Source organism: Amblyomma mixtum, chromosome 9 (assembly GCF_055824585.1).
Source record: "Amblyomma mixtum isolate Tamu chromosome 9, ASM5582458v1, whole genome shotgun sequence".
Taxonomy (NCBI): Eukaryota; Metazoa; Arthropoda; class Arachnida; order Ixodida; family Ixodidae; genus Amblyomma; species Amblyomma mixtum.
In genome coordinates this window covers 24,353,994-24,602,598 of record NC_143020.1, presented here as the reverse complement: position 1 = coordinate 24,602,598, position 248,605 = coordinate 24,353,994, and the positions used below count along the sequence as shown (strand labels likewise).

Sequence of the window (248,605 nt, the reverse complement as noted above, 5' to 3'; positions counted from 1 at the left end):
CGGCCGGGATCGAACCCGCGTCTTTTGGGCCAGCAGCCGAGCACCATAACCGCTGAGCCACCGCGGCGGCACAGGTTGCTTGTGAATAGCAGCTTGGGTCGCCCAAGCCCCACTGGTTGCAGCGTCTGCAACCAGTCTGCACCATTGCGTCTGCACGTCTGCACCATTGCGGAAGGAGTGGGGTAAGGAGTGTGCATACTATCGCGCTCAATATGAGTTGCAACGCGCGGTCATCGACCGGGGCTCGTTCCGTGGTGTGCCTCCTCCAAACAGTCGCTCGGAATTCTGGGTAAAACTTTTTCCTGAGCGGGGGTGCTGTTGTTTCCTGGAACAGCAGTTTCTCCCAGAATTCTGAGCGACTGTTTGAAGGAGGCACACCGCGGAACGAGCCCCGGTCGATGACCGCGCGTTGCAACTCATATTGAGCGCGATAGTACATGGTCATTAATTGATTAGCGCTATCGCGTCACATCCATAAGGCGGAACGTATGCGCCCCTCCAATTTACTTTTAGGTCTCGTATCTGATGCGTCTATTTTGCGGCTTTTCTCCTTTTAACTGCCGTTGTAGGCGTTTTCTGTTGTGCCCTACAGAGAGGAGGATAAATTGTACTGATTAGCAGTAAGTTTAGAGGGACTACAGAATATCTGCTTTCGCGACAACGCAGGGTGTGAGCTAGTTCTCTTTTATGTACATAAGTTCGTGTTAATTAAATATGACATTCGCCCTCCTAAAATATTAAAATATTAATTTGTTAAGTGAATGGAAATAGTGGCACGTGCCAGATGAGTGAGTTAAATTTCTGTATGCTAGGCAAGGAAGTTGCTGTGTGCAGTCATATTTAGCGGAGATGCTGGAAATAGTGCACGGACTAAGTTGCCCACTTAGAACAGCTCCAGCAGCCGCGGTGGCTCAGTGGCTATGGTGCTCGGCTGCTGGCCCGAAAGACGCGGATTCGATCCCGGCCGCGGCGGTTGAATTTCTTTGGAGGAGAAATTCGAGGCACGTGCACTGTGCGATGTGAGTGCACGTTGAAGAAACCCAGGTGGTCGAAATTTCCGGAGCCCTCCACTACGGCGTCTCTCATAGCCTCAGTCGCTTTGGAACGTTAAACCCCATAAACCAACCAACTTAGAACAGCTCCGACAGGCAGTATGACGGCAGCCATACAACCGTGCAGTTGTTCAGGATACAGCGCCCACTGAAGCCGAAAATAAACGTTCCAAACGGGTTGAGCACGGTTATTAGAATCTCGCGCTAAGAAAATAGTAATTAGTAACCACTCAGAGTGCGTGGTACGCACACATTTACTAGGTGAATTAAGAGCTTTGTGGACATTGACGAAATGCAGTGAACGTAAATGAGGAGGACAACTTAGGTAAAGAAGTACAACTTTTTACCGCTATCTTCTAACAAGTGGCGCACTCTGGACACGGTGGAATTGTGGATTATTTCGCATGACACTTGCTTTAACTTAGTGTTATGTTAGCATACCTTTTGGAGGACATGCACCGCGGTGCCCCATTTCCGAATGAATGCCTTTTGAGGTATTCTGGTTTGTTTGGTTTATGGGGTATAACGCGCCAAAGCGACTCAGGCTACGAGGGACGCCGTTGCGGAGGGCTGCGTGTAATTTCGACCAGCTGGGGTTCTTTAACGTGCAATGACATAGCAGAGTACACAGGCCTCTAGAATTTCGCCTCAATCGCAATGCGACCGCCACGACCGTGATTCAACCCACGTATTTAGGGTCAGCAGCCGAGCGCCATAACCACAGAGCCACCTCGACGACTTTAAGTATCCTCGGACGTAGTCTGCTGTCTTAAAATATTCCTAAAATAGGCATATGTATAATTTGAAAGTTACTTCCCGGCCCATGCTGAGTGCTATATTTTTCTGTGTCTTGGAGAACCACAGATTCTTTTGCTTTGCCTTCGAAATGCGACCAATAACGCTTGCATTAAACTTGAGAGAAGCCATCCCATCCCCGAAATGCCTCCGACAATACTCCGTCGTTAAACTTGTATTTTAATGTTTGCGTTTTAGGAAGGTTTTCATCTTCAACTCAAGCTCGTGTAAGAGGCTCTGACTTTTAGTGACAGCATCCTGCAAGGTGAAGTCCAAGTTCTTACACCCAATGCCTGCATACACGTTGCATTTGTTGGAGTACTTAGTCTAATATCCTAGTGTCAAAAATTTCTCCATCGGTCACTCAAAAGGTTTATATAATCCTGCGCAGATAAAATATCCTGTCTGGGCAATATTCCTGCACACAGCATCATTTTGCTACAGTTTACGCATAGTATAAATATTTAATGGCAGGACGTAAAAAAACAAAGCCGGCATCTCGGTATATGCATGCGGTATGTGAGGTTTAATGCTCTGAAGCGAAACGTATCTGGGACGCCGCACTGAGGGCACCGGAAAATTTGGACCCCTTGCGTTTCTATAAGATGCGCTGAGACCGCACAGCAAAAATTCTATCGTAATGCGGACGCCTCGGCCGGGCTCGATCCCAAGACTCAGGAATCAGCAGCCGAACGCCGTAGACCCTGCGCCACCACGACGTCCTTCTTTGGAGGTTTTTGTCGGCTGCTTTTGAGCCTTAGGATAAATTCAGTGCCTTCTTATCAGAAATTCCATTAGTACAACAGCACTTTTTTGTCTCAGCGGTTAGTCGCCAAGAGCCATTAGCTGACCACGGTGCGCAGGTACTGTGCCGAACTTGTGCACGTGTTTCCCGTACACCAGCAGCTGCTGCAACTGCCCCACCAAAGAAAGAAAAATAATAATAGGGCTGCACACAGTACTGCGCATGGAAAAGAAGCATGAAGGGGCTAGAATTTGACCCGTTCCTCATAAAGAGACTAACCCTTTCTTTACATGCCACTGCTAGGAAAGCTGTTCAATCCCGAGGTTACCGTCAGCAGCAATCAAGGCAACGAAACCTGTATTAAAACGACGGCTGCGTGTCTACAATGGGTTTATGGTACAAACACAGCAGAAATACGTTTTTATTGCCTTAAAAGGCACAATTCATTCCGACGTAATAATCGGAAGCTAATAACAAGAGTTGGAGGTCCAGGTACGTATTGCAGTAGAGTGCTCCACGAGCGACTTTTCTCCAAGAAAAGTGGGGGTGGTGCAGTGCACCTATTGCCACATTATGCACTAGTGCAATGACAGAAAAGCTGGACTCTGGTCTTTGGTTTTAAAACTTCAATGTGCGCTACTGAATACCTCTGTACACTGAAAATAAGCAGACCCATCTGTGATCTGACAGGCATGCGACTTCGGTGCAAGCGTGCGCATATGCTGCGAAAACTCACCAACGAGCCTGAAATAGATGCCTGGCACAATTAATTGAATACAGTTGCATAAATCACTACGTGCATGATTGAACAAAACAAATCAAGCTTTGGCACTAGAGCTGAGGTGTGTGCGGTTAGTTCGAAACTGTCATTTTAGGCGGCCGCGCTATGCCACCTGGAGGCATCTTGTAAGGCACGACAAACCAAACGTCAAATTTATTAGTAAACCCTTACGTTGCACGGGACTAGTGGTGAACCAATCAATCGAATTTTACCCGACACATTCGTTCATACATGCTCCAATCTAGAGGTGAAAATTGTGACTCACGTTCACGAGAGGCAATGGCTTCATATTATGGCCTCATAGAGTACGCGCGACGTTTTCATACTGTTTGCGTGCGTGGTCGTTTGCCACATCGCCTGTTTAGAGGAAAATTTCCGACCGCGGCTCTTTTATAATACTTTCACTGTTACACTTTTTTTCAGACGCTTCTCCTCTAACTCCCGGAATGATTCGGAAGTGAAGCGCCGCAACGCATCTCTCCGAAGCTATCTTCCAGCGTGACCGCTGCTGCTTTGAATTAAACTCGGATGTATTATGGTCACGCGGCGATATCCTGACAACATGCAGCCAAAGCAAACCAGTAAAAAAAATCTCCTGAGGCTGTCGCTTGTTTGCACAGCCGAAATACCTTCTCTTTGTTGCCACTAAAACTTACGACTCTAGCATCAAGTCGCATCTAACTATTTCTTTCACAAAAAGTCCTCGCGCGTAATCCCACTTTAAAGACGTTATCAAAAGTACAGGTACATGATGGCATGTGTCTAGGCTGCGACGTTTGTCAAAGCGCGCCAACGCTGGCGCCACTTCGGCGCGCTCAGACGGTCAGAGGCGTCCCTAAATGCAGCTCCTGTTCCTGTTGCAAACTTGCAAGGAGGCTGCATGTCCAGTAAGTTTAGTGAAGTACTCTGTGTATGTTAAGAAGTAGCTGCTTCTATAAGCTTTCCAAAGACGTTACATCTTGTTCCTAAATCTGTGATGCTGCATTTTAGGGCTTTATGCGGCAGCAGGGCGCCCTTGGAACACTATGCGCTTGGCACTTTTATCTGGTATTTTGTACACAATGTACAGATTGCCCGCTGTCTTCGTTGTGGGGCTGCGCCTTGTATCAGAAAAAAAGTACACAAGCACTTCATACACATGACGTTTGAAGCAACTATGAACACTGTACAAAAACACCTGCGCAGCGTTCGAACCACGCAGAAAAATAACAAAGGCTTGTAACGCATAAGTATGACTTAAACGAGAGAGATTACTGTCCCAAATATCTGTACAACAAGCGAGAAAAGTAAGGCTTCTTGCTACCAAGTATTAACAAGCGGCTCAATTTTCCTGACTCTTCAGTCCACACCTCCTCGTGAGTAGAAAACGAGGGAAGATGGCGCCTCCACTGCGTGTGGGGCGAGCTCTCGCTCTTCACCAGTACACCCAGAAATTGCACTTCCTTCTCGAGAACATGGCGTCTCCCAGTCCGCACTCAAAGATCCTGCCGAAGCGCATTGAGTTCCTTGCGGCGGCGTTCACCATGTCAGCTTTTCCGGGGTCATCGCAATGACGCATTGCCCAGATCACGAAGAATAGCTGCCAGTTAGAGTAACCGTCATTCAGGTAGACCGCCGGACTGACGCCTTCGATGATTCCGCGTCGATAGACGTCGTATAGTGGGCCGAGCAACGCAGACTCATACGTCAGGCCCCACAGCAAGTCTGGCTCCGAGTCGAAGTCCAGGGTTGCATTGTGCGCGGACCGCAAGCACCCAGTCACGTAGGACATGTGCTGATCGTGGGCCTCCTGGAAGAGAATATGATAATTTCCATTTTTTTGAACTAACCAAAGATAATTTTCTTACTAATTCCTCTCTGTTTTGTGCACATAAAAATAGCCTATTCATCCTATAACGTAAAAATTATAAAATAATAAAATCCTAACCACTTCATTCAAAAACCGATGTCAAAGCTCTCCTATCGCCGCCGAAATATGAGAAAGTGCAAGGGCGACCTACTTTTCCTGAAAAACATTCCACCTTGTCAAAGAGGTGTTACAGTAAAATTAGTGGTACACTCCTTTCTCACTCCTTGCACATTACGGCGGCCATTTTAAATTTGCTGCAGAAGCCCTAGTTTTCTAACCTGCTCGACTTGTGACAGCTGGTGCCGTGTATGGTAGGTCAAAGAAACAAGTAAATTCAGAGTTAGTTTAAATGTAATAAGGGAGGAATTACTCATTTCAACCATCCAATCGCAGCCTTCCGGCTACAAAGAAGCGCTATATCTTCCACAGAAACCGCATAGTTAAAAGAAAAGCTACACAGCTTCCGTACAAACTTTGTAGATAAAGACAAATTCTTCCTGTTGCGTGGTTCGAACTCGGGACCACCGCCCAACCAGAGCAGTTGCTCTACCAACTGAGTTAACTTAGACGGCTACATAAGGTAGAATGAGAGAGAATTGAGCACTAACTGTAAGTGGGAACGGTGTTTGTTCGATGTTTATGAGAGTCCACCAAGGCGAAGTAGCTAACAAGGGTTGGCGCGCGGGCTAGTTAGCGGTCCATAGTTCCTTAAAACAGCTTAAAAGACAGGCACACAGAAGAGATGCACACAGCGCTGACTTACAACAAAGCTTATTCTTGAAATTAACATCGATATATAACATGGCGTGATTCGCGGGAGAGGGCAAACTGACACAATGCAAAAAAAACACCAAAACCTAATTACGTATCGCGCGCTTCGCCAAGTACGCCCGTTCTTTTCCAGATAGCGCAAGAGAAGGGATGCTGACGCAGAGGTCACCCAGAGCTAAGATTATTTCCCTCGTGGTTCGGTCTGTGCTTCTCTTGAAAGTTCGGCACTTATCAAACATCGCTTTGCACACTTTGACTTTCCTTTGTGCATTCCGAGCAGTGAAACGGCAGGTTGCTGTCTTTGGAATGAGTGAAATCATTTTTGTGTTCCCTTAATCTGTCATTAAGGCAACGCCCTGTTTGTCCAACGTATGTACTGTCAGCGTCAATTGAAACGCGAACAAGCCAATTGAAACGCGAACAGCACAAATCGCAGATATTATACTAGGGAGGCAAAATACGTGAGCAGTTGATTTTCTCATCGAAGCCGAAAAGACCGCTCTTCTGAAATGTTAAAAGCCCACGCCTGTATTTCACCTCCAGCCTATAATATGCTTGATTTTTTGTGCTCGCGTTTCAGGTCTTTTGTTCGCATTTCATTTGACGCTGATAGTACATTTTACCACAAGGTAGTGGAAGTTCGTAAACTAGCCCTTCAGTGCAATCTACAAATGTTTTGACGCTTTTTCTTGCATACAACCATTGGCTTTTTCACGGAACTGCTGATACGACAAAGCATAGAGGGCTTACACGAAACGAAGAATACTACGTGAACATCTGAACGTTGCCCTAACTTCTTTAGATTGTGGAACAATGTGTGCATGTAGAGAATTACTGCCGTATTTTTTTTTTTCTTCATTTATGACTCTATCTCGGGGCAATGTTAGCGTTTCTGTTCCTGCCTCAGAAAGGCCTCAGCAACCGATATCTGCATATGCTTCGGGTAGCCGGCTGCCGATAGACTGAACGACGGCTGAGCGAAACTGTAGTCTTGTAGGTGCTGACACAATTTCTTGAGGGCGTTCTCGAAACATGAATTGGCAATAGCTCTCTTAACAAGCTTGGAATGCGCTGATTGAAATTGAAGTAATGGCTTGTTGGAGCGGTGTTCATACGCACAGCAAACGTGGTTGCCAGTAAATACAACCTTTAGATCTAAAAAACGTGTTGTTCTGTCTTCCGGCAACAAGAATCACCTAGATTTATTCTTTTCCGCAAAAACTCACAGTCCAGAATGCCCTTTCCGTGTGATAATCAGAAAATGAATCTTGGCAGAAATTGATAGCACTGTTTTTGCAAGGGAAGCTATCCCTTTTGCGTGTTAATGAACCCTTCGTGCTAAACAAATTGTGACGAGGTCCTTGACTTTCGGGATACCTGTTACAAAAAGTGTCTCAGTGCTATGTCCATTCACATAAGAGACTTATATTGTTCCCTGTCTAAGGATAACTTGTCCGAGTGCATTGAGGAATGCACTGATTAACATGCAGTGGTGACTTTACAGAGTTCAGCAGGAATGTCTGTTTGTGACTTTTTAGAACTTTTTACCTTTTATCTAAATTGAACATTCGCGAGGTGGGAAAACAGGTTTTATCTCCAAAAAAGAGAAATTTTCATTGCTCGATGCATTGCTTCCATTCTTTGTGATTTAATTTTAGCCAAACATGACCGACTACTTCGCGACAACCTTAAAGGGACCAATGTTCTGTTAAATATTTCAGATTTCTAGATGACTTTTTAATGATTTTTAACATCAGCTCTGGGATTTACGAGCATGATGTTATTAACACACTTGTGAACGGCCCCGCATGGGGTGATGAATAACGTTTATTCCCGACAAGATGGCATGCACATATACACTGGGCTCACTTATTTGGTCATGTGTAGGTTAGGGTGGGGCGAATGACGTCAGACTTGCTCAGCTCTGTTACATCTTCCTTCCTTTGGACAAACCGGGTTCGGCGTCGCTCAGGAAGAGGGTACTGACAAGGTTCGTGTCACAACCTTCTGCTTCGACATATCTCTTGGGCGGGCTGTGTGCAAGGGCCTTCTTTAGGGGCGAAACTGGTTTCCGGTTGCGGACCTATCAGTCGTGGATGTTCTCGTGTGCGTCAAATTTCTCTGCCGTCTTTCGTTTTGACGACCGCTGAGAGAGGTTCGTTAGCTGGCCTGCGGAAGACTGCTGGAGACCAGGTCCGGTTGACTGTGTCATACACGGTGACCTGCTGGCTTGATGTCGCAGGTAGCAGGTGCCTGCTGCCGCGGTTGCAGTACGTCCTTTGGCGTTGGCGCTTCTCACGAAGCCGGCTGTGGACTGCGTTGCTGGGTATCGCTTGTGGCTCCAAGTGGCTTGTAGGCACCGGGAAAGGAGTCCGAGTTTGGTGTCCGATCAGCCTCTGCACAGAGGACTGTAGTACATTACCCCGCGTAGTATTCGGCATTCGAGCAAGGCTGTTTGAAATGCAGGCATTTTAAGGGAATTTTTTTCAGAAGCTTCTTGGCTTCCTGCACCGCTCTTTCCGTCATGCCGTTAGACCTCGGGTGGTAAGGACTTGACGTCACTTGGGTGGTACCTAAGTTAAGAAAATGAATGAACTCACGGCTGCTAAAAGGCGGTCCATTATCGCTGCACAACTTCAGAGGCAAGCCATGACCAGAAAAGATTTCAGAACACCAGATGCTCAGCGAGGTTGCGAGGGGGGAGGGGGGGTGCGAAGTTTCCGAATTAAAAAAAAACGAGTATAAGTCGACGATGAGGGCATATTCGCGACCTTATTAAAATGAAAAGTCAGTGCTAACAACTTGCCAGGGTAAGGTGGGAACGCCGTGACTTAAGAGGGGCGTTTTGGCGTTTTGGGGCCGAATTTGAGACACACCTTGCAGCCTTTGGAGAATTGCTCAATGTCGCTTGCCATGTTCGGCTAGAACATCGCGTTCCTAGCCCTCGCCTTCATTTTATCCGCTCCAGCGTGTGCTGCGTGAAGGAGGCGGATCATGTCGTATCTTTTTGACTCGGCATGATTGCCTTGTTTCTGCGAAACACGAGGACATCCTGCGCGTGTATCTCGTCTCGGTACCCCCCTGGAGCTGCGAAGTTGTTCTGGGACTTCAAGCTTATGAAGAGGCCACGCTGTCTCTGCGTATTCCCGCTACTTTGTCTAGTTGATGTCGTCACCTGTTGCTGCAAGCAGGCCTTTCAAGCAGTTCTCGGAGGCTGAAACGCAATCAGGAATATTGATTTGAAATTGCTCGTGTTCTTGAATGCATGCCTCAGTAGGAAAACGAGATAAGGCATCTGCGAGGAACAGTTCTTTGCCAGTTTTATGCGTCACGGTGATGGCGTAACGTTGCAACGTCAGTCGCATGCGTTGCAAGTGTAGCAGGCACTGGTGGAGTGGTTTACTGAATATGGCCTCCAGTGGCCAAAGGTCTGTCTCAACTGTTACTGCATGGTGTCGAAATAGATTATCATGATATTTTGTACAGCCGTGCACTATCGCGAGAGTTTCCTTTTCTATCTGAGAATATCGTTGCTGGAAACCTGGGAGTGACCGTGACGAAAACGGAACGGGGAGCACATCTTGCATCAGAAAGGCGCCTGCCCGGAACTGACTTGTGTCCCCTGATAAGGCAACTGGTTCCTTGCAGTCAAAAGAACGAAGGATCTGGGCTGTTATCCGAGACTCGCTCAACTTTTCGAAACTTTCTTGCTGCTTCGCTGTCCATATCCACGCGATTTCGTTGCGCAGCAAAGGCCGAAGAGGGGTGGTCACTGCAGACATGTTAGGGATAGAACGTTGCGCAGTTTATTGTGCTCAGAAAAACTTGCACTTTCTTACTAGTATTTGGCGCTGGTGTTTTCAGAATATCTTGTGCCCGCCACTCGCCGGCCGCCTGCAGTGAGCACGCGTGTCCCCGGTAGCGTACCTCAGTCTGGAAACCTCGGTCTCAAAAAATGAATCCTTCACGTTCAGTTTCAGGTTATGTTCGCGACAGCGTGTTAAAAGAAGCTGCAGGCGGTGGTCGTGCTCTTCTTTTTTTCTTGCCTCATAGGAGGAGGTCATTCATTATCTGCGACGTTTGGCGAACCTTCTAGCACGCGATGCATCGCTGCCTGAAACACTTCTGGGGCTGAGGCAATTTCGAAAGGCATGTGCAGGAAGCCATACGAAGTTGTGAATTAACCACGACGACCACAAGGCCATTGTCGCGGTCCGACTGCAAGGACTTTTGCGTCGCTTGCTGTTTCGGTGCCTTCACTGATTTCCTTAAATTGCTCCTTTCCTTCTTCGTGGGCTTCGCATATTGTGACTGCCTTCTCATACGACGGATTTTCGACCATAAGACTTTGCTATAAACCTTTGTCTTGCACTCCCACAATAACCCGGCTGCGCAGTAAGTGGTTTTCCAAGTCTCCAAACTTGCAGTTCTTTTGATAGGAGCTTTATGTTTGTCAGCCAGTCGTTAAAATGTTTCCCTTGTTTTTGGTCTCTTGATCCAAAGCGAAAATCATGAAACGTCAGGTTCGTCGACGGTTTGTAGAATTCCTCAAATTCCTTAAACAAGATGTCGACGTTGTTCTTGTCCTCTTGCTTGTCGAATTTCAAAGTGCTATAAGTGTTCCTGCCTTCTTCAATCGTTACAACAACGTCGCCGCTTGCACTTATTTAGGTTGTTTACTTAAGTGGGTGGCCGTGGAAATAGCATGAACTCCATTTTCTATGCTTTCCAAGCCGTCCATGCATCTCCCGACGTATCCCATGGTTTCAGCGCAGGGAGCAGCATCGGCGGGGCGGACATAGTGAATGGGCACCGCTGCCACCATGAGTGCGGCTTTGCATCGGATGATGAACAACGTTTATTCCCGATAAGGTTTATTCCCGATAAGAAGGCATACATACACAGTGTGTCACGTATTAGGTCACGCACAGATTAGGCTGGAGTGAGTGACGTCAGACATGCTCAGCGCTGCTACAACACTCACCATTTCTTGTGATTGTCTTAACTCAATAACTCTGACGCATGAACATCCGGAAGATGGAAAAATTAGTTATTTAGTTCTAAAGATTGTATTTACTGATAAACACGTTCGTAGGGCATATGAACTACGCTCCAACAAGCCACTATTTCAATTTCGATCTGCGCATTCCAAACTGGTGAAGAGAGCTATTGTTAATTCATGTTTGAAGAACGCCCTCAAGAAATCATGACAGCACCTACAACACTGCAGTTTCACTCAGCAATCGTTCAGGCTATCGGCAGCCGGCTACCCGAAGCATATGCAGATATCTGTTACTGAGGCCTTGCTCAAGCAGGAACAGAAACGCGAACATGTCTCCGAGATAGAGTCATCTGGGAAGCAGAAAAAAGCGGCAGTAATTTCCTACATGCATACAATGTCCCAGAAACTAAAGAAGTTAGCGCAACGTTCAGTTGTTCGCGAAGCCTTTTCCGCTCCGTGTAGGCTCTGTATACATTGTCGCATCAGTAGTCTCGCGACAAACCCAAAGGTTGCATGCAGGAAAAATCATCAAAACAGGTTTGTAGATTGCACTCAAGAGCTAGTTTACAAACGTCCACTATCTTGCGGCAATATGTAGGTTAGAGAAAACACGGCGTTGCCGTAATGACAGATTATGGGAACACAAAAAGTATTTCACTAATTCCAAAGACCGCAATTTGCCGCTTCACTCCTCTGAATGCACAAAGGAAAGACAATGCGTGCAAACAGATGTGTAATAAGTGCCGAACTTTCAAAAGAAGCAAGAGCCAAACCACGAGGGAAATAATGAGGCCCAAAGATCTTAGCTCTGGGTGACCTTTGCGTAAGCACCCCTTCTCTGGCGCTATCTGCAAAAGATCGGGCGTAGTTGGCAAAGCGCGCGATACGTGATTAGGTTTTTTCAATTTTTTTGCTCGTTGTATCAATTTGCGACCTCTCGCGCATCACGCCAGGGTATATATACATGCAAATTTTAATAATAAACGCAGTTGTAAGTCGGTGCTGTCTGTGTCTTTTCTATCTGTATCCCTGTATTTTGCGCTGTTTTATGGAATCAAGGTTATATAGAATTGAAATAAGGGAGTAATTACTCATTGGCGTCCACCCAAGCACTCCATACGGCTACGAAAGAAAGCTTTAGAGATTCCGCAGAAGCTTTGTAGATGAAGGAAAATAGGAGAAGGTTTAGTATGGCTAAGCGCAGAATATCCTGCAGTAGTACCTTGAGCACTGAAGCGCCTTACGCTCTGTGAATGCGAAAGCACCCCTTCACCTCAAGGCCCTTACACTAAAGGCATTAACCATAAAGACGTTTGACCAGAAGACCTTTACCGTAAATGCCTTCCACATTAAGAGCTTTATAAAGAAGGAATTCACAGAAGGACTACACCCTGACGGCATTTAAATGCCTTTAGGGTGAAGTCCTTCAGTAAATAAGGTCCACAGGTGCTTTGCCCTAAAGGCTTTTGACCGAAAGACCTTGGCCACAATGTACTTTACCCTGAAGGCATACGCCTTAAAGTCTTTCTTCCAAATGTACCCTTTACCCAGTCCTCCACTCAGGTGAAGGCCTTCCAGGGGTGCACACTTGACAGTTGTACACACCTGACAGAACGGCGCCACCATACAAATCACTTCTGGTGTAAAAACGGGTCCATAGCGCCATTCTCTCTGAAGCATTTTGTCAAACGGCGCACTCCCCGCAGACTGGCACAGGCCGGAGCTTGTAGGGGATGGGTCTGTTACTTTTGCTCCCGATTTTATTTATGCCCGAAATGGAAAATGCGCCAGTGTCTCGTACTGGCAGTCTCAACGCACTTGGTAGGGTTTCGGCTTCTTCATCCACTTTCATTTGGGCAGCGCGAACAGTTCAGCTTCACTGGAACTGCATTAAAGTAGTACCACCGTCAACCCACTTAACACGAACGCTAGAATGCGCGTCCTGTATTGATATTACAGCCCCTGAGTGCTGGGCCCCGAGTCCGAGACCATGCGGCACGGTTTTTGCTGCCGTTGAAGACAGCTTGCACAGTGCTTCAACCCTAATATTCTTTCAAACTCAGCGGCTGATTCCCAGCGGCGCCAATGTCAGTGGAAGACGCGCTGGAGCGTTCGTCGTAAGCGTGCTGACGGCGGTACACCATCACCACCGCGCAACACCCCAAGCACTAATTTGCAGTCTCTTGTGCTGGGTTTGGGCATTAAGGCGAACGCCTTTAATGCCTCATGCTGTCGTTAGCAATCCGTGTCGGCAGCCGTGTCTGCGTCCGTGTCGGCAGCCGTGTCGACAGATGTGTCCGCGTTTTGACGGGTCTCCGCCGAGATATGTGAGACAGTTACTGCGTAATTTCCTTTCCTCAAATACAATTTTCAGTTTCTTCATTACGGCCCCCCTTTCTTCTTTCACTGCCACTTCCTCCCTTCCAGTACGGTGCGGTTAAGGTCTCCACCGAGATGACTGAGGCGACTGAGAATTACAGCGCCATTTCCTTTCCTCAAAAAGCGTTGCGTTCAAAGGGCAAGGCATCGCGCCGAACGGATGGTGGCGTTCCGGGGACTCCCTGGCAGCGCTACAACACGCTGTCGCGTTCCACTCCTAAAGTCGAAGCTTAAGCGTCATTAATTAGCAGTCAATTATTGTTGAGCGATTAATCAGTAATTACTCATTAATTAGTAATTCGTCATTCGTCATCAATTATGTGTGACGTCATGCAGTGGTGACGTCACCAGTGTCACATAGGAAAAGTGGTGCGGAAAACGCTTTCGCCTCTACGCACTTTAGACAGTCAAAGCGCCCCCTGAATTTTTTTATTCACCGACTTCCATTCGGCCGGCGCGAACAGCTCAGCTTCGCTGACCACTTCAGTAGCGTAGTACGCCATCGCCGCAGTGGAACACCCGCGTGGACGCTTGCGCATTGAGAGCACGTAAGTAGTCCTAAGTGTCCTCGGTAATTTGTATCCTCTACATCTAGGTGTGCACGTTTATGAACTCCTACTCGCAAGATACCTTCATGAACGCCCCGCAGGCGGTGCAGAGTTGCGGAATCTGAAATAGCAAACAGTTGAGGCGCGAACGCAAATGCTTGAAGCCCGTCCAATAAAAGTAGCTCCCAATACAAGCAGATGCCTCCCGAGACCATCAAAAGCAGACAACAAATGAAAACAAGTACGGCTGTCTAGTACGAGTTTCCTTGTCCATTAGAGGCGCTGTAGGCGTGGTATACGAAGTTCCATTCATCTGTGGCGCCAAGCATGTAAAATAAATTGGTAAATTAATTTTTAAGGAAAGGAAATGGCGCAGTATTTGCCTCACATATCTCGGTGGACACCTGAAGCGCGCCGTAAGGAAAGGGAGGAAGGCGGGAGTGAAAGATTAAGAAAGAGAGAAAGAGGTACCGTAGCGGAAATCTCCAGAATAGTTTAGACCACCTGGTGACCTTTAACCTGCACTGACATTGTACAACACACGGGTGCCTTTTGCGTCCCGCCTCCATCGAAACGCGGCCGCCGCGGTCGGGTTCGAACCCGGGTACTCCGGCTCGGTAGACGAGTGCCTTAACCACGGAGCTACCGCGGCGGGTCCAAGCATGTCGGCCAAAGTGTCGGCCGAAGGGTGAAATGCGTTAACACTTGGCTACAGAAGCATGACATAAAAGGCCCTCTTTCCCGCACTGCTGATCATTGCGTGCATTGTAGCAGGAGTATATATATACATATATATGTCGATTTTAATCAACACGCTCAGTCATTTTCCACACATTAACAGTTGACCAAAAAATATGAAAGCTTTTCACATTCGATGTAATAGCATCGGGCTGTATCATGTAGCCTCTGTTGCATTGCCTGACAAGGAAATGTTCTATTTCGCCCACTCGTAGCAGCGGCACTCCTTCTGGCTGGATTCTGAAATGTGATGGCTAAAAAACATCTTTCGTTAAATACCTTCTTTTATTTCTCTTCCGTTGCCGTTTTCATGTATGAAGTTGAAGAAGGGTCGTTCGAAAGATTTGCTTGAGTAAAGATCAAATGTAGTGGAGTCTCTTAAGGTGGTGTAAAGCGTTCAGCACACGGAACCCTTTCCTAAGTGGCTCATTTTATTTCATTGTTTTTTTTCTAGTCTTTCAGTTTTAATGCACTTTATTCCGCTATCATCCCTTCATATCTTTTTCAATCACGTTACTTAATCTTTTTACACCACCAGCTATTTTTGCCTTTTCTTTAATGAACCATCGGTTAGCTTGATCATTTTTACCCCTCCCATATTAAAAAGTGTCTCCCTGCATCGCTTTATCAACGTGTACAACTTTCTTTGCGTGTACTGCAGCTAATAGGTGGTGTGACAGGGTACCTATATAGTACACGTGTCCTTCAGTAACAAAATCAATTGTAACACGTCGTCTTGTCTCTCTCTCTGGTGTTCACACTGTGTTGCGTTAATTAAATGATCTTTAGAGAAGATTGCGCTGTGGATGGCACAATTTGTAAACTTCTATATAAGCCCTCACGCAAAAATGTTTAGTATCCTGTACTAGCTGGGAATTCAGAGCACTTAACGCACCCCAGAGCTGGGCGGTATTCCGTAATTATAAAGTTGCCGCTTTACGCTCGAAAGCAATTTTGCGAATTTCGTATGAAAGCAAGTAGTAGCACTACTACGACATATGTAGCACTAAGCACATGAACGATACCGGACATGAACGAATATGAAGCACATGAACGAGGCACTAACGAGACTGCCGAACACAATAGAGATCTACGCGAACGCTGCAATTAAAAACGAAACTATGGTATAGCACGGTTATGTGTGCCAGCACCCCAACACAGCAGCAAGCATGAACGCCGCGTCTCCGAAGGCTCAATCCTACATGCGAAATTGCATGCAATATGGGGCGCCATCAACGCCTTTACGACACCCACCGGCGATATTGCAGAACGAATAACTGCAAATGAATGTCTAATCCTAACTGACTCATACGCAACGGTAGCAGAGGTGACAGCATCGGCGGCAGAGGACGCGGTGGCGAACGACATCAGGAAGAGATTGAAGCGGATGCGACACATAGGTACAAACATAGAAGTGATATGGACACCGGGATGCACTAGCACGGACGGGGGAAATGCAGGCGCGCACGTGCAAGTCGCGCAAGCTGGTGGCCTTGATCGCACGTAGAACACACCACACCTCAACTTCCTGCCGAGCGCGATAGATCGAAACCCCTACTGAAGACTTTCAGTGAAGGCTCTTCCTGCGGATCATCTATGCGATAGGATATGCGTTAGGCAAAGCAGCGTAGACCACGTGCATAGTTCAGTTCACAAGTGGTTTTTTGGTAGAAAGAGACCACTTGTGAACAACAGGTCCACCCTCTACCAAGAACCCTGTAGCCCAGATCTGCATCATCTCATATATGCACATGACCACACCTCTCGCGGTAAGGCACCAAATTCAGCTAATACCGCATGACGCCATGGCCATGGCCTACCAGCCCAGATAAGATCTAGCACCACAGTCCAACACGCCATTGTGGCATACGGTAGTGGCAGTAGCCTGCGTCAGTAGTGTAAAGAGAGATCGACTGATTTGAAGGCTAAGAAAAGGCTGAGAAAAAACTGAGAAGAGGTTGCTTCAGAACCTACAGCCCCATCCCTCCCAATTCCCGAAAAGCGGCCAAGTGCCATCCCTCGATTGCAATAAACGCTTTATTTATTAAAATTCTTCATCCCCTCCTTTCATCCATCTCATCCAGTGGAGAATTACCAAACGGACATTGCCTGGCTAACCTCCCAGTTTACTCTTTCGTCTGCTTTTTTCTCTGTTTCTCTCAGCCAATAAACCCTGTAAAATATTAATCAACATGACTATGATTCGGCCTCTCATAAAGAACCGGCGCGGTGGCTTAGTGGTTAAGGCACTCGTCTACCGAGCCGGAGTACCCTGTTTCGAACCCGAATACGGCGGCCGCGTTTCGATGGAGGCGACACGCAAAAGGAGCTCGTGTGCTGTGTGGTATCAGTACAAGTCAAAGATCCCCAGGTGGTCGAGATTATTCCGGAGCCCCCAACTGCGTTCCTTCCATGAAAGAGCCCTCCCTTTCCCTACCCGATCGGCCTTAGATGCCGCCCGCTTAGCATTAAGCCCACGACCGGTGACCCTTCGGTGGATGCCTGGTCACATGGGCATCCCCGGCAATGAGCTGGCTCATCAGCTTGCCTGCGAAACTATACACCAGGCGCCGGGAATCCCATGGACGAGCCCACCGACGGAGCAGGCGGTCAGGGCTTGCAGACAAACTGTCGACGAATACTACACGCAGCAAAATTTAGACTTAGCTGATTTACCACCACCACACCCATCCTTATCGATCCGTGAGTCTCGCATTCTTCGCCGAATACAGTTTAATCTCCTAAGTACACCAGCCAAACTTTATCTGCACCGGCACATTTCCACACCTCAGTGGCCACACTGTACAGACACCTATGCAGACATAGAACACTGCCTTACACAGTGCCACGTCGCATTCCAGTCTCCCGCCTATCCTTTCCCGCTACCCCCACCGTGGCCCATCTGGCTTGCCTCCCGAGACCTGAACCTGCAAGGCGCCCTCGTCACCTTGGCCCAGGACCTATTGAACGCCTAACATAAAGGCTGTTAATAAAAATACGAGGACCTTTAGCGGCTAAAGTGGTGAAAGGCGAAAGCCTGAGTGCTGCATTCTGCTACGCGATTGTTCACTGAACGTTTTGTTGATGCATTAATTAACTGCCAATTAATGACGCTTAAGCTTCGCCTTTAGGAGTGGAACGCGGCAGCGTGTTGTAGCGCTGCCACGGTCCAATGAACGCCACCACCCGTTCGGCGCGATGCGTTGCCCTTTGAACGCAACGCTTTTTGAGGAAAGGAAATGGGGCTCTAATTCTCTGACATCTCGGTGGACACCTGAGCCGCACCGTACAGGAAGGGAGGAAGTGTGAGTGACAGAAGAAAGAGGGGTCGTAATGAAGAAAATGAAAATTGTATTGGAGGAAAGGAAATTACGCATTAACTGTCTCACGTATGTCAGTAGACACTAGTCGAAAATTGTATTTGAGGAAAGGAAGTTGCGCAGTAACTGTCTCGAATATTTTGGTGGACACCCGTCAAAATTCGCGCGCGGTGACGTCACGACAATTTGGATCAATCTGAAACTCGGACAAATACGATTTGGCTCGTCGGTAATTTGGTTTTTGAGGAAAGGAAATGTATCTGTCTCTCATATCTCGGTGGACACCTAAACCTCGCCGTAACGGGGAGGGAGGAAGATGGGAGTGAACGAAGACACCGCATTCACTAGACGCACCTTTGTTCTTCTCAAGCTATCGAGCAGGCATGGCGGAGTGGATAGCATGCTCGTCTCGCACTCCGAAGACCGGGGTTCGATTCCCGTGCTCGACCAATTTCTTACTCGGTTTTATTTATTTATATGGCCTGACTTGAAAAGTTAATTAGGCTGACTGAGTAATTAGGCAATCAACTAAGCTCAGTCCCACTTACTTAGAGCATCACTATACGATCCCTTCCATTGGTTGCATGGTTACGAGCCAAAGTACAATGGGCCCCGTTTGAAATTCGCGCACTGTGACGTCACGACCGTTTCGACCAATTGAAAAGCGTGACATTTCTGTCGACAACTGCTGCTTACAACGATGAGACATTAAAGGCTTTCGCCTTAAAAAGTGTCACACCAGCACCACCACCACTACGACATCTATTTAATTCTCTATTCTATCACTTCCACCTTCCTCCCTTACCTTACGGCGCGGTTCATATGTCCACCGAGATATGTGACAGATACTGCGCCATTTCCTTTCCTCAAAAAGAAAAAAAAAGAAAACAAATTTGCCTCTCGAAAAGAACGCTTGCAAAGACGTGATCTCTGCTTCGTGAGAGAACCTTCCGGCGCACAAAGCGCGCGATATTCAAGTATTGGGTAACTTGAAGAACTTGACCGATTACTTAGATATCAAATATTTTTGTGCACATAAAGCACATTTTCTTCTGTTCTTTCCCTAGAACTCACTCCTTTTCCTCCCCAGCAGCTTCAATTGTGCTCATGCGTCGCCAGCTCAGTTGGAGGGCCAGCACAGCTTTGTATACCAAGAGAAAGATCTACTGAGCGCTTTATTTCTTCTGTGGAACCGAAAAATTATCTTCAGTCATATTTAAAAAGCAGGCTGTGCAGCCGCCATAAGCCATATCTTGCTTTGTGTGGAAACGCAGAACCTATCGGTAACCGTCTGGATGTACCCAACATTAGCGGGACACAATACAGGTCTGAAATTGGGAGTTCACTTAGTTGCATTCAAAACACCTCACATAGCGTTAGTTCATTTTTCAGCAGCCACAGTCAGGAAATGACCGCCAGTTAGCATCTGGCACGAACTTAACACGGTTGATGCTACAGTTTTTCTTGCACTACGGACCGCTTGGAAGGTCGTTGTCTGGATATTTCTTTTTCTACGCTCCGGCTAAATTTAACGCGTTACTTAAATTATTGAACTGAGTCATATATTCCCACCAAACCGGCGAGGCCGACAAGCTGCTAATGGACATAAATTGTGCAATTTGTATCGTCTCATGAAATCTCCTACGACTTACTTGATATATCTGTGCACCGCACCTGCCGTAAAGTGTTGATATGGTGCATTTCATTTTGTCATTTACACAGCTCTAAATAGCTCAGGCTTTTAATATGACTGGCAGCATTCGTGGCACTAGCGTCGGTAAAGCTAACCAGGTCAAATTCTTAGCCTGAAACACTTCACTGAGCTTATTCGTCAATTTTGTGGCGTGAGCTATATTCAGGGACATCTTTCTGCTATCGATATTTCAGTACAAAATTTCCGCAAGGAACCTGCCTCTGAAACACAATAATGCTGCTCTAATTGTCAATTCGGAAGGGTGAGTTCTTTTCCAGGTGTACGCGTTATATGGCTCACCAGCCAAATCCAGCGTTAAACCCTGTACGAGAAACGGGAAGAAAACCCACATGACCTCATGACGTCGTCGGCAGTAGCCACGTCATTAGGAATGAAAGAAAGACAAAATTACCTCCGAAGTGCGTTTTCAACCAGGCCGCGATAATTCCGTGTAACGTAACCATGGTCTTGGAACCGGAAGTGATGGCAACCAAATCGGAAGTGCAAACTAAACTGGCGTTAGCTAAACCAAAAATGACGTGATGGCTCGGTTAAAGGGACGCTTCGCACCTAAAGGCCTTCCCTGGAGAAGACGTTTAGAAATTAGTGCTACTTTCTAACTAGTACTAGCCAGAAACCATAGTTAACTAGCAGCCCATGACGACGCAGAAAAGTTTTCACAATCACAGCACTAAGTACTGTTAGGTGCCCTGCAATTTAAAAAAAAAACGTTTGCGCCATAGTGACCGGCCAGTTCAGCAGGAAAGCCTTATTGCCCGCGATTTCAAGCACAGCCTTACCGCGCCACCAACTGCCGACAGGACAGCCTGGCCCATCAGTTATTACATCAAATGAGCTCCCAAATTTCTCATCTTACTGCAATGTAATTCTCCTTATAGACTGTAATTCTGTGGATCCTCCTTTCGCCACCTTCTACGGCGCACGAGATTTTAAAGTGTGAGAAAGCTGCGCATTTTGTGGCTGCTAGCTGGGCTTCAATAGATTTGAAAAATGCGATTCCTAAAACCCGCGATGCGTACCCATTAACAAAACGTCCTGCTGGGCTAGTTGAAGGGACATAGTTGAAACTTGCTCCGTAGCTATCCGTGTGTGTCGCTTCCTTTCTTAGTATTTGTCTTTTGCGCTGAACCAAGTTACAATTGCGTACTCATTACCTAAAGAAAACTTGCTTACCGTCCAGCTGTAAGCGCTGTATGGTTGAGGGAGTAACCACCACATCATCTGCGCCGAAACGAGCACTGAGGTAATTGGCTCTATTGACTCAGTCGCAGTCGCCATTAGCGCCAGGAGTCCGTGCGGAACAACCAGCACATTGCGGTCGTAGTCGTAGTGTGCCTGCATCATAAGGAATGAGACATTCGGTTATGAGCACCAACCGTAGCACACAAAAAGCTACTATATCTTCAATGAAAACAGCCATTTATTTCTTATCGCAGACTTTCCCTCAATAACGACAGTATTTTATAAACCGATAAATTCAAGCGTTTTGACCGTGTCAGAGCGCGGAACTTTCACAGCTTTGCCAGCTAACGTTATCGCTGAGCTTTATTTTTTCTAAATCGCCAACGAAATCATACGTACTGCCGCTCTCGTAACGGTGCCACGAAGTTCCAAGATCTCCTTCCCTATTACACCGAAAAGCCATTTTATTGCCCGCTGCGGTGGCCCAGTGTTTAAGGCGCTCGTCTACTGAGCCGGAGTACCCAGGTCCGAACCCAACCGCGGCGGGCCCATTTCGCTGGAGGCGAAACGCAAAAGTCGCGCGTGTGTTGTGCGATGCCAGTGCACGTTAATGATCCCAGGTGGTCGAAATTATTCCGGAGACCTCCCATTACAGCATTTCTTTCATCCTTTCGTCTCTCACTCCCTCCTTTATCCCTTCCTTTACGGCACGGTTCAGGTGTCCACGGAAATGTGAGACCCATACTGCGCCATTTCCTTTCCTCAAAAACCAACCAACCAAGCAATGCATCCGAGACAAAGAATAGTACCAAAAATATACAGGCTGTCGATCCAGGCTAACTTTAGCCACGGGTTAAAAGATAAAATATTTGAGTCAGGCCAGAGAAACCACTTACATACACCTACCAACCTGCTTGCACATCATAGACCATTTTTGTTTTGCAATTAATTAATTACCAATTAAGATAATTTTCCTAAGTGCGTGAATATTGACTTCAAACAGCAAATCTGAACAGCAAAGTTGAGTAGAACCTTCAGAAACCCCCATTCCATTTGTTTGCGATAAAGAAAGCTTCACGTGTATCTTTTTTCCGAGCTATAGAAAGCCCGCGAAATACAAAAAAAAAAATCACGTGACTAGCGCATCCTCGCGCCGCGACTGTGCTTCCAGGTGCTGCTCTCAGTCCTAGCTTAAGTGAACGAAATCAGCTGCTGGTATGGCGCGACGACCACATTGCTCCGTCAGGCAGAAATGTCGACGGTTGTTGCACCATCACGCTTGCCGACTGGCTCGCGCAGGCGTCGTAACCACGGTCAACATGGTATCGGCCTGCCGGAGAAGTGGGGTCGTCACGCCATACCAGCAGCTCATTTTGTTCACTCAAGCCAGTATTGAGAGCAGCACAATCATGGCGCGCGAATGTGCTAGTCACGTGATTTTTTTTTTTTGCATTTCGCGGGCTTTCTTCGGAGCTCTGAAAAAAGGTACACGTAAGGCTTTCTTTATCGAAATAAATCTAAGGGGGGTTTCTGAAGGTGCTCTCTAACTTTGCTATTCACATTCGCTGTTTGAAGTAAATATTAACGTGTTTAGGAAAAAACTACCTTAATTGGTAATGATTAATAGCAGTACAAAAATTTTCCTGTGATGCGCAACCCGGTTGGTAGGTGTAGTAAGTGGTTTCCCTGGCCTACCTCAAATATCTTATTTTTTTAACCCTTCGCTAAAGTTAGCCTGGACACCTTGTATAGAGAGGAGTTAACAAGCGGTCTGTAGGACCTTTGACAACACGACAGAAGGGGTGCGTGGCGGAAGGAACGTCTAGTGTTTTAAATTCTGGTTATAAAACGAGAAAACTGTGGAAGCAGTATGAAGAAAAGCTGACACAGGAAGATCCTTTAAGGAGTTCCTGGTGCAGATATCGCGTAATTAGGGTGGTGAAACTTGGAGCTCCCTCGCAACTTATCTGCCTTTGTAGCAGCTTTAAGTGTATTGCCCAGTCAGGAAAGCCACATTGGTCCCACTTCTCTGCTTCCACTCTCAAGAGGCCTGAAATGAGAAAATTCCCAAAACGTGGTTCCTCATTATGATGAAACTTCCTGCACTTGAGATAAAGCTACGCAATCAAGGTTCTAGAGTAGAATGCAGAGCTAGCTGGCTAAACCTATCTTAAAACACTTTTCCCTCTAAATGCGATAACTAAAAAAGTAAGCACCAATGTTCCTTCGAGATTATTTTAAAAAACCATAACAGTGTTTTGTGGCTGTGTCCTAGGAATCGGAGTATAACTGCAGGCAAAATTTTCCAGCCCAGCGACAAAGTTTGAACGCAGCACACCATCATCAGTCCTGGTTTTCCCTTCCTTTCCAATTTAAAATCCGAATTTTGCGTAAAATCGGTTGTTTTGCTCCGTTCTTATCTACAGAGGTGATATTCTACCCTATTACGCCAGTACTTTCACAGGAGCATACTGACGAAACAAAAAATCTCTGCCTCTCCCGTAAACGAGAGTAGAGTAAGCATGAAATCTTTACGGGCCTAATGTCATCTCGGTGGACACCCGAACCGCACCGTACAGGAAGGGAGGAACGCCACCACCCGTTCAGCGCGATGCCTTGCCATTTGAACACAAGGTTTTTTTAAGGAAAGGAAATGGCGCAGTAATTCTCTGCCATCTCGGTGGACACCCGAACCGCACCGTAAAGGAAGGGAGGAACGCCACCACCCGTTCGGCGCGGTCTTGCCCTTTGAACGCAGCGCTTCTCCCCCGGGCCCCTGTGCGCCTGCGCGGCTTTGCTTCGATGCGCGAAGCCCCTAAGAGATCACGTATGAGAACGAAGTGTAACGTGGCATTTATGTGCTTTTTGCACGCGTTATTAGAAATCGGAAATTATAATTCCGTGCATTATCAAACCCACAGCTCCACTGATATCTTGATAAACATTGAGAAGGCACTGGCAGCAGTTATTTTTTGTCTCGTTTGGAGACCAACCGGCGCTTGCATGCCGGTCGCGTAGGAGGGCTTAGAGAGTCTCGTTAAATCTCGTTAAGTCTCGTACGGTGCCCGGATGTTCTCGTTTCAGAGCCCGGATGACTGGAATTCAGTGCCCGGATGAGTGGATTTCAGTGCCCGGATGACTGGAATTCAGTGCCCGGATGACTGAAATTCAGTGCCCGGATGAGTGGATTTCAGTGCCCGGATGACTGGAATTCAGTGCCCGGATGATGGCTCTCGGTCTCGGCGTGACGTCACCACACTGCCGACAACGGGAGCTAAAAGCATTTCATGCTTAAAAACTGGTCAGAGAAGACAGGTTGGTTTGAGAGCACTTCAGCCTTCCTGTCTTTCGGTTTAAGCGCAACACGCTTATCTATGCAGCGTAATATATCCTTTCTCAGGGTTCACTTTGACAAGTCTGGGTGTGGTCTAGGAGTTCATTTTGTGAAGACTTCACGTCCTGAAGTCAGAGATCAGTTTCTGATCGAAGTAAATATACACGATTACGAAGAAAACACGCAAGGAAATAAAAAAACAGGCAAGGAAAAAGATTAAGAATTTTCAGCAGCATTGACTCCACAAGTTGGTACCGGTTAATACATTATAAGGTAGTTCAACATTAATGTGAAGGTATAAAAAGTATTGCTGTGGTGCCAAAATCTGACAACAATTGTGAAGTCCGATTTACACACATTCACAAGAGAGCGCGCAACTCAGACAATGGCACACAATAAAATGAACTTAAACTGTAGGCTTAATTGTAGCAGGCACAGAAAGCTCTAATTTCGAAGGTACCTTGGTAAAAAGCTTCCTTCAAACTTTCCTTTATATGTTTAAGGGCTTTTTTTAAGTGTTTGATTCGCACCGACTACTTTTGCCCGGCGCTGTGGAGTAAATAAGTTACTATGATAATAAGTTACCCGCACTCCACTCATATGACTATATCTTATAGAACTTTGTTGTTTTTATAGGTAGAATACACACGTGTCTGGCACACCAGCATAGTGCCCATTCGGTTGGTCTTGCTGGTAATGTACACCCACTAACTTAAGGAGAGCAGCACCTAGCATTGCATTCACGGTGTATCCCACGGTAAGCAGTTTCTTCATTGCAGCCCTTTTATTTCACCCTGTATTTCGCCATGAAAGAGTCCTGTCTCTCTGCGCTATAATCATTCTTTTGTAAAAGCACTCGTGGAAATCATTGGATCAGCCCGTAGAAGTTGTAAGGCCCTGAGCCTGGTTTCAGGCTAGATGTGTTGTGAAACTTTGAAGCTCTAATCTCTATGGAGAACTGTCCGAAATATTAAGTGGGGCTTTAAAACTCAAGGAGCGTCGCAAGCCTCCTACCCCATGCCTGAACGCAATTTCTACTACGAAGATTTAAGTGACGTAAGAGCTTCCGCGTGCACATGTACTAGTGACGCAGTAACGCACCTCCCACGAATAGATAGACGTCGTATAGTCCGTAGCCGTCACGTCACTTAGAGCAACCAGTTCCACCTGCACGGCCTCCAGTTCCTCCAGATATCCAGGCCTCCGCTCCTGCTGAAGGCGAGGACTTTCTCCTTCCTCATGCCTGGGTAAGCAGGGGCCATAGAGTACATTCACTCTCTTGGAATAACAATAGAGTGTGAACCAGTGTAGAATCTGCTTGCTAACAAATCGAGTCTTTTTCTTTGTTTCTCTGCCCACCAGGGCTAAGAGAGAAAACAACAACGACAAGAGTTGATATTTATGTAATAAGGCATACAAAATAAATCACGAAGTTGACCAAGAACAAAAAAGGAAGCTAAAAGTCCGAGGCATACAACAAACCCGGTCAAAATAGTGCTTATTGAAGTCTAGCGCAATAAATTTGAACGAAGTTATGAAGCGCCGGAAGATTAAACGAGCGATTTATGCCACAATATTATTCACTTCCACTATATACAAATAAGAGCGCGTAATGATAAAAACTTGAAGCAAAACGGCTTAGACATTGAAAGGTTCAACTCGCGACCTACTAGAAACACAAGTTTAAAATTATTAACTTTCTTGACTCGTGAAGATATAAGAGGACGTCATTTACTCGATGTAATATCACTATAAGGGGTCTTTAAGGGATAATAAATGATTATGATGATGGGAGCAAATATTATGCCATTTGCTCATGTGGCAGGAAAGTGGCTGCAACAGTACGGGCTTTCGGAAAAATAAATGAACATTTCTAATAGTATCTTGTTCACTTCATATGACCTTGTAGGAATAGCTGACACTTACGAAAGAGTAATATCAGCCGGTTGGTAAAGCGACTGCTTGTTCAGGCTGTGAAACAGACATCCAAAAAAACACCCTAAAGAGAGGGGCAAATATGCCTATTTCGATTAATTGCGTCATTGCTGACAGCAAACTAGAATCACATAATGCAGAACGAAGAAAATAATAATGCAGTCCACATCAGGCTTTCTTTATCACAATATGATGAGAGTCCCATATAGAGCCTGGACACTCATTTAGGTGTGACGGAAATAACTGATATTTGCGTTTTTGCGATTACGGCACCGCTCGATCGTTTCGCTGTAAAAGATCTGATTCGCTTTCAGTGTTGACAGATTATTCACGACCTATCAAAAAAGGATGCTACAGTGGTTAGGACGCCAATCTGGCGACTTGATGCAACCGAGTCTAACATACTGTAGTTAATTTCTTAATCTATTTTAAATAAGTTGGACAGTTGTGTATAGTTATCATTCTTTTAATTTTGAAGTAATCTTAAGCATTGACTTGCCATGCTTATTTTTCTCCGTTCATTTCCTCACTTTGCTATTATGATATTAGCCGTCACAACTCCAACATCCCCGTTTCACACTACCAACGTTGCGCGTTGTGAAATTTATTGCATGTTGACTGCCGCTGCTTTCTCGAGATGTCTTATCATGGAGAGGGCTGAGTCGGGCTGGTTGGTTCATGTTGAATGGTTTGTCTGTGTTTGTCTCTTCTTCGCATGTGTTTGTCTCTTCTTCCGTCCCGTCCGTCAGCGCTGTTTTGCCGTACCATTCAATGTCTTATCATCATCATCAGCCTGGCTACACCCACTGCAGGGCAAAGGCCTCTCCCATGCCTCTCACTACCTGCCCTAAATATACATTCTCTCTTACTACTTACAGCACCTCGCCACCACTTACGAACTGCTATTCCCTTGCTAGACTGTTGAATATTACTTTAGTCTTCTCCATGTAAATTTCTAGCCCCACCACTCTGCTCTGCCTGTGTAACTCATTGATCATGTTTTGCAGTTCATGTCTTGAGTGTCTTAGCAAGGCAATGTCTTCAGCGAATCGCAGATTCTATAAGTATTCTCCGTTAACTCTTAGCCCCAACTGTTCTCATTTCTGGCCCCGGAACACCTCCTGTAAACAGGCAGTGAATAGCATAGGCGAGATCGTGTCTCCCTGCCTGATACCTTTCTTTATTGGAAATTTATCGCTGACTTTAAGGAGAATTATGGTTGCTGACAAATCGTTATAAATATCTTACAAATTATTCGCATAACACTCTTCTACACCCTGATTCCGCAATGTCTGCACGACTGCTGATGTTTCTACTGAGTCGAATGCTTTCTCGTAATCAATGAACGCTGTACATAGTGGCTGGTTATATTCTGCGCATTTCTCTATCACCTGACTGATAACGCGAATATGCTCTATTCTCGAGTATCCTGAACGAAAGCCTCTCTGATCATTTTGCTGATTGAAGTCTAAGGTTGTCCTAGCCCTATTAGTTATAACATTAGTAAATACCTTGTAGGCAACAGACAGTAAGCTGATCGGTCTGTAATTCTTAAAGTCCTTGACGTCTTCGCTCTTAAGATTTAAGATTATGTAAGCGTTTTTTCAAGTTCTAGATACGCTCGAGGTCAGAAGGCATTGCGTATACAGGGTGGCTTGTTTTTCTAGCGCAATCGCTCCTCCATCCTTCAGCCAATCTGCTGTCATCTGATCCTCACCAGCTGCTTTCCAACTTTGCGTTGCTCCTAAGGCATTCTTTACTTCCTCCTCCGTTACTGGTTGGATGTCCCATTGGTGTGCTCTACTGCCTCTCTTAGTAACATTCTGATTACAATCGCTACTGTATAGATTTGTGTACACCTCTTCGGCTACTTTAAGTATCTTATCCATATTGCTAATGACATAGCCCACTTTGTCTCTTAGCGCATACATCTTTTTTCCTATGCCTAGTTTTCAGTGCTTTTAGGATACCTCCGTTCTTTAGAGCATGCTCGGTATTCTCCATGTTAAATTTCCTGATGTCGGCTACTTCGCGCTATTTTATTTTCTTCCACAGCACTGCTAGTTCTATTCTGTGTGTGGAGTTAGAGGTCCACATGCTTTGGCGTTTCATAATATGATTTTTAGCCTCCTGAGATAACTTACCAGTATCCTATCGAACCATCCTACGACCTATTTTTAAATTGTTCTTTTAGTTTCCTACCCTCTTCAAAAACGATCAGTCGTGGACACTAAAACTCTGCAGCCTGTTTGTATATGTTCAATACACTGTAAAATTAACTTTCGCTAGCTAAAATCAGAACAAACAGGCAGCGAAAAATTTCCTGTCCTCGGAATAGATTTTTTTTTTGCAATTCTTTGCCAAGGAACTTACAGTAACAGCAGATACTTTTATAGTAACAACAGAATTTGTTGTAGCTACAACAGAAATGTACCACATAACTAGAGACTACAGAAAGCTATTGTCGAAAACCTACAGCAGAAGAGAAAAATGTAAAGATAACAAAAAATTTGTCATGAGGAAGCATTTTCTTTTGTTCTCACAGAGTTCTGTCGTTCTTATCAACAGACAACTTACAAAACGCCAGAATCATGAGTTATAGAGTTATAAATTGTCCACGTTGAAAAATGTCATGAAATATGAGGGTATAGTTTTATTTTTGGAGGCTTCAGTTCCGTTAATAAGTCGCTCGCACTACGTATTTTTGGAAAGAGTACTGTTGCTAAAAAAGCCGACCGAGGCGCGCAGGCTGTCACTGGTAGTGCTGGTATAAACAGTGAATTGTTGCAGTCGACGGTCAAACACATTAATGCACATGCAATCCTACCTATACCTCGGAGTCACCATTTCCACCAATTTAAGCTGGTCCGAACACGTCTTGAAATTAGCCTGCAATTCATCCAAATCACTCGGCTTCATCAGAAGATCGTTATACTTCGCCCCTCCTTCTGGCTGTAAATTAGCATATGAAACCTTCATCCGTAGTAAACATGAATATGCATCTTCTATGTGGAAACCTCATCAAGCGTGCTTAATTAACACCTTAGAAGTTATTCAGAACCGCGCAGCACGTTACATCACCTCAAATTATAATAGATACTACAGCATCACCGGGATTAAATTGATACTCTACCTTCTACTACTTGAGAACCACCGAAAAATCTCACAACTTTGCATTGTTCATAAATTGTATTACAACTTTCCTCACCTCCGCGACTCATTACTTCTACCTCACATTAGAACACTGCGTCGCCTCTTTAATTCAGCGTTTACGTGGTTCTACAACAGCCTTCAATAAATAATTTCTACCTCCAGCAATATAAAATTGGAACCAGTTACCAGACCACATTGTAGACAAGCCTGACGTTATTAAATTTAGAGTCACAGTAATCGAACATTACAGCAAATGAAAAATCAACCTAATGCTTTGATTTTTACCATTTATTTTTCTTGTTACTATTGCCTCTTTTAGCCTAGCGGCCACCATGTATTGATTAGAACTGGATCTTAACATTTCACAATGTATTCGTTTTTTTTTTATTTTTGCATTGCATTGTGCTGTATTTTACTGCTTTAACATTGTTATTCTCTTTACATTGTATTTCAACTGTTCTCTACCCCCCTCCTTATGTAATGCCCGAAAAGGGCTTTTAAGGGTACAATGAATGAATGAATGAATGAATGAATGAATGAATGAATGAATGAATGAATGAATGAATGAATGAATGAATGAATGAATGAATGAATGAATGAATGAATGAATGAATTTCCGAACAGCTAAAAGGGTGACCTGAAAGCTTTTCTAAATAATATAAATAGAAAAGAACCTCATTCTGTGCGAAAGAAGTAGTCAAGATTTCTGTGGCTGTTAGAGTCAGCGTTCATACCTGTCTTTCTTGAGCACGTCTGAACTCAGACATGCGTTTGTTCAGGAATTTCTAGTGATAGCAGAGTCAACATGAAGCTTAATTAACCTTTGGGCAACATAACGGCTGACATCTTTATTCATTCCGTAATGCAAATGAAGAATTACGTTGTACTGAGCTCACCTAGACAGCCAGCGTGGCACCCGTATGCCCAGAGCTTCCCGCGCAACCTGGAACAGCTCCTCAGTCACTTCGTGAACGTCTCGCAGCTTCGCATCCAGGAGAACGGTGGCTGCGTTCGCACTCTCTTGCCTGAACAACCCCTCGTGGATCTCGACACAGGCTAACTTGCGGGCACTTTCGCCAGCTTCAAGGAGATCCCAGAGGGCGGTAGCATTCTGCGGCAACAGAAGCACAAAGTCAGTTCAAGAAACAGACCTAAAGCGAAAACATTATTTTGGCCCCCTACATTGCTTTAAGTGGTTTGGTTCAGGCCTGAGTTCGACGCGACAAGGAAGTCATCAGATACCTGGTAATCTCTGCCACCAAGTGCCACCCAGCAATCTGAGGAATACAGGAATAACTGCAGGGCAGGGGAAGCAATGGGCGTGAAACGCAATGCAGGTACTAAGTGGGGCATAGTACAGAGCATTGTCTATGTGTTATGTCAGGATAAGCGCCTCAAACTTGACAGCAGGGCGTGTCCAGTGGTTTCGTTTCAGAATCAGAATTTTTTATTAGTCAATCATTTGTTCAATACACATTGTTATGAAGAAGGTGGTTCTTGTGGTTCTTTGGAGGCCTCAAGTAAAGGAATTAGTCTCCGCTTGTCTCATGGCAGTAGATTTTGTAAGCAAAAGGGGTTTTTTCCCAGACCAACCTAATGTGGGGTGGCCTGAAGAATGCAAATCGTGCTGCACACTCTATCTCATCTATACGCATGCGGCGACAAAAACTAGAGCGGACGTACGCCGCGTTGTAGAGTGCTTCCATGTCCTGGCAATTTTTTTTTTCAGTCTCTTTTAATTTCTAGGCGCAATGCGAGAAACGAGCTACAAATATAGGTGATAGGGGTACGTATTCGCGCAAAAAACGGGACGAAAAGGAGGAAACACAAACGACATGTACAAAGTACATGTCCATTGTACAATGTACATGTCCAGTGTACAATGTACATGTGCACTGTACAGTCTTTGTCAAAAGTAACCAGGCTGCATGGTTTGCTTCTCATTTGTATAGTAGAGCCTTTACGGCTTTCCCTAATGTCGAAAAGTTCTTTGAAGGTGAGGACAGGGGTCCTCCTTATCATAGAGAGATTTAGAGCTTGAGGGCGGCACAACAGCTTAAATATACGAATGAGAAGCAAAACAATGCAGCCTGGTTACTTTTGACAAAGACTGTACATATCGTTTGTGTTTCTTCGTTTTCGTCCCGTCTTTCGCGCCAGTACGTACCCCTTTCAGGCTATGAACCAACTCGTCCAGATTAGAGTTTTAAGTTTAGGTGATGTGGTAGTGGGATCTACTCTCTGTAACGTTTATTTGTAAGTCCGAGCAATGCAAACCTACGAGAGGCAGAGAAGCAGCAGCTGTGGCTTGAATTTCGACTCACCTTTGAGTTCTCTTCATTTGCTTGAGAGCCAAAGATGAGCCCATTTAGAATACATGCGACGAGCGGCGCCAACCAGCCATATATCTATGTCATATTCGCAAACGAAGTGCTTTTCGGTTTTTGCGTACATGACCGAGTTTATTGGATTCTTAATGGTGGCCAATCAGGGATTTTGCTTGGTAAGCAGACATGGGGGCCCATCGAACCTGACTTATGAACTTCCCCTCAGTACATACCTGTCCGACGAAAAGAGGTGCGAAGTAGAACTCGTTCCATAGCTTCTGATAGCGTCGGATGTCATCTTCATTGGCATTGAAAAACTCCATCAAGTGGCAGCGCGCCGAAGCAGCTAGCCAGCTGCAGAAGTAGTCCGCCTGCTCTGATTTCATTGCGTGGTGTAGGCTTGCGCGACCAAATTCTAAGACGACGGTAATATTGAACTCCTCACTAAATCTGAAAATCAACAGAGCGAAATTCTTAATTCACTCTTTCACACTGGCGATAAGTGACTAGGGAATCGACGTTCAAAAAGACGTCAGGAATGAACGTTCAGTAAAGCATGGATTACTAAAAATCATTAATGAAATATGAGGCAAAAATGCGGGTAGCCGACTCAAAAGCAAGAAGCAAGTTTTTTCATCCGTGCATTACTTTTTTCTAGCTCTGCGTTTCTAATGCTTGAAGCTGGTTCGTAAACTCTAATGTTTCATCTCTCGCCCCCTCAATTCTATGAATGCTGAATCTGAGAGCGGTGAGTTTTTAAGGAACACCTATCTAGATTACGTTGTTTCATGTATACAGAGAGAAAATCCAGAGAACGCGATGCGCCCACCGGATTTCTAAACCGTTTAGTCCGAAATAAACCGCACTGAATTAAATCCAAGTCCAGCATTCTTTAACATCAATTTTTGATTGTAGGACTATTGCTGTTAATTATTCGATACTCCGATGCGTATAAAAACTATTCTTTTATAGTTTTCCCATCGATCGCATCGTGTACTTAAGACTGGCACCGAAACCAATAAGGAACATTTCTTAAAATAGCAAAAACACTCGCAGCAAAAAAATGCAAGGCAGCCAATGCGGATAAATTCGCTTCCATAGCGAAAGCTTATGGTGTATGAGTAAATTGAGTTCATAGAGAATTTCCCGTTGAAACTACGCCTCTCCACGCTTTTTGGGTGCGGTATAGAGGCAGGGAAAACACTTCATGGTAGAAGCATCGCGTACTGGGAAGCTAAAAATATTTTATGTGGTTTATTTTACATCTTCAGAGGGATAAATTGCGCTACTGTTGATCCCTGCACGCTAAACGAATGAATGCACATTGATTCTAAACCTCTTTTTTATCACATTTACAGTTATGTGCGAGAGTAATAGTTTTTCCACGGTTACTGGCATTCACACAGCCCCCAAACGTAGCAAGTCCAAAGTTCAATGCTAAATCACTGACAAACATGGTGAATGGATGACCCATAGAAAATGATATTTTCGAGCTGCTGCAAACAAGGGAAATGAGACATGTTACTGGGCACTTGTCAGTTGTAGGGCGCCTTCCGGTTTCTCTGTAATTGAGTACGGAAGTAGCCGCTCTTAAGGTGTAGACGTGGCACCCAGGTGGCTCTTTGTTCGGAAAACATGACGACCAAGAGGGTGTGGTTACCTGGAGTGGCTATGTCTAGTTTAGGCCAGTATGGCCGTCTAAACTCACTATGCCGGCTCGGTTGCGGTCCTATTGGGAATGTAACACATATGCTCTGTTTACTTTCTGTGACTTTAAAGAAAGCTGTTTACTTACAGAACAGGTTCTAACGAATGTAGCATATTTAATAGATTAGTGAGAGTAATATTTAGCCATATTTTTTCTTTTTTAGGCCATGGCTCTCATGTGTTTGGTTTTTGTGTACTCACTACCAGGGCCTCCTGAAGTAGCTTTTCGCTCTGTGTCTACTAAATCATTAGAGATTCATGACATCGATAAAGGAGGAATAAATATTGAGTATTCTGCATTATTGCATTGGGGTGACATGAAGAATGGTGAACAGTTAATAGGCCACGTTTCAGGGAAGTAGAACGAGACATAGTGATGATCAGTTTTCCCGGCGATGGATTATATACTGAGAGCCGCTTTCTTTTTACTTTGATTCATTAAAAAAATATTTTATGCGAGCACCAGTGTTCCCTAGAAAATATTATTTCGTACTGCTATTTATTTTTAGTTTCCTTATGTTGCTTAAAAAGCAACGAATAGTATGGTCATTCAACTTACCGTTCCATTCTAGTAAAAAGTTCCTCAATAGTGCTGACACTAGCACCCTCCAGAAGGTTATCAGCCACCCTGAACGGCAAGCTTGGATATCGAGCAGGGCACTCCTCTTGATTCATTGGTCTCCGAGTGCCGAAACCACTGTTTGATAACAATGAGCAGCAGGAAAAACATCCATTCAAGACATCCTCATTGTAAACTGCCCGCGAAAACTACGCTAGACAAAGCCACCTTAAAAGTTTTAGAATAGTACCGGCACAGATATCCTTGAAGATGTGCCAGCTACAACTAGATATCACAGGATACCACAACTAGATAGCACAGTTATGATTCTGGGATGTTTATTTTTTTTAGACAGCAACGAAACAGTGTCACAAAGAAGGGCGGCATGGAGTCATAAAGACGCTGGCTTATTTTCAACCGTGGTTTAGAGGTAAAATTTACATGCTTATGTTCTATGCAGCATGTAGAACGAATAAACGAATAAAAAAACGTTACATTGCGCAGATAAAGCGAACAGTGCTATTACCTTTTTGAGCCACCATCAGCTATGACCTTTTTTGTCCTGTATCAAAATAGGAGGTCACTTGATGCACATAGCACTTAGCGGGAAAGTTCTACGGGCTTCAAAAATTTCCATCTTGGTGATGTCAGTGCGCTTCTAAGCCCTCCACACCGGGAATATCAGTTTGTATCCTCACCAAGAGAAATGCAGCCCCAATGAGCAGTCAGTTTATTTTATCACCTAATTCCTACATTCCTGCAACCTGCCATTAAGACAATGGCTTGGCTAGGTCGACACAGTTGTTTTCACAAGCTAGCGTTAATTTACAGATTATTCCTTCAGCACAGTCTACAAATTGGTTTTCGTAATTCTTTTTACTCTGCCACGAGATGGCTGGCGTGCTAAAGCTTCGTGAGCTTACGGGCGGAGCAAAACACTTGAACTTGGAGACCTTCAGCACTTTTTCAAGGTGTGGTGTGATTTAAGCATGTAGGCAAAATTTGAAGTTTTTTTTCAGCTTTTAGCGCTCTTACGTGCTAAACATCCAGAGCGTTCCACTGCTCTGGAAGTGGTTGCCCATCAGCGTCCGAGAAATGCATTCCCTTCATCAGTAGCTGCAGGAAAATATTCGGCAGGTGCAGCAGAATATGAGCAGCATCTTTTTTTTCTTTTGTTTGTGCATTTTAGGTATCTCCACATCAGCTGCACATCATTTATACAACACGAATTACAAATTTCATAATTAAAGAAATCTGAAGTTCTGCGCTCTGTTTAGTCGTTTGTGCTCTATAGTTGCCGGTTTACAAGGCACCGACCTATGAGAAGCAAAGCTTTAGTTAGGCACACTAGAGGGCATAGAGGCGAACGTATGTTTTTTTTTCTTCGCAGATATTCTGTGTGTATAATGTTTCATTTGCTTTTCGTTGTTCTACTGCAGACACCAAATAGTAAGGTGGAGGCGTCTAAACCGTAAGAATAACTACTGGATCTTTCCAAAGAGAGCTCAAGAAATATAGTTTCTTGCCTAGATCAATGTTGCTACTTCAATAATGTAGAGATTCAGCACTGCGTTTCGGTGCAGTCCGTGACCCACTGAGAAGGCTAGCCTGCGAAATCACAGCGACACCATAATTTGGCTTCCCTCCAGCCTTTCCGTCCCTCAGATAGTTTAATAAAGAGAAATTTAAATCAAACTTTCGGCCACCACAATTTTTTTGAGGGCAAGCGATGACTTCTACAGAAAACCGCTTCTTGCATGGAGGATACGCACTCCTAAAAACAAAGAGCGCGGGAACAAATCCGCTGTCAACTGTGAATTTTCTAAATTAAACAATTTTCAAGTATTTTTCATGACGGCAGTTAGTGCGCTTGTTTAAGTGAAAACTTACAGGTGTGCTTATTTGTGGACTATTGCATTTGGCAGACCTCCCTTATCACGTCCATGATCTCAATTTGATAACTGCCTGACTTCCAACTCTGTCCGCGTGGTTGCTCCTTCGAGAAGGTTCCGGTCTGCACAAAGTTCCTCCTCTGTGCAAAACAACTCTTCCTACCGCGTCTCATATGCCGGGTATATGCAACAACAATTTCTGGCGACAACGGTTCTCGTTTTATTTTAGGCTTATTAAATGAGAGAAAAGCCATAAAACTGCTGCGTCATGCAAAATGGGATCTCAGCCCTAATTGCACCAGTCTTGCGTTTGTAATTAGGGCACAGTTGAGCAAAACGCGACAAACATTTGCAAATAGTCGGCAACATTTTTTTATTCACAAGTGCCAAAAAATAATTGTAGCCCAATTATTGAAAAGGGAGCAAAGTACGAACACAGTAAGACTTAGCCAAATTTAACACTCCAAAGTGTCGCATTTTCCGCCACGTAATGGGGCACAGCAAAGAGGCCTCCCAAATCACCATATTACTCATCTTTGCTGTGAATGCACACAAAGGCGCCTCCATATGCATTTGAATAACTTTCGCTACGATATTCAAATGGCACTGCTGAAACCCAAACCGACCGTTTTCTTCCACTGCGCACAACACTCTACGCTGTTCTACCGCCGTGTTCTGCGTCTAACCTGGCTACGTGATGCTTTTTCATTTCCTGCCTTCACCTCAACCTTTCTCTGTTTTACTGTCACACATATTGCTCTTTCGATCTGCCGTGTTGGATGCACGTGCGATTTGGTTCCGTTTCCCACCGTAAACAGTGGACGGTGAGGTTTCCAAGCTTTTTTAAATATTTTCTGCTTTTCAAATTCTCTCATTTTGTTTGTTGTTCCGTTATGGGGGCCTATGGTAACACAAAAACGCCTGATGGCATCATCGGTCCTTGCGTCTCTCCAGAGCTTTCTTCATGTTTTCTGAACGCTTCTGGACATTCATTGCTTCTTTTGTACTTGAGTTTACACTCGAGAGCGGCAAAACACGTGTGGAGCATAGAATAAAGCCATTACGTGTACTTCAGTACTTCCAGAACATCCCAACGTCGCCTCTTGCCTCACATGTAACGCACCGGTACAAATATTCTAACTTAATTAGACGAGGAGCAGAAATTTTGAACCTTTCCATGAGACGATAAACAAATTGTAGTAACTGATCACTTGCGTTAACTTGCGGGGGCAAGAATGACTGAGCTGCAGAGCTTTGAAAAATCTGTTTCGCGTCTTTTCGACCGCTTTGGAACTTTCTTCTCTTCTTACCGGGATTCAATCCCGTCAACCTTCAACCAAGCTGCAGTAAATATCTTGAGGGTCATAGCACAGAAATATCACGTTAATATGATAGCTTAATACAATGTTTGGAGGCTCTGAGTGAGAAAATCTCGGATTTAGCTTCAGGTCGCGTTTTACCCACTCTCGCATACAGGAGTTGAATCCCAAAATCCGAGCAGAACATCAAGGAGCACAGCTTTCTTGCAAGAATAATGTCAACTTGAAAAGGCTAGGAATACGACGGTATCCTAGTTCCTAATTTGCGCTTGCCCATTAAAAGCAGTGACAAAAGAACCTGAAGATTTCTGTTAAGAGATTAGCGGTATCTTCGGTCGGGTCGTATATCCTGTCTGCAAGAATGGCATTCGTGTTCTAATCATGATTCGGTTGAAGTCGTGAAATCCTCGTTTCGAAGGTTTCTGTAATTACCAGAGTTGTCTACTCCTAACACCTTAATTATGGTAGCATGATTATGCGATGTCGGCAAGGCGCTTACCAGTCAAGGGCAAAGGCCGCAGCATCAGTGTCTCCTTCGACGCACTTAAGGAGCATCGTGATGTCCTCGCTCACTCCTGATTCGTCAAAGTCTACTGAGTCCATCTGTGACACGGCGTAGTCGGCCACCATCTCCATCAGCTTCTGAGCGGCCTGCTTGTACAGTGACACCCCTTCCATGCCCCAGCACGCGTGGCCGTAGAAGTCCTGACATGCCGACGGTAGCACCGAAGAGGGGTTGTACCATCTCGGTAAATTTCTAAGCCAGTGGCAACTAGACGTAGTGCACTGCACCGACGGCGTAACTTCGGCTGCCATAACTTCAGCCTGCAAGCAAGTTTTACAAAGCATTAATGCGAATCCGAAATGGCACTTCAACAGCCCTTCACACTATGAAAGAGGAATTGTATACTGCGGCTTCTACGGATGATTTTCGGCCATTTTTACATAGGCAGTGTTCAGTTCACCTACGGAAGAATCCAAGTGCAATCGTGACTGGATAGCAGTAAAAAGTTGTAATCTCGTTTCGAGCATTGGCGGTATACATGGACCTGTAAGCGGCATTGCATAAGTTAATGCTGAACTGGGACTAAAGGCATTCATGTCATCGAAGGCAGCCGGACGAATAGGACGATGAATAACAAGTGCTAGAATAAAAATAGGAATGACTGAATATAATGTAGACACTTCGAAGGGATATAAGTGCAAACACGTTTTTGCACTACCGGCAGCTAATGCGCAAAAAATATAAGGAGAGGGGGTGGGGGACCCCCATGATTTTTATTGTCCCCAGGCCTAGGTTTTTACACACGCTGCACTAGTAGACAAAAAATTCAACGAAACTAACCGACAGAATAATTAGCGGCGCCATCACCGTACGCCAACTGCAACCTGCGGAGTCATTGGATATTCCTTGTAAACGCCTCTTTTTCACTGCAGATCAGATCATACGCTCTTTAATGGGAGTGAAGACGCCTCGTTCATCCATCTTCCAGGATGTGACGGGCTGTGGCGAGCTCAATCGGGCACAGGCATTACGTCAATTGGTCAGAGGCATTGCACAGTGCTTCCTTGGAAGAGACTCCGGTGGCGCGATGCAATTAGGGTGTTGTTATCAGATCACCAGCATTGCAGTGGCACCAAGGCGAAAGTGTCACTCCTTAATGGGAGTGAAGACGCCACGTCAATCTGTCTACCATGATCTGACGAGCTGTGGCGAGCTGAGTCAGGCGCCGGCATTACGTCAATTATCCTGCGGCATTACACGCTGCTTGCTTGAAAGAGAATCCAGAGGCGCGATGCAATCAGGGGGCTGCTATCAGATTACCAGCATTCCAGTGGCAGCAAGGCGGAAGCGTCGCTCTTTGATGGGACTGAAGACGCCACGTTAATCTGTCTACCAGGATCTGACGAGCTGTGGCGAGCTGGGTCAGGCGCCCGCATTACGTCAATTATCCTCCGTCACTGCACCGTGCTTCCTTGAAAGAGATTCCGCGGCGCGTTGCAATCTGGGGGCTGCTATCAGATCACCAGCATTGCAGAGGCAGCAAGGCGGAAGCGTCGCTCAACGGCTAGCCACGATACGAAGCGCTCTGACATCAGCATTCAGTTGCGCCAGCCTGATTGAAACGCCGTACGGCGCTTCCAAAAGCCTCCGTGAAACAGTGCTCACAAGCGACGCCTGTCGTGACCAGCCTTAGCCGGAACACGCTGAAAAGCGGTGTGCGGAGAAGGGTAAGGGAGTTCACGGAAAACGATTGATTCGCTGATTTCATCTGGCATGACAGGTGCTGACAACAGAGGCGGCGATGAACAGTTCATCACACATGAAAAGCTCTGACATGGTACGAAATGGAGCTGGAAGTTTTAGTTTCAGCAAACCGAGAACTCACAATATCAGAACAGCGTACGGCAAAAACTTTTAGGCTCAACACAAAAAAAACGATCGCAAATTTATATTATCCCTCAAAACAAGCTTCAGAACAACCTCAACTCAAATACGACCTCCTCTCACATTGTTTACCAACACCTCAGTAAAGAGTTTCTCATTAATCATCTCCCTCTCTGACAACTTGTACCCGGCAGAAAGTACGACATTAAACTGTCTCTATGCACTGCTGAGGGCCCTTTTAGAACCTTATAGCCCCCTCTTCCGACGGATAAACCGTACTGCTTTGCATAGCGCCTGTTACACCGAATATACTACTTTTCGCATTATAGGTGCACCAAAGTCGGTCCTCTTTAGGTCATGTCCAAAGGACGCTGCAAACGCATAGCGCCAGCTCTATAATGGGTATGTAAAATAAATTTTACAACAATCGCAGTTACCGCATATAGGCGGCGCAAAGGTGCCTTGACGCTAGTTTTCGACATTTCACTCAGGTCCCCATAAGTTATTTCATAGTCGTGCTTTCTTTTGCCAATTCGGGCCAATGACTTAACTTCACACGACCAAAAATATTTAGGAAAAAAGTATTTTCGCATCTTTAAGGAACCAGACTCCACACCATCGCTGCCAGGCATCGAAGTCTTAGCTTAGAGAAAAATTAAAACGTTTGTTGAGCATTGCAGGGGTAGGATCATCATTTATGGTGGAAGATGAATTCTGAGGATCAAACTGAGGTGCCTCGATACCATTCTTGGAGTACATAGAAGCTGATATTGAGGCACCCTACTTTCCTTGTCGACAGACCTCCACGCTCTCTTGTCGCCTCAGCACGGAGCAGCTATGGCTGCTAGCAGTAGCCGGTCCGTGCGCCCTTTGGGAGGCGAAAGAGTTAATATACATTAACTCATCTCCGATCCCGCTGTATGTGTTAAAAATAAACACCGTAAATCCAGTGGAATGAAACATACGTTTAACAAAGAAACCCAGCAATGAGAGGGCTTGAAGAAGGGTAATGTGAACGCCGTAACGTTCAATATTCCTATTTCTACATAGGGGGTCATCAAGCAGCTTAAAGTCAATGGCCAAATGGAGAAATATGGTGTCAATGTATTCTGATAATCCATAGTTTGTAACATGGCCGCATCCAATCACTTCCGAGTCGCGGCCAAATCCAACTGACGATATGTTCAGAGAATAAGTTTGGAAACCTGGAGACAAAGGACGATAGCTGGCAAGCATTCCATTTGGCTGGGCCCGTGTTCAGAGGCGGGAGTTACCGAAGGACGAGTATCATTCTAACATATGACGCCCATATTATTTGCAGAGTTATGATCTTATGTCTCAAAATACTACGCCAAGTTGCAATAACCAAGCAATCCCAATGGAGATATATAGCGAGGCACCTTTAAGGAGCTAGTAATGCTATGAAGCCTCTAACTGGCCGACGTGTCACGTATGATGCGGGCCGTAAAAGTATCAATAGTTTCTTATGGACGTTCCTAGTTAGGTGTGCGCAAATTAATAACTGGCCTTTTCGCACATATTTTGCAAATAAAAATCATAATATCAGCAACGGGAAACGTGGAAGGCCTGCTCCAAGACAGGTCACTCCGAAGGTAAGTCTGAAGGAAAAATGGTCAGAAATTTCTGTGCTCGTAGTCCTGCTTGGGGACGTGATGGTGTAATTTCAATCTTCTAATTATTTTGGTGCATGCGCTTGAGTATCTGTGCGCAATCTTACTGCAGTTAAATGCTTGAAAATAATCACAAATGTCAGATATCAAACAAGGCAGCAATGGAGGCTAGTTGGTTGAACGTTTTGATGGCATAAACGCGCTGCACACAGCCGGCAGCGACTATTGCTGGTTTTTATGTGAATTGAGCGCGCGCATGGAACGTATTGATGTGTTTTATTCCCAGAATATACCTTAGTTGTCAGTGAGAACTTCTCCTCTGTACTTCTTTTTGTTTTGGTGTCTCTTTCATAGTGAAGCCCGTTTATTCCATCAAAATCAGATACTTTTTTTCTATTTCTCGAATATGTTAATGACTTTCGAAAGAATGCAGCAATTTTTTTTTTTGTTTTCGGAATATTATGCTCCCTTGTTTTGGTTGCTTTCGCATTAAAGGGTTTTAAAATAACAAAATTAAGCGCAGTGCTTTGCTAATGCAACACTTGTCACTTACTCGCCGGCGTTAACGAAAGATATATTGCAGAACATTCATTTAATATATAATGACCACTGCTTACCAGAACTGTCTCCGTGTGATTGTCGTCCGGCGAATAACGGTCGAAGTCCTTGAGGAGCTCTCCAGTAAGTATGCCCAATGGAGGCTTTGGGTACCGCCGTTCCCACCACTGAACCAACGCGTAACAGTTGGCCACAACCAAGGCCAACACGAACGACATCACGAGCCAGAAGAATGCGTCGCTCCTGACAAAACGCTTGGCCGGAAGCATAGCTGCATGACCGAGTTTCTTCGATCGGGATACTTGAGCCTGGACCGTAGCCGGAACCTTTGGGTTGCTGGCCACTTTAACCTGTCACAGAGTTGAGACAGGGTCAGCTGCACGCTATTTGATGTGCTTTATGTTGTTCCCATCCATTGTTTCGCAGGATGTGGACGGCACCAATATATGTACTCCCATTATACAGTGTGCCATTTTTATTATTATGAATTAAACATACGATTAGCCAAAGTTAGCCAATTCCCCCTTCCCTTTGAAGCTTTGTGGCCTATCTTGTCACATCTACATAGCAGTACAATTCACCTTAGTCAAACCCATAAAAGCCTGCAATGAACAAGTGCGGTCCGAAACATTCAAGACATTGGCAGTTTGCTTGGGGTCCCTTAAAACGTTCAAGCTTCAACGCGATAAACTTCTTCAAGCGCATACTAGAGCTTCATAACAAACAGAGAAACTTGAAGGGGCAAGATGACTGTTTAAACGATACGAACTTGTGCCAGGCCGTTGTTTTCTGATAACGGAAGTCGCATGGCGCAATTTCAAAAGTATTGCTATGGAAAATCTTGGTTATGGTTAGTGAAAATTTTCTTTCTCTCGACATTAGCTTGCTGAGCGGCTACCTTGGCCGCGGCGTGGGGCGCCTGAACCACACCTGCTGTTCTTTGACACCGCTGAGGTCAATGTAAAACAGCCATGAGGAATGCGGAATACCTTCATTTCCTCACTGTTCAGGACCGCTATCAGCTACGCACTTTTTATTTTGTGCACTGTGCAGTGTGTACTGTCGCCTCTGCGTTAAACAGCGGTATTGTGTGTCGATGGGTTCCGGAAGGTCCATTAAACAACAGTAACCGACAAATCTCACGCATGGTAGTATTGTGGTTCGAATGTGTGTATTCAGAGGTCTGATTAGATGGTCTCAAAAGAGTCCCGAAACAAAAGGCCGGAAGGCGTAGAATCACACAACACTAGCGCTCGTGTACTTCTTGCCCCCCTCAAGTGTCGGGCTTCTTCTAAAATTAATATAATCTACTTCACCAAGCTTTACACCTTTATCAAGCACTTTCGGATGCCCTCTACTTCAATGATGTCCCTAATGCCATCGGGGCAACATGTGGTAGCAGCATGCACGGTAGAACGTGTCTAGAAGTTTTATGACTATGACGGACGCCGTAGTCAATGGCCCGCAACGCTTTCCAGCGACCTGAGCATCAGCAGCTGAGTGCCAAAACCACTAAGGCGCCACGTGAATGGCAAGCTCTGAAATGCGAACGTACTCAGCTAGAACCGGCGGTTTTACGATTTGCGACCTACGAAGTTGTTAAGTAGAAATAAAATGCTTCCTCGACACACTTCATAGTCAGGAGAACGTGTACTGACTTCAAGCTCAGCTAATCTCTAAGATTTCAATCTACTATAAAATCCCCAGGGCTTCCTGTAAAGAGTACTCGACAATAGACCATATTTAAGTTATCAATCACGTGGTCGCAACTTCAGCAGTCATGGAGACATTGCAGACTCAGGATATACAATTGTCATGATGTACAAATACTGGAAGATATGAATAGTTCGCGCACAGTCACCTTTGGCTTACATAAAGTCAGCAATGAAATTCCTATAAAAAACGGTGGCAGGCAGGAAGACGCGATCTCGCTAATGCTATTCACCGCCTGCTTACAGGAGGTATTCAAAGGCCTGGATTGGGAACAGTTAGGCATAAGGTTTAGTGGATCAAATGTTTAGGGGAATCCCCCAAGGTGGAGTAGATTTGTAATAAGGGAGAACGGCGATATTACAAGGTTTAGTGGAGAACAACTTCGCAATCTGCGATTCGCTGAGGACATTTCTTGCTAATTCACTCAGGAGATAAACTATGATCAATGAGTTAGACAGGCAGAGCAGAACGGTAGGTCTAAAAGTTAATAGCAAGAAAACCAAAGTAGTGTAACAGTCACGGAAGGTAGCAAAACTTAACCGGTAGCAAGGTGGTGGAAGTGGTAAGGCAATACATCTACTTAGGGCAGGCAGCATCCACAGAACGCATTTAAAGAGTGAAATAACTAGAAGAATAAGAACAGGTTGGAATGCATTCGCAGGTTCTCTCAGATAATGAACGGAAGTTTACCAATACCCCTCAAGAGAGAAGCAGATAACACCTGTATCTTACCGGTACTCGCCTATGGGGCAGAAATGCGGAGGCTAAGGAAAGAGTTCAACTTAAGTGAGGGACAGCGCAGCGAGCTATGGAAGGAAAAGTGACAGGTGTAACTTTACCAGACAGGAAAAGGGCACTGTCAGTCACGGATGAAACATGATGACATCCTAGTCCAAATCAAGAGGAAGAAATGGGCTTGGACAGAGCATGCAATGCGAAGGCAGTGCAACCGATTGCCCTTAAGCGTAACAGACTAGACTCCAACGGAAGGTAAGCGTTACAGGGGGTTGCAGAAAGGAGATAGGTGGATGAAATTAAAAAGTTTGCGGGAATAGGATGGCCGCAGCTTGCACAGGAGAGGGTTGATTGGAGAGCCATATAAGAGGCCTTTCTCCTGAAATGCGGGTAGTCGGCCTAATGATGATGAGTCACGCGGTATTATGGCTCTCAGTTTTCCTTGTCACAACAAGAAAAAACTCGGGAGACGCTTAAGCTCTGCCTTAAGAATGAAACACGATGATGTTCTCTCGTTGTGGAGCACCCGTCGATTTAGACGGCACATTACCATTCAGGGAAGGCGGAGATCAAAGGCCCACACTAGTAGACGTTACCAGCTCTATCGCACTGGCGTGACAAGAGCTAGTAAGTACCCACTCTTTATACCTTCCACATGACGTGATCATTCCGCACTGCCCCTAGAGGCCCCCCGTGCGCAACAGAAACTTCCGAACCCGCTTCCTCAAGGACGAACGGTGACAATGGGTGGACGGATGGAAGACCGTCACCTTTGAAGCTGAATGGTTGCCGCCATGCTCTGCTTTTTTTTAAGTGTTCTAAATTTTTATCAAAATTGCTCATTTTCTTTCAATACGTTTTCCTACACTTCTAACCTAATGTGACCTCTCTTCTTAAGAGCCACACAAGGCTTCTTTTCCATTCAATTATTCCAATATTCGCCTTCCGCGTTTTCAACCAGTTGTTAACCTCTTTTTAACAACACGCTAACTCACAGCGCTCCTGGTGGCCTCCGCGAGAAGTGGAAAGCTTACTCATGCGCGAGGCGCAGACGCGGTCCGGCGCTGGCGCTTGGTAAATATCTGCTCATGAAAGATATCTGCGCCTCACTCGCGTCGGTGCAAGAAGTGGCTCGCTGGTTTACGGCCGGTATAACCAATCAGAGAACGCAGATCTCTCGGCATCCGGTACGGTCCTTGGCGAGCTTAGCGCGAGTACGAGTTACAGGTGGCCACATGCCATCAGGCTACGTTTGTTTTCCGACGCTTGTCGCGGCGCGGCGCTGGGCGCGTAGGCGCTGCGCGCGTGCGCCTCGTATGGACCCATGGAGATGCGCCTTTATTCTGTGGTGACCGCGACGAGGACAACGACGACGTCGTCTTGTCAGCTTCGCTAGCTCCTTAGAGCTCTCGCGTTAAAAGGAGTACAAGTTTGTATGTCTAGTAATGCTCACTGCTTCTATGCGGTCTTTCTGCAGTCACTCTCTTTCTCGCCGTTACGCGCAGGAAGGCGTAGTAAATGAACATGCAGACTAGCACTAAATTCGTCTTGGAGTAAGAGTTGGCTCGAAAGCATGTGTTTCCATCTTTTAATTGCGAGCGCTCCTATTCGACCAGCTAATACACATATATTTCTGGCCTGCAGACGTGTCTAGTTGAAGGGAAGCTCTATTATGTGGAATAAAAAAAAATACGCTGAGCTTTTTTTAATGTTTTGTTTATACCTCCATCACGGCTTAAAACGAAAAGAACGTGCAGAGAACCGAAGTAGGTTTTAATAAAACGGAAGAACGCGTTATGGCACGTTTCAATTTCAACGCATGTATTAACTGCAAAATTATCAGTTTTCCTTTTTTTTTTCAGCGCCCTAGTTTGCGCTCCGGTAACTTTTTCCCCCTAGTAAATCATTAGTCAGACGACTTTCGAGGGCATCCTGCTTTGCAAAAAGCTCGGGCGATAACGCGCTGCTAGAAACACCTCGCCGGTTAAGTATCAATCTGCCTAAAATTGCTTAATAAAATATTCTTGTCTCGCTTGTAAAAGTGCCGGAAAAAAGTAAGGCAGCATGGACAGTTCACTTTGACTCACCGGCTCCAAGCTGCCAGTACGTACCCAACCGATCGCGTGACTTGTTCGTTTCGTCATGTGTGGAGTAGGCCCAAATAATAAGTACTATAGATTCAGTTTCTCCAAAGAAATCATACCTGACGCAGCTTATTAGTTATAATTTCTTTTTTATCCCAGCGGAGACAGGTGTTTCTACACGGTGTTTTAAGGAAATGCGCAATAAACGGCCCGAATTCTCCACAGGTGTCAGCGTATTAGCTCTCCGGTCGTTAGCAAAAAGAAACAGTCACACCTTCACGAAGCCCTGCAGAGGTTTACTTAACCTGCGAGAAACGTTTGTATTAGGTGCCAAACTGAAGTGGCTTAGCATAACGGAAAGCAACTCACCTGACGGAACCAGGGTACCATGTCACAGACGCTTCTTGCTGCTCGTGATGCTTTAGGGGTTACGGCTGCGAGCACGTTCCAAAACTTATGCGCGATGGCTGCTTTTTGTCTCAGCGCAGAGTCCACTGATGCACGCTGTAGAACAACAGCACGTGGAAAGGCTTCTGCGTCTGATGATGACAACAGGAAAAACAAGGCGACAAGAACGAAGTTGTCATTACCCACACATTTCAAATACATAAAACGCCCTTTCTTCTATAACTGCGATCTTCAATGCAGCGGTTTGCTCAAAATGAACTGAAAACCGAAGGTTTCTTGATAAGTTATGCTTTTGAATCACTAGGGTATTTTACCGGACATGAGTATATGCTGGAAGGTGTTTGTTTTCTAATAATGTTGAGAATGCTAATTTTTTCGATAACAGAAACTAGAGGCTGCAGTGTACCTTATTCCTATTCACCTTCTCACTTAATATTGGTTTCACAGAATGTTTATGTTCAACGTACTTGCATAGCTTTGACAGCAGCGAAGAAGACAACCATGGAGTGATTTAACAGCCTGAAGCATTCAAAGAAGACGTGAAGGTGGATGCATATGCACAGCATGAACAGGTGGAAAATGTTAAAAACTGTACATAGCAAACGTGTGTTATATATTTTTATTTAAAAACTGCCCTCATCTTCATCAGATCATAAAGAGCTCAGCCAATTTCCTGCTGTGGCATATACAGTTTGACTTATGGGAAGGAAAACACGACCAAAGCCTAATAGGTTGCAGCGTATAGAAAGAAAAAAAATCTAATTGAGGCACGAAAATCACTGGGCCCGAATAGATTGTAGCATTTACTGCTTTAATGTACCAAATATAGTTCGAGAAATGTTATTTTTCTCTTTTCTTCGGAACCTCGTCCTCTGACTGGCGATCATGTAACAGCTGATGTACTAATTAAATATACTGATTGGTTTTCAGAAATAATACACCAAGCTTGAAAAAAAAACACGTAGCATGAGAAAAATGATATTTCCAAAACTGTTAAAAATACACACGAACAGACAAAGACTTCATTAGAATGAATAAATTTCTAGCACGCAGGACCCCACTGCACTCAGGCGTCTATGTTCCTGAGGTCCACAACATAGGTGGCCCGGTCGGTGGCGATAGCCTACACGGCCGGGTCCTCACAGCCTAGCTGGGTTGCCTAGTTCTCTCAGGTTTGAGGCACTCTAGGCCCGATGATGTTGAGAAAGGAGGTGAAGAGTTATGGGCATTGTGTGCAGGCAAGAGTGGGGAAGGATAGATCATTGTGGGATAGGGCACTGACAACGTTTGCGCTCAAGGAAAGAAACTGCAAGATCAGAGAAAGGTTGTCACTGTTCCTTGCAGAACTTTTCTTTTCTTTGCCGATGTTCTGCTGTCGCCACTGGTACGGTCTACTTCGTGCATGACACTGTTACTCATTTAACTCTTCGGTGTTTTCTGGTCTCAAGCTATTTATACCTTGCAGATACTGGGGAAAGGACTTGTCATTCAATATTTTTACTTCTTTATTATTATCCCAATATTGGTAGTAAGCAAGTGGCAAGGCTAAAAAGAAGAACAAAAAAAGAATTATCAAAAATTAGTCGTCGTCGCGGGAACCTTGTTATAGGGTGCCAGGTTATACAGCTTAATATTGCAGATATGTTGACTAATCTCTAAAGTGACAGCACTCAGACGAATAAGTTTACGGGTACAAAAATCTTTCGGCGCTGAAGCTCATTTTGAGATGAAAATGCTGCGATCTCTTAATCAGGAAGCTCCTGATCTGAAATCCTGTAAAGATTTTGGCAATTTCCATTGGTTAATTAACAGTTTTGTAAATGTTCATTTAAGCTTGCCGCACTAGGCTACTGGTATTTCGTCCGAACACTGGATTTTGAGTTCTAACAACACCGTTAAGAGTACAAAATCACAAAGCTGCAGGTGATAAGTATTAAAATTGCTCAAGCACATTAGCATGCCCTTGTTTTTCGATATCACATACTACCCACCGTAACGCCCCAGATATCAAGCTCCCAAGCGTTAGCTGCTGCATGCTATGGGTACGTTGAAAAAATGGCTGTAATATTCATCACAGAATAAACTAGCGTGAACTATAACACTGGTCATTCAGTTTACTTCCACTCACATCGTACTGTCAAAGACTATGTATTCCATGTGTCTGGGGGGTAAGCACGTCGATACTTTGACAAGCCAGACCAAGTCTCCGTACGTGGCACACTTAGCGTTGCAGGCAGTCTGGCAATCATGTGTGACTAAGGGTCACAGCATTTCACAATGTTCAAACAAAGCACTTGCGCATCCAGCATGTATTCACTGCGGCCATCGTTGTCTTCCGCCCAATGCCGCACTCCGCCCGCATCTGTCCACAAAACACAGCGGTCCTGGTCGACGTTCAGCGCTTGTAGGATGCGTAGCAGTAGAGCAGCAGGACGTCGATGACGACCAGCGCAAAGATTACGCCCTTGCCAATGTGCACAATCATCGTCTTGTGACCCTTGTCCATTTTCAGCCGTTTGAGTGTCAAGCCGGAATACCTGGTGATCTTCGTTTGTTGACTTGCTCCTGAGATGGTGAGTTTCCAGCTTATGCAAGTTTCTGCAAAATGCGACGGCGCCAGTAACGCCCTGGTCTCGCTTAACTGCTTTGATCCTTGCTGTGTGTGTCGAGGCAACTGGGTGCTGGTTCCTGCTGCGATATCTGTTGCTGTTGTTGTTGTAGTAGCCTTTGACAGAATGGCACATACCCCACATAGGAACGATGAGGTCTTCTTCCTCCTTTACGAAGGGAATAGTTGATTTTTATTTTTCGCGTAAATAAAAGAGTTACCATCCTTTATTTACCCTACACTCTGCAGCTATGACATGTTCGAATATTGAAAGCATTATTTTACTGCAGCCTGGCCTTGAACAGGCTCGGTCAATAATATAAACGTCTGTGGCAGCCAGCCTAAATGTACTGTTGAAGACGACGAAGTAAAGACGCGTATAAGATTCATCTAAGGAATTTTACGCTTAATCAATTATTCTTTTTCCCTCTATCTCTTTTTCAAGCAAACTTTTCATGCAATTTATTCACAGTTCACCCCCCCCCCCCCCCCCCCCCCCCCCCCCCCCTTGCGGTAGAATCCACAGGTGTCGTTCTCCCGCGTGCTTTTCTTTTGCCTTTGTTATGTACAGGTGGATGGCAACCTCGGCCCCCCAATTCTTGGCTGATCCGAAAATGTGGGTATGTGCCATTTTCGGTAGGCTACCAGCAGCGAAAACATCTTGACAATTTTCCTACTTATACTGTAGTTTACACAGATGCATCACAGTAAATAAAAAAAGTAGCTATTCCCATATATTCCAGCGCTCTGGATAGGAGTTATTCATTTCAGGCCCAACATTCTCCGCATAATTCTTTTCCCGGGTTTCTATGGATTTATTTGGCCTTAGTAAAAATGCTTTGCAATGTTTCTTTCTCTCCTGACACCGCTCGAATACTCAAGGTACTCTTCTGAGCCATTTCTTCGTTTCTTCGTTCCACCATATGTTAATGAACAGCGTTTTCAGCGGGTTCCTGGACATTGCGTCATTGCTTTTAACGCGATCGGAGATATTTTAACAAAGTCAGCATTTTGCCGGCCTGTGGTCCCATTTATTCGAACCACTGTTGACTTGACAGTGGCCTCCTTCGAGTGTTTCGTGCATCCGCACTCCGTCAGTCCTGAGCCTGTTCTTGCTACAGGGGATTTTCAGCAATTTTCAATCCCTTGGAGTGTCCGCTTATGCAGTTAATGGCAATGCTAGCTGTCCATAACTATCTTGCGATGCAGAACACAACGATTAAACATTATTTGTGCACATCGGGTTTCTCTCTCCGTCGAACCTTTGTTACGTGGTGAAATAGAACCACGTGATCACTTTCTTCTCTTGTGCCTGCAGATTCCTTCTCTACAAAGACCTGATTTCGAGGTCCTCTCGCTCCGTTAGAACTTCCTCTTTCTATTCCCGTTCTCCTCTTCCTTGGGCAATGCTACAGGGAATATGTCCGAAGGCCAGTGTGTGATTCTCTTCATAACTGCACCTTTGCGTCAGGGAGACACCTTTGTTAGGTATAACATTCAAAATTATTTACTTTTACCTGAAGATCTCAACAAACACAGTTAATCTGTGTCCCCTGTTTAAATTTGCAATATATCCTGGCTAATCCGGCACAATAAGTATGTGCTACATAACCAGAGGACAACAATGCCAACAGCTAAAGGCGCGTTCACACTAGGCTGACGATCGGCCGATTTTAGTCTGGCGATTTTCGTGCCGTCGGCGCGTCCGTCGCACAGCGCAGACGCCGACCGAGCGCCGATCGTCGCCCGACGAGCATCGCCGTGGCGTCGGCGAGATAGCAGCCGTCGGCCGAACCGTGTGTCGTACTCTGCCGTCAGCAGCGCCGACCTCACGCCGACGTCATCCTATCCCGACAGCTCGACGCTGCTGCTTCGTGCGCGCGGCTCGCATGGTCTCCAAGGCGGATGTGGTCTCTTTGTGCCGCAGACACGGACTCGGCGAGGCGGTGCAATGGGTGACGTTCTAGCAGCGGGCGCGGCTGTTGCAGCATTGCTGCTGCTCGAGGCGATTGAGGAACCACCGAAGAAAAAACCAAAACGTTGTCGACAAGTGCAACTGCTATATCGCTGTAGGCGACTTCTTTCCAATCGCGTCGATGATAGTGCTTGTACCGCGCGTTCCAAATCAAGCGCCTTACTTCAATGAGCCCGATCAGTCCAGCCTCCTCTTCGGTGGAGAACGACGCCGACTGTTAAATGATTATTACAACGCTCGGTGAAGTAGAGCACAACTCGTCAAGTCGTTCGCACGGGCAGAGGAATTTCAAAAACGGGCGAAGTGTTTTAATGCGGGGACACATGTGCGAAAAGTGTGTGCGATTCGCTGGCCAATACCGAGTTGCTGGTAAAAGTGATGACTGCTATACAAGAAAATTTGATCCCACAGCCGCTTTGGTGCTGCTGCTACTTGGTGCGGTTCGCCTGCCGTCTGCTAGCTCCGTTGCTGGAGGCGTCGTGGAAATCGAACATATCTTTTATTATGGGACGAGTTCGCAGTAAAGCGATGTAAATAGTCGGCCTTTTATTATATCACAGACGACTTCCGAAGCGCCGTCAGCTGCAGCTTCGATGCGAAACAAGCTAGGCCTAGCGACGACTAGGGCAGCCTGGGACCAGCGCGGAGTTCGTCGGCCGGCGTTGCCGCAGGAGGTGTCGTTGCCGAAAGATCGACTTCTGCACTGGCATATTGTCGTTGCTCTAATCTAGGAAGCATCCTCTCTGGTATCATGGTTGTTTTGTATTTGCTTGTGCGAGCGTGAAGTACGCCGAGCATGCCGGCCGGCCGGCCAGTCTTGATCCCGTCTGCCGGCGTAACAAAAACGAGCTAAAGTGTGTTCTTGACGCAAATAATAAACCCTGGGATAAGAAATGTGAAAAATGTGTCATTACTGAGGATCGCTGACTAATACTGAGCTGTTGGCAAAGGTAAGTACTGTGATATGAGCAAACTTCTTGCCACAATCGCCTCGCAGCTGCCGCTGGCCCGACGTTGGGAACCGGCTCGCCTAGCGCGCGCTCGCTTCGCTGCTGAAGGCGTCGAGGAAATTTACCAAACTATTATTTTATTGCGAGATGATGGTGTTGACAGTAAAGCAATGTGTAGAGTAGGCATTTTATATAGCTCAGGCGACTTCCGATGCGCCGGCCGCTGCGGCTCCGATGCGAATGAGGCTATAGGCCTAGCGACGAACACGGCAGCCAGCCAGCAGCAGAGCTCGTCGCCCGGAGCGCCCGCGAGCGGTGCCGCTGCCGAAAGCTCGCAGCATAAGCAGGCATGCTTTGTCGCTGCTCGAGCAGTGTTTCTGATAACAAGGCGATCTTGCCTTTTCTTGTGATATTTGTACACCATCCCAAGCAGCGCTCAGGCACTGCTGCACGGCGGCGAAGTGCGACACCTGTTGTGGGTGTAGCTTGGGTAACGCTGCGCAGCGATGCTCACCGCTCCTTCCTGCTTGCAGTGGGGCGGCAGTTCGCAAGCGACGATCGGCGCGGCACGTCGGCCAAGTGGCCATATGGCATGATGAATGTTGCTGCGCGTGCATTATTTGTGTACATAAGACTGCACTTCGAGCTTTGACCTCGGTACTTGCTTTTGGTAGTCGAATGTTTTCGCTCGGCCACCGACTTGCCCAAGACACGTCGGCCGACGGGTCTCGTCGGCATCTTTGGTCGGCGACGTTGACACACTAGGACGGCGTTTGATCGTCGTCGTCGTCGGTGCAATGTGACTGGAGTCGGGAACGACCAGGTTGGCCGACGCGACTGCCGATCGTCGGCGTCGGGGTCCCGTCGGCCTAGTGTGACCGCGCCTTAACCGATAGGAGGAGACCCGCTCAACGCACGGACTCAGGACCAGCAGAAAACAGGGCCGAGTTTGCAGCTTCGAGCAACGGAATCCTCAAATAGGAGATCCAACTACGGTGTTCATTCCCAGTTTTAACGCTAAACATTTTAACGCGAGAGTAGCGGAAAACCCGGCGTCGCTGTCGCCCTCATCGGCGGCGACGGTGCAAGCGAAAAGTGCCCAGAGTACAGGTGGGTCACCTGCCACCTGGTTCATGCAACCTTGTGACGTCATCACAACCTGCCAACGGTGGCAGGTGGTAACCAGCCCCCCGCAGTGTAAGAAAACTTCCGACCGTTGCAGATAACAGTTGTATTTATGAGTGGCCGCGAGAGGTTGCACGGGAAGAGCACCCTGGCTCTCACAGGCCCTGAAGGTTCCTGTGTTTGAAACAACCACCTGCCGGGGCAGTGGCGCATCGCTTAACCGCTGCACCACTGCGCCAGGCTCGGTTTGAGGATTCCCAGCCATTGTTGAACGTGAAGTAGAGAATGTCCAATTTCGCATATAGTATTGCTATTTACCAATTACATTATCGCGTCAAACTTTTAGCGCGGTACATAAGTTCACCCTTCAGTTTTTGAACAACTACACCTTGCTTGCCTTTTAACACAAACTGTTTCCACATTGTGGTATACTTAATCGCTGCGTTTACTGATTCGCCTTTCTATACAACGAGTGAGTACATACGGGCCACAAGCAAGAGGACATCTTCCGCTGGTACTCCAGTGATGGCAACTTCTTGCTCTGTGTCATTCCTTCACCTTTATGCAGAAAGCGTTTAGGCTAGCTGAGGACAGCAAGGGCACTGAAACAGCACTTCTGTAAGTAATCTGCGCATTGATTACATCCCAAGTTCGAAATTTTGCCTCTCATGTGAAAAATGACGTCTTCTAGCATGGGCAACAGGAATTCCCGTGGCAGACTTCTGAGGCAGAACTCATCCTCTTCCTTCTATTTAGGAAGAGCATAGAATAATAATGAACGGTAAAATCTCCGCTGTCAAACTAAACACGGCAAAGCTAGCCACGACGCCATGAAATGTACTCTCCATCCACCTAGAATAGAAGTCTAAATAAATAATGAAACGTTTTTGCGGAACGAACGATGCCAGGATGACCTAATAAGAGATTTAAGGGTCCTGCGCTAATTATGTGAACAAATATATAACCTACACAACAATTCTGGACAAAAGCATTTTTGAGCGTGAAACCTTTTTTTTTGTTAACGCAATTTTTAATATAAAGTAAGATTTCGCTAAAACTGTCAATATATCCACAGATGACCTGAAGACAGTATTGCAAATGTTTTTCTACTAACGTTTTTCGTGTCGTCAAAAGCGTCCTCAATTGCTTTTCTATGGCAGTCCTAACTGCTCGATGCGAGTGATGGAAACCTTTTAAAAGAAAGATTTTGCTGCATGTCAGAAGAATGTGCCACTAACTGTAATATTGATACAGCTCAGAAGTGGACGAAGAAGAAGTGCTTCGCCATCTCGCTGCAATGATACAGCTCAGAAGTGGACGAAGAAGTGTTTCGCCACCTCGCTTGTGACGAGGAAGAAGAAGTGGTTCGTCTTCTGGCTGGTGACCGCTCGGCAGACTGGAGCAGTTCTTGTGTCTCTGTGTGCTGTGTAATATTCGTGACAAATCTGGTGGAGGTGCTGGGTAAGCTTCCAGACCCGCGTAGGCTACCGACCAATACGGATCTCACCCCAGTTCACCAGCGCCGCGGCCGCCGCCTCCGTGGAGCGTCCCCTGAATTTGGACTCCTTCCGGCTGCAACCAGGGCGACGCAACCCCGGCCTTCGGAGGCACCAGCTGCCATGGCAACTGAGACCACGCTCCCGGCGCACATCCTCTGTCATCAGCCACGAACACCCCCGTCGTTTCATGGCGACGTGTTCGAGGACGCCGAGGATTGGCTCGAGATATTCGAACGGGTTGCCCGTTACAACGGCTGGAGTGACAACCGTAAGCTCCACAATGTCTATTTTGCACTTGAAGAGTCGGCTCGGACATGGTTCGAAAACCATGAAGCTCCGTTTACGTCCTGGGAAGCTTTCTGCCGCAATCTTAAAGCCACTTTTCCGAATGCAGACCGTCGAGAGCGAGCAGAAGCTGCGTTACACTCGCGCAACCAGCGCCACAACGAGAGTGTACGCATGTACTACGAGGACATGACTCGCCTTTTTAAGCGCGCGGATCCTAGCATGACAGAAGACAAGAAGCTTCGCCACCTCATGCGGGGTGTCAAGCAAGAGCTCTTCGCAGGACTCGTGCGCAGCCCACCAAGCACTGTGGCAGAGTTCCTCACTGAGGCGGCAACTATGGAGAAGACGCTGGAACAGCGAGCCCGCCAGTACAATCGCGACGTCAACACCTTCGCGCCTGATCACATCTCCACGCCTCCCGGTATCGACGCGGCTTTTCTACGCGCACTGGTCCGATCTGTCGGTAGAGAGGAACTGCAGGCCTTCCGTACGCCGTCCGAGACGCCATCTTTCACGCCACTGAGCGAAGTCATCCGGGACGAGGTGCGCCTGGCAGCACAACAGCACCAGATTTCCGAGGTTCCTCGCCAGCCTGATGCAAGGCCCACGTATGCGTCCGTCCTGCGCCAGGCCCCTGGGTACGACGTCACTGCCGCGACTCCAGCAGTGCTCTCGTCGAGCTCCCCTCGTGGTGACGCTCCGCCAGCCTATCAGCGACCGCGAAAGAGTGAAGTGTGGCGTGCCCCGGATCGTCGGCCCCTCTGCTATCACTGTGGCGAGGCGGGTCACCTCTACAGGGCGTGCCCATACCGCCGCGTGGGCCTGCGTGGTTTCGCGCCGACCGACCCGTGCCCTCAGAACGGGGAACGACCGCAGGAGATAGCATTCCATCTGTCGTCGCGCCAGAACCACATCACGTCAGGCCACCAGGAGGCTCGATCACCGTCGCCGCGACGCTACCGTTCTCCAAGCCCCCGTCAAGCCGCAGGCTACTCCGGACGCCGTTCTCCCAGTCCACGCCGGGAAAACTGATTCCAGCGGCCTCTGGAGGCAAGGCCGCTGATGCCGGGACTTGTGAAGATCCTCCTGCGCCACTACCACGCGACGATGTTTCTCCGGGAGCGAGTAGCGACAGCATCCGACGCGCTACCTCCGATTTGTGCGTCAAAATTGACGGAATCGACGTGACCGCTTTGCTGGATACTGGTGCCGACTATTCTGTCATGTGCCTGGCCCTTGCCGTACAACTGAAGAAAGTATTGACGGGGTGGTCGGGGCCTAGCATTCGCACTGCTGGGGGTCACCTGATTATCCCTGCCGGCAGGTGCACAGCTCGTGTCGATATCCTTGGTTTTGTGTACGTCGGCGAGTTTGTAGTCCTCCGTGAGTGTTCGAGGGACTTGATCCTCGGTCTTGACTTTCTCCACACGAACGGTGCTGTCATTGACCTCCACGAATCACGGGTCACGTTCTCGACGAAACGGGCTGTGGCACGCACTGACACAGACGATTCACGCTTCACTGCTCTGCGACTTGTTGACGCCGACGTAATGGTGCCACCCCGGTCCAGTGTGCTAGTTCTCGTGAGGAATGATTTATTCCACGACTACGAAGGTGTCGCTGATAGCCACGTACCCCTGCTGCTCGAGAAGGGAGTAGCCATCGCTCGCGGGCTCGTCCAACTACAAGACGGTTGTGCTAGTGTGCTCCTTACAAATTTTGCCAACGAGTTGCAGCACCTCGCCAAGGGCACGGCTGTCGCCTTCCTGCATGACTTCGCTGTGGTGCCTCAAGTGTGCGCCCTGGAGACAAGCCCTGAAGACCAGGCCCCACCATGCCCTGTCCTTCCGTCCGTCAGAATCAATCCCGATTTGGCACCTGAGCAGAAGGCTCTTCTCTCGGCGCTTCTAACCGACTTCGCGGGTTGTTTTGCCACAAGCTCCAGGGTCGGTCGTACGCCTGTCGCAAAGCATCGCATCATCACCGACGAGACTACACCACCCGTATGCCAGCGCCCATACCGCGTTTCTTCGACGGAACGCGAAGCCATTAAAAGGCAAGTGGACGAAATGCTCGCCGACGATGTCATTCAACCGTCGACAAGTCCATGGGCGTCACCGGTAGTCCTCGTGAAAAAGAAAGACAACATCCTGAGATTTTGTGTCGATTACCGCAAACTGAACAACGTGACGAAAAAGGACGTTTACCCGCTCCCCAGGATTGATGATGCACTCGACAGACTACGTGATGCCAGGTTCTTTTCCTCCTTGGATCTCAAAAGCGGCTACTGGCAGATAGAGGTGGACGAGCGAGACCGCGAGAAAACTGCTTTTGTGACGCCTGATGGTCTATACGAATTTAAGCTGCTCCCGTTTGGACTATGCTCAGCGCCGGCCACTTTCCAACGCATGATGGACACTGTCTTGTCTGGGCTCAAGTGGCAGACGTGCCTCGTATACCTGGACGATGTCGTCATTTTCTCGCCCACCTTCGAGCAACACTTGGAGCGGCTGCGCACAGTGCTCCGGGCGCTCCAATGTGCGCAACTTACGATCAAGCCCGAGAAATGCTATTTCGGTTTTGAGGAGCTTCGTTTCCTCGGCCATGTTGTCAGCGCGCGCGGTGTTCTGCCAGATCCCGACAAGACCGCTGCTGTCTCCAGTTTCCCGCGTCCCACTGACCAAAAGACCCTTCGACGTTTTTTGGGACTGTGCTCTTACTATCGACGATTCGTCCAAGATTTTTCCAAAATAGCTGAACCCTTAACAGCGCTGACCAGAGACGACACACCCTTCTTGTGGGGAAGCGACCAAGAGGATGCTTTCGTGGAGCTCCGCCACCGCCTGCAACGTCCACCGATACTCGCCCATTTCGATGACACCGCAGCAACTGACATACACACTGATGCTAGCAACGTAGGCCTTGGGGCGGTCCTGGTACAGTGGCAGGATGGCGCCGAACGAGTCATCGCATACGCAAGCCGTACACTTTCGCGCTCGGAATGCAACTATTCAACGACTGAGAAAGAATGTCTTGCGGTAGTCTGGGCCATCAGTAAGTTCCGCCCATACCTATACGGAAGACCATTTCGCGTTGTCAGTGATCACCACTCGTTATGCTGGCTGGCCAGCCTCAAAGATCCATCGGGGCGGTTGGCGAGATGGAGCCTCCGTTTGCAGGAGTACGACGTAACGGTCGTGTACAAGTCGGGGCGGAAGCACCAAGATGCGGATTGTTTATCACGCGCGCCAGTGGACCTTGCTTCCCCGGAAATCACTGAAGACTTCTCTTTCCTTGGTGCTGTTAGCGCAACCGATATGGCACAGCTTCAAAGGGAAGATCCAGAGTTAGCGCCGCTCATCGCGTACCTGGAAGGCTGCGACGGTCCCCGCATTCCTCGTGTTTTTCTTCGTGGACTCAAATCCTTCACTCTGCAGAACGGCGTCCTCTACAAGCGCAACTTTGAGAGCAACACTGCAACATTTCTGCTCGTAGTCCCGTCCGAGTTGCGACCTGATATCTTGAGCACTTGCCACGACGAACCATCTGCCGGCCACCTGGGGGTCAGTCGTACCTTAGCGAGGATTCGGCAGAGGTACTACTGACCAAGATTACTTCCATCAGTGCGGACATACGTCAAAACGTGTCGCGACTGCCAGCGCCGTAAGTCTCCTCCCTTCAAACCCGCAGGATTTCTTCATCCCATAGCGCCTCCGAAGACGCCTTTCCAACAAGTGGGAATGGACCTACTCGGCCCTTTTCCGAAATCATCCACTGGAAAACGTTGGATTGCTGTCGCGACGGATTATTTGACGCGGTACGCTGAGACAACGGCGCTTGCAAACGGAACTGCTGTCGAAGTAGCTACGTTTTTTGTACACAACATCGTGCTGCGTCATGGCGCTCCTGCGGTTATCATTACTGACCGTGGAGCTGCTTTCACAGCCCGCTTGACTCAGGCAGTCCTAGATCTGACCCACACCAGCCATAGGCGTACAACAGCGTACCACCCACAGACAAATGGTTTGGTAGAGCGCCTTAACAGAACCCTGGCCGACATGCTCTCCATGTATGTGGATGTGGAGCATAAAACATGGGACCAAATTCTCCCATACGTAACGTTCGCTTACAATACGGCCCTGCAAGAGACAACGCGGCTCACGCCCTTCCAGCTTGTCTTCGGTCGTCCAGTTGTTACTTCTTTGGATGCCATGTTGCCCGTCGACCCTCAGTGTGACCTAGAGCCAGATCTTGACGTCGCCACTTTCGTTCAGCGGGCTGAAGAAGCACGTCAACTGGCCAGGCAGCGAATACACCGTCAACAGCACGCCGACGCTGACCGCTACAATCTCGCACGGCGATTTGTTACGTACGAACCAGGCGATCATGTGTGGGTTTGGACACCAGTTCGTCGCCGTGGGTTGTCCGAAAAATTACTCCGCCGATACTTCGGACCTTACCGAGTTCTCCGCCGCATTAGCGACGTGACGTACGAAGTTTCACCGGCAACACCAGACCGCCCTTCGCGCAGACCACCGCATCCGGATGTTGTGCACGTCGTTCGTATGAAGCCGTACCACGACCGTCCTGCTGATTGTACTTGACGCTGAGTGCCGCCGGTTGTGTGTCGTGATAGCTGTGTCTCACTTTCTGTGTCTAACCCATTTTCCCCTCTGTGAAAGTGGCCCGCATCGAGGCGATGCTGCAGGGGAGGGAGCAATGATACAGCTCAGAAGTGGACGAAGAAGAAGTGCTTCGCCATCTCGCTGCAATGATACAGCTCAGAAGTGGACGAAGAAGAAGTGTTTCGCCACCTCGCTTGTGACGAGGAAGAAGAAGTGGTTCGTCTTCTGGCTGGTGACCGCTCGGCAGACTGGAGCAGTTCTTGTGTCTCTGTGTGCTGTGTAATATTCGTGACAATATTACTATAAGAAAATCTCTCAATTTTCCTATTTTCAAAATTTCTGGCCGAGATTGTTGGACATATCTGACCGTTGTACAATACCTAATTGACGGACATGCAGCAGGGACGTCGCAAGGACGGCGCTGAAAAGACAATTTAAAAAAAAATGTGACTGGTGATATCTCGGGGATCGCGATTCTGTTCTCCTACTGTTACAAAGACGCACAGCGTCGGGGTGTCTTCGGGTGTGTGAAACAACCTCCCGATACCAAGTGTATAACTATCAGCGACTGAAGTAACGTCTTATACGAAGCGCAGTTAGAGCTGCTTTAATTTGCGAAATCTGCTTGCACTTTAAAAACCGTTGGTGCCCAAAGTTCACCTGGAAACTTCTACTATGTCACCTTTCATAACTCAAATGAAGCATTTGGACGTCGAAGCCGATGCAACTGGTCGTATGCCCGTGTAAATCGGAGTCAGTTTGAGGCTTCCCTTCTAAGGACGGCAGTACTCCCACTCCAAGTTTCATCGAGTTTTCGTCCAGTTATTGTTGCGAAATTAGAAGGTCGTTAGCATTTCAGAACAAGTACATTAAATAAAACGGAAAGCTGCCGCGGTAAACAATGCAGGATTGGAGGCGTATTCAGAGGCGTGTTGGGCGCAAAAATGAATAAAAATAAAAACAGAAAAAAGGTTGACGGGGCAGTCGTGCAGGTGTATAAACATCAGACTTGAACAGCATAAAAACAATGCCAGCAACATAGCCATCTACGGGCATCTGGCCATGAATTACAACGACTTCATAAATTAAAAACGACACCCACGGCAGGAACTGCACTCCGGCCTTTATTCATTCCGTCATCGAAGGCAGAAGACGAGATACGCTAACTGAGAAAACCACTCGATATTCATCATGCAATCACCATTGTACAAGCGTACCTTCCTCTGTCCAGGAAGGAGTTGAAATTCCTAGTTGGCACTGGAAATGCCTAATCCTTTCCAGGACCCCATTCATGACTGATTGCTTCGCTGATTTTCTGATTTTCTAACAGCCTTCAATCCCTCTTTTTTCTCCCTGTTTTCAACGTATTCCATGTTCAAGAAGAACAGCGCGAAAAGACAAGGACCACAGGAAGATACCCAAAGACAAGCGCTGACTTTCAACTGAAGATTTATTGCTCGGAACGTGGAAATAAATACATCAGGCTCTAAGCAACAAAAAGAACACATAGGGTTGATACACACTTGTCCACGCACACAAAAAATACCAAACAGATACAGCCAACGTTTTTAGATCCCTTTCAGTTTGCAAGCTCCCCCGCGCCGCGCCCGAGAAAGCGGCCCCTGTCCGCTTCCACTCACCACGCGGCGCTGCTGTCGCTGTCGGCCCGGAGTGCCGAAGCGCTTGCGCTTGGCAGTTGCTGTGACAGCCTGTTCTCATCCGCGATAACATTGGGAGCGAACACGTCGAACTCAAATTTGCTGTACTTTTGGAGCTGTCACGTTGAAACTTCAGCCTCATGGTTAAAGAAATGTTTCACCTGGCTAGTAAGGGTGAGATAAAGAGCAGGCTGATGCCAGTTCGCAAAAAACCAATCGTTTGCATTGCGCTTTATCGCATCACGTTTGCGACGTTTAGCGCTGATGATATGCGTATGTTGGAGTAGAGCTATCAATATTTCTTCGGGAGAATGCACGAAACATTAATGAAAGGATAAAACTAGCGATGTTCCGCTTCTAGATCAGTCACGAAATTCCGCGCTATATTATCAACAAAGCACCGCACATGCGAGCAGCATTTTGCACGTTCTTTAGAATTCCAATTTCAGAGAACACAAGTATAAATGCAGACATACTTAGCTGGATGCAGAGAGGGAATAACTATAGAAGAGCTTTTTATTTGCAATGATAGCGCAGACAGGAGCAGCGTACTGCACTTTCATTTTTAGAATGTTAATTTCATTGAACACAGACAAGCATTAAATGCAGACACACTAAGTCGGAAGCACGGAGGAAATGGCTACTTGAAGGCGAGCTTTTTTATTTGCAATGACAATATTTCTCTGTTCTCTAGCCGACGGTTCACGTCTCTCGCCTAGAAGTGGATGCGTGTCACTATGACAAAATGCAGCACTTGGCATGCAAAAGTGGCCATATGCTCTGCACATCCAAGCCGAACAAGGTTTTGCAATTCAAGCTCGTCTAGCAGCTCCCAAAAAACGTCCCTTTCAAAAACGGGACCTTCCTTCAAAGAAATCGGGATTGCTTTGTTTACAATGTTGGTAAACTCTAGCATCTTTTTGTTGGGATGCTTTAAGCACCCTTGCTTGAAGCTTTTGTATACTGTAAGATAAGCGTCACTGCCAACAACTGGCACAGGACAGCTGATATCTTAAAATGCTGATATCTGCTGGCTGCTCCAAATCAGGCGGCGGTGACCATGGCGTAGACGCGAAGGGCCACGCTGGTCGGGCAAACAGCGTGGCGAGCGCCACAGCACGGAAGGAAACGGAAAGGCGACAATCCGCGCACCGCAGCTTTCAAACTGGAAGGGATCTAAAAACGTTGGATACAGCAGCATTACTTCCTTGCAGATAGAAATTCTAATTCTTTCTTTGACAACGATAAGGAGGGACTACTGATACATGCGTCATTTAGCCGGGCGATTTCAGCAGCTTCAATGATTTCTCGAGTCAGCGTATTGGGGTGTCTACGTAACACTTTTGTTTGTTGGAAGAATGGTTGGCACGTTTTGCTTTCGCAATCTCGGCAGTGGATGCCGAGGTGCCCTTTAACAGTATTATAAACAGTGATATTATGTTCTCTCAGGCGCTCCTTCAGGCATCTGCCCGTCTGGCCAACATACTGTTTCCCGCACGAAAGTGGAATAGAGTAAATGACACCTTCTTGGCATGCAACAAACTGATTTTCATGCTTTATGGAACACTTTTTTGGCGTGAATTCATCATTCACTTGTTTACACAGTTTCCCAGCTTTTCGGGAGCCGAAAAAACAACTCTTACTTGAGCTCGGTTGCCTATCTTCTTTAGCTTATGGGAAAATTTATGAATGTAAGGAACAACTGTTGTCTTTTCTTTTACCTTGGCCGACTCTGTCAGATCATTCTTGTTGTTGTTGCTTAAACTTGCGAGCATCGATTCAGAAACGGACACGAGCAGTTGCTTTGGATATCCTGCCTTTACAAGGCGATCAGTTTGCTGGTTGAAACTGTCTTGTTGAGCGTGAATGCAAGATTTATTTAGAGCGTTGTAATAGCATGACTTAGCCACGGCGCGTTTAACTAACTTGGAATGCGACGATGCGAATGGAAGTAGAGACTTGTTGCTTCGCGGTTCAAACGACCAGCAGGTATGATTCGGCGTAAAGCTGAGTCTAAGATCAAGAAATCTAATCGTATTATTTTCAGGAACTTCGGAAGTCAACGTGAACCATACCTGCCGAATCATACCTGCTGGTCGTTTGAACCGCGAAGCAACAAGCCTCTACTTCCATTCGCATCGTCGCATTCCAAGTTAGTTAAACGCGCCGTGGCTAAGTCATGTTATTACAACGCTCTAAATAAATCTTGCATTCACGCTCAACAAGACAGTTTCAACCAGCAAACTGATCGCCTTGTAAAGGCAGGATATCCCAAGCAACTGCTCGTGTCCGTTTCTGAATCGATGCTCGCAAGTTTAAGCAAAAACAACAAGAATGATCTGACAGAGTCGGCCAAGGTAAAAGAAAAGACAACAGTTGTTCCTTACATTCATAAATTTTCCCATAAGCTAAAGAAGATAGGCAACCGAGCTCAAGTAAGAGTTGTTTTTTCGGCTCCCGAAAAGCTTGGGAAACTGTGTAAACAAGTGAATGATGAATTCACGCCAAAAAAAGTGTTCCATAAAGCATGAAAATCAGTTTGTTGCATGCCAAGAAGGTGTCATTTACTCAATTCCACTTTCGTGCGGGAAACAGTATGTTGGCCAGACGGGCAGATGCCTGAAGGAGCGCCTGAGAGAACATAATATCACTGTTTATAATACTGTTAAAGGGCACCTCGGCATCCACTGCCGAGATTGCGAAAGCAAAACGTGCCAACCATTCTTCCAACAAACAAAAGTGTTACGTAGACACCCCAATACGCTGACTCGAGAAATCATTGAAGCTGCTGAAATCGCCCGGCTAAATGACGCATGTATCAGTAGTCCCTCCTTATCGTTGTCAAAGAAAGAATTAGAATTTCTATCTGCAAGGAAGTAATGCTGCTGTATCTGTTTGGTATTTTTTGTGTGCGTGGACAAGTGTGTATCAACCCTATGTGTTCTTTTTTTTGCTTAGAGCCTGATGTATTTATTTCCACGTTCCGAGCAATAAATCTTTAGTTGAAAGTCAGCTCTTGTCTTTGTGTATCTTCCTGTGGTCCTTGTTATTTCGCGCTGTTCTTCTTGAACATGGCATACGAACTCGCCCTAGCATCAGTCCTAACGTTCAACGTATTTATTTTTATTCTCTTTTGCGTATCTCTAGTTTTAACATTTCTAATCACCCTGTTACGCACGTCCTTTATGGTGTTTACTTGTTTTAAACTTTTTTCCCAGTTACAGGCTCTTACATCGTTCATATTCATCGCTTTTAGCTTCTGTTTTGCGACCCCGCTCTTAACCTCTTTTAAGTTTGTGGCGGAAGTAAACTGATTTTCGGTGATCGCGCTGAATTCCGCGTACTTCCACTTCTACCTACGGCCTATTTATACGCCTTGTTCCGAAATAAAAATTCAGCTGTTAATCAGCGCTCGTATACGACTGCTTCCTCCTTCGATCGTGTTGCATGCCTTGTTTTCATCGGTATGTATTTTCACTCCTACTGTAATGCACTGGTCCATACGTACTGCCTTTGTCAAAAGTTTGAAACCAGATGGGCTTGCTTCTAAACTGTGTCCGGCGGCTGTTGTAACTTCAGTTGGAGTGAAGTTTCGGAGAAGCCAGGGAAAGAGGTACTCGCCCCTTCAATAGATTTGGAACGCTGAAGATTCTTAGCGAGCCAAAGAGCAAAGCCTGCGACCAAGACTCTTGGGCTGTTTTCTTTTTAGCAAGGGTGTATATATTTTCTCAAAGAAGCCAGTTTTGTTGTTTTTTTTCTCACATACGCAACGTTTCTTGCGGTGTCTGCATCTGCCGGTCGCCTATCTCTGTATACTCCGTTCTCATTCGACTTCCTGCCTTTTAAGCTCTGCCTTCATATCTGCCTACCATCTTGTTTCACTGTCAGACTGCATTGATTCAAAGTTACCTTAATGTAGTGTACCTACAGCTATATTATTTCGCAAAATACTTCATTTCTTCTTGTTTTACTTTCTGTAATATACCCGCTGTAATTCAGTGCATTTGGTTTCTGTACTCATTATTTATTTTCCCGGCTTCAAGCTGCGATGCCTCGGCCTTGTTTCCTGGGTGCTTCTAGCGCTGTGTTTATGCATTTACTAAACAGAAATAGGCGAACAGGATCTCGCAGTGGAACACCCTGCTTTTAATTTTCTGGTTAGTTTTCCTTCGGTTTCGCTTTCAGCGATCTGCTACTTTTGTTTTGTATGAAATTCATTTTTACCCCAACAGTGCTTTTGAGACGGATCACTGATATGGTTCGACAGGTGGAGCACGTGTTCTTGATTACTGGACATTCAACATGAGCAAACTGCTAGTGCTGGAAGACCGGCCTTTCGACACCCGGCCTGGATTCAAAGCGGCTGAGCCCATAGGGATATCGCTAATAGCGTTATGAATATTGGCCGTCTGATGGACGTGTTCTTCGAGGCTGTTCCTGAGCAACATGTATGATGTTTTGCTCTTTCCGCATAATGTCAACTCCATGTAATTTCCCGGCCATGGAGCTTTGAAGCATAATAAGTAAATCTATTTACAATGGATGTTGCAATTAGCATACATTTCTCTGATCCCCTTATGCCTTAAGGCCTCTCCATTAGCGGCAGCTTTAAATGTTATACCTCTTAACTGACGTGGTGTGCAGGGTACTGCTACAGTTTGTACACCATAGACGCCAAACACCACACCATAAACGGCAATGAAAATGCGAAGAGTGTGGTTGAAACAAAATTTCTTTTTCGCTTCTGTTTTTTTTTTACACGCACCAAAACTCTTTCCTTTGTTTTCGGTCAATACAATTCTATCGAAAATTGCATTCTCTTGTTACTGAGAAAAATCGATGGTCTCACATCATGCTTGTAATGTGGAGGTCGGGACCCATCCACCGGATATTATCCTCCTCTTGAGGTTGCAGTACTACCTCCCCTATCGCAGCAATTAGGATGCGTGAGTCTCTGCTACCAACGGGCGTGTCCAGTTTAAACAAAACATTTATCATGGGGCCATGCGTTTCTTCCTACATAGTTCTACAGTGTTATCAATTCATAGTGCTTATTTTGCACGGCGTAGATCGACTGCACATAAACAGACCGCCACCACTTTTCTGGAAGATTCTAAATTCATCTCTCCTATACAAAGGTCTTCATTACTGACAGCCGGTTTTTTTTTATTTTTCTGTGCTAACTGCAGGTCTAGTTGAGAGCAAACATTGCTCTAAAAGTAGCATATTATGGTCAACGTTCTTTGAGGAGTAATTAATGAGCGCCACGTGAATGAAACTTCCCGAACGAATGAAAATGTGCCCTCGGCTGCGACTAGAATTTTAAGAGGCGAGCGGAGCAGCTGATCTCACATGCTGCGCCATCTGCCGTACGACTGCGTAAGCTACGTCGCGGCCTCGGCTACCCTTCTGGTCGGTCGAATACAACGGCACATCACTGCCCCACCAGCACAGTTAGTCGGCCCTCATATTGGAAATGCCGGCAATGGCCTGCCCTGCAAACGACCAAGGTGACACCAGCCATTTACAACAATGGGCCGGCTACCTGCGCTGCTTGGGTGCTCTCGCCACTCATACAAAGCCTAGTAGTCGTAAGACAAGCCCTTATGTCTTTTCTGTAGAAACAGAACAGAAATATCTCGAAGTCGTCTGGAGTAAAACCTATTCATACAGGACAGGGTCGGAACAAACAGACCCCCGAAATCAGCTTTCACCTATAAAGAGAAGCAAATACATGTGAGGAGTTGCCATTTAATAGTCTGTTCATTGCTTTTGCTGTCACATTTCCGCACTTATTTTATGAACACAAATCATGTCTCTTCCTTGTGGCAGTTTCTTCCCCAGTCACACTAATTTCATCTTCAAAGCAACCGCGCTGGCTGCCCATACACTAAGCTGGGGCGTCCGTTGCATCGCCATCCGGCAGGTGGCGCAACCTGTCAGATCTGATGCTCGGCTTGCCTCTGAGAAAACTACTCGCAGCCGAGAGCAGCGTTTGATTGATACCTCATAGTACGGGTATGTGACGATGTTAAATTACTTCTAAAGAGCGTACACAATATTATGCTACCTTGTGTGCAATATTTGCGTTAATTTAGGCCAGGAGTTTGAGTTAACCGCTAATGGAGAACATTTAATTAACTTTGGATTCGCTGATGATATTGCCTTTCTAAGTCATTCAGGATATTAATTGCAAAGAATGATCGAACAGTTAGATAGGCTGAGTGGAAAGGTGAGCCTAAAAATTAACATGAGAAAACCAAAGTTATGTGCAGCAATCTCGCAAGGCAACAGCAGTTCACAACTAGTAGCGAAGTGCTGGAAGAGGTAAGGAAATATGTCTACTTAGTGCTTGTAGTGACCGCTGATCCGGATCACGAGAGGGAACAACTAGAAGAATAAGAATGGGGTGGAGCGCATACGGCGGTTCCCTCAGCTCATCAATGGAAGTTCACCGATAATCCTCAAGAGAAAAGTATACAACAGCTGCACCCTACCGGTACTCACCTATTGGGCAGAAACGTGAGTTTTGCTTGCCGGATAGCGCACCCTGGCTACAAATTGAGCGGCGAGAGATTGATGGCACATCATTACATTTTAGAACTGGAAATCATGTAAGAATCTACTAAGAAGACATCACTAAATCAATATTTTTATGGAATGTATCTTACACTTGTATCTTACCGGTACTCGCTTATGGGGCAGAAACGTGACGGCTAACCAAAAGGGTATGGCTTAAGTTAATGAGAGCGCAGCGAGCTATGGAAAGAAAAATGATAGGTGTAACGTTAAGAAACCGGGAGCGGGTGGAGTGGGTGAGGGAACAAACCTCGTAGTCGAAATCAAGAGGAAGAAATGGGCTTGGGCAGGACATGTATTGCAAATGCAAGGTAGCCGTTGGTCCTTATGGGCAACACACTGGATTCCAAGGGAAGGCAAGCGTACCAGGAGGCGGCAGAAAGTTAGGTGGGCGGATGAGATTAAGAAGCTTGCTGGGATACGATGGCCGCCGCTGGCAAAGAAACGGGTTAATTAAAGAAACGTGGGAGGGGCCTTTGCTGCAGTAGGCGTTGTCCGGCTGATAATGATGATGATGAATCTGTGTTCGGCCAACGTAATCCGCTTGTGAGGGTACTCGTCTGCGCGTGTGTTATGGAAGCTACGCTTCAGTGGGGCGCTAAGCTAAAACTACAATTTTTCAAGTACATCAAAAACATACGCCCCTAGCTGCGCTCTCACAAGACCATGATAATTAGGCCAAATGAAGAACTCTCCCCGCTAGTCCAGTTCTTCCTCCAAGCCCATCTAACTCCACTCTCTCCTCACCTGCTCGCAAAGTTAGCTTCGTTATGAGAAATTTCTCCATTCCAACACCCCTTTTAAAGCTAAACATTCGCTTTGCAAACTATCGACCGCCAGTTGAATTTTTAAAAGTTTCTATTCATTCTTCTTGAAAGCTAAGTTCTTGCTTCACATCGTCCCTCTGTTTCATACCTCCGGCAGTTTATGAGAAGGAAGCCCTGAGGGTAAGCCTTCGCGCCCGCAGTTTGTCTTTGCAACTTTTCTGCAACTTACTGTTGGGGACGAACATAACTGTCTGTTGCTTGGACTTGCGAAACAAATTTCTTTACCGGCGCAGTGAGCCGTTCCCCACACCAGGTGTGCATCGTCAGGTGGTTCCCCCATGCGAAGTGGCAGGGTTCGGAAGCTGAAGGGAAGGCCATTAGTTCTGTCCCTGATAGTACAGCCTTCTTGAAACTATAGAGCGTGAGTGGTCCCATCCCGGGCATTGCTACCTGGTCCTTTAGGCATCGGCAGCTTTCCATACCTCTGGAGGGCGAGAGAAGTAAAGTCCTCTCCTTTTCGAAACCTGCAACGTCCACGCTTGCCAGGAGAAGCCCAGAGCACTGCTAAGAAGCAAACCACTGAGCTGCAGTCTTCACAGAGGCTGTACATTGCTTTTGCCCGGTTTAAGCTATGTGCAGTACCTGGTGCTGGAGTCGCAGGTAGGGATAGGTTCATTAAAAAGTTTATTTTTTTTTACATAATGGGGTAATCGTCGAGTAAATATTATTCTGAAACGGCATTTTGATGAGTTTCAATAGATGTGGATGTAAAGGAATGCATCAGTACTAAATGGGATGGCCCCGCCGCGGTGGCTCAGTGGTTATGGTGCTCGGCTGCTGACCCGAAAGAAGCGGGTTCGGTCCCGGCCGCGGCGGCTGAATTTCGATGGAGGCGAAATTCCAGAGGCCCGTGTACTGCGCGATGGCAGTGCACGCTAAAGAACCCTAGGTGGTCGAAATTTCCGGAGGCCTTCACAATGGCGTCCCTCATAGCCTGGGTCACTTTGGGACATTAAACCCTAATAAAGCAATGAACCAAACTAATTGAGATGGCCAATGAAAACAGTGAAGCTAGGGTCTCGTGCTTTTTATTTCATATTTAAAGCATGTGGTTTAGCCCTGCTGAAGTGACGGCACGTGCGCTCTCAAGAAAGCACAAAACTGCAGCGTACTATGCGTTACATGCACGAGAAAAGCTCATCAGCTAGCTTATCGTTGCAGGGACATTCGATCACAGGCAGCTTGATTAAATGAGAAGCAATAAGCATGTCCGGAGACGAGCAATATGCGCCGTACAGTTCACCACAAAAAATTCACTATTATGGAAACATTGTCCTCCGAGTTGAATTCCTGAGGGCTGTTCATGAAGTTGACAAACACCGCAGAGTTTTGTGATTCACAGTAAGATCCAGGATGCCCACACCGAAGCCTGCAATCATCCGTATTCCGTCATGGCCACAGGTGAAGCACGGACGAGCATACAATATTTCAATTCTGTGGTCCTGGGAGCTCTGCGTATACTGTGCGGCCAGAGGTGACAAGCAGAGGAACTATTCAGCACTTTTGGAAATCCCAACAAGACTCGCTATAACCACTTTGACATCACACGTGCAATAAAATTCACTGTAACTTGCTGCTGCATGGCACAATCTTCAACACGGTGCTGCTGAGCTTGGGAAATGGTCAGGCGATGGACGACCGGTAGTAGTAGAGCAACGCAATGTCGATCAGCGCCAGGGCGATGATGACGAGGCGCCCCACCTTCACGCAGAACCTCATGCGGGCCGCGGTCATGTTGATCCTTGGCAATGGCATGTTGACGGTACCGCCTGCTGTGCCGGCTTTGTTTTCCTCTCCTTCGTTGAATATTGCGAGCGTGCGCAGCAACTAGCATACTTCTGCAATACAGAGTGAGACGCTAATTGAAATAAAAATTACGGGGCCATTACCGGTTTGATACGAAAATTCTGCGAAAGCTGTCGGATTTACCCTTGAGCAGAACTTTGATTATTCTACTCTACTGAATGTTTTTTATGCTTTCAGTTGGGGAGCCATCATATTAAGTAGGAAATTTTTTTCTAGAGCAGCTACAATGAACGAAAACGTATTTGTTCCACTTTATAATGCATCGGGTACGCTTCAGAGGAGAGTGAAAAAGTATGAAATATTAAAGTAGGGGAGAGGGAAGAACGGGGTGTAAAAGCGGCAATCAGTTCTGCTGGGACCTCCGATGGGTCGGAGGAAACGTGGGTATTGTGCGAGGAAGGGAAGTTTAGGAGAAACTCGTTTTTGTATTGCAGCGCTGTGGCGCTGCAAGGGGGCTTGCTACTAAGGAACGTGCCGATCTCCCACTGACTTCGAATTTATTGCCCTGTCTTTCTGTGAAATCAGCTACTTTCCCAGTCTGTCTTCTCTGGGTGTGTACTGCAGTTCAGGTTAATTATGAAAGTGATTTTGCCTACAAATTTATTGCTTCGTGAAAAATTCTGCGCGGTGAAAAATAAATTTTTTCTTGAACTTCGCACGTGTGTTTCCTGAAGAGGGCGAGTAGCCGGGTTGAAGGTGAAGTACAGTGGCTGCGAACACAAAGAAAGAAAAAAAACACAGGAAAGTGACGAATAGTCTGTGAAACTGATAGCTTTTTCGATGGATTGCGTCGATTACCAAAAACAAACTATGCAGAAGCTCTTACTAAATTACAAACGTAGTTTAGATGCCGTATGAGAAACCAAGGCCCAGCTTGTTGTTGATTTGCCAACGTTCGCGTTTTTTTTTTGTCCTCCAAAATGCATTTTGTGATGGCGGCTAGGTATGAAAATGTCTAATTTCTCGCTCGAACGCACTGAAACGCACCTTCCAGGAAGTCTTTATCGTGATGACTTATGTATAGCTAACTCAAAGACGGAAAAGAGCGGTCACTTTGCACATAAAAATAAGTTCGGTTGTACACATGTGCTCTGATTTTGAGAATATTTCATGGGCATTAACTATCCTAGGAAAGGAAAACTGTTTACAACAAAAGAAGTCTGTTTTACTTGCACTTTTTGAGTAATTATTTTTAGAATGCTGATATCCGTGCCTTTCATAGTGGACCTGCCGCGACCTGCATAGGCCACCCTCGCGTGTGTAAACTGATTGCCTCGCATACACGAAACACAACATTGCCTAACAGAAAGCCCAAACAGTGTCAACATCTTACGCTACTTTCAAGACTTGATTTGTATCCTCATGAAAAGAAAAATTGTGCTTGTGTGCTTACCTTTACAGAAACCAAACGATGATTAAACTGAAGGTCTGCTTATTATGAGCGATGATCAAAAAGCTTTGCGATTCGCATTTAAGGACACCTACTGCAGCTGAAAAAATTTCGTCCATAATTCTCCTCATACTATATGCACTTCTTCCATTTACCTGGGAGGCATTTGATACCTCGCTGAAAAGTCTTTCTCCTTGTCAAGCTGCTCTCCTGTGGCAGTTTTATGTGCCCTCATGTCGTCGAACGTTATTCTGTTGGAGTATTTTTTCCAGGTGGGGCAATTAAAAAAAATGTGACTGGGGGGTATACTAGGAGCATGGGGTGGGTGGTGGAGCTCAATAAAAGCACGGCTCTCTCGTATAACAGCATGGGCAACACGAGACTTGTGAATCGGGTGCGCCGTGCAGGGGGAAGACGCTCATTGTAGATAATCCTCGTAGTCTTCCCTCGATGACCTCACACTTTTTCCGGAGATCGCTAGAATTGTATTCCACTCCGATTGTCTTGATTTCCTCCAGATAATCAGTTAGCAGTATCGCTTTGCGCCCCGAAAAATTTTCGCCATCACTTTCCTTCCCGAGTACCGGGCATTGACCAATGGTCAGGTCGCTTCCTTCAGACACTTCATTGCCACGGCTAGGTAACCAAACAACAGTAACCAATGCCAGAGAACCCTCTGTATCCGAAATAGAAAACGAATAAGAGGTTCTTAAAAAATACGCCCTTGACCTCGCATTTTCATAACGCAAAAATTTAGTACCCTTACCTGATGTAAGGCATGAAGTTGGGCTAATTTGTTCTTGGAATCAGTCATAATAAACTGCGTAAAGAAGACAGGACAACAAGAACAGGCACGAACAGGAACACACATAGCGCACATTGCTGATGGTATAGCTTGGTTAAACCTAGTGTGACGCGAAAGCTTCTCACGCACTGCCGAACGGGTTGTCCGTGATTTTCGGGGGTGAAACTGTCTTGTTTTAGCCTCGGATTCGCTGAGACGAATCACGTGGTTAGTCCGCCTCTCTGACTCGGTTTTCATCGGTTGTTGTGAAGCAGACGACGAGGCGGCACTTCGTTCGCGGCTCGTTGTCGTCGCTTCTCCGCTTCTTGTCGTCGTCGTTTAGTGAGCCGTTCTTCCCGTTCTTCGGTCGTCTCAGCCGCACGCATGGACTTTCTCGATTTCTTCTCGCGTTGTCGGTTGGCCTTGTTCCATGCTATGACTTCGGTATAAGTCGCTGTAGCTTCATGTAGCCTCTGCTGATGCCGTACTGAGTACGTACGCTTCAATCCGCCTCTTCATCCATGGCGCTGGTCCTGTCGTGTTTGTCTCTTTTGTCCACGTCTTTTGCGCCGTTTTTCTATTGAATCATGCACCAACTAGCACAAACTAGAGTTCTTCTTGCGCATCTGATAAGCAAGCGCACGCTCACGATCACGCTGACATGATAGCGCAGCTGCGCCCGCCGCTGCGGAAAGGGCACGGCGCCTGCGCAGTGAGGCGCACAGCTCAGTGATGACGTCACGCGCGGCGACGCGGAGGAGACATGCACATCGGCGCAGCGGTGGCGACGGCGGACACCTGTGGCTAGGCGCAATCGGTTACCACTTGGAGGTCGTGTGCTGCTCAAGCAATGCAGGAAGTTGGGCGAGTTGGTAATACATGTTTAACTTAGCAAAGCGCAATAAAAAGACAGGGACAACAAGAAGAAGAAGCACGCAGGACAAACGCTTGTCCTGCGTTTGTCCTGCGTTTGTCACAAGCGTTTGTCCTGCGTGCTTCTTCTTCTTCTTGTCCCTGTCTTTTTATTGCGCTTTGCTAAGTTCAGCATGCTGCTCTGCGCTTTGACTTCAAACATTCAGGTTGTCTTTTTTCTGTCTTCTTCGTGTTATAAAAGCGCGCCAGCGGCTTCAAAACAAAAATTATGTACTCTAATATCAAACAAAAAGGTAACCACTATGCAACTCTGTCAGCCTCAGCGATCCACAGCTAATATTCTCGTATTTCGTCGTCATGCTTGCATTTGCGAGATTGGCCTGTGGCGGCTAGACCTGTAGTTTCATTGCTCTTTTTTTGCCTTAAAAAATCTGTTTTGAGTAGAGGTGGTGCTTTTGTGGTTAGGAGCCGGTACATATCGAAACAAGGCCACATAAATTTCTGGAAAGCTCAGAGTCGTCATTCTCTAAGTCTGCACACGAGCGGCAAAAGTACGGCCGTTATAATATTTTGCCTCTGGTCTCTAGCCTAGCTGAGAAATCTCAGCTAGGCTTACGTTAGAGTCAGTTGTAACACTGCGGCAGACCTTAAAGAAATTGTGCCTTATTCATCTTCAGTAGCTGTCCCAAGTGAAGAGAACTTAGCTGGGGGGCTAGCAGTGCAAAACTTTTCTATACTTAGTACGCCTCTGCATCTACCTTGCGTTACAAGAGGATTTCCCCGCCAAATAGCTACTCTCTTGTATCGACTGCGCATATCTCGGCCAATACGCTCGTATGGATACACAAGATTCACTGCGCCAACAGACATATGTGCCTACGCTCGTGATGTTGTGGGTGATGTGAGCCATTTCGTTTTAGCGTGCCCGCGTTTTCGTGCAGAGCGTGAGATACTCCTGGAAATCTTTAGTTCATGCAACATTCTCTCTCAATGTGCACCGTGAGGGCCCCGAAGTTAGTGGTGGTCAGTGTAACAATCGTTCCTGGATCTTTTAGAGGACACTGGTTATTACGGAACAGTAGTAGAGACTTACTCATTTAAAAAAAAATGGCTCAGGCGGAGCAGTTCCCGAAAGGCCACTGTAATGCTTCTACCACCTGTATACATTCGCAACGCCACGTGCCTTACATTGCAGAACGCGGGGATTCTTCATCTAGGCGCAGTGGTCCAGCAGATAAGCGATGCGCCCCTGGCCCGGGAATTGGCTGTTTCAAACCCAGCCGTCAGTGGAATTGGTGAGACTTGTTCTTCCCGAGCAAACCCTGGCTGTCAATCATTACTTTAGATGCCGCCTGCCGGGGTGAGCAGTTTGCCCACCTTCCGATCGACAGGTTGCCACCTGGCATGGTGGGAGGGCTGTGATGGCGTCAGAAGATCGCGTTAATTTAGTGGCAGGTGCACCGCCTACTTTTCCGCTCAGTAATCTGCCGACCATGACGACGCCGTCGACGGTGCCGGATTCTCTGCAGAACAGCAGCATAAACGCTACAGCAATAGGAACGCCGTTCTTTTCCGCACCAACATGCAGCATATGTACACACATGTAGTTAGAGACCGCAGCGGTGGCGTAGCCGTTAGAGCACCCGCCTCTCATGCAAGAGGTTCGGTGTTCGATCCCCAGTGCCGCAGGTTACCCACCGCTAATACAACGATTTGGTTTGGTTTGGTTTGGTTTATAGGCACCCTGCGCATCTAACTCCCGCGCGACGCGCGCGCCGTCAGGAAGGCGGGGGCAGCCTGGCAGCTCCCGCTGTGTTGCGCGCGCCGTCGCGAAGCAGTTGTGTGCCTCCTTCCCGAGCACAAAATGGCTAATAAAAACAGCAAGACACACTGCTGTGTTTTAGGATGCAATAATGCATATATAAATTCGCCTCGGACAAGGTTTTATGGATTTACAACGCGACATTGGGAGACGGCCCAAACTTCGCGACGGGCAACACGCGCGCGCGGTGTCTGGTCAAACAATGGTCAAACCCGTGCTGAAGACGCTTACTTGACTCATGCATTACCTCCTAGACAGGTTTTTGACTCATGGCAAATTCAGCAGAGTCGGAGGAATGCTAATGGATCTCTGGGAACCCTTCCCTTTTTTGCACCCACGATTTCCGGTCATTGACTTGGCTGTCAACAATATGTGGGCTTAAAAAGCCACGCCGAAACTCGCCCGCAGTCACACCTTAGGAACGAGCCCGAATTTTGCGCAGCTAAGAATCGTTTACCTTAGTTCCAGCTATGCGCAGAATCCTTGCTCGCTTCCACTGCGCCTCCTCGTCCAGCGTCTTTTTCGACAGTAAAGGCACGTTTTCAGGGGCAACGGCAACATGCTCCTGACAAATCTTTGCCTCCTCGTCTGAACGACTGGGTGTTAATGTAGTACAATAATCATATATCCTGATGTCGAAGAGTCGGGGCACTTGTACTAAATGCGTAGAAATAAAACAAGCCTTGCAATGAAATTCTGCTTTTTGAGTACAAGCTTTCTGCACGAATCCTGCATGAAATAGCCGGGATACTCCTTTTTTGCAGAATGCCAGTCAAAAAGTTTTATGTTTTCCGGGTGAGTTTCAGTGCGCACAGGCGCTTCGCCGTAGCTTGCATTCTCTTCTGCTTGGAAAAGCTCGTTCATTGGACATCTCACATCACCAAAATACTGACGCACGTGTTGTAGCGATAATGGCCTGGCAGTTGCTGAAAAAAGAGAAAATATGAGTGGCAGATTACGCAATGGGCACATCATTTTAAGGTGTAGTTTGGACAGGGTATTCCACATCGAACACCGAAGGTGCGGCAAACGAGAATGTTATGAATTCAGGTTTGCGCTCTTCGCTCAGAAACTGGAGTTTTCTAATTACCTTCAAAGCTATGCCACCTGGCCGTCTTTAAAAGTTCAGGGTAAGCCTTTCTAAATGCTGGAACACCCCAGGCGTGCTTGTGACTCGTTTTGGAGTGCGTTTCACACCGCTCCAAAAACACGGTAACGTCAGCAGCGTGTTTACATTTGCCTGCCTTGCAACTGCAGCTCGCGGCTACAAGCTTTCTACTGGAAGATAGCTGCATAAAAAAAAAATTGACTGAGAGTGCAGCGCTGACAGGCATTAGATAGAAATATTCCTAGCGCTGATTTGATCGTTTCTGGTGGCGCAGTGATGCTTGTCTGCGCAATGCACCGGGCTGCTACTTCGCTCCCGTCGCACGACACCACCTCATTCACATTGTGTACATGGCCTGCTTCAAAAAGCTTCGTTCCTTTCCTGACGTTCTCTCCTCGAAAGAATTTTTCAGCCTTATGAATAAATAGGTCGAAATCCCGCCCCTACGAATAGCGGCAGCCTCTAGCAGACGCCATCCCTTCGCAGTCGCGGGGCGAGCCTTCCTGACAGGGACGAGGAACTGGCCGCGCGGGGGAGCTGAACGCAGCCGCGACGGTGGCGGTGCCTGGCGGGTGCAGGGTGCCTAAAGGGTTTTAACGTCCCGAAGCAACTCAGGCTATGAGGGACGCCATAGTGAAGGGCTCCGGAAACTTCGACCACCTGGGGTTCTTTAACGTGCACTGACATCGCACAGCACACGGGCCTCTACAATTTCGCCTCAATCGAAATTCGGCCGCCGCGGCCGGGACCGAACCCGCGTCTTTCGGGTCAGCAGCCGAGCTCCGTAACCACTGAGCCACCGCGGCGGGGCGGTAATACAATGGGTACAAGCGTTCGTTAATGTAGCGTCCCGTCTGCCCGATGTACCGTCTGCCACAGGTGAGGGGGATGCTGTACACCACACCAACTTTACATTTAACAAGTGGTTGGTATGCTTAATTTCGCACACAGGCCTCTTTTTGAAATCATTCACAAGGCGGCACAAGCGACCCAGCTTTTACGGTGCTGAAAATATAACACGCACGACACACTTGCCGCCGACCTTCTTAAAGCGGTGTGAGACCCGACGCCAGTAGGGCACGACAGGTCGCTGTTTCGAACGTGCTTTTTTGCCTGGCACTGCCCGCCATATTTATTTATTTATTTATTTCAAGATACCCCTAAAGGCCCTCTTCACGAGGGTATTACATAGTGGGTGGTAAAAATTTCAACTTGAACACATAGACGGAACATTAACATGAGTAACAGGACAAAAAAAGAAGCAAGAAAAGAGCAATAACTGGTAGACAGCAAGAATCGAAATGTGGCGGAACAACAAGATGCAAGATAAACAAAATGAAAAGAAAAACAAGAAAAGAAAACACAAAGATACAAAGAACGAAACGAAAAGCGAAACTCGAACACATTGCGGGGAGCAGAACCGAACTAGAAGAAAACTACACATCGCTTTGATTGTTTAAAAGTTCACGAAATGATGTCGCATTCGTTTCAGTTGCGATTGTGGAAGGCAGCCGGTTCCAATCAATAATGGTTTGGGTATGAATGATTTAGCAAAACTTGATGTGTGACATGTGATGCGTTTGATTTTGAAAGGATGGTCACGGCGTGGAAACACTGCTGAGGGTAAGTAAAAGAAATCGTCGTGAAGCAACGGATCATGGTAAATTTTGTGAAAAAGAGTCAAGCGAGCCAGTTTACGACGATGGGAAAGGCTGTCAAGTCCAGCACGAGCTTTTAAAGCCGTGACGCTAGTAAAACGTGAGTAGTCAGAATAAATGAAACGAGCAGCACGGTTTTGCAGGGATTCTATGTTATATTTGATGTAGGCTTGATCTGGGTCCCATATGGCGGAAGCGTACTCAATTTTAGGTCGAATTAATGTAACATAAGCAAGTTTACGCACTTGCGCAGGAGCATGTCGAAGGTTACGTTTTAAAAGGCCAAGAGAACGGTTAGCAGCTGCTAGAATCAAGTTAATATGATAGTTCCAGGTTAAGTCTGATTGAAGGTGAACTCCTAGATACTGGTAAGTGGAAGTTGTCTCAACTGTTATGTCATTAAGACAGTACGCGGTTGGGATGCGATAAGAATTTCTAGTAAAGGAGACGAGCTTTGTCTTAGAGAGATTTAGGGTCATAAGCCACAACTGACACCAAGTGTTAATAGAATCGAAGTCAGTTTGTAAGGATTGTCGGTGACAGTCAGTTGTAATGGTTCGATACACAACACAGTCGTCAGCAAACAGTCTAATTTGTGAAGAAATGCAATTGGGCAATTCATTAATAAATATTAGACAGAGCAGAGGACCAAGCACACTCCCCTGAGGCACACCAGATGTAACATGGGCCATGGTAGAGTTAGAGCTATTAACAGAAGTGAACTGAGCGCGATATGAAAGGAAGTCTTTAATCCATGCTAGTACCTGAGGGTGAATATTAAGGTGCGATAACTTGAGAAGTAGTCTATGGTAGGGAGCCCGATCAAATGCCTTTGAAAAATCTAAAAACAAAGCATCGACTTGATTTCCGGCATCTAAAGAAGTAAATAAGTCGTTAGTAAATCCGGCGAGCAGAGTGCCTCAAGACAATCCCTTGCGAAAACCGTGCTGATATTTAAATATGATGTTATGATCTTCAAGATAATGAATGATCTGAGTGTGTATGACATGTTCGTGGAGCTTAGAGAAAGTGCAAGTGAATGATATGGGTGTATAGTTTAGAAGATCAGAGCGCACGCCAGATTTGAAAATTGGAATTACTTTGGCTATACGCCAGTCGTGCGGGATGGAGCCAGAAGATAAGGACTGAGAAAAAAGTACAGACAAGACTTGGTAAATACTGTGAGATAAGTTTTTATTATTTTGTTGTTAAAGCCCAGTGGATCCGCGCTTGTGGTAATTTTAAGATTACTTAACAAAGTAAAGATACCATCTTCCCTGAAGACTATTGGGGGCATTGAATAATCTTGAAATGGGTTGAGAACTGGAGAGGTGGTGATGACTTCTTGAGTGAAAACAGATAAAAAGGCATTGTTGAAGAGCAGAGCAGAATAGACATCGTCCAGCTGGTCACCATTAGAACTTGTCAAAAAAGAATCAGCACGCGAATGAGAGCTAATTACGCTCCAAAACCTACAGGGGTTATTAGATAGCATGGCAGGCAAAACGTCATTATAAAACTGGCGACGGGTAGCTTTAAGCATTTTTTGGTAGTTTTTATCACTTTGTTTGTATTTTTCCCATGTGTTTAATTGGTTGTTAGCAACTTCCTGCCTATACAAACGTTTTTTCTTATTATAAGCTCTTCGCAGCCGCCCACTGAACCAGGGCGCACTTTTGCTGCACTTAATTGTGATAACCGGTATGTATTTCGAATGAGGTTAATTAAAGTAGACAAGACACTATCCAGTTCTGTTCACTGGAACGGAATGCAGATTCAGCCAAGAACCGCCCAGAGAAAGAGGTTAATTCATGGTTCATTTGGTCAAAATTAGCTCTGCTATAACACCTGATCATCTTGGTGGTAGTTTTTCTTTCGATAATTCTGCAATTCATGCACCCAGTAATAATCTCATGGTCAGAAAGACCATTAAGGTGAAATATTTTAGAACAAGCATCGAGATTATTAGTTAGAATCAAGTCAAGAATGTTTTCAGGGGTACCTGAGGATCGCGTGGGCTTTGTAATGAGCTGAGTTAGGTGAAAATCAAGACAAATCTGTAGGAAAGCGTGCGCATCCGTATCACTTGGACGAACAGATAGTGTTTCCCAATTGATGCCTGGGAAATTAAAGTCGCCAAATATAGTTAGGACAGAATTTGGAAAACGCGTACGCACGTCGGTCAGTAAGCGACAAAATTCATCTGCAAAGCCATCATACAGGTCAGGTGGGCGATACAACACACCAGCAAGAATGTTCATAGCAGTACATTTCAAGGAGACGAATACACACTTGAGAAAAGTAGAAGCAACAATTGGTATAGTTATGAGCTGTTGCTTAATCGCGATAAGCACACCACCTCCTCTTCTGTTCTTTCTGTCGCAAAGAAAAAATTTAAAACTTGATTCACTCGAAAGGATGTCATCATCTGAGATGTAATCGGTAAGCCACGTTTCTGTTAGTGCTATTAATGAGGTTCCAGAGGAGTCGATAACGGAGGAAAGGGCATCACTTTTCGCTGTAACGCTGCTGATATTAGTATATAGGAAGCAAATGTTATCTAAACATTTCGGTCCCGGCAATATTGGCAGTGCACGATCGGAAGCACCATGATGATTTGAATGTTGTCCATTGGTAGAAGGCTCACTTAGACGCACAGCCCGGTTGCCAGTAGTGTCCCAGAGACAAACGTCGTCGTTTACGTGAGGTTTATTAAAATATAGACGAATACGGTCCCCCTCTTTCTTTATAGTCTTAGAAAACTGCCACAGTTTATGGCGCTTATCACCAACAGCCTCAGAGTAGTCGCGTGATATGCTCAAATTGGTGTTTTTTCACCTCGCGAATCTGGTTTCCACCACAGAGGCCATAATTTCTCTTGGGTAACCGGCCTTATCCATTCGCCTTAGTTGGACATTGACGCTGTCACGGACTTGATGTTCGCACGACTTGGCAAGAGCAGAGCGGATGTAATTTTTTCCTGTAGCTCTTTTCACGAGCATGGAATGGGCCGATTCGTAGTCGAGAATTTCTTTCCTTGAGCATGGCTTATACTCCCAGCACACGCGTTTCTTCAAATATAGGGCGCACATCAAGGAACTGGATGCGACCTTCCTGCGGTAATTGCGAGTGAACTTCATTCCGAACGCGTTACTAGCAAAAATTTCCAGAATGTTGTCCACATCGATACCTCTCTCCTCAGCATCAGTCACATTCACTTCTGCGAGGTAGTCTTCAACATACCTAAACACATTTTTGGCGTTGTAAAGGGACGCTTGAATAAGCTTGCCAGTAGTGGATAAAAATATATCACAAATGAGACGCTAGGCACGAGCCTATGCACATTCATGGTTTTTGGATGAAATGGCGCTGATTAAAGCTGACAAAGGTGGATGAGAGATAAAACTTTCAAAGCTCTAAAAAGTGGGGGGTAGATAACCCTGTCTTGTTCTGAAATGCCACCGGCCCAGCGTCTTCAGTGAAATTTTTACTGCGCGGAAAAGCTCAGGATGAGGACACGTGTGATGCGGAAGTTTAAGGCTAAAAAGAGCCGAGAATTTTTGACGCTTTAAGTGTATTCAAAAGAAAACTGCGTCAGCGGTCCTTCTGTGGCACTACTCAAAAAAAAAAGAAAGAAACTTCCTCAAGACAAACGATTGGTTCAGCCAGGTAGGCGATCGATAGAAGTTACGCCGATGTGGTAAACATGAGTGGCATGGCACTCGTGCCTCCTGCATTTGTATTGATATTGTATTCTTATCTGGTCGCGGATTACTATCTCGTTGCGCCCGTTTGCTCATAAATGCTTGTTTGTGGAATAAAGCTCAGCTGAAGTAGCGTCTGAATTGTCTTCCTTCCCGTGGTCCTGGCCGTTTTTTGTTCAGAACATCTATGTCTAAGCTGATAGCAGCTCACTCTTGTTTAAATAGCACGACAAATACAAAGATAACAAAGAGTGAAGTGAGAGATTTGTCTTTTTGTGGTGATATGCCCTTTCTATTTCATGTCTTAGTAGCACAACTTGTAATGAGATGGACCGACAGCAGCTCGCCGAATTATCTGTTTCTATAGCCGCTCGTCCCAGTAATAACACAACAACGATTCTAGTTTGATCCGCTAGCCGGTATTCTAGGAAAGTTTTAAAGCGGCTAAGAAACAGTTCACGTTTATTGCCACCTCCAATACTAACAACAAACAAGGCCACTCTAAAATAACAAAAACAACAAAACCGTCCAGAAAGGAGTGATTAATGCCAGAAGGCACACTTGTCTTCAGACCACAACCGGTCGCCGTGGGAGCATCCGAAAGTGCTTGCGAAGTGAGCCGAGTTGTTGACAGCTGCGTTCACGATCACATCACCCTGCGGTTCGCCACAATGCCCAAGTGCCCAGAGCACGTAGAACAGCTCGTTGTTGCTGTATTCCCTGGTGAGGCGTTTGCCGAGCCCCATTTCATAGGCCAAACTCCGCCGGTAAGCATCGAAGAGAGGCTCCAGGACAGCTGTCTCAGTCACGACCTGCCGTACAATGAAGACAGCGATGCAGTCAGAGGCGATGCTCTTGAGGTTGAACTCACCTGTCTGTTTTAAACTACTGCGCACCTGAATTTAAGAGGGTTTCGAATTGGGCTAATTGGTAGTTAACATGGTCAAACACAATTGCGCGTTTATAGCTTGCGCACGAGAGTTTGTGTCGTCCCTGTTTTGTCCCGTCTTTTCAAAAGCGCAATTATGTTTGACCACCTGAACTTATTTCTATGCAGAGAAAGCACTCACGTAGACGGTCGAAATTTGGAGGCTAACGACAAACTTTGTAATTTGCATTCAGCACAACCCAAATTCCGATAATTTCTCACTTTCTCATCTATTTCTCACATCTTATCAGGCACCACAATCAGGTCCAGCTTCTTATGCCTGAGGCCTCGATAAACTGGCTGCCTTAATTCAGGAATAGTACGTGATTTTGAGCGAAATCTATTTATAGATACCTTACCTGGACTCCGGTCAAAGCACAGCACAATGTCACTCGCAGTGTAGTGACCACTGACCACACGTCACCCGGCAGGCTAAAGTAAGTAAATCCGGGAATGAAATCTTAATCTTTATGAATGTAAGCCGGAGCGGTGCAGACTCAGCCTGAAGTTGCCCGGAATTCTTACGCAATCTCGGGGGGATATTTCTCTTGCAAAGCGAATACTTTTATTCTGAAAATGACGAAATTACGCCGACTTCACATCCAGGAATGTAATAATGATGATGATAGTAAGGATATTTCAAGGACAATACACCCTGTTTTACACATATACAGCAGTTTAAACGGACATTAAAAGGGACATAAATAGAAGAAACATTTCATTCCTTTCACTAGCACACCGTCAATGGTATAAGCAAAGTCGGCGATTCAAGACATCTTGAAAAGCGCATATGTACAGTTTTCTTCAAGTTAATACCCATCGTCCACATCCGGCACCAACCTACAAATGAATCAACATCTGTTTGTAGAATCCTGGAATCGTCACTGTTTAACAGAAAACAGAAAACAACGGAAAAGATAAGACACGCAGGGACTCTTCACAACACAGAACAAACGTATGACACCGTCTACGTCGCACCCACTTGCCCCTCATGGGTGCTTCCTCCTCAGAGTGAAGGTCCTGCGTAACTCCCGCCAAAGATGAACATTTTGCCCAGACGAAAACAAGTACTGTTGTCGAATCGTTGGCTAAGCTAACTGAGGCTACGGCTTCAACCCTTGCTCATTTTTTTTGTGTTCTCAGAAAGAGAGAAGCAGTTATATAAAGGAACATTCGATGGAACTACGAAAAACTTGTGGAGGTGTCCTCAGTAACCTTTTGAGAACTTGGCGCCTATGTTACGTTTCTGTCTTGCAGGTGGACCCGGAGGCTAGTGCTGTTCCAAGAATAAGAACAACAGAATAGGAATAAGAAATGCTGTTGTTGTTACCTTTTTCCTCGTGACGGCGAAAGGGCCACCGGTTTCAACCTCTATCCTTGAAATCAGGCTGCGCTTGCTTACGCCGTACGGACCTCTGACCATATCTGAATTCGCAAATTATTGCACCCTTACTTTTTAGTATCAATACTCGCAAGCCTTCACATTTCATTGCTCGCCTTGCTGTAGTGCAGGAATGAACCGGTTATAGCTTCTTCTCCGTTTTTACGTTCCACCCCATCTTTTCTGGAGCTGAGCGAACTATCACTGAAAAACTTAAATGTTCATGAGGAACATCACTGAAGTGAGGTTTGACGTGAGGGAATGATTGCGCACTATGAACCACCCAAGCGCAGCCATATGTCAGAAATGGAAAGAAGAGAAAGTGTCACCGATACTTTGAACCAGCATGGATTCTTTTCTTTTCTACTACGAACTTTCTGCGAATGTTATCACCGCAACATTGTTAGGAAATGGGACAAACTGACCCTCTCCGCGTACTCTTTCTTGTAGTGGCCCTTGTTCTGGACGCAGCTCGTGACGCGGTTGAGTCGACGCTGACTCGTCCAGCGCCAGCTGTACATTCCCTTCCGGCGCGGAAGCATAGTCCGCAGGATGGGTGCGCCCACTAGAGCGGTAACCACGGGATCCGAGGAATGAGTGACGTTCATCATCAGCGCCACCAGGCCGGGAGACACCACCACGGCTTTGCGTTTCTTCACGTAGTGCGCCTGCACCGAAAAACAAAAACAATGTGCCGTCAAAAGCGCCCTCGCAAGCATATCGCTTACCACTGCTCTTCCTCTGCCTTCGCTCCATCAAAAAAAAATGCCTAAACCTACTGTACCACTCGACGCAGCTCATGGGTCATAACCAAATGGGCACCAGCACCTTACAAAGCACACGAAAGAAGACGCGGTGAAGACAGCATTAGGTTTTTTGCTTGCATTTTTCATTCTCTCTGTTGTTTGTTCTGTTCTGTTATCGCTTTTTTTCTTTTTTTTTCAGTGCTTTCCATAGGTTTCTACGTGTTGCTGGTCTTTAACCTGTGGCTTGTTAGGAATGCGCCAGCTCATCAGCTTAGATGTGTAAGTGAGCTCTGCATTTAAATATACCAAGTGGTGTCTTGCTCTAAAAAAAGTTAAAGGCTAGTTCGTGTCCTGTCCAGTGTGGTATCATTTGGATGTTAGGCTCTTCTTCACTACGGGGCTCCTACTACCAGAGGGAACGTTTACTTGTCACCACAGCTGAGCTGTGAAGATTGAGACACATCCTACACTTGCGCAGTCCTAAGAAAAGTAGGCGAAAGTTCTTTAACCCTTTCAACCCTGGATTTTTTTTTCGGCCGTAGATTTTTTTGCTCCGCGTTTTTACAATGGCTAAGACCCCATAACATACGCAGTAAAAATTTAAAGCTTGTGGTGCGAGTATTAATCGATTTACAGGTATGGTGTCAAAATCGGACATCAGGGCTCAATGGGTGTAAAATGCTAGTTGGACCGTTTTGGTAACCGCAACCGACAAGAAAGAAATTAAGGAAATAATTTCTTATTTTGCAGTGTGGAGAGCTATAAAGAAGCTTTTTTTACTTTGTAAGGGATAGATAATCTCGCAGTTTCCACAAAAAACTTCGCTCGCTCCGTTTACCTTGCGTTTTGTATCATACCTCCGCGTTCTTGTTCCTGCCAGGTTTGTGTTCCAGCTTGTGTACGTCACGTCAACAGCTCACATGTTCAAAACTTGCGTAGCCTTCCTGGAAGGCGACTGTGGTCAATATAAAGGCTTTCCTCGAATCTGTAACGCCCTCCTCTATCGAGCTTCACGAAGCACTTCCGTAGAGCCCAGCGCGAAGGTCGGCAAATCTAAGTTCTAAGCTTGCGCGCGGAACACTGCATCTCGCTTACGCTTGTTTTCAAACCAGCTGTTTGCTATAGAAGAATTCGTAAAGTGAAACATAATCTCGTCGTGTCTGTGTCTTGACCGAAAGCTGTTCCCTACAGGTGACAGGAAATTCCCTCTCATTCATAGGCTTATGAGTTCGGGATATCTCTCGGCCGGGGAGAAAGCAGAAGCTGATTATCAGGACACCAAATACGCTTTCTCAAGAAAACACAGCCAAACACGCTGCATTGATCCGAGCGTCGAGGACACGCCACATGTGCTGCACGAGCGGCGCAGCGCGAGTTTCAGTGTAAATACCCCGGTCGCTTCTTGCAGCTCAGTGTCGATGCTCACAGCTCACAGGAGGAGAGAGGTAAAAAAAAAGGAATAAAAGCGCAAGATCATGCGTGCATTTGTTCTCGCTATTCCTTTGGTCCGGTTGCTGTTCGCCGACATCCGCATGGTCATTTGCAGGCGCAATCCGAATATTCACCATGTATGATAGCGAAAATTTCCATTTTCCAATTCATCAGAAAGAAAATTTTAAGATTTTGTACATTTTCTGTAAAGAACATTTATGTCAGCTATCCAAAAAGGCCGTTAGTATAGGTGCATCTGCTAAAATATTAGCAGATTTTATTCTACAAAGATGACCTATCATCACTCAATGGCCACCGCTGGCAACCGTTGAGCCCTGATGGTGTCAAAATCGCACATGTCAAAAATGTGTTCAAATGCAGCGTCTACGCATTCAGTAATATTTACGACGGAGATGTGAGCTTGGATAAGCGTTTCACACAACATATAAAAATCTGAGCGCAGAAGAACGAATGGTCAGTGAGATAAAAATGCACAAATTTGCTACACCTCGGCTTCTTCACTCCATGCTTCCCATGCTGCTACTTCTTCTTCCTTAGACCGCACAGCTCAATGGAAGTCCGTGAACAGCGATGTCGATAGCAGCATGGGTCCCTAAGGAACTATTGTATTAAACATTAATAGTATTTTCTTCTGTTACTGAGGCGTGAGCGTAATATTTGTGTTGTGGTGTCAATTGACACCGCCAGGGCCGAAAGGGTTAATTAAGCCGAAAAAGCTGTCACATTCGGACCACCGTGACGTGAAGCAAAGAACGAGGCCGAATTATTGTCTGGTTACATTCTTTTCCTTGGCCTTTTAGTTGCCAAGACGCTTACGTGGAGCGCGCGGCGAAAGTGTAATTATCCGGCCTCGATATATTCCGCGTACTTCACACATTTAGGTGAGATGAATGCTACCATTACCGAAATAGCTATTGAAACGCAAAACTAGTGGAAGCGTGCCTACTGTCGTGTAAGAATAGCCGCAGATACGAAAGACGGGACGCCAACCAACAGGCTATTTTTAAACATCAGCGGCTTTGTACATTCACTTCCTTATTAGCATTAATAAATGGCGCGATGCTCATAGCTTTAAAACGATGACGCTGCTGTAATGATACAAGGTATACATTGTTAGAAAAAGTCGATGCCGACGTTACCATTGTTTACGCCTACGCAAGCATATCTACCAAAAGCGGCAATTCTTATGAGTAATACTATACATTGCCTGAGAATTGTTTGGCCCCGCATCAGGTTCCATCCACAAATCAGACGCATAGCTGCATATAAAAGCATCTCTCACGCGAGAAATGATCCTAATTGGCTCACGCCCAGTCCGGTGGAAATTATGATAGTCAGGTGACAGGAGAACTCAGCAAATGGTTATCCCTCCTTAAGTATGAAAGGGAAGCACACTTCTTTTTTCCTAGATTCCCTTTTTTTGGCAAATCATACGTGCGAGACATTTTCATGTTCAGTTCAGAATCAGCAATAAAGTTGGTTCTTGCGTGAGCAAAAAGGCTGTTCTCTTTTTGGAGCTGCCTGCACATTTTCCAAGCCATGAGCCGTATAACGGCCTCCGTAACGAGAGAACGGCTTTAAAAATGCTGGGCCTATTTCGCCCCAATCATGATTACACGAAGAATTTTCAAGTACAAGGCCCTTGGATTATTGTCTGTACGTAGAGAACGGGACCATTTTCTGGCTGTGGTGGCCAGTCGACGGTTGCATGAAAACAAACTTGCCTCTGCCGTGAAGAGAGAGACGTCTGGCGTGTCAATTCGACGTTGGCTGTGCACGAACTCGGCGTCCACTACTTCCATATGCCTGCGCACTGCCATGGCCACAGAGAGGTTGAACTCTTCAGCCTTGACGAATGTAGCAAGCGCTGCTTCGGCTGCTCCGCCCGCAGCTTTCGAGGCAGCTTCGAGGGCTTTGGTTTTGCTGGTCCTGCATTAGCGCAGGTAATCCTTAAAAACCTATTCAACGACACACATAGACGCTACGCTGAGCTTTTACCGTGCCACATTTTTTTTTGCTTGCACCTTTGAGAAATTTGTAAAGGCTTTATTGGTTACGTGCAATCGGAATTGTCCTGTATTTTGATGATTTTACGCGACCGCAAAGTGCCCCGTTCTAAAGAAAAGCCGGTGTCGGCGTGGCCATCGGCGTTCGTGTTATGACCGAAAGTGGCGATTGCAACAGGCTAACACAGATGGCGCCAGAAGCACCAGTTACGTAAATCGAGGTGCTTTACTGCGACGCACGTGTCTTCAGCGATCGCAGCAAATGCCACCAACGCGCCAAGCGGGTGAGCCGTTGGCCGCCGTCTGCCCCTTGTCACTGATATAAACATGGTAGACGACTACTCAAGTTACCAGAGCCGCCTCTCAAACTGCTACACGGCGGACCTTTCGGGTTATCCCCTGACCATCGGGGTACGAATCATAAACGGTACCGGTAGGCCAAGCAGGCACGACCATGCGGCTTGGGTGTTATATGTTCGTCATATAGGCTTTCACATAATGACTTTGATTGTTAAAAGAGGAAACAGTAGACGTGGGCAAAAGGAAAAGCTGTCGCGCATACCCATAACGGCAGAGGTTAAGGGTCCCTCCATATTTTTTTTTTAATTTGGTATGCTGTACACCTTTTTCTTGCTATGTAGGCACCTCCTGCTTCGGCCCAGGTAAGGTGCGCTCCCTAAGTGAATAAACAGAGAAATAGATGGGTATATTCCTGAAATTAAATAAAAAGATAAATAGATTGATATACTTCTGCCTTATTCTAGATTGGTATGTCTCGGCTAAGGCTGAATCGCTGCGTCAAAGCGACGTACTCAGTAATCCCTTCAAAATTCGTCGCCAAAAAAAGCCGCACCTGTTACGACGTGAGAGCCACCTAGGTGCGCGGTCCCTAAGCGCCCAGCGCAGTAGCCAAGAGACGCGCGAGAGGGCGTCGTGGGGACGGTGCACTGCTTCCTTGAGCGCCCGGCGAGCAAGCTTCGTGGCGTTCAGGAAGTACTGGTCTTCCAGCAGACTGAAGCACGCCTGCACTCGAGGCTTGGGCGGCTCCTTGAACACTTCCTCAAAAATTCTGTTCGCCTGCGAAGACAAAGCACGTGTGTAACAATCAGTGGTCTTGAGCGACGCACATCTGGTTTTTTATACCACTGCCTCCATTAAACGCTCCAACAAACATAATCATCATCATCATCAGCCTATCTACGCCCACTGCAGGGCAAAGGCCTATCCCATGTCTTTCCAACTAACCCTGTCCTTCGCCAGTTGTGGCCACCGTATTCCCGCGAATTTCTTAATCTCATCCGCCCACCTAACTTTCTGCCGTCCCCTGCTACGCTTGCCTTCTCTTGGAATGCAATCCGTTACCCGTAAGTACCTCAATAAGGACCTCAACAGAGCAAAAAAGAAGGAGACGATAACAGTAAAAATAGCATGATCTAAAAATCTTGGAGAACGAAATATTATACATGTATTATGAGCGTTTTACGTAGCAAACCTATGCATAAGCTTTGAGAGACGCCTTACTGAATGATCACAATTCATTTTTGACCACCTTGGGTTCTATAGCGTTCACTGACATCGCACACTACGCGAAAGCCTTTTGCATTTCGTCTACAAATTGAAATTAGAGCCTACTGACATTTTCGCTCTTATTACTTTTCATGCATAGAGATGATCGCTTTCATAAACAACTCGTGCCTTCAATGCGAAAGTCGTACTCGCCTGTATAGATCGAACTTTCCAAACAGCTTTGTGGGCTATTCTCTAAGCGAGATGTGGAGCGAGTGTTAACTTTCATTAAACGAAGAGGAAACCTACGCATTTAAACTCAGATAGGACTGTATACAGTCGCGCACAGACCTGTCTATAGAATCCTCGCACGTCCTGCTGGGGAGCCCGGTTCGAGGTATCTAATCTCTGAGCATGGTCTGAGCATCAGATATGCGCTGTCTAGAACAAGGGGCTCCAACTAGACGCCACTTGTGCGCTGCTGAGGTACACCAGAACCCGGCGTTTGAGCGCTCACGACTGGTCTGTGGACGAGTTACATCTCCTCGAATCTTAAATAAGCGGAGTTCATTTAGCGCCCGAAAGCGGATGATGTTCTTTTCTACATGACGTCACGAACGTGTCAAACATTTGTTGTGTCCCCTTATTGCTTTTGTGTGTGTGCGCCCCCGCATCCTCCTCCTAACGACCACTCGCATCCTCCTCCTAACGACCACTCGCATCCTCCTCCTAACGACCACTTGCCCCTCGTCGCACGCTGTCGCCAGATGCCCCCCCATGGTGCGCCCCCGCATCCTCCTCCTGTTTTGGGAAGCCACTCCCTCCCGTGGACGCTTCTCCGCTCCCTCCTTTCTTCGGGCGGCCAGTTCGGCTCCTGCCTCGGTCGACGCTGGTCGCACCCTCATCGGCTTTAAATAAACGAAGTCTTAAAGTACCGTGTGCGTCTTTCGCTGCATTCAACACAGCGACCGGACACGACAGTGGCGACGAGAAAGTGGATTCGACCCGCGCTACGCAACGCTATTGACAAGCCATGGCTACGCGAGGGTTTCCCAATCAGATACCAGAGTTCAACGGCTCATCGTGGTCATCGTGGGTTGGACGCCTTCAGTTCTACTTTGAAGCTAACAACATCACAGACCCAGCCTTGAAGAGGGCCAACCTGCTGACGCTGTGCGGGGAGCAGACCTACGATACTGTCTGCGCCCTTATTCAGCCAAGCACACCAGCGGCAGTGTCTTACGACGACATCGTAAAAGCGCTGCAAAAGCACTACGACCCAAGGCCATCCGAGGTCTACAGCCGGGCTCGCTTCCAACGACGAGATCAACTGGGAGGAGAAACTGTGAGCGCCTACGTAGCCGCGCTCAAGAAGCTCGCTGCCGACTGCAATTTTGGAACGCTGTCGACAACAGCTACCGGGCAGGAGGGAGACGCAGCTTCTTCTGCTAACACCACCATGCTTCCCTTGGACGTGATGTTACGCGACAGATTTGTGTGCGGACTGAGTGACGAGTCACTGCAGCAGCGCCTGTTCGCTGAGAAGGACCTCACATTCAGCAAAGCTTACGACATCGCCGTTCGAGCGGAGAGCGCCGGTCACCAGCAGAGAGGGATTCGCCGGAACACCGAGCCGGTACACCAGACAAGCAACCAGGTGCGCAAGCCTTCTGTTGTTGTAAAATCGGTCAAAAAGGCACAACGCTGCTGGCGGTGTGACGACCAACACAACCCCCAGGGATGTCGATTCCAGTCAGCCACGTGTAATTTTTGCCACAAGCGAGGGCATATCGAAAGAGCATGCATTACGAAACGGAGACTTGCCAAGATAAAGTCACCTTCCCAGCCTAATCACAGCGTCAACGCCTCAGAGAATACGCCGCTATCTGATCTCCATGGAACAACATCAGCAACACCATCTGTGTTGTACGACCTGAACACCATGAATCTCGGCACGCGACCGAAGATTTTTACAGAAGTAAGCGTACATCACCAGCTGATTAAGTTCGAGGTGGACTCCGGCGCAGCCTGTACTCTGATCAGTGAGGACACGTTCCGAACTTCATGGCCATCTGACGCACCCGCCCTGCAACAAGACGACACGCACCTGCGAACGTGGTCAGGACAGAATCTGCCACTATTGGGCTCTGCCAACGTGCAGGTTAACTACAACGGCCAGACCCATACGCTACCTCTGCTTGTTGTGAAGGGCACAGGATCAAGCCTTCTAGGGAGAAACTGGTTTTCTCCACTAGGCGTGATGATATGCGGCATACACCAGACGCCGAGCCAGAACATGGTTGAGCAACTGCAAGAGAAATACGAAAGAGTATTCTCGGAAGAGATTCCAGGAAACGAAGGGCCCCCGGTCACACTGGAGTTGTTGGACAACGCGCAACCCAAATTTCTGAAGGCCAGGCCGGTGCCGTTTCCTCTCCGAGATTCAGTTGAAAAAGAGTTGGACAAACTGGAGCAGCAAGGTGTCATCGAGCCGACGCAGCATTGCATCAAACTCTCAGCGTACGACTACGCTCTGGTCTACTGCAATGGGAGTAAACATCAAAACGCCGATGCGCTAAGCCGTCTGCCACTAGACGCAACTGTTGACGAACCATTTCCACCAGGAGACGTTCTGATGTTCGAAGCACTGCCAGAACCTCCGCTTACAGCAGGCACAGTTGCAGCATCTACGCAGAAGTGCGCAGCTCTCCGGCTAGTTTACACAGCTGTTCAACAAGGCAACGTGCATAAACTCAAAGGGGACAACTTCGACGCTTACCGCAGGCGAGCTACAGAGTTGAGCACCCATCGCGGCTGCATCATATTTGGGTCCCGAGTTGTGATGCCGAGAGAACTACGCGCACAAGCTATGTCTCTCATCCACGCCGGACATCGGGGCATCGTTGCAATGAAAAAGTGTGCCAGAAGCTACATGTGGTGGCCTGGCATTGACAACGACATCGAAACAGTGGTGCGAGAATGCAAGCCTTGCCAGAGCAGCCGGAGCGCCCCGCCGAAAGCTCCTGTCCCAGAATGGGAAAAGCCAGACACACCATGGCACACACTGCACATTGATTTTGCAGGACCAATTGAGGGCTGCACTTTCCTTGTGGTCGTAGATGCCTACACAAAGTGGCTTGAGATAAGGCAAATGGGACAGACGACTTCGGCAGCAGTCATTGACAACCTCCGATCACTATTTGCAACGTTCGGCCTGCCGCGCAAGGTAGTGTCGGACAACGGAACACCGTTTGTGTCTGCGGAGATCCTCAAGTTTTATCGCGACAACGGGATCTCATCAGTTACATCGGCCCCCTACCACCCAGCGACAAACGGACAAGCCGAGCGCTACGTAGCCGAGCTAAAACGCGCCCTTGAAAGAGATCAGACAGGCTCGCTGCAGCGCCGCCTTGCGCGCTTTCTCTTCAAGCAGCACACGACGGTTCAGAGCACAACAGGCGAGACCCCCTCGAAAATGATGTTCGAGCGTGAAATGCGAACCCAGCTCACAGCCATCCTCCCCGAGCCAAAGGCAGAGACGTTCCGGGAAGAAAAAGCAATTCCGCGCTGCGGCACGCTTAATGAGGGGCAGCGCGTCCTCGCCCGACAGTTTCTGAAAAAGCCACGCTGGGAGGAAGCTACAATTGTCAGACGCATAGGCCTGCGCTCTTGGCTCGTCAACATACATGGCACAGTAGCACGCCGACATCTCAACCAGCTGCGTAGATTTACGACGCCGTCTGAGAGCTGTCCGCCAGCGGAGAGAGCACGTGCACCATCTTCCCACATAGCCTGGCACCTCTTCCCGGAAGAAGAGACTTCGCCCAGGACAGACCTAGGAGACACAGCGAACAACAGCCAGCCTACAAGTGTTTCTCCCCCGAGCGCACAAAGCCAGCGCGCCTCCACGCGTGAGCGCCGACCCCCTGCACGATACCAGGCAACTTTCTAAGGGGGAAGGAAGTGTTGTGTCCCCTTATTGCTTTTGTGTGTGTGCGCCCCCGCATCCTCCTCCTAACGACCACTCGCATCCTCCTCCTAACGACCACTCGCATCCTCCTCCTAACGACCACTTGCCCCTCGTCGCACGCTGTCGCCAGATGCCCCCCCATGGTGCGCCCCCGCATCCTCCTCCTGTTTTGGGAAGCCACTCCCTCCCGTGGACGCTTCTCCGCTCCCTCCTTTCTTCGGGCGGCCAGTTCGGCTCCTGCCTCGGTCGACGCTGGTCGCACCCTCATCGGCTTTAAATAAACGAAGTCTTAAAGTACCGTGTGCGTCTTTCGCTGCATTCAACACAGCGACCGGACACGACAACATTGTTCCTCCAAATAAATGGATCGCAAGGCGATCGTCATCATAGTGAACGTTGCGTACCATTGGCCCCAGGAGCGGCGAGAAGTAGATGACCTTCCAGTACAGCTGGTAACGTTCCAAGTGCTCTCCCGAAGGCATCTGCATGTCCAGAGCGTAGTGGCAGCGGGCGGCGCGGGAAATCCACTGGCAGGCACCAGGAACCCATTCTCGAGCGAAGTAGCCTTTCGCCGGGTAGGTAGAGTCGTCGAGACTCAGGTTGTTCGTCAAACTGCATACGAAAGAAGTATATTTATATACAAATAAGGGCTCAGACGCGGTACACATGGAAGAAATCAGTCTGGGCTTCAAAATTTTCCAATCCTGACAGCGCCGGGCGGAAATCGCTGCGTGTAGGAAACAATAAAAAATGTGCACGATCAATTTAACTGATTTTTAAATAACCTCGAGTAACGCCACTGACACCGCATGTGCAGGTTTTGTTGTTAATTCAGTCGCTGTGCTGGAGGGTTGTTGTTTCTACACAGCGAGGGCTGAACGTTTTTCACAAGCCTTTTTTTATTTGACATATTTTCACAATTAGTCTGCTTAAGCTTAATCCACTTCCAGGTCTTCACAAGGGCAGAACCACTAACGTAAATCTACCAACATGACAAACCACCGTGGCCAGGTACGACTACAGATGTGAAAGTTAATAGCCTCTCAGTCATCGTACTTCCAAACAGTGGCACGGTGTCTGCCGTAGAGTGTATTAACCAATGAACGCTGTCACGCGCTAACTGCTGAGGCTCCCTGCATCCCCTATATACCTAATTCTCGGTGGAACCATGATAGTCTTACTTCTGTCGCCATTGCCTCTGCCACTCTACTAGCTGAATGGTTGTGTTAGCTTAACGCTGCATGTCCAGGCAATATCAACATTTTTTCGGTTTATTCTCACCTGAAAAATAAGCATTGTGAGCTGCTGCTTCTCAAAAGAACCAGTGCTATTCTCTCCTTAAGTTTCGCAGTCTGCAAACTCTTTAGTTCTGCTCCATTTACCAAAGAATATGTTACCCAACTTAATGCATCTCTTGTAAACTGGCTGCAAAGTTCTGGTTTTAGAAAATACATGTTAGGAGATGCTGCAGCTTTAGCCATTCATGACTTCACAAACATAATCGGTTCAATCAGAGGCACACAAATGCTTATTTCAAATTCATTGCAATTCGTAAAGACAGATTTACCTAAAACTTGGTTCTTTATGATTTGCTCAAAGCTCAAAACCAAAACCGCTATTTGTGCATGCGCAAACCAGCTCAGATGCCTTAATTTGCGGTCACTGACACTAAGCGTGTAATAAACGATCATTGACTAAAGATCCGCACAAAAAGCACGCAAGTGTGGCAGGATAGGCTATAAAATTTAGAGACAGCGCAGTGAATTTTGTCCATTGTATTTCTTTTTTCATTCGAAAGCTCATTGCCCAAATAAAGGAACATCCAGCTCTGACGCTGATTAACACAGAAGACCAATTTAAAACCTTTTTACTTCTTCTGGTGGTTTCATTTGCTTAATGGTAGACGGCAAAAAGCGACTGCCGCGCCGCCTAGATGACTTGCAGCGGCAATAATGAAAGTGACATTATCAAAGATGCATAAATTTTGTTAACCCTGAGATTGAAAGAACTACGACAGTCCAAAAATTGCATGAAAAAAATAAAATTGTTGATACCACTAACTTTTACCAGCAACCATTTCTGCCAGCAACAGCGCTACCGATGGCGGGGCCACTTAGCATAGTATAGAGGACGCCTGCCTTTCTGAAAACAATACAGCAGGGGATAGGAAAGAATGGTTAAACTGTGCAAAAGACGGTGACGAGTTGCAAGAGAGAAATAAATTAGGATCCCTGAAGCTTCGGCGAGCAAAAACAATGAAAGTAACACTATGTATTTCACCTGTTACTAAAAGCGTCGGCCGAACATACTGTAGTCCTGGGGTGAGAACCCCGTCCACAGTCCTATCCGGTTTGTTTTCTTGCTCTAAAGGTTTACTCTCTGTCTCGTTCAATCCTATTCACAAAATACATTACAAGAAACTGAGGAGGTCTAGTTGTATTCCGTGAAGAGCCGCAAAATTTTAACACAACACGGTGCAACTGTCTTCTTTGGTCTGGTTTTTTGCTAAATAAAAATAGATTCCTGCCCAAGCGACGAAATTTCTTCTCGTTAATTTCATCATACGGAAAGATCTACGATAATACGCACATAAATTTTATACTCGTCATAGGCAGCTAACTGTGAATTCAAGGGACGCTAAAAGCAATCGCCCCTTATGCGTGTCCAGCCTGTAGCCTTGACAGCAATTCTTCTCCCAGCAATAAAAATTTGCTTTTTAAAAAATCTTCAAACTGCAACAAAATTCTTAAAGATCTCTCTTAAAACGAAGCAATTTTGCTTAGAAACAGTGTGCGCGATTCGACCGCGCATGATTGGAAAGCATATAGGGGTAATATCATCACATCAACTAGCCACCTGCTCCTAATACGCTTACACCACTCTAATCAGTCCTGAACTGTTGGTTAAGATATGTGAGAAAAAAGCGCGTTTAATTCAGGAACTTCACAGCATGTATTTACCAACAACAGAACTTAATTAAAAACAGCAAAATAGCCCTGCATTTACTCATAATATTTCTTTCTAGCATGGCGATCACATATCACAAGTATACAGTTGACACTCTGACACTTCGACGCAAAGGCAATGGGTGACAGGCCGACCAATATTGCACACAGTTTAAATCAGTTATGAGGAAAACCGTCTTATTGCCAAGAATTTTTCGTTTTTGTTTCATCTGTTTCTTCGTATGCCACCTCCTCTACCCCCCTCCCTCCCTTCTATCAGGAGAGTCGCATGTCAAAGGTATAAAACGAGCTAGGTAATACTGCCAACACGCTGTTAAAGAGGGTAATACCCCAGAAACCCACCGCTATAAACACTATAAACCAATTTGCAGGTAATTATGTACTCTATTGCCTGCGCTAAGCCGCTTGCTGCTTAACCAACAGCATCAGTAATTAGCGAAACTTATTCAGGAGACGTCCCTGAAGATCGAAAAAATTGGCACAATTAGTAAAGGCCATGCCGGCATCAAGGAAACCACTCACTATATTAGCAACTCTTTTGATCAGTTTCAGACCAATTTTGAGAGTTCTTCCGTGGATCTCAATTCGCTGAAAGTCTATCAATCAGCAGTATAAAAAAATGGCTGTGGCTTAGCTTGGTTAAGCCCGGTAATTGCGAAAGCAAAATTCAGGAGGGCACTTTGTTGACCTAAAGTGCGGTGAGGCGAAAGCCTTAAGCGCAGTGGTGCTGCTTGTGTCACTGAGGTGTGGTTAAGATGTTAAGCTTCGCCTCTAAGAGTGAAACGCGACAGCGTCTTGCAACGCTGCCAGAGAGTCTATAGAACGCCATCGCCCGTTCGGTTCTACGCCTTGCTCGTCGGTAAATTGGTTTTTGAGGAAAAGAAATGTACCTGTCTCTCATATCTCGGTGGACACCTAAAACTCGCCGTAAGGGGAAGGGAGTAAGATGGGAGTGAACGAAGACACCGTATTCACTAGACGCGCCTTTGTTCATTCCAAACCATCGACCTGGCATGGCGGAGTGGTAGCGTGCTCGTCTCGCACTCCGGAGACCGGGGTTCGAATCCCAAGCTCGGCCAATTTCCTACCCGGCTTTATTTATTTATCTTATATTTATTATACAGATAATGCTTTATTTATTATACAGATAATGCCGTAGTCCTCCAAAACATATTCATCATAATCAACATCATCGGCCTCACTACGCCCACTGCAAGACAAAGCCCTCTTTAATGCCTCTCTTTTTAACCCTGCCTTGTGCCAGCCGCGGCCATATTACCCTCGCAAACTTCTCTTTCTCTCCACCCACCTAATTTTCTTCCATTCCCTAATGCGCTCGGCATCTCTTGAAAGCCAGTACGCTACCCTCAGCGGCCATCGGTTATCTTACTTTTGCGTTACACGTCCTGCCCATGCCCGTATCTTCCTCTTGATATTGATTGGGATGTTATTAACCCTCGTTTGTTCCCAGACCCATTGCGCGCTCCTCCTCTCTCTCGACGTTAAAGATCTCTATCACTTTGCTTTCGATAGCTGGCTGGTACCATTTGCCTTTACAAACCGTAGAAGAACTGTAAGGAAAAATACCGAACAAAGGGGCCGAAAAATCAGCGTGCACGGAAGTTAGGCATTAAGTTTTAAAATACTACAGCCGATAAATGTAGCCATGAGATAAACTGCATTTTGAGCGTAGCCACCTTACCTCTTGATGTGATCAAAGAACTCGGGCATGCTTCGCCGTCTTCCAGCCTTGAAAAATCGGTTTGCCAGAGTGAGCGGCAGTTTGGGCATTCTGAACGGGCAGCCACCGTCAAGTTTCCTCTCTTCCCAGTCGCTGCGGAGTGCACGTGATCGTGTGTCAGAAGGGAGGTCGAATATGAGGATATCTTTCCGAGTGGGTGATTGGAAATATCGACACATTACATTTCTTGTTTTTTTTTTTGCTTTGTCAAAAAAGGGCGGCTCATGTGGTTTCTTAATGAACCATCTCTCTCTCTCGAAGGGGAAGTAAGCAAGGGTCACACTCATAGGTAAATAATTAACTATGAGGAAAGAATGCGCACTAATTCTCTCATTCTCGGGGGACACCTGAATCTCGCAGTGAGGACGGAGGAAAATAAGGAAAGAATACAGAGGCATCATAGCTCAAGGTTGCTGTCGAATATCGATAATACGGCTGTCTCACCTGCATTAACATCACACAGCATTCCTCCCTTCTCATATCTGCGCAAGCTCCCCCCCCCCTCCCTCCACGCTCCCCCTCCTCCCACACACCAAGAAAAAAAAGCTCGCAGTAATTCGTCTCCATAGTTTACGACCAGACATATATCTGAAACATCATCTAAGCACACTCATTCAAAAACAGACTAATAACTTCGTTACATCGAAACACTGCTTTGATGAGCTTGAACTCCAATTCACACCATGCAGTGAAGTTCTTCTCCAAACTGGGTAATTGGTGTGAGGTCCACCCCTAGAGTGAAGAGCTCTAGCGTCGCTGTCACGACGCAGTTATTTGTGGGTTTTTAAAATGCATGCCGCCATATGCTGTTCGGCATTTTTGGATTAGCCAGTTCGAGCATTGCAAATTTTGATTCCTTGCTTAGAGAGGAAAGCAACAGCTTATTTGAGCTTGCGACGCAGTTGTTTACCAGCTGAGTTGTACGTAAAGCATTACAAGTAACCGATTACTTGAAAATTACAATTTTATTGGTTTTGTAATTAATCGCTTATTTTTCAAAAAGAATTGGTCGAGGTAGCTCGCATATTTTTTAGAGTATCACAGTAGGGAAGATTTTATACGCAGAGCTAGCGGTAAACTGTTGTGCATGTAACAGCGAACTTTGACAGTGGCGGTTGAGACACGCCTTTACCGATTCTAAGCAGTTAAAGATTTCTCCGCGTCGTTACCACTGCCCTATCCACCTCCTCTAAGTTAGTTAAAAGGGCCAATCGAACGGCGCCACATCCGGTGGCACAAACAAAGCCTATTCACCCACATTTGATTTGCATTCCATCCATACATGCTAGCGTTCTGCACAGCTCTCCACAATTGCCCACGGAGAAATTGCCTCTCCATTGGGATTGGTGGCGGAGGAGCTTCAGTGCTGTCACAATGGCAGTCACTCATTGGCAGAATGGCAGCTGGGCAATGCTGCTCGCTGCATCATTGTAGCAGCAGGTGAAACACGGAATTTGATTTAATGCCTGAGGTGGGCCATAAATAGGGCCAGAACGGCCTAATTACAGAAGCTGAACGAACTGAGAGCCATCGCAAAGCAACACAACCATGCGCGATCCTGCTCATGGTGTTATGCTAGTGCTACAGATAGATGGCGCCGCGGAAAGAGCAGAAAAGCTCTTTTTCAGTTTAAATGAATAGATTTTTCACGTGTGGGTGTTCACCCAAAAGCAGGCGGCGACATATATGAAGACAGCTAACGAAGGCTGATGGGCGGCTCACTATCTGATGTGGTCCTTGATGACGAGATCCTTGCCTTCTAGGCAGCGCTTGAAGAGGGACACGTGACCGGCGGGAAGGTTGTTCTCCTGCAGCTTCTCTCGGCTGATAAGCCGCCTCATGCTTTCCATGAGCTTTTTCGTGCCCAGGTGGTAAGGGGTTACCGTCCTCGCCTCGCACACGTGGTGGTAGAAGTCGTCGCAGGGCGCGTTCTTGCGCGCGGCGTCTCTGACGGCTGGGTCGTCAGTGAGGTAGGACTGTAGCCAACGGCAACCACGGGTAGAGCAGGGCCTCTGGCGGAACGCGCTGTCTGCGTCCGTTGGCTTGTACACGTGCTCCTGGACCGATTGAATGGAAGAAAACATAGGATTAGCCCGATGTCTGTTTTTGTCGTGTGTGCAGACTTAGTGAAAGGCGTACGGTGTCAGGTTTTCTTTTTTAACCCTACAGCTTGTCACCAACGACACCAAAGACATTGAGGTGGACGGGAAGAAACAGTAGCGGTACGAGTTGGTAGCTAATGGCTCAGCGGCAACCGGCGCCATTACGCGGCAAATAAAATGTCATATGAATTAATGTAGTTATTAGAGAGAATCGGCATAGCGAAAAAGTACCATCCCAGACGTATACCGCATTGCGTTTCGCACAGTGGCGGGGTCATACGGAACCAATTCGCATGTGAAGCCGGCGTCCGGTAAGCCGACATACATCAGGGCTAGTATCTTCCCGCTCTGCAAAATCTGTTCTTTAAGAGGGTCTAAAACACGTATTGCTTATAGTACGGACAGTTCTGTAAACTGTGATTAAAGTAAAGGGTGATTGCCAGTTTCCTTAAAAGAAATAAAAGCTCGTTAATAGTGCACAAACGGGTTACCCGCTAATTACACATTTGGGTAAAGTGAGACATATTCTAGATGTATCGTACAGAACCAACAGCCTATCACCTTAGGCACGAAATTTCCATAGGGAATAGTGCTAGAGTTTTGCACGTAATGCCGAGGTATGGAACTTCAGGAGGTCAGTTCAGTGATCAACAGTAAAGTTCAGAAGCAAAGCTGGTGCACTAGCGCCTTGTTATCAATTCTGTAGAAAATTCTCTGACCTCTGTTATAAACACCAGCTGCACAAACACAATGTAGCGTACTACTTCTTTTTTGTTCGGGCATACTACATTGTTCAAATTACTGTGCCGCTACGTACTACAGCGCAACTGGCAGGCTGCAGCATCCAGTAGGATGAGCATGAATCACTGACCATCAGTATCATATCTTGTTATCCACGAATATCCGTGCTGGAGAATCGTAGTTGGAGACAGCTGCAAACGCTTACTGCACGATCATCTGCACACGTATTTTCCCTAGTGACAGCATTTCCTTGTCTCTTCGATTATTACTAATGGTGCGCCCGTGCCTTGTGCTCCTGGCTAGAACGATAGGGCACAACTTCAAATTTCGCAGTAACAAATCGAAAAGAATGAAAAACCTTGCCTTTGAAAAAATGATGAAGCCATGTGTTCTAAACAAAAGTAAAAGTGAAAAAAAGATACAGTCCCAAGCAACAGATTAATCACTGCCAGCGTTGCGGACTGGGTCTTCTCAACCACGCTATAGAGGCAGCCAAGATCAAGCTTTGTCAATGAGCCAAGCATGCCATACTCCTGCGCATTCACAGCGTGTGTTCCACTCACCATCATGTAGAGGGAGCGCATGTCCCTCGGAATTCCCCTGTGCAGAGCGTTCTTGACTTTGCAGGTGCCGGTAAGTCGCTTTCTAGGGCGGCTCCATAGGGAGCGTCGTTCGGTCTGAACTTTTCTTACATTTCCGCAAGCCTCCTGGTCTGTACCGTCGCTTTCGCGCTGACAGGAACCACCGCCTTGTACGTCTTGGCATGTGCCGTCACCGCTCGCGCAGCTCTGCTCGGCGTCACCGTCGTAATCAGCTGGATTTAGAGACACGGACGTACCGCAAAAGTGTGTAATAAACCCGAGCAGGAAAAGCGAAAGGATACTACGCGCTGCTCTTCTTTTCAAGAGCACAGCGAAACGAACAAAAAATCCGCGCACCAATAGACCCCGGGCATCAGTTGCGATATGCTTGCAATAGGAGATAACATGCGCTCACGGAGACTGCCCCTTAGTCAACGGTAGATTTCAGCGTGTCAATACCAGTGGTGCGTCAGCTTCGCCTGCCGTTCGCAAACCCTTGATGCCACGCGACTAAGCTGAATAGAGACCTTCAAGGAGTTGAGCCTCAAGTCATTCGCTAACTTACATTTCAATATCTAGTCCTTGCCTTCGAAAGCAGACGCAACTGGAGTCCAAAGTAAGTAGGTCAAAAGATGCTGACATGGACACTGGGCTCGGTACAACCGCGAGTGGACCTTGCACCCACTTCATGTTAGCGCCGTTTTTAGCGCCGTTTTTAGCGTGTTTTTAGCGTCTCTATATCAATCAAGGCACACATAAACTGCTCCTGAAGGTACCATAGGTGCCAACACACCGAAAACATTGAGCGCATGGGGGTTTCGAAGCGCCTCTCGAAGCGCCTCCTGGTAGCTGGCGGGAGGGAAATCGACTCTCCCGCAACTGACACAAAAGTGAATTCAAGAATATGTGCGAGTGTGTGTGTCTGCGCGTGCGTGCGTGCGTGCGCGCTCATTCTTCTGACCCTGTGTCTCGGTTTTCGCTGTTTTCTGGGTAAAATAGAATACGTTTTTTTCCGAGTTCCTATTGAGCCCCTCCCACCTGTTCTCCCCCTCTCCCCCCACACACACACCCTGAATTGTTCCCGCTGTAGTCCAGTTCAATTAATGTGACTTTCGTGTACCAGACCCAGCTGGCATATTTGGAAACGACGATAGCCAGTCTATAATTCAGTGGGATTAGTGTTAGCAGGGAACCAGCTAGAATAAAAGAACAACTCTGGAAGGTAACGCGCGATGCCAGGGCTATCGAAAGGGAATGAGATAAGAGCAATCAAAGTCGATCACAAAAAACTTTGAAACCAGTAGACTATTTATAACTCGAGAGTGCTTTGTTACTTCCGTTCAAGACACCCCTGAAACGCTCTCCAACCACGCAATCGACGAAGAAATACAGTGATTTATCTCAAAATAGCACATTCAACCCGACATTTTTTTTCAAGTAGTGCACTAGTGGGAGTTGTTAAAAAAATCATCAAACCAAAACACTATTTTTGTTTTCAAATACACATTGTTAGTATTGAAGAAGTTACGGTATTGTGTTGTTCTGTTTAACTGCTGTAGCACAATAAATTGCTCGTTTATCATCTTTATGATAACTGTTTGGACCACTGGTTGCGTTTCAATCTCCCAGCAAGGAAATCCGAAGAAAAAACCACATCCTGATCTTATCCGCTGTCACCAAATTTCAAAGGGCATGCGCTTAGCATAAATCTACCCGGATGATGTTGCTATCAATTCTGATCTATTTATTTATTTATTAATTAAAAATTGTCTTAAAGACCCTCTTTCGAGGCTACTACATAACTGGTAGGAGCAATAAAAAATACCAATAGTCAAAAAACAGCACTCAGGAAAGCAAACAAAAACCAACAAGGATAACTCAACAAAAATAGACGCACTATATTCTCCTTAACTTTCCGAAAAATTTCACGTTACAACCAGAGGATTGTCACAAGTATATAGAGTGATAAATAAAGGTAGCTCGCTAAAACTAAACAAATTCTTGGCAGCAGAGTTTGAGGCGCGTAATGAATCCCCGCAACCAGTCGCATATTCGCATCAGAAAAAAAGATTGAAATAAAGAAAGGCTGCAACATTAGGACTCTGGATTGAGTTACATGTCATTCATACCACGGTTTATCACTTGAAATTCGGTTGTGTCACAATCGGTAGCGATATTTGATGGCAAATGGTTCCATTCGATGATCGTACGTGGAATGAATGACTTCCCGAAAAGGGATGTGTGGCAAGTGGCACGCTTAACTTTGCAAGGATGATCAAGGCATGTAAACCTGTCGGCATACTGGCCTTGCTCTCTTGACCTATCTTAATCTACGTTGCATGCATAATGCAGGCGAAGGTTACTGTTGTTCCTAGAGTACTCACATCTTTCATCTTCTTCGTGCACCTCAATCGTGTACTCCTCCGTGCTGTCCTCGCCCTCATTCAATTGTCGAGGTACCTGGACAGATGTGAAGTATGAGTTGGTAACGTCATCGCAAAAGAAGCAATATAGGCTGAATGGTGAAAGAGTTGAAGATGAATAACGAAGAATGCAAGTGAGAATGAGCTCTCTAACTATGCTTCATTTTCAGCTATTTAAGTCCACATGCTGCTCATAATATTATTATTATTAATAATAATGGTCAGAAAGATTACGAAACAGCAGTTAGTAATATGTACAGCATGTGGGTTTAAAGTGAGATATCCTACTCAAAAAATGGAGTAGCGTTATAGAGAGCTTATTCTCAATCATATTATCATGAAACACGTATGTTCTCCCAGCAATTTCTGCGCAAACGCTTACCGTCACCGCTGGTTAAGCTGCCAATTTTTGCCGCCGCTATAGCCTTTGTAAGCAGAATGCGTACAAACAGTTTTGTTCAATACACCTCAAGCCAATGCTGTTACAGTTTAGATTTTTACCTCTTTCTAAGTTTGTCAGTTAATGTTATAAGTTCGAGCAAGTGTAATGTCAGTAAATGAAACAAAAATATTTTGTTCTAGAAATTCATTGAATATCGCGGCAATATAACAACCTGTGTGTTTGCCTGAGGCGCGAAATCATGCATGTCACTGTAAGTCACTCTGTGCTGTCGATTCCATCAGCTCTATCGGCGTCTTTCACTGTAATTTGTCATGGAACTTCTGCAGCAGAATACGCAGAGGAGCTTGGACTTCACTTAATTTAAAAAGCATGCCTACCATGCCGGTAAAAAAAAAAGACTGCAATGCATGTATTCGCCTACAGTGTACTGAGGTAAAGAATACACAGAGTGTACAGATGTACTGTACTGAGATGCGAGTTGGAAAGAGCGCATGGGTAAATTACTGGACAAAATGCTACAAACTATCGCTTACACCTCTATCATGCCATACGGCGACCTCTTCCGAACAATAAAAGTTTTCCCGTTTGACTCACTTTTTTTTCTAGGCGGCTGTCATATTTTCCTAACTCGGAGTTTAAGAATACTTATACTACTCCTCGCGTTCTGTTTTAAGGTTCAAGGTCCCCAAATGGAATAGCAGATTTCGAAGAGCAAGGCGCTATGCTTACATTCCGAAATTTTTAATAGACTGCCAGACGAACTGTTAGCGACTTCTTCATTGACTGCATTAAAGCTTCTGTTTATTTCCTGTAAAGAACTTAAAGCTTTTTTCTCATTTCATTCCCAACTCAAAAGAATGACATGTTATGTTCAGTAATTTCGTTACGCTATTGAAGTGCGTAGTATAGTGTTTTGACTGAGGAAAATTTTTAAAATAAGTGCTTGCGTAAATTTTCAACCACCTAGGCAACGTACTAGCAGCTTTCTGGCACTGCCCAGCCTAGTAGGGCAAGCCCTTGCAGGATTTGACTGATCCGCATTATTTTGCATGTCTATCCTATACTAGCAGTAAGCATTATTACAACTTTTTTTCTCATTATTATTTAGGCTTGCGAATGCTTTCACAGCGTCATGCTTTCCCCTGAAATCATGAAAAAATGTAACAATTGTTTAAATGCAATATGGGGAAATTAAAAATGCACGCTCAACTAACGGAGCCTAATGTCGACTACACTCGACTCATGTAGAATGAGTTCTTCCCACTGATTTTTTGTCATGCAAATACTGCGGCCCCGGATAAAGCATGTGATGAGACATTTTTTGCTTAATTCTATTATAGTATCGAAGAATGAAACTTCCGCATTTGCTCCCCGCAATTTCTGCTCAAATGCTCATCTTCAGCGCAAGTTAAGCTGCTACTTTTTGCCGCTGCAGTCGCCTTTATAATCGAAATGCCTAAAAACAATTTTTTCTCGCTACTACTCCGGTCGAAGTTGTCGTTGGTTAGATTTGTACCGAGGTGCTCAGGAAAGCGCTAAGTTTAAGACGTCTGGAGAACTACGCATCGCGCCTTCAGCTAAAGGATCCCGGAAGTTCATGTCCACTGGCCTCAACAGTACGCCCTTCGGCCTTGGTAATACTGACCAGGGCTGTGAGTGGAATAACGACGCACAATAAACAAGCTGAAGTGAAGCATCAACAGACCTAAGTTATCCCAAGCATCTCAGTCTTAAAATGCTCGGCAGTGGAAAATAAGTTGTTAACAAAAACCAGCCTCAATGCTGAGAATATTGTAAGCGAAAGGACACCTTTCATCTGATTATATTTTTAATAGCAAAAGTTACTTCAATCACTGTTTGCTGTGTATCCGAAAACTAGCTATTTGGTACCGCCAAATGGTCTTCTTCACTCTTTCTTGTGATCATTTGTAGATTCATTTTCCTTTTCATCTTGCAAATTCAGCACACTGTGCAAAAAACCTGCACTACTGAACCAACCCACACAAAACTAAGCAGCCCAACAACCAAAGATAAATCTAACCCTTAAGAGGATAAATTTTAAGGTTTTAATTTTAATAAAACGTACCACGCAACTACTAATACCAGCCAAGAATGCAGCACGCAGCACCCAACCAATTTGGTAAATTCAGTAATGTGGATATAAGAACGCTGCATAAATTTGTTTATAGTGATTAAAATGCTGGCACTGACCTGGCTACTGATGCTGGCCGGACCGCGGCGCCCCATCATCCACATGCCGAGGAGTGCGAGGTCGATGACGACCAGCCAGCACATCACCCTGGTTCCGCCTCTAACGATCTTCGCCTTTCGAAGCCTCCAGGCCACCTTCTCTTCCTTGGTCCTCTCGCGACGCACGAAAAGCATGGACAGTGTCCAGCATGTCTCCCTCCAGACCAAGCCTCCCTTCGCTTGTTTGCGATCTCCCATTATCGATGTCTGCGATATAAAGCGTCGCCGCTGGCGCCCTTAACGAGAATATGCAAAATCACCTTAAAGTGACCTCATGCATCAGACCTCAGGGCTGAGTACGGCAATGTTCGCAAACTCCCAGCATCACGAATAATTCGTCTTAACCTTAATCCCCCTTGAGGTCCATTGAATTTTGCACCACCGCGATGGCTCAGTGGTTACGGCGCTCGGCTCCTGACCCGAAAGACGCGGGTTCGATCCCGGCCGCGGCGGCTGACTTTCGATGAAGGCGAAATTCTTAAAGGTCCGGGTGCTGTGCGATATCAGTGACGTTAAAGAACCAGGTGGTCGACATTTCCGGAGCCCTTCACTACGTCGCCCCTCATAGCCTGAGTTGCTACGGGACGTTAAACCCCAATAAACCAAACCAAGGCACCCTTTGAATTTGATTTATATATTAGTACCTGAAAGGCCCACTAAGGGCATTGCATGAGGGGTTGGCTAACATATCATTTAATTAGATCAGTGATAAACGATTTGAAAGATTGAAAGATTCCAGGCCAGGACGGATGAAAGATTCAGCCGGCAGGTCATTCTATTCTCTTGCGGCCTGGGCGAAGAATGATTTCGGATGCGCAGAAGTGGATGCCCGAAATGAATGAACAGCTTTCGGATGGCTGATGCGAAGTAAAATGTGGTGTGCAGGGGTGATAACGGAATGACTCAAAGGGGAAAGATAAAACCTGTGCAAAAAGGAGGCAGAGTCTGGTTATTTTCCGACGGGATTCAAGGCTGCAAAGGTTAGCTTTTGTCTTCAATGCTGTTACGCTCGTATGATATGAATAATCGGAATATACGAATCTCATTGAGCAGCTCTCGACGGACTGAATGGTTTGGCTAGGTTCATTTGTTGGGGGTCCCAGACTAAGCATGAATATTCAAGTTTAGGACGGACAAGAGTTAAATAGGCGGACAGTTTTACGGAAGCAGGTGCCAAACGCAAGTTACGCTTTAGATAACCAAGAACACGGTTAGCTTCGTTGGTTATGTTCATTATGTGGGTGGTCCAAGAGAAATCCTGTGTTAGGCTGATTTCTAAATATTAATGTGAAGGTGCGTGGGATATCATGGAACCGCGAAGGGCGTAGTTAGGAGTAGGATGCGATTGACGACGATGAAATGATACTAGAGTTGTTTTATTAACGTTTAAAGACATTAGCCAGTTTGAAAACCACTCGTTCACAAGTTTTATGTCGCATTGCAGATGGTAAGTGTCTCTGTTATAGGGAATAGTTTTATATGGAATGGGAACTCTTTGGAGCTCTTTGTACAGACATTTTTTTAGCTGTAGTTGCAACTATTTATCGTAGTAAGCATTCATGATTCCACATGAGATTTCTTGCGCACTCTTTTCCTATTTTTGCTTAGTCTTAGTACTGGCATGTATTGGAATAAGGCATGCCTCAGTAAACAAGCGAAACTTTTCGCAATCATCACGGCCAAACGCAGTCAGAAAAACAAAAATTCGTGGTACCGGTGAGAAGACAATCAAGAGATATACCGCTCATACTTGCGCGAAGACCGCAAAGCTCAGGATCTCTCTGCTGAAGAGACGCGTAAGCGCGGGTTCGTTAGATACACCTGTTGTGAAAATTTACCGGCTACGAAATTGTTGCTAGACAACGCAGTGCGGCTGGTTGTGACTCAAAAACGCGTTAATTTATTTTAAAGGACCATCTCCATGGGCCCATCTGAGGCGCACGAGCGCAGCGCCTGCGCGTACCAGCGTACGCCACAGCCGGTGTGCGCATGCGCGAGGCACAGGCGCGAGCTGGCGCAGGCGCTTGGCAGATATCTGTCCATGTCAGATATTCGCGCCTCGCTCGCGCCGGCGCCGGAAGAGGCTCGTGTTTTGCGGTCAGTGTAACCAATCAGAGAACGCAGTTCTCTCGGCATCCGGTACGGCCCTTTGCGCCGTTTTCTTCGCTGCGCTACAGTGAACTAGAAACATTTCTAGTTCACTATAGCTGCGCTGAGCTGTGCGCGTGTACCAGCGATATGATGCGACAGGCCATCGAGTTGCGTGTTTGCCGGCGCCTGTCGCGGCGCGGCGCTGGGCGCGTATGCTCTGCGCTCGTGCGCCTCAGATGTGTCCATGGAGAGGGGCCTCAAGGCGAGATGTAAGCGCGTCCTCAGCCTTCTGAAGACCGCGACTCACGCGGACGATGCAGACTGTATGGCTTAATGGCAAACCCCTTAAGCTCTCTACTCTTTACAATGGCGCTGCCACTGATGGTTGGCATAATGCCACCCCAAAGTTAAGTTTTTCGCTTTGCGTCAACAGCGGTATCGGAGATATTTGCCAGCCTCCGCGTCGTCAGCATTGCAACCGTATTTACGTCCTAAAGAAGAACTTTCGCTTTAAGTCATTGGCCAAAAATCCTTACCACGGAAGGCCTAAGGCAGAGGGCACATTTCAACCGGCTATTGTGGTCATTCACTATAGTGTGCAATATCTGGTCACGTGTGAACCGAGGTTTGAAACAATTGAAATGTTCCATGAGAGATGGGGATGAAGACAGTGAAACAAAGCATACAAAAGGGACGCCGTATTAAGGGCTCCAGGTTGATTTCGACCCATGACGGTGGCCAACGACCCTGCTTGGGTGTTTATTCAATTCGTCTTCATAAAAATACGGTAATTACGAACGGGATTCGACCCCACGACATCTTTCCGTACGCCGTTAACATTGAGCCAATTTGGCTACACTTAGGTCAGCGAGGTGAATTGAGGAGGTATGGGTGGTGGATGGGAAGGAGGCCAATGCAGCTGAGTTTTGGCTGCCTACTGCTCTCCTCGCGAAGGACGAAAAAGCGCTTTCATTTTATTGCGGACAGTGCCGAATGAAAACAGATGTTAGGAGAGAGCGGCTGGCCTTGTGGCGAGTAACGCCCTAGGCGATCTCAAAGCGAGCATCCTGCATTCGTGTAGACTGTCGCGAAAAGGTGACCTTGTTTCGATGAGCCCCTCTGTAGAGCGTCCTGGGCCCGCAGCGTTCTCTCCACAAAGGCACTACGCTACGGCTTGTCACGCGAAGGCCATACAGGCGGAACCGCATGGATGCTCCGCGTTGGGCTAGATCCAGCGCTGCGCCGTCGACAGACCGCGGAAATCCGGGCTCTACTTGTTTGCCGTTCGGCGGCAGACACTGTGGGCGTTGCAGCTTTCTGGTTGCGCACGCTGCGTTGTACATGTTGGACACAGAGTACTTGAACCTTTGTGACTTTTACGTCAACCCATTTCATTTCTTTCTTTCCATTTTTACTGTTCTTGCTGCATTCTTGAACTGCCTATACATTATATCAAGACGAACAAAACAGCATCTTGGTTTGTTGCACGATGTTTATGGTTACACGCTCATGACCGGAGTGTGCTACTGAGCGATACACCTTTTTTTTTCTTTACAGAAGAAAACATTTTGCACTTCGTAAAACGTTGCTTTCTAACCCTGATAAGTGTCCCGCTTAGAGGATAAACCGTCGTATGTGGCGTTCCTGTGTAGAGAAAATCAGGAATGGTTGATAGGTATGTGATGTAACAAGCACATGAATTCTCCCGGGTAATTCAAACACCCCACAATCATCATCGAGTACAACCATAATGAAGTCACAGGACAATTCCTCATTGGTCTACAGGGCCATGACGTCATCCCATAACCATTACCCATTGCCTCTGAAGAAACGAAAGCAGTTGCACTGAAAAGAATTATGCTGGTCGAGCCTGGACTCCCATCGCTACCCCTGGGGATGTGAGCCGAGCGGACTACTCTGACTTGCGCGGAACTTTCATTTGGCATTAAAAAAAAAAACCTTAGCAGCCTTCTAACAAATAGCTAATATAAACAAACATTATACATAAAACGTAATATAAAACAAATAGTTAAAGAATATTTTCCATGTGTGCGACCTGACATGCAAAGAAACCGCAGACAGGTGAAGGGACCCATTAGAGCTATACTGACATGCCCTTGAAGCGGACCTTATGTGCGCCTAAAATTTTTCAAAAGGAGTAGCAGCTACAACGGGCGTGGAGTGATAATCTCAGGTTCTAATCAGAGGGCATTTAGAAATGAAAGCGGCTATTACGCACTGGCTCCAATCGAAAGCAGTACATGACTTGGGTTTTGGCACAATACACGCCACACTCTTTGCTACCCATCCAGTTAAAGTACTGAGTGTTTACTTTCTAAGCTAGATAACATTGCCACGTGGTTAAGAAACCGAAGGCTTGGTGAAGTGGTTAGGTATTTACCGTTTTTCAGTGACGCAACGTGGGGGAAAGAGTTCAACATATCGACGTTGGTTTGCACATGGGTTACGAGAGAGGCTGGAGTGTAGGGCCCCGGGTTAATACCGAAGCCTGGGATTCTATATCGCGTACGAACATTCGCCAGCAGACGGATATGTTTGCTAGTTCGCTTTCGACGAAAATGGGTCCCTCTGCCGGGATTCAGTTTCATGACCAAACGCTCAGAACCATATCCCTATTTCCGCTGTGAAACAGCGTTGGGATAACTTTAGGCTCAAAAGGAGGCAACGAGGAAATTAAAGGCGCGGTGCTCTTTCATTTTCTATGAGAACGCGAACCACGCCTTATTCGATAGAATCGAGAAAAAAATAACCGAGGAGTAAGGAAAAGAAGAATGTGTGCACAGCTTGTGGTGAATACGGTATGCGTAGGCACCTAAAATGTGACTTTCTTATAATAGTCAATAGGAGGAAGTGGAATGATGAAGGCTCTTTCACCAGTTACCATTATGAAACAAACTACGAGGGTAGTGAGATTAGAGGCCTTACGGGGAAAGTTTCATTATTATAGTCTTATTCTCTTTTTGTAGAGCTGCTGTCCGCACCGCCACAAAAACCAGCGCGTGGAACTGACAAAGACGTTCCCCAACGGAAGGCACTACATTGTCGCATCTTGAGTAACTGTACGCAGTCTCCCTTCTTATGCAAGGACGGCTTTAACACGAATGCCAAATTCAGTATCACTTACATTCATAGATACAGAAAGGACACAAATTGAGAGAAATTATGAAGAACTTATAGGGAATGAAATTAAGAAAGCCTGTGACAAAAATCCGAACTAAGTGCTGTAGTGCTTATACGGTAGACCTTGGGAGTGAGCACCATAGCTGTCGTTGTTTTCGTAGACGTCATTCGAACGCAAAGGTATGATGACATGCCACCACCCAATGACAAAATAATCCAAGCCTGGGCTTTCCAGGAAGAGTGCTTGACAACGATAACGTGTCATGTGTGTCATGTGTGGTCAGTATCATCCTGCCAATGTCTAGATTACACTCTCTGGCTGGAAAGTTTAAAAAAAAAGCGGTGTGTTGGAAGAGAGGATAGGGTGGGGGGCGGGGCGGGGGAGTTATCGTCGCCTTTTTTCCAAACATGACCACACAAAAAATACTTTTTCTTATATTATTTCCACAAGGAAAGCTTTTCGAGACGAAAAAAGGCGCTGACATATTTTGTGCACGGTCTTACAGGAGTGAACTTAGGTAGTCATGTAAACCATTAATATAGGAAATGTTTTTCGCGACGATTTTTTTTCCTGGTTTTAGTAGCAACAGAGTAGCAATGTTTTTGTAATAAACTTAACAAATGCTCGTGCGTCAGTAGAAGCACAATTCGCCGCACTACAGCATCGCCCGCGTTGTTTCCGAAGCTTGCTGAAAGGTACCGAGTATCGGGGGTATTTTTAGGCTCCAGATGACACAGCTTTCAGTGACAAAAGTAGTAGGTTACATTCTATGACAAAAGGGTGAAGCAACTGCCAGCATCAATCATGTGAGGCTAATTCTGCCCGTGCGTTAACGCCACTACCAGCCAGCCCCTGTACTTGCGACAATAAAGCTCTAGGCATGTCGGGCTCACTGCCTCTTTCCCGCTAAATACGCAGCCGAACTGACAGGAACGCGCAGCATATCGACACACTAATTGCTGCTCGCCATTCGTCTTCCAAACGTTGGCATATCTATGGTGTACACCAAGGGAATACATTTAAGGCTGCCTTTTAGTCGCTAAGTGAAATCTCTGAAAGAATGCGAATAGGGCTCTTAAGCGTGATACTCCCCAATGTCTTTAAGGATGCAGTGTAGTTAGTACAGCGGCCTCAATCCAGCTAACAAAGGCAGTTGAATGTGTTGGCACGCTAGCTGCGGTTGACATTGGGCGAGAGGAAAGCTACAACCTTAGGCACCAAAAGGCTGGGGAACTTTGCAAACCGGCAAGTGAACTGAGAGTGGCCGAACGATATGGCACTCACGACGATTGTGGGGGAGGCGGCACCTAGCACTATCTTCTTGAGGTCTCGGCTGTCACGGTTCTGGTTGGTTGGTTGGCCTCAAATAAAGGTGGCACATACCCACTACAGGGAGCTGTAAAGACACAGGCAGTGAATTGCTGGAAACTGGAGCGTTTAGAGGGGAACAAGACCTGGGCACTAACCTTTTGCTGTTGCGTCTTCTTCTTCTTGCTGGTGCAGTTTGCTAGAGCCTATTCTTCTTTCTGATAGCCAGAGTAATGAACATTGCTCAACAAATTTCAATATTCTAACAGGTTAAAAATGGCATTCCATCAATGTCTGTTATTCTTTGTGAGGTATTCAATGTTGCATTCGAAGCGAAGAATTCTTATTTCTTTCATACAGAAATGTTTAATATTCGCAGAACGCTAGAGCCACGCTGCACCGGACAACAATAAGTAAGTTATCTATTTATTTATTGAAAGTACCTACAGCGCCCATGAGGCATTATTTTAGGGGGGATATTACTATATACAATAGCACATGCAAAGAAGATATTGGGAAACATGTAAGCAAGGATAACACAACATATTAAAGAAGACTAAATGAGTTTACAAGTAGTATTAGTGATGGCACTGCGCTGGTAAACGCACGGGACCTGGAAGAAATACATCAGATTATCGCTTCAACATCACTTTCGAAATATGGTGCACAAACCACATCATTCGGAAGCTTATTCCAGTTCAGGATTGTGTTAGGGAAAAACGAATACTTAAATACATTGATGCGGCATTGATAACTATTAATCTTTTTCGAGCTATCTAGTCTCTACGAGATGTAATATGGCTGCTTTCGCACATATCTTTCGATTCCAGGGCAGGAGCGGGGGAGACCTACTAGCAGCATTCCATTTAGAGTCTGACTCCCGTCTCGCGTCCTTGGTGTCCTCTGAATGCGTTAATTTCAATGGCACGAAATAAAGTGTCATATTTAGTATGAGCAATATGTCCAAAAATGGCTGGCATATCAGTTGTTTTATAATAATGACAAGTTGCTAAATTTTATCTGAAAACCCGAAGCCAACGAAAGAAGAAGTAAAAGCATGGTAGCCGATTGTTCTGTTGGATGTTAGGGCGATGAGAAGATGAAGAAGTGGTGGCTGCTGGCACAGGCCTCGGAGGAAAGCTATGGAAATGAGGAGAAATCTCATCCTTCGTATTGGATTCTTGTATGCCCACGCATTCCTTGTGAAGGCATTCGCCGAGTTTTCTCTTGACGGCCAGTGGAAGGTCGCCAACCGTAACAGATGTAAGTCCGTTTGCTTTTGGGGCGTGGTAGGACTGTGAGTTGGAACACATTGTCATGAACATATGCTACGGCTTCTGTAAGCACTAGACAGAAATATACCTTGTGTTTGTACTGTTCAATCTCAAATGTAAAGAAACTATACAGCGCAGTTGTTCGTAAGAGCGTGCAGCACGCTTCCTGTAAGTATCAATCCAGAAGCCACATTTTGTAACGTTGTATTTCATTCGCCGTGACGTCAATCGTCACGAAACCAACAGTCTGTCCTGAAGCAAACATCCAGTCGCATACTCAGCCGGCCAGTTCAGCAGCAGCAGTTTTTAGGCACGCGGTGAATGCAGGGCGGCGTCGATTAAGCACTACAGGTGCCCTTTGCACGGATGTGACCGCCTATATCGGTGAGCCTCCCCCTGAATATGCTCTATGCAGATGGTGTTCTTTCAGCGTGCACGGACCTGTCCGCATTTAGATACTTTACCATTGAAAAATATCAAAACGGTGTGCATTATCTATTATCAGTGACGACCGCAGTAAAAGCACCGACCAGTATGAATGATTCGTTTCATAAATGAGCATTTCAACTCGAGTTGTATCGACTTGCGTCAGTTTCCATTAGGCTTCCTTGCGCAGCTTTTTCCCTGTTTTTCCCCAAAAACATGTGTAGCCTTGCTTCTGATGATAACTGAAATCACAGGAGAAAAATACCCCCACGCAGTGCGCTGTGCCCACTAGACTAGCGCTGCGCGCGGCCCATCTGCGTGACCTGGAGATAACGCCCTTAAACTGGGCAAGGAAGTGCTATAGGCACACTCTCCGTGACTTCCACGTTGCTTTTTTTTTTTAATCTTTGTGCTAGTGCAAGGACGGATCAGACCTTTTATTCACATCCAAAACCTTTGCTATCGCCTCTTCGCGCTCAGTCCGAAATGTAATTGCCGTCACCAAGAATTGTGTCCTCCCCCCCCTCCCCCTTTGTAAGGCCACATTGTCCTTTAATGCGATTAATTGGCATTATGGTTCACGAGACCAGTTTACATAATGTGACTTTTTCTTCGGGACAGTCATATGACTTCACATGGATCATCTGACCTCTGTATCCCGGAAGCCTACTTAACCCAGAGCTTACCCTCAGCACGGCCGCTCAATGGAGAGCGCAGTGGGTGCGGCCCGTCGCGTCGCCCGAAAGAGCCGTATTGCGCCTAGTTCTCATCGCCACCGCTGCGGCGCCACCGCTCCGGGACGAGTCCGGGCGGAGAGCTGTGCACAGCGGCCGAGGCAGTCCTGGCAGTGCTTTCCTTTAGGCGTTCGCGCGGTAGGCGCTTTATAATTTTAGCCTTTCTGAGCTGCGTTTCACACATTATGATGATGCCACGTGCAAGTTTGTTATTGATAGCGTGATAGCGGCATGTCGCCATCACTGCGCTTTTCCAAATCGCACGTGCGTTTACACCGAAAATCGGGGCAGAAGTGCGCTTCGCCGAGCGGTCATCCATTCGGTTACGGGCGTTTCAACCACTGTAATAACTTATTACATATTACAATCTTCAACTAGGGACAAGGTTTCGGCCACTTATTCAACGTGCGCTTTTTGTAAACTTACGTTTGTGGTCGCAACATTCAGCATTATAGTTCAGCCTGTTGCTCCGTTTTAGCTAGTTTCAAGTGGATACCACCCCGTAAGAGGGTCATCCCAAAATTAAGGTCTGCAGTTCTTTTATAAATCGAAAGATATGCTTATTTTAAGCAAATTAGAGATCACTTGAAAGGGAGACCATTCTTCTACTTTTTCACATAATCGCAGTTGCGGTCTATGCATTCTTGCAGACGCTGGGGCAGTTTTTGTATGCCCATGTCATAAAAGCTCGCCTCTATGCCGTTGAGGAAGCGTTTGACCGCATCTTTCACTTCGTCATAATTAGTGAGGTGCCTTCCAGCGTGGTGTTCTTTTAGCTTTGGAAAGAAGTGGTAGTCAATTGGTGCCAAGTCCGGACTGTAGGGTGAGTGGCTGATGACGTCCTATACAAACTGTTCTAGAAGAGCGATGGTTTGGCAGCCAACGTGGGTGCGAGCGTTGTTCCTCTTCTGCGATTTTGAATCGCCGGTCTGAGTTCCTTAAGGCTCTCACAATATCTGTCCGCGTTTACTGTGGTGCCAGGCGCCAAGAAGTCTACCAACAATACCCATTTTCGATCCCAAAACACAGTTGCCATGACTGTGCCGGCAGACTGTGTTCGCTTGAATTTTCGCTGCTTGGACAAAGACGAGTGCCGCCACTCACGTCATTCTTGTTTGGTCTCAGGCGTTAAGTGGAATGTTCAGGTTTCATCACCCGTAACAATAGAACACAAAAATGTATCCGTTTCATCTCCAGAACGCGGAAGAAATTCGCGGGAGGAGTCAACGCATTGTTGTTGATGGTCGTCTGTGAGCATTCGCGCAACCCGCCTTGCGCACACCTTCCGATATTTCAACCTTGCTGTCAAACTTCTATGAATAGTGCCTCTAGAAACGCCAGGAACCAAAGTGCAGAGTTCGTCGAGTGAAATCCTCCGATATTGCCGCATCATTTCTTCGGCCTTCGCGACTGTCTCATCAGAAATTGACAGTATCCCGCTTCTTTCTTCGTCGTGAACTTCCGTGCGACCAGCAGCGAACTCCCTACACCCCTTGCGAAAATTCTAACATCCATGCAAGACTCTCCGTACACTTCCGTCAACTAGCAATAATTTTCGATTGGTTGAACGCCATTTGCATGAACTTCGCTCCTGGCGGTAGCGACAAACGGGAACTCCATTCCAAATGGTTGCCGGGCCAAGACTGACAGTCCCTTTCGCGCTGAGTCGTGGCTTGTAGTGGAAGAAGGGGAACAATGAACACAGCAGTATAGCGAGCAGCCACGCATATAGTTTCCCTGCGGCCGCAGCCCTTTGGAGACCTTACTTTTGGGATTGCCCTCGTAAATATACTGCTAACACAAACGGTTGCAAAAGAAACAACACAAGACAGCCAGTTCAGCCAGTCGCCAGCAGGCTCAGCCAATGTTTTTCGTTTTATTTTGAAGCCACTTGATGCACCGAAGCAATTCAAGCCTATTTTGAAAGCGAAGTACTTTCCTCGAAAGAGGTCTATGAGCAAGTATGATTTTTTCCACCGTAAGACTGATGTTTTCTACCCATTTGGTCAGCAGTGGTAGTTTCGTTAGGAAGGCTTTGCAGAGGTCCTCGGTGTGACTGCGGTGTTCTCTCTCGCAAATGAACTCGGACATTGCTCAAAATAGGGAAGAAGGGTTGAAACCACCATGTTGCATAGCTTGCTGCTTCTGCGGGAACTCATGGTAACCGATGTTCGGATCTTTTCTTGCGTTTATGGTGCACAGCGGCACGCAGCAGTTGCGTGGCATGGTGTCGCATGCGCTTAGGACGCTGTCAACACAGGCACCGATGACAAGCACGCAGAACTAGCGGAGACAAGCGGTCATGCAGAGCAGTTACAGCGAAAACACGTGCGAACACAGCCAGCACACTCCTTCCGCGTCGTCTAGCCGTCCGTGCAGGCCATAGGTGCAGGCGGCGGCTTGTCACGGAGTGGTGGCGCCCCCGCGGAGCATGACGGCGGAAACTGGAACTTCTCCCAATACGCGCTTCCCCAGCCATTGAGGCGCGACGCGGCGGGCCGCACCAAGTGCGCTTCCATTGAGCGGCCGTGCCCTCAGCGTCAGGCAGTGTCTTGTCGCTAACTGCCGGTGCGTAACGCGACTCATTTTTGCGTTTCTAAAGACATTTACCTGCCATCTTTCTAGTTAAATCAACTCAGAAAAAAACTTCCGAATGCACACACATACTACTACATCGGTAACACATAGAGCTGACGTCTCTGCAGTTACATGACGTTATCATCCTATCATCCTATACTCCTATGATTCAATTATGACAGCTTCGTGGCTACAGGAACGAGTAAGCCCATTCGCAATTCCATCGCCAGAAGGACAAGAAAGCTACCGCTTAATCTGAAGCCTCTTCTCGCTTTTCGCGCTGAGTTGCATCTGTTGAACATTCTTTTCTTTCAGCGATCTCAGTTCGTTCTATTGTTCCTGGTGGAATTTACACGGATCTTATGAGAAGCGGCGTAATCAAGGAACCGTATTACGGCTTCAACGACTTAGACTACGATTGGGTTGCCTACGAAGACTGGACGTTCTACAGAGCCTTTGTAGGTAGGTTCGCTATTTACTCTGTTTGAATGGAAAACTAAACGTGTTGGTCAATTCGTCGCCCTGAAAAGAATTGCTTGCAAGCAGCAGGCTGTACTCACCCACATTGTTCTTATTGCTGTTTTTTTGTTCATGCACAGTTTCTAAGGATCTTCTGGAACACGAGAAGGTGATGCTAGTGGCCCACGGTATCGACACCGTATGCAAGGTATTGATAAACGAATATTCGGTTCTCAACACGAGCAACATGTTCGTTACGTATGAAGCCGACGTCAAGTTCGTCTTAAAGGTAAGCGAGACCAAAGGACCATTTTGGTGACTTATTCTTCCTTCTAGAGGAGAGCACAAACGATTAAAAACATCTAAAACATCTTTACCGCAACATGCGATGCTATAGTAGAGATATTTGGGCATTAAAACTAATTCATAACATACAAAGTGCAGGTATTCCGGCATCTCTGTAGATAATTTTACTCTGCTTCGTCCCTGCTTGCAGTTAAGTACCCAGGAGTGCTAATGCCTGAAAGCCTCATGATTTGCACTGCTCAAGGGTTTTTAAAAAGTTGCAAAAAAATTGTATTGTGAAAGCATTTGCGCCACTCACCTCTAAACTCGTTAATCTCCAAGAGAGAGTGGGCGTGTCTCAAGTGCCCTTTCTAGTAAAAGTTAGGCAGGCATTGAAAAAAATTTGAAGGAATATCGCAAAAATGGGGACCTTTATTCAGTAGTGGATGTAGTTAGGCTTAGGATGATAATGCGAACTCAATCTAGTTAGCACTCTTGTGAAATTCTAATTTTTCGGCCTTCTGTTGCTCTGTTGACGGTCGTTTTATTGTAAAAAAAAAATAAAGAAACATGCATATCGCGGCGCATTCTCGTTGGAAATAGCTTATTTTTTGTGCCACATGATTGAAAGTCGGTATGTAAGTGGTGACGTCTCGAAAAATAACCACGGTTTCCAATGTAATGTCGATGACACTGTTGTCTAGTGTAACGTAATTAAAAACAACAAAATGACTGGTTTTATTAGAGTATTCATTTAAAAAACCTCCTGTGGTGGGCACATCTGTATTTAATTTCTTCGCTTTAATTTTTGAAAGTACGGTTCATTGTGAAAGAAACCTTTGTATTCAAATAAATTATCGTAATCAGTCGATGTAGCCAGCAATACGTATGGAACATAATAGGCTTGGGCAGGTTGGTAATTATTTGCAACAGCGTAATCTTAGAGCGCGAAACAACATAGGACAAAGACGAGACAGGATAAGCGCTAACTTTCAACCCAGAAGATTTATTGCTGATGAACAGCTTATATACACTACTGATACAGCAGAAAGAAAAAAAGCAGACAACATGAAGGAATATAACAAAATGCCACATGTCGTCATGCCAAGAACTCGAGCTCTTTCTTCAATACCGCTTGTTCCGTCTTGTCTTTGTTCTGTGTTGTTTCCCGCGCTATGATTACGCTGTTCCAATACGTATGGCTATTCCGGATGAGAAAAAGACGCCCACTGCATGGCACCGATATTTATATTTTACTCATGCCAAGGTTTCAATAGAGTTTTAGTATTGCGGGCTTTGCGTAATTGCGTGCGTAGCGGAATAGCGGGTCAAGAGTGCGCATGCGCAGAACGCTAATGGGAAAATAGCGTTAGCGCACGCACGCAATTTTCAGAAGTTAGCGCTGCGGCAGTTGCGGCTTTTGCGCCCTTAGCGTGAAAACATGGCGGCGTCCATCCAAGCGAGAGCCGCCCACTTCAGCCGATTCAGCAGTCCTTGCGATTGCGGTCGGCATGCTTACCGGCAGCTACTGGTGTTGTTGCTTTTCGCTATGACTTACCTTGCTTCGAGGATAAAGTTTAAGCTCCAATTAAGCCCAGTTTTTGAGATACGCTCTCGATTCTGGAGCGCGCTAGCCTAATGGAACCTCAAGCTGCATTTCTACCGTCTGCAACTGCCCGAAACGCAGCCGAAACCTAGAACGAACGTCCGGAACGAAACAAAAATAGATTTGGAGCTTTTTCTCGGCGTTTTATAGACTTAATTGATGTAAAGCGAGATTATATTAAATTTACATAAGTTTTTTGAACATTAGACGTCATGTGATGGCAAATATTCTTGCTCGAACGGCTTGTAGTTAACATTGCCGTGACTAGATGGCGTCACTGTTTTACGTTTTTATTTCATTTTATTTTAATTTCGGGGTCATTTTGCAGACGAAAATAAGCGCTGCAGTAATAATTCGTTTTAAAAACTCGGAAATATTATACTTTGGCAAGTTAGCTGCAGTGTCGACCATTTTAGAAGGACCGTTCGCATCCATGTCATGCAGACGGCGTTTAACGTTTTCAAAACGCTATACTAAAACTGTATGTGGGGATAAGTCGCTTGCGGCACGCTAACGTAATTTCCCTTCGCTCCGCTATCACGCAAACGCTATACTAAAACTCTCTAATGAAGCCGTTTTCAGCTTTGCTTTAAAAAAGGGCGTGTGGCATTTGATTGATTGATTTTGATTGATTCAGTTTTTATTTCTCAACATTCATACAAGGCATGCTTGTTAAAACATCTGGATCCCTAGCTGGAAGCTAGTTGGGATCCATGCAATTCAGTTTCAAAGAAAATTGCAGGCATAACAAAAATTAATTACATTGATATAAAAGCTCATGAAATTAGAAAGACATAAATGGGTACATAGAGCAACAATATTCAGAGCACCAAGCCTCTTTTACAAACAGATACAAACACACAAAAAATACATGAAAAGAAAAAAAAAAGCGGTGGCTTCACTCATTGTTTATAATATTTCTTCAGTGACACAGGAAAAGTTTTACAATGTTTGAGTTCACTTGGAAGCTTGTTCCACAGCTTAATACCAACATGGGCCATCCTTCTTTCTCCATAGACATTTTTTGTTTTCGGAAGAAGGAAATTTCTATGAGTGGCGTTGCGAGTGCATAGTGGTGGGATACGGAATAGCGATGAGTGTAACGGGTAATTGTCTGTAAGGCATGTGTGTATTGTCAAGACAGTCCTGTATTCAAGTAATGATTGTAGTGGCAGTATATCCATCTGTTTAAAAAGAGGAGCAGTGTGAGCGTTGTATCCTGAATGTGAAATGAATCGAATTGCCCTCTTTTGCAAGACCCTAAGTGGTTCCAAATAAGATTGGTGGGTGTGGCCCCATGATTCAATGCAATATGATAACTGGCTTTGAAAAATTGAGAAATAAATAGTTCTGAGTATGTCATTACCAAAATAATCTCGGCATTTGTAGAGTGCAAAGCATGCTGCAGCTAACTTTTTACAAAACGCCTGAATGTATGGCTTCCAGTGCAGGTTCTCATCTAGAATTATTCCAAGATAAGTGATGTTATTGAAAAGTGCAATAGGTGTTCCCAGCCATTGCACGGAAGGCAGGTTTTCATGTATTGTTTTTCTGGAGCCCCTAAATATTATGCATTTTGTCTTATTAACATTTACAACAAGTTTATTTGAAATAAACCAGCCACACAAAGTTTCCAATTCTCGGTTTGCGGTGCTAATAAGATCCGTTGTAGATTCATGAGCACATAGAAGAGCAGTGTCGTCAGCATACATAAAAACAGAGAAGTGTTGTGTGAAATGCGGCAGGTCATTAATATACAAGGTAAAAAAAATCGGACCAAGGACTGAACCCTGAGGTACACCAACCGTAACTGTTTCAAAGTCAGATTTTACACCACTAAGTTGGATCATTTGCCGCCGATTATTGAGATAACTTCTGAAGAATTCTAAACTAATACCTCTAAACCCGTAATGCACCAGCTTTTTCAGTAAAATTTCGTGATCAACAGTGCAAATGCTTTCTTAATGTCCAAAAAAATTCCTAAGACTATTTTATTATCATTTAGGAAAGTGTTGATCGTGTTTGTTAGCAATATGACGGCCGTACCAGTTGATCTGTTTGGTCTAAAGACGTGTTGTTGCGGACATAGCAAGGTTTCTTTCTCGATAAATATTTTCACTCTCTTTGTAACGAGTTTTTCAAAAAGTGTGTTTATGCAGCTTAAAATGGAAATTGGGCGGTAATTCTCAACGTGGTTACGGTCACCATTTTTGTGAATCAGTACTATTCTAGCTAGCTTAAGCAGATCGGGATAGGTGGAGGAATAGAAGGCAAAGTTGAAGATTTTTTTCAAGAGGCTGGCTTAAGATATCAATGCATTCCTTCAGCGCAATAGAGGCAACGCCATCACATCCAGTAGATAATTTCGATGGAAAATGATTAGCTGTATATACAATCTCATCCACTGTAATATCATGGTATGCAAAGGTCACTACAATGTTTTGCGGAGGAGGGAGGTACTCAGTGCAGGGGCAAGTATTTCCTATACTTGCACCAATAGTGGAAAAATATACATTGAACGTTGTAACTAGATTTTCAATGGAGATCCCCAAGATTTCTATGTCAGGCATAATAAAACGATTTGCTACGGCTTTAATAACAGAGTTAATGATCTGCCACGTGACTTTCGTACTGTGGGCATTTTTCAAAATTAATTGGGAGTAACACTCTTTCTTGCGGGACCTTATGGCAGCAGTAACTAAGTTTCTTGCCCTCCGAAACTTTACTAAGTAATATGAATTACCTCGCTTTTGTTTACATTTGGTATGCCAGTGATCTTTTTCCTTAATAAGTTTCATAATAGCTTGTGTCATCCAGGGACAGATAGGCGTACTATAGTATCTTTTCATTTGAGGTGTAGATGATTGCAAAACTGCCGTGGTTAGCCTGTCGTTAAATTCTTGGTATACGTCGTTAACATGAGCTGAGTTGATCAAGCTAAAATCAACCGCTTGAAGACATTCCCTTAACTGAATAACATCGATTCTGCAGTGGGGGTCAGATGTTTTACCCGGAGCCGCTTGTTCGAGAGGAAAAAATATCGCAACAGGATAATGATCTGTAAGGTATGTTTTATATATGGAGCTCAAACTGGATGATGTGTCGAAATTACAGAGTATATGATCCAATGACGTCGAAGAAATAGGAGTCACACGTGTAGGGCCTATAACTACATTACTGAAGCCATATGAGTGTAATAAGTTAGTATATACCACACTGTTATCACTTAAAGAATCAATATTTAAATCACCACAGATTAATACTTTGACTCTTAGATTAGATAAGTTCGTGAGCAGCGATTCAAAATGGTCAAGGAAGAGTGATAGACAGCTATTTGGAGCACGATATACGACAGCAATTGTAAGGTTCATACACTGAACAACCAAAAAATCAAAACCAGCAGAATATGAATTTGTCAACCCAGGAAGAAGGGAGGACTGCAACGATGTTTTTATATATAGGCCAACTCCACCGCCTCTCGTTGAAGTTTTTCTACTACAGGAAAAAAAATTGAACCTTGGATATTGTGGAATTCCCCTTCATGTAGCCAAGTTTCTGAAACGGCTATGAAGTCAAACGTAAATGAGTGCTCAGCCATTAGACAGCAGACATTATCTATGTTCTTATTCAAGCTTCGAACATTGCAATGAAGCAGAGAGGCACATGCATTTTTTTTCATAAATTGGTTTGCTAGCTGCACACTGTCCATGATTTACTGTCGATTTTGGTTTAACAGATCAGAGCTAAGTCGGCCTCGGAACGGATCTGAATCACGTTCGAGTTCTCGGCCTTCCTAGCAAGGATCTTTCCATTAGCGACCCAGGTGAACTTCCAGCCCTTTTCTCGCTTTCGTGCAATTGCTTTTCCAAGCAAAACCTTATACTCAGGACAGAGGTGCTCATTAATATAGACTGTGTCTGTGCCTTCGCAGCCAAAGTCCACCGGAGACAAACTGATCTTTTTCACTGCATGTAGTATTCTGCTACGCACGGAGTGAGATGTGAGCCTCACGATCACGTTTGGTTTTTTCTTGTCCTTTCCGGGTACGCGATGAATCACACCAATATCAGAGCTGGATATTGGAACACCGCGCGTTTCACCAAACTGTATTAAGGCGTCAGCAAGATTTTCGTCAGTCCTGAGGGGTAGTCCTTTGATTTCGATGTTCTGTTGTCTTGAATACTGCTTTAACTCTACAATCTCAGTTTTTGCACTCTCTAGGGCTGCTCTAAGATTGTTGTTTTCTGCTTTCAGTGTCTGTTGTTCCCGCTTCATGTCTTCTACGGTGGACTTGAATTCTTCAAATTTATCATTTATGAAGGAGAGTGACTGTTTGAAGTCTTGAAGTTCTGTCACAACGTTAGCTTTGTGGTCGTCAAAATTTTTGGAAAGTTCTGAGAGCATCTTTGCTACTTCTTTAATAGTTGATGGCTGTTTATCACCCATCTCAAGGCAAAAAAAAAAGAAAAAGAAAACACTGCAGGGCAGCTCAGGAACGCGCTCGTCAAAAACTCAGGAAAAGCACGTACCTGCGCAAAGAAATCAATTCGGTCAACGACGTAAGGTGCCGAGGCGCGTGTGCCTGAGCTGCCCGCAGTTGTGATGAGGTCCGGGAACGCAGCTTGCTTATGAAGGCTTGCCCCGGAAGTTCACGCCCGCTTGTTGTGACGTGGTTCCGTCCTGTTCCGGTCTTTTGATTGCAGCTTCCACCTTGCTAAGTTGATAATGGTTCCAGCTCAAGGTGACGAAGTTATCGCAGAGCCATGAAGATGGAATTTTCACCGAGCGATGAGCAGCGATCTGCGCAAAGAAATCAATTCGGTCAACGACGTAAGGTGCCGAGGCGCGTGTGCCTGAGCTGCCCGCAGTTGTGATGTGGTCCGGGAACGCAGCTTGCTTATGAAGGCTTGCCCCGGAAGTTCACGCCCGCTTGTTGTGACGTGGTTCCGTCCTGTTCCGGTCTTTTGATTGCAGCTTCCACCTTTCTAAGTTGATAATGGTTCCAGCTCAAGGTGACGAAGTTATCGCAGAGCCATGAAGATGGAATTTTCACCGAGCGATGAGCAGCGATCTGCGCAAAGAAATCAATTCGGTCAACGACGTAAGGTGCCGAGGTGCGTGTGCCTGAGCTGCCCGCAGTTGTGGTTCTTCCACCAAGAAGTGCAGGGAGTTAGATTCGCTTGTGCAGCTGGCTTGTTAGAAAATATAAAAGCGCCCAGGACAACGGAAAACGTTACAACTAGTTTGCGACTTGCGGTTGCAGAGGAGGAATACCATATTCGTGCGATGCGAGTCGCCCGTGAAGTACGCGAAGCGGATGCACCGGAGTCGAGAGCGAGCCTACCCTGATTTCTCGGCCTGTCCGCCGGACGTGCAGCAGGGGCGATGCCACGTTAACTTGATACGCAAGATGGCCTGCTCCTTCAGCTGGGACTGGGGGCCATCCCTTCCCTCGACCGGCATCTGGTGAGCGAACCACTCCGCCCGCTTGGTTCTGTCGTGAACGGAACATGCCATACTTGAGCGTGATGTGCAGATAACTACAGTATGAAAGAGAACATATTATGAGCATTGGACCGCCGATTACTCGATAAGTACAGTCGGGGACAAAAATCTGCGGACCACGTGTTCCTCAAACGAAGCCAATACCTTTGCAATTAGCCGGCGCCTGGAGATCACACTTGTGGTGAGATCGAAGTCATAATTTTGTTCTTTCATGTCCACAAGTGTGATCTCCAGCCGCCGGCTAATCACAGAGCTATCGGCTCCGTTTGAGGAACACGTGGTCCACAGATTTTGACCCCGACTGTACGAGATGAAAGCGCACGTTTTGCTTTGCACTAAATACGTTTCCTATGCACTACATTACGCATAAGATTTTACAGCTCAGCGCAGAACAACGATGGAACTCGTCTCCGTGTGCAAACAGAGCTCTTCTTTTCTATATTACGATTGCTTTCCGGCACGAGTTCTAAGGGGAACAGTACGCTCGGAAACCAATCTAATGTAATGCTGCCTGGACAACCATGGTGTCTTGGCGGCGTTCCTGTCAGCGAAGGCAATGTCTCCATACGTGGAGACATTTCAAACGGCAGTTAAGATGAAGGCGTAGAAAAAAAAAAGCTGCACACACGTTACGTAAAGTACTGCGATCGACTGTGCCTTAGTATTTATGGTCCTCCGTGGGAGCCGCCTCCAGCTGTCGCCACAGAATTCGCATCTGCGCATGCGCAGTCGACGATAGAACATAACGCGCTCGACATTTTGATTCTGTTAATACAGGACGCCCTCACTGAACGCACCGCAAATTCCGCACCAAGCTTACATATGAAATTGCAGTGCTTGCTGAGCAGGCTTTTTGAAGAGGCGTAAGTTTCGATGGAATCATAAATTTCACTAAAATTTAAAACTTCTGTTCACCCATTTTTGTCTGTATGCATACCTATTATTGTTCATGCAGAGATTGTAACCCGTTTTTTTTTCCAAGCCGACTGCTGAATTCACATCCTGTGATCTGAATGCGCATACCTGAGATCGGAAACAATTGCTGGATGATATCAGACCAGCCACGAGAGTCCTTAATGAATGCCTAAAAAAGTGCGCGTGTAATGCATCGATTAGTACCGTGTGGTTAATTCTGAGGCGTTTCAAAGCGTGCAGGCATCTAGAAACTCTGGAAGATAGAAAACCTTTATAGAGGCCCGTGTACTGTGCGATGTCAAAGCACGTTAAAGAACCCCAGGTGGTCGAAATTTCCGGAGTCCTTCACTACGGCGTCCCTCATAGTCTGATTCGCTTTGGGACGTTAAACCCGCACAAACCAAACCAAACATAGCCTAACCAGAACCTCCGGTCAGATTTGTGCCTAGCTAACGAATAAACTACAGCGCGTTCTAAAAACATGCCTCTAGTGGCAGAGCTATACGCTATCGTCCTGCGCAGGGTTCCCCAACAAAATTTTTCCCCCACCACCACCAGCCTCAGTGCTATCGTTGTGCCAGCGCACTAAAAAAGGATTGAAATGGTGCTATGGAGCAACAAGCTACAAAGTATTGCAGCTAGTTAACGGTTAACAAGACAGACAGTTTGGCCCTCTTATGTAGTAAGCTAACCAGCGCATTGAAACATGCTGAACTAGTCAAGACGACTCCCTTTAACCATGCACTATAGTTGAACCTTTGCAAAGCGTCTTATGTTTCCTGAAACCTTACTTTGCTTATCTTCTCTGCATACGGCAGCAAGTGTGCTCAGAGCTTTTACTTGGGCGCTTGATCTCAATGAAAAACCTATCGGTGAACATGCTCCCAAAGAAATGTAATCTAAGTGGTCGGCTTCAATACTTCCACTCCATAATTGAGCAGTGTGCCTTATATTGCTACTTCTCAAATATCTGATAACACTCTCATGAAATAAAAGACAAGAATAGAGCAGTCCGCAATTGGACTGCTTACTACCAATATTCGGAAGCCTTGTGTGAGTATAATCTTTTAGTAGTCTTAACTCAAAAATCGTCACATGCGTGGTTTTCCAGACTTTCTGCACGCTACATTCATACAAAAATACAGAGGAAGAACTAGAGACGAAGAAAGTTCATAGCAGACACCCTACAGATCCGTTGCAGATCTCCGGCGCACGAATAATGCGCTCTGTAGATGAATCATCATTCGCCTAGTGCACGTTCACGAAATAAATTCACCACCCTTTCAGTATCCCGCTAAAGAAAGGTAAAGTGGCCCAGTGGTGTGAGAACTGGAGAATGCATATTAACTTACAAAAATCTGTACATATGTGTTTCACTAAAAAGAAGGTTCCCCATATTTTCACTTATAACATAAATAATAGCAGACTGCTTTCAGTGTTGGAATTTAAATATCTTGGTGTATATTTAACAAGTTCAATGTCTTGGCATCGTCACGTGCATTTCGTTACTGCCAAAGCCTGTCGTGTTTTAGGTTTCCTGCGACGTAACGCTAAACTTTTCCCTTTAAAGACTAAAGAACTGCTGTATAATACAAACTTTAGAAGCATACTTGAGTATGCTTGCACAGTCTGGGATCCGAAAACCTTGCTTGACGTTCAAAAGCTAGAAAGAGTTCAGAATTTGGCCGTTCGTTTTGTTTTCAATAACTATGGGCGATATTTTAGTGTAACGAGCGCGAAAAAATCTTTGGGTTGGGACTCACTTCAAAAACGTAGGAAAGTACTGCGTTTAAAATTATTTCATAATATATTTCATTCTAGAACTGGAATAGACAGAACCAAATATATAGCCAACCCTGATTACGTGTCTTTACGTAGAGATCATTCACTTAAAGTTAAAGAATACAGGTGCCGGACTGACCTTTTTAAAATGTCTTTTTTCCCCAAAACGGTTTCGGAATGGAACAAGCTGCCTGAGGAAGTAGTGTCCATATTATCAAATGATTCATTTTCTTCCATGCTGTGACATTTTTTTGTGTATAATAATTCCGTGTTCTTTCTATCTCATTGTTATCTTTTTTTTTGTAACCACCTGCACGCGGTGGCATTTGTGTACTTTTTCTTCTACCCCCCCACTGTAATGCCAGCCAATGGCGCTGTGGGTATGATGATAAATAAATAAATAAATAAAGCTTTCCACCACACCGAGTGCTGGGTTTGTTTTGCTTGCAATCTCATGCCCGTTCACTTGAAGGATTATTTTTGCATGCGTGTTTTATTCTTTGAAACGATGCGCTATACATCGGTATTCACGGAGCACCCCGTGGTATTCGCTTACGACCGATAAATAATTTATAATTGAACTTCTTCTGACGCTGCTTCGGTTTCATCAAACGAACGATGGCTGTGACGTGTAGTTGATGTTTAGGTCGCGTGAGGCACAAAACAGCGAAATAACCGCTGATACACCGTTTGTTGTAATTCTAGCTGTTCAACAAGGCTGGTTTAAATGCTGTAGTAAGGTAACACTATGTATCAGATTTAATATTGTTGTTTCTTCTGCTGTCATGTGACCTATACATCAACATTCACGTCACAGCCATCGTTCGGTTGATGAAACCGAAACCGAAGCAACATGAAAGAAGAAATTCAATTATATAATAGTTAGCGGTTCAGGCAAAAACCACGCCTTGATCCATGTATTCTGATGTGTAAAGCATCATTCTAAAGAAAAAAACACGCAATGAAATAAAGTTTCTGAAGTTCTTTACGCAGCCAGACAGCTTTCTCTAGATGGCCTTCCAGTCAAATTTGGAACCGTGTGGCAGGTGGAGAAGCTTACACGTACACCACCTCTGTTCACATTCACATTCTGTGTTCTTCCTACTAGTTCGAAAGGGGCATGGTGTATATTTTTGAAAGGATTACTATGTTCGATTGCAAAATTATGTATGCCTCGTTTTTCTTCTTTCTGTATATTTTTCATTATGTCTGTACATTTTATATATATCCTGCCCACCTTGCGAGAAGTTTCGTTGAGGGCTTGATGGTTATTGTGTATAAATAAAGCCATTGTCCTACGATACTCTTTTTAGTACCCGCCGCGGTGGCTCAGTGGTTACGGTGCGCGGCTGCTGACCCGAAAGACGCGGCTTCGATTCCGGCCGCGGCGGCTGAATTTCGATGAAGGCGAAATTCTAGAGGTCCGTGTACTGTGCGATGTCAGTGCGCGTTAAAGAACCCCAGGTGGTCGAAATTTCCGGAGCCCTTCACTACGGCGTCTGTCATAGCCTGAATTGCTTTGGGACGTTAAACCTCAATAAACCAAACTAAACCATCTTTTTAGTAGCCTGTACAACCTTTTTGAACGTGCGGAGCGGTGGTTTCACCTCGCGACTACGTACGCCTCCTTATTTTCGTGCAGGAAGTCCATTAGACTGGAGGCGTACAACGGGGTTGTCATCCGTGACATCGTTGTGGAAACGATTCCGAAACGTAAGCTCAGTTTCGCCTTATCGAATTTCATTAAAATCACAACACTAGTTCTGCGGGAAGAATTATTTTAAATTTATCCTAATTTTTCTATGCAAAATGTGCTCGAAATCCTCGTGTTCTCTAAGGGTACTGCTACTGAAGCGCCAGTTTCAGGAACATACATGGCCGAGTTCGGATCACAAGAATGCAGACAGGAACCTCTTCAGCAGATTTTGACGGGTTTCTTGGGCAGAATAAAGGAACACTTTTGTCGCACTAATTATCTGCTAGCCACCCATATAGATATAATCTAAACGCCATTCTTACTAGCTTCGTACTGCGTCAAGAAGAACGTAGCCACTTTTGCAGGCGTGCTGCAATAGCAGAGCCTTCGCGGTAGCTCAAAAGTTGGGTTTGTTGGGACCCCTAGGCTTGTTTAAACATGTCGCTAGCTTGTTTTTTGCTGCACTAGTGTCTAATACTCTTTCCGCGTGTGTAATTGCAAAAGTACATTCTCCATATTATTTCGTAAGTGCTTAATTAACTAGTTTGTTGAGGAAATCGCATACCACATGAAATGTTTATGCGCTCAAGTGCACAGCGCGCCTTTTCTGCCACGAAGGCAAGAATATAAATATACAGGATGCCATATTTGCTCCCAAGTATTGCACTGGGGCTAGTTTTTGTCACAAGCGGCCAGGATCTCTTGAGGGTGACAGGAACGATCATCCTCCTCCCACCTCCAAGAATATAGATATTAGGAAATTGTATGAAGCTGCAGTTGTCCGAATAAGAAGTATCACCGACGTCACAGCGGCCGCCATTTTGTGACCTCTCAAGCACTACGAAAAGCCGCGCGCGTGCCTAATAAGATTAGAACCTCCTGCTCCGGTCGGCAGTGCTGAAGCCATATCCTGGGCAATAAAATGGCTCCCGTGACGTCACGACAACATCCACTGTAAAGAGCAGAACAGTTATTTTTCATACCTTTTAAGAAAGGTGTAAAGCCGGACAAATATGTAGACGGCGAGCGCGACGGCCGCTTTTTCTGCGCTCCAGCGCATTACTACAAAGCAAACTTGTGGAAAGCTCAATATTAAGCACGGACTTAGTGAGCCTGCGCTTAGATTTGATATTTTTGCAATTTTGCGGCGTCACAAGCTGCAGGAGCACGAAAAACGGGGCCGTCACGCACGCAAGATAAATATTTGCCCGGCTGTACATTGTCCTTCGAAAGACAGGAACTGCAACGGCGACTGTCAGGATAGTCGTGTAAGGTGCTTCACTGCCGTTGTGCCTTTAGAATACTTATGCATCACGTTTTCAGAGAAGCCAAACGGAACTACCGAATGGGTCGTCAACATTACCCTCCATTACAAATCATCGACTAGCGAGGCGCTGAACGGCACCGTTTGGGTGACACTGGACGACGCTTTCTTGGACACGGAGGAGGTCGTATTGAAACCGTCCGATCAACTAGACGGCAAGCTCGGACTACTCATCACCGTACCTAGTGCAAGTATTCCTATGTTGCATGCTTCTAATTTATGACAAAAGTAATCTATTTCGAGGAAAAAAGTGCTGTACACCACGCGCCGTTGCTCTTCTGCAACTACAAGCGCCGGAAAACGGAATGAAACAGGGTGACGTGCCTCTACGTAGAAGCAGTCACCTCAGTGCGTCTCTCGGCACTTGACGCTGCCAGAAAACAGCGTGAGGATAAAGTACATGGAGAACTGTAGTTGTTCGTGCAACTTTTTGTTTCCCTATCATAAGTGCGTTCCCGTAACCACAGATTTTACCAACTGAGACATCGCTGAGATATGATACTGATCATGAAGCAAAAGCATCTGTGGCCAAAGCGTGCCATGGCACAAGGTGAATTCTCCTGCTCAAGGTGGGGTCAAAGACCCATTTCCACAAGTGTTTCACCCTGAAGAAGCCGAGTACCAGGCAGGTGTAAGCTTGTACTCTTTGTATCACCGGTGGGTAACGACAGACACTTGGAATTGAACCCCGCACCTCCTGCGCTCTAGGCGGATGCTCAAACAGCTGGGCCGCCGCTGCGCTCTCGCTAATGTATGAGACACGTCCTAAACACAATTACTGTCTTTTTTGACAAACGCGTTAGGAGTTCATGGAAGTATAATGGTGTCAATACATAACTTCTTTCGAGCCTGAGTGATGCATTCTGCAGCCAGCTTTATTCTGTGTCTTTTTATATTTCGGCACGTCCGTCTGGCAGGCATACTCGCACAAGTGACGTGTGGCTAACGGCTTTCAAAGGCACATTTATTCGATTTGTTGTCTGTGCGTAGCTACACTAATAAAATGTGCACCATGAAGGGTGCATTTTCGTGTCTGTAATGCACCTTCCCAAAAGGTGAAAAGTATGCTTGTCGCACCCACAGCAAGAGTAGGATCGTTAGTGTTGCGCCCTTTTTCCAACCGCTTTGCAGTTTCATAAGTTTTTGATTGCTTTAAAAGGCGCTGATAACTTATTTTGGAGGCGTTAAGGGGGGGGGGGGGGGAGATACTTTTGAACGGAAGCTATACATTTTCTACAAAGAGCTGCCGACGACCTGTCTACTTTTGCACTACGTTTATGGCATCTACAACTATAATTATTATACCCAGATGTGTCTTTCAGGGTGTTTCTGAACCGCCTTTCTGTGGAGTCACATTTGTGACGTCTGGATGATCTTCACGGCTTGATGTTCCTGAATGTAGTTAAAATGAGAGCTTGTTAAAGGGGCCAACTTTCAGCAAATTCTCTCGCGCAGTAACACGATGCTATATTGAGCCACAAATTTTCGCCAAAGGAACATAAACAGGTGTAAGCCTAACTGGAATGAGTCATACAAAGCTACAGGGGGGATAGAGCACAACACAGAAGACTCGACTGCTGCGCACAATACTTACTTGCCATAACGGGCATTCTTTCCCGAAGTTTATATATGCCATTTCAGCAAGCCCCTATTTGGAGTCACTGATATTCAGCACTTCAGCTCAAATAATTCAACTAATCATCATTATGGGGGTGAAAATCGTAGTCATAAATGCTCGCATCAAGGCTGCAGCTGTCGTTTAATAGAAAGTTCGAATACTTCACATCATTTTAAAAGCACGCTTGATTGATCTACTGCAATGTTGTTGAAGTCAAAGAACACCCGTAGATCCTTACGCACCCTTTCATCTGAAAGAGCTCCAACACCCTTGCACCCGCGTACTCTTGAAGGGTGCATGTGAGCATTAAAGCTGGTAACGTGCTCAGCAGACCCTTTATAAAAAAAAAACAAGAAAAATAAGGGTGGGGAAAGGGTGCAGTAATTAGCGTTGTACCCTTAAAGGTGCAAATTTGTTTTCTATGCAGGTGGCTTCCACAGAGTCACGCGTTGTCGAGCATAAGTATAAGCACGGAGAAATGCAAAAAAATTTAAAGGTTTAGTCGAAAAGAGGGTTATTTGCAATTAAAGGCAATTTAGATGGATCAGAATATTAGGGAAGAAGTAACTCAGTATGAAAGTTAATTATGGCGCCACTTTTCCGGCCTTGAAGTTGCTGCTGAATTATTCTGCAGAGGACTGCACTCGACCCACTTATGAAGAATTCATGTGAACAAAGCAAACTCGTAATGGTAGCGTGGCTTTCTGGGCTTGTTTGTACATAGTTCCAATACACTGTAGCGCAGCGATAGGCGAGGTGCTCTATAGCGATATAGAGTGCTCAATAGCGCTCGCGGTGTTCGTTTCTCGTCCCTTGTGTCCTCGTCTTTTGCTGCGCTACAGTGTACTCGTGTCGGTAAATTCTGCTTTTATGATCTTCAAATAATTAGAAGGAGTTATGAATACACATGTGGAAGCCGTGTTCGCCGTGTTCATAAAGGCGTAAGCATTTTGAAATTATCACTTGATCGGGTGCTGATGCGGTAAGGTGCGTGGTCGGGGCTGCTTTAATTATCCGAGACACGCACCACCGCCCCTTGCGACGCGATAAGAATGCGATTCCAGGATCGGCAGGAACGATCCACCACGCATGGGACCCTGAATGATATGAACACTTGAATCTTAATGGGAGGGCGAAAATGTCTCCATTCTCTAGAAAATCCGGTGTCGTTCTGACCAAATTTCACGGGCATGGCGGGGCCAGGTGGTCCCCAGAGAGCAACTTAGGCAGCAGGTGGGCCGCCTGGGTCTCGTGACCCTACGGCGTCATGACAACCTGCCCACCGGGTAGTGTGCAAACTGCACAGCGTGGCAGGTGGCAGTTATTGATTATTTGATCGGGAAGCGCAACCTTGGCGCAACCGCTGGGAGCACCTGCCTTCGCAGGGCATTGGCGCATCGCTTAACCGCTGCACCACTGCGCCAGGAAAGGCATGATGACTCACAGCGATCTATGAATGTAAAAATGAATATAAAGAGAATGACCTCCGACATATGCGGGAACTGACCCACTACGCTATCGCATCATGCCCTTAAGGCGGATCTTAAGTGTCCACTCCAATTCCTTTTTATTCCATAGACACCCTCCCCAGTTCAACAAACAGCTATGGAAGGGATCTACGATACCAAGGACTTTACTTATGATCGGCTGTCCAGGTCCTGGGATTGTTTTTTTTTTATTATCATGGTGACATCGCCTTGAACTGTTGTCGTCATTCCATTTCCTTCTTTCTGGTATTAATACTTGTCGAAGAAAACGAGCAATGCGCTGAAGGCTCGAGTCAGGTTTTTCCATGCTCTTGTGCATCCCTGTATTACATACGCAGGTGCTAAAACTTTAGCGGAAAACTACCCTGAATTTCTACAATCCAGACTAAGAGGACAAAAGGTTAAAGTGCTGGCAGAGAACTCACGCTGTCCCATAAGTCTATTGCATCGACTTTTTGCATTAGCAGCGAAGGTACTGCACAGGTAGCTCAAAGTGGTTTCGGGATGCTTGGCATCTTCAGTTTAGACTAATGTTCAACTGCGGTTGTTTTTGAGTAGTTTTCCAACGCGGAAACCCATTAAAGGTGTACATTAGCACTTTTCGGTATTTTCGTTACATGAATGCGTGCGTAGGAGAAGACGCAATCAGCGTTATCGAAAGCGGCTTAAAATAAGAAGTAAGGAAAAAGAGGGAGATGACAAAGAGTAGGAATAAAGATAATATTTGTGCATTAGTGGAAGCTCCTTCAACGCAAAGTAAACCAAAGGAAAGTCGAGGTGATCCGACAAGGCTGTGCTTTTCCGTCAGAGTATTGTTCGGGTGGACGTGGAGAACCGTAAAAGAAGTATTAGACCTAGAAGGTGATAGCCTCAATAGAACACACGCTCGTCCGTGCCAGCATCCGTGAAAGCAGTAGATTTCAGTAGCAGTGGAAGTGTCGCCTTTAAGACTGTTTTCTAAATGTAACCGACAGAATTAAGTACCTAGGCATTAACTTTTCCCGAGACTTATCTTGGTGCAATCATATTAATCAAATTGCCATCTCTGCTAACCGCGCTCTTGGCTGCTCACGCGATAACCTTGCCTTAGCCGCCCCTACTGTAAAACTTATCGCCTATATCATGCTTGTCAGACCAAAACTAGAGTATGCTCATTTCTTATTCGACCCTCATCGAGGTAGCCTACACAATTTGCTCGAATCTGTTCAAAATCGCGCGGCTGCATTCATACCTTCCAAACACTCCTATTACACCAGCTTCACCGAACTGAAGCCGCAACTTGATCTCGGATCCCTAGCTTCTCTCTGTAAACTAGCACGCCTTTCCCTATAGCGCAGATTTTTTCATACCATGCCTGCGGTCATCTTCATACGTTCAGCCTGTCGCTTATCCCACCACAGCCATCCAAAAGCCGTTTATCCCGCGCGCGCCGCTGCTACAACATTCCAGAAATCATTTTCCTACGAACAGCCCAGGACAGGAACGACCTTCCCGCCAACATCACCCTGCTAAGAGACCATCATGGATTGAAGACCGCCATCGGAAATACTCTATAAAATCACCTGTATTGCCGTTCTCCAAGCCCACCCCCCATGTAATAAATATCCCGTAAAGGGGCCTTTGAGGTATCAGTAAATAATAACTAAACCACCCACCCCAAAAACGGGAGTTTTTTGGTTCAACCATCAGTACAGAGTTGACCCCCCCCCCCCCCCCCCTCCCCACTAGTTTCCAAGGAGTGAAAGTTTTCTCACCGCCTGGTGCTCAGCTTGTTCCAGGATGAAATGCTTGTGAAAATTGTTTTCGACAAATCCGGATAAAGAAAAACCGACAAAACATCTCAGAGCAGTCTGTGTATCCTTGGAAGTCTGGCGTTAGCGTTGAAATCACGGCTATTATTTGCAACCTCGTTAGTAGAGAAAATACTACAAACTGAGAACACAGCAAGCCCTAGAGAATTTGCTGTAGCTGCGGCCGAATGCCTGCACGGAATGAAACTCGATTCTCGAGCAGGGTTGGTGCTGATTCCGGCAGGACTGGCAGCCCCTCTATGGTGCCTAGCCGACGCGTTTTTTTTTCTAATAACTTTTAAAACAGTCATGGGCTCACGATCAGCCCCCACCTTCACGCACGCATATCTCCTTATTCTTGTTGTCTGGACGTCTGCATGTTCTGATAATTATTTGATCGAAATGTGGCATGTTAATTTGTAGTTGAATTGTTGAAGCGTTTGAAAAAAGATAATGTCCATAATGTCAGACTACTGATTTCCCTACAGAAGAATATTTCTCTTGCGCGGGGCATGCCCTCATCAATAACACTCCATTCTCTTAACCGCAGGACATCACGATCCATAGGTGGTGGCCGGTAGGCTATGGGTCGCAGGCCTTGTACACGCTCAACGTCGCAGTCTCTGTAGGCGAAGAAATATCTCGCAAGAGCATCAAGATTGGATTCCGCACAGTTCAGCTGAACGAAGACGCGATACGTGAGTGTGCCTTCCTCTCCTCAGGGGCGCGGCAGAACGTTTTTCTGGGCTAGCTGGTCCATTGTGACATACGTGAAGCAGCGCGAAGGAAGAAGCCGGAAGATAAAGCGAAGAAAGGACAAATAAGAGTGTTTCCTTCTGGTACTCACCGCCGTATGCGGCTGCGCCAGAACAGCTGCTGTTTCCCACCTTCTGTGTCCTTACACCTTTGCCCTCTCGTACTTTGCACCTGCCGCTCCCTGGCATCCCGACCGCTGTGCAGACTCCTACACCAACATCACGGATCGGTGCTTTGTCATATTAACAGCTATCGCTGCTAAAGAAAGGCGGTTCCAAGTGGTAATCTCAAATAGGAGCACATGCCCACCTGATTCGGAATAGCTTGCAATTTTTGTGTTGATTTTCACATTGAATACAGGCTCATGGTTTAAGTTAAGTGGAGTCAGCTGTAGTGGTCTTCTCAACGTGAGGTATAGTGCTCGGCTACTGGCCTGAAAGGCGTTGATTCGATCCCGGCCGCGGCGGTCACATTTCACCGAAGGTGAAATGTTTGAGCGCCAGGTACAGTGCGATGTCTCTGCACGTTAAGGAACCCCAGGCGGCCAAACTTATCCGCAGCCTTCCACTACGGCGTGCGTCATAGCGTGAGTCGCTCTGGTACGATATACAGCATAATTCACAAACAAAACTTTAACGCGTGACAACCTTGTGCTTAGGTGTAGCCTGGAAGCGAATAATGAATGAAATCTTTATTTGCCATCAAATACAGATGGGGGGATTGTAGAAAAAAAGCTTTCCTCGGACAGCTTGACGGGTCCACAATCCCTTATTTTGGCAGAGTGACGGCATCACATAACATATTCTTGATATCCAAACATATACATACATATTTAATATGATACTCATATAGTGCTCATAGTAAACCGAAACAACAGAAAACAACAACAAAAAATAACAGAAAACAACAGCGGAACTCACTGCTACAAATCCAAAAGAAAACAATAGCAACGCTAGATAACATTACAGAGAAACCAAATACATCTGCCGGAGGTCCTTGTAGGTTGCCGTGAAGAGGGGAAAACGGACCGAATTATAATAATTCAAAAGCGTTGGTATTGCGTACTTAAGGCACTGTTTCCCGTAACTTGAACGTGACATTGGTACTGACCAATCCTCGAAGTGTCTTGTAAGGTAACTTGGAGTTCTGTCCTGTAATTGGGATAGGTTACGTATATTGTTGATATTCCTGTGGATTTCTTGTATTCCTGTTGATTTCTGTGGGATAGTATTTATAACCAAACAATAGAACAGATTATTGCTTCAAATATTTTTGATTATGTTGATTACAGAGGAAAATTCATAAATGATTTGAGGTGGGTAGTTTTACAGACTGTTCAAGTAAAGGCAACAACGTTGGGCGGGGGAAAGCCTTGCCCACGAAATCCGCATTTAGCGTGTGCTGCTCTACCAGCAGCTGGCTTGAGTGTTCTGTGAGTTAAAAAGCGCGCACAACACAGAACCCGTATTACTTTGGTCTCACACCACGCGTTTGCAGAAGGCCACGATGACTGGACGCTCTTCTACTTCCTCATTAACGACGTCCCTATTTATGCCAAGGGTAGCAACTGGATACCGCTGGACATCCTTCAGGAAAGAATAGCCACCAACTACGTCAAAGAGATGCTGCTCTCTGCCAAGGTAATTCCCATTCCCTGATGACAGCCATGATCTGCTTATCAGAGCTGGCTTTCACATCGCCAACGCGACTGCTGACTTCGGTTGCGTAATGCGGCACTTTGTTGCGATATATGAGACGCTTTACCTATCCGCATCAGGCATGATACACGGGTGCGCCTTGGGTGCAACAACTCCATTACATTTTTATTCCTAGTTAAAATCGATTTGATTGGTGATTCTGGTTAAATTTATGTTTTATTTATTTATGTACAGATACCACCAATCACCCCCGGGATTGCTGTAGGAAGGGCAGATATCAGATTGTCGCGTACAAGTAACACATTTGAATGGGCCAGGTATGGCAACGTGATAGTGTTAACAGCAACGTGTAGCGGTTTGGATAACAGGGTAATAAAGCTCTGAAAGGAACAATGGGTTTACACATATTCATATTAATTATAGATTTAGAAAACAAGAAAGACAATTTGATCACAGGAAAAACTCCGAGGAAAGAGAAATAACAGTGGCATGGTTCTTGTAATGATGTTTCTTATAAATTATTCCCAAGCAATGAACCAAAGCGTTGAACTGAAGGACTGTCAATAATTGATATATCTGGGTTATTCCATTCACTTATGGCCAGTGCAAAATATGAAAATTTGAAGCAGTCAGTACGAAATGGTTCCTCGGTGAGTTTAATTTAAAAATAATTCTATTTAAAAATGTTCCTGCCTTTCAACTTTTACTAGCGATGTCCACTCTGAAAAGGAGTCCATGAGTACCGTTCTGTATTGAATGGCCGTGCAGTCAATCCTCATGATTCACCACCTAAGGACGGCATAGATGCTTGCAGTATTCTTGCGAAATCGGCCGCTGAACTCAACAGACGCTTTATTTCTTTTCTTTGACTTTTTTGGCGCGTAAAGTCTGTGTTTTCAGAAAAATTAACGTCTTTTTTGTTAGGATGTGATAATGTATGGATGGGCACCAGCATCAATTTGTTCCCAGTATCGTTTTGAGAATGCCCTGTTTTAGCGCTGAGGTGCACGTTATAAAAATGCTTTTCGGGCCGCTTTGTTTCAACCTCTCTAAAAATGCTTAATCTCAATAAGACAATGACTATGGGCAATTGGAGGTAAAGGTGGTCGAGAGGGTAGCTTAAGCTACTTAGCATGCTTTCAAAATATGCCGCTTCAAAAGCAGGAGTTGCTCAATAATGTGTGAGGCCGCAGCAGAAAACAATCACTTCTCAATTTTTTTTTAATTCTTTAACAAAATTAATTCCTGCTAACACATTCCTTAGTACCGGATATTTCACCCAGCACACTAAGCAATTTACAAAAAATGTCTTTTTAAGTTACAAGACTGTTTTGTTCGGCACAGCTATGTCAGCGGTAGTGTGCATCAAAATGCAGCTAAGTAGTATTAATAGCGAGGTGGTGAAATATAAAAAATAGTGAACAGTATAATCATTACATTTGGGGCTCCTATTTATTAAGTGGTTTGCAGCCTTCGTAAGTAACAGCATTATAAGCTTTTCGAATATTTTTAGGGCCGCAAATAGCCAAAACGGCAGTTGTGCGGCCCGAGATAGCGGCGCCTATAAGTGCGCGTCAGAGACTGGCGCGGATGACACGCGCTCTTTTAGAAGCGAGCCGGTGGCAGCGGCGGATGCAGAGAGCAGGTGACAGGCTCGCCACTGTCTGCCTAGCGCCTACCTAGCGCTCTCTACTGTGTCATGGTTTCAGTTTCATCCATCGTGCAACGCCTACCTAGCGCTCTCTACGGTGTCATGGTTTGAGTTTCGTCCCTCGTGCGGCGCCTACCTAGCGCTCTCTACGGTGTCATGGTTTCAGTTTCGTCCCTCATGCGGCGCCTACCTAGCGCTCTCTACGGTGTCATGGTTTCAGTTTCGTCCCTCGTGCGGCGCCTACCTAGCGCTCTCTACGGTGTCATGGTTTCAGTTTCGTCCCTCGTGCGGCGCCTACCTAGCGCTCTCTACGGTGTCATGGTTTCAGTTTCGTCCCTCATACGGCGCCTACCTAGCGCTCTCTACGGTGTCATGGTTTTGGTTTCGTCCCTCGTGCGGCGCCTACCTAGCGCTCTCTACGGTGTCATGGTTTCAGTTTCGTCCCTCATGCGGCGCCTACCTAGCGCTCTCTACGGTGTCATGGTTTTAGTTTCGTCCCTCGTGCGGCGCCTACCTAGCGCTCTCTACGGTGTCATGGTTTCAGTTTCGTCCCTCATGCGGCGCCTACCTAGCGCTCTCTACGCTGCCATGGTTTCAGTTTCGTCCCTCATGCGGCGCCTACCTAGCCCTCTCTACGGTGTCATGGTTTAAGTTTCGTCCCTCATGCGGCGCCTACCTAGCCCTCTCTACGGTGTCATGGTTTAAGTTTCGTCCCTCATGCGGCGCCTACCTAGCGCTCTCTACTGTGTCATGGTTTCAGTTTCGTCCCTCATGGGGCGCCTACCTAGCGCTCTCTACGGTGTCATGGTTTCAGTTTCGTCCCTCATGCGGCGCCTACCTAGCGTTCTCTACGGTGTCATGGTTTCAGTTTCGTCCCTCGAGCGGCTTCAAAATTCATTGCTATGTAGCCGCGACGAAAACGACTGTTTTGGAAACTCTAAAAACTTACGTTTTTCTTGGTTGTGGCGTGCTACAAACCTCAGGATAAAGCATGGTTCTAACAGTAGTAAATTATTAGGTAGATGTTAAGTATATTAATTAACCACCTGCTAGATAGCACATCTTAGCAGCATAGTGATGTACTCCACCGCTGTAAATGATTTGCCGGAAAGAGGAGTCTCATAACTGAGAAAGGCCTAACTTTAAACATTGTTTCTAGTCTTAAAAGCAATTGTGTATATGACACGCTCCTGCCCTTATGCAATCGCCTTCGAACTCTGGAGAGGTTGGAAAACGAAATTTGAGGGATCGAAGGCACGCACCGACTGAATAATGTTCGTCGCTTTATATGACTGCACTTAAAAAATATTTTTCTCGAAGTTCTTGTACACACTACTTCTCCTAGAGTTTTTTCTGAATACTTAGCAAATTGTCGGCGGGAGCCCATCGCTCGACCATAGCACCTGCTTGTAAAGCAAAACAAGCCATCGCTGTTGGCACCACTTTTCCAGAAGGTGCTTAAAAATATAGCCCCATGTTTGCAACAAAATTTTCAAGCGAGGTGCATCTTCATACTTATGCCTAATATTCTATATTATTCGGAACGAAGCATTCAAGACGTACTGTGTAGCAGGCTGAGGCAGACTTTACAGCAGGGACGCAGATAGCAAAGTTCACGATCAACGGGGAAGAGCTTTCATCCAGCCCTTGTTTCGTATGTGTCTGTTGTCACTAATTTGAGTTCCTTAGGGGTGAAGAAGCTAGACATCCAAGTGTTTTCCCATGAAATATTTTCAGGCCCTAAATCCAGTGCAACCTATACGCAGGAGGCAAATATGAACATGATTCGAGTGTGGGGCGGCGGCGTTTACGAGAGCGACTACTTCTACGACTTGGCAGACGAGCTGGGGATCCTCGTCTGGCAGGACATGATGTTCTCCGTTCGCCGCTACCCCGTGGACCAAACGTTTCTTGATAGCGTCGCTATTGAAGTCCAGCAGCAGGTAGGTATCCTTTCAGGATCCTTAAGGAAAGCTGTGAGTAGGTCAGGAGCATTGTTTGAAGAGCTTCACGCTCTGCAGCTTTTCCGAGTTTGTATATTACTACAATCCTTGAATGTTACCCTCTTAAGTAACGTTCAAGTTGACGCTTTTCTAGTTTTTATTGCGAAAGCAATACTGCGCTAGGTTTTGAGCCTTCAGCGTCGTCCCAGAGGTTCCACGTTTGACCTTTAGCTTCACCTCTGTTGTGACGTCACGCCAAACGGAGAGAAACCTGGGGCCCAACTCAGCTCGTCGCTGCTGTCCCAGCGGATGCACGCCGCGCCGCGCAGCAGCTGCGCGCCGCTGCCGCGCGGAGGCGCTCGCTGTGATGACGTGACTGTAGACGGAGAGAAAACGGGCCCCAGCTCGGCTCGTCACAGTCGTCCCAGCGGATCCACGCCGCTTCTCTCGTGCTCTCTTAACAGCACGCACTGCATGGGTGTTTCAACCAGGTCATGTCGACCGACACGTACTAGGCGAAGCTGCAACGATTTGCCGCAACTAGGAAACAACGACGTGCTCAAGAAACGGATGAAGAACGGGAAAAACGTGTAGGTAAACGACGTGCACACGAAGCAGCCAGACGAATGCGGTCAACATCTCGAGACTCGGGAGCATCTATGAGTTCGGCAACAACTTTGAATGATTCTCTCAATGCTGAAGACTCTGTTTCGATACTCTCGATGAGCAAAACATTGATAAGCATAAGCTTTACTAAGAGCACCACCAAGGCACACCACCAGCCAAACCAGGCGCAGCCAGGGCTATTGCTTTCGCAACTTACCGTGATTAACCAAGCTAAGCCTCTGCCAATTTTTTTTTTTTTACTGCACCTGCGCCATTCGGCAGTTCGATGTGCAGGAGTGCGATGCAATAAAACGAAAACGAACTGACATGCCTGCACAGAGTAAACTTTTCGGTCATTGCAATTTGAGCTCCCATGGCGTTGCGATATTGCGCGCTCGACTTTTATGTGTACATGGAGCTAGCACGGTATAGGCCGTGGTTTAACAGGTTTGCGACGGTCTGGACAGGGGACAATACGATATCTTCATCGCCCGATTGATTAGTCTATAGGTTGTCTCGACTGCAGACGCGGCAGGCAGAGAGTACTGAGATTCTATAGGATTCTAAGCTTCTAGGCTTAAGCGAGAAATTCACCGCTACTGCTCCCTACAGTACGCAAACTCAGAAGCAGCGATATCTTTAGCCAGTGTCGCCATCTGGTTCATGGTGGGTGAACAGCTCAACAAACGCGGGAGAAAGAGACAAGACAAGCGCTGACTATAACAGGGTTTATTGTTCCGCCATAAAAACAAGGTGGCGAGCGAAATCATGGAAGCTATCACATCCATATTCTTGAAGAAAAATGCATCAGCAGTCCTTCGTGGCATTAAATAGCAAGAAAATTGGATAGCTTGCCTCGTACGTCGCATAGATGTACTGTGCGATGTCAGTGCACGTTGAAGAACCCCACGTGATCAAAATATCCGGAGCCTTTCACTACAGCGTCTCTCATAGCCTGAGTAACTTTGGGATATTAAACCCCATAAACCAAACGAAACCAAATTACAGGTGATTTACCTTTTTTGCCGTTTTTTTTTCAGTTTGATGGTTAGCGCTCACTGTTTATAATTCCATTACATTCTTCAATTAACTGAGGTGTAAGTCAGCGCTAACCTTCTCTTTGGCCCGCATTTGTTGCGCTGTGCACCCACCGTGAATACTTACCAACTCGCCCAAATGTGTTTTACCCATGTGGTTCTTATAGAGGTAATCAGTTTTGTAAATAAGTCGAGGCTTCTCTCAAAGGTGCAGTGAAGAGGAATCTGAACTCGTCTTTTTGCCGCGGGAACTCAGTCTACACTTTCCGAGCATTCTAAGAAACTTCGACTTATTACCCTGTGTGGTCGACTTCCCTAATTAAATCAAATTAACGTCCGGTTCCCGCCTTTTTTTTTTTAATTCTCCCCGTACGGTGGGCGGAGTCGACCAACCCGTGGATTGCCTTTCACCCGGTCCCGTGGCGGCTTGCCGCTCTGCCGTCGGCGGAGTAGTACGTAGTAATCCGTAGTAGCAAACAGTCCGCGCGTATTTTTTTTTGCTGCGGGCTTATTTTGCGGCTATATTATCTGGAAATGAAACTGTTTATTCACAGAAACCTAAAAAACAAAGTAAAGCGAAAGCAAAGCCTCCACGGGGCTGGCTGAAAGGCACTCCATGCGTTGGTCGACTCCGCCCATCGTACGGGGAGAATTCAAAAAACAAAGGCGGGCGCCGGACGTTAATTTGATTTAATTAGGGAAATCGGCCACACAGGACAATAAGTCGCAGTTTCTAAGATTGCTCGGAATGTGTAGATCGAGTTCCCGCGGCAAAAAGACGAGTTCAGATTCCTCTTCACTGCACCTTTCAGAGTACGCACCTTTCAGAGCACACTCGTCAAACGAAATAAATAAATAGCGAGCTTTTCGGTCAGCTGCTTTTTATGAGCGACATGGCCCTAAGAGGAAGCCTAGTGCCCAATTTATGGTTAGTAGACGGTACTGAAAAATGTAATGCAAGCTGAATTCATTGTGAAGTGAGTGGACTAACTTATAAAACTTGTTCCTATAGCACTCGTCAAGCGGACTACGAAGGCTGAGGGTTGCGCTCAAAAAAAAAAAAGTAATCTGTCTTTCTCGCCATGTTGGAAACACTGTCTCTATGCGTACGGAAGAGCCGCGCATGTTAAGCTCTTGATAAGGTTACATGCGCTACGACTTGTTCTTAAGTAGCTTACTTTCGGATTCACAATGTAAAGCACGGAACTTTTAGCGCGCACTATCCATTTCATTTCATTTCATTTATTTTACCCTCAGGGCTTTCGCATTACAGAGTATGATACACACATACTTCGTATATGTGTATCAATCTTCTCAGCACAGTAAATAAAAATATTTAGAGGCTACACTCTTGCCTCTTTCAGATTCGGCGCCTGCAACGTCACCCCTCTATCGTCATCTGGGTCGGGAACAACGAAAACGAAGCTTTCGTTGCCTCACGGGAGTGGTATGGTTTTTGTTTAATGATTTCGGAAAAATTTCAGGGGCCTGCAATCTAGCCTCGCCTAAATGCTTCATTTGCTTCACAGAAGCTCTTCACGCAATCGGATGCTTTCCTAGGGCAACCCAGAAATAAAAAGTAAATGCAGTAAATTTTTACAGCTTTTTTTTTTATTTGGTACCTGCATCGCCTTTCAGCATTACAGCAGGGGGGCACTTTCACATTCAAAAAACAAAAAATCATGCACTTAACGCGTGAAAAAAGGCATCATTGGGTAGAACATTAACAATATGTGGCGGCAAAGCATTCCATTCGCGAACTGTTCGCAGAAAAAACGAATAACGGAGTACGCCAGCTTTAAAAGGAAATTAATGAAGCTTTAAATTGTTGTCCCTTCTCTTCGAGACATAGAAAGACGGCTTCAAATATTTTAATCCGTCTATGCCAGTCTTGGAATAGAAAATGTTATGAAAAAATTTTAACCTCAGATTTCTTCTTCGAATTTTAAGTTCTGGCCACTGAAGATTCCTTTTGCTTTCCGAGATACTGAGTGTCCTGGAATAGTTTCCAAGTACAAAGCGGACTGCCCTATTTTGAATTTTTTCCAATTTGTCAATAAGTTCTTGTGTGTGCGGGTCCCAGCACACTGATGCATATTCGAGTACTGTGCGGACGCGAGTAAAATATAGCTGTTCTTTCAGATGCTGTGGAAGGTGGCTGAAATTTCTTCTTAACAAACCTAATATACCAGCAGCTTTCTTTAAGACGTAATTAACATGCTTTGACCACCTCAGGTCAGCAGTAAGTTAAACGCCTAAGTATTTAAAATTCTGTTCTTTTTTCAAGGCCGCATGGTTTATAGTGTAGATATAAGCAGGGTAGGAGCGCTTCCTCGAAAAGGTGACGTGTACACACTTTTTAGTATTCAAAGTCATGTCCCAATTATTACACCACATGGCTATCTTATCTAAATCGTCTTGCAGGCTTTGCACATCAAGTGAACTATCTATAATTCTATAAATCACGCAGTCGTCTGCGAACATTCTGAACGAAGAAGTAACATCAGCATTAATATCATTTATATACAACAAAAAAAGAAGTGGCCCCAGAACAGAGCCCTGGGGGACGCCTGAAGTGACAGAACCATAGTTCGAGGAGCGACCACCAACAACTACACACTGCTGCCGTAGGGATAAGTATTCAGAGATCCATACAATGACTCTTTCATTCAAATTGTAGCTGCGTAGTTTAGAAACAAGGAGATCATGCACAACATCATCAACTGCCTTCTGGAAGTCCAAAAAAATGCAATCAATAACTTTCTGTTTATCAATAGCAACTGCGATATCATAAGTAAACTCAACCAACGGTGTAGAACAAGACAAACCTTGGCGAAATCCGTGCTGAGCAGGGTTAAGTAAATTATGTTTAACGAGGTGCGACATGATAGAACTGTAAATTACATGCTCCATTGTCTTGCAAGCTATACTTGTTAGAGACACTGGACTATAGTTTTCTAGCAAATTTCTCGGTCCACTTTTATGGATGGACACAACGCGAGCCAATTTCCAGTCTTTTGGCAAAGTGCCTTCTTGCAAACTCTTTTCAAATAATCGAGTAAAATACAATGACAACGTATCAGCGCAATTTTTTATAACTGCTGCTGGTAAATCATCTGGGCCGCTTGCAACCGACGGGTTCACATTGCGCAATAACTTGCGAATTCCTTCTGTACTAAAGATAACTTGTGGCATTAGATCAGCACTTGCTGGAATCTGTAAAGCTCGCGAGTGGGATGAAGTAAATACCGACAAGAAATATTTACTAAAGGTGTCAGCCTTACATGCGTCGTCTTCAATGAGCGTATCACCACTTTTTATCGTTGGTACCGAGCAGTCATCTTTGCCGCGACTGCGAACATGTTTCCAGAATTGCTTCGAATCCTGTACCAGCCTGTCTCCAAGTGAAGAAAAATAAGAAAGTTTCGCTGTTCCTTCTAGCGATTTAAACTCAAATTTCAACCTTTTTAGTTCAGCTTGATTCCCAGGGCAACGCCTTTTTCTAAGTTTCAGATAAACTCGCTTTATTCTTTTCGTGAGAGCGCGTAACTGGCTGTTGAACCATGGTTTGTTTTTAGCTCTTCTAGGAGATATAGTTTGCGTGGGGATGAACATGTCTTGTAGCTGTAAGAGTTTTTCTTTTAGAATGGTCCATAACTGCTCAGTACTAAGTTCATGAGCCAAAGTATTGAAAACCAAAAAATATGATTCTAACTCAATATTAATGCTATCATAATTTCCCTTACTAAATACATAGACCTTTCGCGCGAGCTTCTTTGCGACTGACACATTTCCAATTGAAATGTCGGCTATCACTATATTGTGATCACTTATTCCCGGCAGTACTCTAACATCTGTTATAACGTTCGGGGTATTACACAGCAATAGATCAAGAATATTCCCAGAGCCATCATTGCGAGACGCATCATGAATTTACTGATGTAACCTGAATGAATCCATTAAATCGAAAAATGTCGTGTACAAGGAACCTTGAGCACTGTCTCTCGGGGAACTGGCTGACCAATCTATGCCAGGGAGGTTGAAGTCACCGCCCAACAAGATAGGATCACCTTCAACAGTATCGAGAATACTTGATAGGTGCTCAAATTCTGCTCGCGATGAACCAGGTGGGCGGTAGAATACCCCAATTTTCAGGCTTTTTCCACTCGATAATCTGAATTTACAAAACAGAGACTCTGTAACAGTAGAAGAGTCTAACATTACACATGGTATTCCCGAAGCAACGAGAATAAACACACCCCCGCCTCTTGTGCAATGATCGCGACCAAAACACTGATATCCGTAAGGGAAATCCTCAGAATTCAAGACAGACGAATCGAGCCATGACTCAGTGCCAAGAACAATTGATGGATTTGTAGATTGAACGAGAAGACAGAATTCATCAATTTTATTTTTAATGCTCTGGCAGTTTATGAGCAGCAAGCTTGAATAGTATTTTGTCATAGGTGCTTTCAGGGCCGATCTACAGGGTGGAGCGAGATTTTAAATATGGGAATAACTATTCCCCTAATTGCACCTATCCATGTAGCGACACACAGCATTATAGCTGTATCGGTATATATAGTGTCCTTATAATAAGCAAAAATTTATGGATTTTTTTTCCCGAATAGACCCACAACTCTAAAGAAATGAAAAATTGCAAACAGGGTTGAATGACTTCGCTGGTTTGTCGAAAAGTTATCGTGTTGTCAAATAATCAAAGACTACCCTTATTAAACAGCGCCGTTGAATAAGCCGGTGAATAAGACTTAGATTCAGCACACGGATTGCATGATGCTTTCTCTTTGCTCGCTTTCGTTTCTTTACTGAAACCCAGTAGACTTCTCTTTATGTCCTTTAAATGCTTAGGAGGACTTTACACTCGCGATGCTAAAAATATCCCGCTTAGTTACCCACATCACGAAGTTCAGCGTCCTTTGGGGTATTTTTAATAGTTGGTAGAAATGCTGTGAAGTGCTTTACCCCGCCGTGGATAAAATACTTTTCTCTCTACGCTGTGACAAAATCAATGCCGCGAGCAAACACTGTAAACAAACATTTGCGAGCAAACATTTATAAGAAATGGGTGCGAAAACATGAAATAAAAAAGGCGCGTCATAGCAACCGCGCCAAGCGAGGAAGACGACTGCATCAGCGACAGATACCCCCAATCTGCCTTTTTCACAAGGTGTGACGCCCTCTGGGGAGTAGCGAAAATTCGCCTGCTACTGGTTGAAACCAAAGTACGTGGGAGACAAAAGGCACCATGTGGCTGCACTAGGAGCCGGCTGGGCGTGGGAAGTCAGTCAATCAGAAAAACTTCATTACAAGAAAAGAAAAGTAGGTTGATAGAAGGCGTAGTTGACTGCCTAGTCCGGCATACCACTAGCTGCGGCTGCGGCTTCAGCCCGGCTGAGTATGCCATGTTCGGCCGCGAGGTCAGCACACTTGATTAGGGCAGCCTTGAACTCCTTCCTTCTGATGTTAGGGGGAGGGATAATTTTGGGGATGGAGTTACAGGCAGATAACATATGATAGGTGTCAGCCTGTTGTGTTACGCAGAGCGGGCAGTTACCATCTATGTTTGGATCGAAAATTTTTAGCGTTCCAAGATTGAGGTAGGTGTTGGTGAAAAGGCGAAGCAGAATTCTTTCTTCGGTCTTGCTGAGACCCTTGCACAGGGGCTGGCAACGTTGATGTTCTAAGCGGTGATTTGTAAGAATTTCCTTAAAGTCCATGGGTGTGGGTTCAGGTGGTTGGCCTGTATGGGGTGTGGGAACGTCCCGGATTGTAAGCGCTCGGGCTGCATCATCTGCCGCTTCATTCCCTACAACCCCCTGATGTGCCGGTGCCCACAACCCTTGTTTATGTGGCGGGTCGGTTTCTGGGAAGCAGCTTTGGTAAATTGCGGTGACCAGATAGTGTGCGTAGCCCTGTGCTATGCTTCGACACGCCTCATACGACTCCGTGGCAAGGTGTTCAGATTTTGAGCTCGCTGCAGCCAGTACTATAGCTATTTCTTGATCGTGTGGGATATGCGGGGCGGGAATAGTGAGCCCGTCAACTATGTGGTTATGATGTGGAAAGTGGAGAGTACGCTTGACAGCAGCCGCCATTTGCCGCATGCCCCTCTCACTGACCTGAACTGCGCATGCGCAATGGGAGCTGGCGGTTTTCTTTACGACCAGTGGAGCTGGAGGTGAGCGTGTGCAGGTGGCCTTGTGAAAAAGGCGCATTCCAAATTCTCACCTCCGCTAAGCTCATTCCAGTAAAAGGAAGCTCACATGTATAGAAAGACCCTGTTTTCTTCATTTCTCTCGCCAGCAAGGAACAGACGGCCTGTTCCACTGACCTAGTTCTCAGAAACGCTAATGAGCACATTTGACGGTGCCTATGCTCTCACTTGGTGTCCGTCGATTCTTTTCGACGCGTAGCATTAACCACCGCGCGGATGCCCTACTCAACGCTGTCGTGAACCGGCTTACATACCTTCATAAATGACACTCAGTGGTAAATCAAGCATTGACTCACGCTGTTCAGTTGCGGCGAATGGGGTTGTTCGTCTAATGCACGCCCCTCTTGGAAGGAACACTTTTGCGCTAAGATGCCAGGCGGTGTGGCTGGAACGCCCTATCATCAGCTACTGAGGCGATCAGGGCGCGGTCACGTGGTCAGGGGTCAGCGCGTGACACTTTCAGAGTACGAAGCTCTTGCAGGGGCGTGCACCACACCTCTAGTTTTTCACAGTGAAAATTTCCCGAATCAAGAGCTTCTGTATTCAGACGCCACATCACGTAAGAACAGTTTTAGAAACGAGATTAACTTTTATTTATTCACAAATGAAAATTGGGTCACTGACCAAGTCAAAAGATGAAAAATGACGTTTTGATTTTGTGAACAAGGGCCCCGTATATGACCCGAAATGTCATTTTTCATCTTTTTACTTGCTCAGTGACACAATTTTCATTTGTGAATAAATAATGCTTCACCCTGACCAGACGGTGTTCCGTCGAACCTTGGACTATGGAGATAAACTTCTAACATAAATATAGCTATAGTTTATTTTAGCAAAAAGCAAGCACTTGTTTTCCTTGTACGCAACTTGAAAAAGCGTTTTAGTGTACATGCCTGCCATGTGAAAACTAGTCATATAAGAAAAGTAATGAACATTTTGTCTCAAACTCGTACATCATAGTCAATAGATGATGAGTAAGAAATGTACAATCATTTACTATTTTATAGCAATGTCGTTCATTAAAGGGCTTTGCCAACAGTCCACTTTGCTTCGCATTAGTAACTTGATCAAAAGTAGTGGCATTGATATCGCTACAAGCGCAATTGGATGAAAATTTCAGAATTCATCTCAAAGCCTGCATGCTCCGAGGTGCATTACACAGTTTGAAGTGAGTGGATGAAGACCATTAAATATTAGACAAAGGTGGAGGTAGTTTAGTGTGCCGCGTGTAAATTTCAAGAAGATATGAACTTATTTGTCCAAGCAATGCATGCGGGCGAAGTCACTGAAACTCTTTGCTATCTTTATTTATAATTTTACACGAAGTTTTCTGCTGCTTCACCCCAGGAACCGGAAATTGGTTGAAGGTACCGAAGCTTAAAAAAACACTGAATTCCGCTTTTCCCGTTATCAACCAGTTGTCCCGGTTTTGAAGTCAGCTTCTAGAGACATTCCTTAACCTATACATTCTAGTACCCATAGTTTTAGCCAGCGAGGAGCATTGGGAAGTGCTTCTCGGGCTTTTGATCTAATTGAAAACCAGTAGCCGGTTACGGATGCAAATGTGAGCTGATGGTAAGCCTTTGGTGGTTTTGGCTAAAAATTGCGGCCTTTAAACTGTCCTAACATGATGCGTTCCATTTATACTCCTCAGACATTCTCAATTCCATACGCATATCCACTGTAACGCCTTTGCAGTTAACAAGATGACAACATGGCGGAAAATTCTGTGTCCCGTTTTCCTCACTTTAGCTTTCATCTGTGTTTTTTTTAAGTATCAAAAGAGGCCAAATCAGTGATCTGTGCCGCGCCGAATACCTGAAGCTTTACATCGGTGTTGTGAAAACTATCATCGAAGAGGAAGACAGGACCCGACCGTTCTTGCCTTCAAGCCCCAGCGCCGGCAGGAAGACACTCGAAGCTGGTGGGATCAGTGCTGATCCAAACACCGAAACCAGCGGCGATAGTGAGTGATTTCAGTTAAAAATTGTGTCGCATCGCAAGTAACTAGTACAGCGTAATTGGAGACCGTCCATCGTTGTCATTTTCTTATTTTTGGAATAGCGCATACAGACACATAAATACGAAACCGTTACCGTTGAGACATGTTCCTCGCTATCATAAACCAAGAGTGCGCACTCACTACGGCAAAGCAACTAGAAAATATTATGTGCCAGCTATCTTTGAAGAATTACCGGATTATTTATTTTCTTTAACCATCCGCAAAAAACTGCGTGTTGTTGTTCAAGCGTTAGAGAATCTTTAACATGTACTAAAATCTTATCAGTGCTTTTTCATTCTTTCTGTGCCAAAATTTTTATCTTCTTCACATTTACGTCTTTTGGTTTGGTTTGGTTTATGGGGTTTAACGTCCCAAAGCAACTCAGGCCATGAGAGACGCCGTAGTGAAGGGCTCCGGAAATTTCGACCACCTGGGGTTCTTTAACGTGCACTGACATCGCACAGTACACGGGCCTCTAGAATTTCTCCTCCAAAGAAATTCTAGCCGCCGCGGCCGGGATCGAACCCGCGTCTTTTGGGTCAGTAGCCGAGCACCATAACCACTCAGCCACCGCGGCGGCATTTACGTCTTTTAATTTTCATTTTAATCTGATGGAGCTCTGATGTAGCGCGAAGGTTGCCGCGGCTGCCGGTTGTCGCCGCACAAGCCCACTTGTGGCTTCGGCGCTTCCGTTTTTTTGTATGTTCAGATTATACTGAATAAAGATTATTATTATTATATTATAATAATAATAATAATAACCGTAAAACAAATTCTGAACGGTGAATCATGTTCTGCTAAACCGTCGTCCCATTATTTTGCCATGTTGAACGACTAATTGATATTATTGAACCTTATTACGGGGCGGCCCCTTACGTCGATAACCCATCTGCTGATCCTGGTGATCAATATTGTTAATGGTTGTGATAGTTCGGGGCGTCGGAGCCCCGCATGCGAGGGACCTCTCAACACAGTTGCTGGCTGGAAACTGGAGGTTTATTGCTTTAGAGGGAGAGAGAGAGAGGGCGAGTGTACAAGAACGCACTTCCGCTGCTGTGGGAATGCAGACGGTCACGGTAAGGGAATGGGGAATGCGTCAGTCGACGGGGCTGTGGGGATCAGATGTCGTCGGGGGAGACGCCTGCTAGCTTTTGTGGGTGCTAGCTTTTGTTGGAGCGGCCGGCCCGCGCTTGTTTCTTCGAAGCGGGCGGCGAGTATGCGCGGAGGAGGCAAGGGCTGTTGGAGCGGCCTGGCGTCGCTTGGTCGACGAACACGACAAATATGGCATTGCTAGCGAGGCAGTTAAGGAGTGCACAGCTTAGTGTGATCTCAGAAAACAACGCCAAAATCGCGTGAATACGGTCTGCTGAAAACGGAAAAATACCAAGCGGAAAATCTCTGCTCCGGGAGAATATTTTTGTGTTATCCACATGATTTGCGTATACTGTCAGGAAAAACGATAGTAATGAAAGGATGCAACAGCTCCAGTTCCTACCTTTTCATGACTGTTTCTACTTTCTTACTCTCTCCTTATATCCGGCCGGCAGCGCAAGCAGTAAATGATACATTTAATACTTTGGATAGAAAATTCTTGATAGCATACTTCACCGGAGTATTCGGAACTTATAACCGCAACTTTCCAGCTAACATTAGTGTTTGTTGTCATGTTTGTTATTGTACTGATCGTAATGTGCAATAAGATCCTTGCGCGCAAGTTGCTTTAACACAGATCTCCAAAATATGCCGGAAATATGATCTCCATCGTTATTTCTGAATTCTAGCGGTTTTTACTGATTAATACTTGGCTTCACTTTTACGACCACTAGGCTCTGATAGATACTTCTCACGTGTAGGAATCTCAGCCAGTTGGATCGCACTCGTAATAAAAAATCACTTCATTAAAAAAACAGAGAGAAACAGACAGACGACACCCCCTTTATCCCTCTTTCGCCGTGCCAATGAAGTTGGTCCGTTCATTTCGTTAACGGACAGCCAGGAAGACTTAAATATGTCTCTTCAAATCACTGACGTTACAGCGGTGCCTGTTGTTGTGGCTAGTTCATTTTCACGCTGTGCTCTGATTTCACAACAATGTTTCGCTTGTCTCACTTTCAGTGCATTTTTACCACTACTGGAGCAACTTTTGGGATCCAGATGCCTTTCCGAAACCTCGTTTCATGTCTGAATTCGGATTGTTCTCGTACCCTGCTCGAGACTCCATGGAGCGTGTGATGCCCGCTTCGATGGTGACGTACCCCTTCTCCCGTTTTATGGCGCATCGACAACGTAACGCCAATGGTACGCATTCTACTGTTGGTTGTGCCCCTATTAGTAATAGAGCTAGACGTCGCGCATGGGTTTTAGCACAAGAGGCTGAAAGAACTAACGGAAAGGGCGCACACGCAACTCACTGCCTTTGGTGTGTGTACGCTGTGAACACGAATACACCTATTTGGGACTGAAAAGGGAGTACTTTGTACTCAGCACATAGCCTTTTAAAGAGGAGTGTGTGGTAGAGGAAAAGTTACCCCTCTTTACTCCGTTCTATGTAGAGTTTATAAAAAGATATATATACCTTTTGTTGCGCTTCAGGTGTGCCTCTCGGGGTGTAGAGTACATGTATGGGGCACTCGAGGCGCCAAACCTCTGCCCTCGTCAACAACAAAAAAAATATCAAGAGCGGTGCACGTGGAGTTAAAAGAGAAAAAAACAAACGCTGGTAGCGCAGTATCAGCATTGCAACAATACTCGATAAACGCCGAAAATAGTTCCGCTACGTATTTCAGTGACCGAAAAATACACATCTATATATACGTTTCTGAGCGGTTAAGGTCGATTTTTCGAAATATTTTTCCCATGTAGGTATTTCAGCCTCTGTGATTACCAGATAACGTAATTGTGCGCCCTTAATCTGTGTAAATGCGACAATAACAGATCGTTTTACACATATGATAAACCAGCTTAAGCACTGGCACGAACTGCACAATCTATTCAAAGCATTTCAAGGCAGTTTAAAGAAAACAAAACACTGGAGACAGTCTATAGGCCGTGGCCGGTTAGCCTATCTAAAGAACAGCAAATATGTCCTCTTGTTGCGAACTAAAATTCACGTCATTTTGTCTGCCGCTCATATAAAAAATGCATACCTTCTTTTTTCATCATCACTGACACTTTCATTTAAGCTTTTACTAGTTGCTTCTAACATGAACTACAATATCCGCGTCGCCAAGAGCACGCAGGATTTGAGTGACATATATAATTTCTGGGCAAAATGCTATGTTGCATTTCTTAGGAAAGCTTGCAGCCGGAAAGCTAACTTCTCAACCTTTTTAGGGGAACAGATTGGCCTTCGCGAATCGTGTCTACATTTTTTGGACGCTCCTGTTTCACTTCCTTATGTGGTTCTCTGGATGCCCCTGTCACCATGGACTGACAAAACCTTGGTGCCATGTTAGCCGCCAGGTTTTGGGCCACATATATTTTAACTAGTAAAAATACAGAAGAATCGTTATAGTAATAGTCCTTGTGCCGTGTTATTTCCGTGTTCTCTCGCACATGCAGACAAACAAAGCATATTCAGCACAATGAGAAAAAGTCGGATAGCACATTTGATCCGGATCATGAGAGGGAAATAACTAGAAGAATAATAATGGGGTGGAGCGCATATGGCAGGTTATCTCAGATCATGAATGGCAGTTTACCAATACTCGTCAAGAGAAAAGTATACAACAGGTGTACCTTACCGGTACTCGCCTATGGGGCAGAAACGTGGAGGCTAACAAAGAGGGTTCAGCTTAATTTAAAAACAACGCAGCGAGCTATGGAAAGAAAAATGATAGGTGTAACGTTAAGAGATCGGAAGCGGGCAGAGTGGGTGAGGGAACAAACGCGGGTTAATGACATCCTAGTTGAAATAAAGAGGAATAAGTGGGCTTGGGCAGGGCATGTATAATGCGAAGGCAAGATAACCGCTGGTCCTTAAGGGTAACGGAGTGGATTCCAAGAGAAGGCAAGCGTAGCAAGGGGCGGCAGAAAATTAGGTGGGCGGATGACATTAAGAAATTAGCGGGAATATGGTGGCCGCGGCTGGCGAAGGACAGGGTTAATTGGAGAGACATGGGAGAGGCCTTTGCTCTGCAGTGGGCGTAGTCAGGCTGGTGATGATGATGATGATGAAATAGAGCTTAAAATATGGCATATATTTTGAACGTGGGCGAAAGGTAGCAGGATAGTGCGAAATATTACGCGTGTTTGAGTTGTACATTCACTGTCAGCTTGTTTTGTGCGTGAACGCACACCCTCACATACTATTTACGTACACAACATTACAGTCGTGTTCCTGCTGTCACCTGACCACACTACCGCCGGAATGAATGTGTTGCCCTGACTGTGTTGCCACAGCAGACTGCTATTGCGAAAGGCAAGGTAAATATGACGGTAATGAAACAGCACACTAGGAGGTACAAGAGAAGTGAAGAGAGATGCCCTCTATGGGAAGGAATGGTGCCAAAGCTTACTTTGAGAAATTCGCAGGGGGCGTAAGTTAGGAGAAGATTCATGCTTGCCAACATATTTTTCCATGACACTTAAACACATGTTTGTGTTCCAGGTATGCGATATGCTGACTGGATCATGGATGCTTACTTTGGAATCCGCAGAGAAACGTGGACCAAGAGGCCAACGGCAGCAAATTATGACAAGGCTTCCTACATGACTCAGGTCACACCTCTTTCGCACTGCAACTGCCAACTGCATGTAAACTGCCTGCATGCGTTCCGAAGGTGGAAATTAATCTTTTTTTTTTTTCAAAGAAGCATTGCAGCCCTGTTCTGCGCTAGGTTTCAGATAGTGCATGGTTTTAGTGCTGTCAGCTTGTATTTTCACGCCAAGGTACTACCGAACTTAATAGAGTGATTGCTGCGTTTTCGTCTGGCGAGCAGCACATCACATACTAGGTTTCATTCGAGCGCAAAACAAAATCAAAGAATCCACAATGAAGTCCCTGTTTTTTGATTCCTGTAGAATGGTGATCTTAGATTCAAGGCGGCACGCATTTAAGTCTGCGTCTTGATGAAGAGAATATTGTAATCAATTCAAGGTGTTGAAAATGCTCTCCCTGTTTCGTAAAAACAAGAAAGATATTCTATTTAATAAAAGCAAAGTTGTTTGAACGCATGTAAATTGGTCTTGGTATCTATACTTGATGTTTAACGTCCCGAAGCGACACAACAGCTTTGATAGCCGCCGTCGTGGAGGGCTATGTATTAATTTAGACTACCTGGAGTTGTTTAGCCTAGTTCTGTATAGTCAGAAGCATTAGTGTGTCAGGCAGCAGTCGTCTTTCTGAAGCAGCTTCCAGGACATGAGGAGCTGCAAATGTCAGAGCATGTAGAAAAATATCGGGTTACAATTTTATCGGGTTCAGCATCCCAAAGCGACTCAAGCTATGAGGGACCGGTAATTTACACCACCTGTGGTTCTTTAACGGCACTGACATCGCAGAGTACACGGGCCTTTAGAATTTCACCTCCATCGACTTGCGACCACCAGCTTCCTCGATCTAACCCACGTCTTTGGGTCAGAAGCCAAGGAACATAACCACTGAGCCACCACGGTGGCAACTGGAATATCCTATCTTCACAAATGCAAAAATAAAGCCTTTGTCTAACCGAGAAACTTAACCCACAGCCGGATAACCTTATTATTCATAGCTCATGGTTTTGAGAACGTCGTACGTTTTTGCTTGTTTCAGTGTCTAACCTCTTCACATATGTGATGAAATAGCAAGTCTAAATATAGCTGATAAAAATTCCATCTCCAATAAAAATTTCACTTGGGCTACATTCCTTATTCCCCTCAACTTTATTGCTCATTCCTCACCAGGCTTTTTTATAACCGGGATCGCTATTACTTCGCGAGGATCCATACGGGCAGGTTGACGACTTTGAAGCACTTACACTTTAAATTGAGTGCTTTCAGTGCTTCAGGTTTGCATGAGTGTTCGGTTAATGCAGGCGATAATCTTTAATGCAGCGACGGCTGTCACACCGGAACATAAAAAGGGCGGCACACACTTCACCGCTGTTGTGGCCTTACTCCATTAACTATTAACTCCACTGATATTGCGGTCAGTCCCCTGCGCCAGTGAATGGCCATGCCGAATATTCTGTTGCCGTCTCGTCAGGTTACCAAGCGAAACCACAGCCTAGGTGACCACGTATGTTTCTCGTAACGTTGCCTACATCACCCATGACGTTTCCATCTTCTATCCTGGCTGCCTACTCCTCGAGCTTCCTCCGCGCCGCACAGACTTATCAACCTACTTGATCTGAAACATTTACTTTCATGCAAGGAACAACCTGACTATTGCCTTCCTGGCGATAGAAAAAACCTTTGAGATAGCGGCTAACGCAGCCATTAGCATAACAGGAGAATTTAATGTGCCGGACGAGAAGTGGGGCTACAGGACCTCAACTCGCATGGGCAAACGACTCTGTGAATACATCCAGCGAAATAGGCTCACCCTCGTCACCAAAACGCATAAGCGACACGTATCGGCAACAGTGCACGCAGGAACACCAGACCTGACCTTACTACAAGGAATAATATTGGACAGGCTGATTGGAGACATACGTGATTAAACCTAGGGAGCTATCACAACATACTAGAGATCACACTTCCGACCGACAGCCTACGCCCGCAATTTCGAATGAAGCACATTGCTGGCCGAGGAAATTTCGGAAAATCTGCGAACAGAATTCCACGAAACACATCCCCAACTACAAGGTATGGGCGTCCGACATTAATCCGTACATGGCCCTATGCAAAAAGCTCGCTCCTGAATAACATCTAAGAGACCCAGTCGATAGCAGATTTCTCCCTTTGTGGGAGGCGTATTACTAGCTTGCTCCTGAAGAACACCTAAGGGACGCATTCGATAGCAGACTTCTCCCTTTGTGGGAGAATGTGGAAAAGCGCTGAATCACGCCAAACCATGCCTAGCAGCAATGCTAATCGGCCCAATGTGGGAAACGTATTGGCAAAGGCTGGGTCTGAAAGAACTAGAGCGAGCCCATCCATTTCTAATATTGGGCCAATTACCGGTGCTACTTGGGATAATCGCGCGCTCAGGCGTAAAATGGCGCACACGCACAAACTCGGAACCCAGCATGCTGCCATTCTCTACTCGCAGCAATAGAATCAGCTCTGTAAACGTCTTGAGAGCAGCCTGCAATTGAAAAAACAACTGGCCGATCCTACGCCATCAACGGGACCCCAGTTACTCGCGCGCAGAGGACAGCAAGCCAATTACTAAACAGATAGACATTTTCGACCGGCAGGTTGAGGTCCTCGAATAGAATCGCATTACAACCTACTTGCCATATAGCAAGAGTCCCCACTATCATACATACCGGGACTCCAGATTCATCCAGTCATGGATGCCCTTAATATGCAGGCAGAGGTCCGGGCCTCTCTACAGTAGCTACGCGCCACCTGTGCGCCGGGCCTGTATGGAATGCCCAATAAGGCATCCCACAATTTGGATGTAGGATCAATAGCATCCTTCACCGAATTCGTAATTGATCATTGAGCGAGAGGTACCTTACGGCCCTGAATGGAAATCGGCCATAGTGTCGTTCATACCTAAACCAAATAAACCTCTTGACCAGAAAAGCAAGCGGCCCCCCTCCATGACATCGTGTGCGGGAAACGGTACGGAGCATGGGGTCCTGAATGGCCTAAATCGTTAGAAGGAGAAAGAATCTCTATTCCCTCCCTCACCTCTCAACTCAGGATGTCATGCTCCAGCTAAAAGAGGAATTTTTCAGCCCTGATTTCCTTATTCTTATCAGAACGATCCTGGCTGAGGACATTACCAAGGCCTTTTATAATGTATGTCACACCTCCATCCTTCTCTCGATGAGCACCCTAAAGGCCGGCTCCCGTGCACATCAGTTCATAGAATTTTTCTCAGTGGCCCGTGACACCAGCGCGTGCTCACGCGTGTTTTGTTTCCCCGTTCATGCACTATTTTATGCAGTGCACTTGATTTGTACATAATAAGAGTGGTTTTATTTCGTGCTTTAAAGTCGTTTCAATATACTGCCAAATGTTTTGCCAAATGCGCCAATAAAGTTTTGGTTATCATGATGTCAATGAAGACCCGGCGCCTTATTAGTGATTTTTCAGCGTTATTTTTATATTTTATTACAAACAACCAAAAAAAAAAGAGAAACGCTGCAACTGCGAGCTCTGCTATAAAATAAACAACTACAACTCTGAATAGGTGTAATGTGCAGCACATCCCACGTCTACCTGAACTTCGTGTCCTCACATGACTGCACTCTCTAGTGGCAAAGCAGTCATATTGCCGAACATGAAAGGCCATATAAAGTGCAAGGCGTTATGTACGCAGATGAAAATCGGAAGATTGGTAGCTAAGGATAGAAGCAGCATTTTGCGTGTTTTATTTTTTTATGATAAATGTGTGGCTCAATGCAGCGGCTTATTTTTTTTTCACTTGTATTAATTTTTGTGTTACCAGCAGATTTATCTAATACAGTTTTGAAAATATTTGCACACTCTACTCTGGCGTTTTTTGGGTTTTTAAGCACGATCAATATGAGAAATTTTATGTATTACAATGCGCAGTGCATTTAGCACTTCTTGAAGAATAACCGTTATTTTAAATCACTCAAAATTGGTCATTTCTTCGTGGTAAGTTAAGAGTTAAGGGAATCTGAAAGCTTCCTAACGGGCCCCCTCAGGAAGGGCTTTCTTTCCACTTCATGAGCGCAAGGTAGTTAGAAGCTACCCTGATACGTCCTTTCATCATTCCTGGTCGCCATGCTATTTGTCAAGTGCAAGAACTTCACCTCATAGGTGCCCCACGTGGTGCTCGTTCGCGTGTTTTCTCTCGCCTGTTGCTAGAAGGCGGCTATGTTACTAGATTACATCAAGTTGTGAGTTTGATTGTGGCGATATTTCGCGTTGACTAAACAGAATTGCGAAAGAGCTTCCTCGCGTCTGTACGCTTATGTTTAAGCTTCAATTAAAATGTGCGGAGGAATACTTTTCTTTTACTGGTTACCGGTGTTTGCGTAAGCCTTGGGACGGGTGCCCTCAAACAAACACGTGAAGCATCCGTTCCTAAAGAGAGAACGGATGAAAGGAGCTTTCAGAATACGCTTGCTTCCTCAGTCGATGATTCGTGGAATAAAGGTTTCACTTTAGCTTAGGACGCGGTTCGAAGAAATCAAGGTTCCAGTGTTTGGGCCTTTCTTCGCTCCTTCCTTCCGACGACCGCATTTCGATCGACGCTCAATGTATAAACATCGAGTGCATTACGCGATTAAGTTAACGTTGAAGAAACGCAGGTTCTTTAAATTAAACCGTAGACCTCCACCAGGGCGTGTCTCATAGTCAATGTGGTGCTTTAAAACGTAAGCTGCACAAAGCACAATTTTGCCTGTTCAAAAAAAGAACGCTGACACACAGGTTTCTTTAGCTTGACAAATTGAAACCTTAACTGCTCATGCATGCCTGAGTGCGGCTTTCCCTCTGATCAACATCGCCAAGGTGGATGCCTGCATTGATACGTTTTCGGGCCGGTGCAGCTTGTTCAAGCGGAGGGCGTCCGGACAGGCTCTGAATCCTTGCGACGCCTGCGAAGCATCCTGTACGAAGGCTCCGGCTACAACATGGGCGTCCTATACTGGCAGCTCAACGACATATGGCCAGGAGTGTCTTGGTCCTCCATAGGTCTGTGCAGTTTACTCTTTTTGCTGCGCGATCCTATGCATTCATATCCATGTTAAGCAGTAGTGGAAACATTCCTGCTTCTGAGAGAAGTGTCTAGCATCGTCATCATTCTTTCGAAGCCCTCATAAATAAAAATTCTGGGCAGAAGCACTTTGAACGAGAAAAAACTTGTATCAGTGCAATTTTTTCATGTATTGTAAGGTATCACTATAGCAGTCAACATAACCGCAGATCTCCAGTAGGCATGCTTGGATTTTTTAATACTAATGTTTTACTATCGTCAAAAGCGTTTCCCGTTGGTATTCTAGGGTTGTTTTGAACTGCTCGGTGCGAGCGATTGAAACACTGTAAAAAAATAATTTTACTTCATATTGAAAGAATGGACAATTACTTTCAGTATTTTTACACCAGTGCCTTACACTTTTCCAGTATTCAAAATTTTTGTCCCAGAATGTTGGACATCTCATATCAATACGAATAGAAGGTAGCCACAGGGAAGGAAACACAAAACCAGATAATTCATTTCTTATTTCAGGAACTTCTGTAGGATCGTTAAATGTACTCCTATAAATAATGACACGTATTTTGTCATGTGGCGGGTTAAGGCGGCGCCAAACGCGCCGTTGTGAATCTCTCATAAAGTTTGGCAATATCTGCTAGTAAAAATGTGCTTTTCCTTTGAGAAGTGTAGGCATAAAGGTGCTTCAAAGCTGCCAAATGTCTTTTTTTGCTTTTTGTTCATCTTGTGCGTCAACTTTTGTGTTTAAGCTGGACTATTTTGCTGTTAATTCAAGGACTCCCTCTCCTTGTGTTCGATCTGGCGCCAACTTTATTGGACATAGCTGGCAGTCTACTTAAATTTTAATCCACACATGTATGACATTAGCCACCCGATCGGACGAGTACAATGATAACTGAAGATGCTAATATTGTTTGCTTTACAAAAATCTCTTATATAAAATCAGCCTCTAGAATTCATTTGGAGGCAGGGGTTCCTTTACGTGCATGAAGAACCTTATATGATCTAAATAGCTCTCTGACCGAGACGTTGTATTCTCTTATGTTGCTTGAAATCAATGCAAGCTCAAGTAATGTTTCTGACGACGCTGTAATCCTAGCACTTTTGCTAACTGCTTGCGTAAGGTACGAATTAAAAGGGTTCATGAGACATGTTTGCTAATTGTATCTGCTGTACCCACTGTTATATCGTTCAGATCTGTTCCGGGTAAATTGTAATGCCATGCAATAATGTCAGGAATGTTAACAGAAGCGTAGTTGCACATATCGTATAGCGCACGTTCTAAGAAATATTTGCATTTGTAAGTTAATAGACGCTCCAAAAATAAAAGGGACAGCCCGAAGCAATGTTCTGCGTAAGATACTTGACATGTTAGGACAAGAGTATTGCCAGTGCTGTCGAATGCCAGAAAACCGGTATGCAGTAAGCTGGTTGACTAGTTTTAATAGTTAACTTTTTAGCCATTACACTTAGGTACCTAATCGCAGTTTGTATCCGGTTGTTAGTAATAGCCATATCAGTTTTTGAAATTTAGAAAGTGCTATTACCCTTGGCGCTGTGGCTCGGCCAATTTTTAATTTTTTTTTACTAGTTAGATGCAACGGAAAGGTTGCCTTGGCTGCATGCTTTTCGAAAGCGCATGTATTTTGGCACGATGTAGCCATATTTTTGCGAGCCACAGCGCTGAGAATAACCGCGTTTTCGAAATTCTAAAAATGATATGGCCGTTACAAACTACTGGTTGCAAATCTCTAATTTTAATCAGTTGCCTAGCTGTGATAGGTAAAAAGATAATTATCAGAATTTTGTCAACGAGCTAACAACTCAATACAATTCACCGGCCTTCTGGTATCCGCCAACACTGGTAATAGTATGCCTGAAAAACCGTATTTTTACCCCAAGAAGCCTATTCATGAAAATTATTTATAGTCTTCCCTGAAACACCCGGTACTACCCGGAGCGTTTAGTTTCCCATCTTTTATTTTGGTACCTAGCCAAGTTAATCTGCATTGATATATTTGTATTAATGCAGTAGAAGTTCAGATTTGATAACCTTGTTTACCAGGTTGCGCGGAGTGGCAGTGATCAAACTGAAATCTCTGGATTCATTTCCTATTTGTCACTTAATTGCACCTGTGTTTGACCCTCCCTTATCCACTTTCATTCTGCTCTTTTTCCTTTCCACCGCGTAAATGTATCGCTATCAGAATATCATAATGCACGTGGTTAATTTTCGTGTTCATCCTTTATCATTTTCGCACATTGCTACAGATTTGTACGCTTTAATAACATCCTGCACAAAAATAAAGTGCACAGAAATTGTTATCCTTAAAGGTGCACTGAAGAGGATTCTGAACTTGTCTTTTTGCCGCGGGAACTCGATCTACACGTTCCTAGCATTCTTAGAAACTGCGACTTATTGCCCTCTGTGGCCGATTTCCCTAATTAAATCGAATTAACGTCCGGCTCCCTACTTTATTTTTGGAATTCTCCGCGTTCGGTGGACGGAGTCGACCAACGCGTGAAGTACCTTTCAGCCAGCTCCGTGGAGGCTTTGCTTTCGCTTTATTTTGTTTTCTAGGTTTCCATGAATAAATAGTTTCATTCGCAGATAATATAGCCGCAAAATAAGCCCGCAGAAATAAAAATACGCGCGTACTATTTGCTACTACGGACTACTACGTATTACTCCGCCGATGGGAGAGCGGCAAGCCGCCACGGGACTGGGTGAAAGGCGCTCCACGCGTTGGTCGACTCCGCCCACCGTACGCGGGAGAATTAAAAAAAAAGGCGAGAGCCGGACGTTAATTCAATTTTATTACGAAGATCGGCCACAGAGGGCAATAAATCGCAGTTTCTGAGAAAGCTCGGAACGTGTAGATCGAGTTCCCGCGGCAAAAAGACAAGTTCAGATTCCCCTTCAGTGCACCTTTAAGCTTTCTGGGGTTTTTTTATTACAACATTCATCTGATAACTTTTGCACAGTTGTTAATATGTTTTTTTCCCTAATTATGTGAATGCTTTCAACTGTGCTTGCTTTCAGTGCAAGTTTCTCCTCATATTCATGCGTCAGGAATTTTAATTTATTTCATCGTTCGTTTCACATCTGGTTTCTAGAATTGAGGAGAAATTTTTTTACGACTCAGATCTTAGAAATCGACAATTTTGTCTTGACTGCAGAGCCCTTCCGATGCTTTTTAAAGTTGCTTCTAGGCGCTCTTTCTAATCTTAATTTTTCTTCACAGCCTTCATACCGGTTTCCATCTCTATTGTTTTTTTTTGTCACCTCGAACTCGGTAAAATAAAGACCCCTCTGTAGCTGATGCGCTGTAATTGGCTGTCTTTGTCGTTTCAGGCGCATGTTTCAGACCAGTAGGAGCAGTTACCTTGAAGGTTCTTGAATGTGATATGTTTCGCAGCTGCCCATGGCTGTATTGCAAATTGAGGCCTGTGCCGGAATAGGTACAGAGGGCAAAACGCATGTCTAGAACACGTTCTGAGCGTGTTTCGGGCTCAACACGCGATAGCTAGCGATAAGATTTTGTTAAAAATGGTCTGAATGTAAACATGTGCTGTTAAACTTATAGAATTTAATCGCCAATTTTTGCCTTCTTGGTCGCAGTGGCTGTGTCAGCGGCAGAACACACAGTTTGGTTGTTCTAGGCATGTGTTTTGCCCTCTGTACATAACACTAGAAAATCTACAAAAAAAAAGAACTTGAAATGGCTCTAACACTCCCGCGTTCAATAATAATTGAACCTTTAGAAACTTGTAGCTGCCCCCATAACATGGACATAAGATATGAAGGGTTTATATTGATCATAGCGAGAATGCGTCGGACGCCTTCAAGTTACTGTTTGGTGAGACCGTGCGCACTATTGCTGCTTTTTTTGCCTGACTTGCCTGTTAATATCAGTGAGAAGCATAGCTAATTTTTTTTTCAGTGAATTTGAAGAGAAAGCCTTCTTAGCTGTTTTAGAAGCTAGCGAAAAATACTACAAATCTCACCTTTTTGATAGTTTAATGAATTTAGCTAAAGTTTCATCAAGCCAGCTTTGCGATGGTGCACCGTCGTCTTCACTGAGACCACCACATCATAAGGCCAGCCCACGTTTTCTTCTTTTTCGGATCCTTGTCGCCGTAGCGTGAAAACTTGAGCTCAGGTGTGGCACTCCTTCATGAGCCGCTTTGGCCCGCCTCCCTTTTATCGGTAGGTGCAAACTACAAAACTAACCTTTCATCACTTGTGCCGTCGCCGTCATCTTCGCTCAGCTTATGATTGTCAGGCGAATCAAACAACAGGACAATGGTTTGGTCTTGTATGACACGCTTACCAAAAAATTGTACATAAAACTCATAAGGTTCTCAAACGACGAGAAAGAGAGAGAGAGAACAATTTTATTTGGACACATGATTAAGCATCGAGAATATTATGAAGTGTCGCCATAGCCAGCTGGTGCGTCAGCTGGCCTGAAGTTAGCGAAGCCCGCAACGTTCGAGAAGAGGGGTATGGAGAATTAGACACTGAATGTTCACTCGACAGGAATGCATTGATTGCTCCAGGTTATCATACGGTGTGGGGAAATTTGGACATGCAGAGTAGTGCCAGAGATGGTTGACAATTGAACAGGCAGGGGTGATGAGTGCATAAAAGTGGATGCTGCTGGGTATATTTAGTTTCTGGGGCGCAAGAGTAGAAGCAGTCTCAGTAATGCTGTCCTAGTGGAAATTTATTTCATGCTTGTAACGAAGCGTAGTGTCCCACGTTGGTGGATAACGCCAGACGATCCCCGGCGCACGGAGTTTTTGTTCGCGGGCTAAGCGATGCACGACCTCATTTCTTGTGATCCCAGCGTGACCAGAAATCTATTTTAGTGTGATCGTAGCTCGATCCACGATACAAAAACCACGTAGCTCAAACCACGATAGCTGATAGGCGATGGGCTTTCCTAAGAAATACTCAGAAGCGCTCTTCCTTGTGGTTGTCTCTCGTTATTCCTCGTGTTTCTTCACAATCTTTTCAGTATGCATATCAACCCCAACACTCTGCCCTCCTAAGCTTTCCTAAGAAATCATAACTGGTTGCAGGGTATCGAAATCACGACGCTGTCAAAACCCAAGTAAATATTTCTTCAATAAGAATCGAATAAAAATGATCGTTCTAGAAACCAGTAAATTTACGCTCACCAGAGATCACAAACTGATGCTTTGACGACTTTTTTTCCCTGTAAATCATCTCATCCAGTTGTGCCCATGTGGTCGCAGAGTGTGCAGGACAACAAGGATGCTTATTGCGGAAAGGTAACGAAAGATGTATAGTTTTTTGGCAGGTATGTCAATGCCTGCAAACATAAACGTTATTTATTAATTTTATTTATTTGTTACTCACAAAGCTTTTGTGAAGACATTGCAGTGAGGGGAGAGGAATAACACATTTAACTCTTATTTGCTGGTACGTTGCACACGAAGCTATGCATAGAAAAAGCATCACCAGGTACAATTCAGAATCGCTACAACGCGAGAAAAATATGTAGAAAATATTGCAAGATGATATCTAGCACAGAAAACGCACAAGTAGACAAAGACATGGTGGACGTGAAATCCACAAGCCACAGCAAACTACACCGAGATTACCACTGAGAAGAACCGAAGAAGAATAAAAGGCGTCACTGAACAAAATTCGTACGCAGGGGCAGGCAAGCCATTCTATTGCCGAATCGTTTTTGAAAAGAACGCTTCTTTGAATGCTACTGTGTTACAGCCGTATTCCTGGATTTTATGTTCTTGGTCCACACGTGCCGATATGTGATGAGCCGGAATGAGATAGTTGTTGCGGGAGATACCATTAAGTGCACGATACCATTACGTTCTATGCATTAAGTGCATTGTACGTATGTGCTACGTGGTCTGCTTGATGGCGCTAAGCTCGGTGAGCAAGTGGTACAGCGGTAATAGTGTCCTGCGAAGGGTTAAATTTGCAACGATTTTCGCAACAACTGGACATTTGTAACCGGGATTCGAAGTAGCTTCTGCATCTGCGAGCTTAGCACGCTATGCGCTCTGGCTACGTAGCCTGGTAGACTGGCATGTGAAAAAAAAAAACGGACAATTGACAACGAATAGGTGCTGCTGCGAAAAGTGTAACGCAATGTGTGACAATAAAATGCACTTCGGCGTCTTCGCGCATGTACGTGAAATATTAACGCACTAGATTCTCTGAAATTTGAACCCGCCTTTCTTTCTCCTCCTTTATCAGAATATGGGGGCCGCTGGAAGATGCTTCATTATTTCGCGAGAAAGTTCTTCAGTCCCGTCATTGTGTCCGCCTACTTAGAAAAAGGAAGAGACTCAACCTTCACAATATTTACCGTCAACGATCTGCTTGTTCCTCTCAACGGGACTATTCTGAATGTGGCACTGTACACGCTGCGCTCATTTGTGCCTTCGTGGAACTATACGCTTTACCCAAATGTGGTGAGTACCAAACTTTCTTTTCTCGGAATGTTACACCTGCTGTGCTTCTGTGGCCCGAAACGTTTTTGCAATCCCTCTTAGCTAGCGTGTTCTTTAAAAACTTTCACTACTTGTGGGATCAGTGCTTTCAGCTTTGCTTTCTCTTGGAATATAGCACGTTCAGAGTGCAGCATGATGCGTAAACCTCTACGTTGAAAAAAAAAGGGGGCAAAATCTGCAGCCACTCGTCGTAGATATATACCGCAGTGTTGCCTCGAAGGAAGCGAAGCTGCCGTCAACTGGATATCCCTGTGTGCTTTACCAGTAACAAAGTACTCTAACTGTGCACCGTTCTCAAATACTTGGCCCGAAGAGATTTTTGCCCAAGTTCATTAAGCAATGACAAACTGTTCACGCAGCGCGCTAATGTCTGTCACCGTGAGGATCGCATTGCATGCTCTAAATTTTGGAAGTCGCGCACATCCGGAATTGCATTTCATTCAGGTGGGAGAATGTCAAGCCTTTCTGTCTGAGAGCCCCTTTCTACACACTTCGTCCCGGGAACAATCATGTGCTTCATCATCAGGAGTATCCAATCTTAACAATACAAAAATGGGTTGACTTTCTTCGTACAAGAGCCGGTAACATGCATTTGGTATCGTCGTCTTAGAGTGCCGTGCATTATTATAAAATCCTGGCTAAATTTAGCTGCGACACCCAGGGTATCTAATGGCGACTTCTGCCTTTACCAAGCCACAGAGTCTCTGGTACGATATCTACCTCAAGCCTTGTCGATGTATGATAACAATCCGTGCTCCCCTTTTTTCTTTGCACTACCCTCTCCCTCCATCTGTTCCTATTAAAAGAGGACTTCATAAATGTCTTCCAGCTCACGTCAAGCCACAGCGATAAAACCAGTCATCATGCGGAATATGTTTTCTAAAGAGCTCAAGCAGAGCGCTTAATTCCAGATACCTTCGACATCATAATTGCAAAAATGAATTCTACAGGAATTGGCGGTCCCTGCTAAAGTCATTGCTGCTTGATTTTGTTTGAATTTCTACTGCTACAAAAGTCGTTTCATACGACCGGCAATGTTTTATGACCGGCACCATAAATATCAATATCTGAATGAAACAAATATTTGTCAACGCGGCGTTCCACCTTTTTTAGATGTTTTCGATACATTTAAGTACGATTCTATTCTGAACCTTCGTTCGTTACGTTACTTTAGCTCTAAAGACCACATTATTAAGATTCAGTGAATATAATGGTTAAATATCAAGAGCACAATAGTACACAACAGAAAACACTCAACAAAAGTTTTAAAAACAAGAGTAAAGTGAGTTGTCATCTTGCACTGCCAATGCCTTAGCTATGTGCAGTTGCGCACTCTTTACATATCATAATCTGCTAAGGCTACTCAGGCAGGCTAACAGACCTGCGCACCAAATTATCTTTACCCCTGTATTCTTGCAACTTAGTCCTCACGCCGCTATTTTCTGCCGAAGATCGAGTTTTTATCAATCGTCGACCTACATGCGTAAACTAAGCTCCACCGGACTTTTTAGTACTGCATTTAAGGAGGATTAATTAATATTAAGGACAACACAGTTAGGACATTCTTCGAAAATTAGTTCAGTGAAGGTGCCCTTCGTACTTGCATTCACTGCCGAAAGCTTATCGGAATTTCTTCGAGCGTATTGGATAATTAACTGAGGTTATAGCAGTGGGGTGCTTATTACGAACGCTGGCACCCTGCTTATCGGAAATTTGTGCTAATATATACGTGTTCCTTGACTAATCTCTCAATTCTGAACTGAACTGTTTGCTGACCAGAATTGATCGGAAGCGCTTGGCTTTTTAAAGTGATGTACATGGTGGCCTCATTCGCATGACCTGATGCATAACCGGCTCAAAAAATGTTCTGATGTCTAAAAGCAGGAAGTGCCACTATTCCTCTCATCTTCTTCCGCGCTTAGAGCACGCAACCTTGTAAGACTAGGCGTACAATACTAATACATTTCTTTACGCCTACATTCATTCCTTGGCCCGTGTGTTGGCATCAGTTTGCTAAAAGTGTCAGCGAAATTATAAGCATTGCTACGTGCACCAGGGGCGCAAAAATGTACTTAAAATAAGTGGTATTAAGTAACGGAAAAAATAGCACAAGATGGAACCGGCACTTCTACATGCCATACGGGCAAAATTCAGGCATTTTACTGTCAATATTTTTTTTTTAAAGATGATTCGAAACGCTGCAGGCTTCAAAGAGGATTAAGAGAAAATGAAGTTTGAACGGTATAGTGAAGTGTGAAAGGTATAGTGATTTTTATCACCATAAATAAACTAGCCTCTTAAGCTCTTAAAGCTTGCTCAAGTATCATTGGCGTGCCCGTCAAGCTACTGCTCAACAAAACACGTTGCGGGAATAGTTAGTCATGTATGTTTTCTAGATGAAGTAATCCAGCGCTATATTTAGGACGAAGACACTGGAAGAACTTGAGAGAACGGTCGTTGAATGTGAAGTCGGGGTAGTTCTAGTCTGCGACCGTCCTCTCAAGTCCTTTGTGTTTCCTCGTATTAAATATAGCGGTGGATTACTTTTTCAAGGAAACCAAACTATTGCAGGCTTTGCTTTATTTCAGCGTTTCTCTTTCAGTGCCTGTTGCGTTCCTGAGTTCTTATTTTTATATGAGCTAGTACATGCGAGGTCCATATAAGCGTTTGTCATGAAGGAGTGTTTGGTTTGGTTTATGAGGTTTAACGTCCCAAAGCGCTCAGGCAATAGAGAGTTTTAGTATTGCGGGCTTTGCGTAATTGCGTGCATAGCGGAATAGCGGGATCAGACTGCGTATGCGCAGAACGCTAACGGGGAAATAGCGTTAGCGTACGCACGCAATTTTCAGAATTTAGCGTTGCGGCAGTTGCGGCTTTTGCGCTTTTAGCGTAGAAACATGGCGGCGTCCTTTCAAGCGACAGCCGCCCGCTTCAGCCGATTCAGCAGCTTTTGCGATTCCGGTCGGCATGTTTACCGGCAACTACTGGTGTTTTTGCTTTTCGCTATGACTTACCTTGCTTCGACGATAAAGTTTAAGCTGCAATTCAGCCCTGTTTTTAAGATACGCTCTCGATTCTGGAGCGCGCAAGCCTAATGCACTGCTACCTCCAGCTGCACTGCTACCGTCTGTAATGACCCGAAACGCAGCAGAAACCTCGCAAAAACGTCTGGAACGAGAAAAAATAGATTTGGAGGTTTTTCGCGGTGTTTTATGGACTTGGATTATGTATAGAGAGTTTATATTAAATTTTTCTCAAGCTTTTGAACATTACACGTCATGTGATGGCAAATTTTATTGCTCCAACGGCTTGTAGTTAACATTGCCTTTACTAGATGGCGCCACTATTTTACGTTTTCATTTCATTTTATTTCAATTTCGGGGTCATTTTGCAGACGAAAATGAACACTGCAGTAATAATTCGTTTAAAAAACTTGGAAATATTATACTTTGGCAAGTTAGCGGCAATGTCAACCATTTTAGAAGGACCGTTGGCATCCATGTCAAGCAGATGGCGTTTAGCGTTTCCAAAGCGCTATACTAAAACTCTCTGAGGGCATAAGTTGCTTGCGGCACGCTAACGTAATTTCCCTTAGGTCCGCTATCACGCTAACGCTATACTAAAACTCTCTAATGAGACGCTTGTCGTGAAGAAGTGTAAAGTAATTTGCACACCAGATCGAAAGTCCTGGTTTGTGTTCGAATGCTTCTTCCAATCTTGGCTCTCGTCGCTTCGTTTCTTTTTTTTTAGCCTCGCAGTTCCCTTCATAGCCATATTAGGTCTCAGCCGCAACACCAGTGGCCCTAGAAGCAGTCGGTTTCTTCTATATTACGTATTATGCCCATTCGCAACACCGGAACTAGACCATCACTGGCTTAGTCTACTGCTTGCGTATTTACTGCTTGTTTGAAGTTGGTAGCTTCTATATATTGTTACGGGGTACTTTCCGATAAGTGACAATGAAATGCTATGCAGTGTTCTTAAAGCGAGTATTTTGCAGCCCAGCGCGTCGTCTGCGGATCTGGGTTCCTATTCGGTGAGCGACCAGGCACAACAGCATGGCTGCTCAAAGATGCTCTTCTGCTTCCTCTGGTTCACGCTCGCCGAAAATTCGACGGGAAAGCTGCTCGCACCGGAAGCCTACCTGCTGCTGAGTGATCTCAAAGTCACAAGCCTTCACGCTGCCTCCGTAAATGTAAGAGAAATAGCGGTGCGAGCTCTCTGGTGATTCAGCGAGGATCTGTGAGGAAAACACAAATGGGAGAATGCAACGTTACATATGCACAAGATTCTCATTCAAACAATTCTTTATATTTCGTGGTACGGAATACCGAGCTGATCTTTGTGTACAAGAACAAAAGATAGCTCGTGCAACGCGCTTTAATTTGTTTTTCCTGACACCCGTAGAACCGCAGCTTTCGCTCAAAGAGCGATATTGAACTTCCGCAGTTGTAACCCGCACGCGCGGCATAATTGGCCTAGAGAATCGGTCGCGTGTCATTACTTTTGCTACTTACGTGCGCAACGCACTTACCACAGGGACGGTATAAAACCATACTCGTTGCCGCAGGAGCGCCTCTTCATTTCATCTCTAACCAGATTGTCCTGTTAGCCGCCCATTATTCTACATTAGTATTAGTGTTCTACCCTTTCTTACGCTTTCCCTTGTGATTGCCTTCGCGCCTACTTAGTGCTAGTAGAGAGAGGGGCAGAGAACCTCATGACTGGCTACGATCTGCTAGAAATGGATCAACAAATCTCGTCAGCTTTCGGTTCGGTAGGTGGTGCTTTGCAATGGAGCATTTGCCAGCCTTTTCATCAGGCGGTTCCAAACGTAAACTATCGTTCCCATTACTGACGCCAAGCAGCAACGACTAAATTAACACTGGCCTCCAATGGCATCTCACTGAGATGTGAGCGATACAGTTGTTGTAAAGTAGATGAAGCATTGGCCATGCGCCGTCTGTGCTGAGCCTTAAAGGGAAGCTGAAGAGATTTTCGAATTCATTAAGATGCTCACGCATGGATGTGGGAACCTTAAAAATCATGCGGGTGAAATTTTTTTGCAGATTAATCACTTAGGAGCGACGTAATCGCCGTTTAAAATTGCGCGGTAGCTCCACCCCCCGCTGTCCGCCGAGCGCTGCTGATGACCCTGACGATGCGAGCCGAAACCGGAAACCGTGGGGTGGTGACGTAAACATTGGTGTTCCGTCGCCACGCAGCCTCCGCGACCGTGCTTGTTTCTGCGTGCGTGCCATCGTAAGCTGCTTCGATCTGCCGTGTGTTCCTGTATTTGTGCTTTTTTATGTTTGTGGTGACGTACAGAAACGTGGGCAGCATCGAGTGAAGCGGTGGACCATCATGCCGGCGTCTGCGCAGCCTTCGGCTGCACTAACACCGGCGGCCGCGACGATGTGGTCTTTCATAATTTCCCGCAAAATAAGAAGCTTTCCGCGAGGTGGGTCGCTGCTGTGAAGCGAAGGGATTTCAAACCCTCAAAGACTACAGTGCTATGCTCTGACCACTTTCGTGATGAAGATTATAACCATAGCCTGTCGATAATGCGTTCATTGGGCCTGTCAACAAAGTCAGCTGGACTGAAACCCGGCGCAATACCGTCTGTCTTCGCGCACAGGAGCTCGTCACCGCCACCGAGGCCAGCTTTCGCGAAAAGGAGGAAGCTCGAGGTAAGAATTTGTGTATTAACTTTATGAGAATTTGACTGCGTGAACCGGTGTTCTGTGTAGTGCATGGCGCGTAATTTCGTGGATGCAAGACTTCCGCTAGTAGTGAGATGAACGGCGCTGGAATGAGAATGTCAGGACGGCAGCAAACTGCAGCTTACAAAATAAGTGCTTAGCTGTTATGCTTGCAGGCATGCATCATGCATCTCGTACAGCATTACTCATATCAGAACTCGGCCCTAAATTTTTTGGCTGAGTAAAAATCGTTAAACTGCTATTAATACTGCAAGAGGTGGAGCGACGCGAAGTGCGCCTCACAACCAGAGACTGCGCGCCGCGCGTGAGCAGAGAACTTCGTTCGGTAAGCGAGCACGTGAAAAGACGTTATATGCAGACTCTTTACTCAATTATGTTGGAGCTCAGATATTCTAGGATTCATGCGTAGCCCTCAGTGGCGAGAACATAGGGAGTAGTACGCGGCACATTTTTCTTCGTGGTCGGAGCGCCGAGAAAACTGTTTGCACATGTTTCTGATATACGGGCGCGCGGCGTTTCGTTTTGAATTTGGTTTCGCCTGGGGCCTGGCTGATAGCAGCCTCGTCAGCGCCCAATGTGCGCAGTCATGGCGCTTGCAGTCCGGCCCCAAAGCGCACACTTTTTTTTTGAGCGATCTACGTCGGACGCGGCCGCTGATTCTGTGTTAGCGCTTGAAGTTGCCTGTCAGGGTTTTTAAAGTGATCTTTTTTGCTTGGCTATAGTATTTGCAGGAGGTGCTCCAAATCTGCAAATACAACATAATATGAAATACAACATAATATGAAAATAAAAATTTAATTAAGATATGCATTTTAGTGGGCTAATGGAAGCCTTCTGCCTATTACTAGTGTCTGCCGTATCCGCCAATATAGCCCCAGGTATAAAATTAATACAAGGTTAGTTACCCATTTTTTAAAATAAATTTTGGACCTCCTAAAGGAACACCTGGTATATAATAAATGATCTCACTTCGCACGGAGCTCGCCAATCAACAAAATGGTTTATGAAATAAACCAGCAGATTTTACTCATACTGAAGCACACTTTTGTTCTGTTTGGAACAATAACATGATGTGGCTTATGCCTTTCAGTTTCTTGCTGAACTGCTGCAAGATCAAGACTGCGCACCAGACGAGAGTGCAAATGAAGAGTGCATGGAAAATGACATCACACCTGGAGGCTGCACACCACCAGGCAGTCAAGAATCCACACCAAACGGCAATACAAATCAGGACTGTGCAACAAGTCGAATGCCACTGGCAGATGCTGCTGAGGACCCTGCCACCGAACTTTTCTAAAAGTGATGACAAGGCTGACAAGTCTGTTCAAGTTCTAATGCAGCCAATACCAGTAAAGTGTTCTGCCAGGAATACGTTTATAATAACACATGTAGTCGTAAAAAATTGCCGAGTGCAGCATGGCTTCATACATTAATAATAATATTATAAGGCGGCCGCAAACGGATGTAGATATTCCTACAAGGGCTTGCAGTATGAAGCAACTCGCCTAAACAAGGATTTCAATTTACTGCCAGATCCCATCTTGGCACGCAGAACGGAAGGCGCACGTTTGTCACCTCGACGAGTTCTGCCGCAAAGCGCCGCGAACTTCTGTCTTTCGTGTGTGTTATGAACCGAGCCGGCACGCAGCGACCGTGAAGCGATGCCAGCATAAAATTTGCGTTCAAAAAGAGCCTGATAACTTCTTGCGCTTGTTAATGGTCTGTGTGGATTACAAGCAGATTTGCGGCAGCACCGACAAGCGGCAAGACAAGAATGCCGACGATCGCATCCCGCTTACATTGCATTAGGAAAATTTCGTGGAGCAGTGCTATACTACATTTGCCCGCTTCAAAATTAATTTTTTGTATCTCTGAATGAAGTTTGGCTAGAAAAGTATGCTTACAATGGACATTTCCAACACGTGGAGATGCTGACGCTTCGCTTTCGTTCAAGCCAAAAGCACCGCTTGCGCCAGCATCGTTGCTTCCTTGGAGCGGTTTGCTCTTTGCGATTGGTTCGTACATGTAGGGGATGACGCCAAGATCCTCCTGGTAATCTTCGATGTGTTCCATCGTGATATAAGCATCAAACCAACAACCGGAACACCGCGCGCCGCGCTTCATGTACTACATCGGCGGCGACCGAGCCGGGCTCACCGAGCCAACTCCAGTGTTTACGTCACGAGGCGCCCAGCCAATCACAGGCGGAAACGAGGCGCGCGAGCTGGCTCGAGGCTGCTGCGGCACTTTTCGCCAAAATAAAATAGGTTTGCGCTTTCTTTTGCCTAATTTCAATGAGAAATTCGAATTCCGAGGGTGGAAAACTGTAAAGTGTATATCTTCACTCAATTTTTTGGGGAAACCTTTCAGCATCCCTTTAATAAACAAGTTTGAGCCTTCAGCCTAGGAAGATTTTTTTCCGCTGTAGCCGTTCGCACACTGGCATACTATCTCACCTTTCTTCAACTCTCCACGGAGAATGGGTCTGTATCTGATTGAATGACGCGGCCCGCTAGTCGCCGAAACACTTTGACCTTCCTGAATGTAGCGAACGTGTGTATATTTCCTCAGGAAACCGTGTACTGCTAGGAAATAGAAGCGCTATGCCTCGCGCAAGTGAATAAAAAGAATCACTACATGCCAGACACGTTTTTACTTCGGTGCTTAACATCCTGCACACCCTTGCAAAGCTTCCTTCACAAAGAACACAGAAAGCAGGGCCCAGTAAACACGGAAATCCAGTAGGAATATTAATGTCATCTAGGTAATGACGAGCTCCAGCCTGACAGCTGTATACATTACATTTACATTTAATAGAAGTTTAGATATCTTGGAAACTTCCTGTAAGAAGAGGAAACGCGACGTCCTCGGAAACTGTGACATGTCTTGACATCCTATGACCTCGCAAGCAAGATTTGTTACTTGCTTTATAGCTGTCTTAACAGCTGTACCTTACCGGTAGTCACCTATTGTACAGAGACGTGGAGACTAACAAAGAGGGTACAGCTTAAGTTAAGGACAACGCAGCGAGCTATGGAATGAAAAATGATAGGTGTAACGATATGAGATCAGTAGCGGGCGGAGCGAGTGAGGGAACCAAATTGGGTTAATTACACCTTAGTTGAAATCAAGAGGAAGAAATGGACAGGGCATGTATTGCGAAGGCAAGATAACCGCTGGTCCTTAACGGTAACAGAGTGGATTCCAAGAGACGGCAAGTGTAGCAGGGGGCGGCAGAAAGTTAGGTGGGCGGGTGAGATTAGGAAGCTTGCGGGGATACAGTGGCCGCAACTGGCAAAAGGCATGGTTATATGGAGAGACATGGGGGAGGCCTTTACCCTGCAGCCGGCGTGATCAGGCTGATGACGATGATGACGGAACATAGGTTCATGTGCGCTTTCGGCAACTGTAGGGATAATGTGCATTAATTTACGCGTTTTCACCGGCGAATTCAGACACATTGCATGCACATGCTTCAGTGCGTTACTGTTGCAGCGAGGCTGGGAGCGCGAAGGGGTTGAATAGCTCACGATGCTGAAGCCCGGAAGTCATTGCCGTAATGATGACTGTATCAGAATTTTTGTACGCGAAGTGGCTGCCGCAAAACCAAGTTCTTTGCTGCAATGCTTTGCAAAACGCGTATTCTGAAGAGCTACCGAAAGAAAAAGTGAATGCTCGGTCTATTCGGATGCCATCATTTTGTTCGATCTTGCAATGATTTCCACTACTTTATCTCTTTGTAGGTAACGTCTGTTACGAAGCATACATCGACAGCGTCCGAGACCAGTACGAACAAGTTCGACGTGATCATCAGCACAGACCGGATCGCCCTATTTGTTTGGCTGACTGCACGAAATCTGAGCGGTCGGTTCTCTGACAATGGATTTCTCCTGAAGGACCCCATCAAGGTCATTCAGTTTACCACGTGGGAAAACGTGACGCCAGAGGTGCTGAAAGACGCAATTACCATCGAGACGCTTGCCAAATACACGCGCACAGTCAATGAGTGATTATAGTAAAAGTGATGCGAAAGATATCTTTCTTACACACGGAGTTCTGCCAGTATTGACCTGTTGCAGCATAAATCGTTTTGAAAGGACTGTTCTTGACAGCATTTGTGATGTAGGTTGTAGCAGTTGTGAGGAAATTTTGGGATAAAAATATTGCTCGTGAGAATGCATTCTTAACGCTTTATTCTACACGGCTACATCTTGTGTTCTACTGCTTCCTCGTGTTCTTCTGCACCTTCCTACACGGTCACATGGATAAGGTGCATAATTAATCCTATTAATGGATACAGGCCATGCAAACAGTGCACGCTTTTTAAACCATGCATGACCTTTTGATGTTATTCAGGTAATCATTTCTGTGAGCGTAAAAGTATTGTCCAGAAGTTTGGACATAAGAAGTATGCAAAAATGTGATGCGTAAGCAATAGGACGCATTCCTGATGTGAGAAAAAAAAGTGCGATGGCCGCCTTCTGAATTTGAGTTAACTTTCAACGAGGAGCTTATCCACCACATAGTTATGGTGATTCCGCATGGCCACTCACATGGTCAAAAGTGGTAGTCTTTCGTCCCGATTTACTACACTCGTGGAAAAAGTAGGAACTTCATTATGCTCGCGTCGAGAGCGTAGTCGTGGCCGCCGCTAGAAGGCCGTCTTATTATTCATCGGCTGGCCGATAATCTTGCACTTTTTACACTTTCTTCTCGATGGCAAACTGCCATGAAAACAGTGCAGACCTGACAACGCTCTTCTAGAGCGCTCGAGTGGTCTCGTGAGGAGGAAATAAAGGGAACTTATGAAGAAAGTACTGACTTTCATTTAGAACGAAGAAATTTAGCGCGAATGGTCCTGCTTGACTAAGAATGAGAAATATACAAGCGCCTCTAATGTGTACTTCTGGTCCTTCGTCGAACGTCTTCGTTTGTGCTCTTTTTTCGACAGAATGAACGACACCAAACTACTCCAACTTTCCACCCTCCTGAAGCATTCACTTTCCATGGCAATACTTTTGTTTTGAGCGCAGCTGAATGGATGTAAAAACCGCATAAGTACAACGAATTCACCTCAGCAAAGCAGCTGCATTAGGATTTAACTTCATTTTCTGCGCCGCGCACCTCTCGAGCGCTTTATCGGCTGTTGGTAGTTATTTCCGATAAAGAACACGTGCACTCTGCATTTTGTGCTTTGTTGAGCATCTAAATATGCGGAGTATATAATACCCGCGTTTTCTAACCTGCCTTGGCAACGTGTCCTGCTGAGAAATTCCCACTGCTACCCCATTTACTTTTTTATCTGTCAAATTAACATCACGCTTAAGTGCCCTCCTCGCTGCTGACTGGCTTTAAGAGTGCTTACCAGCGCTTCCTGCCATCTTTGTTTTGAAGAACCTTTTGCGACGATGGTTGGTGGTGTTGATATACATTTTATTCAACAAAGAGTTTACGTCCCCCCCCCCCCCCCCAACTGAGTGGGGCCCTAAGACCACTCCTACGGCCTTAGCTGTTTTCGGCTTACTTTTACTTCAAGTGAAAATATTTCACTGGGCAGATCATAGGAGTCAGACTTACATAATTAATGCACTGCTCGCACTTTCGCTCGGCTATATTCATACGAAAGAGCCCTGCGGAGCACACGCTGGGCGCGGACTCTACAGTACGGGAAGTACCGTATTCCACAGGCCCATAGGGAGGTGCAGTTTGTTTTTCTTGTGCGTTTAGTCTGCAGGACGGTGGTGACAGTGGAAGTGCAGCAAACATTTCTCATATACTCATTTCCAACTCTCTGCCGGTAAGCCTGCAGTTTCAGCGCCGCCATTAGGCTGATACAAGCCTGTCCTAACTTGTGTACTTGGACGGTTGAACCCGTAAGAATAACACCTTGTATGTAAGCTGTGGTCGTAACTAAACTCCCGGGCACTTTTAAACCTTGATACGAAACAAATGGACGTACTCTTCTGTGTTATCGTACCGGCCTGCGAAATTATACCTGTTACCAATTTAGGCTACAAACTACAAAGAGAATTATTGTTGGGAAGAGGGCTACCAACTGCGATTAAAAGTTGCCTTAGTGCCCATCAACAGTGGGGAGGTAAAGGCAGAGCTGACTTTAAGCATATCCACACATTGGCCGGCGCAATTCAATGCTGTTATGCACGAAGTGCACTGACTGCTCAGTCTGACCTCAAGCAAGCCTGTCATTGTGATGTGAATACAGTCGAGCCCGTAGGTATTTAACTATTGTTTACATCGAACAATGAGAAAATCCATTCGAAAATCCCATGCAAAGTATAGTACTCTTGTTCGCGCATGTCTAACTAACGTTAAGCGAACATTCCATATATCGAACTGTGCATGGCGCACCTTAAATATCCTCTTCCTCTAACAACACCATTAGAGCCCTTTTCACACGCGGAACGGATCGCCTGCGCATCCTTGGGCAGCGGCTGCCAGTGCTGGCGCTGTGAAACCGCTTGACGACGTGAACGTATTTGAGGGTTACCTGTGGTCATTCGTACTCACTTTCCGCGCACATCACTGCTATGCGGAGAAGCCAACTTAATTAATCCTTACAGCGGCCTTCACCTGGCATGCTTCGCTGCTGCTGCCGCTGCTGAGCCAACCGTACCTTAGTTTTAATGCGAGCATTGTATTGGTTGTTTGCTGGCAACAGGAATCTGCATCTTCCGATGCAGATTCGTTGCGAAGTAGTTTAGGCTTAGAAACGCCTAGGAGTGGAGCGCTGCCAGCAAGCGGACTGGTAGCACGTCGCTGCAAGGACGTGTGTTTGCAATGTATTCTTCCTTCTGTGCTAGACAAAATCTTTTCTATTTCCTTCTTTTTAAATCGAACTATTCCGTGATTCTCTTCAATTCTGATGTCTTCGAGTTTTGCTGTACTGCGCTGCTGATAGGCATTCTTCAATGCCCACTAGGTCGCAGGGTTTCGTTACTTTTATTGAGTCCTTCATGATGTCATGCTGAGTGGTTTCTTGTATGCACATTACTGTTGCGTTATAAGAAGCAGTTTACCCTTAAGTACGGGAGTTACACAACATGGCTAAATTGTAAAGTGCTGGGAGCACGCATCTGATTGCCGCCTACTCCCCCACCCCCCTCTCGCCTTTTCTTTTTTGTTTATCTACTAAATTGACTTTGAAAGCACTTATCAGTGCCTCCACTACCACACCTATTTCTCTCTTTCTTATTTCATTACCACCTTCCTCCCTTCCCTCCTGGCGAAACAGTTACTTCGCCATTTTCTTTCCTAAAAAAACACTAACTTACTAAATGATTGCTCTCTGCTGTCAACGGTGCCTTACTTAGGTTCTCGTGTCCCCGAAATTTCTCTGCACTAAATGAATCCCACCGAATGACCATATTTTCCATACAAAAATTATATTCAAGCATCCCAAATAATTTAAGAATTCCAATCTCAAAGACCCAGCTTAGAAACTCACTCTTTCAATGGCTCTTATTCCCAACAGCATTTGCTGCATTACCCCGAATTAGCTTCACGATAGCTGTCAACCATTAAGGACCACTGTACCACAACGACATATCTTACGGATCTCTAACTCTCCCCTAGGCCACCTGCGGCCGCTATGTCCCAAAGGATTCTTTCCGACTTTCTTACCCTTCCGATTACATTCCCGCCCCAAGAAGGTCACTTTGCTTCCCTGAGGGACAATCGCCCATCTTCTTCTTGCTATTTAATATACTCCCAGGATCGATTCTGTGTCGTTTACTTCGCGAAGGATATCTAACTTGTGTTCATCACCTGCACGTTGGGCTTATTTGGGTGGCGCTTATACGCTCTAGACAATGCCATGGACGGAGAATGTATTAAACATCAATGCTGGAGCGCTAATAAAGGATCTGAACTTACGACGTGATTGCGATATTCAATCAATATCTCGAAGAGAACAAACCTGCCTAACATAATTAATCAAACAATTCTGACCGCAGTGCAAGGCAGGCAGCCCACCTTAATCGCTCTGAAGCTCATATTGTTGTTGTTGTTGTAGCCTTTGAAAAAATGGCACATACCCACATTGGGGGATCGGCCAAGAATCGGGAGGTAAAGGTTGCTATTCACCTGCACATAATAAAGGGAGAGCAACATCGAGGGAGTCTACTGCAAGGAGGGCAGGGAGTGAGAAAAAAAAGTAGGAGTTTGGATTGGAGAGATAGAGAGAGCGAAAGAGAGAGAGAAAAAGAGAGATTAATTCGAAATAGAGTAAAGCATAAAAAAGAAAATACTGTAAGCTTTAGCAAGGCAGTCGATGAGATTCCAGCACGAAATTTTGAACAGCGTCACAAACAGACCAGTGGCTGAACCCAAGCGTGGTGGCGCCAAATGATAGCAAGAGTGGGCTGCTCAAACGAAGGCCAAGATGCTGGAAGGGCAACTCCAGCAGTCTTCGTCTCAAAGAGGTGAAACGACGACAATGGAGCTAAAAATGATAGATATATCCAGGCTCACGGCAAAATGCACAGAGGGGAGAAAACGCCAAACCAGACCTGTGCAGATAGAAATTTATTATTAATTTATTATCGACAGAAGAATTTTCGTAATTTCTTTTTTTTGCAAACAACCTGCACAACTCTATTCATGACATTTAGCGGAAAGCGCATAAAAATTGTGCTTCTACTGTTTCCCTACAGTTGTAAAGTGACTTTATTTTGCTGGTTTCAGTTTTTTTTTATTTCAAAGGCTATGAGATTTATACTTAATTCCGTGTGAGCAAATAACATTAACAAATTCACTCTTTTATTAATGTGAGCTTCAGTAAAATTCATGTAATTAAAATTTACATGTGATTAAAGATTTATGGTTTATGGAGTTTAACGTCACAAAGCGATTCAGCCTATGAGGGACGCCGTAGTGGAAGCTCCGGAAATTTCGACCACCTGGGGTTCTTTAACGTGCACTGACATCGCACAGTACACGGGCCTCTAGAATTTCTCCTTCAAAGAAATTCAACCGCCGCGGTCGGGATCGAACCCGCGTCTTTCGGGTCAGCAGCCGAGCAGCATAACCACTGAGCCACCGCGGCGGCTTGCTCCAGAAATTTCGACCACCTGAGGTTATTCAACACAGACTGAAATTTTTTTTTATTTGCAAAATCAGGATTCTTAGACAAAATGTGAACGGAACATTCCAACATATTCTAATTTCAAAAAAGAAATTTTGAACAAAATCTGCAGTGATAAAATGTTTGCTTATCCAACAGCAAATGCTTTTGAAGAAGTCGAAGGTCTAGCTCGTGCAGATTTTCCGGCAAGAAAACATCTAATTTAGGCCCTATAGTTGGCCACGACACTGGGTAAAACAGTCAGCTAAACCCTTCGCATTGCAGCCGATATCATTCCCTTCCAAAATGAAGTACGAAGCCTACAGTGAGACGTATGGCACCAGTAACATCAATATCCTTGTCAAAACACACCCCATAGGTCGCACAGAACGGGCTCTAGCTAGGACTAACCGAGGCGCTGTTATCGACTGTTTCCAAGGGTCTCTATCGCCCTCTGAACTAAAGTCGGATGATGAGGCAGAATCGTGAACAGCTGCTATCTTGATCGCCCACAAAGTGAAGTGGAAACGCATCTGAATCTCGAGATTTCCAAGTTTCAGGGCGCGTTCAACGCTGGCAGAGGCGGCTATTCTCAACTTCTACGCTCCGCTGCTTTCGCAAAGAAAGAAATGGCCGTCCCGACGAAAAATAAAATACGAACGGAAAAATTGAACTGTATTTTCTAGCGTCAAAGCATGTGGTGCAGCATGTTCGCGAACGGCGCGGGAGTGTTTTAAAATGCCGTTCGGGTTCACTGTTAGTTAGCTAACGATTGTCAGGTGGGCGTGCTAGAGATAGAGCTTAACGCTCTTGAAAAATTTAAACTGTATGCATATTCAATTTGAATAGTGCTGCGGTTGCTTCATGGAAGTGTTTCAAAATGATTTTATTTGATAGAGAGAGAGAAAAAGTGCACTGAGAAAAAGAAAAGTACAGTAGCATATATGCCGCTCTTCGGAAGCATCTTGTGAGCATGGTCAGTTATCCTCATTTCAGCGTCTCATATCCCGTTCCTGTTTGAATAAACATTAATTTGAAAGGTAGAGCTTTTCTTGTTTCCTTGTTTTCATGCGCTAAGTTCTATGCAAAAATAACTTGTCCAACTTTCCGTTATTTTTAAGTCGAGAGAGTATAATCCGTGGAGTATCCGCTCCAGGACTTCTATGGCGGCTGCGCGAGCATGGGCCTGTTCGACCACCAAAAGCTGATCTCTGGGGCTTCAGCTGGACAGTGTTGCCTCCCATTACTCCGGCATTGCAATCTGTATGACTGGCACCACCGGGCCACGTTGGCGTGTTGCGTGATATAGTGGGGCCTATATGTAGTGGGTGATATAGTGGGGCCTATATGTAGTGCGGGCCTACATATAGGCCCGCATGCACAATAGGCATGCGGGCCTATATGTAGTGGGTGCATCTCATTTAGAATAAATAAGCATGGGAGTGTGTTTGTTTGGAGCTGTTTCCAGTTTTTACAAGAATGTTTTCATTACGGCAGGTTCTCTCACATGATGAATGGTAGCCTACCAATATTCCCAAAGCGAAAAATATACAACAGCTGTATCCTACCGGTACTCACCTATGAGCCAGAAACGTTGAGAGTAACAAAATCGGTTCAGCTTCAGTTAAGGGCAAAGCAGCGAGCTACGAAAAGGAAAATGATACGTGTAACGGTAAGAGATCGGAAGCGGGCGGAGTGGGTGAGGGAACAAACGCGGGTTAATGAAATCCTGGTCGAAATGAAGTGGGTGAAATGGGCATGAGCAGGGCATGTAATGCGAAGGCAAGATAACCGCTCGTCCTTAAGGGTAACGGAGTGGATTCCAAGAAAAGGGAAGCGGATGAGATTAATAAGTTTGCCTGGATAGCGTAGCCGTAACTGCCCAAGTACAGGGTTAATTGCAGAGACAAGGGAGAGGCTTTTTCACTCCAGTGGGCGTAATCAGGCTGATTATGATGATGATGTTTTCAGTTACAGACCTCCCTTCAGTTGCCTATGGGGAGGGGGGTAATAGTCCCTCCTTAGTCCCCTGGAGAGCTCCAATATATCACCGTAAGTCTGGGTAACTGGCTCGAGTCTCAATGCACCAGCCGTCGTTCGGGTAATATGTTCTCGAGCGATGTTTGCTGCGTGGTTCCCTGCTAGATCAGCGCATCCCGGTGCCCACATAATCGAATGGTTCTTTAGCTTCTTTCGGCGCCGCGTTGGCTTCGCCTTCGGTGAACTTCTGAGCCGAATCTGCCCCTGAGAAAGTTCCTATAGGCCATGTCCGAGTCTGAAATGAATACGAGTGCTTCTTTTCTTGTGCTGCATTTGCCTACTGCAAGAGCAATCGCGTTCTCTTCTTTTTTAGTAAAAGCACTGTTTCTTATGGCGACGCTCTCTAGCTCTTTGTGGGCGTAGTCGATTGTTGCTCCCACCATAGCTCTATTTTTGGGTAGCTAGCTGCGTCAACGAAGATGCATTATTTTTTGTCAGGGATGTGTTTTTCTAACGCATGGGCGCTTGTTTCCCTCATTTCTCGGTGTAGTTTGGCTGCAAGTTGTTACGGACGGGTAGGTTTGCAGCGGGGTCTGCGGTCATCCGGTACGTCCGCCGTCTGTTCGATCTTCTCGTGGCTGTGTGGCTTATATTTATGAGACTGTCCATACCTCACAGAGATTGCCTCGTGAGTGAAATCGACATTTTGGAGGCCACTTGATTTTTTTTTTTAATTTTAGACTTCTGTTTTCTATTCCTTTCTAAAGCCTTCCACAGAAGATATAGCCCGAAATTCTATTATCTACTTACATGGTGGGTGCTTGATGCTTAGACAGTCTCCGCTGAAGCACATTTGGTTGAGATTTCCTTGGAGCTCTGTCATGAAGCTTCCAAGAAACACAAGCACAAAAAAGTGGCATTTCATTGTCATGATTCCAATAGTTTATTTACACACATTTGATGCCTGAAACAGTCGTGATCAACAAAGAGTGGGCATTGATTCCGCGAGCAAAGGGAGGTGAGCGAATAAATTAGATAAAAACAGGATTTCAGCCAAACACTTCAGAGAGTGTGCAACTATCAAAAGACTTCCGTGTGGACTGCCGGTATTCGCGTAACTGCAGGCCTGCTCCTCAGCACAGTGCGGGAGCAACGGGTGGTCGCCTCGACCAAGACGCAGCGGCCGGAAGCGTCGCTTGAATTCACCTCCAGCCGCGTCTCCGGCGTCTTGAACTCCATGCAGTCTCCGACCGCTCCGTCACACTGCCCTGGTGCATCGCAAAGTTTGACGTCGTACGTGACAGGTCCTCCAGACACGGCTGCTGGTGCTTCCCATTCTATCCGGGTCACGGCGGGTGAAGTAGTGTTCACGGTGACGTCGGTCGGTGGGTCAGGAGCTGTAAACGAAAAGAACATATACGGAGGTTTACGTGACAGGAACACGGTGTACAGAATATTTCATTTCATAATGGCAAGCAGGGTATAAAAGCGAAGGGCGCTGCGTCACAACTGAACCACTGAGTAGGTTCACCATTAAGTATTATTCTATATCCCTGCTGAAAAAGTTGTATTAGGCAATAAGTTCACACAGGCTTCGTCATACAAATGTCCTCTAATTTCTTTCTTTCCATCCATCCATCCATCCATCCATCCATCCATCCATACATACATCCGTCCGTCCGTCCGTCCGTCCGTCCGCCCGTCCGTCCGTCCGTCCGTCCGCCCGCCCGCCCGCCCGCCCGCCCGCCCGCCCGCCCGCCCGCCCGCCCGCCTGCCTGCCTGCCTGCCTGCCTGCCTGCCTGTCTGCCTGTCTGCCTGTCTGCCTGTCTGTCTGCCTGTCTGTCTGCCTGTCTGTCTGCCTGTCTGTCTGCCTGTCTGTCTGCCTGTCTGCCTGCCTGTCTGCCTGTCTGCCTGTCTGCCTGCCTGTCTGTCTGTCTGTCTGTCTGTGTTTGTCTGTCTGTCTGTCTTATGACATCTGCGAGACGAATGTATGATTTTGCAATAATGAATATTTGTATTATAATTTCTGTGAACTGAATGACATTTGTGAGGTATTTGTATGACACACTGTATGAATTTCTTGCATCCTACAACTTTTTCATATCAGTGTCCTTCACCAGTGAGTAAACTACGCCTGTCGGATCCACCGCTAGGCCCCGAGTGTTCACAGTTGAAGCCCGTGTCCTATACTGCTACGAATTTGTGTGTCCATTTTGTCCATCGCCGCCGCGGTGGCTCAGTGATTATGGTGCTCGGCTGCTGACCCGAAAGACGCGGGTTCGATCCCGGCCGCGGCGGCTGAATTTCTTTGGAGGAGAAATTCTAGAGGCCCGTGTACTGTGAGATGTCAGTGCACGTTAAAGAACCCCAGGTGGTCGAAATTTCCGGAGCCCTCCACTACAGCGTCTCTCATAGCCTTAGTCGCTTTGGGACGTTAAACCCCATAAACCAACCAAACCAAACCATTTTGTCCATGAAAGAATCATGCACGTGCTATGGGGGAGAAAATGCTTCAGGACATGCGACAAGCGATTTTTGCTAATAGCTGCCACGTTTTTTAGCGATCACCCGCTATCACTAGCACACATCGCAGCACGCGAGTCCGGCTTTAAGCTCGACAAGCAGAGTCTTTAGCACGTGGCACACCATATCAGCTGCGGTTGCCGATGACGCGTCCTGGAGACTTTTGTCCCCGACAGTACATTCTCTCGCGCGTCGCTGGCGCCAGGGTGCTTCAACGAACAGTACCTCAGCACTAATCAATGGGCAGTATTTGTAGTTAGGCGTTATGTGATGCACTTATATTAGCTTCCGCCTTTGTGTAGTTCCACATCGACCTTTTGTGTTAGACAAAGGCTTAGGCTGCTCTACTAAGCTTCGCACTACTGGCCTATCACTGTTGCTTCTAATATATCTGCCTTCACGTTGGAATTAGTGTCCCGCTCAAACTTAACACGAAACACGAATGCTCGCGCGCCTGGCTTGGACTCATGCCAGCGCCACGAAGCACTGACACCTACACTCTGCACACCAATAGACCTTTATCAGAGTAAAAAGGGAGCGCGCACCCTTTCATAAAATGGTGTTCGCTAGAGGACAGTTTAATGCTTTTTTATCCATTTCTGTTTAGAGTATATGCCTAATGCATGCTGCCCGAAGGCGCGCCAGCGAAATCAAGGTTGCGCGAATATTGTGAGGCGATAACTTTTTACAAGAGCACAGAAGACAGGCTCCTCACTAGTACTGGTTCGCCACATCGCCACAAGAAGAAACTGGTCGGTGTATTAATGACCGGCTGCGTGAGCACCACTCCTGCCTGGGGTCTGATGAGGGTGCAAACTAGCCTCGCCATTGCAATGAATGTAGGTGTTATCCATTGTTTAGCAATGTAACGATTCTTGGTAGAGGCAAGGGCAAACAAGGGCGTCAAATCTTGGAACCGTAAGATATCAGTTTGTCAGGCCATGATTCTATTACCACAACCTCGGTGCGCTTACTTGGGAAAGAACTCGTTTTTTTAGGTTGGTCACTGTAGTCTGCGATATTTTGCGTGTTCATTGCGCTGTGATTTGTGATGCTGCTGTTGCGCATGCTCTGCTGGCCTTGGTGGGATTACGTCTTTTCTAATAAATTTCAGTTGATTGTCCAGTCGCTATGGCGCGAAAACTCCTTTAGTCGCTTGTCTTTTGTGAGTGTTTTTTTTTTCATTTACAATGTACCAACTGGCCCGCATTTCAACCCTTCTCACCTTGTATCCGTAAAAAAATCCCGCGCACCTTGCGCTATAAAGACCTACGTACCTGATCCGGGCACGAAGACCGCTAGGCTCATTCCCTGAGAGGTCCTTGGTGAGCGGTCGAAATTCAGGACCCTCAGCGTGACCGTGACGTTGGTGCACGGCTCGACGTTGTCGCAAGTGAGGTGCGTCGCGTGGCGATCCAGAAGTGTGCCGTTGCCGCAGGGCCCTGCTCGGCGAGTTGCGCCCCCATCGTCATCGCCACCAGTGGTGCTGCCGCTCACTTGGATCCAGTACTGGTCGACCCTTGACTCTGGAGCCTGCCAGGCCAGGCTAAAGGAACCGTTGTCGACAGAGATGAGGCTGAAGTTGGCCACATCAGGGGGCGCTGCGGGACGAGAATACTTGAGTTGCATCCTAACCGCTCATCTCCTCTTGAGAGATCAACGGTTCTTACAGCTGACACAAATACTGAAAGCCTTCTAATAAATATTGAAGCCTGTCTCATTCTTGCCAGCGACACACGAAGTGTGCGCGGCCTGACTATGTAGTTGTTCTCTATAAAGTTGTGATCGCTATCAAGCTAATACAAACGCTATCATGATAATCGTTAACATTAATATTATTCGACTGCAGGTTAAAGCGCCTGTCCAAATAATTAGTGTTCTTCACCAGCTGCAATGACGTTATTCGAGAAAATTTTCTAAACCAGATCGCAAGCATTTCGACACAGCAGTAATGCCTTCCAAGAACAAGATGAGAAAGAAGATGAAGAGAAAAAGAAGAAGACAGTCGAAATCTATCACTTCCATGTCTTCATTAGGCGAATAAAAATTGCAATGTTAAATCTTGGCATATGATACTCCTTTTGCACAAAACATCAGCACATCAAATAATATTACATAGAGCATATGGTGTGATTTTTAGTAGATGTTTGCGTTAAGAATAGCACGATTTGCTCGATCAGAAGAATAACAGTTACAGGGAAATCCTCACATGATAATCAGCCATAAAGTTTAAAGCTCCAGCCACTTAAGCCATGAGACGTAAATAACTGCAGGCCGTTTAACTTTCAGTGCGCACAAACTGCATTATTTATAAGCAAACTCAATCACACACGTTTAGTATTTTTGCTTAACTGATCATTTTGCGTTTTACAGCCTTCATTCTTCATAACGAGTTCTGTTAGGGTGGAACTGCGGTTTTCTTGAATTACTGAGCTTTCCTTTTGCAGTAGTCAAAAGGACTTCATGCACGTAAGTCTGCATGTACACTGCGGCGCATGGTGAATGTAATTGTCGTTCATTTCCTTCAATGCTTCAACTACGCTTCGTTCAAGACAAGTGAAGGAAACAGCGCAAAAGACAAAGGCGAATAGGCAAAAAGGCCTATTCGCTTGCTTCAATTCTTCACATGGAAAGCCGAGCTGGATCAATTTTTAAATTTGTTAATCGTGAACAAACGAAGAAAACATACCTTTGGGATGGATCAGGCAACAGTTACATTCAATCATTAACTGAAAGACGCCGGTTTTAACATGCAAATGAAGGTATGTAAAAATCAGTGATTTGGTGCAGTTTAAAGCAAATTTCCCAGATACAGCGGCAAATTATTTTTTATGCGTATCATATTGCAATCACTCAGTTCAGCCCTTGGGCGCGGCCGGGCAGCCACCAAACCACGTGACGTGACGTCAGGACAGCCGGAGGAAACGTTGGGCCCGAAATAAAAAAAAGAAAAAAAGAAAAGAAAGAAAAGAAAAAAATTTAAACAGAAGAGAACGCCTGAGCATGGTGGCGGTTGCCACCGCCCCGTTTCAAAGGGGGCGCTCCTATCCATCCATCCATACGTCACGGAGGAAAAGCTGCTGAGAAAATCGACTGCCGCCAAGGAATACCTCGCGCAAAAAGACCGCGCAATATGCAACGCATTCTTGGCTTAACCAAGCTAAGCCTGGGCATCTTTTTTTTTCTCAACTTTAGTGCCTTGTATTTAAATCCTAAGCTTTTCAATACAAGCCCAATTGTATCTTTTTTTTTCCCCTTCAGTGCATAACAGAATACAACAAGCGGATTCACATCGATCGTGGCTCTGGTTGTCCTAGCACTTTTATCAACCTAAGTTTCCCTAGCTTCGTTGCACGGCGCAAATGTACAAATGTACATACAATCCTAAACGACTGAAATACCTGTGAGGGTCTGGCACAGAGCACAGAAGTTGCTGCGCGATAGCTCACTGAAGTAAGCAGTCATCTGCGCCCACTTACATACCTCTGTTCATTAATTTAATGATGGGTTCCCAGATAGCTTCCTTTTAATTTCGCAAAACACTTATCGTATTCATACGGAAGGGCTAGGAAGACAAAAGCATTTTCTAAAGCATAACAATTGTGAGGTACAGTTTTGCGTCCATTTCAGGGCGTATTCTGATTTGCGCTTTTACAGACAGTTCTCGGCTGTTCTCTCATGGCTTTGTGTCGCCTCGGCCAGGTCAGCACCAGATACCTCAAGCAATACTTTTACATTAACATTCTTGAAGTACTTGAATACCTTTACTTGAACAGTTTGTGTGCGCGTGCGTTGGGGGGAGGGGGGTGAATTGGAGGGTTTAGTTCGTCCTAATATACAAACAAAAAAACACCTCGCGCCTATTCAAGTGAAGTGCCTTTAATTTCATTGTTCGCTTTGTTCGAAGTAACCCTGACATCCCTTCAATATCGCACGTATTTTGAACAATTTGGCCCGCGGCCTGCGATTCGAACGCAAGACCATTGCAACGTATGTCGAGCAAGCTGGCCAAATGGTATCCCAGACTTGCATCCCCAATGGTATCCCCAAATGGTATCCCCAGATGGTATCCCCCCTTAGCATACCGTGTTACCGCTACCGTTAGCGGAGTACCGGCATCCCACCCACCGGCGGTGAGAACGCGGTGATTGGTTCCGACGCTGCTGGCGCGAGCACAGCTGCCGCGTATGTGGCGCCATCTGGCGCCGTCAAGGCAATTTGCGCATGCGCATTGGCTACGGGCGGCCTCCCGATACTCCGGTACCTATGACGGAAACACGGTACGCAGTGTGCTAAAGGTGTCTATTAGGACCGTCAACACCAGCCCATTATCTCGCAGCAGCCCGCCAGTACCCGCTGCAACCACTCACGTGACTGTCTTGAGCACACAGCCATTACTGTGCACCTGGTGCCTCGCTCACGCGTGGTTTGGTAATACCGCACGGGACACACGACTGCTCTGAGCGCGCCGCCCATCGCCTGTTGTGCCCACTCGGCCAGGTATTGTTCTGTTTCGGTGGGGTAGGGCTTATTAAAAAATGTATGAGGTGCACTGAAGTCTCCTTATGTGGGGAAATACGAAAGCTGTGCGCGGTCCGCCAGCTGCGCCATCTGCCAGGCCAGCGCAGTGCTATCGCGCGCAGTGTGACTTCCAACACGCATCAGGTGGTTCGAGCTGACAACACGAGTCGGGCGCTGCTGCAAAGTGCCGTATATTGCTGCCGAGCAGCGTGCCTGCGAGCCTGGTAGTGTGCAGCACAGCGTATTCATTTGCTATCAAACGCAAAGGAGGAGAAGGCGGCCGCCAGAGCGTTACAGATCATTCTGATCGAGACTTCCAAGGGGGGGAGGGGGGTTTCATGTGTGCGTCACGTGATGGCGCCACGACTGCGCGTCAAGCACAGATGAAGTTTACCGGAAGCGGAAGAAATTTCGAACTCGCTTGATTGCGACATCTGTAATTAACACGCTCATAATTACGCATGTATTCCTTAGCACATAGCTCGAAGATATGTCTTTAAGAACTTTTCATTTACTAGATGCGCATTTATTCAGCTTCAAGCGTCAAAGTTTTCTATAGAATAGTGTATTAAAGCGGGTGCAATGGATGTGTGTTCAGGCGACCGCAAAGACTTTCTTTTTTAATCTTCACACGTCAACTTTGCGCGTCAAAACGTGGCTTCGTGGAGCAGGGATATTTTTGTCATGGTCTGTGAGCTTTCGCTTGTGACAACAGCCAGAAACTATTAATGTTTGCTTTTTCTCTTGTCGTGATGCTATATTCTTTTGGCACATTCTTCAATCGACTGTCGCAAAGGACATTGAGATTACGCCCTATACTATTAGATTTTTGCCTACAATGGAAGGTTCCAATGTAACATGAGATCTTTTAGTGCTCATATTACGGTTTAGCTTGTGAAATAGCCGCCTGACAAATCGCCACGCAGAGCAGCCACGTTCATCGAAGTTTCTGTTCAGACATCAGTGCGGTGTGGTGCGTGAGGTACAGTCCTTGTCAAAAGTTTAGAGCCCAGGGGGTTTGCTTCTAAGCCTTGTGTGAGACCCCTGAAGCATTTGTGGCCGCCCTACCCATTCCAGGAGGCAGGACCAGAAACTCATCTTACCTTCAGCAAATTTGGAGCGCTAGAGATTCATTAAGAACGACACCATGTGGCTTAAAAGAAAACCCCCTGGGCTCCAAACTTTTGACAAAGGCTGTACATGCTACGCAGGTTCGACCTCCTGCCGGGCTCCTTTTCCTCGACGCATGCGTGTGTCTCCCGCAATTTCGATGTGCTGTCAAAGTAAGAGCTTGATGCTGCTTTGGTTGTATATGACGGGTTGCGTGATGCGGCCTGGTTAAGTCGGACTTTAAGCCCGTAGGGGTGGGTGCACTTTCATGCAATAACGAAAATAACGAGAAGTGTCGTGGCAAAGCGTCGGCCCGGGTTCGATTCCCGGGCCTAGACCGGAATTTTTTTCTTTTCTTTTCTTATGATCGGCAATTGTAGTGGACGCTTTTACCGGCAGCCTCTGTGTAGAACTTCCGCCCACGCCACTCATGGGCCAAGAAAGGCTTTCGCCTTAGTAACTGAAATAAAGCACCCCGATCCGTACAACATGTTTGTGCAGTGCACAAAACAATTTCTTCTGTCCACGCACGCAAGTGCCAAACCTTCAGCGTGCCATTGGCGTCGGGGTACCGTTTTATCCTGGCGGCCACTGGAAAAGGGTGTCTTAACGGCGCGGGTCGGAGGTCGCTACAGCACCGTGAATTTGCCTCCGTAGAAAGAGGCTACATATATTAGAAACCAGACAGCTATGGCTGTGTTTTTTTTAAGGTGAAACGGAAAAAGCATTAGCGCGCTGTGAGATGTCAGTGCACTTTGAAGATCCACAGGTGGCCGAAATTATCCCGGAGCCTTCCACCACGGCACTTCTTTCTCTCTTTCTTACTGCGTTCCCACCTTAGCCCATTCCTCACGGCGTGGTTGGGGTGTCCGACGAGAAGTGAGACAGTTACTCGCCATTTCCGAGGCTAAAAAGCAATTTTGCGTCGACTCGAAAGAAGCTCGCGAGCTTTGCCCCGCCTTATGCGCGGTCACCCGAGCAATGCAGTACGGTATGTCAGCGCGTAGTTGAAATCAAACTTCTTTTACTTCGAGCTCCATGTTCAAGGGAGAAATTTTCGGTTTCCGCTCAGTTCGAATCATCTAGATTTTACTGCACATACACCGTTTCATCTGGAGTAAATTACGTTGGCGGCGTTTTTTAAGGCTAGAAAGAAGGGTTAAACGTTTTTTTCGATACATCACCAAAGCTGAAACACTCAATAACGAGAACGCGTATTAAATTTAACCGGTAAGCTAACGAGAGCCGCTAGGGGTAATAAAAGTACAGCTGTCTTGTAATGCTGGGCAAAAATTATGCAAAAAAATCAATAACTCAAGCAACCGGTCGGCCTTTCTGATTGCATGCAGCGATGCAGCATGATTGCAGGCGTTGATAAGGCTATCTGTATTCAAAAAGCTTCGAAATATCATTTTGAAGAGAAACATCACTCACCTTGCCCTCCGCCTCTCTGAAAGGAACAAGAAAACCTCATTTGAATAAAGTTGCTGTGCAAAACACATTTCAACACTACTATAAAGTTATTTACACCAGGTCGAGTGAAAACTAGCGTGAAAAATCAGAAAATAAATACATATATAACGAAGCGTTGAATAAACCAAACGTTGAATATATCTGTTCAGTTTTTCAATGTGACTTCCCCAACTTATTACACTTTATATCAGTTGCCTTGAACATTTTCATATCCCTTATATATATATATATATATATACAGGGTGTCCCATCTAAATGTAACCAAACTTTTAAAATAGGCGAAGTGCCCTAGTCCAGCGAAACCAACTGATGTTTGTTCATAGTCGCGTGGCCTAGTCTTGAGTATTTTTTTTCGATCTTCAAAGTTAATTAATTAAGTTTAATTAGATAACTTTTTAATTATTGACTTCAGGAAGAAAGTGTAAATGAAAAAGATTTATATCGCCTCCAAAAACCGTTAAGGCAGGTGTTTCTGTCAAGCTACGATTTACGTAGCTTCATTTATTGGTCTTAAAAGAATGTTATCACGTGACCAGCTGTTCGCTCACTTCTCTGCCCCAATGTGCACCCAAAGTCTCATCGAAGAGAGGACTTCAGAAAAAAACGGATTTCATTCTTTAAGGCGCGTCCTGGGACGTTGAAGTGGCACAGTTGTCATGCGGAAGCTTTTTATTAGTGTGCGGGTTATGGTTAAAGGCCGTAAAAAAACTACTTTGCGAAAATATTACTTTGCTGCAAATGTCTCAGTAAGCTGTTTCTCAAAGCGATCTACAACTTTTCCATTGACACTTTGTTCCTCAAGTCAATAATTAAAAAGTTAGTTAATTAAGCTTAACTAGTTAGTCAACCTTGAAGAACGAAAAAAATACTGCAGACTAGGTCACGCGCCTCTAAACAACCCTCATTTGGTTTCAAGCGGCTAGGACATCCCGTGTTTTTTAAAAGCTGGATTACATTTAGCTGGGACACCTGGTATATCTATATATATACACACACCGCGCAATATATGATCACTCTTCACAAAAACCAGTGCCTGGTCGAAACGTGTAATAAATGTGGTAAGTTTTTCATTGCGCCTTCCCCAACTTACTATAACTTTAATTAGTACCCTCCTTGAAGAATTTCATAATCGTCTCATAGCCATACAGCCAGAAAAAGTTCCTTGGGCAAGGTAGGCAATACGCTTGAACGAAAACAAACGTGGCGAAGAATACTTATCGTGACGTTTCGGCCGGTCCCACGTGTATTTTGTTTCAAGCGTATTTGTATGTGCAGTATATATATTATGCATTGTAGTACAAGTTTCTTTAAATAATCAAACACCAAAAGCGCAAAAACTGAGAATTCAGAAACGTCCGAAGAAACTCACCGATGACACTCCGGCAAAAATCACCACGATGATGATGATAACGATCACCAATACCGGCAAGCCGATCTTCAGCACAACCTGCGTCGGCGTCCACCCCCTCTTCACATATCCTTGCTGCGGCTGATTCATGACGTAGCGGAAACAACCTCCGCTTGTTTGGAAAAGGGTTTAGGAACGACGCTTTTACTTCGCTATGAAATCTGATGCAGCTTCACGATGTCCGAACTTGTGACACTATTCGCACAAAGATCTCGCACGAGTGAACGCGACTGCGCCCTCGCGAACGCTTTAGTAGCCGAGACGGCGGCAACCGATATGTTAACACGTGCCAGCAACGGAAACAATGCTCTGATCTTGCAGAGTACGCACGCCCCGGAAAACACGGCAGCGCGGACAGACTCCGCACGCCCACATCCCCCGAGAGTGTGGAGGAAATCCCTTTCCACTTTGACGTCGCGCATGTACTTGCCTAGCAGGGGGTAAAAACCTTACGTCATCTCCGGCGCACGGACGCGGTGTCGCGAATGGGGACTTCTCTCTTGACCAGTTATCTATAGGGCTCCAAACTGGACGCTATGCGGCGCTTTTTCCGCCGATCTGTTCCGAGTTGTATGCTTGCATATGGAAAAAAAAAACAGCCTGTAGCCATCACATGGCTTTCTCGGGGTGGTGCTGAGTTACACTTAGGTAATTTCAGAAATTTATCGCCAATTCTGTTCTAATTGGCTTTCATTTGAACTGAAGCAACTGGGAAAATCTAAATTCGCAGAAAATAATGAGGTATCTGGGTGAGTCAATTCGAGAATTTTCATGTAGTGCAAAACAGCAGATGCGCTTCGAGACATGCCGTAAAGTTGAGTTCCGGGTTCATTCTAATCACCTATGCTCCTATAGACTGCACCCAAATATTGACAGCCGAAACGACTAAAAAATGCAATAATTAGCTGAATCATTGACGAAGCAAATATTACTAGTACCTCTCTATGTCCTCCTAATAAATGCACTACGTCAATGTCATCGTTCATTGTTCTGAAATTCTGTGCTCATACTTTCCACTTACAAAGCAGATGAGCTTCGACACATGCCATAAAGTACAGTTCCGGGTACATTCCAATCACTTATGCTCCTATAGACTGCACCGAAATTTTGACAGCCGAAAAACACTAAAAAATACAATAATTAACTCAATCATTGACAAAGCAAATTTTGTCTGTACTGAGTCTGCACTTTGTTTGATTGCCGTGGCCCGCCCACAAGCGCCCTGTCTTGCGCTTCCGCGGGCACACATACTTCCATGTGTAAATATGACTAAATAAATATGTATGTATGTATGTATGTATGTATGTATGTATGTATGTATGTATGTATGTATGTATGTATGTATGTATGTATGTATGTATGTATGTATGTATGTATGTATGTATTAGTACCTCTCTATGTCCTCCTAATAAATGCACTACGTAAGTGTCATCGTTCATTGTTCTGAAATGCTGTGTTCGTACTTTCCACTTTACAAAGGCCGCAAAGGTGAGAGATAAAGGCTACACAAAGGCTACACAAAGGAAATTTGAGCTTGTGTTCCCCCACGTGCTTGCATCAAACAGAAAAAACTGGGTAACCATGATCGCGCGTTCTTTATGTTCGCCTAGGGCTTTCTGTTTGGTTTCACCTGAACCGAAAGCCAGAGACAGAAAGAAATTGTCTGTCCTGCAGAAGTCTTAATGTCAAATGTGTTTGGTGGTTGCTCAAAGTATACGTGACGAATTCCTGGCGAAGTACTTGCTCGTTTCAAACCGGAGGCATGGGGCGGAAGCGGTAACGGACTCCCGACGTCAAAGTGTAGCTGAAGATACCGACGTCGCTTGCGCCGCCTGTCTTCCGCCGAAGCATAGCGAATCGGGCGCTGTCGCCCGCCGACGGCCGTGCGTCGCAGCAGACGGGTGGAGAGGGTGTTGACACGCGTCGACGCGTCGCTGGAGGAGACCTTGCTCGCCGAAACGCCAACCGGAGGCAATACCTCTCCTTTTAGTTTTGTAGTTTTCCTGATACGTCTCGACTGCCGTTGTCTCCTCGGAAGCGCGTCATGGGCAATGGCGCCCTTGACTCACAGCGCGCCATATGACAGCGACTGAGCATTGGGGAGGCGCTACCGCTATAAAGTACGAGAACAGCGCGGGTTAAATACCCCAGCTGGTACAGTCTTTGCCAAAAGTAACAAGGCAGCGCGGTTTGCTTCTCCGTCGTTTATTAAAGCTATTATGCCAGCCTCAAGGTCTGAATCTATGTGTAGTAAGGAGAACCCCTGCCCTCACCTTCAAAGAACTTTTTGATCTTTAGGGAAGCCTTAAGGGCTCTACTATACGAATAAGAAGCAAACCATTCAGCCTGGTTACATTTGGCAAATACTGTACGTGCACTGACTGAGGCCAGGAGTATAATTTTAATGGTCTTTTTGAATGTCGGACAACAGTTTTACAAACTTGCGAGCGTACCGGTTCTTCGATTGAAAACTTTTGCTTTATCACGGCATTTTAGGAAGCTTGTGGCACCGCTGCCACCCATCGTCGACTCAGCATGTTCGAATGAAAATGCTGCTGCAGTCGCAGCAAATCTGGTCCACGTTTTTATTTTGGCCAATCTGAATTGCAGTCAGTGAGAATGTACGCTTTACGATATTGTCTTACATACACTGGTCATGGCCAGATGCGGCCCGGTATGGGCCTCTCAAGAAAGGTTTGGTTTGGTTTATGGGTTTTAACGTCCCAAAGCGACTAAGGCTTTGAGAGACGCCGTAGTGGAGGGCTCCGGAAATTTCGACCACCTGGGGTTCTTTAACGTGCACTGACATCGCACAGTACACGGGCCTCAAGAATTTCTCCTCCAAAGAAATTCTAGCCGCCGCGGCCGGGATCGAACCCGCGTCTTTTGGGTCAGCAGCCGAGCACCATAACCGCTGAGCCACCGCGGCGGCTCTCAAGACAGGCTTAGTTACAGGGGTGCAGTGGAGTATTTTTCCTCTCGCAGGAGAATGGAAAAAACCGACGGTGCCAACCACGTGAATTCTACAATGTAGCAAATGTTGGCGAGCTATTCATTTCTGTGAAATTGTTTCCCGTGACGGCAAGGTGACGAAAAATAACCCTCCGAGCGCTCAGTGAGCGCGTAGCAAACGGGCCAATGTCTTCATAATAACACGGCAGCGAAGACAATGCGCCGAAATGGAGCCATTATTTTATGCTTAGTGGAGTGTTCCTTGAAGGACGAATGTGTGGGGAAAATAACAAGTTGTCTGTAATTCTACATGCATGTTTTATTTTAATTATTTGCCTCAATCTCTCGTAAAGCTGAAAGAGCTGATGAGCTGCGCTCAAATTTCGCATTAGGAAGTAACGTAATCGTCGGAAATTTTGGTCTCAGTTTACTTCCTTAAAAACATTTAATTTATTACGACTCTGTTCATCTATTTATTAGCAACTTAACCTCCCTTTATGATGAAGTTCGGAAAAGAAGAGAACTGATTTTATTTTTATTTTTCCCGTGACTATCTTGTATCATAGCCCGAAAAAAAACGCTTAAATTCTGGTGGCACGGAAATACCGGGAGTGATGTCCGGTGAGACCTGTGAAAAACGATTTACCAGCGTGGTAAGATAGTGGGAGAGATTGAATAATTTTACCCAACATCACAAATTTACAAAAAGATGCGAAACATCCGTGAGAAATATGCGAATCGGTTATTCACCTCGCTCATGTCACCTTGAATCGGGCGAGGATCGTTAGGAGGGTTGTTGACCTTATTTTTAAATGGGTTAGCACGATGTGAGTGAGAGTGAGATTCGTGTGCAGCCGGGGGAGAGTCAGGAGCGGGTGACAGAGGAGTAGTCGGCGCTGTTATCTTCTTCGAAACTTCCACACATTGTTCTGACTCACGTCGCGATGCAAACTGTTGTCTGCTTTTTCCGGCGCTTATCGCTATTGCTGTGCCTTGGCATTTTCCTCCCTTTTGCTGCAATCCTTCTGTGCTTCTTTCTTAATGTGGCGTATGCTTATAAAAGACATAAAAACCTGATAAGTTCCCGCCTTCGCTGCCTTGAATATTTTTCCACATTATTTTTTTTATTCGAGGCCAATTATATTTGCGGCCAGAGCATGCATTCCGAAAGGCATTTTCATCAGAAGGTATTCGCCTCTTCCCCGCCCCCTTTTTCTGTAAAACTTCACCCTCTTCTTTCGATTCCTCACGGAGACACTAAATAGATTTAGGCTTTTCCTGACTTCGTAACCGAGAACTTGTTAGTGAAAGAGACCAAATATTTTTTCTTTCAGAACAGAAGATCTGAGAACTTCTTGCGTACAAAAGTTTCGAGACGGAGAGTAGTTCATACTAGTGCACTGCACGGGCTCGGGCCGGCCCGAAAGCCCAGGCCCGGTCCGGCCCGCGGGCCAGGCCGGGCCCGGACATGATCTGTCTTGCTGGGCCTGGGCCGGGCCCGGGCCTGAAGTTGCAGGCCCGGGCCGGGCTCGGGCTTAAAGCTGCGGACCCGAGCCGGGCTTGGGTCCGTACAGAAACGGCTGGTGTCCGACCATCCATTCACTATTGCAGAGTGAAGTACACAACTGCGGTATTGGAGCAGCGACACGGATGAGCTATGGGTTATAGTATGCGCTGAGAAGAAAACTAAGCTTTACTCATTGATTTATTTATTTTCTTATTTCCACGCCGTGGTGGCTTAGTGGTCCAGGCGCTTGATTACTGATTACGCGCTTATGCAGCCCTTTTTATTTTGCTCTCGGAACTTCCTGGTTTATCTTTGCGCACCTACACGAGATCACTGTTCAAAAGACGGGCCTGGCGAGCGCTACTTTTAATCACTTCCTTCTGGATTAAAAAGACCCATCTTTCTGCAAGCCAAACTGTGGTTTCAGAAGCTTTGTCGGCCAGTTTCTTATCGGTCTACTAGCAGTGTACTTGCTCAGAGTGAGCAGTATACCTCAAGCGTTACTGTGAAATGGGCCGGGCCGGGCCCGAGCTGGGCTTCACTCCGGGATTCACGGGCCGGGCCGGGCTCGCTAGAGCGATAATTTAGCGGGCCTGGGCAGGGCCCGGGCTTGAAGCCGTGGGCCTGGGCCGGGCTCGGGCTTCAGGTCTCGGGCCCGGGCCGAGCATGGGCCTCAGATTGAGGCCCGTGCAGTGCTCTAGTTCATACTCACGAGTGGCTGTCACTTGTTACGGTGGGAGCACAAATTGATTTCATTGATAGTAAAGAGGTCAGTGGTCGTCTAATGTCTATCTGAGGCGGTGGACACCTGTTCGCATTTACTTCCAGGATATTGAGGTAGTGTAATTGGCATTAAATTCAAGCTAACGCCGGCAGTTCATAGGATGGTGTTAACTATTCACAAATGTTTCACGTGGCGATAACTGACGCTGACGTTGTTAAAGACCTAGCAGTCAACCCAACTCGAAGCTAAAGCTCCCGAGGCAAAGTTCTTACGCACAGCTGTGAAAGTGCTCTGGTAACTCTACGCTGCAAGCGGTCTTTCGTCACGTGCACAAACAACTTCCCCGCGAACAGCTTAAACAACACAGCTATCGCATGAAGAGACAGTGATGTAAGAAAGTGTACAAGAGCCAATCCTCGTGCTCTTGGAAACGTCGGTTAGATTTTTGGGAATATATATTCAGCGTTGAGAAAAAAATGATAAAGTAAAATATTTAACTGCATGAAAACAGCACCGTGTTACCGTAAGAAGTTCAAATTTGGGACTTCCGATGTGGTTCCAAACATTGCTGTACAGTGTACGAAATTAAGCAAGCAGTTTCAGTAACTGAAAAGAGGAATTAGCCCTGATACTTACTATTGGAAGAAACTGAGTCTCCTTGCAAACAGACGCGTGATGAGGTCTTTTTAAATGTGAGTTTTGCAGACAATGGTAGGATAAAGACGTTCAGTAAGCTGTTACATGAATTATGACGAGACAATGTGGTCTATATGAACTACTGCCTCGGAATACCTAAACGATGTGCTGCAAATGTTATTAAACTAGAAGCGATTTTTATTTCAAATGCTGATGACATGGCCAGTATTGAGCTGTCACTGGCGCGAGACACTGGCAACAGTGCCTTTTCACTCGAATTCGCAAGCATCTGTTATTATTTATTTTAATTTTTATTAATATTATGCTGGCTTTTTTTCTAATTTTAGTGGATTGGCTCAATAAGATCGTTTTTGTTCTCTTATTTAAGTTCTCGCCCCAAGCGTTCAAGAGTTAGCATAGTTTTGATGCCAAAACTCAAGAGATGCTTTCCATATGTGAAAGCAGTTTGTTCAGTTTGTTTACATGATATGCATATGTGTTGTTTTGTGTTTGTTTGTTTAGGTCGGTTTCACAAAATGAACCTGGGTACCATTCGCGTATTTATGGTTCCATTTCTCGCAGCTAAATTAAAGAAATGATTTACAAATAAACTCGGAGATAAGTGTGTAAAGAAGTACAGAATCGCAACATATAGAGGCCATGATGCTGCTCATTTTTGTGAGAAAACACAATTTCACTTTGCTTAAACAGCTGACCGAGTTTGAGTGAAGCTTGGCCTTGAGGGTTACTTTGGCCGATATCGCCACGACTGCATAAAGAAACCGCGGCGGCGCAAACAGATAAGCTTCGCTGGGCAATGCATAAGAGCACTATGCTATCACGGTAGCCGATCACGCCTCGTGTATAATTACAACACATTCTCGCGTTCTGCATTGCACATAGTCCTCTTCACCAACTATAATTTCCGGCGCGAGCACATAAAAACAGCTTAACCCCGATCAGACATTAACCTGAATCTGATACCGTCGCCAGACGTGCCGACGACCCAGCCGAGCACGCCATGATGGAAACCGAGCCGATACCGACAAACATATCGGAGGAAGAGTTACGCCGAATAAGCCGCGCAGATGTGAAACGGTGAGGAAGACGGCGTCTACTCGAGCCTGCAGATACCAAATACGGGGCTAAACACAATGAAGACCTTGCAAATAAGAGACAGAAGTGTCAGGCCACGCTACAGCGAACCGTTCGCCTTGAGGAACAGCGAAATCGCAAACGGACAAGACATGAGTTACTGCGTGAACAGAACCACCAGCGTCTCACCGAGGAACTTCAGGGCGTAGCTACCCTGCAGCGCATCGAAAGCCAAACTTTGAGCAAGCCTAAGACAAACCGACGGATAAACCAAGCCCAACCGTGCTTTCACACGTCACGCTGCGTGGTGGAAACAATTTGGTAGAAAACTTTGGTGGAAACATGCTAATTTTTTTTTCCTTCAGTACTTCCATCAGAAAGCATTTCACTCAATGGGCACCTCAGCAGTGATGCAGGCACTGCGAAATCAGGGTGATGAAGAGTCTTATGTGGAAATACTGGAAGACATCTATAACGACTGTAAAGTACAGTAGCCCTTCATAAATTAGTAATAAAAGTCCATTAAGGAAAAGTGCCTGGCAGGGAGACACGATCTCGCCTATGCTATCCACCGCCTGTCTACAGGAGGTGTTCCGAGGTCTGGATTAGAAACAGTTGGGGATAAGAATTAATGAACAACACCTAAGTAATGTACGATTCTCTGATGGCATTGCTTTGCTAAGTCACTAAGGAGATGAGCGGCAAAATATGATCAATGAGTTAGAGAGGCAGAGCAGAAAGGTATGTCTTAAAATTAACATGCAGAAAACCAAACTAATGTTCTACAGTCTTGCAAGGGAGCAGCAGTTTGCAATTCGTAGCGAGGTGCTGGAAGTAGTAAGAGAATATGTCTACTTGGGACAGGTAGTGACCGCAGATCCGAATCATGAGAGGCAAATAACTAGAAGAATAAGAATTGGGTGGAGCGCATATTGGAGGTTCTCAGGTGATGATGGGCAGTTTACCAATGCCCCCGACAGAAAAGTATACAACAGCTGCATCTTACCGCACTCACGTACGGGGCAGAAACATAGCAACTAACGAAAAGGGTTCAGCTCAAGTTAAGGGCAACGCAGCGAGCTATGGAAAGAAAAATAATAATTTTAATGTTAAGAGACCGTAAGCTGGTGGAGTGGGTGAGGTTAATGACATCCTAGTCGAAATCAAAAGGAAGAAATGGGCTTGGTCCGAAAATGTAATGCGAAGGGAAGATAACCGCTAGTCCTTAAGGGTAACGGAGTGGATTTCAAGAGAAGGCAAGCGTAGCAGGGGCGGCAGAAAGTTCGGTGGGCGAATGAGATTGAGAAGTTTGCGGGGATACAGTGGCTGCAACTGGCAAAGGACAGAGTTAATTGGAGAGACATGGGAGAGGCCTTTGCCATGCAGTGGGCTTAATCAAGCTTATGATGGTGACTTGCATGATTATTGTATTTCATTGCAAGTAGGAGCAATTGCCAATAAACCTGAATGTCTGCTTCTCATATGAAAAAAGTTGGTTATTATTTTTAATGATTAAAATCCAAGCAATGTGAAGCGGTACCATCGTTCGCTATCCTGAGGTCATGAGAAACTGCCACAATTGCTGGGAACATATGACGGCCGCCCTGGTGCAATAATAGCGCCTGGGAAAACCGCGCTTCGATAAGAGCACCGGCTTCATTGAAACTCTTAACAGCGCACATTCCAAAGATTAAACCCCTCGGATGAGCAGCCAATGCTTACAAGGCAGGGTTGCGATGTTTGGAAAGGTTCACACAATTACAGTGTTAGCTGATAGTAAAACAAAGGTGAAAAAATTATTGGCGCAGGTCTCTCATACGCAGAGGACCGAAGCACAGTGCACGCATTCGAGCAAGCAGCGCGGAGGCTAAAGTGGAGGCCGAGAGTGTCATCGTTGATGAACCAAAGCAGTCTGCTGTCCTTTTTAACTAACTCCTCTGGTGCGTCGAAGGTACCCGAATGTCGCGCGGGTCCCGCTAACTGATGTTGCGTGCAATAGGGCGATCGGAACCATGCAGTAATGCACGCAGCCGAAGGTGTTGTTGTTTTCATTTGACTCTTCTATTTGTATGTGTGATAGAGTGAGTGCGTGCGTCTGTGAGAGCTTGCTGTGTGCGTAGGCTTGCGTTTGTCCGTGTGTTACAGTATACGCGGAGGTTGGCTGTGTGCGCGTTCATGTGCACGTATATCTGTGTGTGGATGCTTGTAGGGGCACTCACCTGTACTTGGGCGCATGCATTCGCGTGCGTGAATGTGCATTTGTGAGTGCATCTGCTTGTGTGTGCGCGTGCAAGGACGTATCTGCGCGCGCGCGTCTGTGCTCCTGTGATAGTCTTGCACGTGTTTGAGTGTTTGATCTGAGCCCGTGTGTGTAAGCGCGTGCGCATGTCGGCGTACGCGCTGGTTACACGTGTGCGATTGTGTATCTTCGTATATATCTACGTGCGTGCGTGCGTACGTGCGTGCGTGCGTGCTTGCGTGCGCGTCCGCGCTTGTGGTCGCAGGCGCATAGACTTTCTTGTGCGAACTTTTGCGCCTTTCTGTGCGTGTGGGACTTCGCGCAATTTTACAAACTACCAGCAGGCTGGTAAGTAAGCCGCACGTTCCGTGGTGTACTCGACTTTCGAGCTGTTGGTGCTTGGCTGGCGCACGCCAACAAACAGATTACTTAGGAGCTACAGGCCTTGATGGCGGGAAGTGAAAGCAGCGTGCTTCTGGTGACATGTAGCGAAGTTAGGGCCACGAGTCGAACAGCAGCCACAGCAGAGTTCGTCTACACCGACGGAAGCACACACTCATTTCCTATTCGCAGCTTATCGTCCGGAACATGACACACCGGACGAATGAGGCATAGCCACTATCTCGAGGAGTCTTGAAATAGGCTCTTACGACTACATGCAGCCAAGTATCTCGGCGCTCTGCGCTGCTCTTCGCCAGTTCCTTTATATTTCATCAGCTGATGCGCCTACGAATAGCAGAAGGACGTCAATGCTGCAGCGGAAACGCACAGTCATCGTCAAACAATGTCCCAGCAGAACCGCTCAACAGGGAAGCTCCAGCGTTAACTTTTTCATTTCAATTGATTACCTAAAAGTCCACAGCGAAGATGTATTACATAAGGGGCGGCAAGTATTGTGTTGACATTAGTAATATAGTAAAAATTTTGGACGCTTTCAATAAACTTAAGTAAGCAGGTGCTGACAGCAATGTCTGTTGGACGGCCGTTCCAGTTCGCAGCTGTGCGGCAAAAAAATAGAGCAAGGAATGACACGTGTGGCTGCATTAGGCGAAACATGTGCGCATGGACACCTCACTGCGATGTTTCGACCAATGGGACGATTGACTAGCCCCTTGAGCGACGGAAGGTGGAAAGCAGAAAAGCGCAAGTGATGTCGCTACATTTTATTCCTTTAGGTGCTTAACTGCCGCGGCGCCCTAGAGAAAATACGCAGCTTCTTGCTTCACTGCTGGTGAGAAGAAGATAAGCGAGCGGATACCAAGCAGGATGCACGACGAGCCGCTCAGGCCGAGACGTTGCATTGCCGTAGTGCGTCATCACTGATCTACATGGTTCGGGTATGCAGCACCGTCTGCATCACCCGATGGTGCTTACACGGGCGATCATGCGAATGCAGCAGGAAACGATATAAAAGATGACGCATTTCACAAGCCTACTCAGAAGATATTGGAGAAGATATACTGGAAGCGTTACATCGCACTGACCTGCAGTTAATACTCACCCTCTGAGTGACGTCATCATTTCACGTCAGCATCCTCAGTCGCTGAGATATCACTCCAGTTTGTGTTACCGCGGAGGTGGTACTTCTGTAGTGCTTGAGTGCGTTCGAATTCGGGCAGCATTCTTTATCGAAATTTACGCACGCCTTTCATGGTATAAATGACATTCAGCAATCCAACAAGATCCTTTTAGCGTTCCTCAGAGAGAAGCGATTGAAGCGCTTTCTGCGAATATGGTTTTTCCCGTAAAGGCCTTACTTAACTCTGCCCGTGCGAAATTTCATTGTCTCATCTTCACCTATGCTAGCCACTGAAGTGTTTTGCCAGTTTGGCATTTACGCTGAACCTTACAGACTAACTCCTTCTGATTGTGAACCAATGTCCAAAACACGTCAGCCGAAAGGACATATATTGAGGTTACCTGGACAGGAAACAAAAAGTGCGCGTGTCTCGACAGAATTTTCATAATCATTGCATTGCTGTACATATTTATCTGTAGCCTGCGTTCTGTACATTGCTGTACATATTTATCTGTAGCCTGATTTTCTTTAAACTTATAAATGTGTGAAACAATCCGCAATTAACAACGAAGGTGGCTCTGGCTACAGCGCCTTTTGCAATAAAATCGTCCGGTTATTGTCATACTGGGTTGAGTCCGTTGACTTGTATGCTGTCCGTGCCGTTAGCGTAGTCAACAAGACAAAGCCTGACAAATCTAAGTGAATCTTTTGAATAAAGATTCCTAAGGAAGCGCTCCACGAAGTACTTGCAGTGGTATTTCAAATTACGTCGCCAATCACAATAAGTGCATGGGGAGCGCATTGTTTAACAGTTATAGAATGTTTACTGGCCAGCTCAGAGCATAAACTACAAGGCCACTACGTAGTAGTTGTGGAGAACTCTTCTATAATTTTGACCAAAGGAGTGACTTAATGGAACCCATTTGCTGAGTGAAAATGCCTTTCAGCGTTCTTTTAAATGCAAATTGTTATGGTGTTTGCGAATAACGAAAAAATGCATCGGAGTGGAGGTCAGACCAGTTTTTGGTAAAAATGAAACAGAGCCTGTACTCTCGCAAACTGAAGAAAACTTTGCAAAATGAAAAACCTAGCTTGCACGCAAGAATTTATATCAATCTCTATACCGCCAAACATTTTTGGGAGTAGCATTAAGGTTAGGATAGTACAAGCAGACGACGGAATCTTAACGGTCTTTGTATACTGTGTAGCATTATTGTCTATACATTAATATGTTGATATTTCGCTCCTTACCAAGAAAAAAATGCTGCAAGGTGAAAGCGTTTCCTGGCGCCCTGTTTGTTCTTATCCTTTTTTATTTTTCATATTTTATTTCTATATTTATTTCTTTTTCTTACTTTTCTATTTCATTTTTTATTTTTGTTTGTTTCTTCTTTTTAGTTTTTTTTTTATTTCTTTTATATTCGACACCCATGCATTCACTAGATCCGCCTTTATTCATACTCATCGCCTGAGCCTTCCAGGCGGAGTGTTAGCGTATCCATCAAATGCCAAAGTCCCTGGTTCGATTCCCAGCTTCCACACAGTTTCTTTTTTAAGTAGTGACGCCAAAAGGCGGCCACACTTGCTAACACTCTTTGGACCCGACAGTACGAGGCATTATGCGTTTTCGCCTTAAAATATTGTTTCTGAGGTAACTGCGATGTCAAGTATATCATTATTTCAAAAACGTGCTACCAGATACGAGTTATAGAACACAAGAGGGCACTGTGCTGTCCTCTCGTCCTCTGTAACTAGTCTCTGGTAGCGCTGTCTTTAATCAACTATGAATGACCACCGACTCGCCCAGTCTGCCGTTAGTGATGTAGATTCGTAGTGTAACTGAAATAAGCAATTTAATTTACTATGGCTGCCGTAAATTTACTGCAAAATCAATATTTCCGGGATTTTTACGAAGCTTCTAACGTCCCTGGGAACATTTAATGCGAACAGCCATCTTTTCATCTCATTCAGTCTTTTTTGTTTCACTATAATACTTTTGTCCTGAGCCCGGATGACGTTCTTGTAACTGCGTGTTTTCCACACAAGGTATGTTACCTATGTTGACGTTGTTAGCTTATTCGGGCGGGATCACTATCGCAAAGCATGAAATTCCACGATGATGAGACTTGTTCGTGATATCGCACACGAGGTAACCTGATCATCATTTTCCTGCTGTTCTTTAATGCATTAATTTATCAACATTGAAGATAGGTGTTCCACGGGCTGGAACGGAAGATAAAATAAGGCGCTGACTAACAAGGACATTTTATTAGACAGCATACCTTAATGCACCCTTTCAGTGACATCGTCAGTAAGGTATGCGGACCTTTTGCCGTGCAGAGCGAGAATAGATTATTGATATGGTCAGTTTTATTGTTATGCGGTGTGTCGGCTTAATTTTCTGGCGATTTTATCAACATCCGAAGTTCTGTTTTTAAAGAATACAGCGCGCAAAAGACAGGACCGAGAATAGAACCAACGCACACACACACACAGCGCGCTTTCATATTCTCGGTCCTGTCTTTCACGCACGCATACAGCGCACAGACACACGCGCGCACACACACAGCATCTCTCCTATTCTCTCTCTTGTACTTCGTGTACTATTTTCGCTACAACCATGTACCAACTGTTCCGGAGACTTTCCGTAATGAGGTTCCGATTTGAACTGGGATGGACATCTCCACATAAGCACAATGCGGTTAGGAGGTTATCCTTCCAGGCCTAACCGACCCAGACACAACTGCTGCATAGCGAAACATTATGGCAAGAACGGTGGAAAGAATTCTTCAGCTCAGTAACCCGAGTGAGACCTGTATTCAACCCCCCCCCCCCCCCCCCCCCCTGCATATCCACACACTATTGATTTCACTTCGGTGTCAGTCAATTGCGCTGGCTATTGCTCCGTGATGATTTCTGTGATGATTCTGTGGTGGCATCCATGTCTTGTCTTGTATTTTCCTTCGCGCCGTATGTTCTACACAAGGCACGGGCTCAGGCTTCTTTGCGGCTTTTATGTCCATTTCAGTTCAATGTAATTTTTTATTATCATTTCTTCACCCCAATACATAACATCACTGTCTGGATCCTTAGCCAAAGGCTAGTTATAGATCCATGCAATAAAAGCAAAGACATTATTGAGAACAAATCTTTCCACTGGCTGCCAAATAATACACATTAAATGGTGGAAAAATGCAAAGCGTAGAAGCAAGTTCGTTCAAATTACAGAAATACAGAATGGGAAAAATAGAAGAGTGTGCAAGGGCTGATGACAGAAAACAAAGATAGGAGAGCAAGAGCTGCATTTTTTATGCAAAATAAACGAAGTTGCTTTAGAAGTAATTATTCGATGATAAATAGGAATAGCAAACCCAACATCGACACACAGAGAAAAATAAGACAAGCACTAAGCGATTTACGTTGTAAATCAGGTGATTATTTTGTGACAGAATAAATGTCTTCAGTGAAATAGAAGGATTAGACGTTGCTAAGACTGCACAAGAGATTTTATTCCAAATTTTTCCCCCTTAATACTCGAAGCGGCGCTGGCCATAATCGTTGCGAGATGTAGGGATCAGAAATCTTCCCTGTGCTGCTGAACGGCTGCTAATTGGGGCTCTATGGAATGTGTTCAAACGAAAGGGGCGACTTCGTACAGGACTCCTAGTACGAGTAGTGCAACGCCAAAATCTCGAAGCTGCAATGCCGCCATTTTTTGGCGGCTACAAAACAAAGGGCGAGTAAGCGTATTCATTGTTGTGCAAGTCATTATCCTGAATGCCAGAGTCGGCAGGCGTAAAACAGGTTCATGTAACTGATGTAAATGACCCGCCATGGCTCTATACAGTAAGTTAATTGAGACTGGAAGAATATAAAGGATATTTTTTTTAGTGTGTGTATTTCGAAATGTCGCCGCGCTTTAGCCAGAACGAAACAGGCATAAGAAACTTTGCTGCGCAATTTTAGTATGCGTTGTTGAGTGCGTGTGTTTCGGGATGGCGGCTACCAAGTAGGAAGCTCCGATGTGTCTCTTTACTTCAGCCGTTTCCCGGACTTCATGACATGCATGGTCGTACCAGCGTGTTCTGAGCATGGTTCATTCTGTGGTTGTGTGCGTGAGTCTGAGTTTCTGAGCTGTCCTATTTACCTCTCTTGGTTCTTCGTAGCTGCTGCTGACTGCTACTGCCGCCCATTTCCCGTTGGAAGTGCATGGAAATCGGCAGCTTTAGAGACTTCTTGTATGGTTTTCTAACGATCGAGTCTATTTCTTCACGTTTGTTGAGTAGCATTTGCTGGTATGGGAGGTTTGAATGAGGGCTCAGAGAATTCCCTCTCTAAAAAAGAAGTTCGTCCACTCCACTACACAACGATTCTCGTTGCTTACATATCAATGGAATGTAAGCATATTATTTTGTGGCCTCTATTCCGTATCGGTACCCGCTGCTAACGTGTCGTAGTACTGGAACCGATTAAAGAGCAAAGAGTACCTTGAACACAGTCGCCAGCGGTTATGTCCTAGTTTCAAAGCCGCCATTATTACGGCCATCTGTTGTGCAGGGCACCTGCAGCACATTGTAAACAAACAAATAAATAAATAAATACATAAATAAATAAAATTGAGAGTGTGGTTGGCAATTTATCAAAAGAATATTAAACCAGGGCGCCTTTCATGCATGACAAGGCAAAGGCGGTAGGGAACACTAATTATTTAAGGTAGTGCAGTATCGATTTTACTGGTCCGGTTACTGTACAGCAGGGCCGCTTTGAACGAGATATTGTTAACGCTATAAGCGCGCGGTGTCTGACGTGTTATACCAAAACATGTTTACTTACTGCCTTCACAGAACATCATTTCTTGGCCAAGTCGACAGTTGGACGAAATCTCGTCTGGTCGGGGACAATCATACCAGAACTTAAAAATTGACTCCGACCAAAAGGAAAAACAAAAACCAAGTACCAATGTTTCAGCTCCGGTTCGGAATCCAAAACGATATTTATTGTTTGCGATTTTTTCTTTTCTTCGGAGTCCATTTTTAAGTTCAAAATCGCTTCTTGATTTGCATTGACTACTTTGCCAGTAAGGCTCTACAGGAAGTTTTATTACAAGGGTTTTGGTTTATGGCTTATGAAGATTAACGCCCCACAGCGACTCAGGCTACGAGGGACGCCGCAGCGCAAGGGCCCCCAACAATTTAGACCACCTGAGATCACTAACGTGCATTGACATCACACAGTACGCGGAACTCTAGCATTTATCCACCACTGAAATGCAACCGCCAGGGCCTGAATTGGACCAGCGTCTTTCGGGTCAGCAGGAAAGCACCATAAGTACTTTTGGAGGGAGGTTTATAAACAAGGGTCATGCAAAGACTATGAGTTCACAAAAGAACACAGTAATACATCACAATCACAATCAATTTGACCAAACGCTTTTAGCCTGCACAGCCGGATGAGTGCCGCGCGGCACTAACATTCAAAATCAGCGCGGAATTATCGAATCTTGGGCAGCTCCCATTAATTTTCTAAGGCCGTCAGAAATCGTTGTGTCAACGCAGGAAGAATTGTATACATCCAACGTTGCAGCGATCACGAACATTAGGCCATCATAGTCACCAAGTTTGAGCAGAATCTATCGGGACACAAGTATTTTTTTTTTTAATTTGAAGTTCAACACAACCCTGCTGAGTGACGCGGCGGGCGCCAATGGCGGCCATCAGGTGGCGCTAGTTGCTTAATGTAGACGAAAGCTTCATTATCATCACCATCGCCATCATCAGCCTGACTACGCCCACTGCAGGACAAAGGCCTCTTAAAAATCTTTATAATTAACCCTATCCCGTGCCAGCTACGGCTACCCTATTTCCTGAAACTTCTTAATCTCATCCGCCCAACTAACTTGTCCACCTTGTCCACTTACTTGCCCCAGCTATTGTCCACGAAAGCTTGTAATGAGAAGAAACATCGGCGATTGACCAGGCAGCAACAACTACGAAGATAAAACAGGTTTGGCGTATAGCCACAGCAATTAAATTAAGTTACCTCATTGCATCAGCCTGTTCATTTGGGATATCACTGGGATATACCTCATACCTCATACCTCATACCTTGGGATATACCTCATCAGGCACTAACAAGAAAAGTTGAGAATTCTTGCAAAGAAAACTTGTTCTCTACACGCGAGAAAAAGTTTTCTTTTTTCTCCAAAGTCACCTGCTTCATTGTTTTTTTTTTCATCGAGATTATAGAGCCTATAAAAAACATATATAGGGCATCAAGTTTACTTTTGGCCCATGCAACATGTCTAACTCTGCAATTTAACGGCTAAAATAGCATGAACAGGAGAGGAACTGTCACTACCCGAGCTTTTGAGATTAGAAGTATTGGTTGGGCAGCAAGCCCTACGTGTTATCAGTAGTGAACCAGTGGACCAGCTTATATCTGACAAAAAGCGTACTTTTCGGAGCTGTTCCTGACGCCATTAAAAAAAAAACTGGTATTGAGTTTTTTATACCTGGAACTTTTAAATACGCGCGAAAGTGTATAATTTCCCGCTACAAAAAAAAATTAGTCCATGGATAGATAGTGAATAAAATTCGTTTCGTAAGGAGGTTCAATGCTTTCCTGTGAACAAGTATAAAGCGCAGTGAAAAATAAGAACACGAAAATGGGCTTTGAAATGGACTTAACATTATTCACAGTTCTAATTCCGTATACACAACCTGACACTGTGTCTCACTGACTGCTTACTTGCACGAAAACACCGCAATGCGGTCAACAGTAATCGATTAAGACGTTTGCGTTAATTCTTTTTGTCGCAGTTCCAAAACCTGGCTTTCAGTGTTTGAAAACGATGATAAGGAAAGCACAAAGTATTGCTTAGGAAGTCGCAAGAAGATTTTGTTATTGAAATGTATTCTTTCTTCCAGATTTATTATAATACAAGGAAAGAATTAACCAGCTCCAACATGGGGTGCCATCCCCTGAAACCAAGCCTAAATAAAAAGAAGCCAGTAGACAGGTAAATTGGCTCACAGCGAAAATAATTGTTTAGCAGCAGTGACAATGAAAATGTTTATTCTACGACAGAACACACGCGCACTCGCACACATACAAGATGACATCAAAGGAAGTGTTGTTATGAAATAGCTTGTTACTTGGTAAAAGCAGTCGAAAAACTTCAATTCATGTAATGACTCGAGAATGCGATGAAGATTCCTTTCTTTCCACTTCTGATGTTGCTTGTGGACTAAGAAAAAGATGCTGTGCATAAGATACTGTGCATAAGGTACTGTATGCAAGCTACTGTGCGCAAGGTACTGTGCGTAAGGTACTGTGCGTAAGGATTTGTGCATAAGAATTCATAAGATACTGAGGAATGCATTCAAATATGCCGTCTTCAAAGCGAAAAGCATAAAACAAAAACAGTGACCTATACATTTCAGTACCCCGGGAACATCAATTTCAGGCTCTTAGAATACAAAGTGCAACACAATAGTAATGTCTGAGCTATACAGAACAGCATATACTGGGCAGCAGGCTTGCTTATCGCCACTGCAGCGTGAAAAATGATTGTACTGGGCTGTCAAGGCTTATGTTTCGATTGTTATGCTAAGCTATATTGCACAGTCACGCCTCTTCTCTCTTGCGTTGTCATCACTTCGTCCGTCTTCTGTGTTTGATCTAACGTTTACTTCAGCTTAGAGATTATCTGCCACGCTGTTGAAAGAAACGCTGCACACAACACTGGCATCGCAGGTGTTGACACGAAAGCCACTCCAGTGCCAGTGTAGGTGCGGTTTGACCCAATGTCGGGACCTGGTTCCACCGGCTCTGCAAAAGGAAAGTGCGAATACGCCACTCTTAGTAATTACTTGCGGTGTTCACTAAAAACGCAGCATAAAATCAAAGGCATTGCTGTAGCGAACACTAATGCATATACAGGGCGTGTCACATAACTTGAACTGTGAATTTAACAAAAAGTGAAACACCGCAACTGTGTGAAGTACAGAATACATTGCCTCCAGTTGTGCGGCGCTCCACAGGATACTTTTTGAATCCAGCGTAATAATTTATTAGCTAAGATTATATGCCAAATTTTAATTTTAGGTTTACGGCCGAACAGGAGGAGGGCGAAGAGGAAAGGCGAGGAGGGTAATCAGTAGATGAAACCAGTTTTCTACCCTGCACTGGTGGAAAGGTATGAACGGATTTAAAGCTGAGGAAGGAAACGGAGAGATGAGAAAAAAGCAGAAGGCGAAAAGTCTTCTTCGTTTCATGAAGTAAAAGAATAACCGAAGTAGTTTTTGGCAGCAACGTATCTCCTACGTGGTTCCTTTTTGCAGCATTTAAAAAAAAAGCACACAAAATACGAAATAAACGCGTGATGGCACTCTTGCGCTATCGGACTGTGGCCGCGTCAACCGCGTGAAGTGAGCAGCTGATGCGGTTGTCTTGAAACCATGTCCGCACGTTAGTGCGCAACATGCAAACTGCGCACCATGCTCTGCGATAAGTGAGCGGCAGACTCTGAAAGCCAATTCAGACGGAGCTTCTATTGCGCTGTCGACCAGATATTTAACCAGTTAACGAAGTCCCTCAGTGGTCAAGCGGCAGAGCGCCCGGCTAACGACTCAAGGGGTAGTGGTTCAAGTTCCGGCTCTACCTACTTATTGGTGGTGGAATGTCGTCAGGACACCGTAGACCAATAAGGAATTGTGTCGTGAAGTCAGCACCATTGTACTCTGTGATCGTTGTGGGGTGTTTGAATTAGCCGCGCGAGGTCATGTTGTAGTGACATCACGACCTTCTCAACCCATCCCGATTTTCACGACACAACGCCACCTTCTACAACGCTGGGTTGAGTGCGGAACGGGACCCTTAACGTCATTGCCTTGAAACCTGAAATAGGTTAGAAACCGGGAAAGTGTGGCTGTCTGCGAAAAGATGACAAAAGCAGGTGTGAGACAGTGCCTTGTCCGCAGTTCCTTGCCTGCAGTAGAAGCGGACGACAGCGACTTCACCAGGACTGAAATAAACTCTAGACTGCTCGCAGGTAGAAAACCCAAACAACGCTGGGGGACTCTGCATAATGCAGAAAATTATGCTTAATCGGAATCACGAACAATGATAAAACAAAAAAAAAGTCAGCTCCGTATCCAAACAACGGAAAGCCCTACAGCCATAGTGGGCTGGCCATTTGCTCTCCGCCATCAAGAATTACCGCGCAGTTAGACTGAGACGAGGCAAAAAGCAGAAAAAAGCAACGGAGTCAGACGCTAACCACGCCTGGCAATGAATCGTCGCGATGCGTCAAGCTGCCTTTCCTCGAAACGCAGAGTAGTTTTCGCCGGCGCAGACTTAAGCTCGTAGAATCCATCAAGAAAGCACTCATGTCTGTCTTGCTTCCATGCCCGAAACAGCTTTCACGCGTTATTTTATTCTCAGCTCCTGATTACCATCGGTGCCGCACCATCCATGGCCAAAACTCGCCCTTCATGAAAGGAAAGGTAAAGAGGGACCCTTTCGCGGGAATTTTTCACGCACGCGCCCGCCTGCGCGCACGTGTGTGCATAATACACGAAGAAAATTGTGTGCCGCCCGTTTCAGGAGAAGTACGACGCCGAGGTGTCACCGTCTAGGTCCGTCTCCTTGCCTTGTGCTGAACACGCTTCTGTAGACCTCCACCTCGCTTTCCAGGCCTCCGCTGGAAAGCCACAGGCAGTTACCCCCGAGGGCAAACGTTTTTAAGCAGCTTTCTCTGAGCATTGCATTAGTACTTTACACGTGCTCGGAGCGGTCCACAGAAACCTGTATTTATGTATTCTGGTAGTAACCGCCGCACCCCCACCCCTTTTCTCTCTCATTTGCACTCTCTACTCCCTGCATTTAAGCCCAGAAAATGTAAGGTTTATTAATGAATGTTAGCCAGAAGGGCACGCTACCTACTGCGCATCAAAGTTTGTCGCCAGTGAGTCGAAATCTTTTTGTATCACGTCTAGGAAGCTGCGAAGAAAGAACTGCGCGAACGAGACGCGGACGACGAGAAAGCAAAGACGTGCACCGACTTCGCCGCCCGTGTCTCAATTTCGCAGTTCTTTTTCCGCATGTATAACGAACCGACTAGCCCGACGAGTTCTATTCTCGGTTAATTCTAAATTATGAACCTTCAAGGTGAGAAGCTCGGCACGCCGTGTTTTCAGCCAGATTTAACAACAAGGTAAATGAAGCCTGCAGGAAGGCGAACCCTATGCCTAACTCGGAACATTTCCTTTTCTCTTGCCTCCTCACACATCATCTCTCTCCCAACATGCTGGGATTGAGTTGTCCCGCAATAACAGACAGACGAATTACCATTGGCGACCCCAGCGCAGGATAGATACCCTTCAAGCTCAACGCTACGTGGTAATAAAATTGTTCGTCTCTCCCTTATAACAATGGCTGCAAAAGCTGACGCCCTCGGCATACTTACGTAAAATCAGACGTTTCCATGGCTAAGAACGTATGTGTTCTGGCTGTCACTATGTGACGTATGCACGCCGCTGCCTTTATTACAGGGTATGCATTATATATATGTCTCGAGAAATGCTACTTCTCCTGTGTCACACCCTCAACATAGTCCGCTTTTTTTAACAGTACAGCCTTCCTACAGCCCGCCTCTCAACCCCCCGCATTGGTCTCTAAGAATTGGTGTTGAATGAATGAATGAATGAATGAATGAATGAATGAATGAATGAATGAATGAATGAATGAATGAATGAATGAATGAATGAATGAATGAATGAATGAATTAGCGAAGGGGTTGCGTGGAAGGGTTCCGCGCAGAAAGTGTAGACATTTAACTTGAGGTGGCGATACGAATGGCCGATTGCTCCGATTAAAATCACTACTAAAGCGTATCCCTCGTGCTGTACACTTACCACCCTGCGTTGTGACCAATATCGACTTCGTGGTGGCCAGTTCTTGTCCGTCGAGTAGGTTCGCGAACGTGACGGTGCAGTTGTATTCCGTCAACGGCTGGAGTCCCTTCAGCGTGATGGTAGATGACTTCCCACCGTGGTCGTCGCAGGTGAAGTTTTTCTCAGTGTCGGGACCCCGTAGCGTGCCATAGCACCGATCAAGAGCGCCGTTCGTGACCTGTGGCACGAACGCTACGACTTCCACAGACCAGGCGCCAGTGGCAACGCCCCATAGCTCGAAGTCTCCTGGTGCTAAGCAAGAAAACCAAACAGAAAACAAATTAAGGTTACATTATACGCAGTTCCTGGTTGCCACGTTTTTGTAAGCTCGTTTGCTTTACCTGCTTGCTAAACGCCATCCGGAGCGAAAGCCTTCGTCAGCCACTGTAGCCTTTCGCTCCGGCTTTTTGTAACAGAAAGGAACAGATAGAAAGAAAGAAAGAAAGAAAGAGAGAGAGAGATAAAGGAAGAAAGAAGGAAAGGAAGAAAGAAGGAAAGAAATAGAGGAAGAAAGATAGAAAGAAAGAAGGAAAGAAAGAAAGAAAGGAATAGAGAAGGAAAGAAAGAAAGAAAGAAAGAAAGGAAGAAAGAAGGAAAGAAAGAAGGAAAGAAAGAAGGAAAGAAAGAAGGAAAGAAAGAAAGAAAGAAAGAAGGAAAGAGAGAAAGAAAGAAAGAAAGAAAGAAAGAAAGAAAGAAAGAAAGAAAGAAAGAAAGAAAGAAAGAAAGAAAGAAAGAAAGAAAGAAAGAAAGAAAGAAAGAAAGAAAGAAAGAAAGAAAGAAGGAAAGAAAGAAAGAAAGAAAGAAAGAAAGGTAAAGAGCCGAAGGGGTTGGCTTCTAAGCTATGTAGGGAGGCTCTTCCTGCTGCCGTGGAAGTCTTAGCTTTACGATAAGAGAGAAAGAGAGTTGCACTCACATTCACCGGAAATTGAACGTGGATGAAGCTATACGGCGTAGCCTAGGAGCAAAAGCCTTCGGATTTAAATTCTTGACAGAGGCTGTTCGTGACTCGAACGATTGGCCGTCTTGAATTCTGTGCACCCAACACTACAGCCAGCCCGGAAACCAAATTTGAAATACACACTATTGTAACTAACAACCCCTATGATGTGTGCTTATTATTCTGCCCCACTGTGGGATAACAAGCAATATGAAGGCGTACAAGCTCAACAAACTGGGCTTTAAGAAGCACTAACTCCGAACAGTACTTAACTGCGAAAGTCATAAACGTATGCATATGTGTCGCAGATGTCAGCTGAAGGGATTCAAGCTGGACGATGCTTTTCCGCGAAGCAAGTGCTCGGTTAGCCTAAACTCATGAACGAGATAGCCTTAATCTGAATGTGCCATGAGCGCCGCGTGCACACATGACGTGCAAAATGCGCATATTTTCCTATACGTTCGAGAAACGTGACATGTATTGCGCATTTCTGGAGTCGACACACATGGTCTGTCTGCTGAACGGTCAATCCCAAGTTATGCTGATTTACACCACTTTAGACTTAACGCATTTAAGCGTCCCGTCATGCCATAACAAAGTTTTATGTTCTCGTAAACTCATTTTATCCATACCCAACAATTCGGGACAGAATTTTTTTTTCAACTGGGAAGAGTTTATGAACGCAAATTTTTGATGCACTGTAAGCTTTCACAACAGCAACCAATTTATCCGCAGATCTCGCGTCGACAGGTTTGCATATTGTTTGGCTATTAACGTCTTGGTCGTAGTCAAAAGTGGTACTCATTGGTTTCGTATGGCAGACTTAACAGCTCCACGCGAGCGATGGCAAAACTTTAAAAGAAAGGCTTTGCAACTCGTCGGAAGATCTAACCATCGCCGAAAATGCTTCCTTACAATTTTTTAACATTCAAAATTTTTGTCCAAAAACGTTGGACACGAGTAGGTCCTAGGTTCAAGTAGTTTTGCATCTCCGCAATATTACTGCAAATAGGAAGAGACTTACCAGCTGGGGCATCACCCTGCAAAAGAAACAAAATGGAAGGAGTAAATATTTCTCCGTAGTGCACTTGGAAGAAAAATGTGGTCCGGTTCATATACCTCGTTATTTCTTTAACATTTACAGATTATTATTTCATTACCAGCGAGAAAAAAGTTCATTCGGTGTATGCAGGGAGGATATAATGTGCGGGATAGAGGTCAATAATCAGACGAACATTGAAATGAGCTTAATTAACCGACTTTTCTATTTTTGATGTTAGGTGGCAAAATTACTGAACGTCCAAGGCGAGCCCGCTTTTTAAATTTTCTTAATAGCCAATTTGGTCCGAAAGTTGCACCGTCAGAAATATGCATTTAAAGCTGCTAGCAAATGCGTATAAAGCAAATATATATAGACTAAGGGCTCCACAATCTGTGGATCTCCCTGTATCTTTTGCTCATAATAAAATATTCTCTCTCTCTCTCTCTCTCTCTCACTACGCTCGAGGAAGCTTGTTTGCGCACATTGGTCTCGCATGTGGATTATAAACTGTGCTACCATGGCATAAAAATTGCCTTCCTGCAGGCATTCTGGTAAGAACCTTCTGAACAGCTTCGCAACAATATATTGTTTCACAAGCACAGAAGGTGATCGTGACCCATAGCTTTTGATATGCTCAGTGCGCTCCCTTTTCATCTATACGTTCTCTAGGTCTTCGTTACTTGAGTCTTGCGAAAAAAAATGCAAATGCGCGCGGTGGTACCCAAGTAATGTAATGTTCGAGGCCTGAGTTGAATGCAGCTAAATTCTGTCTGTGGTCCTCAGCTTGTTGCGCATAATCGGAACGCGGAGAAATAAAAGCACAAACCAAATGCTAAAGCTCACCTTGCTAGCACCCACAAACAGGGCTACGATGATGATCGCGGTCGCCATCGGCATCCACCTTTGCCTCGCAGTCCCTTGCTTCAACGTGTACATGGCTCAGAAGCGCACTTGCGAGTGACAGACTGACGACGGCACCAGGACGCCTCAACTGCTCCTCGATGTTCAATTCTCCCGACTTCCGGGCGAGCGGCGCTCTGTACGCGTGCCAGCCTCGACCGACCGAGTATAGAGAGCGAGCGAGCGCAGCTGACTTTAGTATCCGCGAAAGCACGTGTCGGTGACTAGTGCATCATGCGTGCGTGATGCGTGCGTGATGCAACACTCACTCCGGGAAGCCCAGCCGGCGCCGACACTGACGCATTCCTTTGCATATCTCGTCGCGGCGCACGCTGGGAGTGAAGCGTTCCGTTAGAAGATAACCTTCGTCCGCAGATACGGTCTTAGGTGAGGTTGTTTGCCTAGGCAGAGTTACAGTCCAGGCACCGTCAGACTACAAAGCTGAGCGGGGGTTTCTGACACATTGGGAATTTCCATGCAATACAGTGAAAAAAAAACAGCATTTTCCCATCCAAACTACTGCGTTGCCGAAAACAATAAATAAACCTAGCAAGTAAAACCTTGGGCTATTGTCTTCAGGTGAGAGCTTTTATTTTCAGCCGTGAGCAGTAAGGACTCACCAGCAGTATTAAAGGTCTGAAGCAAAGCAAGATTATTCCACTTAAACCTACGGACTTTTCGGACTGAAGCGGTGCCGAGATTTCTGAACTACACTTCGGAAAAGAAAATCGTGCGGGTTAATTATGTTTCAGAATACTATAGATGACAGCGTTGTCTATCTGACAGTCTAGTATGGCCAGTCTTATGTCTTAAAAGGACGGTTTATGAATGCACTACCTAGAAGCTATATAACACCTGAAAGTTTAAATATAACGTTACAACCTTAGTGTTCTGCTTTGCATGGTCGGGTGAGAGTTGCACGGTCTCCAAACATAAGACGATTCCTTTAGCACATCTCTTCTTTATGAGAAGTGCCTTGGAATCGGTCTTCACGAAATAGTGTCTGCTAGATGCGTAAAAGCATAGGGGAAGCAAAGAGAATGATCAGCATGCGCTGTTACCGTGATCTAGCAATTTCTCCACCGATTCCCCTCCTCTGTGAGTGCGGAAGCTGCACACCACGTAAGAAAGCCAAGGCATGTTGCCGTTGCCGTTAATAACCTTCCTCTACGCACAACGTTGACGGCCGGCAGTGGCACATAAAAGCGCGGTGCTAACGTCACTAGAGCCGTTAAACTAGGATAGTATGAACCACACGGAAAAACCGGTGTAATAAACCAATTGAAGCTCTCTTCGCGTTTTCATCGTAAGCGCAATGAACAGCTTACGACAGAACAGTTGGGCTGTAATGTTCTGGTTGACGCAGTCAGGTCTCCAAATCACCTCTTCGGCAATCTTCACGGGATTATTGAAGGCCCCCTTCATCTCCTTAAGTTTGAATGTAGTGCATCGCATGAGACAACTAAACTGTTTTTCTGTGTACCTGTTAGCGTCTCCCCCAAGAGGCAAGAAATGTTTAATCAAGTTGCCGGAAACCAAGCGACTTGTGAATAAGCCTATCAAATGAAAATTATACCGGTGGGAAATGCGAAACAATTTTGGAACTTCAATTCCTGAAGCCTTAGCACTGGTATTAAGTACTAAAACTGACTGGAAGAAATAATGCAGTTTGATTGCACGGTAGTACAAATCAGGTTATTTACTTGAGAGGCTCACTAAAGGAACGTTTTACATCTCGAATAATGCTTCTGGTTTCGCTTCATTGTCACTTGTCTTCGTGGCGTCATCGCTCAGTGGAAAATACGCACTCGTGATGGTTGCCTGTGAGAGGTTGCAGCTTTGCTTTCAGGAGGTGCAACTGAAATTTCGCGCGCTGGTGGCTACACGCATTCTAGAAGCGGTTAATGTAGACGCGATGATAATAAGACAGCACGCACAAAACAAAGCTCAGCTTGCGACGCACATTAAATAGCTTTCAGCGCGACACAAAACTGATTAAACGAGTGAATTAGCTTCAAGATGTGAGGGGAAGCGCTGATAGAAAGTGAGAGAGTTAGGGCGTGTTAAAAGCAGAGGACTTCAGAGGGAGTCGAAATTCTTTCATGGCCAGCAAAAAGTGATTCGCGTTTAAAGTAGTTTAGCCGAGTAGGCGTGCGAAAGCATGTGTTTAGCCTGGTTGTCTCATGGTTTCTGTGCTGAGTGGAAGGCACGTCGGGCGACGATGTTAAACTCATGTTAAGTTCTCGTCGAGGTTAAGCTGCTACGCTCTGTTCGTGCAGCAGGTGGAAGTTCATGCAGACGGCGATGTGCAATGCACAGCGCGAAAGTGTGTTGCAGTTTCACACGAGGCGCAACCGGCTGCGACGATAGCATACATACCCAACAATTCTGGACCAAAGCATTTTTAAGCGGGAAACCGTCTGCGAACTCACTTTTTTCATATAATGTAACATCTCTCTATAACAATCAAAATATCCGGAGATCACCCGACGGCATTCTTGCATTTTTTTTTTCTATTGACGTTTTTGTTCTCGTTAAGAGTGTTCCCCATGGGTTTTCTAAAGCAGACTTAACTGTTCGAAGCGATTAACGCAAACACTTTAAAAGAAAAATTTTGCTACATATCGGAAAAATGAATCTCACCTTCAATATTTTCATAGCAGTATCTCACAAGTTTCCAATTTTCAAAATTTTTTAAGCCGATGTTGGACATGTTGATCTCGTGCAGTGGTCAGCCAAGATGATCTGTTCCCTCCGCCGCTGGTTCGAGACCTAGCCGCGGCCATATCTATATTATTTGCGCCCCCTCAAGGTCAGGGATTCCACAAGATGATCGGTAAGGTTTGTGCTCATCAAGTAGTGTTTTCACACTAAAAATCATGTCCTCGCTGTAAGGGAAAAGTGACGCACTCGTCACTTTCACCTTGGTGTTTAATTCTATTTTTGTCGCAAAAGTAACACTCCGACAGCCAAAGCAAGACCTCGGCTGGCAGCCGTAGCTACGCTGACCTTGTTTGAATTGGTCGAAATAATCGTGACGTCACAGTGCGCGAATTTCAAACAAGGCCAATTATACTTTGGCTAGTAACTATGCAACCAATTAAAGGGATCGTATAATGATGCTCCAAGTAAGCGGGAGTCAGTTTAGTTAATTGCTTAATTAACCAATTAGCCTAATTAACCTACCTAGTAAGACCAGATAAATAAATAAAACCGAGTAGAAAATTGGTGAAGTTGGAGATTCGAACCAGGGTATCCGGAGTGCGAGACGAGCACGCTGACCACTCCGCCATGCCAGCTCAATGGTTTCGAATGAACAAAGGCGCGTCTAGTGAATACGGTGTCTTCGTTCACTCCCATCTTCCTCCCATCCCTTACGGCGAGGTTTAGGTGTCCAGCGAACCATGCGAGACTGATACATTTCCTTTCCTCAAAAACCAATTTACCGACGAGCAAGGCGTACAGCCAAACGGGCGATGGTGTTCTGTGGACTCCCTGGCAGCGTTGCAAGACGCTGTCGCGTTCCGCTATTAGAGGGGAAGCTTTACATCTTACCACACATCAGTGACACCAGCAGCAACACCGCGCTTAAGGCTTCCGCCTCACCGCACTTTAGGTGAACGAAGTGCCCCCCCCCCCCATTTTTTTATGTACATCCCAAACTGCTGAAGCAAACGTCTCTTCAGAACCTTGACTCGTTTTTCCTTCGTCTTGCCTGACCATGTTCAAGCTAATGTTTTATAATGTCATCATGTTTGATGATCTGCGGGAAAGTATGCCGTGTAATATGTGCTTTACTTGCCGACAATTAGCAACGTTATCAGCGAGACCATGTGCACGCTATAGGCAAGCGGGACCTCGATATCATAAGGCTCGTACGCGCCTCTGTTTGCACCGGCCAGAAGCTGGAGTTTGCTCCTACTTATCGCAGCAGGAATGGATGTCGTTTACAAAAATATGTTCGCTCGCCGACTCAATGCTTCAGGGCACATCTTCTATCTCCAACGGCGTTGTTTTATATTCGGAGTCTAACACAACTGGCCTCAGCAGTCATCCGAAAGCAGCATCCTGAAAAACTAGTCTTAATCTTAGTTACAGCAATTCGTCATGTCGTCTTTGACACTGGGAGAATCCAAATGTGAGTAGCGGATAATTAACAGCGGATAATTAGAACAGCGAGCGATCTAGGCAGAAGCGCAGGAGCCACAAGCCCTAATCGTATTTCACCTGCCTTGCAGGTGTGTAAAAGCCTTCGCGGCCTTTTTTACAAAGCCTAATTTTTGAAAGCTTGGATCGCACGCAGTTCGACATGGGTGACAAAGCACCGTCATCTATCAAAGAGCTCTTCAAATTTGTAACAGAAGCAAATGTGACACTGAAAAAAGAACTAGATGAGATGAAAGAGAGCTTAACTTATATGAATGATACATTTGAAGAACTTCGCGCAACTAAGCAAGGATTAGACGCCCTAAAGCTAGAGCATGCTGCTTTGAGGGAAGAGAAGGAACAGATGACAAAGACGTTATCTTGTACCCAAAAGGAACTGACTGAACTCAAGCAGTATAGCAGAAACAACAACATAGAAGTTAAAGGCATTCCGCAAGAACCAAACGAATCACTGGTGGAAATCGTGAAGAAAATTGGTGACCAGATCGGACAGGAAGTGTCACCATCTGATATTGACACAATGCATCGCGTGCCCACAAAAGACAAGGAAAAAACTAACATTGTCGTCAGGTTTGTGTCTCGAGCAAAAAGAGACCAGGTCTTGCCGGCGGCAAAAAAGAAAAGGTTTGCCGCAGATTGCATCGGGTTCTCCGACAAAGAATCGGTGTTCATTAATGAACATCTCTGCCCAGAATATAAGATGTTGCTCGGAAAGGCTATCGCCAAAAAGGAAAAGAACTGGAAGTTTGTGTGGGTGTCCCATTCAAAAATTCTTGCCAGAAAAGCGGAGAACTCGAAAATCATTCACATCGCAACAGCTGCCGAGCTTTCTAAAATTGTGTAACTGCGGAGTGTCATGCGCCAGCCATTTGAGTTTGTTCCAACATGTGCAACAAACCAACCACCCCGAAATCTAACAATTTATCATTTCTGCCCTGTAACATCCGAAGTCTCAACAGAAATCTTGATTCACTTTTAGCAATGATAACTCGAAGGCATGTTCATTACGATATTGTGGCACTCTCAGAAACCTGGCTGAAAGAAAATGAATTCACGAACATACCTAATTATAAATTTTTATCACTTTCAAGAAAAGATGGTAGGAGAGGCGCAGGTGTGATGCTCTACATATCATCGTCACTAGAATACCAAAAATAGAACGACATACAGTAAGAAAGGAAGGAGAATATGATATGCTTTTTGTCGAATTAGAAGGTGGCGTCATAATTGGAGTATTATATAGACCACCGAACTCACATCTACCAACATTCATGCAAAAATTGGAAGAAATCTTAGACGATTTTTCGAACACACAGAAGAGGGTAATAATAGGTGGTGGTTTCAATATTAACTTAGGCGATCCAGCGAGTAGTGAGTACCTAAACCTACTGTCGTCCTATGGCTTCAAAAATCATATCGATCATCCGACAAGGGTAACATCCACGTCTTCTTCCATTATCGACCATTTTCTCTCCAATTTCGATGAGAATCTAGTGAAGGCTGATGTAATAACAGAGTCTATAGCTGATCATTTTCCCATAAATATATCTATAGATCTTGGTGCTCGGGGCTTCGCTAACACGAACACCAGAAAGCGACTGAGATGGGATCACGAAAAATCCAGAGCATTGCTTCGAGAAAAGAACTTTTCACAGGCTCAAGACGATGATGTTAATGTAGGATATGAAAAGTTTTCCTCGCTGCTAAAATCAAGCTGTGTCAGCATTAACTGCAATACTCGGCGGTCAAAATACTTTACCATCCCGATCTGTCCCTGGATGACTGAATCAATACTGCAAGTTATCAAACATAAAGAACACTGGCACAGTAAAGTAAAGCAAAATAGAGACAACGCCTACTATAAAGAGCAATACAGAATTGCCCGTAACCTATCCCTCTCAATGATGCGCAAACGCAAAAAGCAATACTACAACACACTCGTTCGAAACGCACAAGGTAATTCTAAAGAGATATGGCGTATAATCAACTCGATAATAAAATCGTCGCCCCAAAACGCCATTTTACCACATGTTAGCAATGATCACGCATACCTGGCTGAAACGTTTAACGATTTTTTTATTCAAATCGGCCACCATTTTTCGTCCACACCTAACGTGTCATACGACACTGCGCTTCCAAATGCGGTAGATAACATGTTTGTGTTCAAAGAAATTACCGCGCAAGAAATAGTTGATGTCACTCGCCAAATGAAAGCAAATAAGGCAATGGGCTATGATGAAATATCAGTAAATATATTAAAAGAAAACATTGATGTCTTGTGTAATGTTCTAGAAAGAATATTCAATCAATCATTCATAACCGGGGTGTATCCCGAACACCTCAAAATTGGAAGGGTAACACCAATATAAAAAGGGGATGACCAGAACGTCATAGCAAATTACAGACCAATTACGATATTATCTTGCATAAACACACTCTTTGAAAAGTTAATAGCTAAGAGAATGACAGATTTCATGCAAAAATATAACATACTTACGCCTAGCCAACATGGTTTCCGTAAGCATTATTCCACCTCTACAGCAGTACTTTCAGTAGCAGAGATTGTTAACAGTGCGTTAAACAATAATAAGGTTGCCATAGGTGTATTTCTAGACATAAAAAAAGCTTTTGACTCCGTTGATCATAATATTCTTTTACTAAAATTAGAACGTTGTGGTTTTCGTGGGATAGCCATTGATTTGTTCAGAAGTTATCTAACAAATCGTACTCAGTATGTAGAAATTAATGGTGTCCAATCTTCATTAGGAAAAGTTACAATTCGAGTGCCGCAGGGCTCGGTCCTCGGCCCTATCTTCTTTTCGTCATTTATAAACGACTGCCCCAGTTTCCTACAGAGCGCGCAGCCAGTGCTATACGCTGATGATACAGTTCTTATTATAACGCACAAGTGTTTAAAACAAGCAGAAACAATCGCAAATAATGAACTGGAGACTACAATACAGTGGTTTAGAATGAACAAGCTTCTACTTAACAGCAAAAAAACTAAATTTGTAGTTTTCGCCTCTAGCAGAAGACAGGGGCCTAAAACATGTGCACTACAGGTCGGAGGAATACCCGTTGAAAAGGTGAAAACCTTCAAGTACTTAGGAATAACATTAGATGAATCTCTAAATTGGGCTGAGCACATAGAAACATTATGTAAAAAATTAACCTCTGCATGCGCCACATTAATTAAAGCTAGAAAGCATTTCAGCATTGATACATTGCGTGTGGTCTATTTCAGTATATTCCATTGTCATCTTACATACTGCATCCAGTCATGGGGCTACACTTACTCATCGTACCTCGCAGCGCTTATTACTCTCCAGAAAAGAGCATTAAGAATAATAGCGTCAGCACCTAGGCACTCATCATCAGATCCACTCTTCAGAGACCTCAACATCATGCGTTTTCGTGTAATTCGCGATTACAAAACAGCGCTCTTGGTGAGCACTATTATTAAAGCGGATATACCGTACAATTCTTCTATTCTGAAGCTTCCTTCAAGTCACACTAGACACGCTGACAACAATAACCTCAATTTACCCACAACAAACAATGTATACGGACGTAGAAGCATAGCATTTGTCAGCGCTAAAGTTTGGAATATCATCCCATTCAGCATTAAGTCCATCTCGAACATTGCACCTGCTATAAAAAGGTACATGCTATCAGAACAATACACCTCCCCTTATTGTTGAATTGATTAATTTTATTGCATTATATTAGTTATATGTTTTGTATGTTCAGCCTTGTTCAACTGCCTAGATTTGTAACATGTTTGTAATGGATCCGAAACTAGCCACTGGCTAAGGATCCAGATGCCTCATTCACCGTGAACATTGTATATTTTTTCTGTATAATAAATTTGAACTGAACTGAACTGAACTGAACAACGAATACCCATGCTCATGCGCGCTTTGCATAGCCGCCCGTCGTAGTTAAACGAACTTGGAATAAAGCAGCCACGTTACTACTTACGGTGCTTAGTGCTCTACTACACAATCACAGGATACAAAAGCCCATATCCATATGAGAGGCAAGCTAGAGGCTTATTTCAAAATATTTACTGTTTTTATCTATCCCATTGCCGACAGTACACGCCAGTATGAAATGATTCGAAAAACTTCGCTACATGCATTCCAATACGGGTCATAGATGCTTCTAGCCGCACTCATTGAATCGGCCTAGGCAAGATTAAGTTCATGTTTGCTATGTCGTCTGGCTCTTTTTGGAGCACTGATCTTAGGCGACGGTTGCGGATCTTAGGCGACAGTTGCAGCGCCTTGTCCAACATTCTCGGATAAAAATTTGAAAAATTGGAAACTTGTAAGATACTGTTATGTAAATATTGAAGGTAATGGTTGATTCTTCTGACACGTAAAAAATCTTTGTTTTAAAATGTTCCCTTCGATCACATCGAACACTTTAGACTGCCATAGAAAACCAATGGGGCACGCTTTTGAAGATAGCAAAAAGGTTAATACAAAAACAAAAATGTAAGCCTACTCACGGCATATCTAGCAGATATATTGACTAATATATTGAAATCTTACATTGTATGATAAAATTGCGTTGATATTTCTGGCTCAAAACTGCTTTTGTCCAGATTTGTTGGCTATGGGAGGAAGCTGTGAAGGAAGCGTAAAGATTAGAGTATTGCGCGCAGACGACTGGCCGCTGATTTCGTGGCCGATAAGGTATGTATCCTTCCAAGAGATGGCGCCGCTGTAGCGCGCTCTGTACAACGAATATGAAGTACTGAGAGATAATTGGAAATGAATAATGGTACCAGGGCTTACTTTCGGGAATGCGGTTCTGTGCTTAAGGGCAGAAGTTCAGTCGAGATTAGAAGTAAATTAGAAGTAAAAAGATAGCTGTTGAAAGGTTAGCACTAGGCGCCCACGGCAAAACCACCAACGATGCAGTACAGAGGGATATGGGCTGGGCATCTTTCGAAGCACGGGAAGCTCAGAGTAGATTTCAATATGCAGAACGCCTGAGGAAATTCGACGATAACAATTGGGAAGCTAAGGTATCTAAATACTTATACAGAAAGAGCGTTGACTCACAGTGGAGGAAGAACTAGTAAACAAACCAGCAAGTATGCTGTACACGAGGACGGAGAAAGAAAGAGCATTAAAATACACGTTAAAAACGCGAAAGTTAAAAATTCGGTTAATTCATTGGAAAAGAAGCATAGTGTAGAACTATATCGATAACGGAAAAGGCAGAGCAGGAAGGAATTGGCCTATAATAAATCTAGAGGCAGTGCCCTACTCTTTGAAGCTATGTCCAGGTGTCTTAGAACGAGCAGCTGCAAAAAGAAATTTAACTAACATGATGACACGTGTGCTGTGTGTGGTAGATACGTAGAAACAACTGAACACCTCATACTCAAATGTTATGGTATCCATCCGGATGTCGATGCAGGCACAGTCACTCTTCCTCAGGCCCTAGGGTTGGGAGATGACAACGGTCACGTAAATAAATCTGCGCTGGAAGTTAGAATAAAGCGATTGGAAGATTGGTGGCTAAAAAGCAGAGAGGTGACATAAGGTTGGAAGTGTAGCAAACCGTAGTGAAATAAAATGCCGAATTTTAATGACAATTTACGACATAGTTAAACAAAATAAAGAAAAAAAAGTCGAGCATGGTGGCAGGCGCCAACCCCCGCGTTTCAAAGGGGACGCTCCTATCTTCCATCCATCCATCCTCTAAGCGCACTGTCCGTTCACCTCAGGCTAGTCTTGTCGATGGCGTAACGTTGTGCGTGCTGCTCAAGTCAAAGTACGGATTCACCTCTGTTCGCCACTGCGTTTTCTGTATGCAGGTCGCCAACTCTTCTAGTACCGTAGTGGCTGCGCTAAAGAATCGCACTACCAGGAAGCGTAACCGTCGGCTAATGTTTTTATTTCGCGTGAGCTTGCTCGTTAGACCACAGTCTTGTTTGCCCGGGTGGTAGCGTAATCCAGCCATTACCGGTCAGTCAACGCCTTCAGTGGTCTGCTGTCAAGTGTACATTCCGTTCCAGATTTTAACGCGACCGGACATAGCGTTGAGAACGCGTGTCCCAGAAACTCTGCATCGTCGTTGACTGTGAGCGACAATTCCACGAAAAATCTCCAGAGAGGCAACCTAGGAGGCAGATGAGCCACCTGGGTCACGTGACCTTGCGGAGTCATCCCAACCTGCCCACCGGATAGTGAGCGAACTACCCACCGTGGTAGGTGACAGTTAAATTAGTACTTGGTCGCTCAGGAAGAGCAACCTGGGCCACACAAGGCCCTCCAGCCACAGCACCTGCCGTCGCAGGCCAGTGGCTTATCGCTCAACCGCTGCACCACTGCGCCAGGAGGGGTATGAAGGTTCCCAGAGATTTATGGATGTAAAGTACAGAATGACCAATTCTACATGTATGGGAATCAACCTATCATACCATCACGTCCTACCCTGAAGGTGGAGCTTAACTAACCCGTCCAAATTTCGAGCACAGGTTCCAATTTGTTGTTTCCGGGCCCTTGAATCGGCAATACCTATCATTAGTGCAACGATACTGTCGTCCAGTATAATCGAGTGTAGTATTACCGCAAAAAGCACGAAAGATGACCAATCTCGCTGCTAAAGATTGCTGGAATTCCTTTCGATTCCTGGTGCCACGAGTGGCCACCTCCGCTTCTAAGCAGTCGCCCTCTGCACCATTGACTATCTCAGAAACTGCTCATCACTGCTGCTCAATTTTTTTCCCCCTCTAATAGCATACACAGGTCTCGGGGCAATTATCCCAGCTTCCAGAAAAAATATCAACTCCAACTGTTTTGTAAGCCTGTACAGAATTTACTACAAATTTTCATATTACCTCAAATTTGTACCATCGAAATATAAGGATTTGTCTGATGAGCACTCGATGGATCCGAAAAACATTATTTTTATTTTGGAGAAGAACATGGCTCTAAAAATCAAGAAATAAATAATACTAAGGAAGGGGTAAAGATCAATTGGCGAGGGAAATCTTTGAAGCTCATGAAATATCACAACACAGGAGTGACACTTGCATTAGCACACCATCTATTTAACTAATGGAAAAAGAAAGAAGGTTTCTAAGACGCACTTATTGTTAGTACAACAGTCATCATGAGTGGTAGCTATTCCTCCCCTTTTCGTCTCTTTTTCTTTTACCGGATTTTTCTAAATTATCACAGTTTTGCCATTCTTTCAAGTTTGCGCATGCGTGTCTTTGCTTGAGAAGGGATGTGCCTTTCGTTGATCGATTTCATTCAATTGTAAGTTGTAGCCTCGTCCTGTCCTCATCTTTCTGTGTCCTGTTTCAACGCTACGTTTTTTCGTTCATATTATGTATCACCAGCTGGCCCCACAGTGTACTCTGATAGATAGTACTACCTGTAGGAAAACATTTTCGCATGCCAAGGGTAGACAACTTGCTACGAGGCTCCGTCCGTTTAGAGCTATTGTTTACTGAGTTCGTTGGTTACCATTAAAATAAACCTCTCGGTTGAGAATTGGTATAACGGGTGCACCATTCGTCTGGAAAGCAAAAATTGCTATCGATTGCGCTTCTCGGCAATGTGATTTCTGGGCGCAGCTGCTGTGCACAGCAAGCGACCGCACAGAAAAGATGCAGTGCCGAACTGATGCGGGGGTTTCCACAAGGGCGGCGTGCACAGAGACGCGGTTCGCTGCCGATAAGCCTCGCGTTGGACTAACGACCAGCTCGCTTACAGAACGTGCTACTGTGGTGCCATCTCTGGGGAGGAATCCATACCTTCTCGGAGACGTCATGGCAGCGCAAACGACAGCGCATGTTACTCCACACCATGGAGGAAAAGAAAGAACTAGTTTTCCTTCCTCCATGCTCCACACAGTGCCGATTGTTCCCTCCTACGCTTTCCGTACGAAGGAAAGCTTCGCTGCTCGCGCTCTCTTTTGTCATCGCCCTCTTTCCTTCTCTCTGCGCTCCGCACTTGGTTACGACAAATGCGAGGGATGCTCCACAACGGAGAAACGGGCGCCTGAGCTGCGAATTCTCTAAACTTTAAATATGCGGAACAGTGTGTAAAGCGCCTTCAAGGGCTAAAGCACTATAATGTGTTACTGATGCTTCTACGTACGCTTTTTCAAGTGACGCATCCTTTGTAGCCATGCGGTCTGGTAACTTCCTGGCAAGTTTCTGGCAACTAAGTTTCATTTACGGGAACACCTTTCAAAACATTGCCATTATCCTTGGGGATTCCATTGTGATCAGCAACGCGAGATGTCGGCAGATAGAATGGGTTGTTTAAGCGCGATGTGCTTTTCATTCCCGTTGTCGGTGCGCGGCGGGGACCTTGGTACCACACTGGAGGGAGAACACGGGGCGGAACCTAAATGAACTTAGCGGAAACTGTCGTTTGTCTCCTGGTGTCTACGTGCTGCACTGCCGCCAAAGCAGTGCACGCCTCAACAACAATGTGTTCCTAGTCACGAGGCGGTCGAAGCCAGCGCGCGGCGCGTAGGAGCCTACGCCATTTCCGGAATCCCTAGCGGCGCACGCTCAGTCCTACTGACGTGTGATGAAAGTCAGAGCATCGCCAGTGCTGCGTAATCCGCGCGCCCGCGGACACCTCGCCTCTAGCAGAACCATGGCGCCATCGTTCGGAGTGGTGCGGAACCTGCTGTAAACAGCGAGGACGCAGGAAGTACCCCGTGGCGGAAGACAGTGGTTCTGTACGTTGCCCTCTGCCACTCAAGGGACGCTCCAGATGGATCGTTCTGCTTGGCCGAGACGAGACCTTGCAACATGGTGCAGTCTTTGCCATATGCTCGACACCTGAAGCAACTTATATCATACTTAGGTTTGGTCTCTACCACTGCCACAAAATCGGCGCACATTCGGGAAACCGCCGCAGCCCGGAAGCAATCTCGCCAGCGGGCGCCCTAGAGAATTCTGGAGCAGTGAAAGAATCCCCATAGAATGCCTAATCTTGGGTTGTGTTGCTACCCTCTCGACTTCGTTCGCCGGCGCGGCGCCAAAGGAAACATGTTCGCGCGCGCCGTGGAACAATCCAGAAGGTTGGAGTAAATGCTACTTGTTGCCGAAGGATAGGACACAGCCTTAAGAGTGCAGGAGGTGCCCTGTCCACGTCGCTCGCGCGCCGGGGCCGGCAGATAAGAAGGAAGAACTCGAGTATTCTGGAAGCCGGTCTTCGCGTCTGACCGATGGGGACGCACGCCCGGCGCGACAATAAGAAGGAAATTGTACAGTTTATACTGTGTGCAACTGCGCGCCTGTCGACACAAAGAACGAACATAAGCGGAAAGAGCTTATATATTGAAGAGCGTTGACTGCTGTCGGTCCGAGCCACCATTTAAGCTTCAGGGAAGCGCGCCTGCTCAACTCCCGGTCAGTACCACCCTCCAGCCAGGGACCAGCGAGGCAGCGTACGCCAGCCTGCGCGACGGCTCCGTCGTGATCCTCCGGTTCTCGAACTGCCGTAGTGCTCAGTGAAAAAACTGCGTTTCCTTTGTTTTGCCTCCCTCTTGAGTTACAGCACTTGAGGTGCGATAGTTGTCTTGTATTGTAGTCTCTCTATTGAGTCACTTTGCACCAGTTGCATTGTCTTGTAATAACTCTGCATGTGCTCCTGCGAGTGATTGTAAGTTCCCCTGTATCATATCTTTCCTATGTAAGCTTTGTTTTGTTTGTGAACATTTGGCTCCGACCGTTCCCTGGCTTGTGACCGGCGAAGGCTGGACGCCAAGCGGCCATACAACTTGCCACTTACCAGTTTGTCTCTGGCAGAGCTCGCCATGCTGAGTAGAGAGAATCTCGTTTGAGGACGAGACGAGACCAGGTGCTTAGTAAGCGGAGACAACGGATGAAGCTTCTGAACGAGTTTACGAAGTGGTCGTAAACAAGCGTCCAGCAACAGAGCGATACTGTCTGGTGGCGTGCGGAAGCGGTTAGAAGAAGTTCACCGAGAAGAGGTTATCTGCTGCATCTGAAGAGTTCAGGCTGAGAATTAATTTCAAGGATAGCCGAGCTAGGACTTCAGAACGGGTTGAAGAGAGCTAAACTTGTTCAGTGGGTGGACCAGAAATGTAAAGAGGCTCGAGAAGAGAGCTCTATCTGGAGGGACAGAGGGAATGACAGAGGAGATAAGAAAGAGAATGGAAGATAAAAAAGAAGAAAGATGGCGCGCTAGAGAAGCCGCTGAGGAAGAGAGGCAAAACAAACATGAAGAAGACAGAGGACGGAAGAGGAGAGAAGAAGCGGTCGAAATAGCTTTTGAAAGTGAGAAGGCAATCCTTCTGAGGTACCTTGCTGAAGTTCGGCGTTTCAGGAATACAAAAAGAAGCACTGAAGTTTGGGCTAGTTGGTGTTGATACATAATACAAAAATCTGTCGCAGCACGAACGAAACGGGGACAAGAGAGAACACACACGACAGGACGAGCGCTGCGCTTCCAACTGATAGTTTATTGAAAAACTGAAGCTTATGTACAGTCCTACTGATCATCTTGTGGAAATCAATCAGTTTTCCAAAAATGCTATTTCATTATCATGCAAAAATAAAGATGACGCGCTGATACATTGTCTGCCTGCTAATCTAATATGGTATGCCTCCATAATCTCTCTTTCGACTTGGTCTTTCCCGCGCCCAAGAAATTTGGTTTTCCGAAAAATGTGTTTGCATTTGCAGTCACGACAATGTATGGCAAGATGCCCACTCTTCCCTTGCTTGACCAAATTGTAGTGCTCCCTAGCTCTTTGATTAAAACAGCGTCCTGTTTGCCCGATGTATACTCTATTACAGGTAAGGGGAATGCTATAAACTACTTTAGTTGTGCACTGTGTGAAACAAAGTTGGTGCTTGATTGCTCATACCTGCTTTTTCTTTTTTACCATCATTGGGCATATTTTTGAAAGCTTGCTGGGAGCTGTGAAAAGCACATCTACATTGTATCTTCTTGCTAACTTCCTTAAGTTGTGAGATACCTTATGAACGTACGGTATCACTTGAGTGGGCTTCCGTTGATCTTGATCGACCTGTTTTTTGCTACTCTTATTCTTTTGCAGCAAGTTTTCCGCAACTGATGTTATAGTATCTGCCGGCAATCCTGACATGCGCAGTCGCTCTATTTGCAAATTAACGCTTTCTTGCATTTGGTGCGGACAAGATTTTTCCAAAGCTGCGTTGAGGCAATTCATTGCAATACCTCTCTTGATTAAGTTCGAGTGAGGAATGTCAGGAAGCCAGTGGAGCTTAACCCCGCAGAGATCGGGCGGAAGGGCGAATAGATCGATTTCGTAGCAACCACACAAGAGGGTTGTGCCTAGCTCCACAAGTCAAAGTTCGGTTGTGGAGCATCCCGTTCCTGCAGCTGAGATTAGAGAATGAAGACCAGACCAGAGTGTCACTTCCTTGGGAAAGCGAAAGTATAGCTACTAGCGAGGTAGTAGCACTGAGGAGAAGACCATCCTGACGCGTCAGTCAAAATGTGCCTTATAGAAGACGCTTTGTGACAACAATTAAGTAGATCGGACCTCCATATCCTGGATTTCGAGTGTCGCACTTCTCAAAGTTGCAGTGCTGAGGGCACGAAAGATTAGTCAAATGGCAAAGAGCACGAAAGTTTCGACGTCACTGTAGCGGCGGAAAGCACCGCAAGGGAAAACCGGAACCTGTTACTAGGAAACCCTAGAGCAGCGAGGTCTTTCCCTATGAGGAAGGTGGATGCGCAGTGATAGGAAAGGAGCAGGCTGAGGGAAAGCCTTTTTACGACTGCACTCATTGGGACCAACTGACGGAAGGAATTGAGAGAGAAGAATTGAGCAGTGAGGAGAAGACTCTGCAATGACTCCTGAATCGTGCTCTCAACATTGCGCTTGAGGAGCCGTCGGAATGAAGAAAAGGAAAAAGAACCCGAACCAGAGACTTCATATTGACAGAACAAGTGGGATAACGCAAGCAAAAAAGGCGCTCACCCCTAAGAAGAGGTTTGAAGCAAGTGAAAAGAAAGAAAACAGAATTGAACACCTTTCGTGTAGGTGAAGCCGAACAGAAAAAGCCCTGGAGAAAGGTCAAGCAGGAACAAGAAAAGAAGAGAGCTAAGCTGAATACAGCTGAGTCACGTGCAAGCGAGCTGCACGAACTCCGCAGCGAAGTGAGACAGAAGCTGAGGCCAAAGGGCCTAGCGTTCAGTACAGACTCAGTCTGGAGACGCAAGCGTAAACAGAAGAAAGGCACGAGAAGTGAAGCCGTCATTAGCGAACTGGCGTTCATTCTGTTCGCCACAGAAACATCCGAACTCTGGGCAGAAGCATCGAGAGGAGTGTGTGCAGGAAGTGGAGCCAGAACCTTGTAAGGAAGAGAAGCCTCACTAAAGGCGTAACAGCAGATCTAGCGACAAGAGGAAAGGCCAGTGTTGCGCGCGAAAGACAATCAAAAACGAGACCGAAAGCTTGAGGGAGCCAGTGCCATTCCGAGGCTACTGTACAAGCCGAATGTTGAAATATACGCAGAAACATGCCTTGAATTTGTGCGCTACTCTTTTGAAGTGTTGCGTCAATGTACTGCCAAGCGGTGGCATGTACTGAAGTGCATTTTGACAATTGTCAAGTGTTGTGTACGGGGGAACATTATTGTTCTGATGCGTCCTGCATTTGTCATTCGATTTTGTCAGCGCATGCATGTGCACGAGACTTTTGTGTGTTGTGAATATTGTAATAAAATATTCTTAAAAGAAAACCTGATTTTTGTGACACTGCCACGCCGATTTTGTGACACTGCCCTTCCCGTTAAGGATATTGTAAATTTTGTTACACTGCCACGCCGATTTTGTGACACTGCCCTTCCCGTTAAGAATATTGTAATACAATATTCTTAAAGGGAAGGGCAATGTCACAAAATCGGCGTGGCAATGTCACAAAAATCAGGTTTTCCCTGTCAGAAATGAAGAAACATTCTTTGTTCGTAAGTAACGCACTTCTGTTTTGCTGCAGTATGCTCATACCCTATTGCTGCTAATTCTAATTTAAACACGTGTGAGAAACGTCAGCAGGCAAATTCGTGCTCCCTTTAATTGTCCTCACCTGTATAAGCTGTCCATGAGAAAGCACTTACCAGCGCCGCCACCAGCCGCCATCAACGCACAAAAGCACACCACCACTCTAGGTCAGATGAAATTGGTCGCGAATGTGATGCTCGAATCAGGCAAAAAACAAAGTGCCAGTGGCATCAACTAGCACCATGCGACTAATGCACCATTATACACTGAGTAAGCAAACATAAGCAATATTATCTGAGGATATATTTGATGTTCATAAATGCATCAAACACTATAGTAGTCAGTGCTAACCACAACATTTCTTCATGTGCATCTCATTTGAATGCCCAAGGCATTTCTAATCATAAAACATGACCGCCATTTTCTGAGTGCCCTCCCATAGTAGCACCACCGCAAGCATTCGGCCTTGGCTGGTTGGCCGACATCTCGTGACTCCACTGTGTTCGGCCGGTCACATTTTATCCGCATAATTTATAAGTTCTTGCTCTTTTTTTGTCTTTGGGCAACGGTCTCGTTAGCTACGTACACGTGAACCTCACTTTTGCTATACCAGCCACAGTGCCAGTCGTTGATTCCGCGCTGTTGCCCTCGGAAGACTTCACGTGGTTCCAGAGGAAGAACTCACAGTACGTGAGGAACTGGTGCTGCGTAGTATGAAATTATGAACTCCCCCGCGGCATCACACTTCGACGATACTGTAATAAATTCTCTTTGGGACTCGTGTTGGTACTGGTATCTCACTATAACTCGGTGTCTATTGCAACCGAAATGACGCCTTGTAAGCTTGAGTGATATTTGTCGGAAAATTCGTTCGTATATTAACTTCACCGTTTCTACAAAAGTGTTTGTCACATAGTGTATTGTGTTCACTATCCAGGCACCTGCAAAAGGACTGAATGATTGTGGGTTGTGTTCACTGTAGTAGATGAAACAATGCGTCTGGATTATTCGTGTTAGAAGTGAAGAATGGGAAGGTTAACGTTCACACGGCATTACTTTTGTCCTAAATATCATCACACGCCTTGCGTAGCGTGTCTTTTGGTGATCTTAAGTATACATGTGCGTAATATCTGAATATGTATTGAGGAACGCTTTTCGTATGGGAAGAAATCAATAGCCCTATCCCTCGTCAACCGTAAGCAAACTCTGCCTTGAACGCTTCCACTACAAATATGTTACGGCTGGAAACAGCGTCTGAAAAACTGTTGTGCACAGTGAGTTATCTAAATATTTTGTGGCCATGATACCGCTTTGTTATCGTAGACTGTGGAAAGGCTTTTTACATACGTGGGAAGGTGTGTTCATTTTGCAGGATTTTGATGCTCTAATTCTATTGCTATTTCTGCGTTAGACTCTGGACAGTATTAAGTGAGGTAAGTTGTTTAATTCAAATATTCTTGGGTATCGGAGCAAGTGCTTGCTTGAACCTTTCCCATGACTGCAAGCTCGCTCATTCTCTTGCTCTTCGCTCATTCTCCGCTCATTCTTCGCTCATTGCTCTTCGCTCATTCTCCTGTATCTTGCATAGCTACCTCATTTTGTCCTCGTTGACTGTATTTCGTTTGGCCTGCGCAGCTTTAGAAAGTATTTTGACGACGTCTCTCCTTCACATGATCTTAAATTTATTTTTTTAAGGGTTTTCACGTCCCAAAACAACTGAGCCTATGAGGGAAGCCGTAGTGAAGGACTCCAGAAATTTCGAACACCTAGGTTTCTGTAACGAGTATTGACATCGCACAGTACACAGGCCTCTAGAATTTCGCCTCCGTCGAAATTCGACTGCCACGGCCGGGACTGAACCCGTGTCTTTCAGGTCAGCAGCTGAGCACCATAACCACTGAGCCACCGCGGCGACTCATATGTTCTTAAAGGCAGCCCTGATTGCCCTGGTAATGTTAAGCCCTATTTAAAACCCTTTCAGCCATTTATATATACGCAGCCTGTCATTCTCTGCCCGTGTATTTCTAGACTTGCCTCCCGAGCTTGGTTAGCAAGGTCTATTTGCGTCACTGTTCCCAGTCTGAGTTGAGTGCCATTTAGGTCTCAAATTACAAATAATCACTTAACAACGCTCCTACTATTGCCTGTTTTTCTGTAACCAAAATGTACACACATATTTCTGCAACAGACAACGCTAGTAAGCTGAGATGGTTGAAAACAGCTTTCCATATTGTGAATCAGGCCCTTAGCAACCTACCTCGCTAGCATTAAGAGGAACAGCTGAGCTTAATCCTACGCTAACACCTTGAAATTGTGTGAGGCACATTAGGCGGCTATGAAGGAGGAAGACGTAACGAGCGCTTACTGGCTATATATTGAGTTAGTGCGAGGCCTTGTAGCCTCTTCCTCCTTTGTCCTCGTCTCTTGAGCACTGACATGGATGTAATTTCACATTCACATGCGTTCTCTCGCACTCATCCAAAATGAGAGCAGTCAGTAGTGAGCCCGCCGGCCTATAGTCGTGTGTCGCTCTGGCAGTGGAGACATTCCAGCATTACTTTTTGCCGCAATATAGAGCATATGCAGTGATGCCTATTTTTGTTTTTAATTGTGATGTCATTGATTAGCTGTTTAACAACTTTTAAGATGGCTCTGCCTCCTCACCGCAAGCCACTCTGTTTCTACCATTCGAGCATATACCTAAACTAGTTTAGCACTGTGCTCCTACCTTGGTTCATGCGGCGTCCATTGTCCGTTTCTGTACGTCAGCTCCTTTTCTTGTTACCGCGCGGTTCTTCTGTTCCATGAAGCCGTCGTTTGATACGCTCATCGTAGACAACTGTTTTCCAAGTGGATCTGTCTCCTGGATATAAGCGCACATGTATGGCGGTGATAGACCATGCGAGTTGCGACGAGGCCATTGAATATCATTTGAAGCCTAGGCCGAAAACTCCCGAGTTCCCGGCAGGCACATCACATGCGGCCATTCTTACGGCGACACCGCGGCTAAGTGAATAATCACGCAACAAAGAAAAAGGCACTTTTCCTGGGAAAACATGTTTATTGGGGCTGTCTCAAGAACCGTCTGGTTGCTGGTAGTCTACGACCACAGCCGTTTGGCTTGCTCTAGTGGCTGACGGGACAAGATTGTGACCACAATTAAGGCAGGCGGAGTTATTTACCTGGCGTCCTCTCGCTGTCGCGGCTCGCTGTCGTGTACTCCGGCCACGGCCGTTCTCCACCGATTTTGGGTACAATTCCTGGTCGCCACTTTCGGATATTCAGCGAGTGTTTCCCCGGCGCCCGGTTTAGGGAAGAGGGAAGGGAGGAGAGCAGCGCTCTCGCGCGGACCGTTTGGCTGCTCGTCCGTGCAGGGGAACAACACTATCTGCTCCCTTTGTATCTGCGACGCGACTACCAGGCGAGGGGAAAACAGTTCATTCGGTAACTCTTACGGCCGAGATGTTAAGAGCGCTATATAGGCTTCTGGTTGCGCATCAATCTGAGCATTGAATCCAGGCAGGAATAAAAAGTGTTGTGGGTAAATTTAATTAAGTCGCAAGCGTGATATGGCGCATCGGTGACGAAATCAGCGTCGGCGTTAGCCAGCAGCAGTGTTGCCAAAAATCGCAGATAACGTCAGCGTTGAAGAAAATTAAAATTTATTTTGAAGGTGCGGGGAATTAAACCCAGGACTCCCAGATTGTAAGACAAGCACTTATCCTATAGGCAAAAAAAGCGCGTTGCTTCTTGGCGAACAAAGGTGAAGGTAGTACATTCTTTGCTTGAAGACTGAATGCTAATGAGTATGTGTCTCACTAGAAAGGGAGAGAAAAAAATAGTGAAAAAGAGAATAACATAAAAAAAACTAATTTCGCATTCTAGCACTTAATTAGTCTTAAGTGCTCTCCGTAATTTTTTCGCGCCTTCTCTATTGGAGTGGATATATAGACGGCCAAAAAACAGTGGCCACGTTTAGGTAGAAATGCCGATGTTTATAGCATGCGTTAATATTTAGTATTATTTCCTAATTCTCAGTGTCTTGCACAACTTTCAGGAAGGGAAGGCACTAGAAGCGTGTCTCAGTGCCCGTTTCTAACCTCTTTCCACGAAATGTCACCCCGGAAATTTAACGCTAGCTTCTGGTGACCAAAAGATGAAAATTCCTGATTTACAAACAGGTATATGTATATCTCTTCGGAGGTGAAAATTATACAAAATCTACATTCTCGTTCGCCAGTAATAGTCGATAGCTGGTGAATATTCACTAATAGCCGACAGCATTTTTGGTAACTGTTCCCGAACTGCACGCACAGAGTGACTGCTACCACTATGTGTTTCCGATTTGCTCTCAGCTATGCCAGTTCTATTCATTTGCGACAAATGTCCAGGTTGGGAATCTTCGTGACACTTCTTCCCAAAGCGGGCCAGAGAAACGCCAACTGGAGAAAGGTATCATTGCCATAGTAACGTTACCGAGCAGAAAAAATAAAACTCTCTGGTGAATGCGATTTTAACCACTGCGTTTGAAAACAGAGCAACTTTGTTTTCTGGTGGCTAAGAAAATGCGGCCATCTCTGCAGTTTAAGGCGCTGCTTGCGTGCACAGGAATTACTGATTTTTTCAGCAGTCAGTTGCCTTCGCTGACCGTGGTGTGCTGAAGTATATCAAACCGAAACTAGCTGGAGAGTTCTAACCCCTATCTTTGCTTCGTGAGCGAGGCAGCGGAATTTTCGTGTGGCTTCGAACTCAAGAGCAAACATTCAACGCAGAGAATGACGATAAAACAACGTCGCGTATGGCTACATTAGTTTTATTAGGTAGCCAACTGAAATGGTTAAGTGTTGCGATTTTCGAGGGCAATGCTGTTAACATCTTGTCGTGAAGGGCTCGAGATTCGACCGTTCAGAAGCGTTTCTAAATCCTTTTGGCCAGCGTCATTCCACAGCAATTCCGGGCCTGCCTCCCTTTCCTTCGAATCATCGTTAAAATGGAACCGACCAAGTTACAAGTTCATTTTTCTCTGCATGTGTCTGCGTGAACGAGGACATGCCAGAAGGTAACAGGTGCGCCAGTTAAACTTCAAAAAACAATCAACTACTGAACTTTTCACGAAAGGAAGGAAACACACGCACACAGGCGAACTATGCTTCTTTCACCTATGTTTTTACCCGTGCTAATGAGAAGCGCAGTGTTTTAACCATAGCTCCTCATTAACAAACCACGCTCGGACTGAAAAGTGATACGGATGCGAAAGGTTAGGGTACCATGCTCAGGAGGCTTTTGAAGCTCTGAAAGCACCAGCCTTCTGGTTTCTTCAGGAGTCTAGCGAGTGGTCACAATGAAGGCATCCACTCAACGGTCGGTGAGCACCGGTATCATAGTTCGTTAACCGTATAGCGTTTCGGCCGTTCAAGAGAGGCTGGAATTAACGTTCTTAGTAAGAAACCTTTATTTGGCGTTTTTTGACTAAGTTAGTGTTATTTCGGAAGCAAAACACTTCCTTTCTGGTGCGGAAATTCGATATAACATGCTGCAATTTCTTCCCGAAACTGAATTCATACTACTGAAGTCAAAGCCAAGAGGGATTCCGTCATCCCTGCTTGAAAATCAACGGCAGTGTATCCTGGCCTAGGAAATCCATGTTGTTGAAAAAGAACAAAAAAAAATGTGTTTACATAATCCCAGGATAACAGCAGTTTGCTTGCGACAGCAGCCAGTGATCGCGATATCTGCATTTTATGATACGACCGATTTTTTTCCCGCAAAAACTTTATTTACAATGAATGCATACTGTTTGTCATTAGAAAGCGGTCGTATGTCAATACGAACCAGCACAAATGTCTCCCCAGTGTCCCTTTACTCTCTGCACAAAACTTACAGCGCAAGCGGAGCTCTTTTTGTGTGGGGAACGTTAAGGTCAACCTGCTTCGCATGCGTCCTTTTGATAGATAGGCGCATAGCTCAGCGCCTATGCCTTGCATGTCCAGGCAGGTGTACTGTCCTTTCAGTGACCGGGGCTCGAAGGCCGACCGGCTCGCATCGCGGAAGCAGCAACGGTGCCAACCAGGGAGCGTGCAGCCCTAGTCGGCCACTCGGAACCGGCTGTCGTGCTTCGCGAGAAACAAAGGGCAAATAAAAACGAAGACGACGACCCCCTCGCTGGTGACTTGGCATCTGAAGGCCGGTAACGAGGCCTGATCGCAAAGCGGCCACGGCTGAATCGGCTTCCGGGAACAAGCCTGCACTGTGAACGGATTCATTTTATTTGACACTTCGCATACGCCATAGCGATCGAAAGTATTACAGAGACAAGAAGAGGGAGGAGAGGATTGCAGGGAGAAGGAGAATACATAAATTCTGGAAATGCTACGAGAGGCTGCTGAAGATGTTCTTATCAAAGAATGCAGTGGCGTCCATACGGGGGTGGGCAGGCGACATCAGATGAAGCGAGATGGGGTATTGGCAGCACATCCAGGGACAATGAAGAACTTCACATCGCGAGCGATGCAGGAGTTTACAGAAATCGGCCCATTCTGACAAGCGTGCTACGCCCGAGAACTTATGCAGACCGCTGCTTAATCCGATGCTAAGAGGGCGTGGACGCACTACGCGCGCTTCATTAGTACCTCAAACGGTCGAAAGAACATCCAGAGCAGGGGCCGTATTTTATAAAGTTGGATTTTATTTTCGCGTCATTTGGTCCTCTGCAATTGGTCGCTGCTCCCTACGACGTAGGCACGGAGGGACACACGCCCCATGTCCATGCCTCATTTCCGTACCGACGAAGGAAAAAACACGACGAAGAGTATGGAATAAATGTCGTGCTTTATGGGAGCTGATTCTGACCCCACCAATAAACTGTGATTGGGCTGTATGACGAAATGGCAAAGAATAGTCCATCCGACGCGTCAGTGTGGAATAATCGCAAATTGCGAGGCTAGTGGCGGCGCTGCGCAAGGCGTCCCGCGCCTGTCAATACTCGTTTGCTACCCAACCTCCAATTGCTTTCATGACGACTGGCGTCACGCCCAAATTAAAGTAAAGGATATATTAGAAAATACAGCCAAGGGGTCGTACTCTATAAGCTATCCATTTTCCGTTGTCCATTTCGCGTTCATTCATTCTCCGCCAGTAGTCACTCGGATAGACCTGCGGCTTCCCTAGTGTCTGTGGCAAGTGACCCGGCCGTTGGGTGGTTGACAATCGGACTTAACCATTGGCTGAAATTGGACGCAACACGGAGCCAATCGTGAGGTGCATCGCAGCGTTCCGTCACCAGCAAGGAACCGGACCTAACCGCGGTCTGTCATTGGCTGCATGAGTCCGGCCGCCAACCGCCCAATGGCCCGGTCACTTGCCCGAGATGCTTGAATGCCCCGAGCATATCTGAGTAACCAGCGACTGAGGACCGAATGACAGCTTACAGAATACAGCCACAGGTCATATTTTTATTTTCAGTCGAGAGCAATGAAACCTTAAAGAACCTAATTTAAAAAATGTTATGCGCTAACGCTGTCCTGTGCAACGCGCAAAACTCAGCGAAATCTATTGTCGTGCTTCTGCCTGACATTTGTTACTAGCTAAAAATTTCTGTAAGGTATAAGAACTGTAGACATTCTGGTAACCCGACTTAGCAAAACGGTCCCAACAGGCGCACAATCACGTGGCTGGGCTTCTTTAACGTGCACCCACATCGCACAGTACACGAGCCTCTAGCCTCCAACGAAATGCAAGAGCCGCGGCAGGGGTAACACCGGCATCTTTCGGGTCAGCAGCCGAGCACCATAACCAAGGAGCCAGCACGGGGCTACCTACGATGGCGATAGTGAACGCTCTCAAACCGCCAGGAACGGCTCCTTAGAGCACCCTTCGGTGTGAAAATAATTTTTATAGACGAGTTTAGTGACCTCTGATTGTAAATTTGAACCGCTGGAGTGGGCGGACAATTTTATTACCAATAAAAGAAGTTTCCAATAAATACCAGTAATGTAGTTAGTGCCTTCCTTTTTGCAGAGAGCACGCTTGGATGTGAAAATTTGATAACTGTAACAATGTTCGTAAAAGTGAAGACTTATATCATGTATGACAGACAGTAAGATGAAGCTTAGAGAGGGCCTCCCTACTGAGCCGTTCCATACGAGCTGCTCGTATGGAATTGTGAGAAAATGGAATCGATTAGATATGTAAAAATATACGGAAATCCATATCGTGTCTGTACAATGGCCATAAGCATGCTACATAATTTTCATTCGATTTGAATGCAGTGTACATTCTTTCATATGGACTCGCAAGTTTCCATATGCGCTGCCATACATTTCATAACCATATGCTCCATACTGACTGGATAAAGTATCTGATACAAACGTACGGAATTAGGAAACTCGTCATATGGATACTTTCAGTGGTGCTCCCCGCACCACTATACCCGGGGAAAAATATGAAGTAATTTAATAAAAAATAAAGAAAACCAGTAGAGTACAGGAAATGTGGTAGGGAATGAATAAAAGTTGGAAAGAATAGGTTAATGTGGGACTAATGAAAAAGGCAAACGAATTGGGAGTACACAAATTGGCACGACATTGCGTTTCGAGATTTGAAACCGAACATTAGTACCTCAACAGATACCACGCCACCAACAACATAAATATATAGTGCCTTTGGAAAGGCATAGCAAGATTAGATCTTTCCTTCCTTTTTAACTCTATCTGCACTCAGCCAAAGGTAATACTGTCGCACAGCCGAGAAGTGGGACCTGGTGAAATCATCGGTACGGAAAAAAAAACCGCAGCTTAACCACAAAAGAAGTTATTCTAACGGTTTCGCGGCATATACAGGGCGTGCCATTCTCCGAATACCTTGCACGGATGCAGTGATGCTTGATGCGCACTGGCTTGTAATATCAAGCGCGTCTGCACGCCGTTCAGGCTACTGTTACGTCGCGGTGTCAGCGCGTGACTGCATGCATGCTGTGATACACAATAGGCCGGAGCAGAATGAAGCAACACATTCCGAGCATTGCCGACAGTATTATGTGGCGGAATCCATGCTGTGCTCTTCCGCAGCGGCTACGCTATACGCATCACCACAGGATGTTTTTCACTAATGACACCACAGATAAGGCCTTATATATGTTATTTTTTGCGCATGTGCAATGTAGTCATGTTTCATTTTCAGTTTATTTGGTTTATGGGGGTTTAAGGTCTCAAAGCGATTCAGGTTATCAAGGGCGCCGCTGTGAAGATCTCCGGAAACTTTAATCACCTGGGTTTTCTAACAAGCAGTGATATCACATAGTACACGGGCTTCTAGAATTTCGCCTCCATCGATAATCGACCGCCACTGCAGTGATCGAACCGCGTCTTTCGGGTAAGCATCCAAGTACCATAACCGCTGTGCCACCGCGACGGCCTGTTTTCTATTTAGTATGTTTCGAGTGTAACTTAGCGAACGGTGTTATTTTTACCAATTAGGCAACACGTAGGCATCTTCATTACTTTTGACTTAGCAGGCGTGACAAAATTTTTCTCGCCGGCTTTGCAGTATCGAATTCGCGCTCGCATAGGAGAAATACCGGAAAAAGCTTGAGCTGTCCCGCATTCGTCAACAAAAACTGGCAAGCTCTCAGTGCGGACAACATGCAGTACTCGGTCAATATCCTGCGGTCAGTACACAGCGAGAATGAACAAAATGGTTGAAATGTAAAAAAGTTCCCATCATACCGCTGGTGTTGTCAAGACATGAATCTACCTTGCAGGAGGCAACAATTCAGTTTCCGCCCTAGCCGCGTACAGTACGCTTATCCAGTT

At 45.7% G+C, this 248,605-nt stretch overlaps 7 protein-coding genes across 7 annotated transcripts; 3 read left to right on the top strand and 4 right to left on the bottom strand.

Annotated features, from left to right (window-relative positions):
- Positions 1 to 4,787: 4,787 nt before the first annotated feature.
- Positions 4,788 to 46,602, bottom strand: LOC149328535 (uncharacterized). Its single transcript, XM_089559014.1, has 9 exons — positions 46,582 to 46,602; positions 41,740 to 42,030; positions 37,602 to 37,927; positions 33,892 to 34,029; positions 31,859 to 32,075; positions 30,195 to 30,409; positions 25,312 to 25,453; positions 20,868 to 21,029; positions 4,788 to 5,162 (listed from the first exon to the last, which is right to left on the bottom strand). The coding sequence occupies exons 1-9, from the start codon at positions 46,600 to 46,602 to the stop codon at positions 4,788 to 4,790; spliced, it is 1,887 nt and encodes a 628-aa protein (XP_089415140.1).
- Positions 46,603 to 82,385: 35,783 nt separating this feature from the next.
- LOC149328534 (uncharacterized) lies at positions 82,386 to 126,467 on the bottom strand. Its single transcript, XM_089562166.1, has 11 exons — positions 126,342 to 126,467; positions 107,057 to 107,302; positions 104,404 to 104,479; positions 102,002 to 102,252; positions 100,318 to 100,652; positions 98,557 to 98,688; positions 94,293 to 94,500; positions 89,266 to 89,489; positions 88,131 to 88,335; positions 84,634 to 84,876; positions 82,386 to 82,711 (listed from the first exon to the last, which is right to left on the bottom strand). Exons 2-11 carry the CDS (start codon positions 107,291 to 107,293, stop codon positions 82,442 to 82,444), a joined length of 2,181 nt encoding a protein of 726 aa, XP_089418292.1. The 5' UTR covers positions 107,294 to 107,302; positions 126,342 to 126,467; the 3' UTR covers positions 82,386 to 82,441.
- On the top strand, positions 114,785 to 169,338 carry LOC149328533 (beta-mannosidase-like). The gene is made up of 16 exons (XM_089559013.1): positions 114,785 to 114,899; positions 118,963 to 119,109; positions 119,247 to 119,395; positions 126,261 to 126,463; positions 130,842 to 130,912; positions 132,219 to 132,397; positions 137,665 to 137,812; positions 139,368 to 139,510; positions 142,946 to 143,122; positions 146,130 to 146,217; positions 150,411 to 150,423; positions 152,797 to 152,966; positions 155,118 to 155,300; positions 157,612 to 157,721; positions 162,620 to 162,764; positions 169,040 to 169,338. Exons 1-16 carry the CDS (start codon positions 114,785 to 114,787, stop codon positions 169,336 to 169,338), a joined length of 2,340 nt encoding a protein of 779 aa, XP_089415139.1.
- A 5,095-nt stretch (positions 169,339 to 174,433) lies between these two features.
- Positions 174,434 to 176,316, top strand: LOC149328532 (uncharacterized). The gene is made up of 2 exons (XM_089559011.1): positions 174,434 to 174,986; positions 176,110 to 176,316. Exons 1-2 carry the CDS (start codon positions 174,861 to 174,863, stop codon positions 176,314 to 176,316), a joined length of 333 nt encoding a protein of 110 aa, XP_089415137.1. The 5' UTR covers positions 174,434 to 174,860.
- Positions 176,317 to 186,995: 10,679 nt separating this feature from the next.
- On the bottom strand, positions 186,996 to 197,751 carry LOC149328531 (uncharacterized). The gene is made up of 4 exons (XM_089562162.1): positions 197,078 to 197,751; positions 195,670 to 195,685; positions 189,882 to 190,205; positions 186,996 to 187,478 (listed from the first exon to the last, which is right to left on the bottom strand). The coding sequence occupies exons 1-4, from the start codon at positions 197,204 to 197,206 to the stop codon at positions 187,162 to 187,164; spliced, it is 786 nt and encodes a 261-aa protein (XP_089418288.1). The 5' UTR covers positions 197,207 to 197,751; the 3' UTR covers positions 186,996 to 187,161.
- A 17,094-nt stretch (positions 197,752 to 214,845) lies between these two features.
- Positions 214,846 to 221,794, bottom strand: LOC149328530 (uncharacterized). Its single transcript, XM_089562163.1, has 4 exons — positions 221,566 to 221,794; positions 220,705 to 220,720; positions 218,705 to 218,995; positions 214,846 to 215,618 (listed from the first exon to the last, which is right to left on the bottom strand). The coding sequence occupies exons 1-4, from the start codon at positions 221,656 to 221,658 to the stop codon at positions 215,476 to 215,478; spliced, it is 543 nt and encodes a 180-aa protein (XP_089418289.1). The 5' UTR covers positions 221,659 to 221,794; the 3' UTR covers positions 214,846 to 215,475.
- A 4,137-nt stretch (positions 221,795 to 225,931) lies between these two features.
- Positions 225,932 to 226,633, top strand: LOC149328529 (uncharacterized). Its single transcript, XM_089559010.1, has one exon. It carries the CDS (start codon positions 225,932 to 225,934, stop codon positions 226,631 to 226,633), a length of 702 nt encoding a protein of 233 aa, XP_089415136.1.
- The last annotated feature ends 21,972 nt before the right edge of the window (positions 226,634 to 248,605 follow it).

Bases quoted from the DNA above. Each gene is read 5' to 3' on its own strand.
- LOC149328535 (XM_089559014.1), bottom strand. From the start codon at position 46,602: ATGGTACCCTGGTTCCGTCAG. The intron at 32,076-33,891 runs GTAAGTTGAATG...GTTGATTTTCAG, and splicing joins CTTTTTACTAGAATGGAACG to ATTTAGTGAGGAGTTCAATA. The intron at 30,410-31,858 runs GTATGTACTGAG...CTGTTGCCGCAG, and splicing joins CACCTCTTTTCGTCGGACAG to AATGCTACCGCCCTCTGGGA.
- LOC149328534 (XM_089562166.1), bottom strand. From the start codon at position 107,293: ATGGGAGATCGCAAACAAGCGAAGGGAGGCTTGGTCTGGAGGGAGACA. The intron at 104,480-107,056 runs GTCAGTGCCAGC...ACATCTGTCCAG, and splicing joins CGGCCAGCATCAGTAGCCAG to GTACCTCGACAATTGAATGA. The intron at 100,653-102,001 runs GTGAGTGGAACA...CAATCGGTCCAG, and splicing joins TGCGCTCCCTCTACATGATG to GAGCACGTGTACAAGCCAAC.
- LOC149328533 (XM_089559013.1), top strand. From the start codon at position 114,785: ATGAGGAGAAATCTCATCCTTCGTATTGGATTCTTGTATGCCCACGCA. The intron at 132,398-137,664 runs GTACCTAGTGCA...TCTTAACCGCAG, and splicing joins AGCTCGGACTACTCATCACC to GACATCACGATCCATAGGTG. The intron at 162,765-169,039 runs GTCTGTGCAGTT...CTCCTTTATCAG, and splicing joins AGTGTCTTGGTCCTCCATAG to AATATGGGGGCCGCTGGAAG.
- LOC149328532 (XM_089559011.1), top strand. From the start codon at position 174,861: ATGCGTTCATTGGGCCTGTCAACAAAGTCAGCTGGACTGAAACCCGGC. The intron at 174,987-176,109 runs GTAAGAATTTGT...TATGCCTTTCAG, and splicing joins CGAAAAGGAGGAAGCTCGAG to TTTCTTGCTGAACTGCTGCA.
- LOC149328531 (XM_089562162.1), bottom strand. From the start codon at position 197,206: ATGAATCAGCCGCAGCAAGGATATGTGAAGAGGGGGTGGACGCCGACG. The intron at 187,479-189,881 runs GTACGTAGGTCT...TTTCGTTTACAG, and splicing joins GGTCTTCGTGCCCGGATCAG to CTCCTGACCCACCGACCGAC.
- LOC149328530 (XM_089562163.1), bottom strand. From the start codon at position 221,658: ATGTACACGTTGAAGCAAGGGACTGCGAGGCAAAGGTGGATGCCGATG. The intron at 215,619-218,704 runs GTAAGTGTACAG...TTCCTTTTGCAG, and splicing joins ATTGGTCACAACGCAGGGTG to AGCCGGTGGAACCAGGTCCC.
- LOC149328529 (XM_089559010.1), top strand. From the start codon at position 225,932: ATGGGTGACAAAGCACCGTCATCTATCAAAGAGCTCTTCAAATTTGTA.